This window comes from Centroberyx gerrardi, chromosome 17 (genome assembly GCF_048128805.1).
Source record: "Centroberyx gerrardi isolate f3 chromosome 17, fCenGer3.hap1.cur.20231027, whole genome shotgun sequence".
Taxonomy (NCBI): Eukaryota; Metazoa; Chordata; class Actinopteri; order Beryciformes; family Berycidae; genus Centroberyx; species Centroberyx gerrardi.
Window position 1 is genome coordinate 20,790,772 of NC_136013.1, and position 241,377 is coordinate 21,032,148.

General features: G+C 42.9%; 12 protein-coding genes across 18 annotated transcripts; 6 read left to right on the top strand and 6 right to left on the bottom strand.

The window, feature by feature from the left end:
* Positions 1-14,379: 14,379 nt before the first annotated feature.
* mrpl33 (mitochondrial ribosomal protein L33) lies at positions 14,380-17,256 on the top strand. Its single transcript, XM_071918955.2, has 4 exons — positions 14,380-14,513; positions 14,861-14,879; positions 15,053-15,159; positions 16,728-17,256. Exons 1-4 carry the CDS (start codon positions 14,492-14,494, stop codon positions 16,775-16,777), a joined length of 198 nt encoding a protein of 65 aa, XP_071775056.1. The 5' UTR covers positions 14,380-14,491; the 3' UTR covers positions 16,778-17,256.
* Positions 17,257-17,400: 144 nt separating this feature from the next.
* On the bottom strand, positions 17,401-44,998 carry rbks (ribokinase). Of its 6 annotated transcripts, none has more exons than XM_071918950.2 (9): positions 44,853-44,902; positions 41,435-41,496; positions 36,614-36,746; positions 35,538-35,601; positions 34,906-34,968; positions 32,657-32,821; positions 27,773-27,864; positions 24,214-24,402; positions 17,401-17,816 (listed from the first exon to the last, which is right to left on the bottom strand). In XM_071918950.2, the coding sequence occupies exons 2-9, from the start codon at positions 41,491-41,493 to the stop codon at positions 17,643-17,645; spliced, it is 939 nt and encodes a 312-aa protein (XP_071775051.2). In that variant the 5' UTR covers positions 41,494-41,496; positions 44,853-44,902; the 3' UTR covers positions 17,401-17,642. The 6 variants fall into 6 exon arrangements, with proteins under 6 accessions (XP_071775051.2, XP_071775050.2, XP_078145593.1 ...); XM_071918949.2 differs by lacking the exon at positions 44,853-44,902 and adding an exon at positions 44,115-44,161; XM_078289467.1 differs by lacking the exons at positions 41,435-41,496; positions 44,853-44,902 and adding an exon at positions 44,115-44,128 and having other exon boundaries at positions 36,614-36,742.
* On the top strand, positions 44,405-107,157 carry babam2 (BRISC and BRCA1 A complex member 2). 2 transcript variants are annotated; one of them, XM_071918947.2, is made up of 12 exons: positions 44,405-44,500; positions 45,019-45,172; positions 46,285-46,361; positions 49,943-50,037; positions 62,092-62,286; positions 64,130-64,204; positions 87,638-87,747; positions 98,231-98,330; positions 103,910-103,980; positions 104,141-104,223; positions 104,457-104,610; positions 105,592-107,157. In XM_071918947.2, the coding sequence occupies exons 2-12, from the start codon at positions 45,036-45,038 to the stop codon at positions 105,653-105,655; spliced, it is 1,161 nt and encodes a 386-aa protein (XP_071775048.1). In that variant the 5' UTR covers positions 44,405-44,500; positions 45,019-45,035; the 3' UTR covers positions 105,656-107,157. The 2 variants fall into 2 exon arrangements, with proteins under 2 accessions (XP_071775048.1, XP_071775049.1); XM_071918948.2 differs by having other exon boundaries at positions 44,411-44,451.
* Positions 107,158-121,903: 14,746 nt separating this feature from the next.
* fosl2 (FOS like 2, AP-1 transcription factor subunit) lies at positions 121,904-130,766 on the top strand. The gene is made up of 4 exons (XM_071918943.2): positions 121,904-122,604; positions 126,202-126,456; positions 126,974-127,081; positions 128,678-130,766. The coding sequence occupies exons 1-4, from the start codon at positions 122,476-122,478 to the stop codon at positions 129,242-129,244; spliced, it is 1,059 nt and encodes a 352-aa protein (XP_071775044.1). The 5' UTR covers positions 121,904-122,475; the 3' UTR covers positions 129,245-130,766.
* LOC139926991 (delayed-rectifier potassium channel regulatory subunit KCNS3) lies at positions 129,754-139,349 on the bottom strand. Its single transcript, XM_071918942.2, has 3 exons — positions 138,069-139,349; positions 130,244-130,315; positions 129,754-129,783 (listed from the first exon to the last, which is right to left on the bottom strand). Exons 1-3 carry the CDS (start codon positions 139,347-139,349, stop codon positions 129,754-129,756), a joined length of 1,383 nt encoding a protein of 460 aa, XP_071775043.2.
* A 3,035-nt stretch (positions 139,350-142,384) lies between these two features.
* Positions 142,385-160,373, bottom strand: wdr35 (WD repeat domain 35). Its single transcript, XM_071918940.2, has 27 exons — positions 160,236-160,373; positions 159,969-160,086; positions 158,048-158,119; positions 157,578-157,670; positions 157,357-157,485; positions 156,640-156,773; positions 156,066-156,231; positions 155,813-155,958; positions 154,503-154,628; positions 154,086-154,271; positions 152,458-152,518; positions 151,211-151,355; positions 150,610-150,679; positions 150,134-150,187; positions 149,902-150,011; positions 149,254-149,473; positions 148,990-149,070; positions 148,270-148,406; positions 147,099-147,302; positions 146,814-146,960; positions 146,366-146,498; positions 146,103-146,213; positions 145,238-145,402; positions 144,983-145,123; positions 144,031-144,187; positions 143,422-143,662; positions 142,385-142,906 (listed from the first exon to the last, which is right to left on the bottom strand). The coding sequence occupies exons 1-27, from the start codon at positions 160,257-160,259 to the stop codon at positions 142,756-142,758; spliced, it is 3,522 nt and encodes a 1,173-aa protein (XP_071775041.2). The 5' UTR covers positions 160,260-160,373; the 3' UTR covers positions 142,385-142,755.
* A 536-nt stretch (positions 160,374-160,909) lies between these two features.
* Positions 160,910-182,342, bottom strand: LOC139927022 (uncharacterized). The gene is made up of 20 exons (XM_078289348.1): positions 182,012-182,342; positions 179,343-179,966; positions 179,265-179,300; positions 177,348-177,467; positions 175,864-175,983; positions 174,569-174,688; positions 173,439-173,558; positions 172,043-172,162; positions 170,284-170,403; positions 170,065-170,184; positions 169,507-169,626; positions 168,354-168,473; positions 167,768-167,887; positions 167,549-167,668; positions 166,438-166,557; positions 165,284-165,403; positions 164,499-164,618; positions 164,238-164,357; positions 162,548-162,649; positions 160,910-162,205 (listed from the first exon to the last, which is right to left on the bottom strand). Exons 1-20 carry the CDS (start codon positions 182,340-182,342, stop codon positions 162,150-162,152), a joined length of 2,949 nt encoding a protein of 982 aa, XP_078145474.1. The 3' UTR covers positions 160,910-162,149.
* A 2,147-nt stretch (positions 182,343-184,489) lies between these two features.
* On the top strand, positions 184,490-189,524 carry LOC139927021 (G-protein coupled receptor family C group 6 member A-like). Its single transcript, XM_078289671.1, has 6 exons — positions 184,490-184,694; positions 185,021-185,333; positions 185,583-186,386; positions 186,600-186,800; positions 186,893-187,010; positions 188,417-189,524. Exons 1-6 carry the CDS (start codon positions 184,525-184,527, stop codon positions 189,340-189,342), a joined length of 2,532 nt encoding a protein of 843 aa, XP_078145797.1. The 5' UTR covers positions 184,490-184,524; the 3' UTR covers positions 189,343-189,524.
* A 2,248-nt stretch (positions 189,525-191,772) lies between these two features.
* On the bottom strand, positions 191,773-196,940 carry odc1 (ornithine decarboxylase 1). Its single transcript, XM_071918964.2, has 11 exons — positions 196,833-196,940; positions 195,663-195,810; positions 195,328-195,466; positions 194,926-195,099; positions 194,522-194,694; positions 194,168-194,384; positions 193,970-194,053; positions 193,604-193,766; positions 193,373-193,488; positions 193,048-193,262; positions 191,773-192,928 (listed from the first exon to the last, which is right to left on the bottom strand). The coding sequence occupies exons 3-11, from the start codon at positions 195,427-195,429 to the stop codon at positions 192,790-192,792; spliced, it is 1,383 nt and encodes a 460-aa protein (XP_071775065.1). The 5' UTR covers positions 195,430-195,466; positions 195,663-195,810; positions 196,833-196,940; the 3' UTR covers positions 191,773-192,789.
* Positions 196,941-204,518: 7,578 nt separating this feature from the next.
* On the bottom strand, positions 204,519-217,302 carry nol10 (nucleolar protein 10). The gene is made up of 21 exons (XM_071918966.2): positions 217,145-217,302; positions 216,412-216,457; positions 216,215-216,313; positions 215,907-215,984; positions 215,776-215,813; positions 215,468-215,604; positions 215,253-215,318; positions 215,074-215,134; positions 214,122-214,207; positions 213,733-213,811; positions 213,399-213,548; positions 212,982-213,048; positions 211,926-211,978; positions 209,507-209,633; positions 207,643-207,722; positions 207,356-207,454; positions 206,732-206,824; positions 206,395-206,571; positions 205,931-206,241; positions 205,487-205,589; positions 204,519-205,300 (listed from the first exon to the last, which is right to left on the bottom strand). The coding sequence occupies exons 1-21, from the start codon at positions 217,208-217,210 to the stop codon at positions 205,133-205,135; spliced, it is 2,184 nt and encodes a 727-aa protein (XP_071775067.2). The 5' UTR covers positions 217,211-217,302; the 3' UTR covers positions 204,519-205,132.
* Positions 217,303-218,916: 1,614 nt separating this feature from the next.
* atp6v1c2 (ATPase H+ transporting V1 subunit C2) lies at positions 218,917-225,917 on the top strand. Its single transcript, XM_071918936.2, has 12 exons — positions 218,917-219,045; positions 219,612-219,679; positions 221,169-221,254; positions 221,921-222,015; positions 222,120-222,211; positions 222,350-222,445; positions 223,023-223,091; positions 224,153-224,245; positions 224,337-224,424; positions 224,510-224,607; positions 224,849-224,978; positions 225,743-225,917. The coding sequence occupies exons 1-12, from the start codon at positions 218,917-218,919 to the stop codon at positions 225,845-225,847; spliced, it is 1,149 nt and encodes a 382-aa protein (XP_071775037.2). The 3' UTR covers positions 225,848-225,917.
* Positions 225,918-227,283: 1,366 nt separating this feature from the next.
* Positions 227,284-228,666, top strand: kcnf1b (potassium voltage-gated channel, subfamily F, member 1b). The gene has a single exon (XM_071918985.2). It carries the CDS (start codon positions 227,284-227,286, stop codon positions 228,664-228,666), a length of 1,383 nt encoding a protein of 460 aa, XP_071775086.2.
* The last annotated feature ends 12,711 nt before the right edge of the window (positions 228,667-241,377 follow it).

The following is a 241,377-nucleotide window of genomic DNA, read 5'->3' on the forward strand; positions in this document are numbered from 1 at the left end:
CTCTCTCCTCCACTCCTCTCCTCACCCACTGACCCACTGGCGGAAAGCGTGGGGGCCATCTGTGGCGGAGAGACTACTTTTAGTCTCCCAGGCTGCTATTTTCTGTCCACCGCTGCAGAAAAAAAACAGAAGCACAGGCTTAATTACGCAATGCTTGTCTCTCTCTCTCTCTCTCTCTCTCTCTCTCTCTCTCTCTCTCTCTCTCTCTCTCTCTCTCTCTCTCTCTCTCTCTCTCTCTCTCTCTCTCTCTCTCTCTCTCTCTCTCTCTCTCTCTCTCTCTCTCTCTCCCCCTCTCTCTTGCCTCACAGGTCTTGTTTACACAATAGTGCACTTGGCCCGTGGCAACACACACGTACAGGAAGCTTGACTGTCAAATTTAGACATGGGATATGAAGTTGTCCCCCCCCATTTTGAACATAGAAATAAATGTTCTAGTAATGTAAACTGTCCGCTGTGTAAGGATGTAGAAGTTTGTGGATATATACACAAATAACACACTTTTTCCATGATAGTTACAGAGACTTTGCATGTAGCACATGGAATATATAAGCTGTGTAAAATTGAGCTTGGAAATACACCCAGAGGCCTTCCAGATATCCAGAAGGAAAAAAAAAGTGAAGTGAAAACAAGAAGTGACATTTATAACCCAAATGCATAGTGTAATGTAAAAAGGTTAATATATGGGTTTAGCCACCCATATATTTCTATATATATTGAAGCTGTTAAAGGTTTGCTATACTGTATATTAGGGATGGGACGATATGCTTATCTCACGATATGATTCGATACGCAATATGAGCATCACGATTCAATACAACCACGATACGATGTAATAAATAAAAGTTCAATGACGGCAAAGTCTGACTGTGCAGAATTATGTATTTCTGAGTCACAAATATTTCTAGCAATGCCATTGGCTGCTAGAAGGTAAACAACAATTTGAAAATGTCATTACAAAGTGCAAATACTATAAGTTACTATGAGTTTGTGAAATTGTGATGGTCAAGCGTCTCATTTGTGATTACTACAGCACAATAAAAATCATTTTTCTGCCCCATGATACGTATTGTCTCATTTTTGTATTGCGATATATTGAATTTTTTTTTAAATGGGTGAAGGTATCATTTTAAGATATGAAGCAATGACTTCACACCTTCACTGACTGCAGATTTTCGATGACGCCAGTGAAAAAAAGAGAAGTGATCTCATCGTAAGCTGCAGGTTAAACAGCTGATACAGACGCTATTGCTAAAGATAGCTTCTTTCACCACAAGCCAGTCAGTCTGCCATAAGCTATGTTGATCCTTAAGACATGATGTCACTGAGGAACAACGTAAAATCTAAAAAAAATATATGCTTTTTATAAGATTCATACAGTGAAAAATAAAAATTGGGAAGATGCATTTTGATGATTCAGTTTGGAGCCGTGCAACAACTCATTTTAAATCTAAAATCTTTAGATTTCGTGTCAGTTTTAACTCAATTAAGAGCTAAATTCTTACTTACAGTGACACCCATGGTCAAAAATATCCCTGAAGGGGTTGGGAATTACAATATACATGTGCAACCTTTTCCATAAGATGTTAGCCACACCATGCTGGCCTTTCGAAACCCATTTTCCTCCGCAGCGTGTTTCCATTTAAGTCTAATTCCACTCGTGTTTATTCTTGTGGAACAAAGTGTGGTGAAAGTCAGAATGGAAAACCCAGCGGACGCGCATCGCTTTCTGGGAACACAACCTTGATTTTTGTCCCGCAGTTGGTTTCAAAAGTCGAATAAACATGCAATTGCTGTCTGTCTACGCCAACACAGAGGACCAGTGTGTGTGTGTGTGTGTGTGTGTGTGTGTGTGTGTCCACCAGGTCAGGATGACATCTGGAGGGAGTGCAGTGGATTTCAGGTTGCTGGTGGAGGCTTTAGTTGTGTTAAAAGCTCTGTTGCTGTGGATAGAAATAATATTGATGAAGGAAACAATCTTCTTATTGGAAAACAATTGCTGTTCTGAAGGATAAATTCACTAATAAACAGATTAGGAATGCTTTATGTGAGACTACTTTTCCACATGCAAGATATTATATGAAGATAATGAAGATATACAGTGGAGGAAAGCTTGGGAAGTAAAAAATTAAAGGAAGTTTCATTTCACATTTCACATAAAACATATCCATCCAAACGTGTTAGATGATAGATTTAAGCTAAATATTGACTACAACTGTGATTTCTGTGGAATGGAAAAAGAAACCATCTTTCATTTATCTTATTGATGCATTGATAGCAAAGTGGATTGATGAAGAAAACTTCATAAGAAGAATAACTGGACAGTTTTGATCATGATTTATTTTGTTAATAATGTAACTGATATTCATTATTTTGCCGAGATGCTTATAATAATGGGTACATTTTCTATACATAACAAACAAGAGGTATGTGTCCAAGCCTAATTTTTGGCACTTTATACATTAAATAAAAGTGTACAGCAATACTTTGTATACAATGAAGAATGAGAAAGCTAATAATAATAAAAATTTTAAACTTTTTTTTTCTTTAAATTTGTGCACATTTTTCAATTCTTGTGTACAAATGTGTGTGACTATACCTTTTATACATTCTATATTTGAAAATAAATAGAGAGGGAAAAACTACATTTCTGGCCCCATCAGTCATTAGTGAGCTGCAGAGAACAACAGAGGGCAGCAAAGTGTTTTGCTACAGTCAGCGAGGCCTTCTGGGCGTCCTCACCAGACGAGTGTCTCTGTTACCACAGGAGAGAGAGCAGATTTAATGAGAGGAGTGGAAAGCGCAGCGTGGCACAGCGGCCCTCATCACCGGCCTGGAGACGAGGCCCGGCCGACCGCCGGCCAAGACGGACGGGGGGCAGGGGGCCGCGGTGGTGCTACTTCCTCCCCGCCCTTGGCAGCGGCATAATTGCTGAGGTTGCCTAGCGACCGGAAGCATGGAAACAGAAGGTGTCACTTGTTACCTCAGAGCTGGATTTAGCCAAATTGTAAAATAGCCACCGATGGATCGGGGAGGGGGGGGGGGGGGAATCGAGTTACTAAAGATAACCGGCAGAAGGCAGCAGGCGCGTGGGAGAGGGAGGGATCCAAACACACAGAGAGTTCAGCACGAGGCGGCGGGCCTTTGATCCACCGCTCTTTTTTTAAATTGCGTTTCGCTGAACACGTTAACATGCACACAAAAAATACAGTAAGGCAGGACAGGTGACTCTGGTTATGTGTAATCACACTGCAATCGCACAAAATGACCATCATACTGTATATCTGAGGGGTTTATTGATCAATACATATGATACAACTATTACTGCTGAGATTTCTGGCTTTCAACTAACAATTTTGGAACTAACAATGTGCTATGAGTGAGCGAGCGATGTCACAAGCTTCAGCTATGAAGCCTAACAAGCCTTGTTCTCAAGCCAATATGCAAATGACTAAACAGTATTATTATTCCAGTATTTAGCCTGGTGATATGTTACCTCTTCACTACACATTTCTGTTGGATCTCTGCTCTAATTAGCTAGCTTACTACTTGTGTCAATGACTGTTATGTCATGCCATGCCAGAGACATGTTCTATCAATGTTGTTGCAGTTCCGACTGCTCACCAATAGACGCCGATAAAGATCACAGATTACTTAATGCCCCTTTAATAAAGACCAATGTATACATTTACCGGTAAATGTGCGTATTTACCAGGTGTATTTTGTGTGTTTTTTTGTTTTTTTTCTCTGATGATTTGCTTTTTTGCTACACATTTACTTTTCTATCTTTGTATGTATCTCCCTTTTTATTATGTGCAGCACTTTGTAACAGTGTGCTTTAAAAAGTGCTAAAATAAATAAAGTTCTACATACATTTCTCAGTTAATGGGAGTGGAAAACGCAAGTCACAGTAGCGTGAGTCATTGTACCAAGTGGCCAAATGACCTCTTCGGCTTCTACACTGAGATCTGCGAGGCGCGAGAGGTTCATTCATTTAACACTAACAATATGAGAAAATTGGCAAAGACAGACTTGAAGTGTGGTAGCTGTATTGCGAGCATATATTGATTTGGTATTTTAGTCCAAAAGCGGCTGCACTAGCCTACACAACTCATTTCCATCCATGTGTTAAAAGATGTGGATGCGCTAAACATGCTTTCCTCTCAATTAAATTCTTTAAAAAAAATGTTTAGAGAATCTAGTGTATCATAACTCCATGTGGCCAATAACCTGTGAATAAGAGTCTACTTTTAGGTCAATATCCTATCTGAGTAAATTAATAAAAAAAAAAAAAAAAAATGCAGAACTGTAGTGTTGGACAGCGTGCGCAATACACAACCATGGTGTTACAGATATGAAGTCAACTTCTGTGACTTGTGTTTTCCACTCACATTAACCAGGATATGTACCAGATTTACCTTACATTACATTACATATAACATGCAAACCAGATGGAACCAATGTGATTGAGGCCTGTCATCCTAATTCCTGCTATTTTCCTTTCCGTCTTGCCCTTTAATATCTCTTGTCTCTCTGTCTTTTGCCTGCTTCCGCTCTCCTTCTATTCTTATCTCCCCGTTATTAGGCTCATCCCCTCTCCGTCTCCCCATCCCCATCCTCTCCCTCCCTCCCTCCCTCCCTCTAATAAACCAACCCATCCCTCTCTCCATCTCACACCATCCCTCTCCATCTCTCCCTTCCTGTCCCCCATTCATCCCCCCGTTATTTACTCGGCCATATCTCCCGCCGTCACCTTGTCTTCGCCGTCCACTCGCTTTTACCCGAATCCCTCCCCCTCTGCCACTGTTAATCTTTTCCCTCCCTCCTCTCTCTCTCTCTCTCTCCCTCCCTCTCTCTCCCCCTATACCTCTCCCTCCATCTCTGGTGTGTACACAGCGGATGGTGGCGGCCCACTCAGTCCTCTCAGGGAGCAGAAGGTTTGTCCACTCCCACTCAGGCTTTGCGTCATGGAACACAGAGAAAGAGGAGACAGAGGAGAGAGAACAGATGGAGGGAGAACACACCGGCTCCCTGTTTTATAACATTGCTCTTAACAACACCGTGGTCATCATTACGACTATGTAAAGCAGCCAGTGGGCTATTGTAGACACACCGGGCCTATATATAGAGCTATACTGAATATAGTGGACCAGGATGTGACACGTTTGCTGTGAGAGTGAGATTTCCTCCCACCTTTCTGGGGGTTGAAAGGTTTATGGATTCTAAGTTCACAGTGGATTCTCACATTTATGAGAAGACACTGATAATCTACTGTATTGTTTGATTCATAACATTATTAATTAAACAATGGAAAAGCAACATGCAACAAAGTGATTTCTTTCAACGTCTACGTCAGAATAAAAATCCCTCTCCAGACCATAAGCTCAACTTCACAGACCTGTTGTGTATGTGGGATTCAATTTGAGGGCCTCACCATCACTGATTGGTGTCACCATGGCAACCTGATGCACATCAGTACATGACATCATGACTGGCACAATCACCTTCCCATTTACGCAAGTAGAGAGACAATTCCAGACCAATCTGCTATTATTGTTTTTGCTTGTACCGGCTCCTCCTACTAGTTGAAATGAGTATTGCGTAAGACACCGGTAGGCAAAGGATAATTAAAAAAAAAAACATTTTCTTTTTTTTAAATGGCAGAGGATCCTGATAATGCAGCACTTTCAGATGCAAATGCCGCTGACTGGATTTACACAGGAACAAAACCAAAATGAGATTTTCAACCCCGTGTAAACAGGAGATTAGATCTTCTCGACGCAGGCTGAACATGAGCAGTCAGATCTGGGTCACGCTCAAAGCTGAAATCCATCCTGAGAGAGAGAGAATTCCCACGTTTTTTCCCCATGATCTTGGACCGCCAGATGAAGACAGACACAGACAAGTCGCTTCCAACGTGTGATGCAATCCAGCCACATTCACCGATAATGAATGATAGACTTCATGTGAGGACACAGTGACACTACCCAGCGTGATTTTCCGGGGAAAATTACACAGTTTTTTTGTGCTTGGGAAAAATAGCATTGCTATGAAGTAAAGATGTGGGTGTAAAAGCATAATGAAACGTTATAAAAGTCTACAAAAGCAGCCACCTACGGATTGTCAGCGGTGTAGAAAGTTTTGCTTGATTCCAGGGTTGGTTGAGAGCTAGATTGAATTGTCCAAGATCTCAAGAATTAAATATGTAAATTCTATTCTATTCTATTCTATGACTGTGACTTTTCCCCCTCAAACACAAAGGCCAATGGATTTCGGGGATCTAAGAGAGGTCAAAGAAGCTGTCAATTGAAGGGGGAAAATATAAATGAAACTACTATTTCCTTGCTTGATTTTGAAAATCTAACAACACTAATTTGTGCAGAAAGAGGAGGAACATCTTGAACACTGAAATAGTAAATATAATCAAAACAGCTGTTAATTGACTGCGGTTTGGCCTTTCTAATGTTAAGAAAATGTTTTTTTGTTCCTGTGCTTTAGAATTTCTACTTTTATTCCTGTGTTTTATAGATATTTTGTTCGTTCAGTTTTGTCCTGTGGTTCATATTGTAAGAATCACAACCAAGTGAATCATCTAACACCAATATCTCAATTATGTCATCCCCTAACCACACACACACACACACACACACACACACACACACACACACACACTTCTACTGAAGAAAACACACATCTAATGAGCTAAAGATCACTCTGTGCCGAACAATAGGTGATAACTCCTCTGAAGTTGAACTAGAGGCCAGAGTTGGCACCTCCATGGCTTTGCTTTCTGCCCCCTGCCAGACACTCTTACAGTAAAAGGAGCAAACAGCAGATCTGTTGGTACTGAGGGTAAAGATAGTTTGATGTGGCGAGGTGAAGCGGCAAAAACACACTCCAGGAGCTCACCTTTTGTCATCCATCCCTTCCCTTTATGTAACAGATAATAGGGCAACATGCTGACGCAAGCCGGGGAGTTGTGAACCAGTGTGTGGTGTGTGTGTGTGTGTGTGTGTGTGTGTGTGTGTGTGTGTGTGTGTGTGTGTGTGTGTGTGTGTGTGTGTGTGTGTGAGTCATCATGTCACCTACTGCGATAGGGTTGTTAGGTCACAAGAACAGCAAGCCGGTTGTTGTGACAGCTAATAATATGTGAGTTGGGGCTTGTTTGGAGGTTGTCTGTTTCTTTGTGTGTGTGTGTGTGTGTGTGTGTGTGTGCGTATGGAGCTGTACATGTGCCCTCTGCATAAAAATATGAATTGAATAATCAGCCAATGGAACCAATTAACGCTAAGAAATATGCAGTACATCAGCCTGTGCTTTGGTTGTTAATTAAATTAGACTAAAATCAATTTAGAAACTATGTCAATGAAAACCTCAGATGTGCAATGCAAAGGAGAAAGAATTCTTTTTTTTTCCATTTCCTTATATCCAATTACATGGTTCAATTTTGTCTTCAAGCCTTCAAGTTAAAGTATTGATTATTTTGACAGACAACAAAATATGCCATTATCATAAGGCAAATGACAACAAATGACAACTGATGTGAGGATTTTTTTAAAAGGAAATAAAGTATAAATGTATCCTTTTCTAGAAAATGAATAGATTTTTATTCATATTTTTGTAGTTGTTTACCTGATGATGACTGGAGATCATAGTTTACCCACCTGTTTATTTACCACTACATCACTGGCTGTAAGTCATAAACTGGTTTTCCATTTATTTGTCTGGGACGTCAGACTACCAGACAGAGGGATGGAGGGATGGAAAGGTAGATGGTGATCTTCCTTTCTCTGTTATTTGTCTGTTATTTCAGTCTGACCGCATTGCCTCAGTCAGTAGGCCAGTATGGAAGTCTCTCTCTCTTTCCTGCCAGGCATAAAAAGACATGGAGTGAGTGAGTGAGTGAGTGAGTGAGTGAGTGAGTGAGTGAGTGAGCGAGTGAGGGAGTGAGCGAGTGAGTGAGAGAGAGAGTGAGAGAGAGAGTGAGTGAGTGAGTGAGTGAGTGAGCGAGCGAGCGAGGGAGTGAGCGAGTGAGTGAGTGAGTGAGAGAGAGAGTGAGTGAGTGAGTGAGTAAGTGAGTGAGAGAGAGAGTGAGAGAGAGTGAGTGAGTGAGTGAGTGAGTGAGTGAGAGAGTGAGTGAGTGAGAGAGTGAGTGAGTGAGTGAGCGAGTGAGTGAGTGAGTGAGTGAGCGAGCGAGTGAGTGAGAGAGAGTGAAAGAGTGAGTGAGTGAGTGAGTGAGCAAGCGAGGGAATGAGCGAGTGAGTGAGAGAATGAGAGAGAGTGAGTGAGTGAGTGAGAGAGAGAGTGAGAGAGAGTGAGTGAGTGAGAGAGTGAGTGAGTGAGTGAGTGAGCGAGCGAGGGAGTGAGCGAGTGAGAGAGAGAGCGAGCGAGGGAGTGAGCGAGTGAGTGAGAGAGTGAGTGAGTGAGTGAGTGAGTGAGTGAGTGAGTGAGTGAGTGAGTGAGTGAGTGAGCGAGCGAGTGAGTGAGAGAGTGAGTGAGTGAGTGAGTAAGTGAGTGAGAGAGAGAGTGAGAGAGAGTGAGTGAGTGAGTGAGAGAGAGAGTGAGTGAGTGAGAGAGTGAGTGAGTGAGCAAAGGAGTGAGTGAGTGAGTGAGTGAGAGAGAGTGAGAGAATGAGAGTGAGTGAGTGAGTGAGTAAGTGAGTGAGAGTGAGTGAGCGAGCGATAGAGTAAGTGAATGAGTTAGTGAGAGAGTGAGTGAGAGAATGAGAGAGTGAGTGAGTGAGTGAGTGAGAGTGAGCAAGCGATAGAGTAAGTGAATGAGAGTTAGTGAGAGAGTGAGTGAGTGATTGAGTGAATGAGAGTGAGTGAGCGAGTGATAGAGTGAGTGAGAGTGAGAGAGTGAGTGATTGAATGAGAGAGTGAGTGAGTGAGCGATAGAGTAAGTGGGAGTGAGTGAGTGAGCGAGCGATAGAGTGAGTGAGAGTGAGTGAGAGAGTGAGTGAGCGAGCAAGGAAATGAGCGAGTGAGTGAGCGAGCGAGTGACTGAGTGAGAGAATGAGTGAGTGAGTGAGTGAGAGTGAGTGAGTGACTGAGTGAGTGACAGAATGAGAGTGAGTGAGTGACTGAGTGAGAGTGAGTGACTGAGTGAGTGACAGAATGAGAGAGTGAGTGAGTGACTGAGTGAGAGTGAGTGACTGAGTGAGTGACTGAGTGAGTGACAGAATGAGAGAGTGAGTGAGTGACTGAGTGAGAGTGAGTGACTGAGTGAGAGAGTGAGTGACTGAGTGAGAGAGTGAATGACTGAGTGAGAGAGTGAGTGACTGAGTGAGAGAGTGAGTGAATGATACGGAACACAGGAAATAATAGCAAATAAATTGAAAGAAAGAGCATGCAAGATAGAGTGTAAGAGAGAGGATGTGAGAGAGAGAGAGAGAGAGAGAGAGAGAGAGAGAGAGAGAGAGAGAGAGAGAGAGGGAGAGTTTACCTAACCTCCTGAGTGGCTGTGGAGAGCGAGTGCTGAGTGGGTGGGGTGGTGGAGGAGGAGAGCTGAGGCTGGAGCTGGTGGTCTCAGCCTCCTTCACAGAATTATCCCTCAGTGACGCAGGCTCCTCCACACACATCCTGACAGCTGCTCCCTGCCCGGTTACAACGCCGCTCGGCCTGTCCAATAACATTCATGTTCATTTCCTGAACGGCGAGGGCTTTAATGCGCGGCTTCCCCTCGCTGGTTCTGCCACGACATACAGCTCCGTTGGTGCTCATTAGCCGATGTTCGATCTCCAAACACACACACTTTTTCCGCTAAGGTTTATTTTTGATCTAATCTACGTTATGTGCCACTGGGAGCTCAGCGTCTCATGCGTGCTGCGTCTTCGTTTATCGAAAATGAAGATAAATTATGGAGGAAAATAAGCTATTAGTCCACCTTCCTCAAGTAGTTTTCCTCCTGGGATATGAGATACAGAGCAAAATACACCGGATGCTAGAGAAGGGCCTTCAGTGATTTCAGACCATTAAAGTATCAACATGACAGAATCCCCTAATTCTCAAACCCTGTATGACATACACTGAATGTGAATTAATAAAGTTAGTGGTAAGGGCCAATGTTTAGAAACTAATCACAAAGAAATTGAGCATGAAAATGATAATAGTGACCAACAAATATTAAAATAATGAACTGGCACAAGTGTATTGCAAATTTGGATGAAGTTATAATAGAGTGACACATACAGACACGACAGAGTTTTCTAGCTTGTTGGAACAGACTTAAGACTGTGAAAAGCAACTAGTTTTAATGTTCTAACAAAAGATATGAAACCACTGGACATAACATCTAATGTCAAAACATTCCCGATAGCTGTTTATTAGGTATTATGTGCCAACTCAAATATCCAAAGCCCCAGGTACAATTAAGGAGAAATGCATAAAGTAGGTGTGTTGGCAGATTATTAATTTAAAGGAATTATATTCTACTTTTAATCTCCCTTATTACCATGTAATACCATCACTATTTCAATCAATTTTGCTTTGCTCTCTTTTTTGGGAAACAAAAGTAAAATCTTGCATGGTGTGAGCTTGTCAGAGGTTCTCAAACCTTTTCATGTTATGTTTCATGTCATTTCATGACTCCCAAATATACACACATCAGGCAATGGGCCCCCATTTGATAAGATTTTGTCCCAGGCATCCCTATATGGGAGTTTTGTAGTTGTTGATTTAACAATTATACAAATTAATAAATTGAATTAACTGTTTACACTGTACATGGGGAGGTAATAGTCATGAGAGTGAAACCTATGATTAGAGTAGTTTCTCTAATTGGGATAATTTCTAGTGAATCAAATTGCAGTGAAATTAAATGATTCCTCATTTTGCTTGGGACCCCTTGAAACCCCTTAAGTCCCCAGACCCCACTGTGAGAACCACTGCCATACCTAGGTACTAAGAGATAGAAGATGATGTACTTTTCAGTCTGTTGTAGGTCAGACTCTCACAACTCTCATCAAGTACCTCCCTGCCACATCACGACATAATAGGCTATAAAGTTACTACTTGCTGAGAGGTTGGGGGAACTTTCATGGTGACATTATTGGTGTCAAACTAACTCAGCTACTGTGCCTCACTCCTTTTAACAAATGGGCTTTCAGTAAAGTTTGGGACATTCCAGAGTGTCTCCTATCTATCCCCGACAGCCCTTGTATGAAGGTTCAAGCTGAGAAACCTGTTTATGGCCAATGCTATTATCCTGCTAAACTACTTTAATTGAGTCAAGGTTGTGCGGAGTGATTAAGAAGGTGTTGTTGATTTTAACAGGGGCACTTTGGCATAGTGCTCTAGTCATGTGGCGGTTTAGTGATAATAATGCTGCTCTTAGCAGGATATTGATTTTTTTTTTTTTTTTTCAGTATTTATGTCCCAATGTTGTTGCTGTTTTTTATTCACCTGGCTGACAAAGGAATTAGGCTACTCCTTGGGAACAATAAAGTTTTAACTGAATTGAATTGAATTGAATTTGACTGGACTGAATAAAATTTGATTGGACTGAATAAGAACTGAAAGAAAATTAAATGAAAATCCAACTGAATTGAAAGAAAATTTAATGGAAATCGAACTAAAAGAGCTAGATGGCATTGTGTGAGGGAGATAATATGGTTTCAGAAGAACAAATTCTTCCAAAGTCATCTCAAGCAATCTTGAACAAAGATGAAAAATGGAACTGACCAAAACCACACTCTCTGATTGCATCAAAAGGAAAATGATGCCCCGGGGTACGCGCATTCAAAAAGCCCCCACAATTGGATCTGATGATGAGGAACTAATCAAATCCTGGAAATTCTTAACAGATGCTCTTTTGCTCTCATGGCAACCACTAATGTCTTTCCGTGAAAGAAGGAGAAACGTCTACTGGAAGAATTTGATACCCTGGAGTAAAAATCGAAGGAAAACCTCAGAGAAGATAAAGTGGCCATACAAACCCTGACATGAAGGATAAAGGGAAGGAGAAGCTTTGACGAGACCCGAGAGACTACTCAACAGGCGAAGTATACTCTTGAGAGAAGAGAAGTGACCCCCCTCCACCTCAACCCCATAAGAAACTCTCAGATAGACAAGGCCCTAAAGATCCTGGAAGGCCTCACAATGTTGGTCCACAGATGACTCGCAAGGTCCGCCACCAGTCTGTCCAGGAGGATCCTTTTTTAGAGCAACAACCAGGGAGGTCCAGGGCTCCTTGGACCGTCAGAAGAAGACCAGGAGGGGCAAGCAGCACAGACAGGCGTCGCATGTAATCCCTCAGGCCAACCAAGTGATTAACTTATCTGGTAAGTCCTTGAGTCAAGCTCACCTACCAATGCTCAACAAGGTCCTGACATTCGTCTCTGCCACCCCAATCGATGATTTCGATATTTCCGTTGACTTGCACCAGTTCTTCAGGACTTCAAAATCTGACTGAAGGATTTTTTTGCTGACGCTAGCTGTCCTAATCCCCTTCAAATCGAAGAGCTCATCCAGTCCACCTAAAAAACGCAGTCACGCTATTGAAACAGCTGGACGGTGGAGAATGATGTATGATTTTGCAATGAGAAGAATAAGAAAGTGAAAAAGCCTTGATGAACAGCAGGTCCTCCTTGACCTGAAACATGACCATTCCATTCTTATTAATCCTGCAGACAAGGGAGGGGGGAATTGTTGTGATGGATAAAGACAAATACATCTCCAAATCCCACAGGCAGTTGGCTGATACCGAATTCTATATTCTCCTGCAGAAAGATCCTACAAGATGGTTCAACTCTTCAAACAAAAAGACCATTGATCAAGGCTCCGAGGGTGGGTACATTCATTCGTACACTAAGGAATTTCTACAGGTCTCCCAACCCAGAATCCTTACTTTGTACACCTTACCAAAAATACACAAGCCCTTCTCAGATGTCTCTAAGAAAAGACCCATAGTTTCAAGTACATCCTCAGCCACTGAAAAGATTTCTCAGTTGGTTGATTACCACCTAAAACCCTTATAGTTACCGATCTTCCTTCCTACTTCAAAGACACCGGTGACTTCTTGAAACTTCTTGATAGGTAAGGTCTAGGTAATGTACCAGAGCAGCGCCTCCTGCCTGGTCTCATTTGATGTCCAACAGCTACATTCATACCTAATGATATTGGTATAGCACATTGTGTTCACTATTTAGACACTTGGGAATCTCCAGACCCTCTATCATCATTTTTAGCCTCTCTGATGAAATTAGTCCTTTTTGAGAACGTGCAAATTTACACCTTGGCTACATCGAGAAGTTTTTCATCATGGATGCTTGCACCAACCCATCCTTTGACAATATCCTCATATGGAAGAGATACATTGATGATGTCTTCAACAAAGGGAACTGTCTTGGATCCACAACCTGGATACCTTTGCTCCAAAAGGCTTCAACCTTGATAAGGACTATTCAGTGTATTTTGGATGAATGCATCCTCTAGGCTGTATTTGACCTCCATCCTTTCTGTTCCAGATCCAGCCAGCTCACTCTTTGAAACACCCACTTATGAAGCTATTTCCCCTTCACTTCTATGCTGGTCCACAAAGCTTTTTAATGCTTTGTATATACTGTTTTTGGTTTGTCCTTTTGCTTTTCTGCTGGTATCTCTGGTATGATTATCCAACTGCTTTTTATCTCATACTCCTTGTTCAGTCCCCCTATTTGATTAAAATTGTCTTCCCTTTGCTTTTTGTTTTTTTACCTACTGCCTAATGAGTTTCTCTCTATGACACTGGGTCTCTATGATATTGGGTCATGCCCTATTGATGGACACATGACCATCAATATTCATGTTGTGTTATTGCCTTTTATATATTATACTGTTTGGAACTTACTGTGTGATACTACTGTGCACCTACTGATTAGTGTGACATCAGAGAACCAGTGTTCATTTTGTTTCTTTTCCACTGTTTTTGGTGTGTATATATTCCAGCATTTTCTTGTTGATTGTTGTCTGATGAAGGCCTTCTTGGCCGAAACATTTTTAATATTCTCTAGTTAAGTAAACATTTATTTTAATGAGAGTGTGGGGCGTTCACCCATTGTGTACTTTCAGAAGAAATTAAAAAATTAAAGTCAAACATGTTAAACTGAAATTTGGTAGATAGTATGCAATTTCTCCAGGTTAATACATTTTGGGCCATGGTCTACTTTTTTCCATACATTTATGCTATAGGCTACCTCAGTTTCCAAACTATCAATAACTTGTTGTTGTGCATTTTTCGTGTGTTACTTAATACTGCCGCTGCGCTGAAAAGGTCAACAACCACTACAGCAGAATACTTACCTGTGGACTTTAATCTGGTTGAAGAAGTTTGAGTGTATCATACTGTACACACAGCCATGGCTAAATAGAATTAGCTGCCTGTACCTTTAAGGGAACCCGGAAACTGTTGTTAACCCGGAAGTACCACCACAGGCTCGTCAATGTGACTTATGTCTTAAAAGCTAATAAATTTATGTTTTAAAGCTGGCTTTGACAAGTGATTGAAACTCGACAAAATGTTTCTCACTACAGTAAATTGTGAGTATTACGTTTATTGTGTGCAACTATGCAGACAGCCAGTAGAAATGTACATGCAACGCTGTCTCGCCCATGAGTTAGCTAATGTCAGAGCTATCACGTTAATGTTGCACAGTGTACATTATCTTACTTGTGCTTAAACTAGCATTAATATTAGATTGTGGCGCCTGTAACGTTATGTGCCTCAAAAGCTATATGTATTTTACAGGTTGCCAAATCGCTCATAGTAGCTTTGTTATGTACTCAACCTGTTAGCTCGAGCTAGTGTCATTGTTTATAATTGCACTAATGCATAGCTATTCTGCCTGATTTAAGTGAAATATTCTCTTCTCTTTTTCACGTGTCAGTGGCCAAGGCAAAGTCCAAGTAAGTGAAAGTCATTCTGCATGTGAAAAAAGACTATTACTTCATCATTGTTGACATCCCGTTTTATTTGCCTGGCCGTAACCAAGAAGCCTGGATGTTGTGCACTGTATGTGGTGTTGCAGTCTGATGATTAGTCACAGTAATCATCATTCATTTGATCTTCTATCTACCAGGACAGTCCTGGTGCAAATGATGAGCGCTGCAGGAACAGGCTACTGCTTCAACACAAAGAGGAACCGTCTGAGAGAGAAGATGGTGCTGCGCAAACATGATCCATTTGGTAAGAAGTGATTGACAAGCTGCATTAAGATAAGCTAAGCTCTGCAGATGGAAGTTACCCATGCAAATCCTTCATCATGCAGCATTGACCAAGTAGCCACACTCTAGTTAGAGGAGTCTCTTTAGTGTCAAAACAGTGGGGCAGATTACAATTTCTCCTAACAATATAAATGAGAGATCCATGTCCACGGTAACTGTATAGCAAGTGAATGTGTTAGGAGCCGTTCAAAAATGGCATATTCACATCCAGCCAATTTCATATGTAAAATCATTGTATGTATCATAAGGGAGTATGGCAACATAAGCAGTTGTGCATGAAAAACTGCATAGTACTGGCTGATCAGTAGGCTGTTTCAGTCCTCAGCATTTAAAATGAATTAATCAGGGGGAAAAAAATCTCCATCATTGTTTTGAAAATGCCTGGACTGGCAGTTTTCTAGGTTTGATTAGTTACACATTGGAAAAATTCTTTAAAAAAAAATACACATCATGCTGTGTGACATGAGCAATGGTAAAATTAGCCAATAACAGAAAACAACTTGACATTGGAAATGTCAGCATTCAGGTCATGTGTTTTAGCAGGGGTTCCTGATTGGCTGTGTACAACATGTTTGTAACATAACATGCAATTTGGAGGAAGATTTTATTCAAAGTTGTGCCAATCAAACCCCATGTTCCATCCAGTGAGCTACATGGGAAATATCACATTAAGACCATAGGAAGTTTCTTGGTACCACTTTACTTGAATTGTCAATAAGTCACCATGCCAGCTTCATAGGAACAGTGTTGCTGCATCAGAAAATGTCATAACACACTGTAATACATCATGAATCAGGCATGAACAGGTTATGAGGTTGTTATAAATTGTATATTTAACTCTCGGGCCTATATATTTGTTTATAACACCTCATGCGCACATTAGAATTACATCATAGTGTCATCAGAAAATGTCATAATACACTATATTTGTAAGACATCTCATATGACAAATTCTTTGATGTCACTTTACATGATATGGTGAGTTCATGGATTATGTGTAAGACATTGTGGCACATTAAGAATTCCACAGCTTATAATACATTTGATGTCTTAACAACAGAACTATACAAGTTCCAGTGATAAATACATTACTTGTAACAGCCTCATAACCTGTCACTCCAGATTCATAATGCATACAGTGAATTATGACATTCTCTCATGACACTATTATGTAATTCTAATGTGCTATTAGGTGCTTATGATGCAATATAAACAAACAAATGACTAAATAGGCCTCAGTGGTAAGTACTTGATGCAGTTATAATGTAATTATGTTCTTATGATGCAAGTATTATAAATATATAGTGACTTATAATGTGTTATAACCAGAAATTCAAGTAAAGTGCTACCAGTTTCTTTTCTCACAAAAAGGTCCTGCGACTGTCCTCTTCATCATGTCAGTGGCATCTTACTAGCTCAAGCTACTAATGTGCATACTACGTACATGACTACCCATTCTCTTAGCTGTACTTATTAATATGGGAGCAAAACCTCTGACTAACATTTAAAATCTGCTTTCTGTCTTCACAGTGGACAAGCACGTCCTATTCTTTGAAAAGAGGAAGATCAAATCAATTTAACAATGCACCAAAAATATGGACAGCCACAAATCTGCAATGTTAAAACAGATGGTTCAATCGTCATGGATTCCAAATGGCGTCTCGTCAAACCTCGTTCCTGATTGGCTGACATGATTTTTTCCTCGGATCTGCCAATAGGCTTCTAGCCTCCTCGCTGCAAAAATCCAGGATGACGCAAACAACTGGCAGAAGTTAAAAGCAAATCTTGAATAACACCACTATCAACAGGAAGCTGTTGCACGTGTCTAAAGGTTATGTTATTTATTGCAACTTCCACCAATTTTCCAATGTTGTTAAATCATGGAATTATATGTCATGGTGGAGTCTAACAGTTACATCATTCTTTACAATTCAGTTTTTCCCCACTCAAAAGACACTGCTTTGAGTGCAACTTATGATATTAAAACCGGGTAACTGTACTGTAATAATTTGTGGAAAATGGAATGAAAAATTAAAGCCAATTATTCCCTGAATATACTTTGGTGAAAGGATAACTGTATACCATAATAACTTTTTTATTAAATTGTTTAAAAACTGATATGAGTTTGAAAAATGTTTTACACATGCTATTCCTAGAATTATGTTACAGATGGAGTGTGATGCTAAATCAGAGTCAAGCTCAGAAGATTTTTATTAAAATACCATTTGTTATTTCAATAACATAGTAATCAATACATTTTCCCATGACAAAATAAGGCTTAAGATTGCTCACTCTCTGATCTTTGCACTCCTGATTATGTGAGAGGAAGACAACTGGGTAACATTTTACTTAATACATAGTATGAGTTTAGCATAGAGGTCAAGAGGATCCAATCCAGACCTGGTCCACTTAGACTAGTGTTTGTTGCTGGTTTGGCGTCTACCTTCAAAACAGCTCAGCCGGCAGCTCCTTCTTAAAGGGGTACGACGCCTGCGTGCCGACGGCCTGCACGCTCACCCCTGCCACCTGATTGGCTCTCCGGGCCATCTCCTCCAGAGGCATCACGGGATAATGAGCCATGTAGAACGCCAGCGCGCCAATGAAGCTGTCTCCAGCACCCTGGGAAGGAAACGACATTGTAACGACATCGTTACGACAGCGCTTTTGACAAATTGCACCCGCCGTGTAAATGATGCCGCCGAGCAGCACCGCAGAATAGCCTGGCCGCATGTTCCTCTCAGCGGGGCGCGTCCCATAAACTGTGTCCCAGGTTGCTTGTGTTGCAGCAACCAGATACCACAGAGCAGCAGTTGCATGTAAAGCTGATGTATATATGATTGATTGGCCTTGATGTTGAGCCATTATCCAGGTATTGTGAGATCTGGTGCCTGGCTGCCACTATTAAGCAAACAAGGAACATCTATAATTGAAGACACAAACTTTTAAAACAATTTATTCTTTCATCTTACACTTTAAAAAGGTAGATATAGGAGGAGTGGAAAGGTCAGTGTTTAAATTTAATAAGCGATTGCTGTCAACAGTAGGGGGTGCTATGACATTTGTCAGTAGTGTTGTCAGCTGTTCCTCAGGTCTTGGTAAAGTCTCAGCTATTAGTTTGAAATGAGTGATTGAATTCTTTCCCAAGTGTGTCTCAACTATTTAAAAGTAACATCCATATTATGAGAATTCGTCATACTCGTGTAGCCCATGTCATGAAGATTTACTGACCCTGTGACATAATTAGACAGTCAAATCATAAATCTCAATAAACATGTTGAGGCGTTTCACTTTGAGCAACAGCTGCAGAATATTTCTCGCTGAATTCATATACGGAAAAAACGATACTGATCATTTAAATGTTTTGTGATCTTTTCAAATGACTGTGACGCAGTTTGGAAACAAAGTTCATAAATTCCCTGCTGCATATGACATTCCGCTGTATGATGATCCCAAAAAATCTGAGTGATGACAGACCTGAGTCATTGTTTTTTATGTCCTGAAATAACTGTCTAACCATCCAAACCACACAAAATCACTGGTTTTACCTAATTGCTTTTCAAAGTCAGCTGGATAACACATGCCAACTTTGTTAATCATCCCTCGGCAGCTTCAGCCATAACTGCCAAGCGCTCTGGTTTTGCCTATCGGTATGAAGATAAATCATCCTTTATTCCCTCTCATCTATTGATAGTGGAGATGGAATGTGCTGTCTACACCCCGGGGGGGGGGAGTTTGGCTGGGACGGGATGAGAGGAGAAGAGAGAGGAGGGGGGAAGGGATCGCTGATGGGAAATGGCACAATGGTATGTGGCGACACGCTCATGTTTAACCACAAATGGCCCCCCCGACGCTGGTTCTCACAAGCCCGGTCCATTAGTCACCGCTTCGGCTCTCAGAAGAGTTCACTGCGCTCTCTCTCTTCTGAGCACCTCTGTAACCCCTTCCACCCCCCCTCCCCCACCCTCCAACCTAAAAGTAACCCTTTTGTCATAGTGTTTTACCGATCCAGACGTCCCGAGAGCGAAGGTCATAGGTCGCGCGGCGATGGTATGACTCTTGGAATGGCAGGAGGCTGGAAAGAGTGAGATCAGAGCCGAAGCATCTCACAGGGCCCGGTGGATTTCCATGTTTAAACCCCATGGCGTGTTTATGTCTCCTGTCTGGTAGCTGGGTTGGGCTATAATACAGCGAGCGTTTGGAAACACTGCTTTGGCCGCGCGGCCCCATTCTGGTTTGGCTCGGGCCCATCTCCCGCTTCACAAGTCCTGGTTGAAAGGATGACACCACCCCTGGGTGGGGGCTGACGCTAGCGCTTGAAAGGCCCAGTGACCAACATGGGAAAATTCTCCCACGCGGAGACCGGTTGCAAGAACTAGATTATAACGCAATAAAACAACAAATGGAACACTTCTCATCACTTTTTCTTCATGTTTTGATTAACCAGTTGACATTCAATCTACCACCAAATCCCCAACAAAAGCACTATTTTTTGTACATTTAATCAAAAGTGTCTAGTCAATCTACACTAGGGTTCCACCTGTATGGGTTTTTGAAGGCCAATACCAATATTTTTAGACTGAAGTCGCCAATAGCCGATATTTTTGTGCCAATAGTAAATATGTTTAAATTTTACCTTTTTCATGTAAAAAAAAAAGACAAATCTTCAGAGTTTCCGCCAGAATTTTATTCTTGGCAGGGCGAAAAAGCCTCTGAAACAGCATTTAGACCATAGGCACTAAAACTCCTCATTGAATCCCATACATGAAATTCCTTTAACTTTAGGACCCACCACACCTATTCAACAGTGAGGAAAACTATTAGGCCTTTAAATAAAGTATCGATACGTTTAAGTAACGAACTAAGTAACTATTAGATAAATAAACCCCAAAGAAAAAACATTTATTGTAGGATTTACAGACTGGTTTTTGCTGTAGCTGTGGACGACATGACAGCTTGATTTCCAATATTAAATAAAAGGCCAATATCGGCCCGATATATTGGCAACCTGATATATTGGTCTAACACTAACCTACACATTTGACATGCTTTCTTGTCCTAGGCGACTCCTTATTCCACTAAGTACTTGCAAACTAACACAAGACTTCAGATACTCTCTCTCTCTCTAAGCTCCGGGTCACTCGACTGCGCGAGCCGCCGTCCAACCTTTGTCTTGAGTTGCACACACACTGTCTCTTTTCCCTGAGACTGGCATGTGACGCTATTGGATCCAGTGAATGAGGCTCAACGGAGCTGACAAGCGCTACCCCCTTCAGCCCCGCTCCCGCTGCCCTCGACACAGTTTGGTGAAGGTTAGATCTGGAGGCCTGTCAGTCAAACGACAGAAGCGCTCGCCGCGGATGAGCTGTGATGCTCTCGCCGGTCGGCCCCGTCCGCCGCGTCTTGACCTCCGCGCCGCTCCTCTGCCTGTTCTCTGCTGCTGCTCAGGCTGAAGATAGAAATTAGGTTGGCAGTCTTTGATGCGTCTGTGAGAAGCTTAGCAAATAGTGATTTAGGAGCTTCTCCATAGGTTGGTGTTTCTGCAGTTTGGCATTGCAATGAATGTAAACTTTTACAAAGCCATAGTCCCTTCTTCAACCTATATCCAGTTCATGAAAGCTTTTACATTTGCTGTTCTCAACACCCGGTGTCTGGTAGGTCTTTCCTGAGAAAAAGTCTCTGGCATTTTACATTTCTGGTTTGTTTGGAATAACTAGAAGAACTGGGTAGTTAGCATGAGCAGTGATAACCACCAAGGCTGAACAGACAAAGAAAAGAGAAACTCAAACTGCATCAACAGAAAATCCAAGGAAAAAGACGTCACAGTTTGATTGACAGGTGATCTCTGGGAAGAGCAGAGCAGAAACACCACAGCAATGAGCGCTGAGCAACAAAGATGCCCAAAAAGTTACATTTGTGAATATTTAACAGAGCTCAAACCAAAATATCTCCTTATATCCTTATTTCCCATGGCAGAACATGGCACAGCTTCCATTTTCCAGTTCAATAAACAACCTTCATGAGGAGCTTGCTGTGTGCCCACTCAGCCTTGTGTCCCTCCAGAACTTGTGACTGTATTTCTCACCCAGAGGCCTCCCGTGATCTTGAGTACCATCCTAGTATGACAGATGGAGTTATGTACAGTTAGCTCCTTGAGCCTTGGGCCTTTGTCAATGAAAGGCACCCCGGGGAGAGCAAAGACCAGCTCAGGAGCGGCGATGATGACTCACAGTGGCTTCCAACATCCGGAAGCTTCCAGTAAAGACTCGCGAACAGCCGGGGACTACTCCTCTGAAGCAACAGGGGAGGATGACACCGAGATCAAAAACACTCGTAATTGGAGCGATTAGGCCTCTCAGAGCGGAAAACATCTTTGATCCATCCGACATGCTTTGTTTTGGTCTTCTTTTGCGCTCTCCTTGTGTAAGATGCTGATCAACAGGACTTTGTGACAAGTGGACAGGCTGTAGCATGTGCTATCCATTAAATCTGGATGATGGGGCTGCATGTGCCCTTCTCTGGTGGCGTCACACTGACCTAAAGTGTTGCAGAGGTGAGGAATGCAAAGCTTTGGGGGTATTCCCTTACCTTTGGATTCCGGGAAGGGAAACGTGCAAGCGGTCCTCGTACGTCTCCGCTCACAAGAAGGAGACTGGGAATAATTTGAGTGTCCGGACCCACCGTAGAGTTGTAATGTCTGGTTTAGACAGTAGTGTCTACCTTTCCCCCTACACAGCGGACCTCCCGGAGCGGTGGGAACCGGGGCCACCCAAGTCCTGACGGGGCTACAGGCATTGTGTGTGTGTGTTTGCATGTGTGTGTGTGCGCTATAGCCTCATCCGACAGTCCACGCGTAAACAGCCAAGGCTCTGATCTGAATGAGGGAAGCCTGTAGTCAATTTAAGACAAAAGGGAAACAAATGGATTAAGGGGGAGGAGGGTAGACCCACAGTAGACGAGTGGATTCGCTTTGTTATTCATCCAGCTTCACAGCCGACCCTGACTCAGCCCATAATAGCTTCTGCCATGTAAAATGTGTTATTCAGACAGGGGGGAGGAGGAGCGGCATGCCGAATGATGAAAGAGTCACACTCGGGAGAAACTTGAATGCTTTTGTAAGCCATAATCGAGTATATTACCGGCACTTATAATGTCATCTTTTAAAAGTTTGGCTCATTGTTACATTCAGTCAAGCTTCAGCGCAGTGAATATTGCACTGCAGTGGTTCATTTGCCATTAACCAAGCCGGATCAATCAAAATATTTAAAATACGCCTCGTCGAAATGACCAAACGCCTCCGAATGACAATGTTACAAGGTGGATTTGGATACAAGTGTTTTCGCAGTAGCTTGTTTTGCCACCCGTGGCGCCGCTAAACAGGAGCCGAAGCGGCAAGAAACCGCAAGTGACTCACTGTGTTGATACCGAGGGACCGCGGCCTAAAACACAGCCTCAACTCGCAGTGCGATGCTAGCGAAACAGCAGCGAAGCCTGCTGCTGACAAGCGCGGGGCCCGAACACATTTCTCACGTACCATCACAAGAAAAAGCAAACAAAGAAGTCACAACAGAAGAGGCAATCATCACTGGGTGGCGTGCGTTACCAGAACAGGCTCAAACACAGAAAAAAGAAAAGATGATCAACGATCTTGATAACAAGCCGGTGTGTTTTTTTTTCTCTCTCCAGTAAAAAAAAATGGGTTTACTGGAAGAGGGATTAAGATGTCCAAAAGAGTTAAACACTCCAGAATTTATGAGGCCATCAAAGAACAGAAGGGGTAGGGTGAGAGTGTGTGTATGTGTATGTGTGTGTGTGTGTGTGTGTGTGTGTGTGTGTGTGTCTAAGTGGGGGGGGGGGGGGGGGGCCCGACCGCAGCATGGCTGTGCAGCTTTCTGCTGACTGGTGCAGGCCCAAGAGGTGAGTCATGAAAGGGGGGGGGGAGGTGATAAGTTCTCCCGGGGGCTATTGGGAGTTGGAGAGAGTGAAGCGGGTGAATCTGGAGAGTATGTGAGGTGGGGGGTGGGGGGTGGGGGGGGGTCACACACAGTTCAAGAAAGTGAGCGCTTTGTTCTTGAAATGCTGAAGTGACCTTTCATTGGGACAAAACTGTCACACTGAGTCTGCTGTCACTTGGTTTACTGCTTTGATTTTTGGATTTTCTCCTTTTTTTCCTCCCTTCACTTTCACAAGGTGTGATGTGGCGTTTGATAGCGAGTTTACCGCTCAAGCCGAGACTCTATATGCTTGTCATCAGACTTTACGGCATTGCGTCATCAACCGCTACTGGGAATCACACCACAACAAAAGCACCAAGGTAACTACGGTGCAAAAGAATCCATCAGTAGAAAACACACAAATAAACCCTTTTATCAAACCCGTTTAGCACAAAGGAGTAATTAGCACTTGTGCGTGTGATGACGTATTTTGTTGGTAGAACTTAGAACACTCGCAGACAGGAAACGCGAACATCTCACCCAGGCCTCCCGTGACGACACCAAGCCGCTGAGCACGCTGTGAAATGAGTCAAGCGGCGATGGCCTCCTTTAAAGATTACGATCAGGAAGAGAAACCCCCCCCCTCCCCCCCGGTGGTCACCACATCCCCAATGAAACGGCAGCCTGATCTGAAACCTTTCCAGTCGATGAGCTAGACAGATCATTAGCTCCGCCGAGGCTGAGAGTAGCTATGAGTTATGTGTCATACAGCTTTGTTATGGAATAGCAGTGTGGCATCTGATCATGCCTGTGCAAACATTTCCTCTGCTATGACAATTTGACAAGAAATTCTTAGTGGTGTCCATATTCAAGAGGGTCAAGAGAGATAGTGGAGATGGATTTTTCTTATTTCCAATAAAAAAAAGGTTTGATTCATTCTCTACTACTGAAATGTTTGAAAATGATCACACGGATTGTTAAAAAGTATGAATGAAATGAATGAATGAAATGAATACATGGAATTCTGGAATGAAGCCCATTACAGTTACCAGGATTGCTAAATAAATAGTTGATTCTTTCCTTACTGTTGTATCCACTGCTGTGACCGCAGAGGTCGGGACGTGTTGCGAGGACGACTCCTGCGCCCTGAGCACCACGCAGCCTTGGGGTCCCAGAGTGACGATGACCGCTCCGCAGCCTCGCCTCAGCAGCTCCCGACCGGCCCGGCGGGCGTCCTCCACGCTCGCCACCGAGGAACCGGTCAGCAGCTCCGCCTGCATGGAGACAAACCACCAGGGGAAGAGGGAATAAATACTGTACACACTGTACATAAGATGATGACGGGACACTATTTGTTTGGCCTTTTCCTATGGCAATTTTACTGTCTTTTATTTTTTAATCAGGCAGACAAGTTAATCAGAGGTTGGGGGATTCAAATTAAAGATACGGCAAAACCAACACTGGTCTGGGATACTGGGATACTAAAATTAGGAATGGCATCAGGGAATTTCCCCAAGGCTAAAACCCGATACCAAAGACTGTGTGTAACATGCAAGATATCAAAGCAGTGGCTTGAATTTCTGCCTTTTTCCAAGCACAGAGGCTTGTTTAATCCCTCTATTGGAAAAAATGGAATACATCATTTATGTCCGCTGACCCCGAGTTAATGGTCTATACTGCCCAAAACAACTAATGGGTCGGTTTGGTACTGAGTATCGGATTATAACTCAAGTTTAGTAGTACTGGTATCAATGCATCTCTAATTACACACTGACCATGGGGGGACAAAACCATAAAATACATACAGTCTGTTGAGGATTTGCTGGATCTGTCAAGCCAGCCTTGGATGAGGGCTTTTTAAAGGAATAGTTCACCCAAAAATGAAAATTCTATCATTACCTACTCCAGTTGTGCTGGCAACCTCCCTGTGTGTTATGTAGACAAAGAAACTTCACCTGTGTTTTTGGGTGAACTGTTCCTTTAAGCTGTAGAATTGCTGACTACACCGCCTTATCACGGTCGGCCTGCAAAATGAATAAACTTCAAAAAGTTCAGCACTACAGATAGGCGGTGGCCTGCAGAATAACTGACACCCATGATAACGATGAGCCAAAAAAGGCTGTGCACAATAAATAACATGAGGTATGAGCTATCTCTGTGCTTGGGGGAATTATGGTGAAAATAGATTACACTGTGGAAAAGTATTGTGAAATTTCTTCAGAAAAAAGTTGAAGGCCCTTCCAAGGAAAACACACCATGACTCTAGTTATCCAGAGTTATCCAGTTATCCGGGCTGTATATAACTGAAGCAGTTATATACAGCCCGATATTCTGTACAACATTGACACTGACACTACATGAATTCTATTTTAGGGTGGACTTCCCCTTTAATTTCCCCTAAAGAAACGGATTCAGCTGCAATTACACATCTATAAATCACCTTGCTCTAACAATTTCAATAGTAACAAAAAATGACTTTGTGAGGAGACGATAGAAGTGTGTGTCCATGTTGGCATGTGAAGTCCTCAGGTGGACATCAAAGATAATTCCCTTCACTATAAAGCACTTCAGCATAGTACAGCATGTGGGCAGGGGATCAAAGACTGCTTGCACTTTGTCATCCTTAAGCCCCCCCCCCCCCCCCTCAGGTTGAGCATGGTACAGTGGGACCACACACACACACACACACACACACACACACACCTGCCCGGAATGTGTGCCAGCCATCCCCGCATTGGGAGGTCAAGGCATGGCTGACACTAACACTGAATAGGGGCGTGAGGATCCGATCCCCCCCCGCCCCGTGTGATTTGTCAAAGTGAACAATGACCCGGGACAGTTCAAAAATAAACCGCAGAGTGTATCGGTGCTTTGAGAGCCCGCCTGCCACCCTGTTGCGGTCAGATGCCAAAGGAGAAAAAGGAGTTGTCTTCTTAGTCACCAGCGTCACGGAAGGAGTGGTGTGTGTGTGTGTGGGAGGGGGGGAAGGGGGGATCAATCTACCTCCCCATGCGTACAGGAAAGTCGATTCATCACTCTGTCTGTGTTTGTGTGTGTGTTTACCACCAAGTGAGTAAGCACCTATTTTTTTGCACAGCATTATACAGTACATGCCATGGACAGTGTGTGAGTAAGTGTGTGTGTGTGTGTATGCATAATGCTAAGGGGCAGAAGTCATGAGTTACTCTTGTTAATGTAATTTTACACTTTAGTATTTGTACTTTTTTGAGCATTTTCTGAAGTCAGTTATTTAACTTTTTTCATTTGAGTTTTGCATAAGTCTATGTTTTGACTTTAGTATTTTACTTTTCTACATTTTAATTTGCATATAACAGGTTTGATGCAAATGCAATTTACAATTGGCCAGTTTCTCTTCTTACAGAGAGCCTACAAATTATATATTCTGTGATGGATTGGAATGAAAATGTAGCAAAGTAAAATACTTAGGTCAGCACATACTTAATTAAGTAAAAAGTCAAATTACTGACTTAAAAAAATACTCAAAAAAGTACAGATATACAATAAAGCTACTCATTTATAGTAACAATTGTCAATGTAAGTAGCTAGAGATACTGTCAGTTTCTGAGTTACGCAACTTTAGTTTTTCTTTTTAAAACACAATTGAATGACATGAATTTCAAGATGTTAGAACACTCAAAGTTGTTTACAAAATGTGCAACATTACATATGTATGTATGTTCTGTTGCACTGCATGGAAAAGATCATGTAACAATGTCTTTTTGTTTTTTTAAGTAACTTTTACTTGAGTTGTACACCAGTAACTTTACTTCTACCTACAAAATGCCAGCAGGTTAATATTCTATTCGAGCAGGACCTTTTGGTAGTCTTTCCACCCCTGCACACTGCATAATATATAGCGTGACTGTACCTCCGCAACCTGACACTCAATCCTAAAAGAGAAAAGCGAAAAGGAGACACGTTGCGCTTTCGTCAACTCTCCCTTTCATGTCCTCCACCCCCCCACACCTGGCTGCAGCCTCTCTCCGCCCTGCACCGCCACATCAAAAAGAGGCTCCCGGGCAAACTCACCTCCACGTTAACCCCCGAGGAGGGCGGCTGACTCAGCCGCCGAGCACATCTGCCCTGTTGTTGTTTTTACTACGTTTCCCATCTATCCCTGCCCCCTGTCACTCATCTGTCATCGCCTGACAGGCAAGATGCGAGGTGCCATGACACTTGTTTTTACCGTAAAAGGGGTGGAGAGAGGGAATGTTTTTTTTTGTTCCCTCTCTTCATACCAGAGGGCTTACCTGTATGACTGAAGGCTATACGGGGCTTTTGATGTGCCAGGGGGGTCGCGACCCCGGAGATACAGTTGGCTTACTGTGAAAGGTGTGTGTGTGTGTGTGTGTGTGTGTGTGTTCATAATGTCATAATGTTCCAAACCTCTGATCTTTTCCTCTTGAGGGAAGAGGCCCAATATTGTTACTTCTACCAGAGCGAAGGCTGGGACTGGTTTCAGTCTCCTCTATGCTTACTTGTAAGTGTGAGTGTGTGTGTGTATGTGTGAGAAAGACAGAGTGATTGTGTGCGAATGCATGAATGCTGTTGCGATAAATAGTGTGGGCAATCTGTGTGTGTGTGTGTGTGTGTGTGTGTGTGTGTGTGTGTATGATTCATCACCTCAGACTCGTTACAGCAAAACACATCGGAGAATCGGTAGAAATTTGGATCCAAGTGTGGAATGGCCGGCGCCGGGTTGAACACCGTCTTCACTGTGACAGCAAAGGATTAGAAGAACACACAATGATCTTAATGCATTGAGACCACAAGGAAATCAAAAGGAAGTGATCATCATGTCAATAAATCCAGAAACACTTATCAGAAAATTGAACAATAGCATTGGAAACCAGGCAACAATCCATTATATTGACGACAATGTCAGGCATCATAATGGAGCGTTATTCAATTCAGGATAGCATCCAAATCATTAACTATGGCTAAAAAAAATGTAATTGCTCTCCATAATACACCCAGATAACTATTTATCAAGAATAATACAATAGCGACAATGTCCCTGAATGACATATTTTACTATTGTGCCGTGTCTATTTTTCCATTTGCTAAGCTTTGCTGTCAAGGTCTGGCATTACCTTAATTACACTTTCAGGGGGAACAAAGGCTAGCGGGCTACCGTAGGGGATTGCTCTCGCAGGCAAAGCTCAAGTGGATAAGCTTCTATAAAAAGACACCCTTTAAAAGATCAAATTAGCATTCACCGGGAAAAATAACAACGGAGAAAAAGCGCGGGGAGGCGGAGGCGGCCTTATACATGCTGTATGTTTTGTAGCGTACTGTACCTTTTTGCTGTTTCAGATTTCTGTGTGTGTGTGTGTGTGTGTGTGTGTGTGTGTGGAGAGAGTATTTGACATGAGGTATAACCCTCTGTGTTAAGTGCATTACTGTGTGGGTGAGCTGTGACCCTTTCTCTGTGTGTGTGTGTGAGTGAGACAGAGAGAGGGAGAGTGTGTTTGTCAGGAGTAATCCTCTGTACGTGTTGCACATCACTGTCTTATGCATATTCATGAGATGTAAGCATTAATGCATCTAATACCGCGATTTCTGTGTATGTGTGAGGATAAGCCCAGCTTGACGAAGCGATTAATTCTGATATCTCTGTGTACAAAATAAAGCCTCATGTTAAGTGTGTGTGTGTGTGTCTGTGTGTTCGCCAAGTATATGTTTCAGCGTTGGTGACATCAAAGTCTGTTGTGCAAATGTGTGTGCCTGGTTGCAGTGTGTGTGTGTGTGTGTGTGTGTGTGTGTGTGTGTGTGTTTGCGTGGGCGCATAAGAGAGCAGCTGCGTGGGTTTGTGCAGGGCTTTGGCCACCTGGCGCTTTGAGGTGGATGCTGGGCTGCTTGCGAGTAAAAGTGGAAACAACACGTCTCTCTCACACACTCACACACACACTCACACACACACACACACACACACACACACTTGTAATGTATGTACACCCAGATGAGCCAAGGCCACGTCACACAAAAATCAGCATGGCACTGGGCTGGGATATCTCTCTCTCTATCTGTCTCTGTCTGTGCCTCTGTTTCTCTCTCTCTCTCTCTCTGTCTCTTTCCCTCTCTCTCTCTCTCGATATTGAATTGCACCTCAGTTTCCATCGCTCCGCTTTCCAAGACAAGTGAGAGATCTCTGGATGTGATCTCTCAGTTTTGCATAAAAAGAAGCATCTCCCTTTTATCCCCCCAACCTCTCTCTCCATCCTTCAATATCTGCTCCTCATCTTCTCTTTCACTATATAATGCTTAACTTATTCTAAAGATTATTTTTACATACTAAAGTCGCACTTTGTCCACCTTTTATTTACCTCTCTCTCCTTCACTATCCTTATAATCCTTACCTCCTTTGCCTTGCAAAGGGTGTTGATACTGGGCAACTTTTTTGGGCAATGTAGATGGGCAATACAAGCAACAAGGGGAGACACAGGTTCCTATATCACTCAATAGGTACACCATGATGTTTGAATACCACTGGGGCCACCAATACTAAAAATCTGTGCACTCATGCTAATGTAAGCTGCTTTGGATGAAAGTGTCCATCAATTGGCATACATTTAAAAGTCTATTTAAAATGTTTCCTGGCAACAAGATGCTCCTCACTTTTACTCGCTCCCTCTCCTCCACTCCACAGCATCTTTAATGCAACAGTAGCCACGTTTACATTCACACTAAAAAATGCGATTGTGATGCAATTAAGGTAATAATGCAAGTAAGGCAGGACCCACATAAACACTCTACTCTAATTATGTGCAATTATGCTGTTTGTTGGAGCAAGCATAATCGCAGTAGCATAATTAATGCCAGTAACACATGGAGTACTCCAATTTGACTGGCATTAGCAGAACCCAGTCAGAACATGTATGTGCCTTAATTGGGTTCTTTAAGTGTGATCCATGTGTGTGTGTGTGTAGCAGTAGTCGAAGGCACAATACTTGCTATAACCACGTCACACTGGATGATCAGGGGAGATGTCATGTTAACGGCTTCATCACACTATTTGTCTTACTTGGACTGTTGACAATAGTGGCATTATTGTACGCATGTAAACGCTGCCAGTGACAGCGCCGCCACCCTATTCCTCTATCTCCCGTCTTCCCTATCTGCCATCTGTGGCGAGACCGCGAGCGTTTGCGTCAATCACGAGCCGCACATGCAATATGCAGCAAGAGGACCAGTCGAGGATGGAAGCTGATCAATATGCAGCAAGAGCAGCTGGTGCGAAGCCCCGAATACACTGATGCATGAAGGAATTTGTCTTGCCGATGTAATGAGCCGCTGCCGTAGGCGTCAGACTGGAAGGTGTGTCGGTGTCAGGTCGCCCTGCTTTGCTTTCTCTCCAGGTGTCGGCGGAACCACGCAAACACACTGCAACACACACACACACACACACACGCAAACACACGTACACGCAGCTGCTGGGACAGATGTGGTAATATTGTGATGCATGCAGACTGAGTCATGTCTGGCATGAGTGTGTGTGTGTGTGTGTGTGTGTGTGTGTGTCATGACTCTGGGTTTTTGGTTCAAGGTTCAAAGTCTAATCGCACATGGAGTGTAAGATCAGCCAAGCACAGTGGGAGAAACGGTCAAAAGTTAGAAATACAGCAGTTTATTGCTCTGGTCGATTGGAGAGGAGAGGTGGATGGAAAACGAGGGCAGAGGGAAACGGAGTGAGAGAGAGAGATCACTCACACATACTCACTCACACACATAGACGCACACACACACACACACACACACACACACACACACACACAAAAGACATGAGTCACCAGTGAGTATCTGAAAGGGCTTTAAGAGGCTCTAATTGCATCTGGTGAGAAATATAAAAGCGGCTTCTCGCTCAGACAAGGAAGAGGGGGAGGAAGACAGAATGAAGAGGGAAGAAGAAAGAAAGAGAGGGGAACTATACAACTCATACAGTTCCCTAAAATCAATCAGAATCAATTTAATTCCATTGACATTCTCCATATTAAATGCTAGGAGGCGGCGATGAAATACAAATGTATACGCCGTCGTTTTTTCCTGCGAGATATTGACGTGCGAGGAAGAATTAAAACTCTCTCTGGATTCGTTTTCTGGACAAATGTATCGTCGAGAGCTGGCACCCACAGCGCGTGTGGCTGGAGGGTGACATTTGCGTAATCCGAGCGGCGCTGCACCCCCGCGTCATTAAATCCTCGCCGCCAAACCCATTAACACCCATTCTCTCTGGGGAGCGCCATTTACGCAATGCTCCGGTGCCGCAACATCGAGGTGGCATCTTTGGCGGCGCCTTCGCCTCTCTCTCGCTCCTGACGCCACATGCCGCGTCCTAATCCCGCCGGACGGCCGACGTAGCGAGGAGGATGGCGGAGAGAGGATGGCACCGCGCGAGGCCATCTGGGTATCCCATCTGCAGCGCCGCGATGGCTGCGACTCTTTCGTTCCTGGCATCCCGCGGCGAGCGATTACCGGCGACAGGCCCTGATGACAGGGCCGAGAGGCTCCCCAGACGTCTCCGATGACGTCGAGGGCTTCTAATAATAGGATGTTATTAAAGATGATTAGCTCAGTAACCTGGTTATCACCAAAAGGTGGAGGGAGGGAGGGAGAGAGGGAGGGAGGGCGGTAGTCTAAAATAGCACTTTGTTTACGTGGGACTACAAGGCCCTTGCGGGTTTGGGCTTTTAGCAATGTGTGGAAAGAGATGGCTGTTAATGTGGATTATGAGCAGTAGGGACAGAGGGAAAAAAACTCAAATCAAAATAGACTTTCATATTTCCTCCTCACTTCTCACCTCACCTGATAAGGAGGGAAGGGTCAAAGGGAGGACACTTAAAAAAAGAAAGGGATACACACAGAAACAGAAAAGAGACATTAATATGACTGTGACTTATAGGGATCCCCGTCCCCCATATTGATCTTTTCAGTCAAAACCAATTGACATTGTAGGACTACGAAACTGACACAAGACTTTGATCTGTATCTGGTTGATACAGAAACAAAACAGATCAACAAGACCAGTGCTCTTTTGCCCCCGGCTGGGTATCTGCAGGTTTCAAAAAGCCAAATTCAACACTTTACGACCTTTTTAATGAATTTAAGACAAATTACGTTTAAAAAAATAAAATAAAATAAAGCCTATTTCCAATTGAACATATCTAATGAAAGTTCTGAAACTATAAATGAGCAGTATAAGAAAAAAGACAATAGGAAATGAATTGTTATGGGACATAAAGTCAAAGTAAAGCAGATACAATGAGAAACAACATGTTCTGTAAATCTTACTACTAACCCTGTTCTGTATCTAAAACTGGACTTGCAGCTCAAATAAATCCTTTCATTACATGGTGAAATAAAAATATGACCTCAAATGACTGTATTTAAGACATTTTAATACTTTTAAAGGCCTTAGATTTAGATAATTTAAGACTTTTTAAGGACTTGCCGACACCCTGCCTCGCCCCCCCCATAGGTAGACACACAGTATCACATATGCTCACTGACCGTGGTTCTCCCGAGCCATGCGTAGCGCCTGCAAGGACGTCTGCGGGCTGATCTCCAGCTGGCACACCAGCACCTTTGCGCGGCAGAGGGCTGGAAGAGCGTCCTGCAGCTCCTCCCCGCCCAGCAGCATGTTGGCACCGGCCACAATGACGATGGCGTTCTCACCTGCCCATGGACGGGACGCACACCCAAAGACACAGTGAGGATACAACAGCCACTGCATGCCGACTGCGACAATCCGCAGGACGCCCTAAGTCCGTAATTAGGGCTAAATTAGGGCTATGTGGCGCGAGAGACCGGGGTGACTCACATTTGATTTTAAAAATGACTGAAGGGCAATACTCCAAGTGTAATTTTGGGGTGAAAATGAGTTTTGTATCAAATGAAAGGTCTTGGTGAGATCTATTTAGCACGTTCTTCAAATTGTGGCTTGGATGAAATTATGTAAACGGTGTCAAATGGAACTTCAATGACACTCTCCTGTAACCTAGGCCAGTGCTTCTGGCTCCAAGACCTTGTTATGTGATACAAAATGCTAAAAATCGCTGTTAATTTTGTATATGGCGCAAATGAACTATAACATTCAGGCAGGCAAATCTATGGAAGTAGGCATGTGTTTACACCGTGCCTTCAATTTCATGGCTTCTTCATTCTTTTGAGCATAAACACCATTTGTAATTAAATCTGACCCTTCAGAAAACACAGGAGACACATAAACCCTCATGCTCCAATCATTCTCACTCCCCGTTTGGTTCACTTGGTTGTGTCCTTGACCATTTCTTTCCATCAATAAAAAAAGGAGGTAAAATACATTTAATTTACCCTTAACAGTGGATTCACAATAATGGAATGCCATCTGCCCCCGTTTTTATATTTATTTTCTTCTCAAATGACAGTCTCTCTGGTAAACACTTTCAGCTAGACCTCTACTTTAGAAAGATTTAATTTCTAACAGCATGGCATGTGGCTGTATGGAGATGTACTTGAACCTTAGACGCATTACATGGGCTGTTCTTGCAACAAATACACTCACACTGTATTCATTCCATGTATTCCTGAATAAATTTGTTATGGCCTCTACTCATTTTGAATCTTGTGATTTTTGTGATCTTTTACAGCTTCCATAACATTCAAATGACATTCTTGTCAGGGATAAATAAACTGCACAATTCATGGCATATACTCTTACTAGCACCTCTGAACACAACTTACCTCACATCTGGTAAGTTGTATTAAGTATACTATGTACTATATATACTTAGGCACATTTATACAGTACTGTATAGAGTATATGTACAGTATGCTGATTCATAATCTAATCTGCTATTCTTGCTAGCTCTTGATATTTTCAAGGCTAGCTAATATTTTTGTGACAGTGAGTTCGCTAGCTTTCAGCATTCAATCTATCCACTTTACATTGTGATGATAAAGATATTGTATAGCTCAAAAGATATTGTGTAGTAAGATAGAGTAGATAGTAGAAATATAATAATCATGTCTTCAATGTATAACAACATAGCTAGTATATCTTGCTATGATATTTGGTTATGCTAAATGTTAGCAGTACATCTGTAGCTTGAGATTGCTCTTACTTAGCATACCGTGTTTTAAAATTCACTAAAACTCAATATAGCCTAGTCAGTTAACAGATTATAGTGATTTGATGTACTGACAGGGATAGATAAGCTGATGATTTAGATATTGAAAATGAATTAACTGTTAATATTATTTGACTTTTTGCAATACAATTTGTAAATTTATAAATTGTAACTTGAAAACGTCATAATTACATAACATTTCCTGCGTGCATCAAAAGTCAAATGGTAGAAATGTGGTGCACAGGCGAGGACGCATACACACATCAGGGTGTAACAGCCTGTTACATCACCTGATTGTATTTCCAGTCCAGGATGGTAGAAATTGTACTTTGTGTGGAAACGCTTGGATTCTAGTAGATTGGAACCTGTGGATACTCTGCATGGTCAGGTGCACTTAAGCACTTGTGTCTGTGAGTGTGTGTGTGTGTGTGTGTGTACATCCGGTGTTTATAGTCACTTAGACCAATGGTGAGTCAATGAGCTGACTGAATTCATGAGCGTACTGTATGTGTGTGTGTGTGTGGGCGAGGGTGCCGAGAGCGCACGTGCACCCTTGTTTGTGTGTGTGTGTGCGTGCACGTGACATTTCTACGCCTCAAAGAGCTTTTAGGATCTCAGCAGGGTAGTGGGCTAGCGGGGTAAAGCATTTACCTTCGTCGTTGACAATAATGGAGGCAGCTCCTGTGGCTGCGTCAGAGGTCTGCCCTACAAACTCTGCCACAGACAGAGAGAGGAAGAGAAAAGGAAAGAGAGAAGGAAGAGAAGTGCAAGATGGAGGGTTTAAAAGCTTCTATTGTTTGTCTTTTATACAGAAATAAATTTCTTTCTTGCTTTTTTTTTTGTGACGCCGTGGGCGGAAACTTTAAAACAACTTGCACCGTACACACTTCGGAAAGACCAAGTGTCAATATGTTAAGCACTACTAATGGTTTAGGAGCCCGTTTGGCTCAGGTCAGTACTTTTGGCTATGAAGAGAAGACAGGCCACACCCATCTTGAGTCTGAAATATGCAGTGAAAACCGCTTTTGAAAAGCAACTTCAGTTTTAATAAATGTTAATGTTTTAGCAATCATTGACCCCAACATTTAGTTCTTTTAGTATTCAAAAACTGCAAAACACCCTAGTATATTTAAAGGCCCCTTGAAACTACGAAATTTACAAAATGCAGACCGAAAAAACACATTGCTCTAAAATTGATCTTTGTGCCATGCGAAGTGGAATTGGCACCAATTTGGCATGCGATATTAAAAAACAAAACAAACAGAAAAAAGCATCTATCTCACCTGTGTGAACGCCGTTGTCCTTGAAATTCTGGATGTAGCTGTCTCCAAAGAAGTCTTTACCGACCTACAAAAGATTGAATGCAAAAACGATTAGAAGAAAGAGGGAGTCAAGCGGGGTCAGACTTGGTTAGCGGCAACTTTTGAAGAGTGGTATACTCAAACCTCAGTTGGGTTGGAATTTCTTGTACCCTGCCAGCATACTGGCATCGTGCCGCCGCCGAAAATGTGCAAAAACGAACACACAAAGTCAACAAACACACGCGCACACGCACACGACCAGCTGCGCCAAGCCTTGAAGATACGATAACCCCGCCTTGACGCCTCCTCATGTCCACCTCTCTTTCGTTTTTCTTTCCCCCCCTTCCCCTCTTCCCTTCATCCGCACAGGGATGTCCACATCTATAACTACTTGGGGTTGCGGGAGGGGTCCCCACCTTGCCCCGAGGCGCCTACTTCGAACCCACGCTTTCCAAAAAACGTGCCAAAACGCGGGCACTTCTAGCTGCCTGTGATGTCGGGTTGGGCTGGTATTGGCTGCTTGGCCCCATTCTCTTTGAAGAGCGGCCTTCCGTCTTGGATGTTTTCGACAAGCCTGGGTGTCTATTTTTGGGTTCTCCCCATGCCCAGAGAACTCCTCCCGCACTGGGCCGTTATCGATCCGGCCTCTTTGTTCTGATAGAGGTGGGGCTCCGGTGCTTTAGTGCTCGGGTTGAAAGGCCACTCTGAGCCTACTGATTGGAGACTTGGGGTTGTATGGTATGGGAATAGGCTTGTTTGAAGGCGGGGAAGCGTGGGTGGGCGTATGCATGCGGTATGGTATTGATCAAGAGAAAATGAGGGATGGAGAGTTGATGCGGTGGTGAAATGACTGACTGGAGTGTGAACGAAGCTAGAAGGTTTATGGTGGGAGTTGGTAACTGGTCGGCGGACTACGGGGGGTGATGGCTGGGTGTTTGTGCTCTTCTCTTGTGGATGAGCCAAAGGTTGGACAAGCATATCCACGCAAACGCACACATGCATGCAGAAACATGGCACAGCAGCATTGCATGGCCATGCGTTTGATTCCAGTGCCGTACCTTGCAGACCATAGCGGCCTTGGCCCCCAGTCTTGCAGCCTGTATGCACTGGTTGGCCCCTTTGCCTCCGAAGCCGATGAAGAACTTGTGACCATGGATGGTTTCCCCTGCCTTGGGTAGCCTTGGCGCCTGGCTGAGAGAAAAACAGGCACTGAGCACAAAAACAAGCACTGCATATTCACGCAAGGCAATTACCCCATGGGATTTACAAGTGACAAAAACAAAAGGTTCCTCCCCTTAATGGGATACCTTGGCATTTTGATTTTTAATTTGCTAGTTTTTCCCTCAAAAGTCACACTGCAGATAAAAGTTTGTACATTTTCCTTTTATTTTTCTAAAATGTTTTTTTCTTTTTTTTAGCATTGTTAGTATTCCTCATTGAAACCAAAAAGCGCAAGGGAATGTCAAAATGTCAAGGTATCCCTTCAAGGCTAATTCTCTTCCATGATTAAGATACATTTATTTATCAGTAGAAAATATGCATAAACACACACACAAGAGGTTCTAGTGCAGAGCTCGCAGAGGGTTACAGTGAGCGTCTTTTTGTCTTGCAAAAGGTCTTTGACAGAAAGGTCAGCAAAATGGAAAAATTGCAGGGGTGAACAGAGTGCAGGAAGCTTTTTTCCCTTGAACCTTTTTCCCCTTTTTTCTTACTCACACATGACATGGAGGTCCGAGCAACAATTTAAACATGGACAGAGCATGAAGTCAAAAAGTGCTCGATCACTCTAGGAAGTAGTCTAGATGCTTTGCAGTTTGGATATGCCTGCGAGTTTCTGAGTCGACTAATGATGCAAGCGGTGCGACCCGGAGCTGTCTCAACTCGACACTGCCAGCACCGGTAATGCCTGACTCATCGGGGTTGGGTAGAGTCCCGCCCCACCCCTCGGGGCTGATATGCCACAGGTGGGTGCCCTCACGGAGAGCCGTCCGTTTCCGTGATCCCTCCAATCGCAGAGGCAGAGCGGGCGGTGAGTAACACGGGGGAGAGGCAGCAGGGTTCCAGACGGCTTCATACTGTACGTCAAGACGCTGTGGTCTGGCCCCCGGCCAGCGCTGCCCAGGGCTAGAGGGTTTGCGGATGGCAAAATGTTGTCATAAACTTGTTTTTCACCCTGCTGTTGCTCTTTTACGTGTGTGAATGTGAGTGTGTTTGTGGCAGGTGTGCTATTACAGTAAGTTCACTCAATCTCAGGATTTCCAGTAACTGGCAAACACTGGAGGTCGTTATAAAAGACGCCTTTTTTTTTTTTTGCACAGCCGTGTGAAAACATTAAAATGCTCAAAGCTACAACAGGAAGCGGGGTGAGGGTGGCTGGAATGCGGGGAGGTGGTGAGAAGGAAATTGGACAAAGGTTGAGCACATGTAAACACACACACACACACACACACACATATATAAACATATTGTAGGCTACTACCCTCAAGTACCCTGTCTTTACTGAGTGCAGCCCTTTCAGTAAAGCTTCCTAACCTGTGTCACCACCGTTTGGTTCTTCCCCTCCCACCTGTGCTGGAATCCAGCTCCACATTTTGGCTAACAGCCACTTAAGACCAGATGACTGACAGGTAAGATAAACAGATTTCCAAATTTTTGAGCAAACCCACCCACGCCTCCTCATGCCCGGAGAGAGAGAGACACTTGGCTATTGTTGTCTGTCTTGAGCACCAAACAAACGGGACAGTTATGCGCTAAAGTGCGACCTCGGTGCGCTTTCTCCCACGGAACCAAAAGGCCAAAGCAGGTGTTCGGTGACGTGGAGTGTTTGCTTTGAGGCTGGCTCTCATTTCCCTCTCCTCCGGTTCTATTAAAATCATTCCTCAGCTGTTGGTGAGCAACAGGGGAAGCAGACCTGGACAAAAACAAATTTAAATGCAGTTTCCGATGTCTGAACTACATGAGCTTGATTTGTCTTTACAGTTAGAGATACGGTTTCAAAAGGGCATCCATCACTTGCTAAATGAGATACACAGAGTGCGGCCCATGTTTTTCCCACTATTATTCAAAAATGTGTTCAATTACCCTTTAGCCCATGTACAGAAGTCATTTCGATTTGAATTAGATAACCTTCAAACATCATTTGCAGCTACGAGAGGAGAGAGGCTCATCTTGTGTATTTTTTTCCTTGCCCAAAAAGTGCCCTTGCTCGAAGATCTAATAACTCAGTACAAGGTGATGGGGCTTAACAAAGAGGTTGAGCAAAGAAGGAATGCCTTACATGGGCACGGAAAGCCGATTTGCCAATACGGAATGTAGGAACAGCGATGTTGGCATTTATGTTTGTGTGGTCAGACCACTTCTGTGGAGCCACGCTGATGTTGCTATTATTCACTCAGTGGTCACAAGTTGACGCTCTGGCCTATGTCTAGGGATATAACAAGCCAATTATAAATCTGTTCACTCTTTGATATGGTTGACTCGATGGATAGTTGATCACAGAATCTCTCAGAACCTCGGTTGGTGTTTTGCGCTCACATACAGATCATGGAATAATGACTTCACAGCCTACTTAAAGGGGCATTAACTACTAATAGTAACCATTGACCAAGATTATACATTGAGCAATCCTGTGAGGAACAGTTACAGAAAAAAAAAATGAGTCAATGGACCCATGGGCATTGTTCTTAAACCTCCTCAGCTGAGACCCAAATCTGTGAGATTTTAGTCTTGCACTGGGACTCATTCTAGTAAGTTACTGCTACCGTGTGGTGACAGAAACAATCCTGTGGCCCATTTTGGATCCTCTCCATAGTTTGGGAAAAGTCAGGCTTGGCTGAGCAGGTGCAAAGTGCTCCACAGTCAGTGACTCAGGGAAGCTGTGGCAGTAGGGGGCACTGTCTGGCTTTGGCAATGGGTTAAACGCCTGATAGGCTGTGGAGAAGCAGAGTGCTCCTCCTCTTTGTGCACTGCAGATAAGAGACAATTGAACATAAGCCTTTTACTACCAGACATTCTGATGTAAAATAGGAGCGTAAACAATGCTCTGTAGTCTAACGTGCATCAATTATAGCCTGACCAATGCATTATACCTGTGTGTTTGTATGACAGAGAGAAGGAGAGTGAGAGTGTGTGTGTATTTGTGTGTGTGTGTGTGTGTGTGTGTGTGTGTGTGTGTCAGGGAATAGTCATTGGGGCAGAACTTTATTCCACTGTCTGCCAGTCAACTGCACTGCCACCCAAACATTGGTACTTCAAGACAACTGGATTTCTGACTTCAAAGCCATGCATATCACTTTGAAGGGTCGGAAATGCATTCCAGCTCCCCTCCGCTATCCTCATTCTGACCTCCATCCAAAAAGCCCCAACCCCACACACACACACACACACACACACTATCCCAAAACAGGCCATTTCCCGCTAGCATATTAGGGTCTTAATTGACAACTCCTGCCCTTCAAAGCACAAAGTCACTGACTGAATTGCTAATGAGCAACAAAATAAATACTTGCCAAAAGCCCTTGGTAAGAGCACACATATGTTTTTGATAAGTTGGGAAAAATGTGACAGTTTGAATTGCACTTGCAAAGAATGCTTGGAAACTTTTCTTGCAGCATCACATATTCTGGTTGTTTATTCGGATCTCCATTTGCTGGCACCCAGGTGACAGCTATTCTTCCTGCCTTTCACATAAAAACACAATACGGGCTATATTAAAAAACTCTGTCATTGTATGGCGCTCGCTCTCAAGTAATTCTTCAGCTGACAGCGGGCTCCATACTCAGTTGGCTGGAGTCCATAAAGGCGCTGACAGCGTATTTAGTCCATGCGTCTGAAAGATTGTGTCATTCTTCACAAAGGTTATGGTAAATGAGGGTGACAAATTGTTCTCAACTCAGCCATTGTGCTGGAGTTGATGACTAACGATTCGTGGGAAAGGATCATATTTGGCTCCACAGATCTCACCACATATCGGGATGATGCAACGCTGACATTTTAGTAAACAGTAATTACACCAGATGATCTAAGCTGAGTTTAACACATGGTGATCACATCTGCATTATCTATCAGCGATGAGATCAATCAATGACCTGCAGGAGTCATATTATTCAATTTCCACGTGATGTTTTTTTTTAAGTGCTGAAAAGCAACTTGTGCTTCACTGAGAACTGGTGGAAAATGAGTTAAAATAAAGTGGAAAGATGGAAGAAAGTTTAGCTCCCTTGATGGATCCATTTAGCAAAAGGGCAGGACCCGCGTCGGAGCAATATTTATGCCTGTTGCTCTAAAAAGGTGTTGGACCAAACACTGCTGGACCCAGCGATGCACCTTGGAGAGAGGAGTCATAACATTTTGGGCTTTTAGGATAAGCACTGAGGAGGTAGTGGCATTATCTAAGTTTAGACTACTTCCCCTATTCTTCTGCAGACAGGATTCATTTCGAGCCGTGATGGAAACACCCTGATTTTCCACAAGCTGGCATTTAAAAATAAAATCCATGAAGGAAAACGGTGGTGGTGGTTAATAATAATAAAGGGAAACATGTTTGAGACAAGAAACAATTGCAGTTGCACTGCATTTTGTTAAAAGGGAGGTCAATAATGCTATAAACATAGTGAAATACAGGTCCTAATATGTCAGTGAAAAGTTGCCCAATGTGTTGCTTCCAGTTGGGTCTACCTGAGGAAGCAGAGTAGTTTCCTGCACCCAGATTTAGCTGAAGATTGTAAACCGGGCCTTATCATGAAATACAACTAGAGACATTGGAGGGAATTCCCCCTCAGTGAAGAGGAAAACATATCAGAACCGCATAGTGAGTAGTGGCACAAGTGTGTTTCATTCACTCGTGGTTATTTAGATAAGTCAGGACTGAAGTTACTCACCTCACCAAGTCAGTCATACAGGAGCCCACCACCAGCACATCGAAAGCCTCCTCAGTCATAATCTGATCAAGACACACATTTGTGTTATTTGTAATGTTGACATCGTGGCGTGAAATGTCTTGGCTGTGAGATTCTCCATTTTTTTAGGGGTTTCCATGTGGCCTCAGCGTGTGTCCCAGGCCTTTCTACTGAAACCTAGTCTTCATAAATGAGGACAGGGGCCTTCTGAATACTGAAGCAAAACTGACTCCTTGGGGGTATTTCAGGCAAAATATGCAAACTAGTTTCCCCAACAGCTTCCAAACAAACATCACTTGATATTATTTAGCTCCTTACATTAGCATGAGCTCGACTGAAACAAGCGAGAAGGTAAAAATAGAGCATTCATCGTAAAGCTCAGTTGGACGGGCTCCAATCTCAACAGGGGTGATTATTTCGACGCTGCACCACGTGAACACAACACAGCCCGGCGAAGTCTTTTAATTAATTCAATCCTCTGCTTGTATCAGGGCTAATGCTAGTGTGTTAATCTCTGCAAATCTCTTCCTAGGCAGTGGAGGACTTGGAAAGCCTGGCCGCTGGCTGTAGGATGGCTCAATTCTCTCTCTCTCCCACATCTCGCAGCGTATTGTCTTCCCTCTCCAGGAGCGAACAGCTAGCCTGGAACCCTCCCCGCTTCCCACTGCAGTAGATTAAAATAAGATCTGCCATGTCCGACCACTCCAAACAGCAGGGAACCCTCTTAAAACTCTCCCTTGTCGAATTTGAGGCCGCGTTATCCATGTTGGCCAACCTGGAGTTGCGTTCGTGGATGAGGTACAAGGTGTTTAGCAGTTAGTCATAAAATATAGCTTAACAAAAGGCCACACTAAGCCTGGGGCTAAACAGGCAATACACGTATTCCCAATGAATGAACTGAGTGATGATTTATGCCTTGACATACAGCTTTTGCAATTAACAACAACAGAACAAAGCATGCTTTCAAAAGACTTCATGTACATTCAAACAATTTAGCCTAAACGCTACTCAAGGTTGCAGATAATTGGCTCAACAATTTAGACTAAGCAGTAAGCAAACCCGAAGAGAATATCTTGTGGAAACCATTTTTACATAATGGTAAGACCGTATATTTTGCTTCTGTCTGGTTGGGTGGTCAAGAGTTAACTGGATAATGATTGTTATTATAATAATATGAGCATTCCTGTTTAAAAATGCTTTTCAGAGGTTCAGATAATGACTATCATCACCACAACACTTCTACTACCCCCCCATCCCAACACACACACACACTTTATAATAAGCTCTCCCTCCCTCCCAATGTCCTTTGCCAACCATTTTGAAAACACTCAAAAGAAAATGTATAAGAGCTGAATGTCAAACTAACATGAAAACCCATACCAGATGTCATCAAATAACAAAACTGGTATAACCAACTAACTTAATGGGTATTTAGACACTACAACATTTATAACAGCTATGTTATAAATGTTTTACTGTGGCTGTTAACAGTTCTGAATTTTCTTTTTTTTTTTTGGGGGGGGGGGGGCTGCAGTGATCCCAAAGGTTGCAATAGAAATATGTGTTTAGATTGTTTCAATCTTATAAAGTGTTGTTTCTACGGGCAATTTTGAGAGTAGTTTTGAATCAGACCCATGAAGCTGGAATTGCCCAATTTTGAATCAGGCCGATAATACTGTTTTTGAATCAGTATTGGTCTTTTGACAGACACTGACCCCATTTGTCTTGATCCTCATGTATATATTTTTTGTTTTTTTGTTAGGTCTTTTATTTCTGTCCACGGCCAACACATGTAACTTTACAGAAATCTGGAAGAATCACGATATGAACTCTTGCCATTTGCATTGTTTTTTTTGTGTGATGTGTTTTGAAAAATCTGCAGATGTTTAACTTAGTTGTGCCTTCCCCATGTTTGTCTAAATTTGACTCTGACACAATTAAGACCGAGTGGCTATAGTGACTGAGGTGGTTTTGACTACAGCCCGGACCAGAACTGTCCTTACTGTACATAGCCCTATACAATATGCTGAGTTCAGTAAGTAGGCCCATCATGTATGGTTACATGATTGGATTTATGCTCTTCTAAAACTCGTCTTTTTTGAAGGGAAACATGTGGAGGCAGAGGTTATGCTCAATTACAAGTCTTCTTTTTAAGCACTGTACTAACTGTAGGTGTGTTTCAATGTTCAATTGAAAGCAGATACTGAATTCATTGCAATGGGTATAAAGGTAAAGGTAAATAAATGTCAAAATACCACAGACAGACACTGTCTGCGCAGCCTGCGCTACAGTAGGCAAGACTTTTTGTCATTTTACAGGATTCGGGCACTCCTGTTCAGCTGTGTGTGTGGAATGAAAACAAACGTGTTGATGGTTCCAGAAAGGTTTAAGCACAGTTACGCTTATATTCAGAGGCTATTTAAGTGGGGGAATCACTTTTAGTAACATAAAATAACTGCCTGTATCAACATGGGGAAGACTACAGGACAAGAGAGAGTAGAGGTGTAAAAATGCATTGTAAAATAAGCTGCAAATGTCAGAACACAACACAACCCAGCTAAATTAGCGAATAGCTCGAACGTTAAAAAAAATAATCTTGAGAGTTGACCAAAAACTGTAGTGACACAGTCATGTCTTGAAATGCGACACAATACACGTTTACCTTGTATTCAAATTTGGTCTTGCAGAGTGGTCAAGTCAAAGTAACACAGTGCTGGTCAAAGTGCATGCTAACGCTAATGACAGCTGCCTGGCCGCATACTGCCGGGCCCCATTGCTGTTATTAAATAAATGCATACACGTTTAAATTACGTTGTAAAAATATTTAAGTGCTAGTAATTACAATACATTATGCCTTATCGGCAATATCTCACGGAGAAAGCTGGCTCTTGAGATAAAATGAGTCATTATATCAACAGGCATAATTAAAAACGGCTATCTATAGTGCGGTCCGTCAAAAGGACCCAAACAACACGTACCGGAAGTTTTGAGAGCATGAAGTAAACATTGGAGTTAACGCTGATATTATCTCATTTCCAGCTCTTTCAGGTAGACTAACAACGGCCGTTTGTATGCTTAAATATCAAGTAAATTACAAGGTTAATTTGTAACTAAGCCGAGAGTTCAATTGATAATAATTCAACGTGCTAGCTAGCGGAATGCTAACTATGGCTAACGTTAGCAAGCTTACGAACATTGACATCATGACAGCTACAAACTATGGCAGATAGAGAAGCTAATTTTTCCCGTCCTACTGAATGTAACCAGGTAGTAAGACGTCAGTAGCCTGAATCTGTACATGCACCGTGCGCTTCCCATGCAGTGTGGCCAACCTAGACAGCGTGTGTGTGTATGGGAGAGGGAGACAGTGACAGACAAAAATGAAAGTGTCAATACATACGTCGTCTAACTTCACCAGCTCACATTCCTCGACTGATAAGTAGAACTCTGGGCGTCTTACTTTTCTATGGCACCAGCTTTATAGTCATAAATAAACAAACGCTAACCCATTAATCTAGGTTTAGCTTCATGTCCATCATTCCTATCGTGTTGCTGTGTGTCCACAGACTCCTGAGTGTGGAAAATGAACAACATGTCCCCTGAGGTCGCACTGCACCGCATCTCGCCGGAGCTGCGGCCGTTGCTGTGCAGCGTGGTGCGGAACGGTCGCGTGGGACTCGACTCGACCAACTGTCTCCGTGTCACAGACCTCAAAACGGGGTGAGTTGTAGTTTGGCACCAGCTAGCTTCCCTATGAAACACAGGAGGCATTCCATCTTTCCTACATTGCAGTCATGTTGCATTCATGTCATACGGGAAAAATGGTAGATGTGAGCTTCCTACTTGATAATATCATTCACATCAGCTTTCAGGTGGTAAGCTGGCAACTCGAGGTTTAAAGTTGAACCATGATTTCTCAGACTTATTGAATTCTTTATTTCACCAACAAGGAAGTGTCTCAAGTCAAGTGTAAGGAATCACATATTCACTTCAAATAAAACAAATAAAATGAACAATTGTCATCATTAGTTGTGACCATAACTCCTACATGCCATGGCAGGACACATCTATCTGCTGGATTTTTTCTTTATGTTTGATATTGTAGTGGATGGCTCTAACCCTGTAAAACATCCACTCTAATATATAACTCACTAAGTGCATGTGTGCTGCATGTGAAAAAACTATGAGTAACCAAGAATAACCAAAATCTATGGAAAACTTCAATCATGGCATTTGATGGCTTCAGATGGGTTCAAACACTTTGAAATTGGTGCTTTCAGCCATCAGGTTGCTCACACATTTATTCCCATATGATGTGAATGCAGCATTAGACGGGACACAGCAGCCAATTATCATCAACCGAGCAGCCGGATATCAGTTGGGTGCAACGACTGGTTTCGGTGTCAAGGACTTATCCAGGCACTTTGAGATCTGGCGGCTCGCTGAGATGAAGACGACTCAGAAGTGGAACACATGGTCACTGTTGGCATCGATACAAGCCATTCTGTCTTTATCTCTTTGTGGCAGAGAGAATGTCGCATCAAACTCCATGCTGAAATCTGGCTGTCAGATGTCAACTTTTACAACTAATTTGCCTGTTATTTCTTTGTCCTTTTAGACCTACACTGTTGGTTGAGGAAAAGTTAACATTTTATTGAAACAAGTGCTGAATAGTGGAATATGTCTATGCCAAAGGGACCTTAACAACCTGGAGAATGTCTTAAGTCAAATTCTATGTATGTTTGCCAGTAAGCAAGGTAATAAACTGCCAGATTCTAGCATGGAGATTGACTTTTTTCCCCTGTTTTGGTCTCGATCACTTCCACTTTCAGATGTACGTCTCTGACCCCTGGGCCCTGCTGTGACCGCTTCAAGCTTCATATCCCCTATGCTGGAGAAACCCTGAAATGTAAGCTGGATAAATGAGTTGCTTTCCTTTGTGCCATTTTGCATCCCCAAATGAATTTAACCAGTTAAGCCACTGATGTTGACATTATGTAAAATCAAATGTCTAGCCAGGTAGTTTCAATGGGAAGTAAGCCAGTGGATGTTCACTTCAGCTAAATTGTGTTTTTTGAGGTAATAAGACAGTCATTTTCATAGATAAACATGGGCAGTGTGCTTTCTGTTCACAAACACCATCATCATCCTACCTAGCTACTGCTCAGCATTAATAACATTCTGCTAACTGATCGGGCCACTTAGAAAAAACTCTATCTATCTATCTATCTATCTATCTATCTATCTATCTATCTATCTATCTTCTTTCATACGTGTAACCATGCTTATAATCAGTGTACAGTTTTATTTGCTCCCCCCTCCCCTTTTTCCTCCCCCATTTGTTTGTTCTCTGTATTCTAAACTGTAAGTTCTGAGAGCCATTCAATTTGTAGGACGCCCACTGTGCTCAAGTTAATTGGTGCATTGTCTAGAGCATTGGGACCGCACTCTCAAAAGAGTATTCCAACGCCGAATTCATTTGTATGACAGATTACACATTTTCAGCCAGCCTTCATTAGTGTATGGGGCTGTGAGATCCACTTCAAAACAGGCCGGTTTGTATATGAGAGGAGGTTTTAGTTCAATACCAATTAAAATGAACAACTGATATGTTGAATCACATGAATATTACATTAAAAACACGCATGATTGCATCAACAATTGTATGAGTTTTGTTCCAAAATGGAGATATCTGCCATTTAAAAACATTCATGAATACTCTTACAAAATAACTGCTGAACTGGAAACAACCATGGAGTATTATCAAAGTCACCAGCCATTTTAATGCCAATGTTTGTACTGTGGAACAAAGCTCTTCCACAGAATGATTTCAGGGGGAAGTGGATCTCTCATCCCCATTTTTGAGAAGCAACATCACAAAAAATATCTATTTCATGGCCCTTTAATTTATTTTGAAGTAGCGGGAACTATGCCGAATGCACAAAAATGATGATGAGTTGATTTTTATGGGGAATATTTGGACCTGAACTTCTGGCTGAATACAAAAAGACAACAATCAATTAGTAACATTTGAACATAACAGTTAATTAAACATGCACTATGAACCAAATGGCAGTGCAAAAAATACAATGCATTGAGTTAATTGTGCATATTTGTGAGACTTTTCCTTTTATTATTGCAATTAAATGCGTACTTACCTGGGAATTGGACCAAAATAAACCTTTTAATAATCTTTATCACAGAACAGGGTCTTAGTTTTGATTTCCCTTCCTAAGATACAGCATGCAGAATATAGTTTATTCAACCTTTTTTTTTGAACAGCACACAATACCAATAAACATGCTGTTGTTTGTGCCACCGAACATTACTGGAAGGGTCTCTCACATGTGACTGAAGTCCCACATCTGAGACTTTCCCTTATGAGCCGGCCTCCCAAAATGCCCGATCGGTAGCATGACAAGATGTTGTGAAGTGATTATTATCTTGGTTGAGAATGATTTTAATTTGGTGTTCCTGGAATTATGGTGACTCACAAGACCCATTTTGCAACACACACACATACGCACACACAGACACGCACGCACCCCTGAGAGATCCTGTCAGTTTGCCAGTATATAATCTCTCATTCTGACATTGGTGGAGTGGTTTACCAATCCAGAGAGAAGTTCATGGCATCTGAACACTAGAGCAGACTTTATGAGTTTCATGTGATAACTGAATCATCTGATAAGCACAAAATAAAGTTGTGGGTCATTGGGTGTAAAAACATAGTATCTTATCCAGGTGATTGTACCCTTTCATTAGACACTTTTTCATTTAACAACAGCTCCAGACAGACATTATCACCCGCTTCAAAGCTAGACGAAGCAGGCCAGATCCGTGAGCTGGATTGGCAAAACAGGTTTTCGTGGCTGATGATTTACTGACAAGCTATTTGAACAGATGTCTCCTCATTTCAGGTCGCCTGCAAAGAAATGGAAGTGGAAGCTTTTGAATGCGCGGCCCTAAACATAATCAGTCAGCAAGATAAAGAAAAGAAAAGCGCTCATACTTTCAGGTCTTTTGGCGTTCTTTGCCTTTAAGCAAACGTTGGAATGTTATAAACTGTGTATTCGTCATATTTTGGGAAGCAACCTTTAAGGAGAAGACATGAGGGCTGCAGTCTTTGCATTGAAAGAGACAAAAAAAAAGGCGGCCGGCAGTCTGGCGTGGCATGCAGCTTCTCCTGTGAAGTTTTTTACTAGTTGATGTACTTTCCTGTGCTTTGGCCTGAGGAAGAATGTTTGTTTAGTGAAGGATGCAAGGCCTCGGGTATTTGCCAGTGTCTGGACCTGCCTGCTGATAGCGTGCAAAAGCATGGCACACTATGCACAGAGCTGTGCCTCATTAATGCAAGCCAAACCCACCGCCGTAGCTGGTATTGCCAGACAGTAATTTGTGGCCTTCATTGTTGCGTATATTACGCCCTTATGATCTCAATAAATCGTTTGGCTAAACGGGAATTGATACTTTCAGAAGGCATGTTATGTAGACGTATGTGTGTTATTAGGCTAGTCCTTGTATTTTGGGGGTAGGCTTCTTCATTGCAGTGCAGTTGTTTCAGCCTCATGATATATGAACGAGGCAATGTATCTAAGTTTATGTTATAACTTGTTCAAAGGGTGGAGTGCCAAGACCTCCGTTTCCTCACAGCTTCCCCCCGGGTCGCATCGTGCCAACATATTGGACCCACACGTCTCCGACTTGACTTCCAGAGCTTTTTGTAACAGATTTACTGCACATCCTCTCCTCTCCTCGTGTGACTCTTCCCCGCTGGAAAAATACTGCCATATGTGTACACTTGTCTCTTCTTGCTGTCCCTGGAACAATGACGGAAAAGCAGAACAGAACAGCCTCGCCGCACAGAAATAGAATTGTGTAACATAATATCTGAACATTGTGAACCTTAAGTCCCTACATGACCCATGTGTTATGTGACATGTGATATATGATGATGGGTTGTGTTATCTTGTCCTGGGCTATAGGCCAATTTTTATAAGCCTTATGTTTTGGTTTGTTTTTTTTTGTCTTGTCTGCATAAATTAGTATGTTGTTTCTCTTCCTTTGTGTTTTCTCACTTCGCTTTTATGTTTTGAGCAAATAAACTAAGCCAAACTTGATGTCAGTATTGCATAAGTGTATATCAAAAACGTCTGTGCAGTTATCTTCACAAGGCAGACCTGTTTGGCAGCTTTCTCGATGGCTTCAGTGGTAAATGTCAAGTTTGCCCATTACTGAAGGTACTTCAGTAATGTGTCAGGATTCTCCTGACTCCTCGGAGTTCAGGTGTAGCTTGTGTTTAATGCAAAGTGCAAACAGAGAAAAATCGGCATATATGAGATGAAAGTTAGGTCGACCCCTTGATATTGCGGTCATTTTGTAAAACATCATAATGTAACAAAAGCAAGACAACTTTTCCCTATGCATAGAACAGTGTGCTAAGTAATGAATAGATAAATAATACATTTCCCTTTCTTTTTTTGCTCTCAGGGGATATTATATTCAACGCCAGCTATCCAGAACTTCCACCAGATTTTATTTTTGGAGAGGATGCAGAGTTTCTACCTGAACCCTCAGAACTACCGGTGCGTATCTACACTCAAGTCACATACTGACAAAATCACCCAGTCTCTGTGCGAGTTGTTATTTCTGTTACTAGCAGATTGTGAAATGATATGTTTTTGCAGTCTATCACACAGATCACCTGATTGTTATTTTAGAATCAATTTAACCATATTTATATATCCTTTCCTTTATTGCTCTGCACGGGAAAACAAATTTGCCACAGGGCTTGTTTTTGTCATTTCCCACTTGTTAAACCTACATCTCTGTTGTTGCTCAGTGTATCATGCTTCTCCTTTGTGGTCTTAAATGCCAGACAGATGCCTCAAATTGCTGATCGTAACTGTGATGACGCCACTAGCGAGAGGGAGTTGAAATATTGCCACATACACCCTTGCCAAGAGCGAACTAAAACTCTGCAGCCACTATGGGCGAATAGAGGGAAATGTTGCAATAGTTGACAGTTGTGTTTCATTAGGCTATAGGCTCTGTTTTGACTCCCTTTTTATCTGGAACTCTGATCATCTCTGTAAAGTCATGACACACTAGCAAGATAACGTAAACAGACCTAGGTGAATTGGCTGTCAGCTTGTATAAAACACTGAATGTTAGCCTACCCTGTAATAATCACAGCATGGATTATCTAGCACTCAGATGAATGGCAGTAAGTCACCAGTCCATTAATCAGAACATAAACAAGTTTCCCTTCAACTTCTATTTGTCCAAGATCGAAGGAAAACATGCAAGCATTTTCACTTAAACCAGACAATGGTGAGATAAGACTGTTGTATAGAAGTATCTAGACTAGATTCATAAATAACTTGGTGTCTGATATGAGGCTGACAGCAGCAAACTGGTTTTCAGGGGCCGATTGCGTCAGCTGCGTCTAAGTTCAAATGGAGTGTAGTTTTAACTTGAGTGGCCACTATTGATTTACGCATTACTTAAATACAAGTGGTTGCACCACAAAATATTTACATAAGCCCCTATTCATGTGTAAAGGATACCAAGTCACTAACAGTAAAGCATTTTGTTTTTGTTGTTTTTGCAGCCAGCATCTGCCAGCATTTTGTAGCTCTAATCTTTATGTGTCACATGGAGATTTAATTTCCGATCTCACATTTTAATGTCTGTGTCGTCCATTCCAAGTGGCTCATGCCTGTCAAGCTAATGTGCATGGTAACTATGACAATAGACACGTATCTTTGATTGGTGATTGGCTGCTCATCTTCATAGGGTTCCCACTGGTCCAGGGTTTTTTGGTATATCATGGGATTTTGAGAGGTGTATCCCAGACCGGGAAAGTCGGGAATTGTGCAAATGGGTCACTTTACAGGACACACCAGAATGTATTTTACAAATTCCTCCACATATTTATTGCATTAGATGGTGGTGGTTTTCATCTGGTTTTCCACATCAAGCCCAACTGTAGGTGCCACTTTGCATCCCCAAATGAATTAATTTTAGCTTACCGTCGGGGCCACAGCAGGAACCCTGTCTTGGTAATGATTTTCATTGCAAAATTTGGTTTAATGCCAACTAGTCAGTAGTCAGTCAGGCTCCACTAAAGACTTTACGCTCCAACTTTAGGCACAAGGTTGTTAGACACAAACATTTGCATAGCTGCAGTGTAGCAGAGGCAACACAATGTCAGTGTCAGCTTCACCGGTGGAAAACTTCAGCAGTATGTATTCTTCAAAGATGGCAAGAGAGAGACAAGACACTGAGTCTTGGCATGGTGCTATTGTTGTTGTTGCTATTAGGCTACTACCGCACAGTTGTCCACAGTGCTATTTTTGAAGCAGCCTAGCATGGAGAAGTTAAATTCCCCTGCCTGTGTCAGAGTCTGGGAGACGGGAGGGGAGAATTGCTCACCGTCTCACAAATCCAGCTGTGCACATAAGGGGAAGTACCTTGGCTGAGCCAGTGCTTGGCAGCCCATCGCTTGTTTATTCTCTCGCTTATATTCTTGCTGTGTCTCTCTGTTCATGCTTTCATAATCCTCCTCCGTCTCTCTCTGCCTGAGATCCCCCTCTCCTACTCACTCCTTTTTCCTGTAGATTTTCAGTAAGTACGTCCCCCTAGCTCTGTAAAACCCTGAATTCCCAACAATTCCTTACATTTCCCACCACGTCCCACAGGAAATGTGCAGACAGAGCTCAGGCTCGCAAACTTTGAATGGCGGTGTGAATTTGGAAAGAGTCCTGTGTCAACAAATGAACCAGGTGCCTGCAGAATATTTCTTGATGACTTGTACAACTTTCTATTAATAGAAAATAGGGCCTTCAGGTTTTTGGACAGTGAAAAAGTATTAGATTCTGCCCATTAATATTTAAAAATACAGGCCTACGTCACAAGAGATAACATTAATGCATGCTACTGGAAAATAAATGACGGCCAATAAAGCACATAGGAGAATTTGAATGCACTTTTGCCACTCTCAGGCGACAAGTAATAGGTTTGTGGCCTTTTTTTATCCAAGGGGGTAAACATTAGGCTAATTTTAGGTCCTCTCTCACTGCCTAGTTGAATTTCTGATGTCTCAGCAACATGTTGCTCTTGTTTACAGCCAGCTAAGGGTATCATTAGTCGTCTCTATTTAGCCTTGTGTTTTTGTCCCTCCTCTCACCGGGCCTTGGGTAGGTCTGTTATCCATGTTTCTGTTTAGACAGACATTCATCACTGTTTTAAAATACCAAAAGTTTTAACCAAATGACAAAACAAAGACATGCACATGATACATCCAACACCCATGTCGTTAATCTTCTTAAAAGTCATTCATAAAAAGCATTTTGGTGCTGGGTGTATTCGATAGTTTTTATCAAATTTGACTTCTGTCTACTTGAAAATCCCAGCTACTAATCAACCCACATCTAGGGAGGTGGGAAACATGAATTACTACAGCAGCAAATAATGAAGAAACCCTCAAACCTCAGTGATTATTAAGAAAAGTCCTTTCAGCATTTAAACCACAATGCATGAATGATGAAAGAGACTTTTAATAATCTGGTTGGATGAAGTGAAGCCACATGCCCCACAAATAAACCCTTTACAGCAGAGCGGTTCCATGAGCCATGGAATAAGAGCACACACTGCCACAAATTTGTTGAGGTTCGGTATGGTATTGTTGCTAGGTGCCATGGTTCACTGGCGAGGGCAAATATAGGCTTAATGAACATTCAAAGGCATCCAGACCATGGGTAATTGGCCACCAAGGCTGTCCCCGACCTCAGAGTGCTTTGAAACACATGGGTTTGTTCTTAGCTGGTCATTCATTTTAACCCTCGCCACTGGCTCCATAAATCTAATAAAGCAGGCGCTGTGCCACACAAGGCAACTGCCAGTCTAATGGGTTTATTTTGGGGAAAGAGGGAGTCATTGTCTCTCTCGACCTGAAAATAAAGCCTTAATTGACCCACGATAGCCCCTTAAACTTTAATCATCACTTAACCATGCTGACACATTTATAGTTGTCTAACCCAAGGATTTAATTGATCCCAATTGTCAGTTAAATAGCGGCTTATGACAGAGTAGTTAATTGAGTTAAGCGTGCTGAGACTGTGGTGGGAGTTTTAAATAGTATGGAACATGTGATGTTGATTTTACCATGGGAAATGGAGATGAATCTAAGCACAACTAAGTAAATTTGGAGGGTGACTAAAGGGACTTGTTGGACTGGCCTTGTCTAACCTTGGTACAGGGTTGTGTGCGTGTGTGTGTGTGTGCACAGCATGGATTATGTTTTGTGTGTGCAGTTATGTGAGTGGGTGTGGTGTAGGTGGGGACTCGGTAGGGTGTGTTGTGCAAAAAGGCTACGGTTCTGCAGCAGACCTCTTTTGCCAAAGGCTATTAGGGAAATGGCCAACTTTTATTATTAACTACTAATTATATTTTTGTCATTGTATGGTTGTCAGTTTTTTTTTGCCTCACCCTGCTCCATTTCGCTGGATGGAGCCTGCGGGTAAAGAATATTGGCATTTCAACTTTTTTGGCTTGCTTGTTCCAATCTTGTTCTTTGATTCTCAGTCAATTTTTGTATCTCAATGTTAAATAATCACACGTGGCTTTACTTAAACTTGCTATTAATATCAGGGCAAACTTAATCGCAGCTTCCTTTCCCATCAGAACTAATAAAGTTCCTTAGAAGATCTGTTCCCGGACTGTTCCCAGTGGGGCTGCTCATGAGTGACAACACACTCCACTCCAGGTTGTACAACAGGCCAATGGTTATCGAAGCACTCTGCTTCGGACAGGGGGGCCGCATGCCCAGCGGAGAGGCGTTTGGACAGACACGCGTTCACACACCCCGGGCTTATGACAGGAATACGATTGGGAATGCGTGCCCACGGGTTGCTGGGAAAACGGCCGGCCAGGAGAGGGGGAAATTACAGAGAGGGAAGCAGGAAGGGAGGGAGGGTGGAGAGCAGTCCTACTCACTGCCATTACGTAGTACATGTACTGTTGCATCACCCCTGTTTTGTTTCCCTAATTCACTGACTGATGACTACAGACTTGAGTTTGCTTAAGCTTTTAGTACATAGTTTTGTATGGAATGTCCAGAAAAAAACAAATATAATGATGTTTTTCAAGTGTTTGTTTGATGGAGAAAAAAATTAATCTGTTTGCAGAATGCATGAGCTGTTTTGGTGTGTTTCACCACTAGCGTCTGAAGGTCTAACTACACTCGAAGACCTTTTGACCTGTTGACCTTTTGAGCTATTCTCCAGTTATCAGTGCCCCCTTTTATATTTTAATCCATGCAAGACAGATCAAGGGAAACTGTAGGGGTCATGGAACAGTCTCTGCACTGCCTCACATCTGGAGACACTAAACTATGTAGCCTGTGCACTTGTAAGACTTTCAAGTTACTGTTACAGTCTCACATTTATCAAGTAGTCAGGATAGAGGCAAAGGAACGTGAATTACCTATCGGTGGACAGTGACACACGCTGTTTATCCTCTGTTGTGGGGCAGGGACAAGTGTGCGTGTGCTGAGCAGCACATGAGAACAGTTATCTCTAATTGCCCCTTTCTTTCTCCTCACCTATTACTACCATTTGTCTGCCCCTCTGTCCCCTTCTTTGTGTGTAATGTATCATTCCTCTGGTCTAGACTTGTCCAGAGCTCCACATAGGCCCTAAACAACATTTTGGGAGTTTCCCCAGTGCTTTGCGTCTTTCTCAACCTGTGTGGATGTGTGTGTGTGTGTGTGTCTGAAACCCGGGGTTAATCTTGATGGCCTCACTAGCTGCAGCATCAACATGTTCCCACTTATCCATGCTGCAGCACTTCCCTGTGTGGCACAGAGGCAGGCTCTGTCTAGTTACACTGGAAATTCCAGAAATTGTCTGTATTGCATTGTGTGGAGGTGTTGCGGTTAGGCTCTGTTAGTTCTCCACCTGGACAGCCAACAATTAGCACTGTATTTTCTGCATTTGAGTCATCTTAGGCCATTTAGGCCAACCAACTGAGCAACTGAGGTCAACACCTATGAGAGAAAGAAAATAACACATTCCCGATGATGGAAAGAGTTATGCTGATTGGTTTACCAGATAGAGTTGAGGTTTGGATTAGCAAGAACTAAGCTATCTGTTTCCCAAGTTATCTGTCAACCCTATTTTTGTCAAGACCTGCTCCGGCCAGCTGGATTCATTATGATACTAGTCTGGCTGATAGTGGCCCTGGGGACAGCCCACTCACCCTCCACCTCCTTGACCTCGATCCACTTTGGGAATTACCCAGGTCCAGTACATGCACACACTTTCAAAATCCATGTGCACAGAAGAGGATTTTTCATTTTTGGTAAATCCCGTGCTCTTTTCCTCCTGCAGGGCTTTCCATTATCAAGAGACAGAATACAGAGAGAGACATCATGTCTGAGAAACCCATGTTTAAGTTGTTGTGTTTGTCTCTGATGGTAAAAGTGGTGATTGTTTTTATAGCCAAAGCAGCAAGTGTTGAATTGGTTGATGGTTACTACCTTTGGAGTACCGGCTTGTTTGCTGTGTGGGGCGAGACTGCGAAGAGACTTGCTTTTTTCCTTTGCGTGTTCTTGTCTTACCAGTTCTTAGTTATTTATGTAAGTATTAACACACTCTAACACTGTACTAGTGTTCATTTTTCCCCCTGAATTTAGTGCAGGTTGATGGCTACACAAAACAAAATGTCAAGAGTATTGACTGGGTGTTATGTAGAGGTTACCTAAGGCTTGAAGCTTTCGGGTCAGTCAGGGTCATAGCCTAGTAACTTGTCCTCGCCCTGCTCTCCTAGGTGGAATGTTGTTTTTTGAAGTCACGTCAAGTCAAGACTTCTTATTGGTGAATACTTGTTTATTTTCCCACCTTTTTGAATTTAAGACCCCTCAGAGAAGTCATGGTCTCGTACAATGAGACATTGTCCGTAATTCTGATATCGGGACAACTCCCACTGCGAAAATGCAGTGTAAAGCCAATCTAAGCATTCTCCAATTTAGGAAAAGGAAACATTCCCAAGTTCACTTTACCCCCTGGTAATCCTGAATGCCAGGCATTAGCGAGCGCTTCCTATCTGCCAGTGCGGCTCGTCCCCTGTCGCTGTTATAACAATGGACCTCAGATGGCCCGTAAAGCAAGGTTATGTCGACCTGGGCTTAGTGTACCCACTGTTGCTCCCTCTTCCTTCCTGCTTTAGGGAATAACGAGTTCCAGCTTTTATTAGAGTTTATTATTGGCAAGGCTCACTGACAGGTCTGGGAATGCTTTTAGCGGGCAAGCTATTGTTTGTGGCCAGAGATAGCCGATGGAAAGGGGTTAGGCAATTCCTAAACACCAGCTGATGGATGGGAGAAAACTATAGGCACGAGTGCCAAGACCAAGTGGGGACAATGTATCTGCCCTCACAGCGCTTTGGTATTGGGCTAAGACGGTTATTGAACCACATTAAAAGTAGTTAAAAAAGTGCTATTTCCGTCAACAAGTTGTACTGTGTTGGACACAAGCTGCACGGTTCATGTCGAAAAAACACTATGGGCTGAGAATGCCAAGTGTCTTAAACACATGACAAGAGCAATTTAGCATGATCTTAGACTTGGCACTCTCCGGGGGCGAAACAGGGCGTGAGCCCACACTTGAATTAGAGACTAGCAGAGATTAATTTAATACTTAGTAGTTTTTTAATGCCTCACACTTTCAAGTCTACAGCGATTTATTGGATCAGGTTGCCAGCATCTATAAAAATCACATTAAAGACGTAAAAACAAATATCTTCTCTTGGCCTATATAATTATCTTGCATTTTCAGATGCCAGCCCCTCTCTCGCTGGCCTAAGATAAATATTGGATCGAAGATGGTACAGACGGATGGCACAGGAAGACATAATTCTGTCAACTTGGGTCTCTTCACTGCGAGGGTGCCCAATTTAGGTGTACATTTTGTTCTTAAAGGGAAACACTGGCACTCTTGAGTTTTTCACTCATCCTTATCATTTCCCTGCTACTTCAGACCCACCTAGTTTGCAGCTCAGTGGATACAGTGTGCCATGAGATATGTAATTAAAATTTATTCAGGTTGTAACATCTTTATCACTCTGATGCCATAATCCGCTAATGTCAATAGGGTGATCCCCTTTTTATTTACAAAACAAAAAAACTTCATGAATGCCTTTTAGGCAGTTACTTTGATAATTGGCAGCGAGTTTCTGGATAAATAGCTTTTGAAACTGAATCTACTCAGCAGGAGTAATATGGCTTGTGTTGGAAATGATAGCTGTAATTTTCTATTTGATCCATATGTACTATCAATAGAAAACTGCTGTTAATTGGTCCACTCTGGGGTTTTATGAGCTCATTTGACCAAACATTGCGTGACCTTTCTTATAAGGACCTTCCTCCATATTTCAAGAACAAAGCCACACACACTGGCAAATGGCTGTAGATCATTTTAAAAGGAGGTGTGATGGAGGAAGTAGGTCAAGAAGCAAAAATCACTTGTATTTTCATCTAAAAAGCACAATGTTCTGTAATATTCACGCTAACCGACTGTGCTATTTTGACCTTTTTTGAGCTCTGCATTGGCTTGGACACTTAACACTGCTAAATTAATACCCAAAATGTTAAATCCAATTAAATGCCAATATATTTTTAATATATATGTATATATAGTTTTAACACTGATATTGAATCAAATCCTAATATGTTGAGGTAATACGATTATGAATTGCTTCCCATACATACAAGTGTCCTATTTTCAGAAATGGAAGGTATCAGTGCTTTATCTATGAGGGGAAACAGGTTTTATCAAAAGCCAAGTTCAGGCTTAATCATTTGACACACAGGTTTAACCAGTGTGTCGTACACTGACAAAGTAATGGGATTACGGGGTCCAGATTGAGCCAGGGAATATTGGTGAGGGCTCCGATAAAGCCATTACATCTACCCCCCCTGTGGAGAAAGTAATGCAGCCCTGACAACAACGTTTCATCCACACAGCATGCGGATGAAACGTTGTTGATGTTGGTTGTTTTTTTTTGATGTTTCAAATTTGTATCTTATTCACGAAGAAATAATAGAAAAAATGACGGCACATACTTTGCACATAGATCTATTTTGGCACACGCAGCCTTCAGCGGAGCGTGTAAAATCAATTCGAGGCAGAATCTGTACACACACACACATGGCAACACATGGACATTGCTTTTTGGCTCAGTGCTCTTCATTGGAGATATATCTACTGTTGAAGCTCACTCGCTCTTCCTCAGTATCTTTGACCAATACCTTGCTGCTGCATTCAAGCACCAAAGTCGGAACATTCAGTACGATATAAGACACACAAGATAGTATTATCAGTCATAATTGTTTAAAAAAACAACAACCCCAAAACATTATTTATCTAGGTAAAGTCAACTGAGCTCTTTTCCAGCAATGCCTTGCTTCAGCTGGGAGTTTCCCATTACAACCACAGTGTTCTACTGTTACTCCAGTGGAGCAGTTTGGGGGCTGACTGCCTTGCTTAAGGGCACCTTGGCGGTAATTGTGGAGATTGTTACTCATTCACTTCCAACCACATTTTCCCACCCGGTGCAGGGATTTGAATGAGTGATCTCGCAATCACAAGCCGCATCCTCTAATCTCTAGACTACCTCCATCCTGACATGACAGGATTCATTTTGCTATTTCTGAACTACAAATGTTTCCAGGGAAAACGGATTCTTTGTTTGAGTGTCAGGTAAATGTGCATCAAAACTGTCATCATAACAGTAACTCGTACTACGGTTTCCCCACCTAAATTACTCTATTATATAAGTCCAGTTTTGATTACAATACCATTACCTACCGATAAAACGTCTACTGAGATCCGTCTGCAAGTTTTCAGGCGTACTTTCCGTTGGCCTTGGCCTACTTGTCTGAGCTCAACAGCTCTTCGCCATGTTCTTTTTTTTTTTATTTCTCTTCTCCCACATCTGATCCCTCCTCCCTCTCCTCTCCTCTCCTCTCTTCTCCTCTCCTCTCCTCTCCTCTCCTCCTCAACAGAGTTTCAGTGATCCTCTATGTCACAATCCTGACACAGCACTTCCTCAGTCTCTCCTCAGTTTCAGCTCACTCCTGCCCCCGGGGCGCTGACTGCCTCTTTTGGACAATGCCCGTCCTTGTTTGCGTCGCCCCCTCATTTCGGGAATCCCGGCATTGCTGGTAACCACTGGTGGATCAGTGCGATGAGGTCACCGGCTCTGTATAGCCTGCCCTTGCCCTTGCCTCCCCCCCCTCCCATGGCAAGGGGGGATGTGATTCGCTGCAAAACAATGGAGGCTTTCTCCGTCGGGCTGATACGGACTTCCAGACAGACGGGCAGACAGGCAGACAGGCAGGCAGGCAGACAGTCGGACGGACAAGTCAATGCAAGTCAAAGACATGTCCTGTGTTAATCCACCTTAATGTGATGGGCATTAATAGACTACTTCCAGCAAACTCTGAACCCCGCCAACCACACATTTCAAAGCCAAAACGGTTTTGCTGATTCAGATTCGCTCTCCAATTAGGCTGAGCTGCAATTAACTGACCAAGGCAGGGAGAAACAATGATGAACAGAAGTTACACATTTACACTGGCATTGTTTAGTTATGTCATCAGGGCGCACGGCTTGTTTTTCTGCCTGGTCACAGTTTGAGTCGACCAGCATTACCTCAGTTTGACAATGAATTAGGGGCAGGATTCACTTTCACTTTCGGGGACTCGGGGGCAGCCGACATGCACACATCACCCTCCTAAACTAAGCCAGTTTTAACCCTTTTTTATCTCCAACGTTGTCGTCATCTTCGTCCTCTTCACATTAAAGCTGTCAGGTCTATTCGGTTGTACATTCAGTCAGTTGTGTATTATATCAGTGGAAAGATAACTGTGAAAATAGTGGCATCTCCATCAAAGTGTCATCACCAAGGGATTCCCTCAAGGGAGCTCAGATCTCTTCAAAATAACAAGCACCGTCATTTCAAAGTCCAAACAATGCAGTAAACTCATTAAGCCAGACGTGTTTGTTTTTCTCTGGCTCTCGTCTTTTTCACCACAGAGCTCCCGCACGCCAAATAGGCAGCGTTCATTCCCCAGATTTCAGCCATGCATTTGTCTTTATTAGACCTGACAGTTTTCCTGCAATTTATTTTCGCCCAGTGTCGCTCGCATTAATATTGAGCGTTTTATTCCTCGTGCATCAACGGACAAGCTCCCCTTTAGAGAGGAAACACTTCCCCCCTTTGGTAGAATTTAGCCCAGTGGAAGATCGTGTCGGCCAGCGCTGCTTACCGATACGTGACATGTGATTGTGGTTTTGTGCGGTAGATTTGCATACCTGTTCCTGGGCCCAGTCAGCGGGGTCAATGTTGTGTGGCACTGGCTATGAAAATGAGGTTGGTTGGACGGGGGTTGGTATAAATTTACAATGCGCTATTGCATGCAAGGGACACTAAATAACCAACTGAACTACTTTTGATAGGCATCGCTGTAATTACTCTACTCTTAGGCAGATATGGGTGGGAACCTGACACCTTTGATGTCTTGCCAAACTATTGTACCACAATAAAAGCGTACACCTGGGTGTGGTATTCTTTCTCCCCATACTAGTGACTGTGTATCGCAAACCTTCCTCATTCCAGTCTTGGTAATGGCACCGGCCTGTTTTAACCATGATCCAGTCTGGTACATGAGGTCAGAGAAATGGCAAACGGGGGCGGTCAGGCTCAGGAAAGTTTTCCCTATCAACCAAAACCACTCTGTTGCGGCAGGACATCCTTTAGCACAACCCTTTCCCACAGATCTGGTGATGGGAAGTCAGGATTTGGCCATTACTCTGATAAATGATGTTTTCTCCTCCCAGGCACAATCTTTTTTTTCCCATTGGTGTGCTTCCCATTTATTCTGTGCTTTTCATTAATTTCCCACCATCGTTTCATTTCCCAGATTTTGTCTTTAATATAGACACTGAAGTGCCATTCATTATCTTAATGGGTTGTTCAGATTGATCATTTGAGAGTAGGTTACTGTCTAACCACATGTTGTATGCCAGAGAATTCAGACTTTAAAGGTGCTCTGTGTAGCCTTTTAAACATCAGTACATCATTATCAAATTAATTGTGATATGTTGGTATAATCATACTTGTCTGTTCTCACAATTTACCGGTGAGACTCGGGTGTTTTTGCCTTTGCTGCCGTCTCACGGCCGTGAAATGAAAATCTCACGGTTTGTCACACTATCAATTAAAAAAAACCAATTACATTTCCTACTGAGTGTGATTGTAATGCTGAAGCGCTGCAGGTTGGGTTACACAGCTTACACAGGTTTCGACAGGTTTTCCATCACCCGTCTCCCTATTTCCATTACTTATAGGTTGACAGGTATGTATAATTACCTTAAGAGACCATGCTCAAGACGATTGGTAGCCTCTATCTCATACCAATGGTATTGTGAGTGGTAGTGTTCCTCAAAATTAATACATTTCCTATAAATCCCATTGTTTTTTGTCACAAAGTTGCCATTACGAGAAACTCTGAAAGCTTTAGCTCCACTCCACACCGTTGTATAACTACGCCTGTCCTCCGGTGTCTGTCTCAGCACTTGGTCCAGTGGGACGCCGGGGAGCCGGAGTGTTTGCTCCAGCTGGTGAAGGAGCTCATCCAGCAGTACCATCAGTACCAGTGCCAGCGCCTGCGCGAGAGCTCCAGGCTGCTCTTCGAGTACGATAGCCTGCTGGAGGATCCCAACTACGGCCGCAACATGGAGATCTACGCCGGACGCAAGAACAGCTGGGTAGGGAACAGCGCAGTGTCTTTGTGTGTTTGGCATCTATACATCGTACAAGGCCAAGAGCCATTTGGTCCCTACTGCAGAATCCTTAAAGGAGAATTCCCCCCATAAAACAGTGTTCACATATTATTCCTATAAACTTGGACAGTCTTGATTTTTGAGAACATGAACAGCTCTATTTCTCAACACTAGAAATGAGAAAGCCAAGAGACAAATCCTGGAATTCCTCCACTTGCCACTTAATGGGATTTTGTGAACACAGTGGCTGTAGGGTGCAACCTCTTAACATAGGTTTATTTTACGGGAATATGTACATATTTTTTGGTTCATAACTGTAAGAGCTTCAGGATGTTGGCTAAAATCATAATCCTGATTTTTTTACTAGACAATGTGATCAGTATTATTAATCACGGTTATTATTCTTGATGATTTGAGCTACAAAATTATTTTACTGAACTTTTGGTATATTATGCCAACATCTTGATTATTTTCAATTAGAGCAGACATTCAAAATGAAATTAAATGTTTCAGTATACTGCTATGACAAGATTCTACAAACTGAAATTGCATTATATGATAATAAACAATTAATTGTGCAGCCCTAAGATAAAATTGTTCATGTTCACAAATATTGGTTGATGTGTATAAGATCAGCAATAGCATTTAATTCTGTATCAAGATTTTCGGTTGTAGTGTACCCAAGAAATGGTGTCAAGTCGTAATCATACATGCTTAGACTTAGACTTTGACTTTTTGTTGACCAATTTCAGTTTTTTATGTCTGTCTATGTAAAGTAAACACAGTTTTGTGAACACAATAACTCAAAAACAATACATGATAGAAACTTCATACTTACACCAGATTCCCCCTATAGAGTGGATCCAATTAGATTTTGGAGCACTTTGCTGCATAATTTGTATATTAATAAGGAAAACTGATTTTCTTGAAACTAAACCCCTTAATGCTGATACAGAGCTCATATTAATACCACCCATGTGCTATGTGACGACAAGCATGTTGACATAGAAGTGTTTGCTAATTGAGCTCATTAACATAACTGGTTCTGTTTAATATATAATGGTGGGACATTAGGCAGCTCAAGAGTTCTACAAGGTGGTGTTCTCATTTTAGAAATTACATTGTGTCATACTTCATATCAATCACTCTTTTTTAACCTTTATTGAAGGAATCTTTCCTGAGCTCTTCTGCTCTTTTTCAGCAGCGTGCTGCTTCACATTTATTCATGCATTACACATATTACATGCATTTAGATCTAGGAGCTGCCTCATGGAACCATTGTCTTCCACAGTCTTGATGTGCAGTCTACCTGAACGCTGCAATAATCTACTAAAGATGCACTTATATTGAAAAAAGAACATAGCATTAGATTTTACAAAACCGATTAAGCAAGTAGGAAGATTTTCAGGAAGGTTTTCATAGCGTTGTTTCATAAGTGTGCATGAAATCCACTGATCCATGGCAGATGAAGTTGGTGCTGAATGTGGCAAGGTTGTGTGGTTTTAGGGCCAATAACCAATCACTGTGGTGAAGATGATCTCTTATTGTTGTTGAGGAAAGCTGAGTACTTCAGCAAGTACTATTATGATATGTCCTCTAAGATTTTGCAACAGAGAAATGGTATTCTATTCACTGAATAATGTAATAACATTTTATCTATAGACTGTATCTGTTTTCATGTGCTCCATGCATGCGTGAAGCCATCATTACTAATCATCCAGTGGCACTGGCCTCTTGTTACTGCCACATGACCTATATGTTGTACACCGTGTGAAGACTTCGCCATCACAGCTTGTAATGTTCTTTCTCCCTGCCTCTCGTCTTCCAGACAGGAGAGTTTTCAGCTCGTTTCCTTCTCAAACTCCCCGTGGACTTTAGCAACATCCCTGTCTATCTGCTTAAGGTAACTAACCACCAACCCTATACACACCTCAACTCATATTCAATCTATACACACACACACACTTTGTTGCAGACCTTTATCAGTGTCAACAGGAAGATTCTGTCTCATGACATGCAAGATTTCTTGAGACGTGCAGTGTGTGTTCAGTTGTTTGTTTACATGTGTATGTGTTCATGTATTTTATCTATGTGCTATTGATAACAGTAGGGTTTAATTAATTCAACTGTAAGCCAACGTGTGTCTGTGTGTGTGTGTGTGTGTGTGTGTGTGTGTGTGTGTGTGTATGTTTGTGTGTGTGTGTGTGTGTGTGCAGACTCTGGTCTTGGGGGCTGCGAGTTGACTAATCAGCAACCCGTCACTCTCGATCTGCTCTGAGCCGCGTGGTGTCTGCAGGCTGCTTAGACCAAGCTCTCTCTCTCTCTCTCTCTCTCTCTCTCTCTCTCTCTCTCTCTCTCTCTCTCTCTCTCTCTCTCTCTCTCTCTCTCTCTCTCTCTCTCTCCATCTCTCTCCCATCTCTCTCTCCTTTCTCTTTTCCCTCTGTCGCTTCCTCCATCGTTCACTGCCTGTATGCTGGAGGCCCTGGCTCTCTGGCCTTTTCCAGCCTGGCCTCTGTTTGTGAAGGGAAACGATGGTAAACATAAGGAAAACAGCAGCCATCATCAGCCTCACAGCCTTTCAGTCCCCATGTCTCTCAGAACTGGAACACTGAGAGCAGTCTCACTCTGCACACTTGGAGCGGATTCAGCCAAAGTGGAAGTCTTATTCCAGGGACGCATTGTCGGTCGTGGCATGTGTTTTTTTTGGGGTTTTTTCAGCATGTCCTCAGGCAGGAAAATTTCTAGACACACCCCTGAGGGGAGCTCCATCGGTGGCATTTTTTTAAAGCAAGCGTGCTGTCACTCGCTGTAGTCCCAGGGGGTTCTTTGCAAAGGCTTTCAAAAGCGAAGCAGACACACCGACACCTTTTGCCGGTGGGAGGTGGTAGCTGCGCAGCCGTTGACACAATGTTGTCAAAAAAGAGCTCCCTCTAATTTTTTCAAAGATGTTATTAGAGAAGAGGGTCTGGGATACGGTTGTGCATTCCTGTCACCCTAATCATATCATGTTCTTTGCTTCACATGCGCACACACACACATACACACACACAGACTCGAGCGCGCGCGCAGCTTTACGCTGTATTTGTCAGCTCGGTTACGCATAGTATCACCATAGGAGCACTGGAAGAATGAGGAAGAGTGTATCTACACACAGAGGGGAAAGTAATGAACATCGGCCTACACCTTGTCCACCTACGCACTCCAGAGGAATGGGATTATGCAGCATATAGGCTGGACTCTCTGAACACAAATATACTGTACGCCAAACCAATGACCTGAATTTTCAGTGCGACAGTTGCCATGCAATTGCTTCAGTCAGTGTCTTGAGTCGGATGATGTTGTGCATTGCACGTTTCCTCACTACAAACAATTCTGTGGATGTACTGTTGCACAGAAGTAGAATTGCATGTAATTTACCCTGGCCTACATGTCAGAATCATGTCAGCTCATAATGTCAATTTTGAAGTCCGAATGTCACAAATGAATGTAGTTCCTACAATTATCAGGCTGCCTCCTGCCTGACCTGACGGATACAGCTCTTTCATTGCAAAGGAGCACCGGAACCACAAGCTTGTTAAATTGATGCTCATTCATGGACACGGTTGCTCCGGTTTCATGGATGACAAACGACATTGTGTATATTCATGCTGTGCACATACATGGCCTCACCAGTTTTCCTCGGCTTGTGGGTCAATGTTGCAACCATGCAAGAATGAACTCTGAGTCGAGTAACTTTGATCACATTGGTCACCGCTGAGGCTCAAGTAGTGTTCTCAAAAGCCGGTGATCTCTACACAATACAAGAAAGAAATGAAGTGAAGTGTCAGCCACATGGTTACTGATTTAGTTTTGATTAGCACATCCATTCTGTGTTTTTGTGTTTGGGGGCCACGTATCGCAAAATGAAACCAGCAAATACTCACTCCCTTTTCAGTCTGCCTTCAAAATGAGTTAAAACCAATGAAACCGATAGCAGGGCTTCCCCTGTATCACCAAAAGTCAACACCTTAACAAAGAAAAAGGTGAGAAGTCATCACTCAGCGATACTTTGCAGACAAACAAAGGATTAGTCATTAGCCAGGTAGATTGAGGTCAGGCTGTTGACCCTGATTTGGGTCAGCCTCAACCCCCCCCCGTCAAATCCTTGGATGTCCTTGCATCAGGGTGGGTTTGCCACCGAAGCGGAAATCTGTTCAGACTTAGGCTACTCCGCGCTGCTAGTGGACGCCGAGATGTTGCTGGTGGGCGCAGAGCTGTGGAGGACGACCGTTACCTGGAGCGAAGCATCCGCACGCTCTGACCTCACCAGGGTGGACATGTTTACCTTCCCGCGTGGACCGCCCAGCCTCGGGCAGAGGGGGGGGAATGCAATTTTTTTATTATATTTTTTTTTAAAATGGGGGCAGCCTGTCATAGTCAAAATGAACGAGCGGAAAGGACACTGAGAGGAGAGATGAAGGCAAGATACCGAAGTGCATGCAGATGGATGTTGGCAGTTTTCTTCCCCGTTAAAGGGCACGCGGACCTCTTGGGCAGCGTTTTAGTATCTCATCCTTTGATCGTACCTTGACCTCTGGGCTGTCTCTCCCGTTGGAAGTTGCTTGTATTCATACCCTCTCATTTTGCGTTGGCCCGTGACCTCCCGCTGCCAAATTTTGCTCGAGCATATTTGTGCATATCAGTAAGGTCTCGTAACATGGCTGGTGGTTGCAGTAAAATGTGCCTCATTTGTTGCGGTCCAGTAAACCTTTGTTTCAACAGGCTTATGCTGATATTCAAAATGTATCTCAGAGTATTTTATAAGAGAGAAAGGAAACAATATTTAATATATCTTGAAAAAAGAAGTATATTTAATATACTTAGGCCTAAACTTAATATACCATAAAGCTTGCCACACACTACTAATTCTGCTGTACATTTAGTAGGGATGGGACGATAAGCTTATCTCACGATACGATTCAATATGCGATATGGGGTGCATGATTTGATACAACCATGATAAGATGTAATGAATAAAAGCTCAATGACAATGAAGTCTGACTGCAGAATTGTTTATTTCTGAGCCACAAATCTTTCTAGCACTGGCATTGGCTCGCTAGAACATAAACAACAAATTAAAAATGTCATTACAAAGTGACAATAATATAATTTGGATGGAGAGCTTATGAAATTGTGATGGTCAAGCGTCTCATTTGTGATTACTACAGCAGAATAAAATGGAGGTAATATCACGATTCATTTTTCTGCCCCACGATACGTATTGTTACATTTTTCCAATTTCAAAATATTGTCCCATCTCTAACATTTAGAGTACAGTTTATATCTCGCTTCATGCTCCTCCAAGATTCTCCTGACAGCTAATAAAAGCACACGTTTTTCCTCCGATTATCGCCGTGACCTTTTGTGTGAAGTGCCATCCCCGACGTTCACGTGCGCAGCGCCGGGTCATGACGCCATCTTAACCAGCTGTCTATCTATCCATCCGCACTCCTTCGAGAGCTTATATGTGCAGTGGCGGCTTGCCTCTAAATGTCACTTCAGCCCAGCCTCCACAGTGATCAGTGCGGAGCGACGCCGCTTTCGTGACTGAGCCCTCTGCTCTCGCTTCACTTGAGCTTTGTTTCCCCCACAAGCACTGACCCATGTCACCTCCGCCAAAGCGATCGGAGGCGGTTGGCGGGGTGCATTGGTCTCGATCTATGCATCCCCGAGGACAAACTCTCAAGCAGCCGTCATTGATCCATCAGGGTGTAGTGAACTAACTGACATCTGTCAGTAGTGGGCTTGGAGTATTGTGTGTGATGTATGGACGATGGAGTAGCTGCTGCAATATGGTGTGGGATGCTCCTGTATCGCATCACTGACCATCATGTGTGGGCTGCTGCTGTGGTCAAGAGTCACCACCACTTGAATCGAGTATAAAGACTTTGAAAAAAGCAACCGGTAGCCCACTCCCCCCGAGGTCAGCCTTGCTCCTCGGGGGGGGGGGGGAGGGGGGGGGGGGTTGCAATGAGCCCTGGGCGTCCCCATATCCCCGTTTTTGTCTGTACAAGCTATGCATGCTTCAGCAAGAGCGCTTGCATCTAATTATTTTTACTCTAATTATTTTTGGTCCTGCATCCTCGCCCCCATCCCACCCCCCCACCCTAACCTCCAAAGCTCCACAGGCAGCAGCTGACAGAGAGGGGTCAGGGTGAAGCAGAGCCTCGGGCTCTCGTTCTGTCTTTTCATTTATTCTGCAGCGTCACTGACTTGATTATTTATGTACATCCTTGTTTATTTCTCGTGTTGTTTCTCCCCCTTAATTCTTTTTTCTTTTTTTTTTTTCTTTTGTCCAAATGTCCACTCTTGAACTAGCCTTGCTCATTCAACTAGATTGTGCATCAGTAAAAACAATGGGGTTTTTTTGTGAAGAAAAAAAATAATGAACCTCCCCCCCAAAAAAACAATGCAGGAAATGGTCAAATTAATTTCCGGGCTGTCTATGCAAGTTAAATGAATCGTTCACCCAATCATTATCTACTCACCCCCGTGCCAGTAGAAAATCGGTATTTGTTAGTCCCGGAGCTTGCCAGCTGAAAGTACATTGCAGCTTTCTCCAAAACAACTGAAGTTGCTGGAGACCTGTCTTCAGACTTCAAAAAATAACGGAAAATAACCATAAAATGACTCCATGCAGCTCTTACAGCATAATCCAAGTCTCTTGAATCCCCATGTGACTTGAAAAGACAGACATTTACACCATTATTTAGCTGAAATCGCCACTCTACTTTCAAAATACGTCACATTTGTGGCACCCCAGCCTAGATAGGTAAGACTAGCTCGAATTACCAGAAACAAGACTTCCGGTTTGGTTGTTTAGCCTTCAAAATAAAAGCACAAGATTTTAAATAGGTAAAAATACAGTTTTAAACCAATTACTTTGTATTTAATTGTCAAATTCAATAAGTGAGCACCCATATTAATGTTTGATGTCATAATAATATTGCATACTGCATGTATTACACAGTGCAGAATACATACAGTACAGAACAGAGACTAAAGTGGACTTCAAACATTAATATGGGTGTGGACTAACAAACTTTACCCGATTTTCTACTGGCGTGGGGGTGAGTAGATAATGACTGAATTTTCATTTTTGGGTGAACTATTCCTTTAAAATCTTGATTATTATTGGAACTCAATTACAGAAAAGCTCTTGACTCTACTTATATTAATAATATTCCCTGCTCTTTTCTAAATGACATGTAAAATGCTGCAAATTGGCTTCAGTAAAGACTTGACAGGGGGAGAAAACATGAATTTCACTCCTAACGATGCTCTGAAAACATCTTCCCGACGGTCCTCTGGGCAGTGTTTAACAACGGCACAGTCTTCCACCTCAGTAGCAGGAGGGTGGAGATAGCAGCAAGGCCGGGAAGGCAAGGCCTCGTTCTGCCCAGGGGCACAACGGAGGAGCCAAGGACAGATTGAGGGGGGGAGGGGGGGATCGGTGCAAGGCAAGTACAATCTATATACAGAGGACTTCCAGCCTCCCCTAAGCATCTTGTATAAGATGCATATCCAGTTCCGACCGTTGTGATGGCACACAACGGCAAGCGCAATGTTTTCTTGTCCATACACAGCATTTCTTAATGCAATAGTTTCTGTTTCCTTTACCTCAGATGAAACTCAAGACTTTTATCAAACAGTAGAGTGCTTCATTTTAAACTGCACATTGAATATCAAGAATCAGTTTTGATGACAAAATCAAAGTTGTACTATACCCAAAGGAAACTCCTTCATTGGATGTTTTGTTTAAATGCTATTGTATTTATTTATCACATTTGGCGTGTTGGAAATTTGAATAGCTTGAATAATATGTCTCTATTTTTTCAAACTGTGTTGTTTTTCGATGTATGTATCTTACATCTTGGCTGAACAGATACCCCGGAGACATAGTAGTGTATTTTCTACATTTTTATACACCTTTTTTTACATCCACCTTGTTTACATCGCTAAATCGCTCAAGGGCATACAGCAATGCTGTGTTCAAAATGTCATTTGAATGCTCAACCTCTAGTCAAAGCTTCTGCCTCTTTACCACAGTGATGTTTTTTCTGCCTAAGTCTAGTTTTGAGGCATCACCTTCCCTAGCCCCTTGCCTGTTTGAGCGTTTTCTTACCATTGTAGTGTTAAATGGGTTGTTATGAAGGGGTCAAATTGCAAGCGTTATTCATAGCAAGTGATCATCTTTTAATTAATTCAGAGGGCTGATTAAGTAGGTGTTGTTTATACAAATCAATTGATTTTACCAACCCACTCTTAACCTCCTTTATATTTCTTTATTGGCTGATATTTTGTGTCTTGGTGGGATATTAAAATAGAACAAGAGCTGTATCAGCAGTCAGTCGTGGCCAAGTAATTCATTCAGAGCAAATGATAGAGCTGTTATTTGAACCCTACTTATTCGGCAGTGGCACAATGATACTGATGGAGGCTAATCATCCAGCTATAATTCAGATTGGGGAAACATTGATGAATGATACATTTTTCCATGAAACTAAATATGGAGAATTATATTGCCCTCCTTTGAGATTAATGAATCCTTTAATAGTGCACTAGAATTTGAATTTGTGCCTTGATAATAGACCGTTGTTGTAATTGTATTGTACAGGCTAATGTTTGTGATTGTTGTTGTGAACCAGATTGCTGCCCATAGCTTTCACAGACAGTAGTACTTTGCTACAACAGGAATATTCAGTCTAATGAAATGTTTGCATAGGTGACTTGCATAGGTGAATGCACTAGGCCATATGTTATGAAGCATGCACATTCCAAAATCACCTGTACAATCTGACATGCAATGAATTGCAACAATTGTGCCCCATTGATAGAATATATCTCTTGCATTGCCTTACATTTTGAGTATTGACGCATTTGGTTAAAGGATAAATCGTGACATGTTGAAGATTCCTGTTTTTTTCAGGATATATTGAGATCCATGCTAGATTCATATTTCAGATTCCTCAAATTCTTTTGCCTGATAGTATTCAAAGTACAAGTTGATTTTTTTTTAGTTTCATAATTCTCAGTGAAATCGCTCTAAATGAACTTCAGCCACCAATAATGGCTTTTTCTTTTCTTTTTTTTCTGATTTGTAACATGTTACAGTTCACCCTTTTACTGGATCTAAGACTATTCTCAGGTCAAATACCCATCACATGAAAATACAGGGTTCATAACCAGTTTTAACCAGTAAGTTTTACACAGTGAGGCTCTAGTGCTTTGACTAAAGAAGTTGATGTAACTTGTTTAAAGCAGTAGAGTAAAACTCAACTACCAAATTCCCACAACCTGAACATGAAATCTATAAACACACACCATGCCCATGTCACATTAAAGCATGGCCTAAGCGCAAACAGTAAAACCCTTCACAGTAGCATTTATAGTGCCGCAACTCTCACTGAGTCTTATCAATCTCAGCACCTGACTACTCCTCCGACAAAAACCACTCTAGCTCGACACCTCCTCCTCACAAAGCCCAGATTAAGGCAGAAGGAGAGTGACACAAAGCCACTTATGTGACGGCCTACACCGCTGAATCACCGCTGGCGACGGAGCGCCTTTTCGGGCACGCGGGGCCAGCGTTCGGGTTTGTTTGTGTTGTTCGTCCACATTTTTATTTTGTCGGGAAGAGGCCGCGGCTCCAATGGCTTTCAAGAGATAAGCCCAAAGCCTCAGCCGATCATCTGCAGACCTGCACAGCGGATTGCGGTTACCTTACCTTTCCGGTTGCCACATAATTGTTGCTCCATCCTCAACCACTCAGGCTTTTCGTTGTTGCGGTTTGCGTCCGGCTGACGTCCCCTCTGTGCGGCAGTTGGGCTTTTGGAGAAGTCGTGGCTGAAGATAGCCCACTGAGTCACATGATGAGGCTTTCGCAATCCTCTGCACAGACCTGGAAAACAACGCCGTGCACAGCGCTCGTGCACGCGCAAACACACACTCAATCGGGCACGCGCACTCTTGCGCGTTTTCCCTCCGTATGAACAAGTGAATTTGACAAGGGTATTAAGACGGAGGCCGTGGCCGTGACATCATCGAGTGTGACTCCAACACCCATCATTAAAGCTCCATTAAGGCTATGATTAAAATGGCCCTCAGCCGGCCATTACAGCCGGCTGCGCTCTCTATACTCCTCATTGTGCCATTGGCTGCGTCACGACCAGAACAGTTCAGAAGCACTTGTGTCTGCTGTGCACTTTGACTGACATACTGTTCTGTTGGTTTGACCTGTTGGCTGTGGTTTTTGCCACATGGCCTCACATCAGGTCAATAGAGTTGTTGTCTATTGGTTGAATGAATTGAATAGAAGTGGCTATTTTTGGGCTGTGCAGCTGAAGATGACTGGGTGGTCTGGCGAGTCTGTTGATGATCTGGGAGAAGGACAGCTGTGCTGGAAGAAAATAAAAGTACCTGAAGAAGGACAGCGTTTACCCATTGCCTTTTTGCCTTGCTATCCCAGGCCTGCCCCTTTCTCAGAGAGAAAGCTCGGGCCTGTGCGTGACTGTTGAGCATTTGATGCCAAAGCGAGTGGTTCTAATTTGCGGCCTTGCCGTGCCCTTGCACGGTAAACACTGACTAAGAGCTCAGGAATCTTAAGAGCTATAAAATAATTGCAGGTTACTCCCGTAATGCCCTGAGTGTGTTGCTCCTTGCCTCATGCTCTGCCTTTTTCTTCTTCCTCTCCCTCTTTTTTTTTTGTACAGCTTCTACTGGGGAAGTGGGACAAGGTGTGCGACATCTTTTGCACACTTGAATATTCTTGCAAACCCATGTTGAATGTAATTTATATGGAGTATCAGTGTGTGTATCAAGTGTTTCCTATACTACGCTGCCAACATTTCATTATAGCATTCTTGTAGTCGCATCAAGCCACAAGGAAGGTTATTTTTTCCCTGACGTGGCATGAAGCCTCAACAAACAAACTCCTCCACAGCTATTGGTGGACACTCAACCAAAAAGAGAAAGTCAGTCCTATTTTTGCTACCTCTCTGTAAAAAAGAAACTTGGACCACAATACTGTAATAGGTGAAGTGGAGAAACAGACTGACAAATTTTCCTTTTCTTTTTGAGCTGTTATTTTAAACCCGCCTTTTAAAAACATGTAGGGCAGTGGTGAGATGAACCGAAAGTTGGCAGAGTTACTTGATGAGATTTAAACAGCAGTTACTGGAAGTGTACAGAAGAGTATTAGGGCCATTGTAAGTGATTTCTTTTTTTTCAAAGATTTGCAAAAACAACTCAGAAATTTGCATGAAAAAACTCAGAATTTCTGAGATTTAAGTCTGAAATTAGCAAGAAAAAAACTCAGAAATTTAGATTTTTTTTCTCGCATATTTCTGACTTATTACCCCCTCCCCCGGCTGCAGTAAAAAAAAGAAAATCACCCACAATGTCCTCTCCACCTGCACTGCCAAGGGACGGTCTTTGACATGAGCACATTTTGAAAGATCATTGCTAAATTTACATTTATTACTACTGGTACTGAAAATGCAATGCCAGTCTTAAGCGATGTTTTGAATAAATTCGGGTAAACCATAGCATTCATTTTGTTTTCATAGCGCTTTTGAAAGTGTCTTTGCCGAGTGATGACATATCTGTATAGCACTGAGACATGGCATTTAGTTGGAAGGCAAGTTGCCCAAAAGACATCGTCAAGTAATTGCCAGTTTGGGCTTCACTAATGCAGTATACGACTGAAATCTGAAAAGGCCAGCCAATGCTTCCACGCAGATAAACAATTAAGCTGTTTTTTAATGGGGGCTGTATTATAGGTTGGTGTGTTCTTGAAAACGAAATTAAATGTCAGGCGTTAACGGCTCCGAAACAGAAATAAAGAAGAGAGAATTTGAAGAGGCAGTGTCTTTTTAAGAGTGAGAAACGGTGTGTTAAAAATGCCAATTTACCCTTTCAAGATTTTTTTTTTCTGATCTTTATTTTACTGCATAGAAGAAAACAAATATTAAGACACAAGTAGCAAAAAAATGCTGTGATCGGAGAGTGTGGACCAGTCGATGCACATGTCAAACAACTTGTTTTCAGTCAATATGATCAGATGATACCAAATATGGGTAACATCTGCTCTGTGATGATTTCCAGTCCAGACCGATGGCAGGAAATACGCACTCCACTCCTGAGTCTGCTGACACAGCAAACTGAAATTCCTCTGTTGCAAGACAGTGGATGCCGTTGCAAAAGAGGAGGACACAGTGGGACGGTGGGTGTGGGCTATAAGATCACACCAGTGTTACATCAGTCCTTGCGCTGAGGTCGGGGTAAGGAGAGAGGACAATAGGTGACTTAAAGACCAGGGGCCTTGTTGATTCATCATATGATCATTTCAATGAATATGATTAAAAAAAAAAAAAAGAATTATATAGAAATCATTCAACTATTGGGTGATGATGGGAATTTATTCTTGCTTTTGAAATATCACAGAAAATTGGAAAAAATCACTGATCTTTGGCATCAAGATCAGTTGTTTAGAAACTGCTTGGATTTGGTTGTAAGCATCAAATCTGTGCATATAAATGAGGCCCCAGCTCACTTTATTAGAGGTGGGCACGAACAACCTCACCATGAAGGACTTGAGTACATAAAAATAATTTCACTACACCCACAGTCTACAGTGTGTTCGCCATGATTAGTAAGGAGCCTGATGAGACTGGAGGTAATTGCGGTTTATTGATTGAAGTCTGTAACCGTCATTAAATAGACCTCTTTGCTTGTTGGAGGTCCAGGACTCGGCCTCTGATTCACCTTGCTCATAAAGCACCGTGCGTTTAAGACCCTGCTGTGCTTACGGCCAGGTGGTTGAACATCTGGCGGCTCCACAGGTTTCACGTCTAAGAGAATGACAAGCGGTACAAAAGGTAAAGGGAGTCTGAATGAAGCCGCACTTGCTAACAGTTATGGGCTTTGGGTTCACCACACACCAGCCCACCGCTACCACCACACACGACCTCAGGCTCTCACGAACACAGCACAACACAGCAATCAGCTGCTCAAAGGAGCCTTGAAATCAAAGGACACCTGTGTACTAGCGTGTAAACAAATCACGTTTGAGGGTAATTCACACAAACAGTATTATTCATTAATTATTAGTGCGTGCAGACTGATTTCTGAGGCCTCCCTTGAAAAGCACCTGTTGTAATGAAAGCATTTGATTTGAATTATGGGATTTCACTTCATTTTAACAAATAAGCTATTTGATCAACAATTGTGCAGTGAGAATATTTGTAGCGATATTTGTACCCAAGAATAAATCAGAATTTTACCTACTTATTCTGAACTCTGAGGTCTTAAATCACCTCACCCGAATAAAATATCTTCGTTTTCTGTAAATGCGAGTTAGGGAGCCACGCCTAGACGTCTATTTTGGCTTTCCCCTTCCCTGTGATCCCTAAGTTGCCGAGGCCCCACTTCACATGAACTTAATCGCCTCACCCAAAAGCAGTTGCCTGTCTAAACTGACATTTATGATGTGCAAGAGGGATGCATGACCTTCAAAACTGCCTCCAAAACTGCCATTATCAGAAGCAATTAAATTCCCTCAAATGGTATTTTTCTTTTTTCTCCTCCTGTCCCATATTCCCCCTGACTTGGTGGAAAGTGTTTGGCTGTTGTGTGTGTGCGAGCTCGTGTTCCGTTTGCGACGTGTTAACTAATTAGATTAATTAATCAAGGTTAATTAATCATGGGGAGTTGCACGTCTGAGTGAGCAGGAGATGCCAGTGAGAGCGGATGCTTGAGTGACACCACCAAACCCACGGAAAGGTTTAGACCGAGTGCATAAAAAATAAAATGTGGACGTTGATGAAGAAGCTGGCTGAGTTTGAGGGGAGAGAGAAACAGAGAAATTGGGAATTGTAGTTTTTTGTGTGTGTGTGTGGAATTTGTGAATTTCAGGGAGTTAAGGAAAAGTCCTTGATCAACTTAATCCCTTAAAATTTGATGAAACCACTGTAATTCCTTGACATTTACACACGATGGCAAGCATAATAATTTCACATGAAAACTGTGACATTACATTCTGAGCCAGTAGGTTTTTGTGATAGTCATGATGCAACACCTGTTGAACTTGCTGCAATAATGTCAAAGCACTGATAAGCGTTTGAACTTGACTCAGAAGGTTCCAGTTCAGCAAATTTCTATTGAAAGTCAAAAGCTTTTACTGTCATAAGGATAGCGCGGAGACTTTCCTATCAATAAATGGGTGGTTCCCTTTTGCAGACTAGGAAAATTGAGGGTGTTTTGAGGGAAAATAGATTAAGATGACAACATTTTGTAAGTGTGTTTCGGATTTTGGGGTGCATCACCTCTCAAGCTCTTTTCTGGTTCCATGGAAAAATGTTCTTTGGCTGAAATTCAATGTAAAGACAGCCGTACTTCCAGCCAGTGCTATAAAACATCGAGCGAGTAAGGAGTTGCCGCTTGAACCTTGCTCTTGTGTTACTGTGTCATACATCAAGCTGATGTAAAATGCAAACGTGAAGCAGAAGTCATGGGGAGTGTGAGGTCGTGATAAGTTGCTGCGCGATACCCTACGCCTAGACCAGATAAGACCGGGCCTGTCCAGAGGTGCATATACTGTAACTTTCGTCTTAACCCTAAAAATAGAAAGCCCATGCAGACCAGAAAGCCCTTTATCCGTGTTCTTGTAAATATCAATTAGTGGTGCGCGATGCCCACGCCCTGAAACACCCACAGAGCCAAATGTAAATATTTGAACTTGATCTTTGGGTCATGACATAACCCTTATTGTTAAGTGCTGTACTTTAGTAGCACTCTACTGCTGGCCGGACTTGAACTGTGTTCAGTCTGTATCTGAGAACTTTATGGCTATATGCAAAGACGGACTGATTGAGAGATTCATTGATTTACTTGTGTGTGATTTTTCTCTGTCACCATTGCTTCTGCATTGACTTGGTATTCAACAAAATCACCCGTCATATTGATTTGTTGTTTTGTTGTCGAGGTTTTCATCGGTTGCATTCAGGCCCTGCGATGCGGACATGAGTGTAAGATGTGACAGGGTCAGAGGGATTGGTTGTGTGTGTGGATCCAGGTGGCAACCTCTCTGCGTGTCACATGTCCTCACCTCTCCGCCACTGCACTCCCATGCACTGACCCATCACTGGCGGCAACAACTGTGGTGCGGCGCTGACAGACGGGCTGTCAGAAAGGTCGTGGCCCCGGGGTTGGAGGAGTCAGGCATCCTCCATCATTCCCTGTTGTGACACATGACTAGTGGCACCACGGCCCCGCCACATGACGAGCTGGTTACCAACAACGGAAAACGTGAGCGCCGTGACCTTTTGCTTCGCTCTCACTTTCTCTTTTTCCTCGACAATAGCTCCTCTCCGCTTGTTCACTTTTTTGTTCTCTCTCTTTCTCCTCTTCATTTCTCCTTTTTGAGGCGCTACAGTACTGAGCTAGGGGGTTTTTGTAATTCAGAGCAGCAAACATCAAGACATTTTCAGTGGCCTACTTTGCACAATTCGATGATTAAGATGACTCCGTGTACGCCGACCTGTGGTACATGGCTCCTAAATTAGTATCAGTGACTGTCGGTGGGCTGTTTGTAAGATTTTTACTGAGATTGCATCAGAGGCACCTCAGTGCATTGACATCCCATTGATGATGACACACATTTGCCGCCCTATTTAGTGTTGCTGTATCATATCAGATAACTAGGTGTGGACCATATGCAGTGACTAATGCCACAGAATGCCTATGACGCCAGTGCATTGGCAATGAATTGTTTGCACATGATTAACAATGTTTTTCTCAATGTAATTGAGTCATCTCTTGCCTCATGAACTCATGACAGACATGCAATCAGGGCACATTATTTATACAGTATGTCTCACTCCAAGTGGTGCTAACACTGGGGAGGCCATTTCTGTTTTTGTTTTGTTTTTTTGTTTGTATTTTGCTGACACCTCAGCGTTTAAGCGCAAATGCTCAAATATGTTTATGTAGTGATTATAGCATATATTGCTATTTTGTTTAAGGCAGCACATTTTTCTACCTACTTTATTTAAGAAACCGTTCCATTTCTGCCTGGGAAAAAAAAGCCATCTCCTCTGTTTATTGGTGTTCTTCCCATCCACTTGAATGGATATAAATAGTTGAAGTGCTCATCTTCCACGTCAGGAAAAGATGAAACGTTCATGTGCCTTTCAGAATCATCATTGGAAGCTTCCCTCACCTCCCTCGAAGCAAGGAACTAAACGGCTAAAGATCTTATGTTCCGAATGAGGAGGTGAAGGAGAGCACCTCAACATCCTCTGCGGAAAGAGGAGGTAAAGGGGAAGAAGAGCACTCACAGCCTTAGGAGGGGTGGCGAGCTCAGATCCGCTCCCTCATGCTCCAGTGACCCCCACATGACTCCCCACTCCCAAAGGTCACGGCCGCCTCCCGTCTCCCACGGCGAATCCGCGATCCCAACCCACCCCCCACAGCCACCCACACCGCGTCTCCAAACGAAGACTTCCCACCCACCTGCCCGTACCCCCAGCCGAGCATCAGAGGTTTCCAGCATCGCGGTCTCAGGAGAAATCCCTCACACCCCCAGCTCCCCCACCTCCCCCACTCCTCCACGCCTCCACGGAATTACTTCCATCTGGCCTAGTTTCCGCCCTCGCTCCGTAGAAAATTGTACACTATCTATATGTTGTTTTTCTGTAACACCTCCAAATCGTCTTTTCCCGATTCCTTTATTGTTTTTTTTTTTTCCTCTCCTGTACCCTGATGTTTTCCAGCTCTCATTTACCTTCCAATTCCTTGTCTTGCTGCTCGGCTTATTTTTTTGTAGGCCTCTTATTAACACGTTGGTGGCTTCGGGGTGAAATTGTGTCCCTATATGTTGCCTGTCGGTGCTCATTTGCGTGTCTTGGCCTTTGCCTACCCATGGCTTATATCTGGCCGTCTCTGCCCGAGTGCTCCTTCTCCTTCTCCTGCTCCTCGTCTCACCAAAGCAATGCACAAAAGCAGAAATCAAGACATTATAGCTAATCGTCTCAAAGCAGCAGACTCCCACAGCTTGCCAAGTCGACCAAGACATATTGTTATTCTCAAATACATGGGGAGCAACACCATATGTCTCGCTGTATCATAAAAAGATAATTGGCATGTGGGCCATTGCTCCACCATTGAATGACTGTTAAGTGGAGTTGAAAGAGCATAAAGAAGAATATTGTTGCAAGAACAGTAATTTCAGTAATGGGCAATTTTACCTCAAGCATGTTCTCAGCATGTTCATGCACTTACATACATGTGTGTGGGTGGGTGGTCATGTGCTGAGACGATAGTTACGAGAAACATTGTTTTCGCCATGATCCAAATGATTTGTAATTTAGTAAGCGCCTGCATTTCACGGTTGTTTAGGCCCAGCGTCGCATTGGTCCCAAAGTAATGGGAGCGAGGGCTGCAGTAGTTCAAAAGACCGGAATAGTCTCATTAATGGTGCAGCGGGACAGAAACACCCTGCAACACCCTCAGTGAAGCAATATTAATGCAATTACAAATATCACCCCGGAAAATGCCATAATAATCAAAGCAGTGTGTGAATTAGCCCTCTGCTCAAAGGCGAGCCTCTCCAGCTTAAAGCTTCCAATGAGTGCCAGAGTCTGATATAAATAAGTTAGTCTTTCATATGAAGTGTCCAAAGTCAGATAAGTTGATACATATTTTTTAATTTGCAAATGACTCATCTCTTCTCTTGTAGGTTTACAGCTTTATATGGTGATTATGATTTAAAGATGTTGCACATGATACTGTCATGCTAGAGGTCAGATAGCACTTGACTTATTGGTCACTCTGTGTTGTGTCACCCGCACAAACATACAACGCACATTCATTCATTCCCCGAAACACACAGGCATGCAGATAGCCACACACACACACACACACACACACACACACACATACTTGAGTCACCCCTGTGGCTTGAAGCCCTAGCATCACACACTTGGGATTCACACAGACAGCACTGCTAAGGCCAGATCATTGCAGTGACATGCTATCAGTGACACACTATCGGTGGCACTTGGCCGCAGTCACACGTATGACTCGTGTTTCAGTGACATAAGATCAGCGTGCTTAAGTGTCTCAATGGCATCTCCATTGGTCATCTGCCAGTTATTGTCACACCAGCTTAAAGATTTTGGCAAGTGGCCCAACCACTGTAGAAAAAAGAAAAATATATAAGGAGAAGTTCATGCACTTCTCCTTTATACTTAAAAATTGTCCCCTCGTTTAATATGCAAACTTTCTGTGTTTTAGATTGCCTTCGGTGTTTTTACATGTATAAAGGCATTTGCAAAATTACTATGTGCTATATGCATCTATTTTGTGATCTTTTCCCATGCCAGTCCACATTTTTCAGTCCAGTCTCACCTAAATGTATTGGGTGGATGAGTCGCATTGACTGTACCGTCTGCCCAGCTGTTTGTATTAACCTATAATTAACCTGTGATTATGAGTCAGAAATAGGTGTCTCATTCAATCTCATTTCCAAGCAGTGGAGGCTAAGTGTGGGATTTTGAGGCGGGGACATCGTTGGTTAATACTCTTGCAAAATATCTGTGCATGGGATACTTGTTTTCAGAGCCTCTTGTATTTCCATTGCATTGGTGTAGAGGGGCACTGATAAAGGTCAACACCAAGCTTGGCCAAAAAAAAACAAACTTGCTTTTGATGTTAGTGCATAGAAGTCCCTGCTTTTATACCTAAGTGACTATTTTGTCTGTAGTACCTTAACTAAGTAAGTTGTTTTAGGTGTGGTGTATCTTCTTTGAATGCTCTTGTCATCTTGCAGTAATTTGCAGTTTAAATCATTCTGTTTGCATGTGCTGAGAAGGGAAGAACCGCAGTGGCACCTACAGAAAACATTTAAAGATAAAATATCAAAGACTTTTTTTTCCCTCTCAATTCTGAGTTTGGATTAGAAGTCACAGAGTCTTTACTGTCTCTCTCTACCATCAACTGTCAAAGGCAACAATGCCAAAAAATAATCAGAGATTCACACTTCATGTCTATGGCAAAATCTTACATAATATAGTGAGTCACAGTAAATACAGTATTAACTATTGAGCAACCATGATACCCTGTTTAAAGCCTCAATCCACAATATGAATGTGTTTCTCACTACATTGCAACCTACATGGCTCTTTATGGCCACACCACGGCTGTCACTAACATTCTGGCAGCTAATTCTGCACAGATTACCATTTGCTGCCGCACCCACCATACTAATAGACTTGTACTCTTAACACACTTAGACACAGAGGCTCACATGCACACGCGCACGCACTTTTTCTTCAGTTTGCAAACACGCCCCACACACAAAGCTTTTGTGGCTGTGGCAACAGGGCAGTGTTTAGGTGTGTTTGGGTCCCGCGGTACCAACATGGTTCCAGGTGGAGCATGTGTGCTCTGTAATCTCTCGCCTATTGTCCGCATGACAAAATTAAGCCCAGGCACAGGGTACAACTATGCGGTGACACAAAGTCGCTGGGTTAATCATCTACCATACTTGTCCCACCACTTCTCCGCTTCAGAGTTTAGATTTAGAGCATGAGTTGAGTGTTTGTTAGAAGAAAGGAGCGTTGAAGAAAGGGAAGGCATGCACAGGAAAGGGCAGATATTGTATAACCGGGCTGTTTATGTTTCAGAAGAGGACTTTAGGTCCTCTTGGACATGCGTGCCAATTGGGTCATGTGGTGACTTGTGCTTGTGCTTGCATATTCTGTATTTTGAGGTGGAGGGAGGGGGGATCATCATGGCCCCAAGAGTACACCACATGTCCCCACTCATCCCTTCCCCACAAGCAGCAGCAGCAGCAGCAGCAGCACATCATTAGGAGCAATGTCCTCAACTCTCTTTCTCAATCAGAACATTTCATGTCATGCGATGAGACATTTTGGCAGCCGCCACCTTGACCCTACGCTTCTCGCCCTTAGGATGCGGTGGCGTAAGTCTCCGTCAAACCTATAAAAGGCTGACACAAACACATCATTCAGTATATCAGACATCCCATTTAGTCTCTACTGTTGGCAGCCTCGAGACGTTGTTTAGCGTCTTGTACTGAACTGAACATCTTTGCTGAGTGCAATGTCGCCGGCTTGGCCTTGCTTCATTCTCCCCAATGCTCTTGGCATCGAACATATAAGATAGATCTTCATGCTGCTCTTTGACGGCGGTCAGCTTCTCTCACAGGACATTGAAATGTTCAGTGGCATTGGGTAATGACAGCAATTTTCCTACATGCACTGCATTGTGCTCCAGAAAGAGGCAAAGTGATTATTACATGAAAGGGAGGAACGAAGAATGAATGTATACTGTCCTGTTTAATAGACCACCTTTGTAGTGAAAATAGCGAGGATTCATTTGCCATCACTATACTGTCTCGGCTTCTCTTGGTTTTCAGTATAGTAGAGTATAGACTAGGAGTGGGAATCCAGAAGAGTTCCATAGTATTACCTTCCAAAATATACAAAATTGTTATGAATTCTTGGCCACAGCATGATAATCTGACTCTAAACCACTGTCCAGTATCAGGTACTATCTCATTTCTCAATAGTCTCTCAATGCCTTGAGGAATTCCAGGCCATTTGGGGTTTTTTCCTTTGAATATGATGTATTTACAGCCCATATTCAGTTCTTTATAATGCAGCCTACTGTGTTTTATCTCCAATCCCATTCAGCTTAACAGTTCTTTTGGTGACTGGCTCAATGTTTGTGTCTTTAGCAAGCCAGTTAGTTAAAAATCTCATTCTCTTGCTGTGCTTTCTATTTTATTTGAGTCCTTCAATAGTGGAAGCTTTTCAAGCTGATCTCTCTGATTAGTTCAATTAGAAAATTTGCATAGCAGATGAACACTGAAGAATATCCCTCAGCGCTTATACAGACAGCCGATGTCTATGCTTGTGCGGCAAGGCTGAACCATAGTGCTTCCAAAAGTTAGCCCGGAGCGTCGAATGAAACGTCACAACTCCTCAAAATCTCCTACCTGGATTATGGCCACTGACCGATTCTCAGTGCAGTTTTCCAGGATGTTCTTGTGGCCTCCAAAGCGCTGCCCGGTGGGCCGCTTTGCGGGGGCGAAGCGCTGCGCCCAGCATATGGACAGGGACTCCCAAAGCTCGCCCAGGAGCCGGACACGTCCTCGCACAACAGCCCTGCTGTCAGTCAAAGCCGCCCCATCACGTTGGGCATGACATTTAAAGTTGGGCGAAGAAGGCGGACAAAAGCGCCCTTACCTCCTCCGTACTGGCCCTGCAGTCGAGCCCCTCTTTAGCGTGTGCATGGGTGAGTGTGTTTGTGTGTGTGTTGTGACTTTGGCCGGACTTGGTCTGGCATAAGGACAGCTGTCACATCTCCAACCTGTCACATGCGACACAGAGGAGATGCCAGAGGCCGGGGCATCAAGAGCTACAAGGACGGACAGAAGGAACGCCAAGGAAGGCAGGGGAGTGTGTCCGTCCGCGCGTTTGTGTGTGTGCGTCCGCGCACGCATGTGTCCGAGAGAGTAAAGAGGATGGAAGGGCTGGCGATGGTAGAGGAAGGGTGGTGGCCACGTGAAAGGGTTTGACTCGGGGGCAGCCTCCGTCCTCGCTGTCCACGCACACACACACACACACACACACGGACGTACGCACACACACTTCACCCGCTTTCTCAACCCCAGTCCTTGAGCAGTTGAGTCACATCCTCTCAGGGCATGTAGTAAATACTGCCTTAATGTCCAACCACCACCCCTGCAGGACTCCCTCCTTGTCTTGCAGTCCTCTGACCCGGGTCATTTCAGTGCTCATTACTCCCCTATGAAGAAGCCTCTTCATTAAGGTCCTGCCTATGGCCTGTGGAGCAGAGGCTTTTTTTAATGATGTTCGTTCCCTGCTAACTCTTTACATAAGCAAACAGCACTTGCCCTCAAGTGTATTTGGTTAAAAGGGCTCAAGATGTGCGTATGTGTGTACACAAACATTAATGGCCATTTTTAGACTTTTATTTCATTACGGAAGGAGAAGTTGTTCTGTTTCACTTTAAATAGTGCATTCAAGTCAGGCAAGATGAAAGGTCAGCTTTGCTCTCATTAGAATTGTTTTTTTCCACAAGGGTCCTATATAGATCGGCAAAGTTTTGGGAGAAGAAAAAAATTCATGAGAAAGTTTTAAAAATGCCTGGAAATTCTCCACCACACTGTAAATTACTTCACCGCAAGGACTCCTCTTCAGCATATTTTATACTCCCTAACCAAAACCAGCTGTCAAGCAAATTATTTGTATTGCCCTTCTACACTTTAATTTGCTTTATAGGCCTCACTTAAGACGCACATGAAAACAATTTTTTCATAAAGTGGCACCAATTTGGGCATGGCAAAAGCTTCATAGACTAACTTTTACCTTTCACATGTTAAGACGATCATCATTCCTCTCTCAGAAGTCACCAAAAAAAAAATAATATTTAAAACTGTATTTAAAAAAAAAAAAAAAAGGACGGTTTTCTGTATGCCCATGGGCTGCCCTTGCATTAAGAGAGGCATGCCCCCTTTTAGTGCTTTGTTCCTGGAAGAGTCTGTTTGATCAAAGGTTTGAAATGAGTAATGATTCTATCTAAAACTCAGTCTGGAAAAACTGTGCAGGAACACTGTTTCATCTCCATTAAGCATTCAGAGTGGCAAGTTGGTTGGTTTGTGTGCTCGAAGCTACAGGTCAGGGGGCATTGGTGGTCATGAAGCTGAAAATATAGATAAAAAGAGATACAAAGGTTGTTTTGTAGTTGATCTGATTCCCTAACTTTCAAATTTACACCTCAAATGTTTTCACCATTTGTTGGCAATCCTGGCGTAGTAGCAGTGAAACCAGCAGTGAAACTACTATCACCAAACTGCTAATTCTGAAGTGTTGGTCTTTCTCGCTTTCTCTCTGTCTCTACCTCTCTTTCTCTCTCTACACAGAGAAATATTGTTACTACAATACACCATTTCTCTCACGTGCAAGTCCAACTAGCTTGTAAAGATTCTGGAAAAGAGATGACTGGTGTGCAGCACTGATCAAAACTGGCCGACTGTGACAGCATATTCGTGCTACTTACTCATGTTCACATAAAGGTGAGGTTGTGAACTAATCGTGTTAAGTCTGATCTGCAGTTATACTTAACCGAACAAGGCAAAAAAATGGCTATTTTTATCTGCGCAGTTCAGCCCCCTTGCACAACACATTAATTTAGAATGGCATTCACTAAAAGTTCAGGGGTTTGCCTTTAGTTTTGGTTTGTTTGTCTCATTGACGCAGTATGACTTGTGACAGCTCTTCGCTGTCTGTTGGGACGAGACGAGTCTGAATCACTCCGCAAAAAGGCTCTTCCTCCGACGCCGACGCTCGTCTGACCGATCCGCGGGACGGTGCGACGCAAGAGCGGCCCGATGTTCAACTTCTGGCCCTCTCACCTTGCTGTTGGTTCTCATCCATCTGTTTACTCCACCCCGATCTAAAAGAAGCATCCGTTAGATCACCTTTAAAGACGAGAACGGGACTTGACAGCTACAAACTGGAGCAAAACAATCATTTCCCAAAACCCCACAGCCACCCCGACCCCGCATCCCCACGCTTATTCCCATCTGTCCCATATCGTCAATGGCGGAAGCCGCGAGCGCCACTGTGAGACAGAGAGCACTTCTTGTTTACTGATGCAGACTATAGTGATGTGAGCTGATTCCATCAAGCAACACTTTTGGATGCCACACACCCCGACGTCCTTCACTGCCTCCCTTCTGCTCCTTATCTCTTTTACCCCCTAATGTATCTGCCATGACAAGGCGGACCGCCTGACAGACGAGGGAGCTGCAGCCATTGTTGGGACTGTTGATATTTGCACATGCTGCAATATGAATACAGACTCAACAGCTGCTTAATAATGAGCATTACATTAGCATTTCCATAGGGGAAACTTCTGACTTTTCTATAAAACCCAGCTGAAAAACAGCTGCTTCATTTGCTCATGACTCATGTTATGCAAAAATCATACTTTTCCTCAAAAGCTGCATATATATAACCAATCTGACCCTCCACCATTGACCCCCACCCTACTGCCACTCATCCTTACCACAGTCTGTATCCCACCCACATCCTTATAGCTGTAGTCTCTAGTTTTTTGTCTTTTGTCTTGATTGTTTTAGAAAAGTGCAATAAAAATTAAGTCATCATTATTAATACACACTATTAATATCAATGAATGCCATCATTGATATCATAGTGATGATATATTGCATTGTCTGCGTGTTGAACTGAGTTGATGAATGTGTTTCTCTTGAATCTGCGTAGCGGTTTCTAGCATTTACTGCATTTCAACCACCTACGTATTGTTCAGCAGATTGGCAGTTTGACTATTCTGACAGAAGATAGATGATAACCCACTGATGTGAAGAAATATATTTAACAGCCTGGAGGGTCATTTGAACACTTTGAATTAAGCACAACAGTGATAACAATTAGCTCCCATGCAAAACAATTAATCTCGCTTGATTTGGAGGGAAAATGCCCAGCGAGTGAATTCCTGTTCCGCCCACTCGACCGTTTCGAGCAAATCGACGGATGGCTTCGGCCTCGTCAGCGGCAGACCCCAGCGCGTGCGATTAGTTAACGGGGGGTTTGATCACGTCGGAGGCCGCGTCGCTCGCAAACTGGTTGCGCTGCGCCTCTGTCCATAGCGTATGGTGGTGCGGAGATTTCCTCTCACCACGGCGGGCAGCGATTATCACAAATGGATGAGTTCAAACCATCTGTGAGACATTTGATTAACGCCGCCGAGCTCTTTTCATGAGAGAGAGAGCCCCCCAGAGTGGTGCTTCATGTGGAATTGCGCTAATGACAGTCCCTCGCAAATAGCCACGCTCTAGGAAAAACACCACAGAAAGAGAAATTCGAACTTCGGAGAGTCTCTCCGAGGTTCGTCGCGAGCAGCTCCGGGTGGCCTCTGCATCCATCTCACACATGATTTGATTGGCGCTCGCAGTCATCAGTTCAGCCTCATGCTGCAGCTGTTGAAGTTAATGTGGCGTGAAACAAAACAGATGTTTCTACTGGTGTCGTTCCTGCTCTCCTTTTCAATCGTTTTTTTTTTTTGGACTCGTGCACTTGTTGTGTGGAGATAGACTCGAGCACAAGCGGAGATGCGAGGCCGGGGCCATGTGCGTTCAAGCCCGACATCATCATCCTGGTGTTTAGCCTAAGGGTGATGTGTTCAGCGATTAACGTCCCCACCTCTTTATTCTCTTTCTCAGGACACGGCGTTGGACCCTGGAGAGGACGTGGCTCTTCTCTCAGTGAGCTTCGAAGATGCTGAGGCTACCCAAGTCTTCCCTAAACTCTACCTGTCCCCCAGCATCGAACAGTAAGTACATCCATCGATCGAGTCGATCGATCGGTCCTTTTCAGTCTGCAGGACCAAATTTCATGAGATTTCGGGACCTTTTGGAAAAATGTTGGGAACATAGCTAAACAATGAATATCAATTGATTGTTCGCTCCATTGACAATGAATGGGAGGCTGGTGTTTTGGACTGTTTTACCATTTGCATCCAAATGAGCGTCATTTCGTTGTAGTGCTACTAACAATAGTAGGATGTGGCACAGTATCCATAAAGTTGGTCTATCGTTACCGTTCATTGTTATTATAGCAGCTCCATAAAGTGTCGCTAGATAAAACAACCAACTGGAGTCCTTCCTCTGTTCTCTCTAGCTTTGGGAGAGACTCGTTCATTACCGCAAATCTTGCACTAAACCATCCGGGATTACAGTTACTGCATGTAAATTCTGTTTTAGGATGGGTTTTCCCTTAAATCAAATCCCCAGGGTTTATGAACCCCAACTGTGACGGATTCCACTCGGGGCAAGATGAGAAAAAGTGCAGCAAGTTCGAGGCAGTAACCCACTGTGAGGACGAGACACCTTGAGAACCAAAGGTGACCCGGGCCCTCACAATCAGTGGGAAACTGATTGTGACTTGGAGGACGGCAAGGCGCGGCGGACGGATTAAGCGCGACTGCATTGTGAATCTAGCGGCGCGTTATGTCATCGTGAATAATCCCACATCCCCGCGTCTGGACTCATCGCTTTGGTTCCTCAAAAAACAATAAGGAAAGAACAAAAAAATGAGATGGATGACACACAGCGTCTGAGCCAGGGATGACTGGACGTCTGCAGACATCTGGGGTGTTAGCGGGACAGAAACTGTCTGTGTGTGTGTGTGTGTGTGTGTGTGTGTGTGTGCAGGCTTGTGTGGAATGTTTTCTGTGTGTCTGTGGGCATTGTGTGAGTGGGTACTTCAGCAGTGTGTGTGTGTACTCTCTTTTTGTTCATCTCTTATTTTTTCGTCCTGGTGCATTTAGTGTGTATGTGTGTGTTTGTGTGCATTTGTCAGCTTACATTTGGGTGTGTGTGTGTGTGTGTGTGTGTGCGTGTGTGTGTCTGTTGTCATGTGTGTACATCTATGTTTGCGTGCATGCACCGGTATTTGAATAGGCTTGGCTCTCAACACAAACTCTGTGTCTGCATGTGTAGGTGTGGATGTAGGCGTGTGTGTGTGTGCGTGTGTATGTGTGTGTGTGTGTGTGTGTGTGTGTGTGTGTGTGTCAGGTATGGGCCCACTCTGACCTCAGGGCCCCACGGTCTGGGCTTTCGTGCTCAGAATAATCTGAGGCTGATGTTTATTTACGAGCACACGCCCCGTCGCACCAGGTTAGGAGACCTCTGCCCCCCCCCCCCCACCTCTCTCTCTCTCTCTCTCTCTCCCTCTCATTCTCTCTCTCTCTCATCCCCCTCTCTCACCACATTCTCTTTTCATCCTCATCTTCCGAGCTTCTCAGTGGCTCCTCTACTTTGTCTTGCTGTCCAGTTTTTTTTTTTTTGTGTGCGTGTGTGAGGGGGGGGTTATCTCTTGCTATAATCAAATCATTCCTTCCCTCTTCTGTCCTTTTCTTCTCCTTGCTCCCATTTTTTTGCACTCCCTCCATTTTTCCTCTCTCCCTCTGCAGCGCATATATATCCGTCTCTCATTTTGCAGCTCAATCTCCGATGCACAAACACGGATGCATGCACACACTTAAAAAGACACACTTCTTCCCTAATATATGTTTAGATGAAGTATGCCAGGACCTTATCCCCATACACTAATTACACACACAACACACACACACACAGAAAAGGTTTCCTACCCCACTGCTCGTTCTGCACACTTCTTTCTGCATGTATGTGAGATTTAAGCTTTCTGTTTTAATTTAATAATTGTAATTCAACATCTTTGCTCGCTTCGTTCCATTCATAGTTTGCTTACGGGCCTACGGAGCAAATACATTAAATGTAAACAAGGCGGAGGGATACCAATCGAGTGATAAGGTATACTGTATATCTTTCTTTCTTCTGTTTGCAATACCGCACAGAGGAATGTGCTGTTGGTGTTTCGACGGATGCCCCTCTGAGCCGCGAATCCACTCGGCTGAAGTGCCTTTGATCATGAGCGCTGTTATGGTGTTAAGATGGCAGTCCTCCATCACGGCACAGAGCGATGTGCGGATGTGCTGTGTACGTTTATGTGCCAGCATGCATGTGTCTTTGTGTTGCATTATGGAGCTGTGTGCCTGTATGTGTGTGTGTGTGTGTGTGTGTGTGTGTGTAACTGACCTTACCTTGGCTCCAGACCAGACTGAAGCCGCTCCTGTGGTGTTGGAGGCTCTCCTCCTCTGCCAGTTGCGTGAGGAGAACAGACAGAAGGAGGCTAAAGGCAGTCGAGAGGAGAGCAGGGAAGGGGCGGGGGGGGGGGGGGGGGGGGCTGCTGTGCCGGGGGTGGAGGAGGAGGAGGAGGAGGAAGGGAGGAGGGGGGATAGTGGAGATGAAGAAGGAGAGGCTATACAACAAACCTGCCTCATCTAAGCGCTCTAAGAAAATATCAAAATGTACGTAGAGCCAAGCCCTCATTCAACGCCCCTCTTCTCCTCAACGTTTTTTTTTTTTGTCCTGAGATATTTGCAGATATGCATATCAAAGCCGTGCATGCGTGCGTGTGAATGTGCCGCACTACATGCTTTTGTGCGCCTTTTTGTCAGCTGTGTGGGAGTGTGTTAATTCACGACCCGGGGCGGAAATGTACGTCTTTACCGTTGTTTGAAGACAAGCGATTGTATGTGTTTGTGCATGAGCGCGCTGGATGTAGTGCACATCGGCTGTGTATGCTACTTAATTTAGCATGCGAATGTGTGTTAGCCAGCCTTTGGCCGTGCGTCTGTGTGTTGCGTCTGTGTGTGTGTGTGTGTGTGTTTATGCAGATCCGTTACCCAGTTGTCCTTACTGACCCTTGTTAGTCTTTGGTCTTGTGTAGCTGCCCTTTATCTCCGAACTGGCCCCGGCAAAGTGGAAAAAATAATGTTCTGTCTATTTCCATGTGCCTGTATGTCTCTATTTTCCTCTGTCCAGCGTGTAGGATGTAGCCAAGTTTAACATCGACCCAAACTAGCACAAAATTTTCACAAAATGACGTTACGGCATGGTAAAATTCACATTAAAACAGCTTTGGAAACTGTTTTAACTGATATTAGAAAGATATTTAAGTTCTGATTTGACAAAACGATACAGGCAGCAGCTATGAACGCCTCAAACGTCTCAACTTTCATTTTATTGCTGTATTTATACAGGTTTTCGATGTTGGTGCAGGCCATATCAACATCTATTCAATGTCAAGCTGTTTGCTGGCTTTCTTTCTCTCTTCTTTCTCTCTTCTTTCTCTTCATCCCTCTGTACCTCTCTCTACTGCTCTCCTCTCCATCTCAGTTGTTTAACTTCCCTTTTTCCAGTTTTTAACTCCGTCTCCTCGGCCTCATCTCTCCTGCCTTCCTCCCCGTTCCTCGCATGTCTGCCGCCTGTCTCTTTTTCTCTCCGTCTTTCTCTATTTTCTATCGCTCTCTCTCTCTCCTCTGCTGATCCCTCTGGCTGATCCTCAAAGGGAGCTGAGAGAGTGAGTGGGACTTAAAAGAGAGAGAAGCGCCGCGCTCTACCCGGCAAGGTCGTTCCTCGCTCGACTGAAACGCAGCGAGGAGAGGAAAAAAAAACCACACACAACACACGGGAGAGGAGAGCTTTTCCCTCTCTCTCTCTCTCTCTCTCCTTTCTCTTTTTTCCCTGCACCTCTCCTCTCCTCTCTCGCTCTCCCGTCACTCCCGAGCCGTTTGATATCTCACTTCCCTCTCTCTCCCTTCAGCGGCCGCTTGGATCTGAGGGCTCTGCGCGAAAACTCGTAAGCCCCCCTGAGCTACGATGTTATACCTCTGCCTCCATCCCCTCTACCTCTCTCTATCTCTCTCTCTCTCACTTTCTCTTCCTCTCTCTTCAAACAGCCCATCGCTCTGTAATGTTTTCTGGCTCGCGGAGCAGCCTGGCAAAATAAAAGATGTCGAAATGCGTCGACTGACACCCACGTTTTTACCAATAATGTACAGCGTCGACTGTAGCGCCGGCTCCTCGCTTTGATGGGACCGCACCGGCACAAATGCTTCTTTTTTTGTAGAAACTATTGATTAAGAGAAGTCGAGACCCAGTTCTCCTGTAAGTCTTAGAGGTTCGCTCAGATTATTATTTTTTTTGTTCCTGTTATATAATGTTTTCAGGGCAGCTTATGTTGAATATTCAAGAAAGTGACTTTGTGAAAAGCATGATAATCATCGGTGTTATGTTCTGTAGATCCTATGATTTATATCCCCCACTTGCATTTGTAAAACCTGCAAAAATTCCAATGCAAATGTATTATGAGAGAGGCCAGAATGCACAAAATGTAAAAAAAAAAAAGACAAAAATGCCAATCCATAACGCATTCCAATCAAGAGAAAAGAAGAAAACGAAGCAAAATCAATACAAACCAATACAAAAACATACAAATATTAAATAGTCAAATATTATACGGGAGCATTGGAAGCTTTTATTGTCAAGCTGATTCATTTCTTTCATGAGTAATGATGCAGTGGAGATGCTGCTGTGATCAGACAACCCTAACCCTAACCCTTGGATAGGAGCTATTAGTAAAAAAAAATGCCCTTAGTCGGGGTTTAACCAAGGACTCCGGTATCTTGAACAGGATATCGCTGAGAAAGGGCGGGAGTTGGGTCACCGGGATCAAGTGGGAGTCAGCCGGGAGTGCGCTGGCTCTGATCCACATCTCCGGGACGGCACCGAAGAGACCGAGTCCAATTAAAGGCGCGATCTCCGTGGTTCAGCTCGTCGGACGGGCAGCAGATCTTCACAAGACGCTGGATCAAAGATATCTGGTCCCCGTGGATTTCTGAACATCAATCTCACACATCAAACATTTTCCGCAGAGCCAACATTGCAGATAGAGTATCCCTTTATGAGGCTTTAGGCCGCGCTGTGTTTTTTTTTTTTTTTTTCCCTCTTCATTTTCATCATTTCACAGTACGTGGAGGAAGCCGTTCTCCAGATGGCACGAGACAGAGGATGATTTCGAACTCATTGACTCTCTGGTAAAATCTCTTACCCAACAAATTTGTGCTTGACTGTTTATTTTGTACACGTGGGACTCTACACATCATAAATGAGCTTTGTTTTAGTTTTTATGTTTCAGTCAAGTGTCCCTTTAATGCTTTTAAATAGGTAACCTGCACCAAAAAAAACCTTTTGTGTCTCCTTCTCCGCTCTTTTTCCGACCGATCCCATCCCTCCTTTTCATTTTCACTTCTACTTCTCGTTTACCTGATTGTGCTCCGCGCATGAGGCGAGTTGGATACATCTCTCCTTCCCCCAGAAAACCTGCTGCATTGCATAAAAGAATCGAGTGGGCACCGTCTCTGCCCCCAAACCAGATTTAGGAGCCCAGAAAAATCAACACAGAGAGACAGTTTTAGGCTGCAGTGCACTAATGTTTGTGTATCTGCATTTGCCTTTAGGTGCCTCTGTGTGTGTGTGTGTGTGTGTGTGTGTGTGCGTGTGTATGTGTGTGCCTGCCTGTGTGTCCGTGTGTGTGTGTGTGCGTGCCCGAGTGTGTGGGTGTACCGTTTGTGTGCGTGCGTGTGTCCCCTCTCCAGGGTTCTTCGAGGTGTTTTATAGTCTTTGAAAATCTTTGAATTTCGATCAGATATGTTCAAGGTTTTCGCGAACATCTTGTCACAGTCAGAAATTGTCAGTCTGATGAAATAAATTCACTACTAACCCGGCAGACCCGCGCTCGATCGTCTTAAGATGTCGGCGCCGACGCTTTCCTCGCTCCCCGCCACTTCCCCTCATCTCCTTGTCACCTTGAAGGCTCTTGTGTTGTTTGTCTGCGCGTCTGCGTGAAGGAGATGTAGCGGCGCGCTTTGTCGTCGGTAGCAGGCTCTCACAGACGAGTGGGCCATCTTTAATCGCTTCAGTCGGTGAAAGAGTCTTTGCTACGTACCTTCACTCAAGTCAAAACACTGCTAGATTTGACCACGGGTGAACTGGTAAGTAGCGTGATTGCAAGTTCGCAATGGATTCGTTTAATGGGTATGAATGCTTTATGTGTTGTACATATTATATATAACATATAAATGTTATTTATGTAGCACTTATATAAAAGCAGAATTTGCAAAGTGCTTTACAGGAGGGCGAGAAAAGCGAAATACATGAGGAGAGAAAAGGAAATGCAATCAAGAGAAAATAGGGTAAACGAAGAATAAATACGTAAAAAACAAAATGACATTACAAAAAATAACATGAGACAACGCAAGAGTTAAAGTGGGCAAGATCAAAAACAGTTACATAAAAGCGAGTGTATTAAATTGCTGTAATAGTCTGTGGCCTTCAGGCAGGGTCACAGACTAAGTAGACTATAGAAACCTTAAAGAATCCCTAAGATGCATTTTTCTCAGCTGTCTATTTTCCAGATCCGTGTCCTTATTCAACCCATTAAGTTTACAAGAGAGAGAGAGACCTTGCAGGGAGTCTCAAAGTGCTGCACCTGTATAATGGTCGACTCGACTGACTCAGAGGGGGCGCCGTGAACCTTCTTCTGTATCGCAAAGCACGTGGCTCCACTTTATGCTACAAACTCCACGTGCTGAGATTCATTATGCCACAGCCACCATGGGACCCCAGTTCACCCAGCTCGTCATCATCGCCATGACTTCGCCATGACGCTTTGCTTTCGGGGACAAGGAAGTATCAAGGGACAGTTTTTTTCTTCTTTCAGTTTTCTCAGCAACAACATATTTTGATCATCATATACTAATGAGAGAAGATAATGTTTGTGGCCTGGGGAATTTATTAATCTGGTTTTCATCCAAATGGAAGATGAATGGGGATTCCGAGGGAAATTCGGCAACGCTATGCCCGGGATGGTCACCTCGTAACAGCAAGGCTACTGACTCCTACTGCCACGGGCCAAGGGTGCCTTGTCCGGTCACCGAGGAAGAACAGGGCATTATTTGGTCAAAATGGTCAACAAGCAGACTCATATCTAGGTCTTTGAGGAGCCTCCAGGCCCTTTGAAAACGAAGAAGGCAATCAAAATGGAAATGCCGCCGCTTTGAAACTCCATTTGAATCTGCAGACGTTCCTTCCCGGCCTTATCTGTCACTTCGGTAATGAGGCGTGTCTGCGCCCTCTTTCCAACGGAGTCCTTATCTGCTCTCACGCTGTCACTGATACCGCACTGTCATACACTCACACACACACACACACAAACAAACAAACCGCGCTTCGTCACCATCCACCTGAGTCACTGAGGATAATCTCTCGGGTTGATGAAGTCATAGGCAGCCCTGTCACTGTACAGCATGAGTGTGTGTGTGTGTGTGTGTGTGTGTTTGTTTACATGCGTACATGTGCGCTGTCTACTGTAAATATGTCATACCGTAGGCTGCGTTGCTCAGAGGGGTTTGCGGTAGGCAGCATGTCCGCATGATGACTCCGGTGTGTGTGGGTAGAGTGTCGAGAGCGGTATCGCCAGTGCGGGCAAGAGCCAGCGACACCTCAGGGTGCCGTTTGGAAAGAAATAACACCATTGTATCAGGAGCTCTCCTATAAGTAACTCATTGAGGGGATTTTGTGGCGATGCAAATCTCCCACTGAGAGTCCGATAACACTGGGATTTGAAGAATTTAAGATGCCATATGTAGAATTTTCTCATGATCAAATCGTAGCCCCAATAATCTGCTTTGTGCTTTTATTTTCGCCTATTTAGACATTTTCAGGTTTATTATGCAGCATAGTTTTAAATCAGATAATATCTTAACTTTCAGGGAACATTTTACCTGTTAACTGCTTTCTATATACTTACTAACTTAACTATATTTAATACATTGTCTGGGATTTTTCCTTTGACCTAGACTCTAAACAGACATACAGATGCCTCCAATCAGTCAAATAAGTCTACAGAAGCATCAAAAGCCCTTTTTAAGATCAGCAGCAGTATCACTTTGGTGGGAGTTCTCTCAGCCCACCGTCTGGTAAATATTTACATGCGTCTGTGCTCATTGCGTGTCAGTTGTTTTAATCCTATATCATCCTTGTGGATTGTCATAATCTGCTCAAATGTGGGGTGCAGGTTTGAACACATAAGCTTACAGCCTAGTCTAATCCGCACCCTCAACTTGACCTTGAGATAAAGTGTTGCTCCTCAAATCAGTTTTGACACTAACCTGTATGCAGTTTTTTCACTGCCTTTTCATTGAAACGTGTACAGTAAAGCTTTGGTTATTTTTAAGAAAAATTTATCCAGCCAACATTTTCCAATTGAGGTCTTTGAGTCTGCCCAAGACCAAGACAGTAAACTGTCCAACCAGTTTCAGTCATGTTGGAGAACTTCTCCGCAAGTCGTATTTTGGATGTTGGAAGACCTCATATAGTTCTGTTTCATGCCAGTGAGTAATCGGTCTCCATTCAAACGGGCGTTTCAGAGGCGCGCCATTGAAATACAAAATGCTGCACATTTGTTCACATGCCTGCCATTGACACAAATGAGTGACGAGCACACCAATTTAACGTCTAGCGTCTGTATTTTGTGCCTCTGTCCGCATTTCCATCTGAATGATACGGAGCTATTCTTAGATCTGTGGGTGGATAGATGGGCATCATTTAGATTTCCACTTTCAAAGGCTCTTCTCCTCGTCGCTGTAAGCCACTTTGAATCGACCATTTGTTGAAGCACGGAGAAAGGCTAATGCTAATTATCTGCACAAAGCCTACTGTAAATGGTGGCTTTGGAGTTCTTGAGAAAACGTTGTTGACAATGCAAACAGCTTCGTGGCAGTGGAGAAGACTTATTCAGTTAAGTGTCAGTTCTGAAAAGACTGAACTCAGACCAGTGATCTGGAGTAAAAGTTAACATGTCTTTGATTCATTGTGAAAGCGCCATGGGTGTGGTTGCAATCTTCAGCAACATTTTGTAAATTTGGGCTATCAGTAAGAACTTCCCATGTGTGTCAAGGATGACGAATCATCCGACAAGCATGCAGCTCCTACACACTGTACAGTGAACATCTTGCAGTTGTTCTGGACACACCTCTCAGACCTACAGTAAGTACGGTCAAGAGTCCAGTCATTGCTGATCGGCCCCTTCCCGCGAGGGACACAACCCAGTTCATCCTTTTGCTGACCCTTGTCAGATCATCATCTTTTCCCATAAACCTTTGTGGTTTTGGGTCAACAGATGCAACAGATGATGCTATGCTCCATCTTACTCCTCAATACTCCCACTACTTGCCCTTTGGTATGTTCAGCATTACACAATTCATCTCAGGGCAGCTTCTGTGTTCGCTACTGCCTTTCAGTCTGGGAAAATGTCAAAACATGGAAAATATTTCCTTACACCATGGAAACAAAAGTCATTTTTTCATGGCCTAGGATGGATGATCTGTGATGGACTTGGTGGGATCATGAGTGTACTCTATGACTCAACGAGGCTGTGTTTCACCTTTAGATGCTTTCATTTGATAATTTCAACGTCATACACTTTCTCATCAATCAAGAACATGCCCCAGGGCTGCATCTCAACATATGTGACCTTTGACACTGGACATAATGTTGCATGATGCATGCTATTTACATGCATCATGCATGCTTAACCTAGCAAACGGCAGTCATCCACTTCAGCATTGCTCTTAAGATAACATAACAACGTTCCTAAATGCCCTGTGACTGTCCCACATAAGTGCTGCAACCAAGGATGAGATAAAAATAGAAAGTAAAGAAAGAATTTCTCCACATGTACAACGTGGCTATTTGTCTTAAAATGAGCATTAAAAGCCAATGAGCAGTTCTACAGACCTCTAACTCGACCTCAGGTTATTCCCTTTCTTTTTGCCCCAGAGCAGAAAAAAATGAGGGAATGACTACTTCGGTCGGTTAGTCACTGGGGAGCCGCAGCGGCAGTTTTCTGATTAAACAAGCATGCACTAATCACAAATGGAGCAACGCTGCAGGATTGGATCGAAAGGACGTAAAAGAAATAAATGAACGAGTGAAGGGGAAAGAGGAAGAAGCCAGGGTCATGAGTCACTCTTTTTTTTTTTTGAATCCCGCAACTTCTATGGACAGTGGCAAATTAATGTGCTTAGTGCTCGGATTGTGTTTGGTCCACAAGTCACACTTGTTTCCACTAGGTCAGAGGCTGTCCCAATCATCCTTTTAGTGGCGGACAGAACATGCCATGGCTTTGGTTTCACCAAAACCTGATTATGGCAGTTACTTTGAGTGGAGAAATTTCTGTTTTCATCCTAACTTGGAGTTACAATGAGCAATGGAAGAATAAAGAGAGACTAAACTCGGACTATATTTGAAATATGTTGATATGGTTACAGTAACTGTATGATAGCTGTATAGATTGCGGCCTAACTGTTGTCTTATTTGCTCCATCAGCGCTCTGGGTGGCTCCTCAGCACTTCATATCCCAGCATTCCCCAGTGGAGGCTGCCTCATTGACTACGTCCCTCAAGTGTGCCAGTTACTCACCAACAAGGTAAACGTATTTATGATCCACAACCTGTATTATTTGCGCACGGTGTGGTTGAACACTCCTTGTGCGCTGTGTGTATGTGGATGGGGTCTTTGAGTACGTTAAATGAGCTATTGTTACTTTTCATGTCTAGCTCTTTTTAATTATGTGTGAGATTCCTTACTGTGTGTGTGTGTGTGTGTGTGTGGGGAAGTATGGAAGTGTGTGAGGGGCCTTGGTCCGGTAATATATGCGTCCACTCAGGAATGTTTGTTATCAAGCTGTATGTGTGTGTGTGTGTTTGTGCATTCACGCATGTGTGTCTGGCATCTGCCGACGTGGGTGTACTGGCCGACCTCCATAGGCTGTCTGAGCGCTCCTTGGCCGCCGCAGGTTGACAGGTAGAGATGCAATGTAGACACCATGTAATGCCAGTCGCCGCTGGGGCATTGCCCATCCCCCGCAACCCCAACCCCCCCGCCCACACACACACACACACACACAGAGACACACAGACACACAGACATAATGCACACAGATACCCTCCATCTCTCTGTCCTCACCTGGACTCTGACCAGCGCCCTCGGGGAGGCTGGAACACTCTCGTCCCTGCCTGACCTGCATGCCTCTGGTTGTTTGAGCGCAGCCTGGTCAGAGCCGCTCCCCCCACCTCCCCGCGAGGGAGGCTCAACTCTTCCAGGGTCAGGGAGGCCACAGCCCGAGACTGGGAGCGCATGTTGAAAAGTAGACTGAACAGCAGATAGAGACAGAGTGACACAGGGAAGGAGAGGGGGGCTTCCTTATAATGCCACCATCACTGGCATTTTATTAGCAAGTGCTAACTTTAGTGCACATTGCAATAAATATCTTGTCCCCACCCCCGTCCCATCCACTGATTTCACCTGGAGGCATTAGCTACTTGCACTATGCTAAATACTCAAACCAATCAGTGCACTGCGTGTCAGCACATGCCACCTGCCGTTGTGAAAATCACCATTTTCCAAATTGCGAGATTAAAAGAATTTCAAATGAATTAAAAGGAAATTTACCTGCTGATGTTATTAGCTGGTAATGACCTGCTTGGAGCTGTTGCCTAATTTGTAACCAGTGTAGACATTGTGCTAACAAAGATTCTTGCCATCTTTGTAAGGACAATCTGTGCAGTCATTTTGTTCTCCTTTTAATGCATTTATCACCATCAATTATTTCCTCCCACTAATTCCAGACGCGATGACTGTATTGACACAATTAACACTGCCGTGCACCTGAACCATGACTGGCTGTTTATGATTCTTCCGGGCGACTGCAGCACCTGTTGCCTGCATCACTAACAGAATCACCCTTCACAATCAGCCACAAAAGCAGATAAAAGGGTTTTCTTCGGGCCCATTTTATTCCAATCTTCCTGTCTGCGTCTGATGCGATGTGTCTGGCAATGTGATCAGCTCACACAAGGCAAGGCTTCAGCTGCTTGCAATCATTACGCTTATTCATTTGACCTGATAGTGAGAGCGAGATAGGAATGTGGCCTATGAGAGAGAGGCTGAGAAAGTATAATTAATAACAATAATTAATTGCGGAGAGCAGTGTCTGCTTCTACAATTATTACTATTTTCTAAGTTGGTCTTTATTACATTCTCTCTATGTCTTTGCCATCCTCATAAAAGATCAATGAGCACCAGTGTTTTCACAAAGGCCCCATTTACACCCAGTATTACTATTCAGTCTGTATCCGGATGTGCTATCTGGATAATGATCAATCCAATCACACCCTTTGCATTTACACCTGGAGCCGGATGCATAAAACTCATCATTATATCATAAATCTCAATCATCCTGAATTTGAGCGCATGTGCACGAGCCTTATGCCCACTCCCACAATTTGCCATAAATGACACACCTCTATTTAACCTGGTTTGGACCTAAAAGACTAATCGTCATCACGGGCCAGAAAATCAGACTCACTCTCTCCTGTCTTGGCAACGTCTTCTAACAGCAGCAAAGCAGCCGCTGTGTCGTTACGCACTGCCATTACTCACCGCTTTATATTGTGAGCCATAACAGCCGAATGATTGATCACACATGAGTAGCTCTTTTTATTTTATTTATAATCCGATGTGTGTTATTATTATTCCCACATTACTGAACGATTTGGGTGACAATATGTAAACCTGTTAACTTGCACTTGAATAAGAACTATACTTGTTATATGAAACTCTATTGAGACCTAAAAGGCTATTACGGTGTGCTGAAAAGATTAAGGCTCCAAATAAAATGTCGGCCAATAACAAAAACAAGCGTGGTGCACAGCCTGGATTTACTTTTCATTTGAGGCGGAAAGAGTCGTCTTTTTCAACTCTTCGGTGGGAGGCAGCAGGAGCGACGGCAGGTTGTTTCTGCCGCCGCGGATGCGACTACAGCGGGAAAGGAGCGCTGGCTGGTGGGAGCAGATCGTGCCGGAGTCCTTCGGTGTAGCTGAGCGGAAGGCAAAACTTCAGAGTGAGTCATGACTCTTCTGCCCCGTGGGCGGGACGTTCTCACAAAGGCGAACACAGTGTACGGATTGCATTTACACCTGGCCGACCAAGATCCGATCGCAGTCGGAGCCAGGCCGCCTCCGGAGGCAGATCCGATCGCAGATCCGATCGCATTCCCAACGCGAGCCGTGTGCGTTCACACCTTGCGTTATTACATTTGTTTTTCCTCATTCAGGTGCTGATCGCATTTTAATACCAGGTGTAAATGGGGTCAGTCAGACAGAAAATGAGCACAAACGTGTTCAGGGTTCCCAGCTCTCTCAAATAAGTGATTTTCTTATTTTTTATTTCCAATACAGATTTTGAAATTGAAATAAAAAATATCAAAACAGCCAGTAGATTTTTTCAGATAATCACATAAAATTGATTTATAAGATGAAGTTGCAGTCAGATAATAGGTCGTCAATCCTATGAAATATGAAACCTGGGGGAGGTGTGAATGAGCGAATGCACAAGTGACAGAGGGAGGAGAGATTTCTTAATAACCCAGCAGGAAGCACTTCCGGCCCTGTTGCATCACACTCCCTGAGGACACATGCACAAACACAATAAACGGGTGCGCGGGCGAACAGTCAAGGGTGCGGACGACTTGAATACCTGCGGAGCAACATCACCTGTCTTTCATCGCTCCAACCTGCAGGCAGCCGGTAGGAGCGGCCCGGCTCGGCTTCGCAGCGCCGTGACAGTGGAGGCGGGGAAAATGGGGTGGGAGATCCTTTCTCGGTGTGGGTGTGTGAGTTCAGTGATCCACAGTTCCCTTGAAACAGGCAAATGCGCACGCTCGCACACACACACCGTAACTAAACAAACAACGCCTCTCGAGTATGTGGGCCTGCTGCTTTTGAGAAAGCTAAATTGCCTCCCCCACTGTCCCATGTAAACAAAACTGAATAGTGAATAGGAGACTGAGTCACAACGTGTGTGCGCACACGCGAGTCTGTGTTTAAGAGCTCTTGCAGAGATGAGACCAGTCACACGACTGTGTGTATCAGAGATTACTACTTTCCCCTTTCACAAAGTGCTGTCATTCATACATGGTCGCAGTGAGTAATCACAGCCATACAGCAGCAGTAGGTAAAGCAGCGCTGCATTCCAGCTCCATCCATGATGTATCCTGTCCTCCGCTGAACCTCACAGTGTTAACAGAGGTGTTTTTTTAGATCGCACACAGCAGGAGGCGAGCGTAAATGTAAGGCCCACTGTTTTACATACAGTAGAAACTCCCTTACACAGACAAAGGGAATTCAGACGAGGGAATGACTGAAGCTCATTCTACTGGGCCACCTACAATCCTGCTAAGGTTCAGTCTGGCCCGGTGAAGGCAGCCGGTCACCTTCATGCTGCAGCCCGGCCGGCCGGCTGACCGCGGGCCTTCTCACCTGCCCGGGACGCTCAGCAGTCAAGCGAGCCCCGAGCCTCTCCTCCCAGGACTTAAAGATAATAGTTAATCACACCTGTCAACACGCACTAAACACATGTTGGCCATGCGTTCGCGAGGGGAGAACTTGTGTTTGCGTCTATGTTTGTGAAGGCATAAAACGGGGGAGAAAGTTGTGTGATTGGAGTCAGCGGGGTATTTGAATTCCAGGGTTGTAATATTTGAATACGTCATCGTCGGCCTAAATTCCAACTGAATCGCTCATTCACGGCTTTCATTTAGGCGTGACGTAGTGAATATGAAATGTACCATCACTAAGTGTAGGTGTGTTCAGTGTAATTTCTTTCAAATGTCAGTAATGGCTTTTGACAGTTTTAAACAAGTGTGAACACTTGAACACTTCCAAATCGTTGCTTTTAACCATCAAGTCATCCTGACAGTTATTCCCATGCGACATGAACGCAGCATAAAACTGAACCTGCTGTGTGGCTTTCAGTCTCCATTAAATGGAGAGCCGTACCCACTGTTGGGTATAGTGTGTACCTGTTATCAGCATATGAATGGTGGATTTATGTCAGCCATTTCTACCATTTACTGAGGGGATTGTGAGGCAATCGCATCAAGCAATCTCACCTGATATATAAACAATTATGATGATTCATAACTGTGTGTAATTGTGGTTGGCATGTGTTGTGTGTGTTGGGTTTGTTGTAGACGCAACAGTAAATGGCTGCAGATTTGAAATGTTTGCCTATAATGTAATGTAGTGTAAATCTGGCCAGACCTGGAAAAGCAGGTTTCAAATGTTTCAGATACTTGAGTTGACTTGATCTTATCTCTAAATTGGGCACATCACATGCAAGCTGAGATCATTTGAATCATTTGAATTTTAAGTTTCATTTTGATGCAGATATAAAAATGAAACAGTGGTGTTCTTTACCATCGGTAGAGGAGGAAATGCCATGAATTGTGTCGTTTCACCAAAACATATGAATGTGGGGTTGTTATTTGTTTCATTTTCTTATCTTTATTACATTACTTGCACTTACAGTTCACAGTAAGTTTGATCCATGTGCATGTCCACTTAATATGCCAAACATGTTTTGTTTTCATTGCATCTGCTTTAATAAACATAATTGGGCATCACATCCCTAAACAGTTAATTTAGTTAAAACAGTTAAAAACAGTCTTTTTTCTTAGACTGCCCATTTATAGTTTTAGAACTTTCATTAGCTTTGTTCAATCAGAAATAGGCTGCTTTTGACAGATTTATGTTTCTTTATTTTGGTGGCTAGATCTTATAGCATTAAAAATGTCTTAAATAGTCTTAAATTTGGCTTTCTGAAATCTGCAGTTATCCTGTTCACTGTAAACTGTCAAACAAAGCTAAAATGTCAGAAAAATAATCTTAAAAAAACTGAGATAACTACACTTTTCGGCTGGAGAGCCGTAATCAAATTAGTATCTAGATGTTGTATTTTATCTACCAGCGCAACTAACACCTTCCTTTAACTCAGGCTCTCTTCCAGCTCAGTTGCTAATAGTTTTCAGCTATTATTTTGCTCAGCTCTAAAGCAAATAGCACTCCCATGGAGCCACTGCTGGGCTTCAAATCCTGTTTTGCTTTTGCTATGCGGTCTACACTTTACACAGTCTATATAGCAACCGCTCCACTGCCTTCTCTACAGGTGCAGTACGTGATCCAAGGATATCACAAGAGGAGAGAGTACATCGCCGCCTTCCTCAGCCACTTTGGAATGTGAGTCGACTATCGAAGGCCTCGTCCTGCACAATCAAAATAACCTGTTATCCTGTCGTGTTTGTGACTGTCTCTGTCTTTCTATGATAAAGTACGTAAGTGTGAAATGACATGCTGTGATATATTGGTGTGTGTGTGTGTGTGTGTGTGTGTGTTGCAGGGGGGTGGTGGAGTACGACGCCGAGGGATTCACAAAGCTCACTCTTCTACTCATGTGGAAGGACTTTTGCTTCCTAGTCCACGGTGCGATCACACAAAACACACACACACACACTCTATCACCCCCCCCCCGACTGTCACCGCTCCCCCTCCAGCCATCACACATACACACACGCATACCTCTCACACACACACAAGCTGGGGCTCGTTTTTATTGATCTGCCCACATCACCTCCTGCCGCCGTTATTTTATTAGCTTCTCTCTCTCTTTCTTCGCCTCTCTCTCTCTCTCCCTCTCCATTCTCCCCTCCTCTTAGTGGACCTCCCGCTGTACTTCCCCAGGGATCAGCCCACGCTGACCTTCCAGTCGGTCTACCACTTCACCAACAGCGGTCAGCTCTACTCCCAGGTGCAGAAGTCGTACCCCTACAGCCCGCGCTGGGACGGCAACGAGATGGCCAAGAGGGCCAAGTAAGTGGAACCGTCCCATTACGGATCAGTAGGATCAGCACAGGAAAGTATATAATGTAACTGTTAACGTTTGATATTCAAGATATTCCCACTTCACTCTCTACAACATCAAAATTTGTCCCACGTTTGAAAATTCCAGTGATGCATTTTAAGACGATAAAGCCCGATAAACCTGTAACTGATTCGCCAATTTGAGTCATTTATGAAGAGTAATGTGGTTTACGATATGCTATAGATATGATATGGGATAAGACTTTATTGTCTGGACCGTGCTGCACCCAGGCCATTTGTTGATATCATTCAGCGATTTTATTCCACCCTCATTATACATAAAGTGGCGTGACCCCATTAAGGTGAATCTATAGGCGACGTCTGCGGCCTGAATGGTATTTTGCTCTCTGCATGGCCAGTGTAAATCTTGTCCATAAGGTTAATAACTGCTGCGAATATGTGAGGCATCTGCTCAGAGATATGAATCACCATAGAAGGACAAATATATCATCTCTTTTTTCTTACTCATGAGTTATCCGTCTATTTATTTCTTTACTTATTTATTATGTGGTCGGGCTTAATTTGTCCATGAAAAGGTGGACAAAAGGGTCTTAAAAAACATACACACACACACCTGGACGCTAGTATCACTTAAATATGTGGCTTGTAGTTTGATCATTTTGCTTAGAGTTTTTTCTTACAGTATTTCTCCTTTTATTTGCACCACAAGTGTGGAGAGTAGTTATCTATGTATAGATGTGTGTTTGTAAGAAGTAAACACATTCTGCTTTTTATCTGCTCTTTGATACATGCTGAGGCTGCGACTCGCCAAATGCATTTGTTAGATGCTTTGAAGCAGTTGAGTTACGATTATTGTCACATTTTTATATTTTAATTGGTGTATTGTGTATCTCTCTCTCTCTCTCTCTCTGTCTCTCTCTCTCTCTCTCTCTCTCTCTCTCTCTCTCTCTCTCTCTCTCTCTCTCACAGAGCGTACTTCAAGAGCTTCATCCCTCAGTTCCAAGAGGGAGCCTTTGCCAATGGGAAACTCTAGTACTCTCTAGCTTAATAGCTCGCCTGGAGAGTTGCCTGTGAGAGAGAGAGTGTGTGTGTGTGTGCGCATGCCTTTGTGCACCTGTACGTGTGTATGCACGGACTTGACATTTGTTTGTGAAATGTACTGTACTATAACTGTGCGGCGAGGAGAATGACAGCGCGCTCATTGCACACAGACTCTGTGGATTCCAGGTTGTACAACCTTGAATTTTGTCGCCTCTTGTTCGATGCCTCCACTTTTTTTATTATAATTGTAGGGAAGTAATGTGGCGCCGTAAAAGTTAAGAATATATCATCTGCACACCGCAACGTGCTACGACACCGTCTCACAACATTTGCATGAAATGAGCGCGAACTCTGAAACAACAGATTACATGCTGTGGACATGAAAAATGTGAAGATTTATGTTCCTCCACTACGAAAGGATTATGTGACAATAGCAGGAATTAGACTGAAAGAATTAGCCAACAGTTAAGTTAAAGCCAGTAAAACAAGTTTGGTTGCAGTTGAGGTTAAAGTTCAGCAACTAAACAATTTGGTCTACACCCATCCACCTGCCTGAACTCCACTCCCTTACTCTCCACTGCATTTCTATTTCACAATACTGCCTTTTTCTAGCATCTAGTGTCTCCTCCATGTAATCCTTTCATCACGGGGAAGCGTAATTCTCTCACTTTTTGCACACGCAACACATATTTGCATTGTAAGATATTGTGCTCGTTTCACAAAATTTTGCAAAATGATAAATCGTTCCTCACTGGTTGCCGGGACACTGGAGACGGCCCTTATTGTGCCGAGTAGGAAACCCCAAACTCTTTTGCCTGGAACCGGACGCGACGACCTGTACAATCTACCTAACGATCACTAGTATTGTCTTATTGTGTTTTGCCAATGGCGGCTGGTTCTGAGCATTCAAATGACAAAGGGCTGGGCTCGCAACACTCCGCTCACAGACGCAGTACCGTGAAAGGGCATTTGTTGATATGTAAACCATATGCAAATCACAAAGAGAGCTGTAGGGTCAGCGCAAGAAACCTGCGTCTACTGTTTGACTTACATGATTGTCCAGTTAAGCTCCATGTTGCCCCCACTGTTTATGTAAAAATGCTATTCAACTTTACTTGTCATGAGTAGACGCCTTTTGTCGAGATACTGTACCGTTATTACCATTTAAAATCCTGTGATGTCATTTACTGGCATATTGACAGTACTGTAAGTTACTGAGGGATGTGGTGTTTTGCCAAAAATTGTATCCCCTAAAAAATGTGTTTCCCCTTTTCGGGAGCTTACTTTCGTTCTTTGTAATCCCGTGAAATGTTTTTAAAACGTTTTACCGTTTGAAAAGCAAGGAACTCAATCCACAAAAATCGATATGATTTTATTTTCTTTCCTGGTGTGAAATGGAGGTGAAGACCAAACACATGTTTTTAGGGGAAACATATTTTGGCACAAAATGTATTTTTTGTGTCCTGTCTGTCAGATAATAAACCTTGAAATGAGACCCTCTTGAATGGCTAGGTGTTCTTTCTTTCGTGTTAAAGTTTATTTGTATAGGACATTGCCTCACAAAATGCAGCTCAATGTGCTTTGACAGAATAAATAGGCAGAAAAAATACAGCAAAAACAGAAAATTGTACATGTACATAAAAATGTACAGCTCAGTGTGTTTCAAGTATTTCAAAACAGTAGTATTGATTTTAAAATGTGTACATCTCAGTGTGTTTCACATATTTAAAAACAGTAGTATCGATTTTAAAATGTGTACATCTCAGTGTGTTTCACATATTTAAAAACAGTATTATTGATTTGAGATGCCATGAATTCGTAAAGGAGAATATTTTTAGCTGGCCACTAATGTGCTCGTGTTTTTGAAAGCAAGTAATAAGGAGCCACAGCACAGGGAGGAGTGTGTGTGTGCGTGTGTGTATGTGTGTGTGTGCGCGAGCGTGCCCCTGCATGGGCGTGCATGAGCAATGCATGTGTGTTTGAGCGAGGGAGAGAGGGTGCGTTTGCTTGTTTTCATCATTAAACATGAGGGTCATAGTTAGGGGTCTCTGCTGGCCCGAGGCGCAGCCCTTTGCTATATTTATTGTTGGTAATGCAGCAACTGTCAAGTCTAATTGGGAACTATAGGGTGAATGTATCTGGGGCATTTAATAGCATCAAGGCTCTTAATAAAATAATTAAAAAGCAAGATTCTTTTTGTCTTTTTCACTGCCCCGCTCCATGTTTCTTGCTCTAACCTTTCCCGACCCGCTTTCAAAACGTCTCCGTCAGCCGCGGGACGAGCCGCTCTCGATTTGGAGAGCTGGGGGGAGGGGTTGGGGGGGGTGGGGGGTTCACAGGAGGGGGGTAGCGAGATGATGGGTAGCATCTTTAACGAGCGTGAGAGCAAAGAATAGTTTAACTTGACAGTCAACTCCGGACGTCGAGACTTTTGCACTCAGAATGCACGGATTGATTTTCAATTATGGTGAATCTCGCCGCAGATTTAGCCCTTCTTCTTCTGAACCTCAACGATCTGAACGGGGGTCTGGGGCTTACTTTAGCTGAAACGACACAAAAGAACGACTGAATCATTAGCTTAAATTGCTAAAATCACTCCCTCGAATACGGTCCGTGACATTGCAGTGAGGGTAAAGTACACCAACTTACATAGTCCATTTGAGAAAACGCGTTCACCCAGGAACTTGAAGTCAATCCTTGATGCTGACCCAGGTTGACATAAGCCCTTTAAGTAACTTGTAAACAATTCCGTCCAAAATGGCTCAAACTGTGTCACTTTGCGATGCTTAAGTCACATCTAGTAAAGGCCTCCTCCCTCAAAAGTGCCGGCGCCTAAACATGGCTCACCTTTACACGCTTTTAAGCAACTTAGCGTGGATTTATCCGGTGTAATGATCCTGTGAAGGTGCTGCTCAAGGTACCTTTTGAAGATGTGTTTCTCAACCCCCTGAATCACAGTGCAGAGGTCTGCCAACCCTCCAAGCTAATACTCCAAATCCACTAATCCAGCCGTCTTTAAGAGATCTCAATGGCAGTCGGATGGAATAATTAAAGGCTGGAATAATTAGCTTGGAATCTCTGGACGGGGGATGATTAAATTGATGCAAGCGGGGGGGGGGGGGGGGGGTTTGTGGTCAGGCCGAGTTCACGCCTTGCTGGGCTATGGACAAGGATCGAAGATGTAGCGGTCATTTTCCCTGAATGCATGATTCAAGTGTTTTTTTACAATGTTTTACTCCATCGTGTGGCTTGAGGTGAGAGCGATTTCATTCACTTCCACCTGAGCCTGGCTGGTGGTGGTACAGCTAATCGAACCAAAGCCAACCAAGCAAACTAATGAAGGAAAGACGGAAGGCGCGGGGGTTGCGGCCTCACTGGGGGCGAACCTCCCCGCTCCAGAAGCAGGTGTCCCCAGCTGAAGCGAGCCGGCGACATGAACATTAGCATTAGATTAACACGAACTGCTCCGGTGACAACCCTATAAGCGGCTAGCCGCGAGGCGGTAAGGACCTGCCAGCCCCGGGAACTGACAAGTGTGTGAAACAGGATCACTTAAAGCTCAGCAACGGCACCTTCCTGGGCAATAACCCGGAGTTAGCTTCTTGGCATCAGTCACCCCGCTTCACCTCGAGAAGTAGGGCCACTCGCCGGGAAACTTTTTTCCGCGAGTAGAAAAGTGTGTCGACGAGCCCGAGGAAAGTTCTGGGACGCGGGGGAGAGGTTATACGGAAAGATAAAGATAACAAAAAAAAAAGGTTGGACAAAGTAAGAGAGTGATTGAAACTCCTCTTGCCAACCTGAATCATCACCTTGCGCCCAGAGACGGTGAACAGACGGGGCAGCAGCAATTGTGCGAGGTAATCGGAGGGAAACGAGGAACATCCAAAAGGCCTGAATATGTCAGGGAGCGGTAAAGGCGGGCGGCTGCCTTCCAGATTGTTTACTTTCCCCTCCCATCACCGTGTCCGAGTCGCCCAATCTGTCAGCCTCGCCTGATTCTATTTTTCTGCCTTTTTTTTTTGTACCGCCGCCTTTTGACTTAACACATTTCCCCTGGAAAAGACAAAAGAAAAAAAAACAGTTAGGCAACTGAAAGAGCGGGGGTGGGGGGGGGAATCACAAACTCCAGTGACTGTGGGGTACTTTGTGTTTTGTCTGCAAGTACAAATTCAGAGTGACATATGGGGAGTTTTTCTTTTTTTTTTTTACCCCCCCTTCTTCAGTGTGTGTGTGTGTGAGGAGGAAGGGGGTTGAAGAGGAGCATGTGGGGGGGGGGGCATGCAGCATTTGCGATGCGGCGTAGGGTTGTTGATGCGAGCCATGTTGAGGATGATGGAGCTGAGAGGCTTAACTAATTTTGGAAAGAGAGAGCAGGAGGAGGAGAGCGGAGGGGGGATTTGGGGCCTTTTGTTACCGCCTGTTTGATCTGGGAATTTAAAAAAAAAAAAAAAAAAAAATGGCCCAGAGATGTCGTGAAAAATGAGAGAATTACCGCTCGGGTCCCTCACTCTTCTTTTTTATCAAACCGAAGTAGCGGGGGGATTCTAATGCACTCTCCGTCAAAGCGGCAGATATTTTTCCCCCCTCTTGCATACAGATAATAACTGGATCTCGTTAAACCCTGATTGTTAATTGCTAATTACTCCGCGTACATGAGAAGCCAGGAGAGCGTGGCTAAGCCGATCAAATGAGTCCTTCGCTCCGGAGCTTGTAGGTTTTCCCGTTTTGTCTCCCCCTCATGTTGTTTAGGCGTTTTGGATGAGCTTGTTTTCGATGGCTTTTGACAAGATAAAGACAGATTTTTTGTCAGGAGGTGGTTAGGGGAGGGTTTTTTGGGGGGTGGGGGGGGGGTAGAGGCAGAAAGGGGGTGGCTCTCTCCTCACATTCCCCTGGGTGCGATCATAGACACTTGATTTAAAGCTTTCATGGGTTAACCAAAGCACATCCCTCAGGTGTTTTTTTTTTTCCTCTGGAATAGAGTGCGCTCGCTTCCCTGTTATTTAGCGAGCAATTTGGCATCGGCTCAATGTGCCCGATTCTAGTAAAAGATGAGACTCAATTTGCTTAAATATACTCAAATTGGCACTCGCTTTGCGTTCGCTTTGGCAGTGAGGGGATTCGGGGCCTAATCGAGCTTTTAAAGGTAATGTTTGGCAACAGTCGCTCATTTGCAAAAGTGTTATCTCAGGATCACTTTATGTTTAGCGGCTGATTTAGCGAAATGCAGGGAAATTGCTCCGAGACAGAAGGCGAGTGTATATCGTGTAAGTAATTTCCCTTTCAGTGCTGGGTACACTACATCATGGCGTTCATTGACTTTAATTAACTCCTCTTGTTGTTGTATGTGTGTGGGGTTTTTTTCCTCCTTGGCGGCCGTCGCCTTCCCTCTCACCCCCAGATCCCCCCCTCCTCCTCCCTCCTCCCTCCCCCCTCCCCCCTCCTCCAGCAGCTACCTGAGGAGCTGTCAGTCTGGATTGCCGTGCTGTCGGTTCAGCCTGTCAGGCTGAGGGACGCGTTCTGATCGGCCGCGGACACTGATAGACCTGTCAGGTGAGATGACAGCCGCGAGTGGAGACGCACACAGACAGGTACATGTAATGTGACAAGACTCCTCCATCCCTCCCACCACCCCCTCCCTCACCCTCTTCCCTTCACTTCGCTTTGCTTTCCCCCTCCCGAAATAAATAAATAAATATGAATATCCATGTGTTGGAAGTTTGGGAGAGCGCACGAGGGGATGCGCATGTTTCCTGACGAGTTGGAGAAAACTTTTCCCTTGAGCCTGAATGGATGTGATGTCAAGTTTCGTATATTTTCAACTTGAATTTTGAGCGTTATGTTTGCTCACCATAACACTGTCTGTGTAGAAATTAAGTGATTCTTTGCACAATATGATGCACAGTATAACATTATTTATTTATCTTACAAGACACTATAATAACGCTGCTGAACATGATCCAGTTCTTCTACAGTGTGGAGACTATGGCTGCGTTCACACTGCAGCTGAAAGTGTCTCAGTTGTAATTTTTTTCCCCCTCTCATGTCACACAGATCTGATGTTTTTGAAAGTGCGAACAGCAAAAAGCTGAACGGAGTCACATTTTTTCAATTCTGATCTGGACCACATGGATGTATGGGCCATAATCGGATTCCGAGGCACGCAAATAACATGCCACTTGTGTTCGAGCACTCAAAGCGGGATTTGTCAGCGTTGCCATGACAATAAGTAAAGCTTTAAGTACGTAAATCTCATTCACCTGAGACAATTGTCATAATTTTGCAGCTTGGCTGAGCCAGCGTTAGCATGGAGGACAGCGAGACACAACAATGGAAAGAAAGCGAAACGGCCGACTTGATTGGCCCGCCTCAATTCAGTCTAAACACAAAGGCACACACTGTAACTGAAATGTGTTGGAGAAGCATAGGTACAAAAACGGATGCGATGTCTTTTGTTATTGTGGCTCTGTGTACGCATGTCTTTTCAACATCGCTGTCAGTTCATATTGGAATCAGATGTGGATTACATCCTAGAATATATAAAAACAGTCATCCAAATAAGTCAGATGTGAGCTGCAATTTGGAACTGAGCATGAAGGCCTGCGGTGAGAACGTAGCCACACAAGCAGCAAGTAAAAACGGCAATAAACCTTTTTGCTCTTCTCTCTCAGCAGCAGCCAACCTAGTTCTGTGTATCCAGAGAGCGCCGACACTTCAAACCACCTCAGCATCAGGCCTCGCCCTGCTACGCTCCACAACCGCCGTACAGCTGTAAACTGTTGACCTCTATCTGCTCCCTTGGCCCAGTGGGTCATGCCCCGAAGGACTGTGGGTAAAAATAAAAAACACACACAAACACCGCGGCTGTTGTGGCAAATGAGATAAGAGCAAAGGGTGAGTGAGGGTGGAGGGGGGGGGGGGGGGGGGTTATGGTGGTAGTAGGTGGGGGTGGGAGGGTGGGGGATGGCTCGTGCCAAGTGACACAAACCCCCCTTGGCAGCCTAATTAAATTTTCCACTTTTCCACACTCGCATTAAGCCTCCATCGAGCCGGAAGGAATGGACGCACCGGAGGAGTAGACCTCAGGAGGAAGATCAACCCCCCCGCCTCTCTCTCTTCCCCCACCTTCCCTCTATTCCGCATTTCTTTTTTGACCGCCCCCCCCCCCAACAGCCAACACACCTATTCCTTAAAGCATAACTCCCGCCATTTTCAACCTGGACCTTATTTTCCCCATCTTTTTCCATCATACCGACCGATTCTGACCACATTCTCATCAGTTGCTTCGCTATAGAGCTACTTAAGTCTTACTTGCCTGGATGTGGCTCTCCATTACAGTCCTATTGGAGCTCTCCTCCGGTGAGATTGTGGTCAAGTAAGACGTACGTATATCTATAGTGAAGCAATTGATGAGATTTTGGTCAGAATTGATCTCCATGATGGAAAATGATGGGAATATAGGGTCCGTTTTGAAAATGGTTGGAGTTATACTCTAAGTTCCCATCTCTCTATCATTGCCTCTTACACTTGTCTTTATGTTTCAAACAGGAGAATGCTATGTCAGTCATAAGACAGCTAGTAAGACATCACAGAGACGGCAGCAGGCCCGGCCTGAAAGCAAACCAGTCAGCACACTGATATCTGCCCAGTTGATTCCACAACAGATTTACCACCGAGGACACGATCAAAGAGCCAGATAAATCAAGCTGAAACAATGGGGATTATTCTACAACCAAGATAAGCCTCGGAGTGGCAAGTGAGGATTGAGGGGAGATACTGGCACACATACAGTGGAGCAACAAAGGATTCTATATGTTCACATTGAGAAATGCAACTGAGAAATAGATTACATCTATAGACATGCCAGCAGTGCTTATCCTCTCTTCATGGGAAGCATTCCTGGGGAGTTCAAGGACTTGCGCTGAATTTTTCCAGTACAGTAGCTGTAAACATGATCTTTCATCCCTGTGTTTGTTCGAGAAAGGTGAATCTGCTGCCTTTAAAGTAATAACCTGCGGCATTTTCATATAAATAAATGTCTGTTTTGCTGCTCTCTATCTCCAATTGATATAACACAATAGTGATTCAACCCATACTGAGTTAAAGAAAGCTTTTACATTTGCTGTTCTAAACACTTCTGGTCGCTCTTTCCCGGGAAAACTCCTCTGGCGTACGGGAAGTGATGCGTTTTCCAGTTTGTTTGGAATAAACAGAGGAACTGGGTAGTTAGCATGAGCAGTGATAGCCACCATGGCTGAACAGACAAAGAAAAGAGAAAGTCAAGCTGCATCAACAGAGAATCCAAGGAGGAAGACGTGACAGTACTGGACACACTGTTTGATTGACAGGTGATCTGTGGGAAGAGCAGTGCAGAAACACCACAGCAACGAGCGCTGAGCAACAAACATGGAGACAAAATAATAAAAAAAAAAAAATTAAGATCTATGTATGTTTTCGAGGCTTTCCAGCTTCCTCTTTAAACTTCAAATGGTTTCACTTCAAACAGTCAGCCGCAGAAAGGAGGATGATACTTTCTAGCTGGGATATGAGGAGCTGAAGTCAAACAACAGGAGCACAACTTGGTTCCCCGACCAAAACCCATTAACATTCCAAGCTGCGAGGCCTTCAGGCCACTCTCGGGCCAGCATACTCATAAATTGCATTGACAACCTTGTTGACAGAGTGAGATAAACTTCCCCATTGTGTGTGCACAGTGGCCGCACTGAAAAGCGTCACTCAGAAACACTATTTGATTTGACTGTTTTGGGCCAACGACGAGGAAAACAACACGCAGAAAGACCAAAACAAAATAATACGCAGACATAAAGCCCACTTTTTGTCAGGCGGCCAACACTTTCCTCCATTGGTTTCTAGCATTAAGGAAACTTTTGTTTTCATCGGGCCCGTGCTTTTTTGTTTTTTTCCGTAAACAAAACAAGCCGTGCGGAGGACATCCAGTAAAAGTGGAAGGAACGGCGGGGGTCCTGTTTATCCGCGAGCCGCAGGTGGCTGTGTTGACCGCCGCACGTCTGCTCAGAAGTCCCCCCCCCTCGACCACTCGCGTCCCTTTCTTCTCCCGGACCCTGTTATTTGTTCACTTCTTCCACCACACGCTCCAACGTTTCCCCTTCTCTCTCTCTCGGCTGTTTTTGCCCGAGCGGCGTTCCATTCTTCTTTGTTTCGAGGTACTGCAGCGGCGTTGGTGACGCACTTCCTTCCATTGTCTCAGGAACCGATACCCTACTGGTTGTGAGGTTACTGTCAAGAGTGTGTTCGCGGGGGCGCCCCGGTGGCTCACCGTGTAGAGCGCGTACCGGGTTCGAATCCGGCCCGCGGCCATTTGCTGCATGTCCTCCCCTCTCTCTCCCATACCTTCCTGTCTCTCTCTCACACTGTCTCTCTCAAAAATAAAGCATAAAATGCCTAAAAGAATATAAAAAATTTTTAAAAAGAGTGTGTGTTCGTGTGTGAGTTGATTGGAAGGTATGCTGTGTACAGGTGATTGTGTGTTTCCCTCATGACTGTTTCAGTGCGGTGTGTAGATTTTGCAGGGTGGCAAAATTACAGAATAAATCGTCGTGCTTCACTGCAGGCTGCTGTGAGAGAATGCATTTTACATTTGCCAACTAGTGGACTGCACAATGGCAACATGAAAACAAGTGGTAGCTGAAGCACTTGACAAAGTTGAGTCATCCTTTAGGTCACCAGGTTTATTTCCCTACTGCAGCAAACAAGCAAGGAAACATTTGGTTGCTACGTGATGGCATTTAGTAAGATGGTCCTATTCCCTCATTCCCACCTCCCAGCAATTTCAACGCCGCTCCTCTCGTGGCGGTATCGCAGGTCCAGCAGGCGACTTGGGCACAGGATTTGTTAGGCTTATGAAAGCAAATCAAAACCAGTGGGTACATGCTGCATTTGTTCTACTGCAGAGAGAGAGAGAGAGAGATTCGGCTCCGTATCCAGCCGTGTTTATGTGTAGGCAGGTTTCAGGTTGCACAAGTAAACACTTCAACTGTGCAGGGAAGTAAAATGTTCTCCCACTTGCCACTTAATTTTAACCATGCTGACTGATATTTACATAAGTAGAACCTCTGAACTTCATAGCAAGATGGCACATTCAGTCTTAATAATTACCATTATAAGACGGTTTGGGAACCTTAATATTATCTGGACAATACTGAAAGAAAGAGGAGTTAATAAAATGGTTGGAACTGAAGCTACACCGATGCCCTTTTTCACTAACAATACAGTATAAAACATAAGTATCATCCAACACAGAGTACCAATCCAGCCCATTGCTTTTACTGAATCACACAGATTTTTATTAGAATAGAATTGGAGTCAATGGACAAAAATGATTGAGATTGAGGCAGGGGGAAAAAAGTTGTCTCTGACATGCTGTGGTTTCTGTTGTTATTACAGTTTAATATTGGGGAAATGGGGAAATCCTCAGATACCAATAGTATATTTCTGGCTTCTAATACCAGTTCCAGTATTCATTCACTCCCAGTTGGAAGTATTACTGAATGTGAGTCATTCAGTCACTAGTAAATATTTAATGTTTGTGATATCCTGTGGAGGGTTTTGCACACTTAGTGTTTTTGCATGTGGATTTGGAAAAAAAAAAAAGACTGAATTCAAACCAAAAAGAACAACGTGATATAAATGTATCAGAGACTTTAAGCTATCGGTCTGGATAGACTTGCCATGTGAACAAGAGGAAGATGTTGTTGAGCAGCCACAATGTTTTCTGCATACTTGAATGTGATTGGTCTTATTGGAGGATATGCAGCCAATGAATTCATATTCTTCTCTGCACAATCCCACACTCTCTGGAGGTCAAGAATGCTCAAATTATCCTTCTGCGCTCTTGTGTTTGACTGCTTTACATGAGTCGTCAAGGCAACCAGCGAATGAAATTGCTGAAAGATGGTTACTTTAATTTACATGAGCTCTGTCTACCGGTCTGGACTCCAGCCTGGTTTACAGATGTCTTGCACCGTGGGCATCCTGACGAAACTGCTAATGAAATTTCTATTTTAAAACGTCTAACTTTCACAAGACATCACGACGAGAGCGCGGATGTCAGCGACGGCATTAGAAGTACAAAGTGATCCGGGCTAAGACTTGACATTTAAGTGTCGTTTCAAGTAAAAAAGCAGCAACACTGTCACACTGTGGGCTTGAACTGCAGTAAGTAGCAGTTGTTTTTTTTCCTTTGTTGTTTATTTTTACAGTAGGAAGAGGGAAAGTGCTGCAATCTGGCAGTTCTACCCAGGTTCTTGAACCATGTAGTGAACCGAACAGATGGAAAACTGCCGCCACACTCGGAGAAGAAGTCATCCGAGAAGCCTACTGGAGGCTTTTACAGAATGTGAAAGAATTCCCTTTTTATGACTATGTTCTGCAGGGAGAGTGTAGACCGGCCGTACATCACAGGTTCATTCCAGAGTTACGCCACGAAACAGTGTATTACCTGCATTAACACGCCACCGGCACCGAGCCACAACAACAGCAAATCCCAATGTCAATCACACTGATTGTTCTTTAACCCAGTCACTGCCCTCCAAGTCAGCACTTCCTTGCCACCACGTGTGTACTGTGCGCAGCACTTGAGCCGCCAGATTAGCCATGCAGATCATGTTGAGCTATTATCTAGGAGAGGGTATTAAAATCTGACAGCATGTGAGTGACTGAGGGCAAGAAAACAAACAAGGAAGACAAGGACAATCGAGAAAAAAAAACAAATCAGTGTAATTTGACCTACCGCACACAATCAAGTGTGAATTGTGGCTCTGGCTGACTTTAAGAATACAAACTCAGTAAAATGCTTCCCTCCTCTGTTTGTATTTCCTTGCTAGTGGTTTAGCTATACAGTGAGTCATTACTAGAACAGTGTCCTGGTCCATGATGACAACAGGAGGAAATAACATGTTGATGTTCTTTTTGAATTACAGTTTTGCACTGCAGGTGAATCTTTGATATTGCTGCTTTAACCAAAAGGAGGCAGAGAACTTTTCCATAGGCTTTTCTCAGTATGAGCTTCCTACCAGTAAATGCACTTGACTCAGATTTGAATTTGTTCCGTGGACGAATGACAACAAGCTCTGTCTTACAATGAAGCCCCATGACAGCAGAGGCCTTAGAGGCCCTGATGTCTATTACATGCCATTGCATGGCACTAACAAGACCTTGACCTCTGGCTAAACTCAGACAGGATGGTCAGTTATCACCACTATCTCCGTCTGTTTTCAAATAATAATACTAACAACCACAGAGTATTATTATTGTTGCTACTGTTATTATTATTAGTATTAATAGAGTAGCCTCATATGAGAACTTTCATATAATTGAGCATTTATTGGTTTATTTTCAGAAATTAAACATATATCATGAGAAAGGTTCACTGCAAAAAATATTAAAGCACTTAAACTTAAAATGCTAAGTTTTCTGGCTGCCTTAAAATTGTAACTTGACTAATTGAGTGAACTTAAGACAATAAGTTAAATCAATCAATCATGCTGACAAGTGTTTATTAGTTGAATGCATTAGCTGATGAACAGCATTCCAGTGTTGTTTATCACTACACTAGTAAGGAGGTTTTGTCAGTTGTTCATGTATCACATGATAATTACACCATTTGGCATGAAGTAATGCAGCTGACTCTGCACTGATGCAAGTGCAGGGAGTGGATACTACTTGCAGGTCTAACAGGGAATGACGACTTCACCTTATTGGGTTTCCAAAATTTGTAGAGTAATGGGGGGTAGGGATTGAACTGGATACTAATTTTCATCATGGTTCTCATTATTTTCATTTTGGTTTTTTATCAGAAATTGACCTATGATTCACCCCCCACAAACGTCTCCATCCTGTCACGTCATATAAACCAGAAGAAAGAAGAGTTCCTGGAGAGTTAACCCAAAGACAATGCTTGCTGGGAAGTCTGCTAATAAGATAACAATGTTTCTTAATAAAGTTTAATATGATCAGTTTAGTGAATGCTTGGTACTGATGTTCTTTTCAACTCAGAATTTTAAGTCACAAGACGTGAACTCATGATTATGTCACGAAGCTGATAACTCGCAATAATAAGCTGAAGTCAACAGAGACATCTACATTGAGTTAACGATTAAAGATGAGTTGATTTCACTAAATTGCACTGAGTTTTTGCAAGTTATTGCCATAAACAAGGATATATGAAATAAATTGCATACCGTAGGTCTCGTGGGCTATTAAGCTGCCCAACTCCTGTCTCGCCTCTGTCTGAGTTTAGGCTGCCTTCAAGTGATGTCGGAAATATGGCAAGCGCGAGTTGAGCGCATATGAACGACCCAACAACGTTATAAATGTGACAGAGAGGATGAATTTTTATGATATCCCGAGTTAGAAGTTGGGAGCCATGCCAATAATTGAAGGTAACAGTAGTGTATATTATTAGTATATATTCATTGCCTGGCTTTTTTTGTAAATAATTAATATTGTTGTGTTTATTTTCACACTTTTAACATTTAACTTTTAGATGTCAAGCATTTTTGTGCATACTTCTAAGTCATCCTCTTGGTGTTGAAGAGAAAAAATCTGCAAATACTATTCAGCCTATAGAATTTATTTACATTGCCACAAAAGATGGAACAAATCTACAACGTTTGCTTGAGAAATTAATTAAAACATCTGTGCCGTTCAGTTTCTAGAATAAAACAACAGCCACTAAAAAAACTACTTCAACCAGTGTGAGTCAATTTTGTCATTATTTCCGACTAAGAGCACTTGACCAAATGGGCGACAAAAATCCGTATTTACAACTTCCCAGCTCGGATTTAGGAGTGTACAAGGCGTACTTGAAGGCAGCATTGGAGATCAGGCCCGTCATCCTCCTTGCGTCACGAGTATACCTGTGACATGTGGATCAGTCGGTCACGGCCAAGTAAGCCCGCTCCTTCATAATGTAGGTTAATTAATGCCTGTGTGTGAGCGCTGAGATGTCCTTTCCTGCAGCGGCTGATTCCTTGGCGGGACACCGACGCGTCGGTGGCGCACAACCCGCGGATCAGCGCGTCATAGTCAATCGGCCTCTGTGCGCTCACGTCCCTGACCCGTCCTATCCCGTCCAGACCATAACGCCTGCCTTTGCATTGGGATACTTAACCGGTCACGTTTATATACGCTGAATCCCATGGCAAAGTATCTGCATCTAGTATCATATTTGCTATCAAAACTTTTTTATATCCACTAAATGTCTTTGGACAAAGTGAAGTAATGACTGACAAGATGATAGCCTATTATTTGTTCAGTGTGGTGAATTATTAGACGTATGGGTCACCAAACTATCAGCTTAGAGGCTCCATTTCCATGTGCTTGATCTCCCACTATAGTGATAAAAACTACCAGATCAAATTTGGACTCACTCGGGAACATACCCTGTCACACTGCCATACCGTGCTTTACCCAAACGGCGCCCATGGGTGCATCTCAAATTATATTATAGCCTTAATTATAGGCCTTTGGCAGATTTGATTTCCTCACGCAATTTAGCAGAAACTGTGTCGCTTAGCAACCGGCGTTACTGCTCAAGAACTATACTGCCTGGCGGAAGATACACATTTAATCATTCATTAATATCAATCAAAAGTAAAAGATTTATTGAACATCTGCGCGCTCTCTCTACAGCCGTTTTATGAAAGCGGCGAGCCGCAGGACGCAGTGGTTTACACGCTGATTTTTTTTAGAACAGCCTTTCCTCGTTTAATGCTTAATTAGATCACTCCACACGCGCAGTTCACAGATCATTAAACAGGTCAAAAGATAGGCCTAATGCAGCGAAAATGACACCCAGTGACTTTGGAAACGGTGACAGATGTGGCAGGGCTGCAGCACCTATATTTGACGTGTTCACGTTATGAGCAAGCAGAGAAACAGTAAGTCACTCAGGGGCGAGTGGTCACCTCAGGAAACCCCCTTGCAGATGATTTTCCCTAACCATCACTTCCACCGACTATAGATAATGCGCAGCTGAAACTTTTTGATGGAGCCAACTCTTTTTTTTTTTTGGCAAAGATACGCGCGGCAAACAGCTTTAGGAGAGCTCAGTATAACCAGTTATGGTGATACAGATTAAAATAGGAACCATACCAGATTGGATTAGACTTAATGCGCCATTTCATATCGTGTAACGTGTCATATTCTGGGCGCCGTGCCCTTGTTTATGAGGTGCGTCCGAATTACAATTAGCCCACATTTCACTGAAATTCCTTTGAAGCAACCATGCTGCGCTGTTGTATTAGGCCTAACCAACGGGCCAGATTAATTTGACCATTAGCACGGGTACAGGCTATGATTTATCCCTACAGTGCCATCCGTGGAGCACCATGCCACCTCTCCAAATTACGCACAATGCGTTTCTGCCAAATAACGTAAAGACTCGATTGTGCAACAACACTGCATGTCCAATCACTTTCAATGGTCTTTATTGAGAGGAACAATAGCAGTTTAAACCCAGTGTGTGTTATTGAGCTCGCATGTGGTGGAGAGAACAGGACGTGGTTGCATGCCGACGGCCTCTCTCCCCGCCGATGCATTTCCATATTCCTCTAGGCTAAGGACAGATGCGGATTTCGAATTAATTCTGGCCCAGAAAAAAACACTTCAAAGAGATGCTGGAGCCTAATGCTGCACCCTAAAACTTCCAGTGTGTGTGTGCGTCTCTCTGCGTCCATGCGGTGACAGGATGCCTTTAAATTTTACGTTTCGATTTTAAAAGTCCTTATCCTCAGTGGTCTGTGTACCGGCGCCCGCACACGGACTGGACCGGGACCCGGTCGCTGTGAGCTCCGAGTCCGGAGTGCGGCGCGCGAGGGGAGGGAATCCCTCCAGTATCTGACGCTCCTTTACCAAGGAAACCCACACGCGCTCTCTGACGCAACTGCCCATTTTAGGAAACATGCGTCAATGGACCGTACCAAGTCAGACAAATAGTGAACTGGACACCAGGTACTGACGTCCTTAACAACAAATAATTCTCCAGAAAGAGGGTTATTGTTACTCTGACTATATTTGTGCTAATCGATTATATCCCCGGTGTCCGTTGGACAAGGGCTCGTTACCGCGGGGCGTTTCTTTTGCGCTGCCTTCACCGAAAACAACCCCTCTGTGGACGAGGTCGCAACGCCCAGACGTGACGTGTGCCGTTTCGTTGGCGTTGAAAAGCGGTTGCAGTTTCTTCATAGTGCCATTGAAGTGAGTCATCTCTAGGAAGTGTGGTAAAAAGGAAAAGAAAAAAAGTTAGAACTGTTCCGTGAACAGCAGATAGCGGCGATAAAGTGAGAAGTAGGCAAGAGGACGGAAAATCTTCTGTAGACTAGGCTAGGCTTTAAAGCGAATGTAAACCTGCGTGAGTCACTAACTACAGGTTCGCTTGTCTGAACTGGATTTGACTGCTGAAGGTGTGCTACTGACTTTAGGCTGAAGTTTGCGCACCTGAACGGATCTACAATAGTGTAGTGTAGGTACAAGTCTACCTGGCGGCTCAAGAATAATACAAGCATAATAAAAAATATATATATCGAAGTAACATCCAAGGCAGTATTTATTCTACCTGGCAAAAGTTGTAAGGATGTTTTAGATGCATTTAGAGAGAGCATAACTGCACTTTGTGTTTGCCAACACTTCTCTGGATATCCAAAATTAACAACGTCTCGGGTCAGAGGATTTCACTGCTGGTGCTTTTTTTTTTTTTTATTCACTGCGAGGATTTTTTTTTTTAAGGCTTCAAAGCTCCAAATCGTCTATTGAAATCTTCCTCTTTCCTGGATCATGTACCAGGACTACTCCGGGAACTACGACACCTCGTCCCGCGGCAGCAGCACCTCTCCGGCCCAGCCAGAGTCCTTCACAAGCGGCAGCAGCACGATCGGCAGTCCGATCTCTACCTCAAGCTACCAGGTAACAGAGGCTGCAAGAGAACACGGGGGGGGCATGGGTCTAAATAGTGCTGTCCGTGACATTCACACTGCCTGACAGTCAGATTCGCAATTATTTCAGCCTACACAGCCGTGGAGAACTGCATAGGCCTTTTGGTTTGTCATAGATTTATTTTTCTATCATGCAAACACGCTTACGCGCGTTTGTACACTGTTTTAATGTAGGAATTCGCCAGTTTGCTTGGGGGAAAAAACGGATGAACCCATTGACAGATTACAACGGTGACTCAACAGATGCAAGCCTTGTACTCCATGGCCAATCTATGCACAGCTCTGCACACATGTATTTTGACTTGGAATATGAACGCATATCATATTAATTCTGTCCATAAGATATGTAAATACATTCTGATTACGCGCGCTGATTAAAATATCAAATTTACGCGCTGGCTGATGAAATGGCGAAGACGCGCTCCTTTTGCGCACATGAAAAACCTGTAGGCTATTCACGGGCCTAAGTTAGTCATGATGATGAAACAAATAATTAGTTCGCAACGTGCTTGGTGCAGTATCAGCATTTCCGACCTCGAAGGCGCATTTAAGTGTCTCTATTTGCCTACTGAGCTCGGGTTAAATTGGTTCGATATCGTTACGCATCGATTATGTTGAGTAAACCGATTTGTGTCCGCGGAGAACGGATCCAGGGCCGTGCATGGGATAACATGCAGAAACACTGACATGCACACCCACAGATGTTAGGTGATTTGTACGGGGTTTGGTGCAGGAGACGCGTCTCTCGATACACCCTCGGGGACCTTGTAGGGATTTGAGCCTGGGATTTCCACATGTCAGTTCACGATCGAATACCCCCCTTCTACCTGTCTTCTTTTTCCCATTCACTTTAAGCACAATCTGTTACAAAACTAGACGATTTTATGGCTGTTACTGGGTATCCTGCGCCCGTGGCACCATGCTGGGATCGGATTTTACGCACAAACGAGGCATCACGACGAGTCCTCAGCTATTTACACTTCACGGTACTCTATAGGCAAATGGGGCATCGCTATAGTCGACTGGAAAATGCAACAGGAAACAATATGCGGACATAAGGAAGCATACCAGCGCACTGGCGCTCAGTGGGTAGAGCAAGGCATTAACGCTGCCAGGGTTAGGGGTTATATGCTCATCATAAGCCTACTTAAGGCAATTTGAATAAAGGAAAACGTCCATCAAAGGCATGCTGTGTTGCAAATGCTACACGTTACAGATCGATTAAAGTTATCCATGGCAGATAATTACCTCTGTTGGTACAGGACCGGAGCTCGGGCCTGTGTGGATGATTATAACACGGTCATGGAGTCAGGTTGAAGTCTGGTTTTCTCAGACGTGCCTCATGTCGCACATGGCATATTTCTTCCAGTGGGAAGCGCACAGAGACGGGGAGCGCAGCGCTGGTTAAATCAAAAGCCTGTTTCCTTATTGTGTTTGATGAAATGCCAATGATTAAATCTGTTCGGTCAAAGCTGTTTTCTTTTTAAAGACAGCCATCCATGGAATTCATGCCCCTGCTTTCATCGCAGGGAGGGTGATTTACTGATTTATGGTTAAAATGAGAATAGATATCTGTACCAACTTAATGTAAAGAGGACGCTATTTCCCTATATACGAATAATAGCTTATGAATCCGGGAAGAGGCCAGCTGTTTATCATCCAACTCGTGTTATTGCGCAGTGACTTCTGTGGAAAAAGCCTTATCAAGCACACACGCAACAGTACGGTAAACGACTTTTGGCTCATATCTCTCACTGCTCCACTTCCCTGTAATCACATATTGGCTGCCTGTTGCCTATTACAGCGGGCCTGTAGTTTTATAACCTCTTGGGAAACATGAAGAGAGTGGAATTTTTACCAGACCGACTTCTGGGATGTTTTGGCCTGGGACACGGTCTTCGTGTGTAAGTCCCAGACTGCTTAACAGTGTCAAGCCAGCCAGAATAACCCCCCCCCCCCCCCCCCCCCCCCCCAAAAAAAAAAAAAAAAAACACTTCCGTTTTTATTTTGATAAATGCACAATGAACCACAGTGAAAATGAAAAGAAGAACATATTAAAGGAGAGGTTGGTTTTTGTGCGTGTTTGAGTCAGTAAATTAATATTTTAGCTTTAAATATTACCCTTCATCAAGGAACACCACAATATAATGTTTTTAGTATCCGTATTTAGTGATATGATTCCACTGAATTTTAACACCTTTGTTGATGTTCTGCAAACCCCATCCCTATTTTTCTATTTTTTTTTCCAAAAGTGACCAATTCTGACGCTTTTATTTTGAAGGCGAACTGGCCCGAATTCCCGTCTTATTCTGGCTAAACCGTCTGGCTTGATACAGCTGGCTGCTTCCCCCTTTACTGGAACTGACCGCGTTACACATGTGGTTAACAAATCCCATACACAATGACTCACCAGACAAACAAAGTACCAGTAGACTGCCGGGATATCCGTCGGAAAGTCGGGAATAACGGGGACAGGGACGTGCGTAAATTACGCACACAGGCACCCGTGTCTCCCAGCGCGTCTGTTTCTCGACTCCAGACGCATGAAGTAACGCTAACCTGTTGACACTTGTTCATTAGAGCGGTGCTGCTCAGAGTGGGGGGTAAAGGGGTTAATCTCACTATAATTTACTGAAATGTGTAAAGATTATTATTCTTACCATAGGTTTCAGCCTCACCACTATTATTTCCCCTTGTACAATGTAGACAGTTGTACAATTCAATGCTAAATCAACAACTATAACAAATCTTTGCAAATGGGGGTCCATGGCCCTAATGTCTTTCTATTTTGGGAGTCTGTCTCATGAACAAGTTGGAGAAGCCTTGCATTACAGTCATATCCTTGTTTCTTAATGCACAACATGGCTTCAAAAGTCTCCACAGCTATGGCCAAATCGTTCAAATACCTTTTAATTAAGACTCTTAGGAAATGTAAAAGTTGTTCATCACAGCTGATTCAGGTAATCAAATCATTAAAATGGTTTCATCATCATTTATGAGATTTTGTATTTCCAGAAAGAGACATTATTCCATGTTGCTTTCCATAACACCATGCCCATTTTATCCAAGGGCAAGACAGGTCCCTGCCCCCTTGCATGTCCTGCTGTTAATCCAGGCTGCATGTGTAAGACTCGCCCCCATGCAGGTTTTTTTGTCTCCTGCTTATTGTAGTGTAGTGGAGATGCAGCGGGCACCTTGGGCTTTCCCACATGATTCACAGCATGACTGTGCCACTGTTCCACTCCAGGGGTTACATGGGTGAAACGAGACAGTGTTTTGCCTATGTGGACTGAATCATTACTATAAGCTTGAAATGTGGAAAATGTGTGAATTTGATAGGGGCGGGTTGGTGGGGGCGGGGGGGTGCGCCTGTGTGACTGCGCTGTCAGGGAAATGAGGCAAAGATAGAAACTAAAATGCTTATGGGATGAAGTTACATGCGTTGATGCTGTGCCTGTATATGAACTTGCTCGTCTAAAACGCTGCTGCCACCCTTTTTTGCATGCATGATCCATCACCTCTCACAATTCTCTCCGTCTGTCCCCCTCCCTCGTTCTCTGCTTTCCAGAAGTACAGGGTCGACATGCCCGGCTCCAACAGTGCCTTCATCCCCACCATCAATGCCATCACGACAAGCCAAGACCTACAGTGGATGGTGCAGCCCACCGTCATCACCTCCATGTCCAACCCCTACTCCCGCTCCCACCCTTACAGCCACCACCTGGCCAACGGCCCGGGGCTGCTTGGACACAACACGCTGGCCCGGCCCGGCGTCATCCGCTCCATAGGGGACACCCGGGGGCGACGTAAGAGGGACGAGCAGGTGAGCGATTGGGGGGATTTTTCTTTTTTTCAAACGGGGAAAATGGTATTTAATTTCAAACGACATGGCTTCTCGGAAATGGGCATGTGTGCCTGATTACATTGTAGGAAAGTATTCTGGCCCTGTTGCTTCAGATTGCCCTTCACAATGTCTTTTCAATATGTTTCTACTGTATCCAAAGCAAAGCGAATTATTCTTTAAATTGGAAGTCGTTGAATCAACCTCGTTTTTTTTTTTCAAGGGCAAAAGTAGAATTAGAAGCAAAACATCATTTAGTTTATTTCATCATGCCAAGACTGTCATAGCAGAACGACTTCTATGGTCTCTGAATAATTGTTATTCTGCTCACAGCCAGCCAGTAGTAGCCAGGTCCTGTTTATACTCCTCTGCTTCGCTTCATATTGATCGAGCTGTGCTTGTGTGTGTGTGTGTGTGTGTGTGTGTGTGTGTGTGTGTGTGTATGCATGCATGTATGTGTGTGACAAACAACTCACCTGGTTTGTTCTTCCACTCCTAGCTAACCCCAGAGGAGGAAGAGAAAAGGAGAGTGAGGCGTGAGAGGAATAAGTTGGCCGCGGCCAAGTGCCGCAACCGCAGACGAGAGCTCACCGAGATGCTCCAAGGGGTGAGTGGAAACACGGTCGCTTCGGCTTCGGCTGCGCTGCGCCTTCATCGTGAAACAGACCGCAGATCGGTGGATGCGGTGGGACATCTTGTTCCTCGTATGCAGCATCCACCCCCTAGCTAATAGACACCCACAGTTTGGGATTCTGTGCATGTGTCAGATGTTGCTGCACCTGAGTTGTTCCACCTGTAGAGCAGACAGAGAAACGGCAAACAGAAAATAATAATTGTAAAGCAGCTGGTACAGAGAGAACACACAGTACATGGGAGAAGAAAAGATATCCATACTTGCTCATAAGTCTGGCTTGATTCCAGGCTGATGATGAGTGATTGAACTCCACACCTACTAAATTTACAACCCAGCGTTACTGGTTTGACTCTCGCTGCGTCTCTGAGTGCTAAGTCTCGCTGAAAGCTGACGGCCGATGAAAAGCTTTTTGTCTGGAGCAGCTGTAGACAGAGGTAGGGCTGTCTCGCAACCCTGCCTGGCAGACAGTAACGGCATCTAAATGGACTAATTAGCTCAATTACAGTGAGGTTGAGCTTGTCAGGCCGAAAACCCCAGGAATGGAATGTGCTGTAGGCAGCTGTCTCTATGAATGCAGGACATTTTGTAAAGGGGCAAATTGCTTGTCTCACATACAGACATGCCCTGCGCACACACAGTCGGACACACACACACACACACACACACACACACACACACACACACATGCGCACACACACTCCCACTCTACCACAGCCATTGCTTCCAGGGAAAAACGCCCTTCCGTCTTCACACCGCTGTTTGTTAAAAGTCCAAATAAGGAAGCATCGCTTTCCAACTATGTGAAAGAGCGATAGATCTGCAGCTTGATTGACTGATATCATTCCTTAATGTTTTACTCCAAGTTTCGTATTGAGCACCTCCTCCCTTGGCTCATTGTTACCAACTTCCTCATACCTTTGCCCCTGAGTCAAAGTTCTCAGACAGCATGTCAGCTTATCATTGTGTGTCTGCCGGAGTCCGTCTAGGACCAGGACTGGCTTTTTTACAGGATCTGTCTTTGTCTTCTGGGGCTTGTGACACATTAATGACACACTGTAGAGGTTAGGGGCGTTGTTTTTATGATAGATCTCGTATCTCTACGAGACAAAATACAACGTATAGTCACAGTCCTCAGACAAAACTTTGAGCGAGACCCAAATCAAATGCAGCCAGAAGCCTTAAAGATTACAAGTTGTAACAGTGTAAATGGGCCATGACAAATGCTTGATTTCATGTGCTGATTGTAGCATTTGTACTGCTTTCTTTGTTATCTTCTCTACCCTGTCTGCTGAGGAAACTCTAGCAAACAGTGCCCTCTTTTGGTACTTTAAAGGAATAGTTGTACTGTACTGTCTGACCACCTGATGGTGAAAGCAACTGTTGATATTCTACACATCAATAATAATGTTTAGTTTTTAGATAATTTTTTGTGGCTATGATTAACTTGGTCTCACTATCTTGACATTTTTCTCACAGAATTAGTCATACAAATGGTTGATTCGCAGCGCTTGTTCAGACATTAACCTGCTCATACTCAATCCTTCCTGTCTTGTGTCTCTGTGTGCGCAGGAGACTGAGAAACTGGAGGAGGAGAAAGCGGATCTGCAGAAGGAGATCGAGACCCTGCAGAAAGAGAAGGACAAGCTGGAGTTCATGCTGGTCGCCCATAACCCCGTGTGCAAGCTGCCCGTCGAGGACCGCCATCAGGGCGGGCACCACCACCACCACCACCACCAGCAGCAGCAGCAGCAGTGCGCCCCCCTCCCCCTGACCATGCGCTCCAACATGGCCGCCCGGGGCCCGCACAACCCGGTGGTGGTGAAGCAAGAGCCGGAGGAGGACCACGACGACGTGGGCAAGCCGCAGCGCTCCGTCATCAAGCCCATCTGCCTGGGCGGCGGCGGCGGCGTCATGTACTGCACGGACGGAGACAGCCTCAACACGCCGGTGGTGGGGGCCTCCACCCCGGCGTCCACGCCCAACGCCCCGAGCCTCATCTTCACCTACCCGAGCATGCTGGAGCCGGAGAGCCCCTCGCCCTCCTCCGAGTCCTGCTCCAAGGCCCACCGGCGCAGCAGCAGCAGCGGTGACCAGTCCTCAGACTCCCTCAATTCCCCCACCCTCCTGGCCCTCTGAGCGGGGGGGGCGAGGCCGGCTGACCGCGCACGGGGCGACGAACGAACACTGTGGCCGATGGCAAAGCGGAAAGAGCAACTGCGTGCCCCCCTCTCCCCCGCCCCCCACCTCCACCTCCACCCAGTGTCTTTAAAAGACCCAAGAGCACATTCAAAAGTCCAGACCAAGCTGACCGTGTGAGCCGTTTCCCTCGCGCAGGGAGACCCACAAGGGCTACGCCGCTTGTTTCTTCTTGTTCCGCTTCAGTGTACTTTTTTTTGTTTGTTTTTTTTTTATATGTAAAAGTGTGCGCGCCAATCCCGACAAGTGTCGTCCCTTCTCCATTTCAACTCCTGAGTGTCAACTTGTTTACTGAACAGATGCTTTTGAAGTAAGAGGTGCCTAAATCGGGCAATTGCGAGTTGAGGCGACGAGACAACCAGAGAGCGAGTTCAATATATTTTTTGAAAACAATGCTAGAAAGCCATGTGGACAACACTTGCACTCCGCCAAGATCAATCAATAAATCACTAAACGAGGTCAGCATTTTCCCGGAATTTCTGGAGAGAGATGCAGACAATGAGCAACGACTTGCTCTCATCTTTTTCCCCCCCTCCATTTAGATTTGTCCTTCATATCCCAGAAACGTGGACCTTGATTCTGGGATCGCTACAAAGAGTGTGGATGTGCTCGTAAACAGTTTTGACGTTATTTCCATCTCTTTAATTGTATTTATGGCCTGTGCTGATAAATTTTACAAAGTGTTTTGTTGATACATTGTCCTCTCCTTATCTGCCTGTAGAAAAGCAACATGGTTCGCCACAAGGTGAAGCAGGAATCCTCAGTGTTGCAAAGGATACGAGCCAATTTTGAGTCAATGCCTAGTTCCTCAATACTCTATACCTACTATTTTGCCATAGCGTTAATGGCTTGACTTTACAGTAGTATTGATGTGCTTTTCCTCAGTGATCTTGTACCTGAACTTTACAACATGTTTAAGACAAAGTGTATGTGATTTACATTGATGTCAGGGATATCTCTCATGTGTAGTAGAACCCCATCCTGAAGCGCATTGCAGGAACGCAGGCTGATGTACGGTCTAGCCAAAGTGTTGCAGTGGCGGAGTGTGGAGGGGAGAAGTTTCATCTTGTCATGTCGGAAAAGTCTGTCTTTTCGCCTAGACATTTCAAAGACATTCTGCCAACATAAAAGTTTGAACTAAACCCTCCCTAGCTGGATTCTGTAGTTCTCTCATTTTTTTTTTTTTTTTTTTTTTTTTTGCTTGCTCTACATTCTCCAAATAAGGGTCTTTACCCTTTTCAACATTGCCTCTCAAGGCAGGTCAGGTTTCAAAAGCCAAAAAGGTTTGTATTACACATGTAATCCTGTAATCCGTTAGTCTTTGTGTAAAGGAGGAGTTTTGCTCAACTTTTGAAAAAGCCACTGTGGTCTAGACTGTCGCCAGCTGGCAATGATGTCAACCCTGTTTATACCTTTGTTTGTAAATCTGTCAGTTTTAGTAAAGAAATGATGTTAAATTCAACTCAAATGTGCTGATTTATGGGTGTATGAACATATGCCAGCATCCTAGGTACTTGGTAGAAACTTTGTCACTAGTGGAAGCCTTACTGGCTTTAAAACAAGGGCCAGACATGGCAACTAATTAATTTTTGACCATTAGGAAGGGATAAGAAGACTCTCTCTACAGCTGGCCTGAGATGAAAGAGGGGACACCTTGAGAAGATGTAATATTTCTGAAGTTCAATGAAGCACTTCTTTTTCATTATGTTGTGTGTGCATCTTAAAGGGATGAGGGTTTTAAATACCATGCACTGAGAAGGATAGAACCGCGATATTTGGGACTTATTTGTTTACTTCAAACATTCCTTATAAGGTCAGGGGTCAGGGGGTGTCATAATCTTTGCTATAACCTTTTTTTTTTTTTTTGTTATCCACGGAATAGAAGATGGGGCCGGAAGACTTTTGTTGTGCTGGATGCAGCAAATGGACTTTGCAATTCATAAAAAGCTGCTGTTGTTGTTTCAAACGAACATGTCACCTATTTATCTTTTGATGATGTTGCGTTTAACGTCACTGGTTATGACATCGTGCGGATGCGACGGGGAATCACCGGTCCTGCATTGACGGCATAAAAAGACATGAGATGATAACCAAAAACATTGTCGTGGGCGAGTCTGATATGTCTGTATGTTAAAAATTTTCTGGACCCCCTAGAAACACATAGGAAAGCCATTGACTGTAGATCTTCTACTGTACATGTCATCTACTGTCTGTCGCCTGTTTTCAACTACTATTACTTATTTTCCAAATGCTTTAACTGTTTAAAATGAGTCAAAATGAATAAAAACAGCAATATGTATAGCAGTGTTTGTTAATTTAAATCAATAATAATAAAAACATTTTCAACTTGGAATAGTGCTATTTTGTTCATGGGAATTTCATGTTTATTGCACATGCATAAAACACAGTAATTCAATCAAGCGAGATTATACTTTTACCTAAAGGCTATAATTCAATAATGAGTGGAACAGGCAGGGATTTTTTTCATAAACTGGCTGCAGCACCAGCCTATTCATTTAGCATTCTGATGCCAAAATAGTTATTGCAAAAGAGTGACTAATAGAAAATATGTTGACCATTAAGTTGCTAAGAATTTTGCCTATGTACTCTGAGTTTGCCACCAATGTGAGACGAAGATGAGTCAGCACATTAGATGCTGTAGGTGTCAAAATGGATGAAATATTAACATTTCAGTGATATATTGATATCAAAACATTACAAAGCTGGTCAGTATACTGTTGCTTACAGATTTGATGGAATCCTGAAGACGATGCGTCACATTTCTCTCTCTCTTGGTTTGGCGGATCCGGCAGAACCACCTTCGCATTTTAGTCTGCAGAATCTGAAATGTCATCTGGGATCTCGCAAACAGCGCTCACATATTATGTAAGGCATATCCAGATAGACAGCAGGGCAGGGCTTAACTGTTGTTGTTGGAACGACTTGTCTTTAAGTAGAAAATCTACAAGCTGCTTGTCACTCAGAAGGAATGACTTCTTGTGATGTGGGGCTTTAACTTGTGGAGGCAGATACAGCGGGTTGGAAAGACTCAGCAGAGGGTGAAAATATCCAGCTCAACCTTATTCTGACCCTGGAAAGTGCTGAATGAAACCTGAGGGTCGAATGTGGACATGTGGGACGCAGTGTCGCTCAGCTTGGCAGGAACAGAGAGCTGTAGGTCAGATCATCCAACTCACACTTGTGATGACCTCTGCACATGGAGTATAGCGAATATGGGCTTCAAGTTCAGCATCCTTAACTATTGATGTTCCATCCTTCAAGTGAAGTGGTACGCTGTCATTTGCTTGGTCAAAGCCTGCCGTATTACAAGTCTTCCTGTCAAAGAGGGGTGAGTCGTCCCCGGCCTCCAGTTTGCAATGCCACTCGGCTTAGGTGGAACAACAAGTTCCAAGTCCATGTCCAGGTTGTGAATCCCGATATGAAGCAAGACTTTGCTGACTGAGTCATCCCAGTCAGATGGGATACTAGCTGTGTCAGTATCCTGAGTGAAAAGTACAGCGAAAAGACAAACGGAGACAGATCGATGTGAAGAGTGAAGTGCGTACTTCTTCCACAGTTGGCCATTCAACCCAGAGGGAGGTTAGCGAGAAGCCCATTGGCCTTGACCTGAGGGGCACACATGCTAATCTAGCTGTGGGTCCATTGTTATTACAGTAAGCAGACCTCAACGTGGGCTTTGGCTTAAAACCTTTTCAAGAAGACGTTGATTTGCTAAAAAAAATAAAGTAAAATAAAATAAATTATTATTATTATTATTATTATTATTATTATTATTATTAATAATAATAATAATAATAATAATAATAATAATAATAATAATAAAAGTAGACATAATGGTAAAAAACTGGGATATCCATTATCCATGTCTCATACAGCCAACATCTGATATGAGTATAAGTCAGTTCTCCAAATACACAATTGTCTAAATGTAACAGGGCAAGCTTTTGATTGCACTTTATACAATGCAATACTGACATTTAACCACTAGAGGGTGCTATGAGCGTATAATGTCAAAAGTGAGCAGTGTTACAAAGCATGGCTTCTACTTATCTGCATCATAGACTGTAAAAATAAAAAAATAAAAAAATAAAAAGATCTGCATACGCCTACATAGAACTTAAGTTATTGATAAGTGAACTGCTGCATATAAACCGTAGTTTAAAAAGGCAGGCATAATGTTTTGCTATCAACAAAAGTATTGATGTGAGGAAAACTGCTGTTAAATGTCAATGAGAACAGTCTTATTGATATAATTGTGTTTGCACTGTAGATCGCTATTTTATAATATGATATTATATTATGTTTGGTGTTTTATGACTGTTGTTTGTTTTGACATTTTATTGCTCTAAGCTCAACTACGCTTTGTCAAAACTGTTTACATGTTTTGAAAGAAATTGATTCCCATATTGATTCAAGCACGGGATATCTGTCAGAATCATTCATGAGTGGCTAACGTGGAAATAAAACAATTCTCCAAATATAGCCCAACTGCCTAAACATACACTTATTGAAAACATGGACTAATACACAGGAAATGCAACGTCAAAACCAATGGATGCAATACTAAAACGTGATCACTAGAGGGCGGTATTGCCCCACAATATGAAGGGGTATCAAACGTATCAAACAGTAAGCTTACAGCAATGCCTGAAGTGGTTTTATAAAAATATGAACTGTGTGTACGCTAGTCTTGTAGTCTAACATGTCTTGCCTTCATCTACAAATAGATATGAACAGAATCACTTTACGTTTACAATATCTATAAATAATGACAGTATATGTTACAGTGGCTTAAACCACTTTGACCTTGGATGTGCAACAGAAGATCTCCTTATCAGAATATTAGAGAAACACTCACCCTTGTAACATCTTCTTGGAGTGAAAATGGATCCGTCCGTTTGTACAGAGAGTACTCAGGTCAATCAATGAAACCTTGAAAGAAAGTTTGTTTGCCAACTTGACGGTAGGTGAAGGTATCCGGTACACTACAGAGACTGTGAATGTATGACAAGAAAATTCAGAGCTTTGACGTGACGTTTAATAATTTGACTACATCGGTATTGTGGGAAACTGGAACCCAAGACTCACTCCGGTCTCGAGACGTTTTTTTCTAACGGTCTTGGACACTTGTCTCGCTCTCGTGCCTGTTTTGACTCGGACTTGTTTTGGTCTCGTGACTAGTTTGACTCACCTGTCTCAGTCTCGTGCCTACTTCGACTCTGATTTATCTCAGTCTTGGCCGCTATATTATATTCATAGTATTTTGTTACATCACCACACGGCCATCTTGGTAGGAAAATAACAGGTGATTGTAATAAATTAACAGGTGATTATAATCAATTGACAGCCACAGCCAATGAGCTGTGTACATGGTTAAGCACCATATTGGTAGGAAATATGGAGCAAAATTTTCAGCTAGCCTACATCTAGTCTGCATCTCTATTTATCCTTAAGAAACTCCTTTGGAAAGACATGCACACTGTTTATTACCTATTTTGGTCTTGGTATTACATAGGACTTGATTTACTCTGGTCTCAGTTTGACTGGGTCTCAACCTGCTTTGCACCTGATTTTGAAGGGAATTACCCTTCATTTGTTCACTCAATCATGCATTGTTTTAGTTTCTGAAGTTGTGTGCACACCGTCTGTTTCCATCTGTTCAGACAGCAATGGAAAAATCATGTTAACGAATGTTAATGTGCTATAACGAAAATCTGATTTCTAGCCTCTGAGCACTTTGTAGTCGTGGTCAGTGGCTGTCATCCAAATGACTGGATGTTTTTTTCTCTGTTTAATATGTCACAAAGGTGTCATGTCATTATAGTCACAGACCAGCGGCCTACAAATATCAATATGTGAAATTCTAGCATGTGCACTTTTCTTGAAATCAAACACTGAGTGTGTGGGATCACTCGGAGTCAGGTGGATGGCATCAGGACATAATGTAATTTAATAGTAACAAATGAATTTGCTTGGTTTGCAAAGGCAGTTAGCATTTGGACTGAATCATGCAGTTGTTTGGTATATAAGTTTAATGCACTGAAATGAAACAAGAACATTCACACAAGCAATTTTCTGTCTTCATGGGCTTTTAGACATTGGCGTAACAACAAATTCTGTGATGCAGACCTGTAATAGAACTAGTAACATACACACACACACAAACTTGAACATTCAAGTTGAACAGAACACAGAATAGTTTCCAGCCTCTGATCCATAATATGAGCAAGTACAGCAACTATAATCTGAACCTATGTTCCTGTTGTCAGTATCCACTGTCTGTCCGCTCTCTCGCTTTCCTGCCACTATCATGTGTGCCTGAATTAAATCGATTTGCATCCTGAGATCCGATTACAGCTGACAGAGAATTTAAGCCAGACATACAAGTGCACTTCCCAGAATGACCTGTTCTTCCTGAATCATTTTCTTTTGCATGTGATCTTCGAAACCTGAGAGAGGCTATACGCCAGTTAAGAGTGGAGGAGGTTTATCTCTGCTAAAAATGACATTTACATTCCTGTAATCCTTCATTTGAATGGAACACGTTCATTGTGTGTAAGCAGAAGAGCTGATAACCCAGCACGGGTAATTAAAATGAAATTGATTTCGGTCTTATAAAGCCAGCTGTGCTCTGCAGCAAAAATGGTGAAGCAGTAGAAGCCAAGTCTTACTTGTTATAACAGGGTTAATAAACATAGTGAACTCATTATCCCAACAGAAAATTGATAATACCAGACAGCGAGGGTGATCTGGAGAAAAAGAATGCTCTCACAAGCAAAAGTATTGCTTGTAAAAATTCTCATTTAACAGAGAGGGAAATGTCACTCCACCCATAACAGTAGACTTACTTTGCAAATTTCCTAGTTGAAAAATGATTTGATTTCATAGCCAAACTCTTCATTTTGCTTCATCAGGTAAAACACAGCAGAGAATGAATGGCAAGATGAGCAAGAGAGGAGATGACATGCAACAAAAGGTCAAAATCCATGGCGTTTTAAGTACATATGCCTACTGAACTCAGAGAGAAATGTAGCTCGATTGTTGTGTTTTTCCTACACAGAGTGGACTTGTTTCTTTTGGAGATCAGCGCACCCCAACATGACTGACAGAATCACTGCCCGCCCCTGTGGAGACTCAAAGCAGAAAATCACCTGGCCGCCCTTCGCAGCGCCGAGATGACCGGAGATATTGCTGACGGTGACTTTCAGTTACAAAGACTAAAGCGACGAACTAAATCAGTGCGCAATTTTGTGTGACTTTGAACGTACACAGGAAGGGCGCAGGAGGAGGGACCGAAGCATAAAAGGTGACCATGCCCCCAAGTGCTGATGTGGACGTTTATTTAAGGGCTTAAGCCACAGGCTGCTTAGTATTCCCTCACAGCTGGCTGCGAAAAGTGTCAGCAGTCAGTGAGATTCAGCTGACCAAAGAACAGCACTTTAACACAGACTTTGGATCATTATAGGGGGCGTGATAGATATTAAAATCAATTGGGTTGAGATAATCTGCCATCCTTTACAAAGTCCTGTTATCTGAGCTATTGGCATCTTTTGGAGGGCAGCCCAGATGTTTGGCCTGTTTTCATTGGTCGGCACATTCTTATCTGAGGAAGAGATAACACTGCCCGCATAAATAGATTAGAGCAATAATGGGAGACAGTTTTACAGCATGTAGGAGAGCATTGGAGCGCAGCAAGATGAAATGTTTGCGAACATATAGATTTAACACCAGCATGTTGAATATAACTTGTTAACAAGGGTGTACAAGAAATATAAATCTTTGGAGTGATAATAAACAAAACCCAGACACAATAACTGTATTGGCTTGTTTATTGTTCTTTGATCAACGACTGCAACTTTAAATACTCATGGGACGCAGTGTTAATTCAACACACCATGAAGATTTTATTTATTTTATTTAACCTTTATTGATCAAGGCACATCAATTAAGAACACATTACAGTGATGAAAGCATACAGCCTTTCGAGTGGGTTCAGCAAATAAAGGCTGTTTGGATTAAAATGAAGAGTACAAGAGAGAGGCATGAAAACAAGACACACCGATCAATAGCAGATAAGGGCAACAAATATCTCAGTAGGAAATGGGTTGTAAATGACAGACATAATTAGCTATAGAACGCTGTAAAATGTCTTTTCAGTGGGCACAGATCTGCAAACTGTTACTCATAATTGTTAGAATAGCAAAACGCAAGAATCAAATTGTGTTGCTGTTGCTGTGGAGTGTGTCCTATCAATAACTTTCCTACAGATACACATTCAGTGCATCTCTATTTAATTGATCGATTTTAAGCAACAGAACAAGTTGGAAAAAGGGGAAACTGGTCTTAGGCTGACTTGTATATTCAGTAAACAAAGTGCTCTTTGGTGAAGCGTGCCTCAGTGAAAGCGAGTGTAAAGTTAAGCCATGAGCACATCTGTCGTGACATACAGAGTTGTTTGATCCTTGAAAGGTACGCCCCTACTGATTTCAATCTAGTTAACTCCATTTTGCAGCTAACCATTTCACCTCGGTCACGTGCAGCTGGTGAGCCTAGCTTGATCTTGGTTGTAAGTGCCTGCAGAAGTGTGCGTGTCATGGTCACGACTGCAAATACATCTTATCAGTTATGAGTGATGAATGAGTTTGTGGGTCTACAAGTTCTTGACGGTAAGTCTTGGTAGACCGGAGCCCTGAAACACCATCATGCCCTTGCTGGAATGGGTCTAACTATTGCTTGGACTGATATCCATGTGTTTTTGCCTCTGATAGAACTTGGCGAACTTGTTGAAGATGTTAGTAATGGGCAGAGCCACGATCAGCAGCCCGCAGATGATGCACAGCGTTCCTACCAGCTTCCCAGCTAGCGTAACGGGGAAGGTGTCCCCGTAGCCCACCGTAGTCATGCTAATGGTCGCCCACCACCAGCCAATAGGGATGGTCTGCAGCTCAGACTCCTGAGACTCTTTCTCTACAAAGTAGATGAGAACAGAGAAGATGGATATGCCCACGGACAAGAAAAGCACCAGGAGCCCTACTTCGCGGTAGCAGTGTCGAAGTGTGGCACCTAGAGATCGCAGGCCGGCTGAATGGCGGGCCAGTTTCAGGATGCGAAACACCCGCATCAACCTCAAGATTTGCACCACTTTGCCCACATTCTCCAGTTCTGTGCTCTCCCCCTCGTCCACGATATCAAAGGCCAAAGTGGTATAGAAGGGCATAATGGAGATTAAGTCAATAATGTTGAGCGGGCTGCACAAGAACTTCCTGGCTGAAGGTGCGACAGCCAGACGAAGCAGAAACTCCACAGAGAAGCACAGGACACAGACGTTCTCAAAGAACGCCAGCACCGGGTTTTCAATCTCCTTGTCGTTGAGATCCACCTGGTGGAAGTCAGGCATGCTGTGGACACACATGGCCACGATAGAGGTAATGACCACGCTCATGGACGCTACAGCCATCGCTTTAGCTAAAGAGGAGTAACCCGGGTTCTCGAGTCGGAGCCAAATATTCTTGCGGACATCGGCGCACCAGGAGCCTTCAAACATCTCTAGGTCCTTGTCCAGAGACGACAGCTCCTCAATAGATGAGTCGGAGCTGTGGAGCTGCTGCTCGTCGCTCCTCTGATCCCAGCCCTTGTCCTCAGCACACTCCTTAAGTGCCTGGAATTTGTTGCTGCAGCAGGAGTCGAGGTGGCGCTCCTTGATGCCCCAATACTCAATCTCTTGACTGAAAGAGACCACGCACAGCCCCTCCATCAGGTGGATTTTGCCTGTGAGGTAGAAGTTGAGAACGTAACAGAAAAAACTTGGACTGCGGTCAAAGTAGTATTCCATCTCAGAGGGACTGAAGTCATCACAGAGCTCCAGGATTGCCTCTTTGGAGCTGCAGCACAGCAGACGTCCCAAACGCGTCTGTGGAAAACGTTTCAGAACATCGTGCTCCATGCGCTGTTTGAAGCCTCCGACGTTGACGTTGATGAAGCAATCATCAGGGCAGTGCCTGCGAAGAATCTCTCCATACACCATGATGGAGCCACAGTTTGTTTGTAACAGCTGTCTCGTGTCAATCCCCCAAATCCAGATGCTGTTCAGTTATGCTTGGTGAAACTTTCACAGGCTTCTTTTCCTACACACAAAGAGATTTAAATTGGTACACTCTTACAGTCATTTGCCCAAATTGAAGAGCATTACATCACAGCAGTTAAGCATCAAGGTACAAGTAGGTATTCTGTGGCATCCTATAATGTAATGGTGAAATCACAGCACAATTTGCATTCCATTCTTTAGTCAGCATTTAAATTTGTTACAATATGTCTAAATAGATAAAATGTTGTTTCTGTCAAAAATCAAATAAAGTTGGCAGTAAGTCAAACATCAAAAACTTATGGTAAATTGTATTTCCATTTGGATCACAGGCTACATGTGTTTTACAGCATAATCCATAATATAATAAGTCAAATTTGCACACAGAAAACAACAACCCCAAGGGCTTTAAATTGGTCTCTTCAGAAATGCTACATAAATTAGCCTACACCAGAAAACAAAGACCAATGGCCCATTAAATTGACTGCATTTACTGCTGATGATGGTTTACTGCATATAACTGGTGTTGACGAAAATATAATGATAATCAATGGGCTGTAACAAAACATTACTGTGTGTATAATAGGCCTGGGGCTTAATATCTTCCAAAAGGGAATTTTGTAGTCAATGTGCTTTACAATACATGCTGATGCTGACTTAGTGTTAGAGTGCAGATAGTCCTCAGTGTCCTTTAAAATATCATCTATAGCTGCTGTCATTGTTAGTACTCTTGCTTGTAACTCTTTGGGGAAAGAGTTGCACTGCCTTGTGTTACACATGATAGCGTTTCAGCTGCAGTAAATGGCAAGGTCAAGGTCAGATTTGACTTGTAAAAGTTATATGATCACGCTTCTCGTTTGCTTAGGTTGTTTAAAATGAGAAAATCTATGACGAGACAGCAGGCCGAATAAAAAGTAGACTTTGTCCCGAGAAGTTGTGCCGGGTAAGAAACGTGTCGGCTCTGACTGACATTCGGAATCACACGCAGCAAAAGCATCTACAAACTGGACAAAACATTCCTTAATTATTTTTGCCGCATGTCCGCGAACGCAGCTACAGAATGACGTTTCCAGTTCAAACTACACTTCATAGAAGCAGAAACTCATAGAGGACAGATAGCAGCGACATACCTGGTGCAGATGCTCTCCCTTGCTGGACACTTGAGTTTCTTTTCCACCGTCTGGAGCTTAAAATGTGCAGTGGTTTGGTGTTTCTCTGGTCCAGCGCAGGGCGGCACGACACTCAGAAAGGGACCGTGGGTCACATTTGGCGCACAGCTGGCACATCATTTCCTGACAGGTTGAGGCTTTGATGTGTTACCAGCTATCGGTGGTCAGGGTGGTTTCAGCACGGACTCAGGCTGCTCGTTTGGGGTATGCCAAATTTATCACTATAAATATTTGATGGTTGTCGACAGGACAGTCTCTAGGCTAAGTGCTCGCATCCGTCTTTTAGGGGTTCGTCGCTTTTTCTCGTTTGTTTACTTGCTTGTGTAGGTGGAGGGCGCGCTGGTGCTTCAAGTCTGAAGATGAGATGAAACTTTTTTGATGCAGCAGGAACAAGGAGAAATAGAGTATAAGCACATAAATAGAATAAAGAAAAAATCAATTAAACGCTATAATAGAAACAATACAGCAATAAAAAAGAATGTAAACAATTGTGGGGATATATACATGTATGCTGATGATAATGTAAACACATTAGGTGGACTATATGGGGGGGAGGGGGATGTATTACTAACATGTAAATTAAGTTACAGTTGTTGATACAGTTACTTATAGTTGTTATATACAGATGTTACTAGCCGTCACAATTTATTACACAAATATGTATTATTAAATTAGAATTATGTGCTATATACTGTATATAAATGTATAAACATAACACAAATACAAAATTATCAGCATGTAGGCCTACTGTGCAAAAGTCTTAGGCACCCTACATTTTTCATATAAATTTTGTCTTAGATGTTTATTTGCTTTCTGCATTCGTGTGTCAGTAGACTGCTCTTTATGGTAAATTTTTTGATATTTAGAAACTTTTCATTGCATTATTGTTGAAAGCATCTTCGCTTTACAGAATTATTTTTACATGTGCGTAAGACTTTTGCACAGTACTGTATATGGCATGAAATAGATCTATTAATATAGCAGTGAAGGAGATGGGACACTTTCAGTGTGAATCTTAACTGTTTGAGATGATGCACTCAGTAATGCCATTTATTAACTGTAGATGGCAGAGTAAGACTGCATTAGAGGCAGCCAGGCAGGGCAGTGTGGATCACTGCCCAGGGAGCAGGTTGCCACAGAGAGGTGGACCCATACACAGTGGGTTTTCTATCCAATTATGTAATTCTCGACCAGTGCTGTTGTGTGAATTATTTACCTTTACATGAATTTTTGGATGGACTGGCCCTTAAAATTTGATTGAATCCTTGCAAAAACACCAGGACTAGAGGGCTTTCCACAAGTGTATCTAACATAAATCCCAGAGCCACAACAGATGCAGCGCTTCCCCGTAACCCAATTAACCTCTGCACAGCACAAGATGTACCGCTCTTTAAAACGGTATTTTATCTGGTTGCATATTCTTAAGAGCTCCTTGCAAACGGCCGGGACAGACGGTTACTCGTTCAGCTCTATTCCCAAGTGCGGCAATGTTCTCAGCAAAGACTGTTGGTGGTGTGGGCATTGATTGCTAATTTCCAAATGGCCTAGCTGGTGAAAACGCTTTGAGAGCCAGAAGTATAAGAAGCCATCTGTCCTTTTGCATAACAGTGTTTCCCACACCATCAAAAGTGGTCAACGATTCAGCATGACATTAAACTACCACCAAAATGAAAATGCTTTCCAATGAAAATGCAATTAAAATGCTCGACTTAATGTGACGGTTTATTCCTCCATATAAAAATACATTCTCCTATAGTAATCATATTTCGAAGAAAATAGTTATGAAAGGAATATTCAAGAAATCACAGGAAAAGTTAAGCATCTAACAGCACTGAAGGCAAAACAATTTAAAATATATTTACCAAATATAATTACACTTACATAATACAAAATACACAAAGTTGAACATATATTTTTGCTATATTTTGACTGGTTTTACCAAACATTGACAGTTTCAGTTTAGGTAATTGATCTGTTAGCAGTTGTGTACCTGCTAATCCAATCTTTAACCACAAAAAGTATGCCTGTTTAAAGAACTTTTAGCGTTAAGTGGCAAACAAGTACAGCTTTTTTAAGTAAATAACTTGCGGTTCATCTGTTCGAAAAACATGGATGTGACAATGCTTGGAGGTGTAGTTTTCCTCTGAAATGTGGGGAACCTGCGCAGTTCCACAGTTCCTTCAGGACAGAGAAGTGTGACACAGTGGGCAGAAGCTGTATTTGCCGATCTCCTGCTCTAGAGCGCAGTGTTTACACACACTGCACATCCAGAACTGGTACTCGGGGATCGGCAGGCCCGTCACGATGCACGTGGGTAACTTTCCCTCCGTCCTGACGAGACAAAGATTACAATGAATTAGACATTTCAGGGAACATTATGACATGATGTAAGGCCGTTTAAAAACTCACTTTTCCCGCAAATTGTATTGGCTCTGATATCCAATCATCTAATTATCTGTTTTACAGTTACTAGTCAAAAAGAAATTTCTGCACTTCTGCTGTGAAAATCCAATATGAGATTTGGTCTCATCATCTATTTTCTCTGCTGTGCTGATTTAGTGTGCATGAGTAGTTCTTTTGTCTGTTTGTTTGAGATGCAGTGAGATGTAGCAGATTTTGTTTCTAATAAGCTAATAAAGCCAATGATTAATTTAACAAAAATCCTCCACAAAATGTATTTTACAGGCTAGTATAATACATTGTCTGGTCCACAGTGATGAAAGGCAGAGAAGAATATTCTGTGTTTTTAATGTTAGGCTTATGAAAACAATATGATCATGTGATGTCCAGCAGCCATACAGTATAGTAGTCTTCTCTGCAGTTTATCTCAAGTTTGTTGCCCTCACCCCTCCGGTGCATTGTCCAGCTCCACCACGCGGCTGTCCTTGGGGCTGTGCTTGGTGAAGATCTCCAGGGCCAGGTCCTCGTACAGCTGCCTCTGCTCGGCCTCCAGGCTCTCCAGGGACTCCAGCTTGATGAAGGCCCGCGAGCACGTGCTGAAGGCCCGGTTGGCTGACGAGCAAATGGCCAGCAGGGAGTAGATCTCCACCGCCGGGATGATGTCCTCGTAATCGCGGAGGTGAAGCGCTTTTAAAAAGGAGGGAACGGTCGGAGTTAGACGTTCTGTTTGGTTGAGTTCAGGGCAGGAGACTGACTGGACTGTCTACAGTTCAAGGCCCAAGACTTTTACAAGCCAGCCTCCAACCGTTTCACAGCATATGGCTGGTTGCTGGTTAAATTATTTCTTAATAAACGACAGTCAAAAATACCCCAAGAAACAGTCTAAAGAACAGGTTTGGAAGGACGAAGAAATGTACTTAGTGTAAAGTAACAAACGTCATGTACAATGAATACTTGAGCTATGTTAACACAACAGATGGATTCTCCTGATTTTAAGTAGGCGGTAAAAATATATCCATTATTAATATATTGAATTGTCCCATGCAGCAGGCTACCTGTGCGCATGGCGTTCTCCATGTAGCCTTCGTACAGCTGCCGCTGGGCGAGCAGGAAGAAGTGATAGGCCTCCGCTCCACGCCAGGCGTTGTCCACAATACGGTTGTCTGAAGAGGCTGCATCTTCTTCGAGGAGCCCAGCGAGTGCAAATGTTGCCTAAATATAGGAAATATAAGGTTAATACAAGATACATTTCAGCACAACAAATTCTGATACACTTGATGCATTCAAATGATGCATTCTTACATTCAAAGTTGTTGACTTTGTGGAGCTTCAAGAATAGGCCATAAACATTATTTGAAAAGTTTCATTGCAATATGCTCTATCCATTATATCCATTTTAGAAAAAAGTAATGACTTGAAGCTCATCAAGAAATTTTAGTAAAATGTAGAGGATCCAGTCTATAAAAGTGTTGTCAATGTGTCAACCGAGGACTTTCATTAAATGCCATCTTTTAAAAAGTAACATAATTTGATGTTGTGCTATAAATCATTTTAAGAGGAACACTTGATTTTATTTTATTTGGGAAAGAAGAAATACATGATAAAAAAAACATTAATGTATACTGGGCCCCAGAGGATGGCATAAGAAAGTGTAACTTAAAACACCTATTTCCACTGTGGTCACTCATGGAAAATGAAATAATAACTTTACATACAACACAAAACACAAAAACAATCAAAAGATGATCTGATATACATGACAGTAGCTACATTGTCTTAATACTGGCCAATTTTTAATTTGTTCCAAAGTAATGTTCACGCTGCCTTATTAAACATAGCTTTGGTAGGACAGCTTTTAATTTGCAGGGGGAGGCAGTTCCACAAACTGATACCAGAGAAGCAAAATGATCTTCCAGCTGCAGAGCTTTTGCAGTAGCAGCAGGAGTAGTTGGTGGACAGTTCATTTTGGAATGTGGCCATGTACGGGCTATCTATGGCATCGCCTACCTCTGACTTCTTCCCTTTGGCTTTGCTCTGCTGTGACGTCTTCACCTGCCCGTGGTAGTTTTCAACCAGCAGCGCTGCCAACACATACAGCTTCTTCACCCTCAGTGGTCTGGTCCTTTTGTTAGCCTCCTCATCCGCTATCTGAAAGAAGTAGCCACAAACAGTATAGTATGTGTCCCAAACCCAGTGCTTTCCAGCATTTGATGAGCTCTATTCCAACATGCAACATATAAGAAAAAAGAATTCTCAACATACCTTAAACATGAGTTTGGCCCCATCAAGAAAATGGTGGGCTTTCCGGTACAGTTCCACCGCCTCCAGAGTCTTATTCTTCTCAAGCAGATGTGATGCGTATTTGGCAAGGAGAGATTTGATTTCTTTCATGTTGTGGTTCTTGGCCAGTTCCACTGCTTTGTTCCACTGTAGGAGAACGAAATCATTGTAATAATTGATTCAAAAATAAAACCACAATCTCTAAAAAAACCTACAATACTCTAAAAAGAAACTAAATTATGTAGCTTTTGGAATATAGTGTGACATTAATCATAAAAACTCAGTGAAATATATTATAAATGTGTGGATATGTGTGCTTTTAAACAGCAACAGGAAAGTTACATGGAGACCCTCACAATGAAGTGACAGCTCCACAACGCATCCCATTCATTTTGTTGTCAAAAAACACAGCATTAACTCAGCAGGAGAACGTTCCTGAAAGGGAGGACGTTAAGGCTGTTAATGACTTCTTCTCTTGGGTCAATTACAGTGTTACTGCGCTCTTCAACAGAGCCAGCTGTGGAAGAGACATTTAAAAAAAAAATGCAGCAGAAGCAGGTTGCATGGTAGGGAAAGAAAGTTTAAGATTTGATGCTGTATGCTGAATAAAGAAAAGTTAACAACCTATATTGAATATCTAAAAGCAGAGTTTGAGAGGACCATTCACAGTCCGTGGCTAAACATCACTCAGGACGAGGGCGGGAGTAGGAGGACGGAAAGTTCCACGGTGACCCTGCTGGTACAGTGGTGTCAAACCTTATGTTTACTCTGGGAGAACTGTAGCCAAATGTAACTGGACTGTCGCTCAAAAAGCGCTGGCGCCGCGAGCGCTCTGGCCGTCTCTCACCTGGTTGAGATGGACGCAGGCGTCCACCGCAGCTTTGGGCTGGTTGCACTTCAGGTAGGCGTTCACAGCCTGCTCACACATGCCCACAGTGGCAAACATCTGGCCAATGTCCTACAACATACAGACAGAAAACCCCCCAGCAAAAATCAGGTGGATTCTATTTTATGTAGGGATACATAGATTTAGAGTCACTTGGTTCTGAAACTGCTGATATAAAGATGAGCAATTTGTTGGCTATAGTCAAAACTATAGTCTTAGCTCACCGGCAGAAGTTTATGATTCTCTGGCAGCGAGCTTGTCAGCCTCTCAAGGCCGTCGTAGTCCTCTAACATGTAGTAGCATTCTGCCAGCCTCTCCTGGTTGCGCCCCTGAAGGTAGTACTGCACTGCATTGACCCTTGAAAAAGGAAGGATTGATACTTCATTACATCTATATACACAGAGAGAGAGAGAGAGAGAGAGAGAGAGAGAGAGAGAGAGAGTATATATGTATATTTACAGTTGCTCTATGCCACTCCAATAATGCATATCACCTAAAAAGCGCTTACGCACTTGTCGAAATGTTGAGCAATAAACATCAGACAACATTTTTTTTTTACAAACATGATACTTAATTTCATCTACTGTACTGTTTTTGAACTTCTACCATGAGTAAACAATATTTTTACACTAAGTAGATAGAGAAAGAGCGAGAAAAGCAAAAGCCCCGTACCACTTCTGTCTGTCAGCAAAGTAGTCTCCAATTGCGTTGTAAGCCTGTTCCAGCAGTGTGTCATCACAGTCCCCAGAGCCAGTCTTGAGGAGCTGCAGCACCCTGAACCAGTCCCCCAGCTTGATCCTCAGGCTTATTGCAAGGTCCCTACAGAGAGAGAGAGAAGTCCACTGTCCACCGTTACCACCAGGTCAAAATAACTGGTGCCATTTCATCCTTTAGGGCAGAACTGGCACAAAAAATGACACATACGAATACACAAACATGCCTCAATGCTTTGTGTACCTGCGATCCATGTCCAGGTACATCCTCTCGGCTTCCTCGAACCGGCTGAAGTACGCCGCCACCTCCGCCTGCTTCATGGCCTCGCTCTGCAGGTTGCCCAGGCGCTTGACGAACTCAATGCCCTGGTAGTCCTTGCAGCGGACGAAGGCCTGCTCGGCCGTCTTCAGATCCAGTTTCTGGAGGGCCGCCTCGGCCAGAAGACGCCTGACAGGTTGATAATGGAGAGAGGGGGCGGTTAGGCTGCTGTCACCGGTCTCCATCAGTAAACGCAAGAACAACTGTTTCTCAGATAATTGCAGTGCAGTGATATAAGATCTTATTCGCTGAGTGCCAGATGACAAGCAACAGACCTACATTTTAAATGTCACAGTATCCCTTTCATGGCTTGACGCATGAATAGAAATCCTTACACCAACCCTAATCTTGTCGTGAATGTGATTTGTTAGAGCTGTCACGCCAAAAGTGGGCCCTTGTAAAAAAAGTGATTTGCCAACTTACTAAGCAACATTGTCTTAAATTAAGTTTTAGCTACAACAAAAATGCCAACTGTACTCCTTTCACAATCCTGCCCATGACTAATGACTAACACTTGTACCTGTTAACCAAATATCAAGGTGATCTTTATCAAGGGACCATCTGTAAGCAATACATCTGTGTCAAACTCACAGGGATCAACCCGTCAACCGCGGGGATTCTCATTATTTTCTCACATATTGGTACCGAGGCCGAGGGCAGGAAGGGACATTTTTTGAGGTTAGCACATTTGGAGGGATGCTGCGAGAACTGACAGGCAGCCAGAGAGCACGTTCAAGCAACATCAATCAGGCTGCTGCTGCAAAAACCATACTGCGAATCTCTAATACTCCGCCACGTCAGTGTAAGGATCCTCCCACACCACCGGAGGGATGCGCTCAGATGGAAAATAGTACTGAGAACAACTGTTTTTTAGTGCTAACCTGACTGAAGTAATTTTGAAACTTATAATAGTCGGCAAAATTTTCATATGAATAAATGTCCGTTTTGCTGCTCTCTATCACTGAATGATATAACACAGTAGTGATTCAACCTATATCCAGTTCATGAATGAATGAATTCCATATCATTTTACAGTACAGTATGTTTTCTAAATAAGTATTGATCTAAAGGTAGAGGCAACCTCTCATGCACTTACCAGAGTCTTGGGTGAGGATTGTCTTCAATGAACTGCGAGGCGTCTTCGATCCCCACTTTCTCGATCAGCGCACGGCTGTCTCTCAGGGATCGGATCTCAAAGTTGATGAGGTAGTCCTTGTTAGGCCTCTCTGGATCCTGCAAAGCAATGTCCCAAGGCTGAGTGCTTCATTCAATAGTCACAAACAGCACCTCCAGGTAGTTTCAAGAATCAACTAAGTTCCTAGTTATGTCACCAGTCTCTCTTTATGCTTGATAGCAATACAAAGTGATTAGTTCTTAGCATTTTCCCATCAGCTGTTATCACAGAAAGCTAAATATGTGGGTAATATGTGTCTGTGTGTGTGTAGACACATTCTTGTAAACACAATAACTCAAGACCAATACATGATAGAAACTTCATACTTACAGCACAGGTTCCCCCTATAGAGTCTGATTAGATTATGGAGCACCTTGCTGCATAAATTTGCATATTAATGAGGAAAAACTGTTTTTCTTGAAACTACTATAACTCATTAATTCATTAAGAAATGGAGTTCATATTAGTACCAGCCATGTGTTAGGTGAAGACAAGTATATTGACTGAAATATTTGCTAATTAATGCATTAATTAGCTTAATCAATGACCTCATTAGCACAACTGGTTATGTTTAATATATCAAGATGATTATGGCAGGACAATAGGCAGCTCAAGTGCCTCCTGTTTTAATCATAGGGTTACCTTCATGATTTCATCAAGTAGGACAGACTTGATTTCCAGGTCTTCAAAATTGCAAATGTATCCAGATGTTTGGATAGGTTCCTGTTTTTAAGGGACATAGATAAAATAAATTATAACAGTAAGTAATTATAACAGTGTTTATTTTGCAACAATAAGGCAGTTGTGCCATGTGTACCATTTGTTAAAGTAACTGAAATTGTGGCTGTATGAGACAGTGCATAAATCCTATGGTATTTGACCATCACATGAGGATTGAGCATTCACCTCTGGGTCTAGGTTCCTGAAGACGTACATCCTGGTCTTCTCCATCATGGCAAACAGATCAGGGTTGTCGTTCGCCCACTTCATGTCCCACACATCTTTGCGCTCAAATTTGGACGGATCCCCAGCAGCCGCCTGGCTCCCAGAGCTGTCGGCCAAGGAGGCGCGAACTTCCAGGTCCAACAAGGTCAGCACGCCTGCGATGTCGATTATGGCCAGACGGCTGCAGAAAATCATACTTATATGTGAGAGCATTGCAAATGTGAAGCTCATAAATACAGCGGACAGCAAAGGCCTACACACACTCTCTCAAATGTTCTATTTTTTAGACTTACTGGAATTAATAAAAGGGTGTGCACACTCATGCAATCAAGGTGTTTCAGCTTTGAATTTTTAAATAAATTGCCAGAAATTAGTAGCTTTTTTGTTTGTACCTTGATTTTGCAGATGCTATATCCAAATTAAAGTGAAAAAAAGTTTGATTTCATGAATTTTCATTTCAGGCCTCAAAGCAAAATCTGAAAAGGTGTGTAGAGTTTTGATATCTACTGTGTACATCATGAGCAAAGTAATCATAAGTGCGAGATTAACTGACATAAACTGTCATTATCTTGTGTCATAGCATCATTCCAATCGACACTCGGTGCTTGCCTGGAGTTGCAGTTCAAGGAGAGATAGTAGGCTCTGTTGTTCAAAGTGTATTTCTGCATGAGGACGACATTGGGGAGGCTGTATCTGTGGATAGTGCCAGACTCACGGCCCTGCGATTACACACACACACACACACACACACACACACAGTATACAGCAAGAGAAATAATTGTCAGTATTTCAATTCACTGCACAAAGCAAAGTTCCATAACAAAAACTGAGATTTACATACCACAATCAGTGTCTTATCTGTTGCTGTAATACAACAGATGGGATCTCGCGTTGCCTGAAATACGGAAGAACGGAAGCATATAACTATAACATGACCAGTAATAACCAATAACAGCAACAATGATCTGCTACTTACTATAGAATTATTTCAGGCCCTTGAATTTATTCCTTTGTCAACTAATACTGAATGGGAAGAATTTCAATGCCATGCTGTATTTACAAGCTTTTACGTTTAAAAAAGGAAGAACTGAGTCTGTTCCAGTGGCCTACATGCAGTGGAAAAGGTATTTTGTATGAATAATGCAAATAATGTGAACAAATACTTCACACAGGTGGACAGCTAAAATTAAACCTAGTGCAATGACTTAACTTAAACATGTAGTTTATCAGGAACTGTGCGTTCATAAAAATCGCCAAAGGTTTAAAAGGTGGAGTCCAGAGGAGTAAACTTCATGCGCTTCTTAAAGTGTCACTTACTGTGAAGGCTTTCGCAAAGTCCAGACCGCCCTCATTGGCTCCAGATGGGGTGCTGTCAATATGATAGACCCTAGAGGAGGTGAGGGGGAGAGAGAGAGAGAGAGACAGAGAGAGAGAGACAGAGAGACAGACAGAGACACAGAGAAACAGAGTTTGGCTTTCCATCAAGGTGATTTTTGGCAGGATTGCCCTGGCAGAACATTAGGTCATACCCAGACTGGGCGTGTCTGGGACATCGGTGGTAGTTTATTCAGACAGATGAATGGACCTTTTTCATGGCACTGTCAGTACAAACACCCTACACTGAAATGGTAAGCCAATAAGTCTGAAATGGTAAGCCAATAAATCAATGTTTCCACCTAGGTTGGTGGAAACACTGATTTCATCCATTGACTCAAGGAAGCCAGCCTTGCGGTTATCTTGCCTTCCTGTAACTTTCCAGGATCTGCTTGATATGTGCTGTAACTTGTGACGCAGGCATTCCATTTCTTCCCCCATTCACTGACTGGTTTTATTAGCTTGGACACCCGCGACAGGCAGTTCAGATGCACTTCAGATCTCTACTGTAAACGTTGCTTTGCCAATTCTGCAAAAATCTCACCTCTCTCTTCCCTCCTTCCTGGTTCTGGTCACTTGGTTGATCTCCAGGGCGGTTAACTTCTTCGCCACGCGGTACTGCCACGTGTAAAAAGCCTCCTTGGACGCAGCGATCACATGCGTCTTAGTCATGGTGACAAACAGCGGATCTGACAAGGCGAACGAGTAGACAAGTGACATACTTCATTACGAGGAAGCAGATCAATGTGGAGTGCTTCGATTTTGTGTTGTCAGGCATTTGGCAGCTGCTAAGTTTGTCATTCATGCAATTTGGTGTGTCCACTGGCCTCTGCCATCAATTTTCTGATATAGGGGACTGTGTGACCAATCAGAAGAGCCTCCAGTACAGTTCATCTTACTTTCTCCTGTTTATTTAGTTTTCTTTCTCCTGTTTATTTAGTAAGCTCTGATATCTGGAATGCCATTCACAACTCTGAGCCTTTCAAATCTGCAGACTTTGAACCTCCTTTGCCTGCGGTCCTCAGTAAACATTCTGCCAGCAGGTCCATCACGTCATGCAGGAAAGGAATGCTGAATGTCTGTGAGATATAAAGATGCCCAGCGCTCACTGTCTATTTACTGTAGGATGCTGTGGGCCCATGAAAGCCATAATTGTGGGAGGCAGGAACCCTAGACGACCACCGCCCTTTCAAAGCTGTCTATAGACGGGCTGTGATCTGTCACGCCGGCTTGAAGGAATACACTGAAGTTTCGGCTTTGATCAACCCACTGCTGTGCCACGAGAAGATTGTTACCAAGTTCACCTCTGTATGCCCAGTGTCAAGTTTGCACCAACACCTAAGCACACTGATTGTTGTACTGACTAGACCAAAATGTCATATTCATGTCATGCCATAGCTTACTGTGCATATTTCAACACCTGGACACATTTCTGTACATTTGTTCTCCCATCGGTATACCAGTTAATGTGATGAACACTTGAGTACATCCTCTTCAACATTAAGTCTGTCAATGAAGACATCCTATTTGCTGTATAATTTTCAGTGTTTGATTGTTGTAATTATTTATTGTATTACATTCAGTACTCTCCATTTGTCTTATTCCTATCAATATCCTATTCCCTTCCGTTCCGCTGTGACAACTCAATTTCTCCACAAGGATCATTAAAGCTTCATCTAATCTAATCATCCAATCTAAGAGAGAGAGAGATTACAGACTCGTGGTTAAGGAGGTGCTGACTGGAAAATATAGTTTCAGTTCTTAATAGTCCCATTTACTGTATGTACTCACCAATGTCAATGTACTTTGAATCCAGCGGAGTCCCGATGGAGTTACACAGAACCAGCACATACTGAAAAACACATTGGAGCAATATTATCCTACATGTCAATTAATGATTCCAGGTCAAAACAAATAGTCCTCATTTTGGGTGTGTGGTTTTAATTTGTACTTTACCATTGCATGACTCGCAGGCTCTACCTCAGGTTCCTCCTTTGTGGCAATGAATTAGAAAAAAACAGGAGGCAAAACATGCAGAGAAACATTTGGATGGCCATGTAATCAATGTCACACTATGACAGCTCATACTATATCCTCCCCATGATATTTCTGACAGTTTGCTTCCCTTCTGAATACTCAAGGGGCCCCACAAAAGATATTGGTTCAACTTCCCCTAGAGGAAACATGACATGACAAAAAAGTCAGCTCTCAATCTAAATCTAATCACCTGAACTCTGCTGGTCTGTCTCCTGTCATCTGAGACTGACCCTCCCGCCTCCATCTGGCTCTGTTAGAACAGAGTGGTGGATTTATTCAGAAGTTACAAGACTGATGGCTGTCTTTTTAAATGACTATATCCGGGGGGGTCATGACAAAAAAGTCAGCTCTCAAAATATAATCTATTAATATTTATTATACAACGGCCTGGGTGAATGCTTGACTCTGATTGGCTGGAGGGGTGTTGATCAATTTCAAATAACCACATAACTTTAGTCCTTATCAGTGGTCTACATTAATGCACCATGTTGAGACTTCCTTACGAATTGAATGATATTATTGTGTGCAAGGGTACCAATTAGGAGACAGGCATCGCTTTTATGGCATCAACAACATCTTTAGCAAAGGAATACACACTTATTTTAGCTTTATTAACTTTCTTCATCATCTAATCACCTGAACTCTGCTGGTCTGTCTCCTGTCATCTGAGATTGAATCTCCTGCCTCCATCTGGCTCTGCTAGAACAGAGTGGTGGATTTATTCAGAAGTTATAAGACTGATGGTTGTCTTTTTAAATGACTATATTCAGGGGGGTGGGGGTGGGGGCAGGGTGGGGGGGGGGATACTTACAGGGCCCCACAAAAAATATTGTCTCAACTTCCCCCAGAGGAAACATGACATGACAAAAAAAGTCAGCTCTCAAAATATCATTTATTAATACTATACAACGGCCTGGGCGAATACTTGATTCTGATTGGCTGGAGGGGTGTTGATTAATTTCAAATAACCACATAACTCTAGTCTTTGTTAGTGGTCTACATTAATGCAGCATGTTGAGCATGTTAGCAAAACCAGGAATACACTTATTCTAGCTTCATTAACTTTCTTCATCATCTAATCACCTGAACTCTGCTGGTCTGTCTCCCCTCATCTGAGACTGACCCTCCTGTCTCCATCTGGCTCTGTTAGAACAGAGTGGTGGATTTATTCAGAAGTTACGAGACTGATGGCTGTCTTTTTAAATGACTATATTCAGATTAACTCAGAGATAATATATAATACACCACTGCAAGATCAGGGGCCCCCTAGTGGGCCGGGGCCCCGGTATGTTTGCCCCCCCACCCCCCTTGCCGGCTCCGTTACAGCTAGCTTCCCTCACACTGTCACCAGGTTAGGACAGCTACCGTGGAGGTGTTTGTACCTGAGGGTGGGTCTCATCTGCCTTGGTGGCCAGGATGCAGAAGTCCCCCGAGGTGGTGATGGACATCAGGCTCTTGACGTATTTGACGAACTTCTCATTGTTCTTGGTGTCCCAGAACACCACGCAGTACTCCTGCCGCTCTGGCTTTGTGTAGGCATACACCACTGTGCTACAGCAGTAGCCCCACTGTCGAGAGAAACACAAGAGCTGGTGAGAGACTAACCATTTGGATGGAATTGTTTTTACAAATGGGAAAATGTGTGACCAGAGATAGTCGAGTTGCCAACTCTCCAGCTTCTGGAACCACAGTTTCCCCAAACTGGCCTAGGATTAAATCCCACCAGAGTGTTTTTTGACTTTGCGTAATAGAATAGGGGATTAAATGAGGGTGAATACTGGGCAGGTGTTGTCATTTACCTTGTAATCAGGTCTTATGTTGGCAAAGTAGATGTAGGAGTCCACCGCCAGGCCAATGCGCAGCCCTCCTCCCTCCCAGGCAACTCCTGTCATCTGCTTCCCAGATACTTTCAGAGTTCTCAGGTGCTGTCCAAACACAGGAGCGAAGACATTATTTGTTAAAAGTGCAACAAGTACGATTTTTACTGCCCCATAGCACAAAATAACCATAATATTTACTCCCATTTTTAACTGCTCAGTGACGGAAGAAGGTGCTACAAGGGAGCATCCGGCAACACAAGACATTTCGTTCTCACGTAAAAAAAGCAAATGACAAAGCAGTATTATTATTCTCCAAAGTGATATACAGCTTACTACTCACTACTGTGAACTGTCAATGTGTCAGTGCAATTCCTTGGTTGCCGATGGAGGTCCATAAAGGTCAGCGATTATTTAATTACCCTTTCAAGACAATGCATACCTTACTTATACAAATATCGATATTTCAACAGTACACATACATATCCCAGAAAGACTAGCTAAATAGAGATGGTGGCCTTGTGATTTGACATTATTACTTTTTTCATACTACGGCTGGTGTTTTTGAATACATTTCTTATCGTCAACAAATCCTATGAAAATAACAAAATCAACAATGCGTTTGCTCTACTCTCATTACTTTCTGACTTCCCACGTTCCCTTTTTAGCCTTCAATCCGGAAGTCATTGGCTCCAATTGTAAGCTAAAAACCTTTAAATACAGCTTACAAAGACATAGTTTCAATTTTAAAAATCGCTAACTGTTACCATGAAAAGTCAGGCTACAATGGGAACAAATTCTTCATTATGCCAGGGAAAAAGTCGGCCAGCCCGGTGCATCGCAATGATGAAATATGCTGCCCAGAGCAACAGCATGGCTCTTTGACGTGTTTTTAATAGTTTTTTTAATACAATGGACTTCTATGGCTACTGGGACATGGCTTTATTGGGCATCGGCTACATGGACGAGACTTGTTGGCAAAACAAATTCATTGCTGATTTTGTTATTTTCATAGGATTTGTTGGCGGTAAGAAATGCATTAAAAAACACCAGCCGTAGTATGAAAAAAGAAAAGTCAACAGCACCTATTCCCAATTTAGCAATGTGTGGTAGGCACTGCACTGTTGGAGGCTCGGAAACCATCTTTATCCTTTTAGTCCATTCTATGCAAATTCCTCTGTTTGGTCCCACATATGAAACAGGCTGGTCCACTGTATGGCAATCTCTATGTCTAATCTCTATCTCTAAAATAGGTATAGGGAAGTATAGGGAAGCAAAATCTTCTGCCGCACCTCTCCAAATGGTGTGTAGAATTGCACTACATTGTATTCTTTCTCCATATTGGCGGCTCTCAGGGAACCTGCCACCGCCAGCACGCTGCCACACTGGTTCCACTGGATGCTGACCACGCTCATCAGAGTGTCGATGTATACTGGGTCTGAAGAAAAGGCAGTAGCATAGCTTGTTCACCATTAGTAAACATTTTGAGTGAAATGCAACCCGGAGGGCATAGTGCAATCTTTGGCACAGGGGTTATTCGCTTACTCTCATCATTCTCGTAGCGCATGATCTGGCACCTTCCGTTGTCGAAACAGATGGCGAGACACGGACAGTCTGGCTCAACGTAGCCCTCGGTTCCCGCGTACCAGTGGATACCTGCGATACTGATGGCTCCAGTCACATTACTGAGACAGCTGATGGTCATTTTCATCTGCAACGTAACACAGACCTCTTCATGATAACAAGTTTTCACATCCTAATATTGAAGCATGTGATGAGGTTAGCTTGAGAGAAAGTGCTAATCACCCTCTGGTAGATAAAGTCAGTCAGGGTGGGACATTAACACCAGCCACTAGCCAAATGCTGGTAAGTTCTGGTTGTGGCTGGTAAGCTGACTACTACCAGGCACTGTGGCAGGTAACCAGTCATCCTTTGCAAGTCTTATTCTACTCTAAAAATCTAACTGGCTGGTAAAAGAGTGAAAGTAGATAGTGAATTTTAGGATGTACCAGCCACTGTGGCCAGTGGCCAAAGAAGTGAAGACAGTTCTGGATCGTTTTTGCAATAAGGTACACCACATCACGAGCAGCCATGCAGTACATTAAGCTTACACACTCACTATGAAGTTTCCTTGATTGTCGTAGATATGCACTTCGCCGTTGGCCATGCCGAAGAGGAGGATCTTGCTGTCTGGCGACCACGCCACATGAGCGAGCTGAATTCCCTTTAGCTCCTTTCCCCAAATCCGGTTACCTACAAAAACAATCCTTTATCCCACTGTACCAGTTGTTCATGCAAGAACTTAATCAAATATGCGATTTGCCCAATATGTGATCTGAGAAATCCTTCTCAAGATAGCTTAAGTCACTTAAGCTGCTTTAAATCTGGGTGGAAAAACATTGTAATTGATGTAAACCCGCTGACATTTTAACTATCCAATTGTAAAGCTTTTACAGGACTTAGTATGAGATTCTCTTAAAGGTCCAGTACAATGAGAATTGCATTTCTCAATTCCATGATATAATTTAACGAAGGACCTGTTAATGTAAAGTTACGCAAATTATTATGGAAATTTGACTAACACCCTTTGAAAAACTCTCCTTCTGGTTGTCAACAGAATCTAACTAGCCAAAATCTCCATGTCTCCATTGCTGCTGGGTGCCGAAGTTCCAACACTGGATATTTGTTCCTAAAAGATAGAAATATTGGCATGCAATGGATGGCACAATCATAGGGAAGGTTAGGCTCTCACTCAGTCCTATAAAGCTTTGTACCATTTAACCATCAAAAATGTTTAAGAAGTGATAAAGAATCAAAGCAGAAACACTTGGCCTACCATCTACAGATCCGACTATGACCGCCCCATCTTCGTACACAATGCAAATCTTCTGACCGTCTGCATTCCAACTCATGCTCCTCACCACGGACTTGTTCCTGTTGTTGATCATCTCCTCGTACCATGAGCCTTAGGGAAGGGACGATTGTCAAATCAAATAACAATAAAAGCCAAATTTATGATAAGACAACCTGTGTTTTTAATTTGACCGCCATAATGACCTTTGTAGAGCATCCATACGATGATGAGTCCGTTCTGGTCACTGGTTGTCAGCTTTTGGTACTGTTCATTCCACGTAACAACTTGTACTGCACCTGCATGTGTGTAGCAATCAATGAAATTTCAGAATATGTTCATTTACCTAAATATCCAATAAGGAGAGACGGAATGGAGGCAACCAACGCAAAGCAAGGGACTTGTCTGAATTATTTACATAATGTACATCAGTACATATACACACTCCATGTATTCGGATGGCAAGTCTTCATGAGTGATATCGAGCATTGATTTGTGCCTAAGGACAGTATGTATATAAAATTAATGGCTGGGTCAAGTTCCTAGCATTATACCACCCGCCTCAGACTTTCCTTTGTGTGGGTCTGCCTGTGATTAGAGCCCACTTTACTCATACCTTTATTATGCCATAAAACAGGACTATAATGATACAAGGTTTGGTAACTGTATGACTTACCGCTGTGTCCCTCTAGAGTCTGGTTCATTGACAGATTACTGGGTGCAGCAAGTCCTTTAAGTTTGGCATCATCTGTTGAATACACACAACGGTGAAAGAGATCAAATTCAAAATAGCATGGATGTTCATGGGACATTCAGTGAGAGAAGCGTTGAAAATTGGTTACAAAAAACAATCTGAAACTTCAATCGCAGAAAAGGTAATACATTTTGTAAGTGAATGTCAGCCACGACTTTGTATTTGTTTCACTTTACTCTTGGTGATTTGCCATTCACCTTGTCTGCCCAGCAGAGAGGCTGGACAAGGTGGTACCATTTCTAATTACAGTGACTGGACACTGAGGCACCAGAACAGCCAAAAAGCTTATTAAAGTTTTAAAAAGACTTCTCACACACAGTCACAGCAGCCGTTTCACACCCTGAAATCTGAATCACACGGGCATTATATAACAGCTCAGATTCTGACTGATTTAGCAAAACTTGAAAACAGAGTTAACTGTAAGGGACATGACTCCTCAAAACTGAAGTCTTAAAGTTTGTGCAATGTCATTTAGCTGACCACCGTTGTTATTGTGCTGACCTCACCTGAACTGCAACTATTGTGCGTGACAGGTAACTCGGTTTAAAAATAGCTTTGTTCAAGCCTCACACAGACAGACCTCAGACTGACAACAGAGAATTACTGTTTTGCCTAATTCCAAATTATTATTCAAACTGTATTCATACTTAATACTCCCTTCCTTCTTCTCCTACTACTACTACTAAAAACAATAATAATGTGATAAGGTCAGATTAAATTTTAATGAACCCTGTTGGAAAATTGGGGTGTTGCAGCAACTAACAGTAATAGGACACAGAATGGAAATATAGAATCTAAGCATAGAAATAGAGTATAAACAAGAACATAGCAAATTGGGGATATATGAACATATGCAACTGACAAATCCAACACATGTATGAATGAGAGGTATGAGGAAAAGTATGGACTACAGCATTATTAGCGTGTGCAGAATAAAAGCAGTAGGACTTGAGGCAAAGAAGAAATGGACGCAGAATATTTACATATTAAAAATATGAAATATACACTCTATATAAATATGTATAAGTCAAACTTTATGAAAATAGAATTTCATCAATATGGATGCACAATGAGGTAAGAGCAACCATTATACATCTGTCTACAGTTATATAACAATGAGAGGGATATGGGAATCTGAAGAAAGCAGCTATGTGAATTTACAACATGTGTATATGATGTGCAAATGTGCATGGTATTCACATTAACAAGTCTACAGAAGGCCGTGCATACAGTATGTACATCATAGAAAGTGTCCAGGCATGTAGACGTGCATTGCAACAGCAATACACCTTGTAATTACATTCTCTTACAGATGCAGACATACAGAGTGTACCGATTTGTATATGTGCATTATATACTGTCCCCTCTTCAAAACTCCAGGTGGAGGTACTAGACAAATAGCAATGTGCAAAAAATTTCCCCATAGGGAAATTCTACTTTCGTCTGCCCCTCTCCAGGGAGGTCAGAGGTCACGTTCAGCTACAACACATTGCCCCTGGTGCTGATAGGGAGTCAAGGAATTTGATCAAGGACACTTCAGCAAGGTGGATGCGTGCCAACACCGGGTTTGAATGCAGGTCTTCTTGTTAAAGTGGTCTTTCTAACCACTAGGCCACCCTGCTGCCTATGAGGCAAAAATCTACCTTATAACAAAGTTTCCACTATTGTCCCTACGGTCTTGGACAGTCTAGTCTAGATTTGTGCAATTAATGTCGGTGACAAACTGACTGTACAATCAAAGCCCGTCTAAAAGCCAGGGGAAAGGCTGCCAGAGATAGACTGGAAACAAGTGTGTCTATTTCAGGACCACCCAGCCTTTTAGTTCAGTACCTGTTTAACTTACCTGTTTGAGTTTCAAGCTTGAGTACTCTCAGAAGACCATCGTCTCCTCCACAGGCTATAAAGCCTTGATCTTTGTTCCAGGAGATACATTTCAGATGGATATTGTTGGGGATAGCGATCTATAACGACAGGGAAGATTGTATGTGACTCATTTTAGCTTTCTTTAGCGTGTCTTTAGCATTTTAGCATGTCTTCATTGACGAAGGTAGATAAGTAACGTTAGATGGATGAACACAGGGGGATACGTCTTGAGTTTTTGAGGACTCACCTTCTTGCTGAGGTAGATGAACATAGTGGCTGATATGCTGACTTTATATCCAACGTGGGTTAATCGTCAGCATAGTAATATGAACCTTAGTTAAGATACAAACCTAATTAAATAGTTAACGTTAGCTTTCAAACACCGTTAAGTTAGCTAAGCTAACTAGCTAACGATGCGAGGCAGCTATTTTAGCAAGTAGCAAAGAGACTCAAATGCAGCCTCACAAAGTCAAAGACCAGCTGCGATGCAAATCTTTGGTACTGATAGTTAATAGCTCATTTGGCTGGAAAACTAATGAAAATCAACATTTCGTTCATTGTGTTGGTAGGCTTTCTTCGGTCTCCCGTGGTAACCGTAAACCGGAAGAGCTGCTGTTATGGGCTTTATGGTAGTTGTAGTTTTTTCTTGTTCCCCACCTGTCAGTCAGCTCTGCTCAGCAAAATCATGCATGCACAAAATACAGTAGCTTTTTACCTGGGCTTATTTTTCTTATTTACGGATGGTTTTATTAAAGTTCTGGCAAAAGGTCTACAATAGAATGACTTTAGACTTTTACTTAACTTCCAAAAATATTGTTTTAATAATTAGTAATTTCATTGTTTAAAGAGTGGCTTGGTAGTTATGTATAAACAATACAAGAGGCATAAAGGTTCCATTATTTCTAAATATTTTAATGTCCTTGTGCAAATACACTCATAATACAAATAGCCTATAGAGACAACTTGTTTTCTCTCACAAGTGCACCAATACCATACACAGATTACAGTCATCTTATACAAAAAGAACCCTACACCACAAATTTAGCCTTACATCTTACACCTTTCAGTGTGCCTTGCATGTGTCACAGCTAAACTTACATAGACAATAAGGAAATACAGTACAAGTACCTACAGCACCTTTCTTATATGAAGGATATCAACATGGAATATTGTGTCAACAGACTTGTCACAGAAATTGCGTGGGTATTGCCCAGGACTGCTGCCAGAAACTTTGGGCCCCAAGAAAACCTATGCCAACTGGGAAGTGGGTAATGTATTGGAGCCATCCGTCCACCCTTGAATCCGCCAACTCCTTTCCCCTCTGCTTCTCCAAACAGTTCCCTTATTAATACCATTTTGCATAACCCACAGTACAAGATTATTCAGTGTCTGCAGTAGCAATCTTACTTGGCTGTTAACACAAAGGTAATTGCCATACAATGTTGCACAATATATTTGTTGAAATGTTTCAGCTCTCAAAGAAATGAATTGCAGTCATTCATTGTTGTGATGTAACACTGCCACAGGCCAAGTGGATCATGCTTTAATTTGGTCTTTTCTCTGGGTAATAAGGCAGTAATTAGAGAGGTAACAACAATTATCTTGTTGCATAAGAGATTAGTTGTTTTATAGTCCTGGATGAAAGGTTTGTGTTCAACCAAGAAAAGAACTGCTCTCAGAACAATGAATCCATAGAGAGGATGAGGTGCAACATTGTCTTCATAAAAAAAAAATGTTTATTGTAAGTATACATTAGCCGTTTAAAATATATTTTATGCACCTCTATCTGCTCTATAGATTCCATAATTACCATGATGTGACAGTTTGAGTCTTTACACAATGTATTACACAAGCAGATGAGGATTTCTTTTTACTTTGCTACAATCATACATGTTAACTGTTGGACCAGTTATACCTTATCATTACTGCAAACAGTAATCCAATGAATAACACTGTGAATGCGATAATCCAGTATTATATATAGCACAAAAGTAACAAATGATGAGTTACTGCCAACTCTTAGACATTTTCTCTGAGACACACAGATTTTGAGGGTTAGAAATCAGTTCCACTGGTCATGATAAAGTGGGTATTGAACAAGTCCACAGCTGAAAGTTAACTTAGCAAGTCCTGAACATGGCTTCTGGGTGTTTCCCACTCCTTAGAAGTATTGCTGCTGGCCATCCATCAGGTTCACTTTGTCTGTAATTTCATCAAGTGGACAGATTGTCAAGGAAATTACACTAAATTAGTCAAGGAATAGTCAAGGAATTACACCAAACTCTAGTGTTGTGGTAAAATGCTGATCAGCATATGATGAATGTGGGCATTCCTAAAAAATACACCTCTACTAGGCAGCAGGCACAACATTTAGGATTAATTAAATCTCAAACATTTTATCTGTGGATTAAAATCCTGGTTTGGATTTCTGTAAATAGCTGTGCATTTACAGGCCACCATTCACACTAAAACAATGATGACTAGTTAGAAATCTTGTTAGACAGGTAGTGTCTTTTCAACCCTCTCCTCTTCCAGTCAGTGTCAGAAGCAAAAGGATATGTTTTCTGGTCAGCTCTTGAATGGTTGACTGGACTTTTTTCTGGAACGCAATCTGAGCTTCACACATGCATGCATCTTCAGTTATTTCACTTCGCATTTCCTCTGAAAGAATAATTGGAGAAAGTCAAGGCAAAAAGTTTAGTTAGAGCGCTCTTTTACCATGCTTAGTGTAGGTTCATTGTAATTCTCCATGTGGCCACTAAGTATTAAAAAATAACACAGCCCATCCTGGCTTGCTCTATGTGGGCCCATGGACCTGGCCAGCAATAACATTTTTCTGGCATCCCAAAGGGTTTGAGAGTAATAAAGCTATATATATATATATATGTTCAGCTTGTTTTAATGCAATTTAATATCTGTGGTGTGATTTTAAGATTCTGAGGAGATTCACTGATAACCAGGCGTATTTTTGGCCTGTGGCCTACTACCCATGTCACTTTCAATATGAGCCCCTACATCAAACATTTTGAGGATGATTACATTTGATAACAATAATTATATGTTGTTATAAATGTAAACATAACATATACTGTATATGAATTAATCCATGTAGCAGAGGTAATTAGGCACATGATTCTGCTTTTGTGGGTGTGATTAGTAAATATATGAAAAATGTGTCACTCAATTTCAACTAGTTAATCAAAAAGTAGGAAGGTTCGATCACTGAGGGAGGTCAGCAGCTAAAAGCGTTAACTAGGACAATCAGACAAATGTTAAGACAATACTTTTGGTGGTACTCATGCTCACACAATACAACACCAAATCATTGACAATGCAATATTTAGCACTGAAGCCTTCAAAAGATACAAGGAGACAACAGAAAGAAGAGGCAAACCAATTCCAATTTCAAGCAAGAATCCCATGCTCTGCGAAGGGTTTTACTTGAACCAAACTTCTCTGTAAGGTCACACCACAACTTCCAATGTTGTTGTGGTCTCTCGTTCCTTACACAGGCACAGCACACTTTTATGGGCTATGCACTCAAAAAGCTTAAAGCTGGACCAGTAGAAGTAGTGCTCCCCGTGGGACTCTGTGGCCTTGGTTTCCTCAGTCAACTGCAGATATCTCCCTACCTGGAGAATGCAAAAAGGAAGACATAAAAGGAATGGTAACTATGAAAAATATAACGCTCTCTTCAGAGGTTAAGGATATGACTAGTCTAGGCCTGATTTGATAATAAATCACAGTAGACTACATTTGCATGGAAAGTTGACATCTCACCTTAGATCTTCTTGCATAGTCTGAGATGGTTTGAGACTGGGTGCTGTCCACTCCAGCACATTGTCCACTTCTTCTTTGGTGAAGCCTCTTCAAGTAGCCTGAGGAAAGACCACTCAAGCAGCCCCTGGCCACTGTCAAATCCTTGGTTGGGCATAGTTCCTTTGAGAAGTCATGGAAGCCATGGCCATGTGCCATACCTCCCTGTAAGTCAGTCCCAGGCTGCCACATCTGCTCAGTCAGAGCAGATCAATGCTGACTGCACTACACTACTTGGAACAACCCAAAATATTAGTCACAAGCACTGATCTGAAGTGTCTCACTGTTCTTGCAGTATGAGTGGAACTTTTGGAAGTGCTATTGACTAACACCAAAACTGCACGGATGCTTTGAAGTCCACAAGGCTAGAAGAACTGATCAAAAATATAGACAATTTATTGAAAAGGTCCAATAGATTGTCTTTGGTTCTTACGTGAGCATGTTGTCTGGTCTGCGTTCAACACATATCCCACTCGACACTTGCAGCTGTACGAGTCTCCATTGCTGACACAAATGTGCTGGCAGTTGTGTCCCTGGGCACATGTATCCGAACCTGAAAAGAGACACATCTGACACTTGTACTGTATTTCCTTATTGTCTTTCCAATTATGCAAAAACATAATGGAACTTTGTAAGAATCTTGAGCCTCTGCACCAAAGGATAGACAATTCATTGAAAAGATTGAGGTTCTTACGTGAGCATGTTTTCTGGTCCATGTTCAATACATATCCCAATCGACACTTGCAGATGAATGAGTTCCCATTGTTGACACAGATATGCTGGCAGTCGTGTCCCTGGGCACATGTATCCGAACCTGAAAAGAGACACTTGCATATCTGACTTGGTCTAATGACATTAGTCAAGAATCTCTTGACTTGTTGTGGAGCCTTTGGTCACAAATACCTTTACAAGAAGTGGATCCAATGTGAGTCATGCGTCTCATCAGTCCTAGTCTTCCACATCTCCTGTTCTTTCAAGCTGAACTCCGTATTGACTGCCATAACTATTTAGAACAACCCAAAACAGTCAGAAGAGCTGATATGTGTTCGCAAGGCACACTACAAAGTGCCTTACCAGCTCTTGCTGTCAAGATGGAGCTTATGGAGTTGTTTCCAGCTAACACCAATTCTGCTGGGATGCTCTGAAGCTCAAAAAAGTGTTTTGAAAAAAACATAATGAGGTTTTGTTGGAAACCTGAGATACTGCCCCAAAACATAGACACAAAATCTACTGAAAAGATTCAGGTCCTTACGTGAACATGACTAACTGACTTGGTCTACTGACATAAGTGTCGCACAAGTTCTTGCTGTCCAGATGGACCTTTTGGGGCTGTTTTTGGCCAACCCCAATACTGTAGGATTCTTTGAAGCTCCAAAGAATGGGTTCTGCAACATTTAGCCAAGCACCTAAAATAATGGTTTCTGTGGGAAACCTGAGACACTGCACCAAGACATAGACACAAAAGATCAAGATTCTTACGTGAGCATGTTTTCTGGTCGGCATTCAAGACATATCCCACTCGACACTTGCAGATGTATGAGTCACCATTGTTGACACAAATGTGCTGGCAGTCATGTCCCTGGGCACATGTATCTGAATCTGAAAAAAGACACTCCCACATCTAACTGAATTGGTCTACTGGCATTAGTCAAGGAGCCCTTGCCTTGTTGTAAAGCCTTTGATTGGCCATCGTTCCTTTTACAATTCATGGAAGCCATGGCCATGTGTTCTATGCCTTTCTCTGCATCTGTCCCAGTCTCCCACGTTTCCTGCTCATTCGCGTAGAGCTCAGTTTTGACTGCCCTAAACTATTTAGAACAACCCAAAATATTAGTCACAAGAGCTGATATGAAGTGCATCCATAGCACAAAGTGCCAGACGAGCTCTTACTGTCCAGATGGAGCTTTTGGAGCTGTTTTTGGCTCCAAAGAATGGGTTCTACAACATTAATCAAGCACCTAAAATAATGTTTTTTGTGGGGAAACCTGAGACACTGCACCAAGACATAGACACCAAATCTACTGGAAAGATCCAGGTTCTTACGTGAGCATGTTTTCTGGTCTGCATTCAACACATATCCTTCTCGACACATGCAGATGTACGAGTCGCCATTGTTGACACAAATATGCTGGCAGTCGTGTCCCTGGGCACATGTATCCGAATCTGAAAAGAGACACTCCCACATCTACTTGACTTGGTCTACTGACATCAGTCAAGAAGCCCTTGGTTTTTTATGTAGCCTTTGAAGGGCCATTGTTCCTTTTACAATTGATGGAAGCCATGGCCATGTGCTCTATGCCTCTCTCTCTGCATCTGTCCCAGTCTCTCATGTCTCCTGCTCATTCAAATTGAGCTCAACAACTGACTGTGCTAAACGACTAAGAGCAACCCGTAACATTAGTGATATGAAGTATGTCTGACACTGTACAAAGTGCCTCACCAGCTCTTGCTATCCCGATGGAGCTTTTGGAGCTGTTTTTGGCAAACTCCAATCCTGTAGAGATGCTTTAAAGCGCAAGAAATGGGTTTTGCAATTTCAGTCAAGCAACTAACATCATGATATTTCGTGTTACACCTGAAACCCTGCACCAAGACATGGACACCAAATCTATTGAAAAGATCCAGGTTCTTACGTGAGCATGTTTTCTGGTCTGCATTCAACATATATCCCACTCGGCACTTGCAGATGTACAAGGCACCATTGTTGACACAAATGTGCTGGCAGTCGTGTCCCTGGGAACATGCATCTGAACCTGAAAAGAGACACTCCCACATCTAACTGAATCAATCCACTTACATCAGTCAAGGAGCCCTTGGCTTGTTGTGGAGCCGTGGATTAGCCATCGCTCCTTTTACTATTCATGGAAGCAATGGCCATGTGTTCTATGTCTCTCTCTGCATCTGTCCCAGTCTTCCATATTTCCTGCTCATTCAAGCTGAGCTCAGTATTGACTGCCCTAAAGTACTTAGGACAACCCAAAATATTTGTACCAAGAGCTGATATGAAGTGCAGCCACAATACAAAGTGCCACACCAGCTCTTGCTGTCCAGATGGAGTTTTTGGAGTTGTTTTTGGCTCCAAAGAATGGGTTCTACAACATTAATCAAGTACCTAAAATAATGTTTTTTGGTGGGGAACCTGAGACACTGCAGCAAGACATAGACACAAAACATCAAGATTCTTACGTGAGCATGTTTTCTGGTCTGCATTCAACACATATCCCTCTCGGCACTTGCAGATGTACAAGTCACCATTGTTGACACAAATGTGCTGGCAGTTATGTCCCTCAGCACATGTATCCGAATCTGGAAAAAAAACACTCCCACATCTAACTGACATTGTCTACTGACATAAGTCAAGGAGCCATTGGCTTGTTGTGGAGCGTTTGATTGGCCATTGTTCCTTTTACAATTAATGGAAGCCATGGCCATGTGTTCTATGCCTCTCTCTGCATCTGTCCCAGTCTCTATTAGATTAGAACTATTAGAACAACACAAAATATTAGTCACAACAGCTGATATGAAGTGCGTCCACAGTACAAAGTGTTGCACCATCTCTTGCTGTCCAGATGGGGATTTTGGAGCTGTTTTTGGAAAACCCCAATACTGTAGGGATGCTTTAAAGCTCCAAAGAATGGATTCTGCAATATTTAGTCAAGCACCAAAAATGTTTTTTTGTAGGAAACCTGAGACACTGCACCAAGACATAGACACCAAATCTACTGGAAAGATCCAGGTTCTTACGTGAGCATGTTTTCTGGTCTGCATTCAACATATATCCTTCTCGACACTTGCAGACATACGAGTCACCATTGTTGACACAAATATGCTGGCAGTCATGTCCATGGGGACATGTATCCACACCTGAAAAGAAACACTCCAACATCTAACTGACTGTCAAACTACATCAGTCAAAAAGCCCTTGGGTTGTTCTGGAGCCTTTGAAAAGTTTGAGATTCTTACGTGAACATGTTTTCTGGTCTGCATTCAACACATATCCAACTCGACACTTGCAAATGTACAAGTCACCATTGTTTACACAAATGTGCTGGCAATCGTGTCCCTGGGCGCATCTATCCGAATCTGAAAAAAAAAACACTCCCATGACTAACTGACTTGGTCTACTGACATAAGTCAAGGAACCCTTGGCTTGTTGTAGAGCCTTTGATTGACCATTGTTCCTTTTACAATTTATGGAAGCCATGGCCATGTGTTCTATGCCTCTCTCTGCAACTGTTCCAGTCTCCCATGTTTCCTGCTCATTCAAGCTGAGCTCAGTATTGACTACTCTAAACTATTTAGAACAACCCAAAATATTAGTCACAAGGGCTGATATGAAGTGCGTCCACAGCACGAAGTGCTGCACCAGCTCTTGCTGTCCAGATGGAGCTTTTGGGGCTGTTTTTGGCAAACCCCAATACTGGGGGGAGGCTTTAAAGCTCCAAAGAATGGGTTTTGCAACATTAATCAAGTACCTAAAATATTGTTTTTTGGTGGGAAACCTGAGACACTGCACCAAGACATAGACACAAAAGATCAAGATTCTTACGTGAGCATGTTTTCTGGTCTGCATTCAACACATATCCCTCTCGACACTTGCAGATGTACAAGTCACCATTGTTGACACAAATGTGCTGGCAGTCATGTCCCTCGGCACATGTATCCGAATCTGAAAAAAGAGACACTCCCACATCTGACTTGGTCTACAGACATCAGTCATGGAGGCCATGGCTTGTTGTGGAGCCACTGATTGGCCATCGTTCCTTTTACAGTTCATGGAAGCCATGGCCATGTGTTCTATGCCTCTCTCTGGATTTGTCCCAGTCTCCCACGTTTCCTGCTCATTCAAGCTGAGCTCAGTATTGACTGCCTTAAAGTACTGAGTACAACCCAAAATATTAGTCACAAGAGCTAATATGAAGTGCATCCACAGTACATAGTGCCGCACCAGCTCTTGCTGTCCAGATGGGGCTTTTGGAGCTGTTTTTGCCAAACCCCAATACTGTAAGGAGGCTTTAAAGCTCCAAAGAATGGATTCTGCGACATTTAGTCAAGCACCTAAAATAATGGGTTTCTGTGGGAAACCTGAAACACTGCACCAAGACATAGACACCAAATCTACTGGAAAGATCCTTACGTGAGCATGTTTTCTGGTCTGCATTCAACACATATCCCTCTCGACACATGCAGATGTACAAGTCACCATTGCTGGCACAAATGTGCTGACAGTTGTGTCCATGGGCACATGTATCCGAATCTGAAAAGAAACACTTACAAGTCTTGCTTTGTCTAATGACATCAGTCAATGACCCCTTGGCCAGTTATGGAGCCTTTGGTCACAGTTCCCTTTAAAAGTGGATCCCATGACCATGTGCTCCATGCATCTCATCAGTCCCAGTCTCCCATGTCTCCTGCTCATTCAAGCCAAATTCTGTATTGACTGCCTTAAATATGTAGAACAACCCAAAACAGTCACAAGCGCTGATATGTGTTCACAAGGCACACTACAAAGTGCCTTACCAGCTCTTGCTGTCCAGATGGAGCTTATGGACTTATTTCCAGCTAACACCAATTCTGCTGGGATGCTCTGAAGCTCAACAAAGTGTTTTGAAAAAAAAAACATAATGAGGATTTGTCGGAAACCTAAAATACTGGACATCAAACATAGACATGAAATCTATTGAAAAGATCCAGGTTCTTACGTGAGCATGTTTTCTGGTCTGCATTCAACACATATCCCACTCGACACTTGCAGATGTACGAGTCACCATTGTTGACACAAATGTGCTGGCAATCGTGTCCCTGGGCACATCTATCCGAATCTGGAAAAAAAACACTCCCACGTCTAACTGACGTTGTCTACTGACATAAGTCAAGGAGCCATTGGCTTGTTGTGGAGCGTTTGATTGGCCATTGTTCCTTTTACAATTAATGGAAGCCATGGCCATGTGTTCTATGCCTCTCTCTGCATCTGTCCCAGTCTCTATTAGATTAGAACTATTAGAACAACACAAAATATTAGTCACAACAGCTGATATGAAGTGCGTCCACAGTACAAAGTGTTGCACCATCTCTTGCTGTCCAGATGGGGATTTTGGAGCTGTTTTTGGAAAACCCCAATACTGTAGGGATGCTTTAAAGCTCCAAAGAATGGATTCTGCAATATTTAGTCAAGCACCAAAAATGTTTTTTTGTAGGAAACCTGAGACACTGCACCAAGACATAGACACCAAATCTACTGGAAAGATCCAGGTTCTTACGTGAGCATGTTTTCTGGTCTGCATTCAACATATATCCTTCTCGACACTTGCAGACATACGAGTCACCATTGTTGACACAAATATGCTGGCAGTCATGTCCATGGGGACATGTATCCACACCTGAAAAGAAACACTCCAACATCTAACTGACTGTCAAACTACATCAGTCAAAAAGCCCTTGGGTTGTTCTGGAGCCTTTGAAAAGTTTGAGATTCTTACGTGAACATGTTTTCTGGTCTGCATTCAACACATATCCAACTCGACACTTGCAAATGTACAAGTCACCATTGTTTACACAAATGTGCTGGCAATCGTGTCCCTGGGCGCATCTATCCGAATCTGAAAAAAAAAACACTCCCATGACTAACTGACTTGGTCTACTGACATAAGTCAAGGAACCCTTGGCTTGTTGTGGAGCCTTTGATTGGCCATTGTTCCTTTTACAATTTATGGAAGCCATAGCCATGTGTTCTATGCCTCTCTCTGCAACTGTTCCAGTCTCCCATGTTTCCTGCTCATTCAAGCTGAGCTCAGTATTGACTACTCTAAACTATTTAGAACAACCCAAAATATTAGTCACAAGGGCTGATATGAAGTGCGTCCACAGCACGAAGTGCTGCACCAGCTCTTGCTGTCCAGATGGAGCTTTTGGGGCTGTTTTTGGCAAACCCCAATACTGGGGGGAGGCTTTAAAGCTCCAAAGAATGGGTTCTGCAACATTAATCAAGTACCTAAAATATTGTTTTTTGGTGGGAAACCTGAGACACTGCACCAAGACATAGACACAAAAGATCAAGATTCTTACGTGAGCATGTTTTCTGGTCTGCATTCAACACATATCCCTCTTGACACTTGCAGATGTACGAGTCACCATTGTTGACACAAATGTGCTGGCAGTTATGTCCCTCAGCACATGTATCTGAATCTGAAAAGAGACACTTACATGTCTGACTTTGTCTAATGATATCAATCAATGACATCTTGGCTTGTTATGGAGCCTTTGGTCACAGTTTCCTTTACAAGAAGTGGATCCCATGGCCATGTGCTCCATGAGTATCATCAGTCCCAGTCTCCCACGTCTCCTGCTCATTCAAGCCAAATTTTGTATTGACTGCCTTAAATATGTAGAACAACCCAAAACAGTCACAAGAGCTGATATGTGTTTGCAAGGCACACTACAAAGTGCCTCACCAACTCTTGCTGTCCAGATGGAGCTTCTGGAGCTGTTTTTGGCAAACCCCAATACTGGAGGGATGCTTTAAAGCTCCAAAGAATGGGTTCTGCAACATTTAGTCAAGCAGATAAAATCATGTTTTTTGTGGGAAACCTGAGACACTGCACCAAGACATAGACACCAGATCTACTGGAAAGATCCAGGTTCTTACGTGAACATGTTTTCTGGTCTGCATTCAACACATATCCCTCTCGACACTTGCAGATGTACGAGTCACCATTGTTAACACAAATGTGCTGACAGTCATGTCCCTCGGCACATGTATCCACACCTGAAAAGAGACATTCCCACATCTGACTGACTTGGTCTACAGACATTAGTCATGAAGGCCATGGCTTGTTGTGGAGCCACTGATTGGCCATCGTTCCTTTTACAATTCATGGAAGCCATGGCCATGTGTTCTATGACTCTCTCTGGATTTGTCCCAGTCTCCCATGTTTCCTGGTCATTAAAGCTGAGCTCAGTATTGACTGCAGTCACAAGAGCTGAGTATTGATAACAACCCAAAATATTAGTCACAAGAGCTGATATGAAGTGCATCCACAGTGCATAGTGCCGCACCAGCTCTTGCTGTCCAGATGGGGCTTTTGGAGCTGTTTTTGCCAAACCCCAATACTGTAAGGAGGCTTTAAAGCTCCAAAGAATGGGTTCTGCAACATTAATCAAGTACCTAAAATATTGTTTTTTGGTGGGAAACCTGAGACACTGCACCAAGACATAGACACAAAAGATCAAGATTCTTACGTGAGCATGTTTTCTGGTCTGCATTCAACACATATCCCTCTCGACACTTGCAGATGTACGAGTCACCACTGTTGACACAAATGTGCTGGCAGTTATGTCCCTCAGCACATGTATCTGAATCTGAAAAGAGACACTTACATGTCTGAATTTGTCTAATGATATCAATCAATTACATCTTGGCTTGTTATGGAGCGTTTGGACACAGTTTCCTTTATAAGAAGTGGATCCCATGACCATGTGCTCCATGAGTATCATCAGTCCCAGTCTCCCACGTCTCCTGCTGATTCAAGCCAAATTCTGTATTGACTGCCTTAAATATGTAGAACAACCCAAAACAGTCACAAGAGCTGATATGTGTTTGCAAGGCACACTACAAAGTGCCTCACCAGCTCTTGCTGTCCAGATGGAGCTTCTGGAGCTGTTTTTGGCAAACCCCAACACTGGAGGGATGCTTTAAAGCTCCAAAGAATGGGTTCTGCAACATTTAGTCAAGCAGATAAAATCATGTTTTTTGTGGGAAACCTGAGACACTGCACCAAGACATAGACACCAAATCTACTGGAAAGATCCAGGTTCTTACGTGAACATGTTTTCTGGTCTGCATTCAACACATATCCCTCTCGACACTTGCAGATGGACGAGTCACCATTGTTGACACAAATGTGCTGGCAGTCATGTCCCTCAGCACATGTATCCACACCTGAAAAGAGACATTCCCACATCTGACTGACTTGGTCTACAGACATTAGTCATGGAGGCCATGGCTTGTTGTGGAGCCATTGATTGGCCATCGTTCCTTTTACAATTCATGGAAGCCATGGCCATGTGTTCTATGCCTCTCTCTGCAACTGTCCCAGTCTCCCATGTTTCCTGCTCATTCAAGCTGAGCTCAGTATTGACTGCCCTAAACTATTTAGAACGACCCAAAATATTAGTCACAAGGGCTGATATGAAGTGCGTCCACAGTACAAAGTGCTGCACCAGCTCTTGCTGTCCAGATGGGGCTTTTGGAGCTGTTTTGCCAAACCCCAATACTGGAAGGAGGCTTTAAATCTCCATAGAATGGGTTCTGCAACATTTAGCCAAGCACCTACAATAATGGGTTTCTGTGGGAAACCTGAGACACTGCACCAAGACATAGACACCAAATCTACTGGAAAGATCCAGGTTCTTACGTGAGCATGTTTTCTGGTCTGCATTCAACATATATCCTTCTCGACACTTGCAGATGTACGAATCACCATTGTTGACACAAATATGCTGGCAGTCGTGTCCCTGGGCACATGTATCCACACCTGGAAAGAAACACTGCCACATCTAACTGACTTAGTCTAACAACATAAGTCAAGAAGCCCTTGGCTTGTTGTGGAGCCTTTGAAAAGATTGAGATTCTTACGTGAGCATGTTTTCTGGTCTGCATTCAACACATATCCAACTCGACACTTGCAGCTGTACGAGTCACCATTGTTTACACAAATATGCTGGCAGTTGTGTCCCTGGGCACATCTATCCGAATCTGAAACAAGCACAGATCCTGTACAGACCCACTGTGCGTGTGTTCAGTTCAATTCAACTCAATTCAATTCAATACAATGCACTGAAGCACAGCAACACAGTTATTGGTTAAATAATTCCACTAACATTACTTAAATACCACAAGGTGGGCTATACGTTACCTACCGTTAATGTCTGTAGGGCAGCAGAAGACGTGTTATCAGGTTACTGTTTACAAATCCCGTTACTAACACAGGCGAGTTCAGCAAATGGTGGAATGTTAAGTTTCACTTTTGTTTTCACACCAGGAGACTCCGTGGATTGAGTTCAATGCTGCTGGTCTGCTGTCTATGCATCTCCACATGACAGACATGACGTGATGTGACATGAGGAGCATTAGAGATCGATTTAGATCCATTTCTCTACATTGACCAACTTTTGATTTTGTGCTTCTGTATGGGAAACACTGCATCTCTTAGTCACAGACGCCCTCTAGACGCCATCTCACGAACCGCATCATCTCACAAAGCATGACCTGACTGACTGACTGACTGACTGCCTGAACTGACGGCTGCGCCGTGGGAAAAAAAACACTCCCACACACTGACTTGGTCTATTGACATAAGTCAAGGAGCCTTTGGCTTGTTGTGGAGCCTTTGATTGGCCATCGTTCCTTTTACAATTCATGGAAGCCATGGCCATGTGTTCTATGCCTCTCTCTGCATCTGTCCCAGCCTCCCAAGTTTATTGCTCATTCAAGCTGAGCTCAGTATTGACTACTCTAAACTATTTAGAACAACCCAAAATATTAGACAAGGGCTGATATGAAGTGCGTCCACAGTACGAAGTGCTGCACCAGCTCTTGCTGTCCAGATGGGGCTTTTGGAACTCTTTGGCAAACCCCAATACTGGGGGGAGGCTTTAAAGCTCCAAAGAATGGGTTCTGCAACATATAGCCAAGCACCTAAAGGCTTCTGTGGGAAACCTGAGACACTGCATCAAGACATAGACAAAAAAGAACAAGATTCTTACGTGAGCATGTTTTCTGGTCTGCATTCAACACATATCCCACTCGACACTTGCAGATGTACGAGTCACCATTGTTGACACAAATGTGCTGGCAGTCGTGTCCCTGGGCACATGTATCCGAATCTGAAAAGCAGTGTTGGGGGTAATGCATAACATAGTAACCCATTAGAGTAATCAGATTACTTTTTTGTGGTAATGAGTAACTTTACGTGTTAGTTTTGCAATTTATGTAATCAGTTACTAGTTACTTTCTCAAAATTACATTTCGCTACTTTTATTTTTCTTTCAAATGGTTAAATGTTTAGTTAGTGCAAATTAAAGTAGGCCTATAAATTCAAGTAAAATTGAAAGTATTGCGCTACATGATGTTATTAAAAGCAGACTATACTGTAGGCTGGTGGTGCGGTGGAGGCTTGTAGGTTACGACTCGCTTTCAGAATAAACAACAATAAAGTGCAGAACTTGGAAATTTTCGGATTACTTTGAACTGATCGAAGAGAAGGGTAAGAATATTATTGTTAACTGTAAGTTTAGCTTACACTATCATACCTAAGCTTTGAATTGAAAGCGTTTGTGAACGCTGTCTGCCGTTTATTTTGAGACCATACAGGATCAGTTAAGGCTTTGTCTGCGATCGGACTATTTACTCTGGAACCAGGTAAATGAACCCTACCTTGATGTTTTCTTTAGACAACAGTAGATTGTTACTTGTGATGATTTCTGTACAATAAGAGTGATGACATCAGCAGAAGACGTATTTTAAAGTCATTATTTTAAGTGGGTAACGTGAAAGTACTCTAACGAGTTACTTTTAATAAAGACTAACTTAGTAACGTAATTAGTTACTATTTAGGGCAAGTAACGACATAAAGTAACTAGTTAGTTTCAAAAGTAACTTTCCCCAACACTGCTGAAAAGAGACACTCCTACATCTAACTGACTTGGTCTACTGTCACCAGTCAAGAAGCCTTTGGCCTGTTGTGGAGCCTTTGATTGGCAATCGTTAATTTTACAATTCATAGAAACCATGTGCTCTATGCTTCTCTCTGCATCAATCCCAGTCTCCCACGTCTCCTTCTCATTCAAACTGAGCTCAACAACTGACTGTGCTAAACAACTCAGAGCAACCCATAACATTAGTCAGGGATGTTGGAGTGTTAAAGCAGAGATGTTTTAAAGCACAAGAAATGGGTTTATCAATTTCAGTCAAGCAACAAACATAATGACATTTTGTGTGAAACCTGAGACAATGCACCAAGGTATAGACACCAAATCTATTGAAAAGATCCAGTTCTTACCTGAGCATGTTTTCTGGTCTGCATTCAACACATATCCCACTCGACACTTGCAGATGTACGAGTCACCATTATTGACACAAATGTGCTGGCAGTGGTGTCCCTGGGAACATGTATCCACACCTGAAAAGAGACATTCCCACATCTGACTTAGTCTAACGACATCAGTCAAGCCATGTGTTCTACCCCAAGTTTCCATTCAAGCTGAGATCATAGTATTGACAGCCCAAAACTATTTAGAACAACATAAAATATTATAAGAGCTGATATGCAGTGTTGCTATTTTTTTTTAATGAAAATTTAGCTATCCACATATTCTTAATTTCTGAATGTTACTTTATGCTTGTGTGTTGTTTTTTTTTAAGAACCATTTGGGGTTAAATATTTAAAAAGATTGAAAGTTCTCTCTCAGAAAGGACATGTCAGCTTGCCACTATAAGGTCCTATTAACCATCCAATCACTCAATGTTTCAGTAAGGTCCAATCAGAATCTACCTGAAGGGTAGTAATATTGGCGCACAAGCCATAACTCATTTTTAGACTTAATCAAGGATAGTCGCTGGTTCACCAACTATAGCTTCTATTAGCTTTCTGATACACTGGCTAGCACTAGCTAGCTAGGACTAGCTATAGCCTAGTATCAGATGCCATAGAATAATTATTACTGTACCTAACTTACTTAAGGTTATTTCTCTTTATCTACTGATGTAGTTACCTCCACCAATGAAGTTGGAAGGAGGTTATGTTTTCTTTCTTTCTCAAAAAGTTAGAAACGGATTTGGCTGAAATTTGGTGGACAGATAGCCCTTGCCCCAAGGATCAGTTCAGATTTTGGTGGTGATCTGGATCTGGGATTCACACCATTTTACAATTTACATTTTTTTAGCCATTATGCTTTGTTCATGTGCAGGTAGGAAAGTCCAACATCCGGGACTTCCAAGTCGGCTGCTAAACAGCATTGCATTCATGTGCTATATTGTCAGAAAATTAAACCCGGAAGACTAACAGTAAACAAAAATAAATCATTACGGAGGCTGCAGTTTTGCAAGTTGGAGAACTGTTCAGCGTTTGCACTCTGCTGAGTGCCTTGGAGTTTGTGGATGTATCATCTAACTCCGCTTGTTAGCTAATTTTCCATGTCATAATATACACCTATTTAACAATTAATGCATTTAGTTTTCTTTTTTATTGTTTTAATATAAAAATCCCGTTACTTTTATTTCCTAGAAAAGAGCATATCTTTAATGGTTACTTCATCGTGTACCAGTAGGTGTACATAAAAATTCCAACCCATAAAACCACCGCAGATTTCTTAACAATCCTGCCCCTCCACCCCTCCCATCAAATAAAACTGCCTGTCTCTCCTTAACTGATATCCCATTGGTTTACACTTTTGAATGATCCCTCCCTGTGTTATGTCTCGCCCCAACATCCTGTTTCAACAGGAAATACATCAAATGAAGGAAGCAACAGATCAAGATTCTTACGTGAGCATGTTTTCTTGTCCACGTTCAAGACATAGCCCACACGGCACTTGCAGATGTATGAGTTGCCATTGTTGACACAAATGTGCTGGCAGTCGTGTCCCAGAGCACATGCATCCAAACCTGAAAAGAGACACTTACATGTCTGATTGGCTTAGCCTAATGATCATAATCATTAATTATGTGTTATAGGAGTATTAGTGAGGTGTAAGTATACATTGATTGTGTGAATTTCTCATTCTACTAAGCCACATGCAGATTACAGCGCAGAATTAAAACAATGACTCTGCTTTTGTCAAATGGAATTAGCATTGAAAATTAATATCATCATGGAGAGTGGGAGGGCAAAACTTATGTCTTTGTGTCAGGTGTTGTTTATCCTCCAACTAGTTATTTTATTCTTTCAACTGCTGTTCTAACTGTAAAGGAGGAGAGGTAATCGCTGCTCAGGTTCAAATGCTACACTTGCTAGCTACCTGTTTCAAGAGCAAGCTTTTGAATTTGGGTGACCTGCATAACTGTCTATCTTGCTTTTCCAACACAGAATTCCATGCGGTTCAGACCATGCAAGGGCAAACCCAACTGGAAGCAACAGTCCTTCCTTGTTAGCATAACTTTTGTACTTGGGGTCACTGTGGTGGATGGAGAAAAGTTTGAGTGTAACACTGTGGGTGGTTAAACTCACTCCTCAGGTTCAAATACTATCAATTAGCTAATTCAAGAGCAACCATTTGAACTCGCGTGATTGGTAGAGTCTATCCCGATCTTAAGCACAATGTGCAAAGAGGGCAAGCTCAGGGAAGAACTTGTTAGCATGAATAGCACCTGTAACTTTAGCAATCACTTAAAATGCTCTGTTTGGGTGGTATCAAAAGTTAGAAATATTGTCATTTTTAAATCGGCTTTCCACCTAAGGACAATTACTCTATGAGGTTGTTGGAATTATACTTTCATTTTAAAACCCTCATAGTTCCCATTTTCCAAGCTCTGATATCACCCAAATACATCATGAGCAATGAGCCATTGGGTGTAGGATAAAGCAAAATCCAGCATGCCTGCAAGCGGTCATGTACAACATAAAAGTATCATAAAAGTGACTTTAGAATGAAATGAGGTAACGCTTCACATCATTAGTCCTTTTAGCATTTGTAAATGTCTGATAGCCATTTACTGTATGAAATATAACGTTTCGAGTAAACATTTCTATTGACTTCATTCCAACTTTACATGCCAGTCTTCTCAATAGGAAGCTTTGCATACATAGCATGTATAAAGGTAGCATAGTGTAACGTCTGCACGTTTATGCAAGATACTGTATAAATTACTGCAGATTAAGCAATAATAACTGTTTAGTTCTTTAATCTAAATAAATCAAATACATTTTAGTCAAATTCAATGCAAGCTAATTTAGCTTCTGCCTTGCATGATAGGTGGTCACTAATGTTCAATCAGAGATTCCAGGGGCCCTAGGCAGCTTGTCACCTCTTCAGGTAACTGAGCAGGGCGCACGGCACAGTCAGGGCGTAAGATGCAGGGCAGAGTGCAAAGAGCTGAGCGCTCCCTGTGAAAAGTATAGGCAGCATCATGTTAGGTTTCAACCATTTTAAAGTATTCAAGTAAGTAGAATTCTCTTTGAGTTGGCAGATCAACCAACGATCAGAGATTTGTCTTCTTCTTTAAATTGGTTAGTAGAGGGCCGAGTGTCTATGTGCTCAATGCTGACTGTACTACGCTACACTACTTTATCATCATCTGGATGGCAACAGTTAGTGAACGCCTTTTGGGAGGGAAATCCCAATGTTACCTTTGCCCTTGTTCTCAAGACTAAAGAAGAGGACCGTAGACTTTAGAATGGAGATTACCCTCTATGGTGCTGCCCATATAATCACAGGCGAAATTAAAAGGACGGATTTGACATACCATTGTTTCCTTTATCGTCATTTTCATTATTTATTCCTTTACCGTCATTTTCACCAGCTAGGCCTACTCCGTAACCACCGATTCCACCATCTAAGGGAATATCCGCACTTCCCTCATCATCCTTACCACATAAGGTTTCCCTAAATTTGGAAGTGAGCTTCTCAATGACACCATAGGTCTCCACATAGAAGACGTGGTCATCCAGCGGGACGCTGGCCATGAGGCGGAGGGACTTCATATCAGCTCTGTCCACTCCTACTGCGTAGATCTCCATCCCAGATGCCCGGGCTGCCGCCGCTACATCCTCCACCTTGTCCTGGGGCCTCCCATCCGTCACTATGATGGCCACTTTGGCAATGTTCATGGAGCTAGGACGAGCCCCCGACTCCACGGTGAAAGCTTTCTCCATGGCCGTCTTGATGGCCAAGCCTGTCATGGTGCCTGAAGAGAGGGGCTCAATGCGGGCCAACGCTTGCTTCAGGGCAGGCTTGTCAAAATAGGTCTTCAATAAGAAATCGATCTGCACTGTGCTAGCATAATTGACAACGCCCACTCGTGTGGCATCTGAGCCGATCTCCAGGCTATCCACCATGTCTTGCAGGAACTCCTTGGCCTTTTCGAATTCAGCAGGGCGCACACTGCGGGAGCTGTCTATGATGAAAACCAGGTCTATAGGCCGATTTCTGCAATTTGATCTTGGTGCTGTAAAAAATAAATGGATGTTTTAAGTGGCTTTAAAAGTATATTGTCTTCTGATGTTTTTGATTTAAAGTACAATATTGTAACCGTCAATTTTGAAAAAAGAACTCTCCTGGCTTTCTCCCAACCCCTACATTCCTTCACACCCCTGCATACCCCTACACACACACACACACACACACACACACACACACACTTTTCTCACTTTCTGCCTCGAGCTGGCTGATTCACTCAGCCAGGCCTTTTTGAGATCAGTTGAAAGGCAAAGATGCTGTACCAGATGCTGATAGTCCTAAAAAAGTTCATTTTGTATAATGATAGACAACAACATCCAGAGTTTGTGTGCAAGGATATTATGAGACCAGGGATGAATGCTAAAATATTATGTACTGTCATACAACTGTCAAATTCTGAATTGAAATTAAGCTTGAACATCCCACCATGTCATAAGCAAACAACTTAATCATAATCAGCTTTTACAATTTGAATGACCTCTCATTATAAGAACATAACATCTAAAAGTTTAGCTCATTTATTAAACATCGATGTAACATGCACTGAATGCATGCACATGGTGAATGTGAAATCATGATCAAGTCACACGGCAGCACACTGTGATGAACACTTAGTCCAGCACCAGTCATTAACAAGTATCTTTGCTAGATAATCCAGGTGGGAGAGAGGATATTCTGAATAGGAAGATTCAAAACTAAATTATGATAAGACTGCAGTAGGACTGACCAAATTTTGTCCAGCGCAAATTAAGTCCAAAAAGTTTGGGTTTCACACTTCAAGATCAGCGGGCCTTCATCATTTTCAAGAGCTGTTTCTCAAAATAAAAAAAAAAATGTTAGTCTTTCAAAGAAAAATGTGTGATGATGTTCCAATATAATGAGAAAACCCTGAAAATAGGTAAGAAACAAAATTAAAAATCATTCTAGATACAGCAAGCTGGGCACTAGTCAACAAAATATGGAAAGGAGCCTCTTGTGGCTTTCCATTTGAATCGTTTGTGAGACTTTTCAATGTGCCAGGGAAGACAGAGAGATACCCATGTCCACAAGTTCAAATCTGTATTTTGGGAGCTGAACAGCTAAGGTTCACTACCTGTGCCAGTTCTGCCGAGTGTAGAAGTGCCACTCGGGTCTCTAGCAAGCTGCCTCGATGAAGATGGTGCTGTTTTGTGCTGGAGGTGTGAGAGCGGCTGGCTTTTCTTTGGCGGCTGGTGACGGGAGGACTGATAGCGATAAAATCCGGAGTTAGTGCGGCGAGCTTTGCCAGAGCAGAAGGGAAGGCAGAGGGAAAAGCATTAGAGCAGCGATTGCTTTCGTTTGCCTCAAGCAAACATGGCTGGCATGCATTAAATAGTTGCTTGCATCTATCATTACCCTTTCCATATGAATGTCAGACGGGGGGAATAGAGTAACTATGTAATAGATGCTTTTATTGACTGATGTTAGAAAGTAAAGACAGTTATATAGCTTTTAATGATCTGCACATTAAATTATGCAATTAGAAGGCCTGATTCAAACATGCTGCTGTGTGTCCCTAAAGCAGTTTTAGTTGCAGGTTGTGAAATTAATTACATCCAGAATCTGAAATGTGCATAGATATTCTGAAAATAACTGAAATTTAAAATGTGCTCTCTGGCTGCTGTTACAGCTGTCATTTCATTTCTTCTTCACACAGAAATCCACTGTTAGTCAGGCAGACTACATGCATTCAAGTAGAGCATGACATGATGTAAAAAATGACATGATGATGTAAGCAGGCTAGCCTCTTAATGACCCTTGTAATATCATTTTTTACTTCGACTGATTCATCATTGCCATGCATATCAAAATTGAAGAGGAATGAACAGACCCAGATTCTTCACAAACTGAGCATTGAAAGCAAGATCAAGCAAATCTGTCCAAATGTGCAGAACAGGACAGCAGATTCAAATTCCTATAAAGTTACTGCACTACCCTTATTTATTATCATTTGAGCGTGTCAAACAGGTGGATGGATATTCTTGGTGAACATTTGGACACATAACATCCACCAACCTCCAAAGTCAGCTCTCCGTCTGCCCTGTGTCAGGTGGTTGTTGACATCTGGCCGGGCACCGTGCTGGAAACCCCGGGCGGTGTATTCGCGCGGGCGGACCTCTTGAAAAGGTTCACCGCTTGGCAAGACCGAGTCAAAGCTTTGCCCGATCGACCTGATATCTTGGAAGCTCTGGTAGACCCTGGGAGAGACCTGCGGAGGCACACGCGGGACCCGCGGGCTGTCCGCGTGTCTCTGCCGGTGGTAGGATCCAGTCTGCGTGAAAGTCCCCCGGGTCCCCGACGCCAGGATGCCAACGCAACAGACGAGTCCCCACATTAATAAAGCCATTTTACCCGCGCAGTTGTTGTTGGTGTTGGTGTGTTTTTTTTCTCCGTTCGCCTCTGGGTGCCCTCGGGTCCCCCTGGCACAGTTGAATGTAGCCTATTTATATGTGCTCGGCCACGGCCCACAAGGCGTGGGGAACAAGAGACCCAATCCTGAGGTATTTGGAAGGAGCAATGGCAGGTCATTATGTGCAAATCTGGTTTCGGACAGTTATGGCAGCAAATCTAAATTCTCCAAAACTGTCCTGGTTTCTAATCATCCTAAATTATTCATTACAAGGCCCATAAAGCATTTACATATACAGAGGTGAGGTAAATCAAATGTGATTTCCCTAATTATCTTTATCTTCATTATTGTCTTGGAATAATGTTTTGGGGTTTTATTCATCATGTTCAGGATAGAAACGTGAATTTAAAAACAAAATACAGTTAAACAAGGTAAAGCTCAAGTTAATTTACTGAAAGAAGAAAGTAGAAGTCATTACCATAAGATAGCCTGCCAGGTTTCATAGAAAGACACCAGGTTCATGAGAGAACATGTTGGTCATGGAAATGTATTGATTTATAAACAATGTATTATTATTATTATTATGATTGTTATTATTGTTCCTGTTCTTGTTCTTGTTATGAGATTCTTTATTGATTACCAGGGAAATTCATTTGAGCTTTTCCCCCCTCCAAAGAGAGGTCAGAGGTCAGGGTCAGCTACAGAACAGCGCCCCCTGGAGCAGATAGGGATTCAGTGTCTTGCTTAAGGACACTTCAGCAGGGTGGATGCTTGCCAACATAGGGGTTTGAACCCCTCTTCTAGTTGAACTACGGTCTCTCTAAGCCACCCTGCCACCCCAAATCAATTTGTGCAGTTTTTGGCCATATTTGCTTGCAACAGCTGCTTTTGATCAATCAGCCTAAAATTTGACACAACAAATTCAAACATACTGATGATCCAACACAAGCTTTTCCTGGACTAGGATAGGATATGATATACATTTTCATACTCTTTGTATTTAATACCCACATTTGCAAGACTTCTAAATCTGGTATACAGAGCTGTTAAAGGTCTAAGAGACATGTAGCAGCCACAAACTCTCAAGTCTTTACAATCTACCAGTACAAAGATATTTCATGTGACTCAGGGATTAGGATGCACTATTGTGTATTGAAGTCATATCAAGAAAATGTTAGTGCTGAATATTATGCAACAAGTCCATATCAGTTTAAATAGTTTTGTACCAAACAGCAGGTTACTGATTACCTTTTAGATTATGGCCTAAAGTGTTGTTTGTTTGATGAATGGTTGTAATAAACAAATTCAGTTTGATAATGTCACTGTGGAATGAGCTGCCATTTATGCATAAAGTCCATTCCATATGCTTATAATGCCATATTTGTTGGATGACAGCATAACCAATTTTACAATTCTGACCTCTAGTGACATATATAAGCAATTACATACGTGCGATGACCTGATTATGTGGGCCTGAATTTGCCAAGCATGTGATATTATCTCTATGAATCTAGAGTTGCTGAATGAACAAATCCCATTGTTCATGTAATTCATGCGGAGCTGAGCGGCCAAACTGTTATGTAGAGTAGCTGTTTTGCTTTAAGGCAAATGACACAGACTGATCCAGAAACTACAATTTACATGTAGCATGCTGCCCTCTTATGGATTATGGTGAAGATTGAACTACAATATTCATAGGGTTACTGACCTCAGCAAAAGAGACAGTATGCAATTCAAAGTTCAGTCTAGGTTAAATTCAGACAATAGGTAGTATATTTAATGAAATATATTTTGAGCTTTAATAAGTAAGGGGAAATATTTCCATTGAAGCAGCTTTCCATTGGCCCAATAGAGGAAACCCTGCCATCTTTGAGCCAGTTTTTCCACTGAAGATTGACGAGACATCAAGACAGACAGTGAACTATATACATAACTACGAATGTATCCTCACTCATGCCACTTTTCCAATGAACAATGCAAATCAGCTTGTTGATCTCCCAGTTCTCTGAAGATGTGTCAATACGGGAAGAGCAAGTGCTTTGCATCAATACTGATTGAATCTGACAATGCAAATATCCTCTCATACTTCCCCTTGTTATGAGAGTTCTTCTCCAGGAACTGTTCATAGAGAGGACCACACAGGAACAATGTACATGTATTTCACCCCTGTGTATCCATAATGTCGCTGTTATTGCTTTTTGTGAGTATCATGTGTCCATTTTGTTGTTTGTCAGCAGAGAATGGTACACTGCATGTGTTCGCTCCTGGGGACATCATCATTGGTGGACTTTTCCCTATTCACTTAGAAACTAGTAGAACCATGCTGAATGGGGACGCCTCCTGCACTAAGTAAGTATAGCCTGATAGAAATTAGTAGAAATTAGAATACCTCAAAACTCAATTGTCACTTTAATTGAAGGATCGCATGGTCTTCTATTGATTGAACAAATCCACCACCCTTGGGCTTTAAAAAAACCCCAAAAACTTTCAAACCCCAATGGATAAACTCAAAAATACATGGTGGTCAACCTAAAACCAAAGCTGCTTTTCTTAGCTCTTGAACGTATTTTGGAAATGCAAGGTTTTCACCAGACCGTGATGATATATGAACAAGGGTAGTAGCAGTAACCTGAATAAGTTTAGGAACACCAACTGTCTTCTCTCAATCTATATAGGTATGATCTCCAAATGTTTCTACGGACTCAAGTGATGATATTTGCCATCCAAGAAATAAACCAACGCACACCAAGGGTTCTACCCGACCTGACTCTTGGATATGACATCTACGACACTTGCGGAGACGCCACGTTTGCCATCAGAGCAACACTGGAGCTGCTGAAGGGCCAGTCAGATCCTCATAGCTGTTTTCTACCGGGACACTTTAGCTCTGCTTTACCTGAACCACGTGCTAAAGTAGTGATTGGTGAGAGGTATTCAGAACTGTCAATAGTTGTTGCACGAATATTTGCTCTGTCATCGCTTACCCAGGTATGTTTTCATCAATTCTCTATTGATACTGTCCTTTTAACTACAGTTAATTATACTTATTTGTATGTCTATGCATAGTAAGCTAATGGTTAAGTGAGGCTGAATAGATCATGACAGGATTCCTATCAAATTTAAGGTTGTGTAATATTTCCAAAGTAATAATAGTAATAAGTATTCTCTCTTTGGATTACAATGCAAGAATGTGGCACCATTTCAACAAGATGATTTGCTCTTGTTTGCTAAACACAGATTAGTTATGCATCGACCAGCGAGCTGCTCAGTAGGAAGTTGAAGTTCCCTACTTTTCTGCGAACGGTTTCTAGTGATACAAACCAGACAATGGCCATTGCTAAGATGGTGGAGAAGTTCAACTGGGAAACAGTGGCTGTTGTGGGAAGTGATGATGAATATGGCAAGTACGGCAGTGAAAAACTTATCGATACCTTGAAGACAATGAACGTATGCATTGACTTCAAGGAGATCCTGCCTGGTTACTTTTCCCGCAACGAGTCGAAAACCCGTAGAAAGCTGGCTGAGCTGGTGAGATCGATCAAGGACTCCTCCGCTGAGGCCATCATCCTGTTCACTAAGGATTCCAACATTCATATCATCATGGAAGCAGCTATTCAGCAGAACCTCAACAGAACTTGGATTGCAAGTGATTCATGGTCCACCTCTTCAAAAATTATGGAGATACCAGGCATCCAGAAGGTCGGCCAGGTCTTCGGATTCATCTTTAAGAGGAACGAGGTCCCTGGTTGGAGAGATTATGTCATTTCAATGTTCAACGGAACTACCAATCCCCTTTTGCAACATCATTTGAATCATTATCCACCTTGCTCTAATCCCTCTGAGGAGAAAGGCTGCTCATTAAAAACCAGCCAGGATGGGTCCAAGCAATGTCTGGACCCAAGTTGTTTGGTGAATTACATTGACCAGGATGAATCGTACAGTATCTACTTAGCTGTCAAAGTAATTACCGAGGGTCTCAGAAGCTTGCTGAAGTGTGACAGCAGAAAGTGTGAACGTAATGCCAGTTTTACAGCCTTTGAGGTAGGCTACAATAAATATGTCTTAGTGGTACATTGTGCATTAATATCACTTTCAACAAACAAAAAATAAATGGCTCCCTTAAGGGGACAAAAACAGTTCTATTTCTAGACTGCATAACTCTTACAGATCATACCTGTTGTCATTTCACTGAATGTCCTAGTAATGCATTGATTTGCCCACTCTTCAATAGTTTTGTTATGTATGTCTCCACAGCTTCTTCAGGAAATCAAGAAAGTCAACTTCAATGTGAACACCACACATATATCCTTTGATGCTAATGGTGACCCCAGTATAGGATATGACATTTTACAGTGGAACATGTCTGAATCAAAGGACCGCGTGAAAACCATTGGAGAGTATTGGCCATCTGGAAATATCAAACTCCCACATGATCTAACTTGGAAAATGTGCAATGTGACGGTGATGTCAAAATTTCAGTATATATTTGTTGCCAAACATAACCTAGAAATATCAATTCTTCTACTGATTCTGTTTTGTCCTTAAAGGTAACTGTTTTCAACTGCTCTAAAACGTGTGAACCAGGATATGAGTTAAAAATACAAAGGAAACGCTGCTGCAAGCAATGTATTCAGTGTGGGGAGAGAGATTATTCTTCTGGAGACGGCAAGTTATATTACTAATCTCAAACATGGTAACCATGTCTGTAAACAGCTGAACAGTTTCCTTCCTAAATGAGATCCACTATCCACCGCGATTGCCAGCATAAAAATACAACTCAGAATATCATTATGGAATAGGGGAGACCAGGGATGGTTGTAACACTTTTGGTTTCAGCATGTAGAACTCCTATAAGTAGTTGTTTGTACTAGATCTCTCTAACTTTGATACAATTACCCTGCTAGTGTTACCCCAGTAGTGGGTAGTGGGATGGATGCAACAGTAAGAAAATTTGCTGAAATTAGGAACTTTGTAGAATTGGAAGAATGTTTAAATGTACTCAGTTTTTCAACAGAATACATTTTTATTAAACTTTACTTACAATTACTGTTTTGTAACATTTCAAACATTTCAGTTTTTTTAAAACTTAAAAAACTCTCTTGTTAAATTTTCCACACAAACTTAAAATGTCTCTTCACTTCAACACAGTAGACAGTTCAACACAGTGTGTGTGTGTGTGTGTGTGTGTGTGTGTGTGTGTGTGTGTGTGTGTGTGTGTGTATCTGAGTTGACTGTGTTGTTTTGTTGTTGACTGTAACTGTAGTTGTAACAATTATGCAAACTATCCCCATTCCGGCCAGCCATTACACAGCTATGTTTTTTAGCATGTGGGTTTAAATTTAGCGTGAATTAAAATATCTATCTACAGCACTAAGGGTGCTAACCAAAATATAAACTTGATCAGAGATTTTACTTTCCTATCTCAAAATATTGTTTTTGTGTGTGGGTTTTTTGTTTTTTGTTTTTTTGCTCAGTGTTGCACACAGAGCCACAGAACAACTTCTGTAAGCTCAAGAAGGAAGTGGGTGTGTGCAATATTGATCACACCATCTAGCTCATTCCTGACTGGTCAAACTGACATTTTACGAGTAACCCTGTGTTACAACCATCCCCGGTCTCCCCTATTATTAAAGGTATTAGCCCAACTAAGGCCTGTGATCATAAAACATGAAATATGGCCTTATTATAATAACAAAAGAAATATTTTACTGTCATTAAATGTTTTAACCTATAACTCTCTACTGTATGTATGTATGTATGTATTTATGTATGTACCGAATATGATGTTTCAGCTTACTTTATGTTTGTCTGTAGCATTAACAAATGCCTGATGACAGTTTGCATTCATTTGCAAGGACTGTGTACTATGACAGTGATAAAATCCTGTGGTTTGGTAGTTGCTCTTTTGCGGAAAGCAAAACAGTCTACAGTGACACACCAGGGATGCTCACACCACTCTTCTCACAGCAAACCCCAATTAATCTTTTTTATAGTCTTAGAATCATAGGTTCATCTCCACCATTACTGTCTTCACTGAGTTAAAATTGCATTTCTTTGTTTCACTCCCATAGGTTTGGAATGTAAGCCTTGCAAAAACGATGAGTATTCATCTCCACTGAGGGACAAGTGTTTGGAAAAAACTGTTGAATTCCTTCATTGGTCGGATCCTTTCGTTATCGTTTTGACCTCCTTTGGAATCTTGGGTACTGTTATGACCATTATGGTGGCTATTTTGTTTGCAATCCATCGTAGCACCCCCATTGTGAAGGCTGTCGGAGGCTACTTGTGTTTCTTGGAGCTGCTGTCCTTGTTGGCCTGCTTCTGCGTCACGTTTACGTTCATACTCAAGCCCACGGACGCGTCCTGTAAGGTAGGCCTGCCTGTCTTTGGCATGGCCTTCACCCTCTGCATCTCCTGCATTCTGGCCAACCTCCTCCAGATCTACGTGGGCTTCAACTTTGATCTGAAGATGGGTGCTTGGCTGAAGAAGCTGAACCAGCCTGTGGCCGTGGTCGCCGTCATCTTTGGGATCCAGCTGGCCGTGTGTGTGCCGTGGTTGATCCATTGTCCCCCGTTCCCGTACCGTAAGCCCTCGGACAAGACCATCCTGCTGCAGTGTGAAACAGGCTCCGAGGCGTTATTTGGTGCCATGTTAGGCTACAACAGTCTTTTGGCCTTCGCTTGTTTCATGTTTGCATTCAAAGGGAAACGCTTGCCAGATCTGTATAAAAATGCGAGTTTCATCACCATCGGTATGTTGCTGTTTTTGGTCGTTTGGATCCTCTTCATCCCTATCTATATCAAAACGCTTGGAAAATACACACGGGCTATAGAAGCTGCTGCCATTATCGTTTCTAGCTACAGCATCCTCTGTTGTCACTTGGCCCCAAAGTGTTACATCATGGTGTTCAAGAAAGAGATTAATAATGAGCATGCCATCGCTGAGCACATCAGGAAGCATTATGAACAGAAAGGCATGCCTGTGATGAAATCATAGGCCGTGTGTCTCTCTCAGACTAGTCTCAGACTGCTTGACTTTTTTAGAATTACAATGTCAGCAGACGTATGCATGTAGTGTTGTGCTATGTCTATCCCGTTATATTCAACTGTTTGCAGTATGTTTGGCTTTGTTGTACATAGTTCAGAAATAAATTCCCCATGGTCAATGTTGCACTAGCTGCTGCTGCTTCCACTACTACTTCTACTACTACTACTACTTCCACTGCTACTAACTCTATGCAATTTTGTTGAAACAAATTGTTCCGAAATTAAGTGTGTTAAGTTAACTAAACATAACTATATCTTTACTGATTTTTCTCTCTTGCATTGTAAATTTTAAAACCATTTTATACATAAGTACGAAAAACGTATAGTGTCTGTGTGTTGGGGCTGGTATGGCAGATCTTGTATAAGGTTAGGTTATGTAGGTTTCCTATTTCTTTCAAAACACTTGTAATTCGAGTCTACTGAAGTTCATATATTTTTAGATTTTTTTTTTGTGATACATTTTTTATTGATTCATCCATATGTGACTTTGTGACTTTGGCTGCTATCGTTCCCCTTCCCCATTCCCCCTTTCAGACTTCTTAAAAAAATGTTGATTTACAAGTTTTGTGTATGTGACATTGTTTGGCCTGTTATCTATAAAACATCTTTAATATGTTAATGAGAACATTTACATAGGCTGGGTTAGTTAAGTAGTAAATGTATAACTGTAGTACATAGTCCATGGGAATAGATATCAGAAAAATATAAAATATATTTAAAAAAACCAAAAGGTATAATAATACAAAGTATTTCATATACATGCATATATACTGTATATATACACATTCACATCCATATACACACACTACACACACACACACACACACACACACACACACACACACATATATATATATATACATTCTCTCTTGCATTGTAAATTTTAAAACCATTTTATACATAAGTACGAAAAACGTATGTCTGTGTGTTGGGGCTGGTATGGCAGATCTTGTATAAGGTTAGGCTATGTAGGTTTCCTTTTTCTTTCAAAACATTTTCATCACAATTTGAGTCTAATGAAGTTATCTATGTAATAAACTATTATGCAAGCTTTGTTAGGTTAAGGGACACATTTTACCTTTTGAACGATACTGTAATATTTTCCATTTTAATGGGAGCATGTATTCATTTGATTGACACTTTGTCTGCACTAACTTGCAGACAAATGCTAAGAGGAGTTTTGTGCCAATTTCTCAGAAACAAAAACTCCAGTAGGAAAACAGTGTGAAATTCTCTAAAGTTGGGGTTTGATTTCTGATCAAAAGATAGGCTTCTACAAATCCTGATTTTTTTCCTTGAATATCACCTAACCCAAAGCTATGATATAACCGGTTCCTTTAAAGCAGGTATGTGGGCTACTGATTCTGCCAGCTGGCCAGGTCTGACCAATGATATCCAACATGTAAATACTCTGATGAGATACTGAACATGTGCAAAACTAGCAGCTATTTATCAACAATGCCCTCTAGTTCTGAACGCAGTAAGCCAACTGCCTTTTTACATGTTTGTTATGGTAAAGAAACGGATCACTACCATTTATGGGTTGTTGCAGATATTACTAACAAAATCAATTGTGTACTTAATGTGAATTACTGAATATGGAACATTTGTATAGGTACAAGTCAATATGAATCTATGTACTGTATGTATAAAAGTATTTACTATAAAAAATAGTACAAGGACAACTTTGAAAGGAGGTGGACTCATTATTTGGCATGCTATACAGCCCAGTTTTGGCCTTATAAAAAAACCCATAAGGTCAGGAATAGACTTTAGAGATGAATCACATTCCAAAGACAGCCAAGGCAACAACTTTCAAAAAGTTAGTATATGAATACTATTTCAGGGAGGGGATGCTTTTTTCTTCTTTTTTTTGAGTGTTGATGGTGTGCAGGTAGGCGAATCCAAATTACCTTGCATGTGTCGGGAGCAGTCTAAATGCTGCTAGTTGTGGTTGGGAAAGCAATAAACTGCATCAATTCAGTAAAGCTAGAGCAGGCCATTTCTGTGTTTGGAAATTCATCCCCAACACAGCTGTCATTGATGAAGGTAGCCTGTTTTTAAGCAATACACTGTACTATGAAGCTATGAGGGTGTCACATTATCTGTCAATATCCCGGTGTTTCCTACTGCAAACACTAGATGGTGCAATGCTCATCATGTGGATGGCTGCTATCCACATGATGTATGTAAAGCAGAATGTGCTTCAAAAATAGTTATAGTAACTTGTAGTTGTTTTATCAAATCCATATCTATATTGTTTTATCCATTCTATATATATATATATATATATATATATATATATATATATATTATGTCATTGAGTCAAACAAGTGTCAAATGCACAAAATACCATTCAAAGATCTAGGCGGATCACAAGTTGGCTCTGCACCTAATGTTTTTATTTATTAAAAAAAAATACAAAACTTAAAAAAGTTTCCATAGGAAAGCATTATAAATGTGCAATCCCATCTCTTTCGTATCCATTTTAAAATGCATCATTAATCATTATTGCTCATTAATATCATGAACAGGCTTACTTCTTACTAAAACAGTTACATAACATAAAAATAAACACAAAGAAGAGAAGAGGAGAGGGACAGTCTGCTTGTTGAGTCCCTGTAGTTCATGTTAAGGGGTTCTGTACAGAAGTGGAGATCGTGGAAAAAGATAAATATACATGTAGCAGCCATTCCTGAGGAAATAAATCACCCCTCTAACCACCTCATTGTGAGTCACTTGATAGGGGATGTGGATTCAGCTGTAACAGGGCTTCGGGGGAGATGAGGTTTGATATTACACTAACCCCCAATTAGGAATCTTGGGTAAATTTGAATTAGTTACTACCTATGCTGTAAGGCAGCTGCAACAGTTACTATTCTGAGTGATATTACTAATTAACAGCATATGAGTAACCCTTCAAACCTTGGACTGGTGGTTGAATTTCCTGGGTTGATGAGAGAACTTAAGAGACGTAGGTAAGGTTTATTTTGCAGTGCAGGGTAGCAACTGTTTCTTTCCCCACACTGTTGCAGTTCAGTAAACAGATTCTACATGTACCACACCAGTTCTTATAGTCAGCCCTCCCTAATCAGGGTGGGAAGGCTTTAGCAACGCGTCCAAGCCAACAGTTGCCCTGTAACAGTCTGCCTCGAACCCACAGAGACACTCAGAGAGCGATTCAGCCTCATTTCAGTGAGGGGAGGGTTGATCCCCAGCTTCCATACAGAACAGAAATGTGTGCAACGTGTCCCTCTCATTCTCCTGTCAAGTAACTGGCCTTTCAATGTTGCGAATACATTTGTGAAGAAAAAGAAAACAAAAACAAGAACCTCCAAGTACAATTATTAATGACACAGGATGCTGGATCTGGGGAACGGTGCGGTGTTGTATGCATTTAAACCACATGGGTCTGGCAGGGCTTGGTGGGCATCTCCAAGCCGCTCTCTCGGCCACAGCAGGCCGGCACTCCGGCCAGGCAAGACTCCTCCGCAAGAGCTGGCATGCCCTGGGTACAGATCTGCTGGACATGTTTCCTAGAGAAGACAAATGCAGAAGAATTTAGATTTTGTAGAAAAACCAAGACGAATAACAGACATTTCTCCCCAGCAGCAAAAAGCATGCACATGGGGATGAGTGAAACGCCGATACTCACCAGGCGAGGCGGGACATGACGTAGTGAATGTCAGGTCTTTGGAAGCCGTTGAAGGTGGAGGCGGCGGCCACAGTGTAGGCGCCCATGTTCTCGAACACCAGCCAGTCGCCCACCTGCAGGTCGGGCAGGCTGCACTGCTCGGCGATGCGGTCCAGGCCATCGCACGTTGGGCCCCAGATACTGCAGGGGTACATCACTTCATCTGGCTTTGGCTTCTGTTGGTGGTTAAAGGAAAAAGGTTGGCCATCAGCATGTATTTTAACTTTCAATGAGTCACTAGTAAAATGAGAAACTTTTATAATTTCAGGTGTCAGATTTAGCTTACCTTGTGCAAGACTGGCAGACAGTGAGCGTGGTCATAGAGTATACAGTTGAAGGAACCGTACACTCCATCGTTGACGTAGTACATCAGGGTCCTGTCATTGGCCCCATCGTCTTCCTCTGTGTCAAAACCATAAACAATCCCGGTTACTTTTGAGAAATTTTACCAATGACAATTCCCATTTTTAGGATAATCATTCCACCTCCCCCACCCCCTCTAAATCACGGCTGTTACCGTCAGAGGCCGACTGCTCGTTCATGATGACCTTCTTCGCAATGATGTTGACCACCAGTGTGTAAGCAGAGGCCACATAGAAGCGGCCTGGCTCAGCAATGACCCTCACGCCAGAGTCGACTGGGAAGTACTTGTCCAGGGCCGGGTTGATTACTGCCGTTATCTAGCAAAGAAGAAAACGACCACAGTCAGGTACCACACAACAAATCTTTATAATACACACACTCACTATTCAAGTGCTAACCCCTGTCTGTCTTGTCCCAGTACTACTGATTCTCCAGCGTGTAGCTAAAATTAACCATCTAGGCATTGCCAAAGCCCGTACAGTTATGTTTTATTGAATCAAGAGGACAGAATAAGGGATACCTCTTCAAATTTGAGTTTGACATCATCTGAACCAGGGAATCCTCCTCCGATGTCCAGCAGGTTCATGTTGAAGCCCAGCTCATCCTAGAGGACACAAGATTAACACAACTTTACTTCCTGCTCTGAGTGAGAACCCATTTCCTCAGTGGAAACCTACATTAGGTCAGTCACTTCCATATGCATGTGTGTACTGCTCACCCCCATGTCGAAGACACAGCGGGCATCAGAGATAGCCTGGGAGTAGGTCTCTGGATCAGTGCAGCCACTACCAACGTGGAAGCTGACGCCAATCACATCCAGCCCCAGTTCCTTGGCCCGCTCCAGGAGGCCCCGGCTTGCCTTGAGGGTGGCCCCAAACTTCACACTCAGACGACACACTGCCTTCGAATCATCTGTGGCAATACGCAGCACCAGCCTAGACACAAAGCCAAATCTGAGTTAAATGCATGCACCTTCAATAGGAGAAAAAATAAAAAAATAAAAATAAAAACTCACATAGAGCATGAAAATGAAATGGGGCCATTGTGCTGCTGTGAAGGGGCTGTTGCTTACTTGGCATTGTCATGACAGCGGGCCACCTTCATGAGTTCCACTTCACTGTCAAAGGTCATCATCTGGACCCCGTGGGCGGAGGCATACTTGATCTGAGAAACCTGCTTGCAGGGGTTGGCATAGATGATTCTGTTTGGATCCACTCCCAGAGACTGGACTAGCTGGATCTCCGTCTGGAGCGGGACAATTTAAACAACCAGGGAAAAATAAAAAAACACAACAAAGTGAGAATTGAAAAACGTAATATACCAAATTTTAAGAAATGGTTTAGAAGGCAACTTTTCCCTGTTGGTCTCTTTATGAGCACCAATAGATCTTATAAGTTGTCATTCCGTTGTCTATCGAGCTCTCTGAGGGCATGTAAAGCCCGACTAGACTAGACTCTGGGCATGGTCAAGACGCACCTTGCTTGCACAGTCAAAGCCAGCTCCCAGGGAAGCCAGTGTCATAACCACAGCCCGGCTGTCGTTGCATTTGACAGCGTAGAAAGGAGTGATGCGAGGCAAGGCTCTTGCCCAGCGCAAGTGCTTCTTCAGCACATCCCCCAAGTCACAGATGTAGAAGGCATCCCGGTCATCCTGGAGAGAGGTGGGATAAACAGGGGATACATGAGCTTAACACAGAAAACCCCACAAAATGGCATCTTTCAAGATAATGAAAACAGTGACACTTCTATCCAGCATCGCATGTCCAATGGTGTAAAACTGTTATGGCGCAATTTCCTTTCAGTTGCATCCTGTGTACACTGATGACTTAAACTGTTGTATCTGTGCCTTGCCGTAAACAAGCCAGTACAACAGGCTTACCGTCATGGATGATTCATTGATCTTCTGCTCAACGATGTCCCGGGCAGAGAAGCCCTCCTCCAGGAAAGAGAATTCAAACTCGGCAGGAGTGGGAGTGTTCATGGTCGCAAGAAGGCCTTTTGATTGGTCCCTAGAAAAACTGGAAGAGAGAAAGGGTTGGGCATGGTGAGATAACATTCAGCACTGTCTTTTGTGCCCTTGGGAAAAGTGTAACGTGTCGTTCTCATTCATTTTCAGAGCATGGCATTTGGCTGAACAATTTTGTTAAAATATCTGCATGAAATGACATTGTAGTATTTTGCCACGTCATAAACAACAGCTTGTGAGACACTTACTTGGATACGAAAGAGATGAAATTAGGTGTAGCTTTTATCAGGTGCAGAGCAGCCAAGGTGGCTCACCAGTGAAGTTGAACCCTTTCAGATAAGACTCAAGGCCGGGGCCTGCTGAGTAGCCAGTGTGTGCTTTCCTAGAGTGATTATTCTGTCAACAAGAGCAGAGGTTGCCAGGATTTAGACCTAAACATGCATATTTACTTAAGAAAACATATCACAAAACCTTGGTCAGAAAATAACAGTCTTTCAGTACTGAGCTCAGGACCAACAACTTTCAGGGCAAGTTTTGAGTCCAGGATTAAATTTTGGGTACATATGAATGAATGAATGACGTTCTCGACTGAAACAGTGGCATGTGGCTTCCAGGACACTGACTCAGCTAGAAGTTATTGATTAGTCTACTAGCTCTGTTAATATTTACTTTAGATGGTGGAAAATGAAGCCTAAGAAATGCACAAGTAATACAACAGATCAAATAGTCATTCATGATTTGGTTCAGTCTCCATTTATTTAACTCAGTCATGATAACGTAATACCATATGAACAAGAATTCAAACGGTCAAGTGGGCAAGCCCCGCCCTGGTAAGATTTAGTCCAATAGGAAAAAAAGGTGCGTCTTCAGCTTAAGAATGGCATGGAAAGAACCAATCGATGACTAACACAAATGACGCATGACACAAATGACGCAATGACGTACATTTGCCGGTTCCGGTTGGAGCGCTGCCGATAATTCATTCATTCATTCATGCCATGCGGCGTCGATTTTAGCAGCTTCCAACGTATGTGATTTGTGTTATATTAGTTTGAAAGTTATCAATCGTGCTGAAATGCCTTATCGTTGTCTAACGTTTGCTGGGTAAAGTTAGTTAACCCAAAGAAGACAATAACGGTAAAGTTACCACCCCTCTGTGACCAGCCACGTCGTATGCTAACGTGGTCTGTTAACGCTACCTAGCGTTACAATTTAGACTTTCCTTAAAGTAACCGTTATGTGAAACACACGAAATCCCACTTCACCCACACATGCAAGCCGCCATAAACGTTACTGAAATAGCCTGTTAGCAAGCCGACTAGCCAAAAGCACTAAAATGATGACGTTAACGTATGCCGTTAACGTTTGCCAATTTAGTCAACTTGAAAGCTAACGTAAGTCGACATTATCAGGCCTACCTTAAAAAGCATTTACAAAGAGTTTGTCCATTAGACGAGAGTTCTGGGATAAAAAAAAATACAGTTCCCCTTCGCACTGGAGTCCGCCTGTCTGCCACGGCTGAAACTGAAGTGGAGGCTGATAAAGGACAGCCGACAGTATTTATAGAGATCTCGTTACCAAGGCAACGCAGCCAGCTGAAACCGGCCTCCCATCTACGCATGAACCGGTTTAGTCTTGTCACCCCAGTCCACATGGTGGGTAAAGACAGACAGAGACCGCTAGAAAAGTACTACACATAACGTTACTGTACTGTCTGTCACTACAGCCAAGTTTCCTGACCTTACTGAGAAAAGTCCAGGGGAAATATATTTGCAGCAACCGTTGTCTCTTTGATGTAAAATTGCAGTATTATTTTGGCCACACTGTAAACTTGTTCTTTGCTGTGGAATATGTCAAACATTGTGTAAATGCTGCATGCATGCATACTCAATGCAGTTGTTTGATTCTACAATAGCTTTTAAGTCCTCTCATTCCAAGTGATTTATAGTACAGTTTTAGTTCAAATACAACTTTATGCAAAATAAATTAGCCACCAGAGAAAAGTGGTTAGCGGTTACAACTTTTTTGGTATCTTTGCACAGGTGGCTGAGTTTTTGAATACACCAGCCACCTGTAGCCTGTTGCATTAGATTCCTATCCTGAAATGAAGTCATTTCACATTCCACAGCAGCTTCATTATCAGACCGTTGGCTCGTGGGTTTTTAGAGGACCTTGTGACGAATATATTGTGGGCCTAAATTAAAATTGACTTCATGATGATCCTTTTAGGTCTCTGCAATGGAGTTCGATTTCAGGCGAGCAGCCACGGAAGAAGCTGTAAACCTGCACTTCTAATCCCAGAGACGCTCACTCACGCCGGCAGACTGTGGCGGTCTGCTGGCTCCGCCTGACAGCAGGTCCTCAATGAAATGACCCCAGATGGCCGGAGTCCAGTCTGCTCAGTCTCACCGGCAGTTGTTGACCCTTCTCTGGTGAGATTAGAGGCCACAACATGACACACAAACACCTGCCTCTCAGTACAACGCCGCCTCTCAGTACATGTGCACACTCATACACACTGTAAGCCAGGTCAGACAAATTGCTTTTCTGGATATAGTTACAGAACACGCACATACACACAAGTTGCGTGTTACCCAATGGTAATATGCATATCCTTGTCTAAATTGGATAACCATATGATCGTGAGGAAAAGCTGTAACTTCACTGAACCTCTGAATATGGTGTGCAAGGTTATAAAAGGCTTTTAGTAATGCAGTAAAATGTTTATTCCCCCACACACCACAAATTCCTGTCTCCCAGAGATTTCTCCCATACTGCACAATCAGTCCAAATTTTGCTTTCAGAGACATTTGGGCTGCAAAGTAGACATTACCAACTGGAGGAAAATGAAGAATCTGGTTAGCATGACCTAATAGTACATATGGAAATGTAGCGCAGGCTTCAGTTCAAAGACACTGACAGGAAACTTAGGGCCACATATCTGTGGGCTTAACTTAATACGTTTTCCAGGTCTTGAAGCCACAATCTAGTTGGCATTCTTCTCTTTGCACAACAGGGTTTCCATTAAAATTTTCTGCAAAGCTAGGGAATGAAGTCATTTTTCCATGTAGCTTAATTGTCAAAAAGTAAGAAGCGTAGCCCTTTTCTGAATGGGGGCGAAAATGTTGAAATGAGGGTAAGGGGCGAGCTGATATGAGGACACAATCTGCAAATTCATTTTCCTCCATTGCAGTGTTCCTTCCCTTTTATCTCATCTTGTCCTAGCAGGCGCCCACCTCCACCCAGCAGCAGGCCCCTGCCTGTCAGCCAGGCAGTGGGCCCACACTTGATTGCTAATTCATTTACCACAGACATTTATCTGCTTGTTCAAAACCACAAGATCACGGGACACTTGGTATGTACCGACTAGTGACCCTGAGTTGAGTTTATAAAGGGATATCGCTTTTTTCCTCCGCAGCCATTTCCTTTTGTCTCTTTCTTCGACTCTCTTCCACTAAATAGATCTGAAACAGAAAACTCTCTCTCTCTCTCTCGCTCTCTCTCTCTCTCTCTCTCTCTCTCTCTCTCTCACTCTCTCCTTCACCCCTCTCCTTCTCTTGTGTAATGTCTATCTCTCACTGTGTGGAGTTTCTGTTATCACTACTGTGGACCATTGTGGCCTGACCCCCACATTTGCAAGGCCTCACGAAAGACAAGGATGATGATTGTCATTGGCCGCCCACAAGATACAGTGCTGTGTATGGGGCTCGGTGATTGTGTGCAATGTGTATTACTGCATCTGGCTTTGTGCGCCTCTTGACTGTGTCATTGTTAAGCTGCTGGTCCATAGTTGCACAATGAAACGCCGCAGTCAGTGCAGTTTTTGTTTGAGATCACAAGAAAATGGATTGCATGCTGACTCATTTGTAGCAAAGGCAAGGCAGTCTGGGCTTGGGTGGCTCCTCCAAAGGTTTCCTCTTAAAGAGTAAGACCACTCAGTTTGACATTTCCAACACAGTCCAATCATTTGTGAATTTGAATAACTGAAACCAACCAAGTCATCAGGCATAAATTCTTGAGCTGCTCCGTAGTGAATGAATTGGGAAAGGTGTTTAAGAGCATCAAGGAGAATTTCTTGGGGAAAGGGTATGTTTCCTTTCTCCTTCAGAGACAACAATCCTAACAAACAAACTCCTAGTCTATTTGTCTGTGTGCATAAGCTTACCGTTGCCAAGGATAGGATTCTGTTACTGCACCTTTCGCACAAACTTTTTTCCAACAACTGAGCGCTCAAGCGATTAATTAACAGTTAGTACAACAGTTGTAGAGTGAGGGATGACACGTGATAAACACTGCCGCAATGTGGGTCAGATTTAGAGACTCGTCTCTCCTGAGCCTTGTGCTTGTAGTGTTTGCAAACAGCTAAGGTTGAGGTGAGTCCAGCTGGCTGCAGGTCAGAAGTTTGGGATTACCGGTGTTTAGTCTGTCTAGTGTCTATGGGTCCAGAAGTCCTGTGAGATAGTATTTTAAATGCAAAATAAGCATGTAGATATGATTAACAGAGGGGTTAGGGATTGGACAAAGGCTTCATGAGGTTAAAAGTCAAAATCCATTAAGACCTGACCTCAATTCCCTTAATGGTGTTTCTTTGCGTTTCTCTACTGACCGCTTGCCTCGTGAAGTCAGACCGTGTGACGCAGAGCGGCTTTGACAGGGGCGAGCCCCCGAGCGCATGTTGACACAGTGATAACTTAATGAACTTAGCTCCCATGACGCCACAGACTCCACCCAGACAGCTGGGGAGAGTTAAAGCCACTGTACCCGCGCAAATCACTGATCCTCGACCAGACAGAGTCACTCGAAGAGCATCGTTGTAAATTGCGTTGGAGTTCCGCAATTCATATACAAGTCTGATATCTTTGTTTGTGTCTATATATAGATGCAACGTAGCAAAGGTGAATTAAACGAGTTCAACTTTCACAAAACGCACAGAGACAGAAAGAAAGCGAGTGGGTGGCTTGTAATTTCAGGTCATTCCCAGTGCTCTGGTGTCTGGCTCCCTACCGCAGCGGCGTTAAAAAAAGAGCGAATTGAGGGTTTGGTCTTGTGGGTCTCTGCAAACTTTGCTCAGCCACGTAAAAGTCAAATGTCAGTTCATTTACAAGGCTGATGTCATGCTGTCTAGAGGCTACTGATTCACTTTATTGTCTTGTCTAGGTTATCTGGATTTGTCATTCATGATGCCTGTCCATGCTTTCTGTACCACACACATCAAATTTTACTGCTTTTTTAAAGTGAGATTTTATTTATTTTTTTAAATGTACCCATTTTAGTGCACATACTTCAGTAGAAATTTATGAATGGCCAAGTCTGCTCTGGGCACCTGAATGCAGGATACTTTCTTAAATTCATTTTGAAGTCTGACTTCTGAAGTCATACTTCTAACTTAGTGTTCTGAAGTTCTTATCCCTCTTCTTTGTACTTTCTGGTGGAGCACTGGTGCAGAAACATCTCGGTCACATCTCCAGCATCACTTTGGCTGAAAACTGTGACCTAAATGAATTTAAGTTGTGTATTTTATGGGTTGTGTCTGTGGGTCAGAGAAAGAGAGGGAGAGAGAGGGAGAGAGAATGAAGAGTCAGTGTGAATCTGAATCTGTTATTTGCAGTCAATGTGCTTGAAGACAATGGCAGAACAAAAAAAATCACTATTCAGAATATCCCATTACAATATCTAGTGATTTCCACTGTTAAATTGAATCTGTCAGGTGAAATCAGAAAACAAAATCTCATCTGCAAATTTTTTATTAAAGACTAGATTTGAATAATATTTGAAGGCATAATTAGGCATAGATCTAATCAAAATTACATCAAAACTATTAGGTTCTCAGAATTGAATTTGGGCTGGACCGTGCAGCAGCCCTCTGTGAGCCCCGGGCCTGCAGCGATGAGAGGGGAGTTGTTTAATCTGGCTCTCTGCTGACTCATCATTTCTTCTTCGTTCAAGGTTGAGTTGCCCAGAGTTAGTTCGCTCAGCAGTGTGGAGAGCAAGTCAAAAAAAATGCGATGGTATTTCCACTGGAACTTCTTTTGTGCTTCTCTGTGTTGGCCTGAAGCTTGGTGGAAAAGAGCTGACATCGGCGCATTTCACTCCTTTGATCCTTTTGGAGAAAAAAAGACATGGACTGAAGAGAAGGATCAATGCTTTATTTTCTCTGTGCCGCGATTTCTGACATTGGCACATCATCCGATTGCCGCTATAAAAAGGACAAGTGGAGAAATGAGATTTAAGATTCAATGCTTTATGGCCATGTTGACAGACTTGACTGATTGGTAGCTGCTGTTTCAGAGCTGAGCGGCTCTACACTTGATGGTGTGCAGCCTCCTTCCCAATGGAAGAAGTTGGAAAAGCCAAGGAAAATGCCTTAAAACAGCCCATTCAAGGGGAACGCCATTCAAGGGAATCAAAGGCTTTCTTATCATGTAACACAGTACCGCACATGAACAGTCTTGATTAGATTTAAGAATGATTATATGAAGAAGGCAGCAGATGCTATCAGAGTCAAGTCTAGCAGGAATAAAACCAGTCTGTATGAACGAAAAAATGGCACAATGCCATCTAATCTCTTGACTAGAACTTTGGCAAACGCTCTTTGTTTCTGTGTTGGTGTGGGATTTGCTGTCTCACGGGCCCTTGTTTCACCAGTTTTGATTCCAGGAAATGTAGGATTGCACTGAGAAAGTCCAGGGACTGGATAGTCTAGGTACGGTGTGTAATCATCTCTCAAAAAAAAGAAGAGATGAGAAGACATGCAAGCACTGTTTGTGCTTACATGGACACAGAAGTTGTGATCCATGAGAATAAGGGCATACCCCAGTTCATGTCTTATTCAGATCTAACTGTAGTTATGCAACATCATTTCCTGCTCATATATCTGTATACATTAATTTGCATACAGAGACAATACCAGATGTGGTCAAAACAGTTGTGTGTGCTTATCTGTGGCCATGTATGTGATTATAAACAACTGATCTGATCTTGGCTCCATCTGTAAACCTGCACACGGGCATACAGATAAATGTACTCCTGAACGGCTTTTGAATGAATTTCAGTGTCATAACCTACTTCGCTCATTAGCATCATGCTTAGAATTCAAGTGGAAAAAAGAAAAACACCGACATTGAAGTTTCAAGGCATGACTGATTTGCTTTTAGAGCCCTCTCCTGTTGATTTGAACAGTTGATTTGCATAGATCTGAGTGAACCAATATATCTTTGATCATTACACATGTGAATGTGGCCTGATCCATTTAAATGCTTTTCTTCCTTGTTCTTCCGCAGAACCTGTTTGTTGCGTCATCCTTTGTGCGAGGGTAAGTGCCAACGTTGGTTGGCCCACTTCCTGTGGCCTGATTGTGAGTTGTCATGGTGAAGCCAAAGAATCATGAAAGAAAAAAGGGGGCAGTTAGCCTGGAACACATTGATTAGATAGACAACTATAGCCGCTGACACTTTGCAAAATGACGTTCTTTTGTTCTACAGCGGAATAGCAGCATGGGTAACTTATATAATTATGTCAGTGTCTCCCAACACAATGGGACAAACTGGGCTGGAGCTTTGTTGCCTGGCTCAGTTACCTAATCACTCCTCCTCAAACATATACGTGGACAAAAAGCTGACTTTTAGTTCATCCTAGAAGGGCCTTGTGAAGAATACCACTGAATTACAGCTTTGGAGTAAGTTATACCTATGCCCTAGGAGGGTTTGACCTGCATGTCCTGACAGTCACATTTGCTTTAAACAGAATACAATGGAAAGTGACAGTGCCAGATGAGAGAAAAGGATGGTACTCAACAAAGCCAGATTCAAACCCACAATGACGCAAGCATGTGGTTTGCTCCTGCAGCATACGGAGACTGAACTGGAAAAGGTGACTGTAACTGTATCCAGGGTAATATTCTGGGAGTTAGAGCATTTCGCTGGTTTTGAGCTCATGGTGCTTTGATCAGGATCAAGTAATCACTAAGTACAATAAATGTACCAGAAGAAGAGCTTGCTGACATGGCTAAATAAAATGACATTACATTCAAGCAGCATGGCAAATAGTTTACATTTGATGTGATGCATGAAATAAATGAGCATTGGAGGAAGACACTGGATCCTTCCTGCTCTGAACCCTCTTGTGAAACGTGTATATGTGTCTCAAGAGATATGTGCAGAGGGAAATTCCTAATTACACCATGTGTAATTTGGCAATTTAATTGCTCTGAAAACCCCCCACAAATGACAAGACCCTACACCTCCCACTCAATGTAATATCACAGATCAAAGTCTCAGTTTTCTGGTTCCTTTGGGAGAAAGTTGCTCTTTGTTGAGAAAAACCCATTGGACTGTGCAAAGTCATAAAAGCAACATGGATATTTTAATTAAATAGCATGCTGGTCTTAGGTTTTCCTCTTCAGTTAGGCTTAACTTTATAATGTTATATAACCCGACCAGTGACACTAGATCAGTGCTGCTGCTGTCAGGCGCTTGATACAAATGGGCCATAGCGAGAAAGCATGGTGATTTCAGATGAGCGCTGAGGCCAGGGCCGGCATGCTAAGGGGGCGAAACGCGCCTCCCTCGCATTCGAAAGGGGCCAATGCTGGATCGGCACGGTTCACGCCATGAGCACACTGGGGGATGGGAGGGACACCCAGGCAGTTGCTGCCATTTCCAAGAACTGCAGTTCTTGGCGGGGAGAAGAAAAAAAAAATCCTCATTCACAAGTTTCTCCCCTCCTTCCTCTCTTATTTCTTCCTGAAGCAAGTAGGTAGTCACAATGCCAACCATTTTGACCTTCAGTAGAAAATGACAGTACATTCAAGAAAAACAAATACAAATATGGCGCCAGGATGTCAAAAGTATGAAGAAATTAGTCAATGTAAACGTAATGTAGTGAATGTGAATGTAAACTATACTAACATCGCTTTCTTCCAGTGTATTGTTTGATGGTCTTGGCTTCTTGTATCCATTCACTTTGGATATGAATCTGAAATATGGCTTTCCTGCAACAATGCAGAAGTACAGAGTTCCCTTATTTGGGAAATAAAATGATATGTTTTTACAGTCAATGAATATCTTGAAGATGTCTTGCCAGTAATAAAAACACAGACACATAAGTGTTATACCAAATATTAATAGTTTAAGCACATTGTTACTCATTGTAGACTTAACAATATACTGTACTAACCAGGAGGAGTAAACAATAAAAAACATTGTTTTAACAGACACACACCCACCACACACACTTTCTCTCCCCATCTTTGAACTGAAACAGAGCTGCAGTTCTGAGAAAATATATGGCTGAGGCAGGTCATGTCAAGTCCTCTCAGCTCTACACACGTGTGTTTGATTCCCCCTGGGGCCACCCATGCTAAAAATGAATGTATTCGAATGCTCTGTGAGATGCTTTGGATAATGATATACATTATGTTATGTTTTGCTCCGAGGCAACGACATAGGGAATCGTGTTTTACCAATGTGCGATGAATTTACACAGAACGGCTGAATACGTGGCCAAGCCCACCCAGGAGCGGGATGGGCTCGACTGTACATAAATGTCAAGTCGTTGTGCAGAATCTCTCCAACATGTCATCAGCCAGAGTTGGGGCTTAACACCAGCGCCCTTTACAACTTGAAAACGTGCCAGAGTAGATGGAAGAAACTGCCAACGCTTTGAAGTGAGGTAGAGCTAGGAGCGCAGGCGGTGGGGGTCAGGATTGGGCTCGTCCTCCTCAGTGACGGCCCCTTCCTCGTCCCCTTCCTCCTCCTCCCCCTCTTCCCCTGCCGCCGCCCCAGCCTCTCCCGCGGCCGCTGCTCAGGTGTCCGGCCGAGCGCCGCAGCTTCTTCCTCTCCTCATGGTGCTCCCGCTCCGCCTGCTGCTGCCTCCGCTGCTGCTCCGACTGGAAAGGAGGAGGAACGCCGGAAGAAAAAATGCTTAGTTAATTGTTAATTGCGTTTATGAGAAACTTGGAAAGTATGCACGGGAGTGACAGGGGTGAGACAGGTCGAGCAGGATTTGAATAGATAAAGTCTTAGGTAACATGGTTAGTCTGCTGATCCACACAGCGCCTCGTGACCAGCTTTACCTTTTTGAGGGTGAAGGTGAGCTGCTTGCTGCCCACCGCGGTGTCGGCCATGTTGCTGGTTCCAGAGTGCTCCTCCAACTTCAGACGGTCCTCCAGAGAAGCCCTGGGAGACAGACAAACCTGTTCCTCAGACTATATTTCCACATACACATATGTAAATATGCATGCAAATATTGGAAACTAGGGTTTGACTGCTATATTGTTTTGCAGTAATATCAGACTGCTATTGGTTCCTCCCTGACCACAGCTACAGAAAAACAGTCAAAGAATTTCATTAGTCTGGGTTTCAATGGAGAGTTTTAGTGTCCCATGATGGTCTAAATGCTGTTTCAGAGGCTTTTCCACCCTGACAATACACAAGAAAACACTCAGAAACACTGAGTACTTGTAATTCTTTGGACTTTTTTGGCATGGAAATGGTCAAATGTGTTTTCAAGAACGTACTTCTGTAGTTTCTGCTTGCGGGACACGTCGCCAAAGCTGCGGAACTCCTCCCCGGCTTTGATCTGGAAGAAGCGCGGCTCGCTCGCCTTCTTGCCCTGAGCTGCGTCGGAGGCGTTCTCTCTGCTGCTCGGCTCCCGGTCCAGCAGGTCGGTGTCGCGGTCCGCCCGCTTCCGCTCCTGCCGCCGCCGGTCGCGGTCCTCCTGGCGCAGCAGCCTCCGCTGCTCCCTCACCTCGTCCACCCAGCTCTTGTCGTCGTCCGAGCTCTCTTCCTCGGAGCTGGCTCGCCCCTCGGGCTCCTCGTCCTCAGCCGCCTAGACAGAGGCACAAAGGCACGTTTACTGATGTAATATTCTCTCCGGGCATTGAGTGCAAGCCTGCGTTCATTCATACTTTTAAAAAGGCCTGGAAACTGTCTTTCCTAGATGTGCCTAGGAAGTGCGACGAACAGTGAAACGCAGCGTTACCTGCTGAGCGGCGGTGGCCTGCTGGGCGAGAAGGCGCAGCTTCTTCTTCCTCTTCTGGCCGACCTTGGAGACGATGGGGTTGAGCAGGCGGTACTCCTCACTCTGCTCATCCACCTGGTACTCGGGGTTCTCGAACATCACCTGGAAGCGGTCGTCGCCCAGGATGCTGGGAAGAACCTGGAGGTTTGGAAGGTTTGGGTGTGACGGAAACAGTTAGGGTGATGGTTAGGCAGGAGACTTCACAAGACTGGAAGAAGAAGTTAGGATGGCAGATGGAGGCATCACCACCCCAACCCCCCTCCACCATCTCTGGAGTTTGTAAGCTATACACTCCTACCTTGCCCTTCTTTTTCCTGGCAGCCAGCTCCGCTTCGTCGTCTCCCTCCTCCATCAGCTTGAGAGCCAGCTCCTTGTTCACCTTGGGCAGCTTCTGCCTCAGTCACAACAGAAACAATGAGGGTTGGACAACACACACATGCAAAACTTACATATACTGCATGTATATACTGTGTAATCAATCAGCTCGACTTGTCCGGCAAAGAAAAAGTTGTCATTGTCATCATCAAGTCTACCGATTACCAGCGGTTTTTTCAATAAAAAAAAAAAAAAACTGGTTTGCTAGGTATTCTTTTGTGTTCAGACAAAAAGTTAAAAAAACAGTTTTACAAGTTAATATTGTATTGAGGCGTAGACCGTAACGATTTGGAAATAAGTAATGTTTAATGAGGTATACATATGTTGATTGAGCAAGGAAAAATTATCTCCCAAATTTTGGCTTTGACTTTCTCTCTCATACAGAGAGAAAAAGAGAGAACATTACTTCTCTGAGCTGGAGATTTGCCCAATCCTGTGCTGCAAATTGGGGAAAACTGTAACCTTCAACACCTTTGATTCACTGATATCGTTTATTAACAGAGGTTTAAGCAGTGGACAGAAGAGAAAATATGTCAGGATCTCTCACCTTAATCTGCACTCTCTGGGTCCTGGACTCCTCGATCTTCTGGCGGATCTTATCCTTGCGATACTCCTCGTATGCGAAAGGATTTGCCATGGTTTTGACCTGGAGCCAAACCAAACAGCATTATCAAATCTAAATGTTCCCTTAAAAAGAGCAACACTTTTGCAGTACATTTAATCTGTCGTATCCTATTAGCCTATATCTAAAGCCACCGAGGAGAAATTAAGTTGTATTAACACGCATTGCAAAAGTACACAACTAGTACTTGATGAAAGAGTTAAAGTGCATACCTTGTGGTACAGTCTGATGTCCATGAAGAAGCCGTGCATGTAGGCTCTCAGGAGAGATGAACCCACCAGGTGAGACAAACCTGACGCCAACCAACAAACCAATTAAAAACATGTACAACACACTATCTCGAACCTTTCCCATGTCAGATATATTTCAACTGCACTTCTCCCTGTGATACTCGCACATAAATACAGGGATGACAGTCCGCTTTCACTCACATCTGAACGACTGAGTAATTGACTATGATTATAATTTTTTAAAACTATAAACTTGGCTCGGAATTAGGTCAATGAATGTGTGCCACACCGCTGAATCAAATCAGAATGGCCTCGGGCGCTATCCGACGTCAGATCGCTCACGTTCAGGCATGCATGGGAGTTGCAGCATGGACGGGATCGGCAAGTGTGTGATGTGGAGTGATGAAGGTATTCATTGGGTCAATGAGTGCAAGAGAAAGCATATTAACAGGTAGGATGTTGAGGGAGCGCTCTTCCACTGAAAGACCATCGGTGTCGTAACTAAAGGGAGAGATCCTTCCGCTACCCAGAAACTCAACTCTATCCGTCCTGGTTGCATAACAGGGCCGCGTTACACAGCTGCTGTAAACCAACTCCCCTGCCCCCTCCTCTTCTTTTATCCCGCGGCAGCCAACCACCTTCCTTCTCCTTGTCATTTGATCTCTTTACTGCTGAGCCTGCATTCCGATGTTCATTCAACCCTTCCAGTGTTCGCTGTTCACCCCTCCCCTGCCCGCACACACACACACACCACTTCGCTTACCTTAACCCTCTCAAACGCTCCGCGGGCCTCTACTTAGGCAGTCTAGTCTCCTGCGCTAACCCCCGAGGCGGCAAAATGGCTCAGATTGATTCGTAGTTAAAGAAAAGTTAAAAGGCCAGGGCGCGACCGCGCGGCGCAGCCTCAAACCTCGTGGGCCTGGTTTCAAATCTCTCTTTGTACCGTGATCACTTTAATGTCTGCGAGTCTCTCTGCTCTCCCTCTGTCTCAGTAAGTAAGAGAGAAAATGGATGAACTGCCTGCAATGATTCAGAAGAAAAGGGAAAAGCCTTGTTGTGGAGCTGGGTGTATAACCGTGTGGTATTTCTTTTTAAAGCAGTATTCCACTTAGTTTTAACATGAGGGTTATTTGGCTCTTGACCGCCATGAAAACCAGAATATAATCTACTCACCAAGATCGGATGCAGCTGGACTAGTTTGTAGCGTTCTGATTTTTATTTCCCATTCATTTTAATGAGCCACGAAAATAGAGTGAAAACTGACATTTAACACGTTGGTGAACAGATTCAACAACAGATCCTGCTTTTAAGACAACAAAGCAGTCCTGGTTCCTTCATCATTTTGCATTTCTATTCTTGGTTTACACTAAAATTAGTATTTAAAAATAAATGTAGATCCGGTCTCCCAAACAGGAACTATCTCTCCTAAATGGTATCCCTCCGCTATGTTCTCTTCTATCAATTAAAATGCTGTTTGGTGAAATTCTGTTCTAAAACGTTGGACCCACAGTCAGTTGAAAATCACAGCAGCAGGATCTGTTGTTGAATCTGTTCACCAACGTGTTAAATGTCAGTTTTCACTCTATTTTCGTGGTGGTCAAGTGCCAAATAACCCCCCATGTTAAAACTACGTGGAACATTGCTTTAAAGCTGGGACCAGCACCTAGTGCAAGTCACTCTGTTGGTCTAGTTTAGGGCACTAGACTTTGATGCGAGGCAAATAAGGCTTTTGTATTTGGTTTCACAGACCTTAATATGTGGCAGCTTATCACAAATGATGTGCTTGTGTTAATGTACAATGGGGTTTGTGAGGGAAAGGAAAAAAAACGCAGTGCCAAGCTCTCACCCAGGCTTTCCAGGTCCTTCCGGGTAACAAACTTGTAGTCGTCATAGACGGTGCTCTCTGGGCTTTCCTCCAGCTCCTCTGTCAGGTTGTCTAGGAAGGAGCACCATCGAGGAGCGGGGCCAAGGGCCTGCGCACACACACAGACACACACACACACACACACCTTAGTGTGAGGTCTGGTTCAGATTTAGACTGTTGACTGAGTAACTATCAAGTCCGTCGTGCATTTGTCGAGGCAAAAATAACTCTTGCGGGTCATGTTACGATTCCGGTTAGATAATCCTGAGCACTGCCAACGCTTCACTTTGCGGCCGAGTCGTTGGAAACGTGATGACATGACCCCCGCTGCCGCCGATACGTACAGCAAAAGCATGAGCACAGTGAAAGCGAAACTGCCTCTCATGTTGAGCGGGTTATTTTATGCGAGGCGTGTGTGACCAAAAGTGAACTTTCATGACATCACCTACAAATATTAGAGAGTTTGTACTTGTTTGACATAGTAAAATATATTTAATGTGTTTACAGCAATAAGAACCAATTTCACTCCCTTGTCTCAAAATCGTCACCTCTGACTGTGTGCTTCGCATTCCCAGAAAGCCTCATTCCTATACCGGCTCATATTAGGAAACCCTCAACTAGGAATAGCGCTAAACCAGGATTGCAAATCACGTTCCCTTCGCCGTCTCATTAGCAATGATCTGGAACTAATTCTAGGAAAGAACTCCGCCAAAGTTATTTACCAAACAAAGGCCGTTGTCTGAGAATGAAGGGGAATTCTTTGATTGTCTCTGAATCACAAGAATGAAGCCTTTCTTTGTCTTGAATTTCTTGAAAGTCCGGCCTTCCTTGATTATTGCTGCCTAGTCCAGAACAGTGTGTGCTTGTCACTTATTTTGCTTGTTTAGCAGACTTCAAGCGCTCCACCATGACCAGTCTCACTGAAGCTACACCTGCTTTTTGTCCACATAATCATTTAGCAGTACCCCCCCCCCCCCCCTTCTGCAAAATGGAGTGTATGCTTTCTCTTATTCATTTCCAAGTCAGTTCTTGTCACTGTCCGTACTGTCCCCCAGTGTTGAAATTTTCTGTCTATCTTTACCTCCCCCATATATGTAAGAGCCACTGAGCTTAATGAGGGTTAACTACATAAAAATGGAGCACAGCAAGTTCATTCAGTGTGAATCAATTGACTTGCAAATAACAAGCTTGTGACATGGAGCCGTTTCCTGGTCATTACATCACTGGTCAGTGGTTACATACAACAGGGGCCTTTTGGGGATCAAGTTACCTGCACCTTTCCCCCCCCCCCGAAGGAAACAAAGATGAAATAAAAGTCTATTCGAACAGACAACACAAGACTAAACTGAGTCATTTTGCCCGTTCAGTGGTTTCTTGTTAAGCCTGACTGCGTTGTCTATTCGGTCCACCTTAATGATGACATTATACACACACACACACATCTTAACATCTTAAGGCCAAAGTCTACAGCATACACCCTCCGCTGCCCAGCCACATTAGTGTAATCACTGTGGAGCAGATAGCTGATAAAGCTACCAGCCGCCCCAGAGAGACAAGCAAAGGTATGTGAGGAGTGGAGGGCTTCATTCTTTGACACTGTATGCTTAGTAGACACATAAATGACAGAGGTAACTCATTACTCAAACAAGAGAGCTCCAACCCACAGGCTGGAGCTCTCGGGAGATGATATGAAAATGAGTGGGCGGAAGCAGCTGGGAAGATAACCCTCATACTTTTCATTGCTACTTGCCCACACACATAAAACAACTGTCAATCTCCAATAGGGTTGAAATGATGTAGGATTTTTAAGGACCGTAATGACGACCGGAAATTTTGTGGCGATATTCAAGATCTTAAAATTTGGCGATTTTCGTGCCAAAAAATTACAAGCATTCCCCCAGAATTGTATTCTTGCCGGAGTGGAAAAGCCTCTGAAACAGCATTTAGACCGCAGGACATTAAAACTCTCCACTGAAACCCAAGATTAATGTTAATAATAGCATGCATACTTGTGTGGAATCTGATCCAAACAGGCTTCCTTAAGACAACCAATGTGGTATTGATCAATTCTACATATATCAAACAGGGTGAGACTTTTCACCCTGTTCCTCTCTCTAATCCAGGCGAGAACAGCCAAAGTTCACCATCTCTCCATCTGTGTCTATCATGCCTGAAATAAACCCATTTACACAAAGCAAAGCCTAGTTTACTATGTACACATGCTTTCTCTAGAATAACAGGCTATAAATACGCATCATCGGGTTTACACTCGGGACTGTTCATTTACACCTAAGGCAGAGACGGGACGCCGCCAGCTTAAAGGAAACGGATGAATGAAACCTGTCGGCCGCACGTGGCTCGCAGTGTCACGGCTGGGGAATGCGAGTGACTCAGGACTCACCGGGATGTAGAACGTGTTCATCTTGGGGTCCTCGTTGGCAGTGAAGAGCATACCTGTGGATGAGACACGGGAAGCAGGCGAAACAATGTCAGGAAGGAAGGAGGGCAGACATTTATAGGTCTGTGGTGTAAATATGGAATCCAGTTCCGGTCATGGGGAATTAGAAACGGGAGGGGGGGAATTAACGCCAGCCAGGTGTTAGGAAGTTTGTCAGCTCCACCGGCCATCATTTGGAGGTTGTATTGTAAAAATAGTTACAGCAGAAACAGTTACAAAGGCTGGTTAATTTGGGGATTTACCAGCCACTGTAGTCTGGACAAAAGTTACTTTCTGCCCTGATTAGAAGGGAATCATAATCCATTGTGTTAATAAGCATTTATGCAACTGCAAGGCATTTAGAAAAATAACATAAGAACCTCTTATGCCTCCAAGTAATTTCCCTTACAACAGAGTCACTGCTTCAAGTATGAAACTAAACCATGAAAAAACTATGAGACAGCACCTTCTAAGCAAATTTTATAAAGGCAAAGCATTTGTTCAGCCAAATGGATTCTGTTGACATTTTGACACTTATGTCATGGGGGAAAGTTTCTACAATTGTACTTCCATTTCCTTAAAAAAAGTTATTTGCATTTTTGGCCTTCCTCATTTTAACCAATGTTGACAATTGTAGAAACTTTTTTGGTAAAGAATAACAACTAATTCAAAATTTCAAACTATGGCTTTAAGGTCAGTGATTAAGGCTGATCACAGACTAAAATCTGGGTACTGGACATTTCTCAAGACATTGTTTGGAAATATTAAATTCAAAAATATAGATTACACATCTGGTTTACTACAGAACCACATGAGAGGTTTCAACTATGCCTTCAATGGGCAAGTTCACCTTCGGTTTGGTAGCGTGTTTAAACACGACCGACATGCAATGACAGACTAGACGAGGCTGCAAATGGGGGCTGAACTCTGCTGTGAGGTGGCGCCATCTAGAGGCGGAAGGAGAACTGCACTCATGTTCTCATGTTAGATGCATACAGAAAGAAGAGAAGCTGTTCTCACCTGATTGAGGGTAGATGCACACATCATTGATGTTGGTCTGAGGTTCAATGGAGGAGAACACCTTGCCCTGGGGTGACGGAAATTAATTATTACTCGCATCAAAAATAGTCATTTTACATAATTTATATCTCTTTGTTATATTTCTGCATGGACTGTCATTTCCACATTGCATGTATTTATAGCATAAAAAGGTTTCTGCCAACAAGTTGTTTTTTTCACACTAGTTCATGCTTATATGGACACACTTCACACTCCTAATAAACAATGCCTAATAAACAATGCCATTGTTACACTGCCACTGACATTCTGCATGAATCATGATTACTGACAACATATTGGCTGCTAGTGGAATGAAGCAAGCCAATGTAGAACCAATTGAGTGTCTATGTTACTGCAAAGGTTATCACTGAGTCTCACAGTGTCTTTGTTCCAGATCTTGATGATCTTGGAGTCGGCAGACAGCACCAGGTCCAGCTGCTCGTGGAAGTTGAGGGAGTTGATGGGCAGGTTGTAGTAGTGGTCTTTCACCAGCAGGGGGCGACTGGAGCGCAGGTCATACAGCAGCACCTTCAAGACAGCAGCAGATGGAGAAACTCTAATGAAATTCAGAGATCAGCTGAGTTCTGCCAAGTGCTAATCAAAAACAAACAAGAGAAAAAAATACCTATGGCTGTGTTCACACTATTTGCTTTTCTACAAAAAAGGAAATAGTGTGAGCGTGTCCCCAGACAGCTGAATCTCTCAGGCTTACCTGTCCAGTGCTGGTGCCTACCGCCATGTTGAGGGAGGCGTTAAACTTGAGAGCGCTGACCGAAGGCAAACCTTGCACTCTGTAGACAAAAACACAGTAAGAATATCAATATAATCTTTGGAGGAAAAAAAGGCAAAGTGACACTTTCATCACACAATGGCAGAAATGGAGGCACGGAAGGCTTTGCATTCAAAATGACAAAGCCATTTAATAATAATACTATACTTTTTTGATAGCTGTGGGGTTATGATATAGCTATCATAATAAGAAAAAACAATTGAAAATGCAGATGCAGGTATGGGAAAAAGTGCCCCGTGGCTGGACATGTGTCCTTAGGCTGAGTTCAGATGATATCATTTGACATCTTTGTGTGACTGCTTGGTACTGACTCTGTTCCCTCTGTTACGCTGCTCAGGGCGCAGTCCAGCATGCCCACCCGGTTCCGGACACGAGGGTCCCAGCATTCCACCTTTCCCTGTAGAACAGAGGTGAGATGTCAAACAAATGCAGGCTCTCTGCAGGTTTCAGAAAGACAAATTTAAGACTAGTTAAAGACCATTTATTACTACCTGGAATTGAATTTAAGATCAATTTATTACTGCACTAGGCAACTTTGCATGTTGGGGACTCCAAATGGCAGCGAGAAGTAACCGTTTGACCAGAAATCATGTAACGTGATGTCAGTAAACGGCTCACAGCACGCTCATGTTTACCAACCCAACCGGTCTGTGATGCTTTATACCAAAAGAAACCAAAGATCTAATGTTGGTGAGTCCAGCTTTCTCTGGACGGAGCGCTCGCTTGCTGCTATTTAGGAGACAGTATGTATTTCACTCTTAAAGTTTCACTTCATCACAGCAAAATGTCCACATCCAACACCTGAATTTCAAAAGGGCGAATGTAGAGCATCTCAGTTTATGAGGATGAGACGCTCTTCTCTGTTGCAGTCCCACTTTGTGATTTAGGCTGATAGGACGAGTGTATTTTCACATTAAAATCCTGCCTAGTGCAGCTTTAAAAACCAAAATGAAGACACAAAGCTGGTGAAACCTGTGTATTTCTAACTGAACATAGCTCATGAAAGTTCTGAAACTAAATAGGCAGCATAATTGACCAACTGGCAGAAGATACAGTGAAATAAAAAAACATTAAAAAGTTTTCCACATTGTCCTACTAACCCCGTTCTGACATGCAGCACAAAGAAACCTGCAATTGCGTGGTGAAAAAATAAGACTCTAGTAAGGTAACAAGCACTGCAGACTACAACTATTGTCGCCGTTTCACCGGTGTCTGCTAATGACCGGTGTCTCGTTCCACACACCAGCCTGCCACGACACTCACCTCTGCGGTTCCTGTGGCAAACAAGTGATGGACGGGGTTGATGTCACACACATTGTGCTCCCTGGTAGACAAGACAAGAGGAGGAGAGGCGCGTAACATCAGCTGATAGCCCTGCAATCCGCATTATCAGATAACAGCCAACTCTGATTGTACCAAAGATGACGCCTCATAATACTTACACAGCATCGGTCTGAAGGGAGTTGAGGAAGCGGCCTTGTTCCAGATTCAGTCTGTACACCTCCGAGCTGAAAATCAAATTGCATTAACATTGTATATATGACAGTAAAATGTAGCAATGGACGGCAAACACGACATTCATTCCCGATAGATGCATAGGATGAATCTCAAAAACGAAAAGCGGTTCCCAACATCATTTTTTGAGCCTTATTCTCACCTTGCCCCGACAAAATACAGGTCACAGGAGGGATAGTGGTAGGCGAAGTCCCGTCCAAACCTGGGAATACGCGTCTTGTAGTAGTGTCCGTGCTGGGAGTGGAACTCCACATAGCGGTCGGAGTGCAGAAACACCAGCTACACACACAGAAATGAAAACGGACGGTGAATTTAAAAGCAAAGGTGAAGTCAAAACCACTCAAAACCAATCAAATAAAAATTCTGTGACTGAGTGTGAGTACACAGAAATCGGTTTAGGTGTAGAAGAGTGCAATTCCAATAGCGGGAGTGAAGTAGGGCAAGTCTTACCTTAGAGTAGTCGTCGGACAGGATGTCGAAGGCCACAACTTAAGAGAGAGAGAGAGAACAGACTTATCACACACTGTCTATGGCAAGGTGGAGACGTCCAGACAACTGGCGGGTCTGTCTCCATGACTCACCGTCTGAATCCAGGCAGCGCTCGAACTTCAGAGACAACTGGTAGGTGTCATAACAGCGAATCCTGGGTTTGTAAGTGCCTGAAAATGATGAAGATACAGGACAGGAAACGATACGTCAGCATTCTCATGGGAATTCGGAAATGGTGAAACCGTCTTGTTGTTTCTCATCAGTGCTATCTAGGGTTAGACTGACACATGCCTATATATAGCCTGAAAAAATCCATATCGGTCGAACTCTAGTGCCGTCACACAGAATCTCACTTTATAGTAAGGTGTGTTGACACAGTACCATCCACAGTTACTCTTACCTGCTGCAAGGATGAACTGCCCATCCCTGGACACTTTGATAGAGGTGCACACAGTTGGCATCTCAAAGTCCTGGATGAGCTCAATCCTGCGCTGGATGTCTGAGAAGAAGAGAAAAGAAGGGCAAGTCAGAACAACAAAAAGTTTCTGAGCAAATGTACCAGTCCTGATGCTGAAGTTGTAGCAGGCAGCAACTCACCAACATCTTTCTTTTGCAGCTGTCTCTTCTTCCGATCTGAGAGCCACTGCAGGTTAAAGAGACAGATGGTTTGGAGGTGAGGTCGGTGTCCTATATGGACATCGCTAATGAACGTTACTCGTTACTTATGCTAAATCCACATGTAAACTACGCTTCATAGCCCCGATAAGTGCCATTTTCTCTTCTATGGAAACTTCACGCCAAACCGTATTCTAAAACCTGGCAGTTTATTGTTGCCTTGCTTATCAGGACACATGCATATCTAACAGAACATAACGCAAGACATTTTACTAATCCATAGTTTCTTCGGGTAAATTCGGCATACAGACAATCCATCAAGCAGCGCTTATTTTCAGTAAAATCTCAACTTTTATAATTATTTCACATCGCTTGCTTCCGTCCTGCGGCGTGTATTTTACTGGAAGTTTGAGGAAATCTCTAAATTCACTCTAAAAACTCTAAATTCTCTAAACTTAATTTTTACTGAAATAAATGCCGCATAGTGTATGGGACACAGATTGAATTGAGGGGGTCCTAATGATTCTTAAAAGTTCTAAGTATGTCCGATTTACTGTTAAGCAAGGCAAAATTAAACTGACATTTTTAATAAAGTTTGGCATGATGTTTTCTCCATACACGAGAGAACGGCACGTAGCTAACGTTACTCTTCCCATGGCGAGCTAAATTAAGTTAGCTAACATTGTATGTACACGGACCGGCTCGTGCCTCTTACCTCTGGAAGAGACTTCCCATGGCTGAGATTATAAATCTTCACATCATTCACACTAGATATCTGCATTTTAGATGATGAACAAGACTCTGGTCACACATAACACTCAGCTTGCCCCAGACCGGTGAACTTTTTCTCTCAATCCACGTTGTTGCATCGGAGTAAAAACAGGAAGCGAACGGGAGCTTTCAGAAACAGGTCCGTGTATAAACACTTAAGTCTGAACATCATCAGTTCCTGACGCGATTCTGTGGCTTAGCAACTAAAACAATTGAAGCGATAAATTTGATTAAAAAAATAATAATAATACTTTTTTTAAAAACCCGAAGAAAAAACGTTTTTAAATTGTATACAAACAGTATAGCTTTTATGTATAGGCCTAATAGACTGCTCAGTTGATACGGGGCATCTAAACGTCTGGAATATGTTGCCCTGATGTTTATCATAAACTTCAAAATGAAAACATTTGACGTCTTTATGTTGCCGCTTCAAATAGCCTAGCAATAAAATACGCGAATTCAGCAAATTATTGATAATGTTGGGAGATTTATTTCAAAGTAAGTCCCTGTCCCCTCCTCACTCACCCAGTTACAGTTGGATAGAAAATAGGACATGTATGAGAAAGAATAAGGATTTCGGGAGTCTTTCCTATAATTACTATCCTATAGGCTACGCAAAACAATATTATGGCCATTAAAGCCATATAGGCCTACAAAAAACCCAAGTAAATAGGCCTAATGGAGGCTATCCTATTTCAAAATATAGGCCTACTGTTCGATAATATAGGTATCAATACAGTTAATTTTTGTACCATGTAATATAATGTAGGCTAAATGCATGTAGAGCATAGATGAACGTGGCATAGCTACATTTACATATATGATTAAAGATTTTAACATAAGTAGCTTCTCTATATCTCAATACATAATATAGGCTATGTGTTGTTATAATCTATGCAAATAGGCTATAGATTTTTTTTTTTTGCGTATGGGATATTAGCTTCTCTAATTTAGATCTATCAATCAATAATGACACATTTTTGAATCAACCGTTTATTTTGCAGTTTATTCTTTCCTTTAATTACCACCTATTGAACATACAGACATTGTAACAATTCAAGTAGCCTAACAAATGAAAACCTAATTCAATTAAGAAATTGCAGAGTGATGGCAATGGTTGCTAATTGTGTTTTATATTTTTCAGTGATGTTTCCTTTCAAACTGCCCTCAGTGATGTAATGCTCATCATCGGCGGAAGCCAGTCGGCCGTCAGACGCTTCTCTCAGGTGAGGCTGCGGCGCTCAGACTGCTCCGATCCTAGAACACTGAGACAGACTGGCACAGCACGGCCATGAAGATCACCTGACGGTAAGAGAGACCGCTTTCCAGCACTCCTTTTCTTTTCTTTTCTTTTCTTTTCTTTTCTTTTCTTTTCTTGTTCTGTTTTGTTTTCTCTTGTTTTGTTTTCTTTTGATTTCTTTCTTTTCTCCAGGTAACTAAACCAAAGCAAAAAAGCATGGAATAATGACTTAGTGGAAACAGAAATAAAATTCACCAACCAGGGTTTTTAGAAAGACAGCATACGGCCTATTCATATTACTCTTTATATATTTATATAAGCCTCTAGGCTTTCCATGATGCAGCTCATCTTACTGCATAAGTGTGTTTGCTCTGGGTCAGGTCTGCCTTGTCATTTACATTTCACACAGCGCTCGTGCCAAAGCCTTGTTGTGGGGTGAGATACTGGAGCGGTCTCTATGTGAAGCGGTAGGAGTCATGATGGACTTGTGGCTGATTTCTGTCCCACTGGACAAGACCAGTTTGACCAGTCTAGAGAAGCTGAAGCGCACCATCGCCAAAACCAACCTGGCCTCCTGCTGCAAGTTCTCCATCCCAGAGCTCAAGGTAGGCAAGGCTGCAACAAGGAATACTGGATCAAATAAACAGTGTGAGTGAAGCCGAGTGAAGTGAAACCCCTTGTTAAACGTACAGATACACATGGATAAGCCAGGCAAGCTGCCCTTCTTGTCCAGTGATAACAGTATTGGCCAAACAGATGGTTAGAGTATTGTTAGTGTATTGTGGTTGTGTGCTGATAAGAGTACTGTAAAGTGTAGCTGAAGAGGTTCAGGGTGTTTGGTGTCCTTCTCTGGTGAAGGGCTATAGGCTCAGGTTGCTCTCTACAGTTTGCGGCAAAATTTCCATCTGACCCATTTCACTCAACATGATCAATGTGCAGTCTGGCCACCAGAAAAATAAAACATTTTAACAGCAGCTTTTTAATCCGTTACCATCAAGACTTAAGAATGAAAACCCTTCCAAAGTGTTATGTACAAGTAAGTCATTATAAATGCCGGTGCTGTTGCTCAGGTTTATTGGCTTGAGCTCTCTTCAGTCTTGGATGGTTGGATGGATGATACTCCAACTAGAGCAACACTAACTGCGCTGTGTGTCCACTCCTGTGCCCCCAGGTGGGAACGCTGGACAGTCTGCTCAGCGTGTCGGACGACCTCTCCAAGCTCGACTCGCTCACTGAAAGGTAAAGTATGAATGAAACCGTGAAGGACCAAAACGTGACTGAACACGGGAGCCTCCTTGTTTCAGCGGTCGTCGCACAAGAAGTACACACCGGCCTTTAATGTGTAATGTGCAGTCTTTGTCCTCAATTAAGACTAGTAGCTCTGAGCTTGTGTGCGGTCTCCGTCATGATTAATTTATGTTCAGGGGCAGCTGACGGTTAGTTTTCCTCCTGCTTTTAAATTCATTGGTGGCGTACGCAAGCTGAGGAGGTTTAAGTGGAGTAGAGTGGAGCAGAGTGGAGTGAACCGTTCTTGTCCCCGAAGGGCAATTTGCCTTACAGCCTTACAGCCTTAAAGACATGCACAGGACACGTGAACAGGTACAATACGTCCAACATAAGAAACAGAGAAAACCAGTCCGGTATAAAGCGCACTGAATTCAAGCAAGGAGTTACAAAACCTATTGGTACCACATGTAGTTCTTCATAGTCCAGTGATGTGTCAACATTAAAACTCCTTAGTGTCCTTAAAAAGACCTAACGTCGGTGTGCTTTTTCACATTTGGCATCTGCATTTGTCTCAAAAGTTATCATCTAAAATTGTGCCCAAGTGCTTGAACAGGAGGCTGAATACAATTGAAAGCTCCTGAAAAATCAATGAAGAGCAAATGAGCATGGTTTGTTACCCTCCAGGTGCCTATGGATCAGGTTAAGCAGAGTGATGCTAGCATTGTCCACCCCTCTCCTGGGTCTGTAGGCAAACAGTATGGATCTAACTCAAATTCAAATTCAAATTCAAATCAGTTTTATTGGCTATGACCGGAAAGAGTCCTATAACTCATGCTCAGTCAGATGGAAAAACTCACTCCTCACCAAGTGTCTTCATTACCAGCGAGGTCAGGGCCACGGGACGGAAGTCATTGAAAGATTTAGGGGCCTTAAACTTGACTACTGCTACCACAATGGACTCTCTAATAGGGACTCTTTTGCTGCAACCCAACCATAGATTTCATAGAATTCCCCTCACTTAGTTCCCTTTCAACTTGGTCCTTATATCTTAATCTGGACAACCATAACCAAGTTTCGGAACCTCAGCTCTCTGAATGCTATTTCCCTGATCAAAGCAGATTTTCTTTTGGCTCAGCACAGTTCTAACAGATTTAGTAACCCAGGGATTGTTGTTGGGGAATATAGTGCAAGATGTACAGGGTCTTATATTACTTTCACAAAATGTTATATAGCTGGTTACAGTCTCTGTCAGCTCATCAGTACATGAGTTCTTGAATGCATCCAGTCATAGCAGTCAATGTCTAGCATCTTCAGTCCAGACCTACAGTCTATGGTCCAGACACATGTCACATTTTTTTCTGTGTCTGGTTGGACAGGTGATGTACTGATAGAGGTTTACAAGGGACTTTTTATTGGTACACTGGTTAAAGTCTCCCACAAACAAAACTGCACAACTGATGTTCCTCTGTAGTAAGGAGACTTTCCTCTTGTTGCCCCCCAGTGTGATTAAGAGAACATGCCAGTGTATGAGGGAGGTGATGGAGCAGTCCTGTGACAAAGTGCTGGAGAACGCCCTAGCCAATGGAGGTGAGTCACATGTTTATACACACACACACACGTGCACTTGAAGCTGTCAATCAGTAAACAGTAAAGAAACCCATTAGTTAAGAAGAAGCCCTAGGTGAGTCACAAGCACATACACAGACGAGACAGAGAGCTACTACTACAGAAACCCATGTGCATGATGTAGTTATATACACAAACACACACCCACATACACACACAGAGTTATCATAACCTGGTTGATCGCCTTGCCATAACCTTATAACCCTATATTGACTCAGCTGTCCCACTCAGGAATATTCAAAGTCTTTTAACCGGGTTTGAACCAGAACGCGCTGATCAGGAAGCGCTCAAGGAAAACCGACGCTAACAACCGCCTCTGGTCGTTCTCCCCTATCAGACCACAACAGGAGCCAGAGAGTGGCCCCATCTCCCCTGAAAGCCTACCTCAAGTCCCTGAGGGGTACTCACCTGCTGGCACTTGCTCTTTGAGCTGCAGTGTGATGCTGTGTGTCTCGGTGTAGACAGTGCATTTCTCTGCGTCTTTTCGGTCTCTTGTTTCTTCTACGGCACCGTTCTGTTGTATTCCAGTGTGTGGTGGTATGTTTGCAATCGTGCAGCTTATAATTTCCAGTTAGTTTATGGATTCTTGTGTGTGTGTGTGTGCATGTGTGTATGTGTCTGTCTCAGTGGACTTGGTGAGCTACGTGACAAAGTTTCAGTGGGACAGAGCCAAGTATCCCACCGCTCTGCCGCTCCGCAGCCTGGAAGACATCATCAACAAGGTACTGACTGACCACAATGAGAGAGCTGACATTTGAAATGAGTGACATTTACTCAGTTTTGATGTTTGCACATGTGTGTATGTTCATACCTGCATGTGTGCCAGCAAGTTTCCCAGGTGGAGACAGAGTTACAGTCTCGAGCTGTGGCATACAACAGCGTAAAAGCCAGCTTGCAAGGCCTTGAGAGCAAAGCAGAGTGAGTAACCCTCCAAAACTGACATAAATTTTATATGGAAAGGGCAAAGTACTAAAGTAGCCAATATATACCCATATAACTATGTAAGTATGATTTATGTATGAATTATGTGTTTAACTGGAATGTGTATTTTTCTAGAGGGAGCTTGCAAACTCGCTGCCTGAATGACATAGTGAGGAGAGAAGACCTGGTGAACTCAGAGTATCTCACCACACTGCTAGTAGTGGTGGGCAGGTCAGTGACACATGTTCACTAAAACAATGCGAATTGACCTTATTCCCACAGCGGCCATGTTGAACTCTCAGGGTGGGAAACTGGAAGATTTGCATATAAAAATAGAGTTATTTCAACACATTAGTGAGGACTTCAGATACACCAAACACTGAATTAGCACTCTTGTGTGTACAAGTACTGCTTGAATTTGGCAGGGAAGCTAGCTAGCTTACTAGCTAGTTAGCAGCTATTAGCTAGTTGCTATATTCTGGTAGCTAGCTAGAGGGCCAAATATCAGCTATTACCTTAAAATGTAAACCTATATTCCGCCAGATTCTCTAAATCCATTCATCTCTAAATCCATTCATCTCTAACACGTTTTTCAGTGGGGAATCTGTGAAATAAATGTTTGTATGGTATATGTACACAACAGTAGGACAAAGCTGGGCTGTAGGTAGGCTACTTGCTCTTCCAGGTAGAGCTTCCCACCTATGTGTGTGAAGTAACTTCAAAATGGCCGCATCACAGAATTTACGTTCTTCTAAAATGTTTTTCTTTATGTATCTGTGTGTCTGTGCATATGTTTTCCACGTCTCAGAGGGAGCTATGCGCAGTGGGAGAGGACCTATGAATCTCTGTCAGAGTTTGTGGTTCCTCGGTCCAGCAGGTGAGTCGTCGTTTTGGACCTGTGGTAGTAAGACAAGCCTTTCCACTTGATCCACGTCAGAGTGCACAGGTGAAGAGCCGAGTCCTGTTCTCAGTGTCCAAAAGGTCAGGCTAACCACAAGTGTTGCATTACCAGCAGAAAGTAAGAGTCCAGTCCACCACTTGGCCTGTATCAGTAGCAGGGAGGAGGAAATGTCTCTTTTAGTTACAGAGGGACATAATGTGTGGGACAAAATGTATATGGGTGATGGTTTTAAATATTGGAATGACTTGAGATGCACTTGTTTTGTCTTGCCAGAGACTCAAACAGCCACAAACAGGGACACCACATGAAAGATAAGATAGTGCTTAAGACTAAAGCAGACTGCCATTGAATTTCAGCTTTGCCTGTATAGAGTTGAGAAAAACCCCTCACCACACCCCTAAAATGTGGTATCACACCAAGATATGAATTGTAAAAGCATTCATTTTCTGTTTTGATATTGATAGTGGTACTGTAATATAAAGTTCACTTGGATGTAAATGTTTGGACAAAAATTGTATGAGTCACTCCTCCAGTTATTAGTAACAGATCTATCTTTAAATCTGATATTTTTCATGCCAATAAAAATACTATAAGGACTCAGTGTTTCCCCCAGAAGCCTCTGAAACAACATTTAGACCATCATGGGACACTAAAACTCTCCACTGAAACCCCAATTAATGTAATTCTTTCAGAGTTAGCAGCCTGTAAAGGCAGGGTGACCCATCACACCTATTCAATGTCAGGAAACTCTAGGATACACCACTGCCTTTAAATGTATTCATTACAAAAATCAATATTAACAATTAAATAAATAACATGCAAAAAACAAAAATTTCTTTGCAGGTTTTACAGACTGTTTTTATGTAGGAGACACCTCCTGGAAAGTGTAATTGCAGAGTCATGTCTGTCCTGCAGTGTTAGGTTAAAAGCTATTGCAAACTTTCTGGTAGACTTTTTTTGTTGTTGTTGTCTTTCAGCTTGACCTGCTGTTGTGTGCTGCCACGCTGCATAACTCTAATTTTCTGTGTGACCAACAGGAGGCTCTACGAGGACAGAGTGGGGGGCGTTTTCTCCGTCACGCTCTTCAAAAGAGCTGTCAGTGAATTCAAAGCCAAAGCCAACCAGAGCAAGTAAGCAGGACGGACTGCCAGAAAATGGGCTATCAACCCAAAGCCATGTTGTCTGTGTCAATTACCATAGTGTAGCCTCTGATCCACACAGGTTCACCGTGCGCGAGTACAACTTTGATCTGGAGGAGCAGCAGCGGCAGGAGATGAAGCATATTAGTGTAGACAAGAAGGAGCAATACGTGAGTCAGACATAGTGTGTGTGTAGTTTTTTGGATGTGTGTGTTGTTGTGTATTCATATGTGTGTGTATTCCTCCTCTCTATAGGGCGTCTTTGTGCGTTGGCTGAAGGTGAACTTCAGTGAGGTGTTTGTCGCCTGGATTCACCTGAAAGCGTTGAGGGTGTTTGTGGAATCAGTCCTCAGGTCAGTATTGGTGACGTTGCTGATTTGCATATTTGCTCATTCCTCGGTATAATATGTCATAAAACTATTAGTATCCAGAGAATCAGTGCCCTTAAGACAGTAGTTTTGCTTTTGGGACTCAGGGAGAATGTTTTCTTTCCAAATACAGCTTGAATAGAATAATGAGCTTGGAAGACGGCATGTGCTTCATTTTTATGTGATCTGTATGTGTAAGTAGACTCATAATCATATGCTCTGCCAGGTACGGTTTACCGGTCAGTTATCAGGTTCTCCTGCTGCAGCCGGACAGAAAGCGCACAAAGAAACTGAGGGAGGAGCTCGCCTCGCTGTTTAAGCATCTGGACCCCACCGCCGCTGCCAGCAAGACAGATGTAAGAGGACTAACTGCTTCTCGTGGCGGTGTGAATGTGACTGAAGAATTAACACATACTGTATTCATTTTTAATCTGAAACGCAGAAAAAAATGCAAATATGTTGCTTACTTGTGCAGTGTGTGATATTTGCAAATGAAGTCCATTTTGCAAAAGTGCTTCCTACCATAATTGCCTTGCAAGCAGATTTCAGGTAGTTCTTTTTCACATTTAAGTGTGCTTCATAGCATAAATACCACATGTATACCTTAATAAGATAGCGATCTTAGCTCCATTCCTGGAAAGAAGAAGTCATTTTACTGCCCCGCTTACAAAATTATGCTGTGAATGCTTTAAAACCTGATTAAAAGTACAGTCACATTTTCATATAAATACATGTCCATTTTGCTACTTTATCGCTGATTGATATAACACAGTAGTGATTCAGCCTATAGCCAGTTCATGAAAGCTTTTACATTGGCTGTTAAACACCTGGTGTCTGGTAGCTCTTTCCTGGGAAAAACATAATTTACAAATGAACCACATACCTTCTTTACATTTCAAGCACCCTTGCTGTTGGGACGAGTTCAAGGATGGATTTTGATTGGTTCAGGGTGTTTGTGGAATCCAGTTAAATAGTTGCACAATTTCTGATTGGTTGAATCGTGCATGCGTCTGTCTTCCTGGAAGAAGAAGTGTGTGTCAGTCTGTATTCATTCATATACAGTATACTATAGACTATACTGTCTGACACACTGCTCTCTCTGTCGCCCTCTGCCGAGCAGGTGAGCTGTGACATCGCAGGAATGAGCCTCTGTCAGCAGGAGTACTTCTCCTACATCTGCTTCCAAATCAGCATCAACCTGTCGGAGAGCAGCAGCGAGCGGTGAGAAGACCCACACAAGCACAACCAAGCACACCCAGGTTGGCTCACGGCCCTGTTGCTCATTTGGTGGCTTGTTGCAGCCCAGTCGGTGAGAGCCAGGGAAATGGGGAACGGACAGATCTTCAACACCACTGAATGTCTGATGATGTGAATAAAACAGATCTAGCAACCAAGTCAAAGAAGCTTGAATATCTCGGTTTTCAACATTTCTCTTGAGCCAGGAAGCACCGACTATAGCCCCCTATAGGACAGCAGTATATGGGACTACCTGGTAATGCTGTCAGATGAATATTGGTTTGGATTTGGGTCCTCCTCACCGCAGCGTCAACTGCACATGGACTGGCATAAAGTCTGTAAAAATACACTTTATGATGTGCTGCGAATGGGACTGTGGGATCATTCAAAGATGTTTAAAATCTCTAAAAAAAAATGCTTATTTTATCTTTTCTGATGAAAGCGAGGATGAATTCTTTGTTGATGTCAGCGTACAGTTTTGAGCATTTTAAGTGAATACATTCCACCTGGAAATCTTTAAAGCCATCAGTGCAATAAAGTGGATTTCATGCATCGTCGCACATTATTCAGCAAAAGTAGTCCAACAATATGTCAGAGAAAATGAAATCTTATAGCAATACTTTTTGTAATGCATTATCTATTCTGCAAAGGAGAGCAGGTCATGCCTTTGCGTACTTGTAAGTCTTCTCAAGAGCTGTGACTTCATTCAGATTTGATCATAAAACGACTGTAAATGTAATGCTATGCATGGTCACCAGAGAGAGCAGTATCACTGTCTTGTGCAGCAGCCAGTCAGTTTCACAGCCTTTACCCCAGCCATCAAAAATGAAATTTGATAAGCATCAATATATCTCATATTTGCAATTTTCCTTTTGGAGAATATTAACAGTAATTGACTGTCTGATGCCACTGCAGTTAAATTTGGGAATTTACTTTCACTGTTGTTTTATCTAAATTTAGTCACCACTATCTAAATTGAGTCACTGGTACCTGACCAAATGGTAATTTTTCGGTGATAGCTGGTTATATTCTGCTCATCGGGTGTTAATGATTGATGGTATTAATTTAATAACTGACTGACTAAACAAAACGAATTGTATCTTCCAGACATGGGCAGCGAGACGCACAGGTGTATGTAGTGGGTGTTTTGTGTGTGTGTGTGTGTGTGTGTGTGTGTGTGTGAGAGAGAGAGGGAGAGAGAGAGAGAGAGAGAGAGAGAGAGAGAGAGAGAGAGAGAGAGAGAAGGTGCTAGGGAGAGCTTGCCACTCAAGCTGTACCATTCATTTCGTTGGAGAGTGCGGAGAGGATACATTTTACGCACCGCAATTATGGGCTCTTGTTTACAAACTGGTCCATCCTATACGCCATAGAATAAATAAATCGCGTTCCTTTAGTGTTCCTGACAACTGTGAAACATTTAGGAAAATGTGGACGATCCCGAAGCCGAGATACAGAAGGGGTTTGTGCGCCGAGGGAGAGGCTGAGATTGCTGTGAACATTGGCGGCGTGAGAGTGGTGCTTTTCGGGGACATTTTGAACCGCTACCCGGAGAGCCGCCTGGCGGAGTTGGTGAACTGTTCAACTCAAAACGATGAAGTTATCTCGTCGCTTTGTGATGACTTCGACCCGGGCAGAAAGGAGTTTTACTTTGACCGAGATCCAGATGCTTTCAAATGCATCATTGACGTTTACTACTTTGACGAAATCCACATCAAACGCGGCATTTGCCCCATCTGTTTCATCAAGGAGATGGAGTTCTGGAAAATAGACCAAAGTGTTTTAGACGAATGCTGTAAAAGTGACCTAACCGAGAAGGAGGAGGAGCTGAAGGAGATTGCCAACAAGGTGAAGCTGATCCTGGAGGATCTAGAGGTCGACCCGTGCGTGACGCGCTCTGAGCGGTGCCAGAGGTTCCTGTGGAGACTGATGGAGAAGCCGGGCTCCTCCCTGCCGGCGCGCATCGTCGCCATCGCGTCCTTCCTCTCCATCCTCGTCTCCTCGGTGGTGATGTGCGTGGGCACCATCCCGGAGGTCCAGGTGACGGACGACGAGGGGAAACTGGTGGAGCACCCGACCCTGGAGGCGATCGAGACCGCCTGCATCCTGTGGTTCACCGCGGAGTACCTGCTGCGCCTCGCCTCCTCTCCGAACAAGCTGCACTTCGCGTTCTCCTTCATGAACATCGTCGACTTCATGGCCATCATGCCTTTCTACGTGGTCCTGAGCCTCACCTACCTCGGCACCACCGCTATGATGGAGCTGGGGAACGTGCAGCAGGCGGTGCAGGCTCTCCGCATCATGCGTATTGCGCGCATCTTCAAGCTGGCGCGCCACTCCTCCGGGCTGCAGACTCTGACATACGCGCTGAAGAGGAGCCTCAAGGAGCTGGGGCTGCTGCTCATGTACATGGGCGTGGGGATCTTCGTGTTCTCGGCGCTGGCCTACACCATGGAGCAGAGCCACCCGGAGACCCTCTTCAGGAGCATCCCGCAGTCCTTCTGGTGGGCCATCATCACCATGACCACGGTGGGCTACGGAGACATCTATCCCAAAACCACGCTGGGCAAGTGCAACGCCGCCGTGAGCTTCCTGTGCGGGGTGATAGCCATCGCCCTGCCCATCCACCCCATCATAAACAACTTTGTCGTGTTCTACAATAAGCAGAAAGTGCTGGAGACGGCGGCGAAGCACGAGGTGGAGCTGATGGAGCTGAAGTCCGGCAGGGACGCGCACAGGAAAGGCAGCAGCCAAGAGGAGGCTGTGGGCGCACCGACGGAAAGAGGGTGTCTGCAAAGTTCACCGAGTTAAATTCAAGACTTTTCAAGACCTTTATTACCGTTAGAATGAAACATTAGACGAATTTCACAAGTGAAACAAACGTGAAAATGAAAACTGTAGACCTATCAGAATATAGGTCTGGGGAGGCCTGGGTGTATTTCTCACCCGAAAAACAAAGCACCAAGAAACCACAACGTTTTAAGGCCTCTAAAGCTGAAAGTTGAGAGTTTAGATAAAATGATTTAAGACATTTTAAGACTTTTTCAGGACCTTCAGTCACCCTAAGAGAGCTTCATGCACACCAACATAGTGCCCCATAACAGAGTAACAGAGAGACTTGACCGCATCTGTTGCCTTAACTGGGTAACACGTATTGCTTTGCCTCTTGTCCAACTATCTTGTCCATGTTTGCTATTCATTGTAAAGGCTGTTGTCATTATTCAATTAAAACTTGTGCATGAGCATGGAGGAATCTGTCTCATATATTATATGATTACCTGTAGCCTACTCTTTCATGGGCAAGGTGGCTCTTGCCATACACAAGCCTGAGTCCAAAATTGATCAATGCCATATCTGGGGAGCATTCAGGACCAATGTTCCTTCTAAGCTGTTCGGTGACTTGCGTCTAATAATTCATCACACTTGCCAAATAATCATATCTTGTCAGTCATCAGTCATTGCTCCACTTTGTCCCCAGCAATTTAGTTGATATACTTTGGTGGCAAATTATGTCATATGTTGGGACCATGTTACCCTCATAGGGTTTAGTGAATTGACACCCCTGTATTGTCTATGGCATCTCTCATTGTAAATAACTGACTTAAATTGGAAAACCAAAAGAAAATTGAGTCTATTCAATTAGCTAATTTGTGACTACAATGTAGACATAAAACACACAACTCAGAAAACTGATAAATGAATGACTAATGAATATACTGCATTTGCCCAGGCTAATCTACAGCTGATTGTAGGTCAATGCATATGGTCAATATTTCATGCCCCCGGCGAGCAATGATTAGGCCTATGTGTCCAGTAGGTGTGATTATTGATGCCCATGGAAAAAAGAAAATAAATAAACAATGAAAGGTGCAGTGAACCATAAATGTCAAGCTTTCAAACAACCCAAGTTAACAATCCATGTGTCTGACCAACGCCAACTTGTTTTCATGAGACTTTTTCAAGACAAATTTTAAACCTATTAGCTGACTAATTTTCAACTCATATTTTCATTTCTGTGCTTATTGTCCAAAATAAATCTACCCAGGCCAAACACTAACCACAAGTGAACCTGCTCACCTTGAATCCTCATTTTCATCCACACCTCCATTGACATATGAACAAAAATTCTAGTGATATGTGTTTGAATGTGAAGCTGAATTGAAGAAATATTTCCTTTTGGGGTTTCTGTACAAGTTGATATGTAGCAATCAGGGCAGTAAGTAAAGTGTGTGTGTGTGTGTGTGTGTGTGTGTGTTTGAATTTACCATTCACACCTCTTACACCATGCTTTATCCACATCCACTTAGAACTTCAAAGTAGCATTTAAACAAATGTCCAGGCTATTTCATATTCACACAAGCCACATGAAGTTTTCACAAATTATGTTTTCAAATCTCATTATATAAAGATGTTATATAAAGATTGAGAGTTGGGTCCATGCAAAGTTAAAGACAGCTCTGGTTGATGTGGCATTCAGTTGCTAATGGATTATAGTTTACCTACACAAATGCAAGTACTTTGACAAAAGAAAGTCACAACTGCTGCCAGCATGCAGACCTGCATGGTGTGCTGCTGGCTTCCCAACATGCTACAGTGTTTTATTGTTTCTTTAACCAGACGTCTTGCACAGGAATGACACAGTAATGATCACACGAACGTATGAAGAAATACATTTTATTCAGCTTTGGCTTGACATTGGTTATTCTGTGAGGTGTGTGTGTGTATGTGTGTTTTTGTGTAGATAAGTACACACATACGTATTTATTTGCCTGCGTCTGCATCTGTGTATGCGGTGGTGTATATACGTTTCTATGTTTAACCATGCGCGCACATTGCGTGTCACACAATCCCAGGCAGTGGCAGTGGTCTGTGAGAAAATGCCGTCCCCAGCGGGAAAACACTTCAAAGTATGGCTACACACACCCACACACTGAACACTCAAAATACCCCCCCTCCTCCCTCCTTTCTCTCTTTCTCCTTCTCACCCCTTCATCCCGCCTCCACCTCCTCATCCTCCATCTCAGATGATGATCTGTCAGCTTCACTGGCTGAGAGAACGGTGATTAGATGCAACGATAAGCAAAGCGAAGAAACACAAAATCTTTTTGGTTTTTTTTACAAAAAAAATTGTGTTCCATAGATGGGTAAAAGGGAAAATGACTTCAGTTTGATCTATTTGAAGATTCACATTTAAAACAAATAGGTGAAGACTATTCGGGGTTCAAACAAACATCACCTTTTTGGCTAGAGGTGGGAACAGATAAAACTGAGGAATGATGAATTGTTTTGCTGTAGTATTTTGGGGGTTAATAGTGATGCGCTTTAAATTTCTGGCTTTAAACATAAAAAAATACAGTGTATTGAATTCTGAAGGAAACAGATATTGAACAACAGGAGGTCTAACATTCTGGTACAAAGAATTTGTGTGAGGATGAAGGGAAATTTAGACAGACATTAACTTTAACCAAATATAGCACTTCATATCTTATGCATCACCAACCTTTACAAATGACTCAGTCACACACCTATGTCACACACACACACACACACACACACACATACACACACGTATACACACTGAAGCTCGAAATGATATGTGCTTGATGAAAGTCTAATTATTAAAAAGGAAGAGACAAAATTATGAAACTATCACAGATTATGTAAAACTGAAAATGTACTGCTCATTTTATGAACATACATGTTAGGTATCCATGTGTGTGAGTGAATCATTTATTTTTTGTGGCTCTCCTATTACGTTCGATCAAAGCCAACCTGTAAACAAAGACAACAAAGAGTTAAGACCCTCCTTGTCAATACCTGGCCTCCCCTAGCGCACTTTGATGCCTCGTAGGAGGGATCTCCCACGATCCTTTGCTCCTCTCAGCCTGTGAAATGAATGATGAGCTTTGTTGCTTAGGTGTGTGTGCATGTGTGTGTGTGTCGGGGGAGGAGATCCAGTGGTAAATGTTACTTGATTGACAGTTGGTTTAAAGAATGATAACTAGTTGCTTTTAATTATGTGTCATTGGTCATATAAATTAGTGCAGGTGTGTTAGGTAGGTTGGGTGTGTAGGCATCAGACTAGGTATATTTACAGTGGCACCCTGTATCTATCTGCCATTTTTTTTTCTGCAGGGTTTTTTGAGGCTAGAGTGTTGACGCAGCAGCACTGCAGCAAGCACATAAAAAGTGTCACTTCTAAGATGACTAGATACATGTGGTCACAGTAGACAGCAAGAACCCATGAATCTACCAGTCCCATATCTCAACGAGCTAGTGTTGCTTGTGACCAAGAAAAAATGCTTAGAAATCAAATCCCAGGTGTTTTATTTGGAATAACAACAACTAAGAGCACAATACCTTCTCCAGGCAATTCCTGAACTCTTTCCTTTAAAATTAAATGGCACCTGGATTGGAGTTTTAATTAATTAACATTTCTCAGAGGCAGAGCTGCTCTGGAGGCAGAAATAATCTCATTGGTTGAATTAAACCTTAGTGGGCGGAGCCAAAGAACCATTGCAAGTTAGCTAACTGGCAAACCTGAATGGCAAAGAAAAAACTCTGCTCAAGATAAAAATAAAAGAAACTGAAATGGCAATGACTTCTTTTTTCATGAATTCATGACCATGGCATTCATGATGTTGGAAGTTTACTGAGACAGCTACAGGTCAGTATGGCTAATCTGAATTTGGAAGGTCAGCTAGGCTAACTAGCTAAGCTAGATTCATTAGCTAGCTCCTCTCTTACCTCTTGCTTTTTTCATTTGGATTCAGTCTAACATTACTTAGCCAGAAAAACTGTGGCTCTTTAGCTTGAGGTTAACTCGACTAATGAGATTATCCCTGCATGCATGTCCTATACTGGAAAAATGTCCTACTTGGAAATTTCAAGTGAACGCCATTCAAAGGCTTAACTTTCTCAACATGGTAGAAAAAAAAAAAGTTTTGTGTCAGTCAGCGTTAAGAAAACACATACACATACACATGCACCTTTATGACACAATTGTAGTTAGCTAGGCTAACCATCAAAACTAAAATTTGTTTAAATGAACTTGTCGTGTGGGCATGTCAAGCTACAAGACGGCTATGTTTTTTTATCGTTTGTCAAGTTGTCTCGTTTTGTCAAGTTTTCGTCAAAACAGCATGTGAATACAATGTTGTTTAATAGCCAACTTGCAAGTCCTGGATATCAGCCCCTCCCACCGGCATGTGAAGGCACAATATTTCTGCCTCCAGAGCATCTCCAATGTTTGTATAACTAGAACTCCAATCTGTCAGATTCAGAGCGACACACTGTGATTTGAGCATGCAGCCTTCTGCACTGGAATCAAAATTGGCTGCTTACACAAAATGCTTTCACTACAAATGCCACCACAAGCCAGCATATCCCTCTGAGTAAGACCTTGACTCGTATGCATTGTGGTCAGTCAATGAAAGCCACTGCACAGCTGAGCTAAAAATGTATCAAAACGACCAACGCCCTTCATTTGATGCCATGCATAACACTAGCAATATCTCCCTCCACTTTTCTTTCTCTCTCAAAAAAAGCACAACTAATTTCCCACACCAGCAGTGGTCTTCTGTTGTCATGGTTCCAGTCTTTAAATAACAGTCCCCTTCTCATTATTCTGCCTCAACGAAGCCTTTTGCTTACAGACTGGACTCCCACATGGAATGTACTCGGCAATTCATTGTAATGGTTTTAATAGAGCAACATGCAGTTTCTCTCTATGTAATGCCAGGAGAATGAATCATAATAGATATTTTGAGGCGTTGCTGAGTTAGACAGGAAGATGGAAAAGGGGTTGTATTACTGGAAATCTGATTCCATACATTTGGTCCTATATCAGTGTCGCTTTGGGGATGAATGTGACCAATGTCACAGTTGCCTGCACATTTCCATTGTACTTCAATCTGTATACTTTCATGAGGTGAGATCATGAACTTTCATCATAACAAACAGTAAAAGAGCCTTCACTTTTGTGTTGCATTTGATTTTTGGATCAGTCACCAGAAGTATACAAATGCAGTACTGTTTTGATATCACGAAACCAGAGATACAGTTTCACACAGTGATTTTGATTACTGATGCAGCGTCTGTGCAATGGTTACTATGCGGGTGACCACAGAAATTGGTGTGCTTGAGGGGTGGGGGGTGGTCAGCGATTCATTTCTCCCATTCCTTTGATGTACGCATGTGTATCCGCTACATTTTTACGCTTAAATGTGGTGCTTGATCAAAAAAAAGGGGGAAAAAAAGCCTGTCACAAAATACTGGACTGGCAGTTCAGTCCACTGAAATGATCTGGCAAGGAACCTCATATTTTGGGTAAATTGTAGTTGTAAGTCATCAAACGATTCCAAAAGTCCTTAACTTAAATTAAACCCAGAGTATAAACCCAAAGTGGACCCAAGTATTGAGTCTTAAAATCGTATTCTCCTCAAACAAGTGAAAAAAAATGGTTGCCATAATTTCACTTGTTTTCATTGCTTATTTGTTTTCAGAATTTTCTCGAAATTAGTGAGTTTCTTGAAATAAGGTACAAGAAAATTCTGCAAAAAAGTAGATTTCCGCTGGGAAAAAAGTGTCCCACTTTGGTACTTGTTTTGAGGACAAATAAGACTTGAACATATCTTGCAATGTAGTACGTGAGTCAGGTTTTTTGTTTTTGTCAGTCAAACCTCTCAGTTTCAACATATTTAGCAAGTTGTATATCTGGTGCTAAAACCAGCTATCACATTGCTGGTGCCACCGGGGACCACAGCAACAAGTCATTCTCGGCCACAGAGGAAAACTCACTAATGATGGATTACTTGCAGAGTGACTCATACCTTTAATGCATTTCTGGCAGTGGCTGCCTGGCAAACACAGAAAGTCCAAGCATGTTATTTTTCGTTTTCATTTCAATTTTTTGTGGCTTGAGGTGCAGAAAGCCCAATTTTCCGGAAATGTCTCACGTTGAGCACGGACATTGGTGCAGCGGACTTATTCCTCTAATGTGGAACCATTCCCTCTCCGACTTTTAAATGAAATCACCACAGGCTCCGTCTGGTCCGATGTCACCCCTCTCGGCTCTCTCGCCGTCTTGAATGCTAAAAAGTACGGCACAGCTTGATCGGGGTGAACTTCGCTTCGCTTGTTCTCGAGAAGTGCCACAGTTTACGTCTCAGCTTTTGGAACTGGGAAAAGGCAAGGCAAGGCAAGGCGAACTTTATTTATATAGCACATTTCATACACAAGGCAAATACAATGTGCTTCACATAAAACAGAAAAAATACATAAAATGACATTAAAAACGAAAGAAAGAAAGATATTGAGCAGTCACTCTCACACTGGTGGCACCTCTGGTCAGCCAGTATAACTTCTCTGAGAGTGACTCCCTCAATTTTTCCTCTCAAAAGGAAATCAGTTTAGATGAGATCTTGAAGGATTCTTCGAAGGATTCTTCGAAGGAGCCTAGAGTCTTTCCAGTGGTCTTACCCCACCCTATAGGCAGGCCCCACAGCCCCTATAGGACTTGTAAATGTTCCTTTAGAACAATACACAGATCATCTAAACAATTACAATTATAAACTTCAAGAAATCCTTCACCAGAGTTCCTCTATACTCCTATTGAGATCCTGTTCATGACGCCAAAAGGAAACACTTCATGAAGACAGCGAGAAATGCCTCAATGTCTCTTAGATTCAACAATCCCTCTGACAGCTAAATTATTGATCATGAGAACTAAGCTGTAAAAGCTGCCGGATGGTGACCTTTCGGAGATACTTTTTTCTCCCCGGCCCGAGGTCTGACGCTGAGCGAGCACTCAACCTTGCCCGCTCAATGAGTGCTTTGTACTCCTCCTCGGCCCCCGCTCGCTCACAGCTGGTCACTCCGTCTCGTTTTTTTGTGGCCGAAATGTGTTTTCAAGCACTGCGGCTGGAGTCTCTTTATGTCTCGCTTTTCTTTTTGGTTTTGCAAAGAGCTTCTTGGTCAATAATTCATGTGCTCTGCAAAGGCCACTGCTGGCAGGAGGTGAGAGGTTGGCTTGTGGGTTTTTTTTCACAAGGCGCGAGCGAGCACGTACTGACCAACACCTCACCTGGGTCTGAAGAATGCGTCGGTCCTCGTCCATAGCAAACATAACAAAAGGCGAGACAGAGTTTAGAGTTTAAGGGCTTAGTGGCAATGCTTTGATTGGGTCTTTGTGGCACTGATAGCCTCTAACACTTTTAGAGAGTCTTGGACGTCTAGCATCTCTTTTGGTCTCTTGGATTTGAATGCCAGGAGAAATGTACCAATCACTAAAAGGACTTTAAAAACAGAAACACTTATAATTTCTTGATCACTTGCATATTGCACAGCATGACCCAACCTATTGTATGTTATAAGAGCCTTGATTGCCTTGCTGTAGATAGCTGTGTACTGTATATACTACAGCAGTTTCAGAGGCCAAGGACCAAGAAGTTTCAGCATTTTTGTGCATGAACATAGTTCAGCAAATCAAATAAGACTCGTCTCTCATCCCGTAAGGAATTAACACTTCGTCAACCATAACAAATCCACAACCGTGCCCACGATTCTTGAGAAAAACTCACTCAAGATAATGTGTTCATTGCTCAAACAACTGTTCTGGGGTGTACGCCTTTCTAAATATCGTTGAGGACACGAGGGAAACTCAATCACATGGTTGAGCTAGCTCCTTATTCACATTCCATTTCTTGCAAATTGCTCTTTATAAATGTCACTGGCGGCAGAGCGGCTGCAAGCATGCAATATCTTTTCTTGAGGGTAGGCTGGGAATATTTTCGTCCGAGGTGTACTTTTGGCCGTATGTACTTACTGTAGCTGCATTTCCATCATTGATGCACACACACACACACACACACACACACACACACTGAAAGCCTGAGGGAAAACAACTTAAAACTAAAACTGATGAGAGAGGCAGCGAGTTATTTGCTTGAGGGCAGACGTTTTTGTTTTTTTTGATACACTGGCCACATATCCACATTTCACATCCACATATGCTCATTTCATCATTAAGGGGGATAATCTGAAAGCCTGAAAGAAACAGAAAAAACAATAATGGAGACAGAATAAACAGAGGGTGCATGCAAAGTTGAAAGTTATGTCTTGTGTCCTCCATGTTCTGACTATATGTTTGTTCCTGATCTGGTCACTGACACCCTTAAAATTAGACTAATACAATGGCCAGTGAGGCACAGATCTGGCATTTTGGCTTTATATATGATTTAGATGTCTTCCAGATTTACACCAACTTGTGGGTGGCCAGTAGTTTGCTGTGGCCAGAGATAACATTACATTGAGACAATTCTGCCGGTCATATCTCCATTTTAATATCAAGTGTATCTCCATGTCATTAGGGAGAATACATGCAAGTTTGCTGTAATTGTTCACAGTGGGAACACAGATATTTTAGGCTTTTTAATTTGTCATTTTTTAATAATCATTGTTTTGAGAAATCTCCATTTCTACAAAACTGATGACTATGAATCCTCTACCTTTTTGACAAGTGGGCCTATCTCAAGGTTACATTTCCACCGTATGAATAAACCATTACAATTCTACTGGGTCTGAATGGAAATGTGATGGGAAGTTTAACTGCTCAAAATGCCAACAAACTGTCTTAATGATGGCATTGTAAGCGTTTCCTTAAATTCTCTTGAAGATATATTTTGAAATAGGAATATGGCAGGCAAATGTCCAAAGATGATTTCCGGAGCAGCTATTAGCACAGCTGAATAGCTGAGGTTTGGCTTGGCTTTGGTTATTTGAAATTCCTCTTTCACAGCATTTTTTTAATACTAAAGTTAACTCTTCACTTCACCATCGTTTTCTGTTTTTAAAACCATGTCAGTAATTCAGCAACAAACATAGCAACAACATATATCAATGGAGGAACTGATGCTCTTATAAACTATACAGTGAAGTGCTGATTTTACTTATAGTCTTCCTATTACAAAGTGACAAATTCCTGAAGAGACTTGAGGAGACTTCAGGTGAAAGGGGAGGAAAAGGGAAGGAAAGCATGGGGTTAAGCGGGCATCTGTCTAGATAGACTTCGGCGATGAATGAAGAGGATAAATCTAAATTATTCACATGCTCACTACCTTTTCATTAATCTATGAGGAACTGGAAAGTGCTTCACCTCTGCAGTGGTTAATAATAGCTCCTTTAAGAAGTAAAAGAGGGACGAGAGTTCAAGATGCTGAGGCTCAGAGTAATATGAGCCAGTGAGTGTATCTGGACCTTAAGGCACTGGACATGCTGCAGTATTGCACCATGCCAGATCTGTTTACATGTGGTAACTGGGGTATTTACCTATTTAAAGCAAAGAATTCACTGAGTAGTTTTGGGTGTTATTCGGCTAAAGAAGACATTTTCCTAACATTTTACTGTTTTTTTTCCAGTTTTTGTATAAAAGCTCTAAATATTAAATGAAACCTATCACATAGGCTGATATAGTTCAAGGCAATTTTATGGTCAGTCATATTCCTGTGCCTTTAGTTAACATCTATATTTTTTTAAGTAGATGTTTAATATGAGTGTATGGAAGGAATATTGCATGAATATTGCTTCTTTTCAACCATCTCATGAAATGCAATTTGCAATTCATGTTGTGGGATTGCATTTTCCTTGATCTTCACAGCTCATACCTCCAAAACTCCAAGTGAAAAAAATAAAAATAAAAATCTTGAGAAATTTTTTGAAAAATATCTTCTCCACTGCAGAAAAACAACCTAAAAGTTTAATGACTGCAACGTTTAATTGGCGTGATCGCACTGACCTCTCCTCTGTAAAAGTTCAATAGAGAATCAGTGGATAGAATCGATGTGCATTGGCAGCGCTGCGTCGTTACGAAAATCCTTCCTCCCAAACCGCTGAGGTTCCCCTATCATTTGATGTTCAAAGTTATTTCACCGCTGTCCTCCCGCCGCTCCTCGGCATCTCTTTGTCCCGGCATTTTCTGCGCGGTCTCTCGCGGCCATAACACCCACTCTGGCAGAGAATTGATAACGGCTCAAGGATTAACTTCAGAGCCGCGCTGCGCATGCTGGGAGTCCCCGTTTCCCCGAGCATGAAGTCAGCAAAGGACAATGCCTTCTCCCAAGTTGCACTGGATGTCAAAGAACCATGCCGCTGGAGGATATTAATTATCGTTAGTGTTTTTATCCCAGGTGGATAGTGTTTAGCCTTCAGAGCTGTGACTATCCTGCCAGCATCCATGAAGCTATTAAGCCTAAACTAAACATTCATATAATACCACTTGACGATGCCCTATGAAAAGGTCAAGAGTATCAGCTGCATATGAAAGAGACAAATAGGAAAAGCATTGAAGCTGAATAGACAACTTCTCATGTTTGCAGCACCAAATGGCAGTGAGAGGTAACTGTTTGTAAAATTTGTGTGGGCAGAGAAGAGTCCGTACCCAACACCAGAAGTCTGGTCTGGGCTGAAATTACACACAAAAACTAAAACCACTAGTACACAACAGATGCCATGCTCTTGTCTAGTCTTGTTTATTCTTCTTCTTGTAAAGACTGCAGTTCTTTGGATGTTTCTATGTAGAGACCTTAGGTACCTAGAGTCCGTGCCTGGAATCCAATCTACAGCAGTGCAGGGTGGATTCCTAATAACGGTCTTTATCTCGGGCCAGCATGGCTCCTAAAGCATCATTGGGGATAGGGGTTGGGGGGCATAAACATGAAAGTCACCTTCTAGCAAAGAACACAGCGATAAATCATTGAATAATCATTCATATCAAGTAATTTGCCACAGTGATTATAGTTGTAATTTCTCTGCTCATATATTTCAGCAGCTCCTGCTGATGCTGCCCCAGGACTAGAGGTCTCAGCGCCCTTGATGTTTAAGACTTTATAAATCAGGTGGGGGGCTCCGTGGGTCAGAGGACTGCGGCACAAACCATGTACTTTCTTTCTTATATATATAATGCATGGTGAGACAGGTCTAGGCAGAAGTTCAGTACTCTCATACCCTACTCATATATGCAGAATAAAATGGCACAAAGGTAAACAATCTTTTTGAATATCTGTTAGGGAACAGCAGGCTACCCAACCTCCCCCATCATATACACTACCAGTCCAAAGTTCGGACACACCCGATTGAATGTACTATGTTTTTCATCATCTTAAAGCCATTTTGATCTAAAGGCTTATGCTTAAATGCTTGAAATGTGTTTCTTGGACAAATATAAATAGTGAAGTTGATGCCTATGTATGCCTTTGCCTTTCCATCAAGGCAAAGGGCGGAATCTAAAATATAAGATAGTTTTGATTTGTTTAACACTTTTTTTGGTCACTGCATAATTCCATTTATGTTATTTCATAGTTTTGATGTCTTTGCTGTTATTCTAAAATGTGGAAAATAGTAAAGATAAATAGAATAAGAAAAATGTGGTGTGTCCAAACTTATGACTGGTAGTGTATGTGAGGAACACAGGAGCTTTGTGCATCCCAAATGGCATGACAAATGCCAATGACTAATGACTACATGTCCTCATAGACCTGCACCACTTGCTTGCGGAGCGTGGCTCAGCCGCGCCAAACACCACAATGAGTTCCCGCTTGAGGGCAGGAATGATTTTAACTGGCACTCTGTAGCCATTCGCTGGAAAACAACCTGATCTGTACAAGATGAATGTCACGGGTAATGCTTCAGTCAGGCCTGCCAGGGAACAAATCCACAGAAAGAAAATTCATCAATTCCTCACAGAGTAATAAGACAAATTGGTTGTAAGGATCGCCCCACCTCCTCATTTTTACTGTTTCAGGAGAAAAAATGTTCACCTGTTCTGGTAATTTTTTAACCTTTTCATACCAAAACACACCCACTTAGCAAATTGTAGCTCTACTGGAAAGGTTGGCTCAGCAGGAGGTCTTGTTAAAAAAGTGGAATAAATAAAATCAGTTGAGGGAGACGGATTCTTCTGAGTGCATCAAATATGTGTTTGTATTAATTATGAGTCAAATCTAAGTTGCCCATATCTGATTCTACACTCTTTATGTTTGGTGTGGTTACTGGTGTGGTAACAAGAATAGAAGAAGAGCAGAAGAAGAATAGAACAGAACAGAACAGAATAGAATAGAATAGAAAACGTTCATGTCCTCATTGAGGTGATTTCACAAGCTATTTCCCATGTCTCATCTTTTCTGACATCATAAAATATGATGTTGTCTGTCACTACAATTGCCTGTAGAAAACACAACTAGTCCCTATAATCATAAAAAGCTGAAAAAATTAAAAACAGGAGGCATGTGAAAACAATATACCCATCTCCAGAGAGAAATGAAAGTGTTTTCTCAGTTCACTGTTAAATGGAAGGACTTGACCAGCGTTAATCACCTCCACCGCTTAGCACTCGCAGAACAAACCCACAGACAGACCACCACAATGATCATAATTAACAGCGGGCTTGGCCTGCTACAGTGTGACACCGCTTGGTATTAGCCATATGCAAATTCATGTTCCCTCCATTTCAATAGACAAGTCACGCCC

Coding starts and splice junctions, on each gene's coding strand:
- mrpl33 (XM_071918955.2), top strand. CDS start 14,492: ATGTTTCTCACTACAGTAAATT. Junction 15,160..16,727: donor GCGCAAACATGATCCATTTG/GTAAGAAGTGAT, acceptor CTGTCTTCACAG/TGGACAAGCACGTCCTATTC.
- rbks (XM_071918950.2), bottom strand. CDS start 41,493: ATGACTGAGGAGGCTTTCGATGTGCTGGTGGTGGGCTCCTGTATGACT. Junction 35,602..36,613: donor AGGCCGCTATGGTCTGCAAG/GTACGGCACTGG, acceptor AATCTTTTGTAG/GTCGGTAAAGACTTCTTTGG. Junction 32,822..34,905: donor CATTATTGTCAACGACGAAG/GTAAATGCTTTA, acceptor GTCCATGGGCAG/GTGAGAACGCCATCGTCATT.
- babam2 (XM_071918947.2), top strand. CDS start 45,036: ATGAACAACATGTCCCCTGAGGTCGCACTGCACCGCATCTCGCCGGAG. Junction 46,362..49,942: donor TGCTGGAGAAACCCTGAAAT/GTAAGCTGGATA, acceptor TTTTGCTCTCAG/GGGATATTATATTCAACGCC. Junction 50,038..62,091: donor CTGAACCCTCAGAACTACCG/GTGCGTATCTAC, acceptor TGTCTGTCTCAG/CACTTGGTCCAGTGGGACGC.
- fosl2 (XM_071918943.2), top strand. CDS start 122,476: ATGTACCAGGACTACTCCGGGAACTACGACACCTCGTCCCGCGGCAGC. Junction 122,605..126,201: donor TCTCTACCTCAAGCTACCAG/GTAACAGAGGCT, acceptor TCTGCTTTCCAG/AAGTACAGGGTCGACATGCC. Junction 126,457..126,973: donor GACGTAAGAGGGACGAGCAG/GTGAGCGATTGG, acceptor TTCCACTCCTAG/CTAACCCCAGAGGAGGAAGA.
- LOC139926991 (XM_071918942.2), bottom strand. CDS start 139,349: ATGGTGTATGGAGAGATTCTTCGCAGGCACTGCCCTGATGATTGCTTC. Junction 130,316..138,068: donor AGAGGCAAAAACACATGGAT/ATCAGTCCAAGC, acceptor GCTAGACCGTAC/ATCAGCCTGCGTTCCTGCAA. Junction 129,784..130,243: donor GAGATATCCCTGACATCAAT/GTAAATCACATA, acceptor ATCTCTCTCCAG/AAATTCCGGGAAAATGCTGA.
- wdr35 (XM_071918940.2), bottom strand. CDS start 160,259: ATGTTCATCTACCTCAGCAAGAAG. Junction 155,959..156,065: donor GCGCTACGAGAATGATGAGA/GTAAGCGAATAA, acceptor CCTTTTCTTCAG/ACCCAGTATACATCGACACT. Junction 148,407..148,989: donor TACTTGATGAAATCATGAAG/GTAACCCTATGA, acceptor ATTGCTTTGCAG/GATCCAGAGAGGCCTAACAA.
- LOC139927022 (XM_078289348.1), bottom strand. CDS start 182,342: ATGGCTTTATTAATGTGGGGACTCGTCTGTTGCGTTGGCATCCTGGCG. Junction 170,404..172,042: donor AGACCAGAAAACATGCTCAC/GTAAGAATCTTG, acceptor TTTTTTTTTCAG/ATTCGGATAGATGCGCCCAG. Junction 167,888..168,353: donor AGACCAGAAAACATGCTCAC/GTAAGAATCTTG, acceptor TTTTTTTTTCAG/ATTCGGATAGATGCGCCCAG.
- LOC139927021 (XM_078289671.1), top strand. CDS start 184,525: ATGTCGCTGTTATTGCTTTTTGTGAGTATCATGTGTCCATTTTGTTGT. Junction 184,695..185,020: donor GGGGACGCCTCCTGCACTAA/GTAAGTATAGCC, acceptor CAATCTATATAG/GTATGATCTCCAAATGTTTC. Junction 185,334..185,582: donor CTCTGTCATCGCTTACCCAG/GTATGTTTTCAT, acceptor TGCTAAACACAG/ATTAGTTATGCATCGACCAG.
- odc1 (XM_071918964.2), bottom strand. CDS start 195,429: ATGAACACTCCCACTCCTGCCGAGTTTGAATTCTCTTTCCTGGAGGAG. Junction 194,385..194,521: donor CGCTGTCATGACAATGCCAA/GTAAGCAACAGC, acceptor CTTTGTGTCTAG/GCTGGTGCTGCGTATTGCCA. Junction 193,767..193,969: donor TCAAACTCAAATTTGAAGAG/GTATCCCTTATT, acceptor CTTCTTTGCTAG/ATAACGGCAGTAATCAACCC.
- nol10 (XM_071918966.2), bottom strand. CDS start 217,210: ATGCAGATATCTAGTGTGAATGATGTGAAGATTTATAATCTCAGCCAT. Junction 205,590..205,930: donor CGCAAGCAGAAACTACAGAA/GTACGTTCTTGA, acceptor TCTGTCTCCCAG/GGCTTCTCTGGAGGACCGTC. Junction 205,301..205,486: donor TCACCTTCACCCTCAAAAAG/GTAAAGCTGGTC, acceptor CCTCCTTTCCAG/TCGGAGCAGCAGCGGAGGCA.
- atp6v1c2 (XM_071918936.2), top strand. CDS start 218,917: ATGATGGACTTGTGGCTGATTTCTGTCCCACTGGACAAGACCAGTTTG. Junction 222,446..223,022: donor CTGCTAGTAGTGGTGGGCAG/GTCAGTGACACA, acceptor TCCACGTCTCAG/AGGGAGCTATGCGCAGTGGG. Junction 224,979..225,742: donor CCGCTGCCAGCAAGACAGAT/GTAAGAGGACTA, acceptor TCTGCCGAGCAG/GTGAGCTGTGACATCGCAGG.
- kcnf1b (XM_071918985.2), top strand. CDS start 227,284: ATGTGGACGATCCCGAAGCCGAGATACAGAAGGGGTTTGTGCGCCGAG.